Here is a 242,890-nt window from a genome sequence, read left to right as displayed (position 1 = left end):
ATTCCAGTTAAGGCAAGATTTAGTGCTACTTGGGTCAGATTTAGGCCTACAGCAAAATCCCCGTGGCTCAGTCCTCTCTGATCATAAAGCTGGGCAAGCCTTAGCAGGACTGTGCCCACTCCCATTTGTAAGAGGTTAACTGATGAAACTTCCCTTGCTAATTCTCGAGAGGTTTTAAGTGACTTTATTGTCTCTCCATTTTTAAAAGGTCTCTCAAAATTGCTTAAAGGGGTTTGCTTTTCTGATACTCGTGACACTGAACTGGAGAGTCACAGAATCCTGGAATCATTAAGGCTGCAAAAACCTCCAGGATAACCGAATCCAATCCTTGATGGATTACCACCATGTCAACTAAATCATAGCACAGTCATTTCTTGAACACTTCCAGGGATGGTGACTCCATCCCTGGGCAGCCCATCCCAATGCTTTACCACCCTTTCAGTGGAGAAATTCTTCCTGAATTTCTTTGGTCTTTGCAGACCATTCCAAATCTAAGCTCTGATGCATGAGACACTTTGTGAGGAACCAGTTTTAGTTCACATGCACCAATAAAAGACCTTGCATCCCACAGCATGAATAATGGCAATGCAGCCACACTCTTAGAGCCTATCTAATGGCTGGCCTGGAATAGACAAACAGGAAGAGTTTATCTTGAGGGTGAGGAAGGCTGACACATTGCCTTTATAACTCAAACTCAGTGCTATATTTTGTCTTTAACTATACAGGTGATATGTGCAGCTTTAGCAATTATGATAAAGTTATAAAGCAAGAACTCTATCTACATTAAAAACATGTATTTTATTTAATCTCATTACTTAGTTTGGCACCATCAGCTGGAACAAAACATCTTAAGTGCTGGTTTACTTGCAGCAAAGTATACTACTACATAGTTATACACTTTTTAAATTTTTTTCCTCGGGGAGCTGAGACCACATTAACCCTCTGCTTTTCTGGGGTTGTATCTTTTACTAACCAAGTTGGCACTGACTTTGCTAAGTGAATTAACAAGCAGACCTGTTGTCTAGAGTCTAGAAAAGTTTCCAGCAATCCTCTTACATTTCAAGGAAGATTTGTTAACCTGCAAATGCCAAGTGGCAATTCTATAGGTTAAGCTGACCCTTCTGCACTGCTGGGCAGATTTCAGCTCCCCTAAGACTTCTTTTGCACAACAGAGCTGCCTACAAGGCCCAGTGTGGAAGTCACAGGGTTATTGGTAATGATTAGCAAAGGTCAGGAGGTCTAGTGATTTAGTCTGGATCTAGGGCTATTTTTGCTCTTTCACTAATCAGGTTAGAATTGGTCAGATTTTCTCACAAGATCTCAGTCATTACCATCTCTCAAATCCAGTTAAGAGAAGGCTGGTTATGAACCACAGTTTGTAAACATGTGGCTGAAGTAAAAAAAGTGAAACCAACTGGTCTAAATGCTTGGAAAGTTTGTTTAAATGTGGTTCTTGGGTATCCAAGCCATTTGTTTCCCACTTATTTTACAAGCTTCTAGCCAGGAGTGCCCTGGCACAAATAGACATGGGCAGGCTATTGGCACTGGGAATATGCCACCTGAGGCACTTTCTAGGAAAGTTTCTCTAGCAAAGAGCTCTGCTTTAGATAGAGTGCCTCTGACCTTTTGTTAATTAACAAATTAACTGGCAGCAGATTTATCCCTAAAACTACGGAATATTCCAACTCCCACAAGCTGTGTGGATGCATCAGCTTCATCTCCATCAGGTAAGCCAGGGGGGTGCCTGAAACTGCTTCCTTGGGGACTGGCAAGTTCAAGGCTGGTGCAAGAAATTTTGTTGAAAAGATCCGTAGGAGGTGAAGGACTTTCAAACTTAATTAGCTAAGCGATTAGCAATATCTTGGCCAATTAACTCTATATTTCTCTGCAGGCTTGCAGGAGACAAAAAGCACTATGATGCTCTATCGTGCTCTCCCTGCTCTCTTTCCCTGCCCAACCTGCCACTCCCACGTTTCTCCAGTGCCTCCTGCAATGCAGTGGTCTTCCTTTGTGCAGTCTTATGAGTTCAAAACTTGACAGCCAGAGGAATTTTCTCCACTAACTGGTTTCCTCAGCACACCTGACTGATTTTTAAGGGGGGGGTCTTAGTCTTCCTGAGGTTTTGTCCTCCTAAATCATGTCTTGTATCCCCTCCTGGCCTAAACCAAGGATATCTGTCTCTACATTCCCACACATAAGAAGCAGCTCCACAGGGTGGGGGATTTTGAAGTGACAACACTACTGTGAAGCTCTTCTCCCCATGTTTTCCTCTTAGACACATTCAGCCACTCTCCTTCCACCTACCAGCGTTGATGAGGGAATGAAATTTCTGGCACTTCTACTGAACTGTAAATTGATCTCAGGCCAGTATTCTCACATATTTCTTATACTTTGTCTAATCTGTTAAGATTTTGAGTTATTTGGGGCAGAGATTGCACTGGTATTAGACTGAACAGAGCAGAACCATATCAAGCCTAACTATCACTGTGCTGTTCAAAACCAGATTTCTCCGGCCATCAAATTCAGGACCTGGCCTGGAATATGCTATAGTAAGAGCCAGCTTTTTCCAGTTAAATTTTTTTTTGACTTATAGACACCCTCACAATCACCATATTCTCAAGGGAGGACCCTAGTCCTAAATACAGCTGGCTTGGGTGGGTCCCCTTTGTTCTGGAGTTGACAGTATGGCATTTTATCCTTTTTCCTTCCATGCTCTCTCCCCCTTCATTGCTGGCAGCCCCATTCATCAGCCTCCCACCCTGGTGAGGCTCTCATTGATTCCTCAAGTGAATTTGATATATGGAAAAGCAGAAGCAGCAAATTAAGGAGAAAAATAATAGTTTAGCAGTGACCGCGGGAGGGGTGGAAGTGCTCTGTGTGAAGCCTTTTTAGAGGCATCTTGCTGAAGGGCAGGTACTGAGGGTCAGCTTTGAGGCTTGTTGAGTGAGAGCAAGCCTTTGTACAGCCATCACCACCACCATGGTGGTCCATGTCAGCAGTAATGGGTTCCCTGCTTCAAGCTGCTGCCATGGATATAAATAGTGTCTTTGGATTTCCCTTTGGAAAGATGAGATAATAAAACAAATGACTTCTGGGAGAGTCAAACAAAGGATGTTTCATGTCCTGTCCATCAGAGTACCCTCTTGATTCTGAGGGTTAGTGCCTATAAAATGAGAACTGCACATGGTGTATTTGTGGGTTTGTGAATTGGGAGGACTGTTTTCAACAGACAAAGATGGTTCTCACTTGTCAGCTTAGAGTTAATTCTGCTTCGCTGACTGTAGATAGTCCGGTATGTGTCCCATTGTCACAGCTGGTGGTACTTGTCCAGAGTCTGAATTTCCAGGCATTTCTGTTCACAGGCATTTGTATTTTGAGGAGGAGTTTTCCTTGGAGGTGTGAAAGTTCCCCCTGGATAGTGGAGTATGTGCACCTGGCATGTGGTCTGGTGCATCCCTCTGTTTGCATCACAGGTCTCTTGTTTCCTTCCGGAAAATCACTGCCTGTTGCCTCTGACTTCTTTCTGGTTTTTTTCTTGCATGACTGCCTCATTATATATTTCTTCCCTTCCCCTATCCCTTCCGCTACCTCTTCCCCTTCCCTTTCCCTAGACTAGACTAGACTAGAGCTGATGTCTGACAAAAGCTGTTTACTCTCTGTCACAGCGGGGAGAAGTGGACTTAGGTAGGTGTTCATCCTGGGATTAGCACAGCAGAAAACCCCATCAATTTCTTTCTCCCTATCTCAGCTGTTTTCCATGGAGAATTTTTAAAAAATTACATTTATTTTAGGTTGAGCAGTACAGCAGGGGGCTAAACAACGGGAAACCTTATCTATGCCTCTTCTGCATCTTGAAATGGCATTTGTCCCTGCAGATGGTGGACTGCTGGGAATGTAAAAGGGCTGCAATCAGGAAATCAAGCGGCACCAACACTGTGACCAATTAGCACCGTGTGTGCATGCACTCAGTGAAGCCAATATAGGGACAAATCTATTTTCTTCACCTCTGTGCAATGCTTGGGACATAATCTGCAATTTCTTTAAAAGCAGAGAAACTTCCCCAAGTTAGATGGGTCCAAATGTTTCCAGTGGGGGAAAAGGTTCTTGTCTAAAACCATGCCAGTTGGAATCTGCAGGTTTTCAGCTTCCCCCTTTCCAGGCCAAATTGCCAAGCTGGCTTTATCATTGAAATGAACACGTCTGATTCAGAAAACATTCATGCAGAGATTTTACTCTCTTGGAAAGCAGGGAGCAGGCTGCTTCCAGGAAGGGAATGTGCTTTTTTGCTTCATGTGATCTTTCTGCCTCCACTCAAAAACAAGCAGAAGGCTCCTGCTGCCTCTACATTCCAGGGGCAGGCAGATGGGAGTAGGACCAAGGTGGCAAGTAAAGGGATGTCACAGTTTTTCCGCTGTGTCTCTTTACTGAGACTATTCTCAGCAAAGCCTTGTGGCAAAGCACTGCAATAAGACCCAGCAGCACCATTTCCAAACCTGTTGCCTAGACTGGCACAAGCAGGGGGGATCATTTAGGTAAAACCCTTATCTCATGTGTAAAATAGGAATGAGGAATGCTTCCTTTTTTTGCTGTCTATTTATTCTGATCTGCAGGGCAGGGACCAGCTCCTGCCTTGTTTGAAGGGTGTGGGCCCATGACAGCTAAAACAACTTACTTGCTGACTTTCACCAAGCAAGTGCTAGATCTAATCTCACAGTAAGCTTGTTAAAGGAGAAAATGCATAGGAAACTCTTCTGCTCCCCCCGCCCCCATGTTGGGTTTGTGCTGGCTGACCTCCCCCAGTTTGCTATAGAGGCAGCTCAACTTACCACAAGTGACAAGAGTTATGGGAGAAGTGCTGGCAGCAGTAGGTTACTTTGCTCTTTTTGTAGGAACTGAAGGTTTTATTTGCATTGCCAAACCATCCTCTTGCTTTAAAGTTGTCTGGGTGTGGTGGTAAAACAAGTGAGGAATGTGAGCACACTACCTAGGCTGCTGAAATATTTGCCAAAATTTGCATGAGGCTTAAAGTTAAAGCCTTAGGGCAATGCCTCAGGACCTACAAGTACCTGAGCATACAATGGAGGGGGGAGAGAGAGAGGTGGAAAATAGTCAGAATCTTAATTTTTGGTGAATGCTGGCTACTTGCAGCTAATTTTTGCAGCCACAGACAAAGAAAGGGACTTCCTGGCAGCTCACCAGTGGGGGAAAGAGGGGTCAGTGCAGATGTGTGTGCCAGCACAGTGGCTGGCAATCTTTCTTCTCTGATGAACTGTATGCCAAGATTTTCTTGTAGCCAAAAGCCACCAGATGCGTAATGAGTACCTTGGGCTGTCAGAAAGGGGTGGGTGAGAGCTCCAAGGAGTGGCTGCAGTGATTCTCCAGAGCAAAGGGGACAAGCAGGTGCCAACACCATCAGCAGATCCCTATGGCTCAGTGGATACTCATGTTACCAATCCAGCCACACCAGCACAGCCCCGCGTCGCTCCTGATCTACCTGTCAAGGGTTTACAGCTTGCACCTGCCTCCAGGGCCATAGCCCGGGCTCTCTGAGCTTGTGCTGTGCAAATGTGTTCCTGTGCTCTCTGCAGCACATCCCCCAGTGCTTTTCAAGAGATTCTCATAGGCTTTGTAGTGCTCATCAGAGCTTTGGCTGCAGGTAACGCAGCTGTTAATGTACCTGTGCTAAGGTATGTGGTTTGTTCAAGGCATGAGCTGCAGTCACAGCCTTGCAGACACACCACAGTAGGCATCCATGGTGTACTCAGGCTGATTTAGAAACTTTTCACCCATCTGTGCCTCCTCTCTCTCCTTACTGTCTGCTCATTCCTTCTCTGAGAGGGTGCTGACATCTCTCACGAGGAAGCTCTGCTTATTTACCAGTGACCTTTTGTGAAATTTAGGTAAAATATATCCTGGGGGATCTGTGACTGGTAAATACTACAGTATGGTGCTGTGCTCTGTCCTGTGCTGTAATCAACTGATGCAGCCCTTTTAAGCATCAAGGCTCCCTTTCCCTGCTCCCTGTTCTCTCCCAGTGGCACATGTACCTAAAATGAGCCATTTGCACCATCCTGCAGCTGTCTGGCTTTCCCAGTGTCTGCAGGAGTGCCTGCGATTTACTTTCCTTAGTTCAGAGTGCTTGAGACCACACTGTCTTCATGACAGGGTATTTTGCACTGGTGATTTAGTGCAAACCAACTCGTAAGATTTAGTGGGCAAACCAACTCGTAAGATTTTCCAGTTTTCTTAGACAAAAGAAATATGATATAGATGATAACTGTGGTGAATAATATGGGAATCCATTCCCAGTGAATTGTTATTGATTGAGCTTAACTCCAACGTAGGTTTTTTTCTCTCTTCAGTAGCTTTTGGTAACAGTCAGATACAAGTTGCTGTTGTTACAGCAAATGTCTAGGAAGTGGTCAGAGGGGCCTAATAATTTGGGTTGCATTGGGATGACCTCTATATTTTCTATATGCAGAGAGTACATAACTTCTCCTCACCTGTGGAGGTGGATTTTGGGTAGAGGCCTCTGTGTCCTCTCTCCAGAGGGCATCAGTACAGTGTGGAGATGAACAGATATCTCAAAAAAGTGGGCTTATTTCACAAATGAAGCAAAACATAAGGGGAACTAACTTGAATACATCAAGGAGATGATGAGCATCTGTAGTTTACATTTCAGACTTCTTTGATGGGCTTTGTTGATTAGTTATAGGAGCAGAACAGCTCCCAATTTACCTGCAGGTGATCTGGAGGCACAGACTGATCTCAGTAGGCATTATCCAGTAGAACATGATCTTGGAAAAACTTTTCCCAGAGTGCTGGGCCACTATGTTCATCTCAGCCCCGTGACCACATGTTGCCCTGGCTTTTGTTGGGACTCCCAGCTGTGAAGCTTTCCTTTTGTCACAGACTGTCTTTTTTTTCAGCTTGGACATCCAAGCAGCCTGAGATGACAGTGCTGCAGGAATCAACCCATAATCATACTCTCCACAGCAATTCCTCTTTAACATCTGGGCCACAAACTTTGTGATGACCATGAAGCACAGCCAGGCTCCCACATTCAGTCTTGAGCCCACCAGCATTCAACACCATCATCAGCTGAGCTGAGAGCCCTACAATAAACATGCTTTTCAGGCACAAAATAGCAAAGAAACCAGATGGTTTTCAAGATAATTTCAGTCCTTCCAGTCTCTTCAGGTCTATCAGCCATATTTCAGTCCCAATTGAGAAGGGAAAGTGCTGGAATCCTAGAAGATCTTATGTCTTTCCCTCTTTTGTGGGTGACAGCCCTCTCCTTTGCTTGAAAATGAACATCAGGAATAAGATGCTTCATTTCAGCCTGTCACTGTTACACTGTTTCAAATCCTTCAGTGATTTTTAGTCCTTCCTGTAGCTCTTCTTTAGGACTTCATCCAGTTTAGTGTGTTAGTTACTGGATAAATAATACAAATAATAATCCCCAGTTAAAGCTATTCACTAAACATCTGAATAATGGCATGGTGCTTACCTATATTTCTCCCTTTTCTTAGGTGTCTTGAGTACTGTTAATTTTTCTTACCAGGTTGGTAAATCGATACCTCTTTCAATTTCACCTAGACCATCATGGGCCACATTTTGATTATTGATAAAAAAAGGAAAAATAGAAATAAAAATAAACTTACTTTATAGGTTTTCTGGAGAAGGAGCTGCCAAAATCTTCAGAAATCTGTTCTCATGAGATTTCTTAACTTTTTTGCCCAGGTTCTGTTAACAGTCCTTTCCAAATTTGTGCTGAGGTAAGGAGGCCTAGAAAGCAGTCCATTGGGAAATCGTATGAGAGTGGGTTCATGTGACAGATCTTTCTGCAACTTGTCATGCCATGAATAGCAGAGCAACAGCCTTTCAGCACTCAACCATGCCACTGCCTGCCTTGCTTTTGATGGAACTGGGGTGAGTGCGTGCTTGTGGAAAGAAGGAAAAAGTTAACTAGCACTTTTTATCTCCGTAAAAGGTCTGGTTTGTGTTCTCGTTCAATGTTTGCATAGTATTCTAATTTAATTGCCCTGCTGTTACTGTGGCCCCTTCTCCAATTGCTCTGTGCTGGCATGTAGGATTTGTATCCAGCAGTGCTTTGAAGACTGCAGTGGAAACACAGTTCTGTTAGGTCAAGCTTGTGCAGAGGTCCAGGCAAACTCGGCAGCTCCAGCCTCTTGCAATCTAAAGGTGTGAATGACAGTGGAGGAACAAGGAGGGAATGGAATGTCCAGCTGACATGTGAGGTGCTGGTGTTGCCAGAAATAGCAGCCCATGCCTTGACTCATAACCACTGGTTATCTCCTGCTAAGATAAATGCCTTTGGGTCACATGCTGTGCCTAAAGCTGGTTGCTCCCAGTGCAACACCAAGGCCAGACTAAGTGGTTATAGGACTTTTCTACCATGGGACCTGCCAGTCTGCAGTATTTGGGAAGGACTCAGTGTAAGGTGCTAAAACTGAAAGATGTAGACCTGTTGGAGTGATTCAGAGGAGGTCATGAAGATGAGCAGAGGGATGGAACACCTCTGCTGTGAGGAAAGACAGAGAGCTGGGGCTGTTAAGTCTGGAGAAGGCTCTGCAGTGACCACACTGCGACCCTTCAGTACCAAAAGGGGATACAAGAAAGTGGGAGAGGCACTTTTGGTATTGGCAGATAGTGACAGGACAAGGGGAATGGGTTTAAACTGACAGACTGCAGGTTTAGATTAGATGTTAGGAAGAAATTTTTTACTGTGAAGGTGGTGAGGCCCTGGCACAGGTTGCCCAGAAAAGCTGTGGCTGCCTCATCCCTGGAATTGTCCAAGGCCAGGCTGAATGGGGCTTTGAGCAACCTGGTCTAGTGGAAGGTGTTTCTTCCCATGGCAGGGGGTTGGATCTGGATGATCTTTAAGGTGCCTCCCAACCCAAACCATTCTATGATTCTAATATCACTCTGAAAACTGTCCTCCAGGTAACACACGAGCAGGGCAGACAACCTGCAAGGCTCAGGCTGGGACTCCTCTGTGTCTCTCTGTTACAGCACGTTTGCCTATAAATGGTCTGTGGAAAAGCACATTCCCTCTCCTTACCCATCTGTTTCAAAGACTGATAAGCCATAAGCAATGAAAACCTGAGGACACAGGGACCTTTTCTTAATTCAGCTCTTTCATCCTCCTCTTGGTACCTCTCTCTGTTGAGATCATCCCCGTTGATTGGACTTGAATTTGTGTTTTAACTTGGTGCATCCCAGAGTTCACACCAGCTGCTGCCATTCTGCCCCAAGAGGCAAAGTCCAAGTCTGGACACTTCCTGTCATTAAATTTCTTTGGCTGGCAAATCCCTTGATTGCCAGCCAACACAAATCAGTTTGGGAACCAACAGCTGGCAAACTTCAGGGTTTGTGGGGGGTGGACTCAACATGGGCAAGAGGGTATGACAATAAAGCTATAAGATTTTCTTAGATGCACAACTGCATCCCACCTTTTCTTCCTTCCCGAGTGTAGAAACCACATTTACACCTGAACAGGACAGGTCTGATGGAACAAGCAATTTCCCATAACCATGAGGTTACTTCTCACAACAGGTAGCTGCTCACAGCTGCTGTTTCCCACTGTGGATACACACAGCTTTGCTGTTATGGTGCAGGTGGAAAACTTGAGCTTTCAAACCCTAACAAGCTATTTGCTTTGCCTTCTCTGTCTCTTCACACAGCTGACCTCCGTGTCCAGCAGTGAAGGCATTTTCTGGTTTGAGACTAGTGTTGAACAGAGTGCCAGCAGGTGAAATCCCAGCCTCTCCTGCTGCTCTGTGATTAGCAGCCCCAAATATGGAGCAGTGTCTGACCCTTTGACATTTTTTCCTAAGGCTTTTATTAATTTGACACTAGTTTTCATAGCAACTCACCAGGGAGCTGCAACAAATATTCAGCTGTACCTGACAGAATATGGGAGGTTTATCTGCTCAAAAGGTTACACGGAGCGTCAGAGGCCAACTGCGGTTTGAATCCTGGGGAGCACTCCAATTGTTTGATGGAAAAACAAGGGGAATTAAAGTGGGAACAGTACAATTTAAAAGCAGGGTTTGTGTCACCTTGAGCTACTGAGCCCTGTTATTGTGGTCTATCAAAACTCCTACTCTCTGTGGAGCAGGCAGGTTGGGGACTTTTAACACCCCTGATGTCACTGTTCCTTAGGGGTTGCTGCCTTATCACCTCTAAAGTAATTTAAAACCCAGGGTTGTTTCGTTTGTTAGCTGATGGAGAATATTTTCATCTTCTGAAGTGGGGGTTTCTGTTGTTTCTACAAACTCCCTGTTCTTAATTCTCTTGCAGATCCCTTTGCTCCTGCTCTGTCCATTTCTGGTGGGATCACACTGTTGCATAGTAATCCTTGGACACCCCAGACTGTCTGTTGTTCTGGGCCACCTACTGAAGGTGGTTTTATGGTATCCATTTTATTACTGACATTTTCATCTGTTCTTGGCACATACCCCTGTGCCTAGGAATATCTCCTCCAACATAAATGAAAATCTCTACTTCTTTTAGTCTTAGGCATTGATGTGTGATGTTTATTCTCTGAGTCTTGTGCAAAATCTGGATTGTTTCTGAAAAGATTTGGGTGCACTGGACATTTGGGTGATGCACTATGTCAGCTGTCAGTATAGAATCATAGAATATGCTGACTTGGAAGAGACCCATCAGGACCATTAAGTCCAACTCCTGGCCTGGCACAGGAGACCCCAAGAATCACACCATAGGCCTGAGAGTGTTGTCCAAATGCTTCTTGAACTCTGTCAGGCTTGGTGCTGTGTCCATTTCCCTGGGGAGCCTGTTCCAGTGCTCAACCACCCTCTGGGTGAAAAACATTTTCCTGATACCCAAACTAAACCTCCCCCAGCTCAGCTTCATGCCATTTCCTGTGTGTTTAAGCAGCACTGTAGTTGTTAATTCTGCATTCCCCTTCTGCATGTTTAATGGTGGTGGCCCCAAATCTGTACATCCTATATTTTTACTAGTGTTGAACAGATAAATCTGACATTTAAATTCTCTTGAAAATTCATTTTCTCTTTCAGATTCACTTAAGATCTCAGCAAAACTTCCACAAAATGGCTGAGGCAGGAGTTCTGTCCTCTCTTACCCCCTTGGCAGCAGCATATATGACGCTGTGTGTCTGTTAACTGCAGGTTTCCTTACAAGGATGCGCCTTCTGGTGAGCAGGTAAATAGGCCTGTGCTGCTGTTCTTCTCCAATTGCTTCCATTTGCAGCGAGGTGAAATTTGAGGGACTTCACCTTGCTTTCATTTGCAAAGCAAAATCATTCCTAGGTGTAGGCAATTCTGGGGTGAAGGAAAGGACAAAGAACATCCAGACATCATAAAGCAGCAATCTGTGTCCAAGGCATACCCCAATGCAGTTTCACAGCTGCCAGCAGAGAGGGGTAGCCAGCCATGTAGACAACAGCTGCATTGCCAAGGAACAAAATTACAGAGCCAGATGTTCCTCTTGGAAGTACATTACACTGAACTTGGTATATGAGTGCAGTAGCTGCCAAGTGCTTCTCTTATTTGGTCATAGGTAATGATCCCTTTATCAGGGAATGTGGAGGAAAAAAGACCACACAGAATATCCTCATCAAAACGTTGTAGTTAAAACATTACCTTCTCTTGGACCAGAAAGACTTGGGAGCTCCATGGCAACCTTCACATCTTGTTTGAAGGATAATGTTGTTTACTACCAGGCATGAAGTGAGAAACTTACAGTTACTGAAGCCAAATGCTTTCAAGGTATTTGCCACTGAAAGGTGACTAAGACATAATTTTTATAGCAACCATAGTTGTTTGTGGGCGCTGTTGTAGTTCTCAGCTCAGACTGCAAGTGAGAAGGAGAACTGGTTCTGTCTCTAAAGCAAATACCAGGAGGTCGGGTTTCTGAGGACGTATTTATGCTGCAGCCATGTGCAGAATGCAGACCTAATCTAGCTTTAAACTGGGTCTGAGCAGACACTGCCCACAGCAGTGCTGAGCACCTTCATCAGCTGTGTCCGTCTTCACTGGAAAATTCTGGAGCCTGGAGTGCCTGTGTTTCTGTCTGGAGCTAACAGAGCGAGGGTCCATGGTGCTCTGCACTGGCAGAGTGTAGGCATGTGAGCTCAGATTCATGCCAGCTACTCAGATGCAGCTCATAAAAGTGGCTGGCTTGGGCAATCTGGTTGCCAATGGAGAAGGATTAAGAACTCTTTAGGGAGATCCACCCCTCCATGTACCCCAGACACCCTGTAAGTACTTGTCTAGTGAGAACTCAGGTGACTGGATCTTTGGAAATAGGTAATTTTGGCATGTCTGAGGTAACTGGAAAGATAATTCATATCTTGTATCTCTTCAGGCATCTTTCTTAAACTCTCTGAATTTGATCCTTCTTTCCTGGGTTTCACAAGCAAACCCAATTCTTTCTTTAAGTGCCTTCTATTTAATAACCAAAGAAACTCACAATAGCTCAATTCTCTCTGCCAAATAAATCTGTCAGTAAGGAACCTAAAAATTACTTTGGCCCAACATTTCCTGTTTTTAATATTAAACCTACTCCTGCACCATCAACAAATTTAAGATTCAATATCTCAGGGATTGCAATGGAGCCCAGAAAAGCTCAGGTCATAAATGAAACCTGCAGATCATACTGTGGGATTTCTTCGCCTCTGATCACATCTAATTCATGGGCCCACCATTCATCTGCAGCTGTGGGAGGGAAAAGGTCAGGTTAAACACTGATGGTTTGGAGCAAGAACACACTGTGCTGCTTTACATATTTTCCAAGGATTTAGGGACGGTAAGTTTCTCTCCCCACCTAGTGGTCATTAAGAGGCTTTTAACAGAGCAGCAGCCTAAACCAGGGTGCTCAGCACTGCTCTGCCAGCAATGCATTTTCCAATTTTCCCATGCCAGCAAAGGGAGGAGATGGTTCCTCCCTTTGCTGTAGGTTGTCTTTCTCAGATGAAAGCAGGGAGGAAGATTCCTGGAGGATTACCTTTGTTTCAAATACACTCTTAAACAAAATATGGCAAGGGTAAGAAACTGAACTGATGGTAGGAAGTGACTGTGAACCAATGACTGGGCAGTGGACACTAATTTTTCCTTCCTCTGTAATCCTCCTTCTGTGGGTTTTATGGTAAGAGCAAGTTTGAAATGTGACAGGCACAGAAACATCTTCATTGCTCGACAGAGTGTTTGGCCCAGCTGTGGTTAAGTCTTTCTGAAAACAGTGTGGGATTGGGTGAGGGAAGAGGAACGTGAAATTAAAATGAACATGAATGTTAAGCAAAGCTGATGCTGACTTGCCTAATTTGAAAAAGGGAGTCATGGGAGTGAACAGTGAAAGCAGAGTTGTTTGAATTCTCCCCATTTCAGTGCCATAAGGTGTTACCAGTAACATGGGAAAAATATATATGAAGCAAAAATGTGGTCATAATATTAACACAAGACATTCCACTACCTTCCCTGAGACTACCATCACACTCAGTCTGTGGGACTGCTAATTGGTGAGTGGTCTTTTTGGGGAAAGCAGTGCTTATTTTGCTACCCCTCTATTAGAACAGGTCATGAAATACAGCAGAGAGCAGCCCCAGTGGTACCTTGTGCTGACTCTGGGTTACTCAGGGATGTCTCTCTGCTTCACAACTAAATGATCTCTTGCCACGTTTTCTGGTGCTTCATTGTAGTTCTGTTAATCTGTAGCTGTGAAATGAAGATAATGATATTTTTCTTGCTGTGACTAAAACTTTGAAAATGAAAGTTGAAAAGAATAATTAAAGACTACAACTAGATAAGAAATGCTGGCAGAGGCTTATTATTTGCAGGACAGCTCGAGTGTCCTTCCCCCCAGCCAGCCAAGAGCCAGAGGGACCCTGTGGCTGTGCTCTTGTCCCACGTGCAGAGGCAGGGTCCCAGCTCATGCTGCTCCTGTTTTTCTCAATAGACAGACTTCCCAGAGGACTCTTGTAGAAAATCCCTGGAACTTAAGGCTGCACTAACCTCTTTGTCCCTTACCTCTGAATGCAGACCCAGGTGCTACTCCACCATCTCACCCTGACATACCTATTTCAGCCCTCACTGATGAGTCTTCACCTCCTGCACACTAATAAAGTCTTTTAATTGAGATTTGAAGTGCTCTAAGCTCTATCAGGTCAGGACAAGCTTCCCTGGAGAGGACGCAGACATTGCTCCCTACATTTCCCACTTACTGCCTCTTTAATGACTACCTGAAACAGGAAGAGAATCTGAAAGCCCATGGGCACCATGGGAAGGGATCAAATTGTCCTGCAGCTCAGGTGAGGAGGATTAAAGAAAGACTGGCACACATTTTCTACATGTGACACCATCTTTCTGGAAGGTATGGTGGGATCAGTTTGAGATAGAAGAAGTGCAATTTGTGTTTCTTGTCATCCAAACCTAGGTATTATTTTCTCCACTTGACTCTGCAGAGACCTTTCATGCCATGGTATAATAAGGCAGATGGAGAGAAATGTGCATCTTCCCTCTATGTCTCTTATCAATACCTCTGTCCAACAGTAAATAACAGGGAAAATGAGCTCGTTTGTCAGTGTTCTCAGCTGCTGTCGCTTTCTTTATACACATAGTCTGACATTTATGGCTAACACTTCTGAACTACATAACAGCATGGGACAGGGCTGTGGACACATTGTCCACAGATATTCCTGACAGACAGTGTTAGATATCTTGGGTTTTTGTCGTTTTTTTTTTTTTTTTTTTTTTTTGTTGTTGTTGTTAATTTTTATATTCAGTAGATGTTTTGTTTACAGAGGGTGCCAGAGAAGTTGTCAAGGCAGTCAAAGGGCAGACTAAGTCACTAATTAATCTCAAATTAGGTTAGAGTGGCAGCTACCCTAATTTACACCTTGAACATCTAAAAAGTATGTTCCTAGGGGAGTGTAGCTGCTGATGCATCGCAGGTCTGGCACAGCTCTATGAGTGTGGAAGGGGACTCCTTCTCTTTCCCCACCATCATTGTGTGTCCTGGCCCCTGCCTGGTCATGCCTGGTTTGTCTGTGGGCATGTCCTGCCCTCCTTGGTGTGCAGGATCCTCTTAATTGAGGCCATCTGCATGTTCCTGAAGCTTTACCTTGCATCATTAACATGATGAATGGAAATACTGAGTACAACTGAGTAGGATTGACCACTCCAGGAGCCCGGTGGCAACATATGTGTCAGCCTGAAGACAACTGGCTGTGACATATTTTTGCAGGCTCCTGGAAACCACGTTTCCCTCATTTCTCATCCCTGAAATCAAGACATCCAAAGTCTACCACCTCCCACTTTCCCAATCATCCTGTCAAAGAGGGAAATGAGTTTGGGTTGGGTGCAGTGTGTTCTTGACGCATCCACTCTAGCTTTTTTAAATCATTTTATTGTTCTCCTGGTGTTTATAAACAGATTGTTTAATAATTTGCACTATTCTCTTTCCAGACTGATGGTTTTATGGTTCCCCAGATCCTCATTTTCTATCTTTACAAGTAAGAGATGCTCTGTTTACCCTCCTGGTTTGCAATGCAAGTAATTTCATGCAAAGAAGCAGCAAGCTGATATTGCATTGTAGCAACTATTGTGAATAATCCTGAGGATTAATCAGAAACAATGGCAGGGATAGGAGCTGAATGTTCAAGGTGATAATAAGGCAGAAAGGAGACACTGTGCCAGCAGTGGGGTCCCACCTTTGCAGAGGGTGGCTGGCAGAAGCATTGGCTCAGTCAGGAGGGGCTGCAGAGAGAAAAACATATGACAGACAAGAATTCCATATGCCAGAGTATCACTGGAATCCAAACATTTGGGTATTTGGCTCCTGGTATTTTGATATTTTGAAGTGTTGACTTGGTGCACTGCTGTCCATTTCCCGGTGTGGAAAAGTCAAAATTGCCTTTTCCAGAATGTAATCATGGCCTGAAAGAACTGAAAGGCCAAAGTAAGACATGTAGCTTCTATCATAGCCACATTAATCCCTGGTGTTCAAAAAAATGAAAGTACCTTGTAGTTTAATAAAAACTGAATTAAGTTCCCAAGCAGTTTATTTTTTAAAAAGTTTGTTTTTCTCTAGCATTGCATGATTGACCTATTTTGGTGGATTAGGTACTAGGACATGATGGTTATATAAACTTTCTTAATAAGCTGTGCTAGGCACAAACATTCCTTATGAAAACTATTATGTACTTGCTGCTGATAACTGTATCCTTTTTATTGTTCAGAACATAACACAAAGCAAAAGAACAAAGAATCCAGAAGACACCTGTATCATTAATTAATTTTCCTTTGTCTTGTCTTTGCCTGTAAGAAAGAAAATGTTTAAATCCAAGTGCACCATTGCTACCTTGGATCTGTGTTTATAGTCTCTGTTTCTCACAGCTTAGAAAACGAAAATTTGGGGAAATCACACCATTCTGATGATAATGAATTCTAGTTTCTAACACTTTTGATGTGTAAAATCACATGAAATATACTTTTATTTAACATTAAGCAGGAGTTGTGATGGTATTCCAGTGGTTCCTGAGGTTTTCTCTCTACAGTGTAGGATTGTGGCTCAGCCTTAACCCCTGACATGAAATGTGAGTCCTGTTCATGGCCATACAAGTTCATACACTAAAGAAAACAAGGGGATGACTGAATTTCTGAAGGTGAGGGCATATTTTAGCATATGCAGGATCAATCCCTTAATTTGACAGTATCCTTTTAGAATGTAAACACCAACATCTAAACTATAGTACACATTGCAGTGTGTTGGGTTACTGCCCACACAGTGCAGAAAGCCATTGAAAAGATGCTGCTGTTTCTAGTTATCAGTTTTATCTGTACAGGGACAACAACCACAGAAGAAATCTTCCATCTCATAGCAGAACCTGGATTCCTTTTTTCTCACTGTAGCACACAGAAAGGACCTGCCTGCTTTCGTACCGATTCTGGGAAGAATAGAACACTATTAATTGCTATTCCATAGTGCACCACATTTTTACAACAGACACACCACTTTTTTGTCAGAGTCCCTGGAGAGGCTGCACATGGTGTGTGTCTGTCATGTCCTAGTGCTGTTTGCAAATCTGCTGCCCTATGTCACACATGGAAGGCTATCTGGGGCCAGATCCCCATTTGGCTTACAGTGGTCTTGAGAGCTGAGGTTGGACTCAAGTTTATCCCTTTTCCTAATTTTTCCTAATATCCAGCCTGAACCTCCCATGGCACAAATTAAGGCCATTTCCTCTTGTCCAATTTCTTGCTACTTGGGAGCAGAGCCTGATCCCCACCTGGCTACAACCTTGTAGAGAGCGACAGAATCTCCTTCTAAGCCTTCTTTTCTCCAGGCTAAACACCCCCAGCTCCCTCAGCCACTACTCATCACACCTGTGCTCCCACCCCTTCTCTGGACTCGCTCCAGCATCTCAATATCTTTCTTGTATTAAGGGGCCAAAACTGAACCCAGGATTTGAGGTGTGGCCTCACCAGTGCCCAGCACAGGGGGACAGTCACTGCTCTGGTCCTGCTGGCCACACTATTGCTGATACAGGCCAGGATGCCATTGGCCTTCTTGGCCACCTGGGCACACACACTGGCTCATGATAAAGGTTGCCAAATTGAGTCCCCCTTTTAGTTCTACCATTGCATTCTTTCCTTTACACCATGAGTTTTAAGTAAGTTTTGCTGATGGCAAGTAGCTTTCTTTTCCCAGTGCCTTTCTACAGTGCCTTTACACGTGACAGACAACAGCATTTTAAAGTGATTATTTTTTCTTAATGCTAAAGCAGCTGCATCATTTTCTCAAGTCAAATATCCTCATTATTTAAAACAGATCTCTTCTTCATTCCTTCAGTATTTTGTCAGAAGAAATTAAGTCAGCAGAAAAAATGGCCACAAAGCCCAATTGCCAAATATTTCCATTACAGAAAGCTCTCAGTCAAGTGTCTGCAGACATAATGAACAGGAACTGCAGCCAAGTCCACAGTGTATTGGAGACAATTTAATGGGAAGCTCACAGGAGAAACTGCAGCTCACTTACACAGGCATACCCCTTTTCTCCTTAAAAAAGTACTTTAAAAATTGAAGGTTTGATGGTAGGGTCACTAAAAGTTTTGGGAAAGGAAAGTTCTTTGGAAAAATCTGTCAGTATACTTGTGTGCAACAAATAGTTGGGGTCAGCTGCAATGTACACTCACCTTGGTTCTTGGGGAAGTGACCCAAGGGTTGCTGAGGAAAATTAATCCTCTGCTTTCAGTGGAAACAGGATTACTGGCTTCAGTACTCTTAGGTCCTGTTTTGCCCTGGTAATGGAGAAGCTGTGTAGGTCCCAGTGGTTGGGAAGGATCATGGCAAGATCTGTTTTGGCTTGTAACAAACCGTAGCTGTGAAGGCATCCTGCAAGGTGTACACAATCACTTTTGTCTTTTTTTTTTTTTTTTTGTGGCTAATAAAATCTCCCTGACTCAGGAAACAATGTCTTGCATCCTAAGAATATATTTAGATGAAAGTGAGGTAAAAGTGGGCAGTAACATCAATGTTGCCACATTGGCACTGGCATCACTGAGTATTTAGGAAACCTTGGAGGTGCTGAGCAGCCTTTGGTACAGAGACTCCTTTGTTTTGGTAATGAGCTCACTAACTTAGTGGTGTAACACCTCTAAAACAACTCTGAAAAGCATCTGTCCTTGATAATAAAAACATCAAATAAACAAATAGCAGAAATCAGCCTTGGACTGTTACTTGAAGATGATGAACTGACACTGACCACCCAGCAGGAGCAGAGACTGAGCAAATTTCACTTTATGAAAAAGCTGGAAAATGTGTAATCTTTCCTAAATTGTAGAGAATCTCTGCCCAGAGCCTAAGTCAATGAAAGGGATGTGAGGAAAAGGTATGCATTTTTTTCCTCTTGCTTAGTTGGTTGGTTTGCCCTTTCCCATGAAGTTATCTTTTAAAATAAAACCTAGTTTAAGGCATGTCGGTGTTTGAACAGTCAGACCATCCATAAGCCAGGCTGGCAGGTTGCTGGCCCTCTGAAGCTGAGTCTGAAGGTACATCTGCTATAGAACTGACAATGTACTGATCAAACAAAGAGACATTTCTCTTTGGCTTTGTAGGAAAATAGAAATGCACAGCTCCACAATAACCTACAAAGGACATGAAAGCTGAAGTCTTCTCTTCTGTCAAAGGATGGAAGTCCATTAGACACCTCCTGAAGGCAGGCAGCAAGCTGTTTGCTAGGATTAAGGTTTTGCCTCATTTCTGCTTCCTTGGAAAAAATTGGTATCACTGCAAAGACCAAGATGGAGTGCTGGATAGGAAAAAAAAATAAAAGGAAATTCTAGGATATATTCAAATGTTAAGGGGTGGTATCTGAGACAATGTATTTAAAAAGGGGAAACAGAAAATAAATGAGTATTGACTGAAGATTTGAGGGGGAGAACTAAACTGACCCAGAGTGTCATTTCATTGGCTTCTTTTATGTTGCTCCTGGGATGAGTTTGGATCAAATTCTGTAAATGTCAAAAACAGGTCAAAAGATAATTGTCGATGTTATTTGCACTCAGCCTTGCTCATGATGGTTGCTGTTCACTGCTAAGGCTCCTGAGAGGATTAGTAATACAACTAATGAAGACTAATAATGCAGGTAAATTAGTTTGCATCTGATGTAGTGGACTATTTTTAAAACTGTAATGATGTAACTGGGAAATCTGTACCCATTTTAAAGTTCCAGATGGTTTCAGAGTGAAGTCTGAATTTCTGAAAAAAAAAAAACGCCTCAGACACATCATCTTCAAAACATCTGTATTAAAATCATGTCTGCCTTGTCCTGTATGATGAGCAAGGTATGTAGTTCCCTCTACTCTTCAAGGAAATGTTTATGGTTTTATATTGTGCAGCAGAAATAGCAAAATGAGAAACCGAGTTTAGTCAGGAGGCAGCAAGTTTGGGTGCTGTGGAGAGATAAGGTCCAGATTTGATGAATTACTTCACACTGATGGAATGACCACTTGAGCAGTGAAATCACTGTCCTGTCTGTGATTTGGCAAGTCTTCTAACAACCACTTCATACCCATAAACTGAACTCTTGACACTGCCTGTCCACCCATGGCAGTGTAGTGGGATTTTTCCCTCTCCCTCCCTGTTTTCTACATGCACACTTTGTTCTTGTCTGCTGTTTGGGGTGTTGGTAAGACCCAGGCTAAACTTCATTTCAGCTTACTGAGTTTGGATAGATCATTCCCCCAGGAAATGGGGGGGGCAGATGAGCAGAAAAGATGAGACTGCAGAGCAACACACCCTCATCTTCCTTCCTTCTTCATGACAAATCAGGGATTTGGGATAGGGAATACTCCCATGATGCTTTTCAAGAACAGTTTTTTTCCCAGCACTTTTCATATGCAGATTTTCATATGATTTTCTGTAAAAGTGCATTTAAGTGCTCTGATGTTAGTCTTTTTCTACCATTTGTGACCCCTTAAAAATTAATCTGCAGGCCTTGGGCAGCAAACTGAAAGCCACCAGCTGGAGTATATCCCATACGACACTGCTTGGAGCAGCCAACATAGTGTCTGCAGGATTGGCTCGTCCTTCCCTTCTCTGAGCACCTTGCAGCAGTACAGCAAATAAACCAGCTCTCACATCTGTTTAGAACATGCTCCTGGGCTCTCTTTGGGTAGGAAAAATGCTGGCAGAGCAGCGTTTTGTTTAGGCTGGGGTTTTTTTGAGCATATGCATGTGAGGGTTTTATGGAAAACTCCTCTCCAAGAGCCAACAGCACGTGTGTGTGATACACATCCAGGAAAGGACTTGCAACAGATTTCCTGGAGCTCTTATGCATGGACCTCAAACACCGTAGTAATGAAAGAAAGGTTTGGTGGGAACTCTGCTTTGCAAAATTCCTGGATGCCTTTTTGCCTTCCTGACTTTAATTTATGGGAAATCCCCTCATGCCCCTTTGTAGCATTAGGAAGTTGTGTTGATTAATATGAATTATCTGTGTGTTACATTTGGTTTAATTTCCATCCCCAGTTGAAAAATAGAACAAACTATTGCAAGGAAACCAGTGAACTCCTATGGTGTCACAGATCTGCTACTAGCAGGTCACATAGAGTTTTTAAATTTGCCATGATCAGAAGGTAAAACTTCAGGTGGAAGAACAATAAAAAATTCTAAATGGTATGTTGCCCCAGGCCTTTGAACAATCCATGTGAGGAGTGTCCAAAGTTCAGTAAAAAGAGTTATTTGATGGGCAAGAGGAACCTTGGCAAGGTGGCCCCAGGGACCAGCTGGGTACATGGAGCTGTAATGTGGCTTGTGCCCCTTTCTAGTGTGTCTGATTTTGTTCATGAACTATGACTACTTAACATCTTAATCTATGCTTAATTCTGGTTATTGTTAAATGTTTTCTTCTCTGTTGTTTCTCCAGGGAAATGTTAAATTATTCTTTTTTTCTTCCCCATCTGTCTACTGCTGTTTATCTCTTCCTGGAGGAAATCCAAGTTTAGTAATTAAGGCACTAGGAACAGTCAGAGGTTTGATCAGTAGATAAAATGTAATTATAACAGATCTATGAATCTCTCTGCAGTAAATATTTTAGCACCTTAAGCCAAGTCTCCATTAACATAAACAGAGTTGTTGGAGATCATACTGTCTTATATGTACTGGGGATGTGTGTAAAGCTGCACTGACAGCTCCATTGTGGTTGTGCGGGAAAACTAAAAAAAAAATTACCTAAGGAAGATGATGATGTGTGATATTCTGCCCAGCAGGCAGTTTGGATGAAATGGGGTTTTTTTTTTGCTCACATCATCTGATATGTGCTTGCTTATCTTTTTCCCTTGGCTGTTTTCAAATATCCTGAAATAGAATTATGTCTGTATGGGTAAAATTTTCAAAACTGATCTCTCTGGTCACAGTGGTGAGTAGTTGTTTTACATATATTAATTAGGCAAGTGGTGTGACTTATTCCCTGATTTAGGTGCTTAGGAGAAGGTTTGTTGTAAAAACATTTCACAGACAAAAAAACCCACAAGAAGATAATTTTGGGAACAGTATCAAATTGCCTGAAAATTCCCCAAATTCCACCATTTCTGGGTATCTTGTTTACCCTCCTGTTTAGGGATTTCTGTGCCATAGCTAGTGGCAGGCACTATTTCTGGCCTCCCTAGCCTCAGAAAAGGCTCTCATGGGACACAGGACTCATCCCTCGAGGTGTTCCCCAGCTCTGAGCCCTGGGGGAGACTGAGGTCAAGTATTACCCACCAAACCTGCAAAGTGCCAGATGTTGTTCTGTTGCGTCCTCACCCCTCTGGCATGGATTAAAGGCTGGACAGGGACATGTGGGAAGGTTGCCTGCCATAGGCATGTTTTGGCTGGGGTACAGCTAATTTTATTCACAGTGGCTGGTACAGGGCTGTGTTTTGGATCTGTGCTCAACACAGGGCTAATAGTTTATAGATGTTTTTGTTATTGTGAACAGGGCTTACACACAGCCAAGACCTTTTCTGCTCCTTGTGCTGCCAAGCTGGTGAGGAGCTTGGGGATGTCTGGAAGGAGACACAACCAGGGCAGGTGATCCAGACTGACCAAAGTGATATTCCAGAGCATATGAACATCATGATCAGTATATAAAGTGGGGGGAAGAAGGAGGAATCAGGGGACATTTGGAGGGGAATAGCATTTGTGTTCCTAAGTCATTCTTATGAATGAAGGGTCTCTGTTCTCCTGGAGTTTGTTGAACACCTGCCTGCCCATGGGAAGCAGTGAATTAATTCTTGTTTTGCTTTGCTTTGTGTGCTTTGTTTTGCTTTCCTTATTAAACTGTCTTTATCTTAACCCACAAATTTTCCAGCTTTTACCCTTCCAATTTTCTCCCTGATCCTGCTGGTGGGGTGGCTGAGCAAGCAGCTGTGTGGTGCTTGGTTGCTGGTTGGGTGAAATCATCACAACATGGAAAGAGAAGGACTTTGGGGTGAAACAACTGTCCTATAGGATAGAAAATTTTCCAAGGAAACTGTATGGATGAACCACAACACCGTTCGAGAAGTCATCCCCACCCCAGGCTGTGTTGAAAGTCCTTTCAGCTAGTCAAAGTTTAATTCCTAAAGGGTTTAAAGATTTTAGTGCAGGACAAATAATGGGATCTGGTGGGGGGATGAGCCATGTTGCCACCCCTACAAGTGGAGGTCATTGACCCTCTATGCTGTGTGCTAACCACTGCCACCAGGTAGAAAAGCTGAAGTGGTTCCACCTGAAACCTTTACTGAAGGAAAGGAGCTGAGCAATCAGCTTTCTGCCTGGTCACAGACAGCCTTTATTGGACTCAGGATCATGCTCAGAAGTAGTGATGCGATTTTATACAAAAATGAAGATTTAACCCATTGGGTAACATATTTGCTTCAGTCCTTCTTGAAGAAGTCATTTGCAGAAATGACCTTATGAATATTTTGGAGGGTACTCACCATCTTATTGCATCTCACTGTGCAGTGGTGGTTCAGAAACTAAAAGGCATCCAAAGAAAGAGAAAAAAGGAAAGATGGAAAAAGAAAGTGAATTTTCAGGCCATGGAAACCTGATGGCAATTCCTGCTTGCTGAGATGGAGTGGCACAGCTCCTGCAGGAGAGGTGGGGCAACAAGGGCAGCAGCAGTTAGAGGGGAAGAGACAGGTTATTGCATAATAAAAGTGATGCCGTGAGAGACCCCTGACAAAGCAGGACTCTGAGCCATGTTAGTGTAGGATAAGACAAAAAGTAAAGTCCTTTAATATCATGCCTAGTGCCTACAGGAAAACAAGATGACATGCACGTGCCCCCTAGTTCTAGTTTCCATGGCTTTTATAATATGATCCCTCCAATCATTACTTTACACATCTCTCGGTCCAGCCCCGGTTCCCCCCCCGCCAGGATTTGGGGCTGGGGTCGATGAGACCCTCTGTCTTCATCAGCTCCTCTTCCTCAGCACACAAAGGTCTCTTGGAGTTCTTCCAGTTCTGACATCTGGGACACTGACCTGTGTTTATGTTTTGTTCTGTAGGCCTTCTGATAGCATCTAGCTCTTACGTTTAAGAGAGTCTAAGCAACTAAGAGAATTTGAGCTACTGATCTGTGGTAGGGTTTAAGATGTATAAACAATGAACTTAAGCTGCCAGAATACAAGCACATTAAATCTACATTTGCTACAGTTACTGTGCTCCTAAAAATCTTCAAAATGCGAAAATCAAAAAAATCAAAAATCAGAACCCCCTTCGGTATCAAAAGAAACTAATCCCTCAATGTGTCTTCCTTCAGAAGCAGAACAAATAAGCTAATGTCTTTCAAACAATGACAGCTCACTAAAACAACAGAGAATTTAAAGAAAGCATTGATAAGAGTATAACGTTATAATATAAGGAAAAATAGTCTTACTAAAATGTTACATATTTACTCAATTGGTTAAAATCCAGAGGTTTCAGGGACATGAGAGTAAAAGTTGAGCGTGTAACTCTTCCTGTATTAAGATAGAACATTACATAACATAAAGTATAATATAACATAGTAATATAATATAATAATATAACAAAATGAAGAAGGCTTCTCTTCTTCAAAACCAGGGTTGAAGGCTCATCTGACCTTTCTGGGTGGCCTCTTTCCTTATGTGTTATTGATACAAAAACTCTTACCTCAAGCTTATGTCTGCACTGAGAGTGTGATCAAAGAGCAAACCACATCGATCTTTAAAGCCATCAGAAAGCCTCATGTCCGTGAAAGATGCATTTCATTATGACTTGGAGATGCCAAAAGTATCTTTTCCCTTCAAGGTTTGCCAATTCATTTGAAACAAGACGTAAAGGATGCGTCTGTGCAAAAGGCTTGGAGTTCTACAGCTGCAAGAGGGGAAAATCAGTTGTTTATCTCTTCAGAAGTCTCGTGTTTGCACAAGCAAACACCACACAGATTGGAAGGATGTGCCCCACACCACACAGTGATGTCTGTCTACCTCTAGCTGTGAGTTCTCAGAGAGGAAAAGCTGCGGTTGACCCTGACCAGAAGCAATAATGAGGAAAGCTCGTGGCAGCACCAGCACATCTATAAAACACAGTGATGTTGCCATTGAAATATGCTACTGTGGTTAAATACAGACCAAGAGAAAATATACCCCCTGCAGATCTCTTGATCAGATGGTTTCTGGCAGGGGAAATAATTAGAAGGAGGAATTCTTGGGCACAAATTAACTTTGTTTGGGCTGAGCAGCATTTGTGAAGTCAGAAATGTAGATCCCAGCCATGCCAGATGCCCAGCTGTCCTTGGTAGTTGCACTGCATTTCAGTGTTAGAGGGCTGTCCCAGGAGTAGTCGGTTCTTGTGGGTTACCTGCGTTCCAGGGAACTACATCAAATTAGTTCATTTTGGAAAAATGTGTTTTGCAAAGAGTGAAGAAAGATCAAAACCCATGAAGTGACATTTTATCTCTGACAGCTTTCATTTCTGTGGGGTATTTTTATCCTCTGAAACAGAACTCTGTAGTGATGATTGAAATGGGAAGATTTTTTTATTGTTGTCGAAACTAAGAAAAGAATAAACTGTCTGCAATTAGAATTTTCAGTTGGGGTGGTAATTATTATTTTTTTTCCAATTAAGCCTAAGAGCATTTATTGGAAATCACTAGTAGGAGCTATAGAAAGTAGTCTGTTATTTAAAGTTGTTTATATGTGTAAAAGTTATTTTTTTAAGAGATGTTTATTGTTTAGCACAGTTCATTTTGGTTTTGTTTTCCTGAGATCCAAGTTCATGAATAATGAATCATAGAATGATTTGGGTTAGAAGGAACCTTAAAGATCATTTTTTCCAACCCCCCTGCAGCAGCCAGTGACATCTTCCACTATCCCAGGTTGCTCCAAGCCCTATCCAGGCTGGCCTTGAACACTTCCGGGGGTGGGGCAGCCACAGCTCCTCTGGGCCACCTGTGCCAGGCCCTCACCATCCTCACAGTCAAGAAGTTTTTCCTAATATCCAATCTAAGCCTGCGCTCAGATTGCCCTGACCCATGTGCAGGATCTGGTACTTGGCTGTGTTGGACTTTGTGAGGTTTATTATACGTTTTATATGAGATTATTTTTTTTCTTGGGATCAGTCTTGATGGCACCTGCTGCCCTCAGATTTGCTATTAAAAATAAACAAAGTTTTTGGTTCAGATATTTGGCTCAGGGAAGAACCTGCTTGTTGGTATTAAATGCAAACACCTTTGGCTTAGGAAACTCCTGAAGTGCAAAATATCCCAGTTTTGGAGAGTAACCTTGGACTGTACCTTCTTATGACTGCCAGGTTCTTGTATTCCTCCCCATGCACCTGTTCTCAGTCAGTGTTAGAAGCAGGACAATGGGTCTTGCATCTGCAGTACTATTTCAGGTTTCTGTCCTCATGTTTTTATTTCACATCATAAAACCACAAAAGCTTTGCTATTTCTTACATGTTTCTCAGCAGCAACACACCTGATTTTTGGAGCTACTTTGGCTCCATATAACAGGAGAAAATAAACCAGCTTTTTGACATGGTAATCTATGTGGCAAAGTTTGCCTGTGAAACACAAGAAAAATAAGGTGTATTGAAACAGAAATGTGATGCAGTTGGTTACATCCCCCAAATAACTCTGGAAACTGTCACGTTTTGAAAGTAACCACTAAATATCAAAAGGACATGTGACTTATCCTCATGAAAATCCCTTAAAAGTTTAATACTGTTTCACAATTTCATTAAATAACAAGCAGAGTGGTAAACTATTTGTGGTTGGTTCTGGTCATATAAGCTCACATGTGGCTTGACTTTCTCTTGATGAAATTCTTTGTGAGAACTGCTCTCAAAGGCAGAAAAAACAGCAGGTTAGTTGCATATATTTGATGGCCCAAATGATCATTATTTTCACTGCTCCCAGGTCATCAGAAACATCCTTGTGTGTTTTCTCCTCAGTTCCTGGTGTCTCTGGAATCCACAGTGTTTGGACCAGGTGAGTGTGAAAGATGCATGTGGTAGCAGCAGTCCAGTGGAAAGTTTGAATAATTTTTCACTGCTAGAGCACTTCCATGGGTTCATCTGGCTATAGAAGTCTTGGAGAACTTTGTATTAGAAATAATCAGTGGTTGTGACCCCGAGCTGAGGAGACATAAGTGCTTTCCCAGCTCCTTGGTACATCACTGACAGGACAAACTGATGAGAGCTGCACTGGCAGTGCTGCCATGGGGTTCAGTTTGGCTAAAGGAGTACCCAGCTGTGTGTTAGGGAAGAAAAGGCCTCTGTGCAGATGGCTGAATAATCTTGTTTAACTGTACTGAGGGGCTCTTGCCCATACCTGATGCCATTTGGATTAGCTCTGGTCACACAGATGGACCTGCAGTGGGGTATTTGCACATTGTCTTGTGTTAGCCCACCTGGAAAATATCCCAGCTGTCAAAAAATAAACCTATCCATCCTTCTTTTTCGTTGGTTATTTTTACCCTGAACTTTATAGTCAAGACTTCAAGTTTGATCAGTGAAAAACCTTTTAATCAAAACACCTTTCAAAAAAGGAAACTACAAATTAAAAAGACATGTTGCCTTAACAAATGTCCTCAGTTAATTTGAACCAGACAGCTGCTCGAGGAATCCCAGAAGGATGTAACATAAGGCTATGCCTATTTTTCACCAGCAGCCTCCAAGCAAATTTACCAATTTTTCTATTACTTATTAAGGTCTTCTCTGTTCTTTTATAGAGATCTGCTCTGCAGGAATCAGTACTCAGCCTCTGCCTCCAGTGGCCTGGTTAGAATTGTGTGCTGTCTTTGACACGCTGGTCCCTCAGAGCCTGGGATGTTCTGCAGGAATGTGGAAGACATCATGTGTCTTGGAGCTTGGTGAAATTTCAGCAAAATTTACTTATGTTTCAGATTCATATTAGTCCTTCAAAATCAGCCATTTGAGATGCCTTAGCTAAGAAAACTGGAGGAAATTGAAAACCAGTGTAGACCAGAGTCACCGCTGCACACTGAGTTACCTGGGGACTCCTATCTGGAGAGAACAGCTTTAGATATCCCTATGAACCTGGTGAAAATGTCACCACAATGCAGAGCAGCTTGTAAAGCTAAGAACAGCAAGGAAGTTTTGTTAACAAGGGAATAGGGAGTAATAGAGTCAAGGGGCTTGACAAGTTAACCAGAGCTGGGCAGCAGTTTAAGAAACCTGACAGGGATATAAACCAGAGGTGCTTAAATGATTTCTACCAAGTACTGCAAGTGGTTGGGTCATTTCACTTTCAAAGGGATCTCAGGTTATACAAGAGTGCTGGGAAGATGGAGTGGGATTTGCAGCACCAAAGAGAAACAAAGAGTAATTGTCTGGTCCTGTGTATGACATGAAGTTCTTGTATGCAGGACAGGGAAGGGGATGGAGAGGGATTAGATCATTTGGGGAAATGAACAAGGGGGAAAGGCTTTAAGATGAAAATGGTAGGGGTTATTGCCACGCATTGGCTTTGGAACATAAGGGTTTTGAGAAATAAATTAGTGGGTGGAGTAAGGGAAAATAGAAGATTTGAATGAAAAGAATTTGAGCTAATACTTTCTTCACTGAGCCCTGTTCGGATTGCACAATGTGGGATTAGTAAATCTGATTCACTAAAAGCAGAATTGTGTTATTTGATTTTCAATTAGTAGGTGGATTTCAGCCTCCTAAGCAAAGGCAATGAAGTAACTGGAGACAGATCTGCTCGGACTGAAGTTCAAGTTGCTTTTATCTCTTTTAAGGGTGTTCCCTACTGCTGCAGCTCCTTGCTCATCTGTCTGATTATGCCAGCTCACAAATCAACACAGTGTACTCGCATTTCAAAAAGACATAATGCTTTGTCTAAAATCTTCTTATAACTGGTGATGGGTAAAGATCATCTTCAGATCCTGAGCAGTATTACTCATTATGTACAGCATGAAAGAGGGGAGTGTGCTTTTTCCTTCAGAAAACATCATATCTTTGGATAAGTTTGGTGGTTCATGCAATTGTAGTGCTGTTTTCTGAATCCATTGTGTTTATCCTTTCTGAATCAATATCCACCACTGAAAGAGGCAGGTGCAGAAGTTAAGCCCAAGATGAAGCATTTAAGAGCCAATGAGGTCAGGAATTTGGGTCATGAAAAAGAGGAAAAGAGAAAGAAAGTGTGATGAGTAGGAGCATGAGATGGAGGGAGGAAAGAAAAGGCTGCAAAAGGAGGGAAAAGCAAAGATACTTGGTGTGAGCCGGGAGGGTGTGAGAGCCACTGGAGCTTGGCAGGAGGAGCACCAGTTTGAGGTGGGGCCAGGACCCAGCACTGAGCCTGAAACACAGGGCTCAGGGAAGCCACAGTGATGAGACATATTGTGTGTATTCACTGTCTTCTGCTTAGCTCATGGGAGTGGGATTGGGTGTCAACCAGAAGAGAGCTGAAATCATGGAAACACTTCAGAGTCAGGAATTGATGTAACCAGGACAGAAGAATGGTTTAGAATAGGCAAACAGTTCTGCTTTACAGCATAGATCATTCTGATTACATTGTGTTTTCCGGTTTTGTTGGCAAAAATCTGCCAGCATGAGACAACAAATGGCTTTTAACTTACTGTTTTCTCTAAGGAAAGCATTATTTTTTTAAAGATCTCCCCATTAAATCTGCATATACTTGGAGCCTGAAGAAAACAATTTGAAGGAGCAGGGGGGAACAGAACAACTGAAAATCTATTTGCTAACTTCTGCAATGGAGAATATATATTTTAATGTGAAACAGTGATGACAAGGGAAGCTTTAGACAGCTTCAAAGCAAAAGCATCAGGCAGGCAGTCCTGCAGGACTTCAAAACCTTGTGTGGAGACAAAGCTTTTTGTACATCAGAGCTTGAAATTTAAATCAAGTGGAGAGCGAGCCAAGACAACTTTGAGCATTTTGCATTTCACTTGATATTCTTCAAGGCTGCAAGAGTTTCATTATCATTTGCTTGCATCACATGCCATTTGCAGTGCTCTTTTGCAGGTGTTTCTTTGCTCTTTTTCTCCCAGCTTCGTTGAGCAGTTACACAGACTTGTAGTGTATCACATGTGTTTTTAAAGCTTTTGTTCAATTGGATTCTCCTTCCCTCCTTCCAGCCTCAAAGGCAGATTTACAGGAATTTTTTAGAGATATGACATTGCATTATTTTAAAAGCTTTGTTCTTCTTATCTTCATGGCCCTAGAAGTCACAAAGGACTACATATCAGGATAAGCATCAGGTTCCCCAGCATAGAATAAAGTCAGACTGGATTACACAAAACACTGTAACATAGAAATCCAGATACCCTTTTCAGTGTCTCCCTTCTCTCCTATAATTACTGAGATTTCTTGAATTTATTTAAAAAAGAGAGGAGAGAAGTGGCAGAAAGAGCAAAAATACACCCAAACCTCTATCGATGAACCTGAAATAACATTTTAATTCCATCCAAATAATGCTGGTTCGGAAGTGGCTCAGTAGAGACATTTTTACGTCAAAAGAGGCAAAGGAATTTTGTCAACTAATTAATGATAGGGTTTATATTTCATTAATGAAAATCAAAAAATCTTCTAATATAAGATGCTTTCAAATCAAGGGCAGAAAGGAAACTATTTTTTGTTTTAGTTGAAGGAACAACTGGATCCTGAAAAATTGTTGCAGTGATGAGGTTTTGCTGGATTTGATTCAAAGAAATGCTGAAAAGCTCAGTTCTCCATTGTCCATGTCTTACAGCATAAGTTCACCTATGCCATCTTTCTCCGCGTGCTGTTGCAATTAAAGAACCCGCATATTTTATACCTTACAGTTCTGCCTCAGCTCAGCTGTGCCAGAGATGGGGAATTGGGAGACTGGGTATGAAGCTTGGCTTTGGCCAAACCCAACAGACAAGTGAGGTGACAGGAGGGGTGTAACTCCAAGGCTTTGCTCCCAGGCATTGGATCCCAGGGTGCAATATCAAAACCTGCCCCAGCTGCCCCTCTGGTCTTGGTAGGATGAGACCCAGGTGACTGAATTAGCACCAACCCACCCTCCTCCAGGGACAAGTAACAAAAACTGGACAAATAGGGCCTGGTATTATCAGTGACACTTATTGCTCTGTGGGGCACTGAAGGGCTGGGTGGCATTTGGGGGGCTCACAGTCTCCCATCCGAGGTGCCCAGGGGTCTCAGCACCTCAGAGACCTGCAGTGGAGGGGTGCCACTACAGCCTGGCAGGGGGTGAACTGAGTGGTTTGAAAAAAGTTGTGCCCAGCACAGGTGAGGAGCAACTCTGCCAGCCAGGTGCACAGAGTTAAGGCAAGCAGCAAGAAATAGCTCTGCTGTCCTTTAAACAGCACAGCCTAAAGGTGCTGGGCTTGGCTGTGCATTGGGTGGCTGTAGGAGGCAAGGTTAATTTGGCCACAAAATATCTCCTTATGTTCCCCCACATTTCAATCTTCTATCATTTCATAGACAGTTTGGTTTGTCCCTCTCAGGCCTAACCCAGGTCTCACTGGTGTGCTTTTAACCTGAGACTAGTCCCCAAGAAGGGGCAACTACTCTGGGAGCTCAGGTAAGGGAAAGAAATGGAATTAAGGGCTAATGGTTTCAAACTGAAAGGATGCAGGTTTAGATTAGTTATTAGGAAGAAATTCTTGCGTGTTGGGGTGGTGAGGTACTGTTAGGGGTTATCTAGAGAAGCTGTGGACATCTCTGGAAGTGTTCAAGGGCAGGTTAGAAAGGGCTTTAAGCAGCCTGGTCTAAAGGAAGCTGTCCCTGCCCATGGCAGTGGGTTGGAACTGGATGGGCTTTAATGTCTCTTTCAACTCAAGCCATTCTGTGATTCTTTAACACTGACAGTCACTTTGGCTTTGGGCAGTTTCTCATCTGTGTGGTGGAGATCAGATGTGTCTCCAGGCATTAGTGGATACTCAACTCCAGTCCTACTTTCTCTGATGAACCCAGAGTCTGTAGCATCACAGACTCAAAGAACAGGGGATGGCACAGGAATCCTCACAAATGTAACAACTTTAATGGTGGCATTTGGACGAAAATGTGACAGGATGGTAATTCCTGCTGTGTGTCTCCAATTCTGATGTTATTCCCAGGTCAAGATAAGAGAACAGTCTTTGCATTTTGGTCTGCTGAATAGGTCTGAGCTATTTGTTACTACCATGATCTTAAAGGTATTTTCCAGCCCAAATTATTCTGTGATTCTATACTGAGTATATTCTCACCTCTGAAGCTCCTGACTTTGTTACTGCACTAAGAACACAGGTAGCCAGAGTCTCTCAGCATCTTCTGCAATGCAGAGCCAGGCAAAAAACCATGCACAATCATCACTCAACACAAAAAGGGCTGTTGGTCAGAGAAATTTTGGTAAAAAATCTTTACTTCATTTTAGTTATTTTTCTTTACTTGCTCTTGCAGCTTTTTATAATAAAGGGCAATTCCAAACTGACTACAGAAAACATATCCAGCTGAAGATGCTGTTAGTTTTCAGTTTGGAGATCTCCTCAGAAACTACTGGAATAAGTTATCGAAAAGCTAAAAAAACCAAGTAATTTTTTTTTTAACACCTGGCTCACATTTAGCATTTTGATAATTTTAGCAGGTAATGCAGAAGCCTTAGGCTGTGTCACTGCTGTCTGGAGAACAGGAGACTGGGGGGGATCTTTTTGTTCTCTACAACTGCCTGAAAGTAAGTTGTGTTGAGGTGGGGGTCTGTCTCTCCTCCCAAGTAACAAGTGACAGGATGAGAGAAAGTGGCCTCAAGTTGTGCCAGGGGAGTTTTAGATTGGATATGCGGAAAAATTTCTTCACTAAAGGGGTGTCAAGCACTGGAACAGGCTGCCCAGGGAGGTGATGGAGTCACCAGTCCTGGAGGTTTTTAAAAGATGTGTAGATGTGGCACCTGGGGATGTGGTTTAGGAGTGGGATGGGCAGTGCTGGGTTAATACCGGGACTCAATGATCTTAGAGGTATTTTTCAACCTTAATGATTCTTTGATTGCCATGTGCAGTGACTGAGCCTGCAGGACAGGATTTTGAAGAGCTCTCTTGTGATACAGACTGTCTTTGTAGGCACAGAAGCATCATTTGTACCAGAATGTGACTCTGTGCCTATAAGGGAGGTGAGAAATTAATTCAGGTGAATCTGGAGCATAATCTCTGTGCCTGTATAACATCTTAAATGCTCCGTGGGATGCTTTAGTCAGCAGTAGGAGATGAGGAATCCCCGTCTGCACAGGCGAGGGTTTAAGCTGTGCATAACCAATAGGGGGCATTAGGTTTATGCTTATTAAATGTGTATTTCTATTCCTAGCAGAGAAAAATCTCTGAATAGTTTGATTGAAAACAGCAGGATGTGAATCTTGTACCCTACAAAAGATGCAGAATTCTGGGGTATTTTTTACTTTTTCCCCCCAGAAGATTTAGTAACTGTATAATTGTGTTTGGTTGTCTCTCAGTTTAGCCTGTGTTTATTTTGAGATGAAGATAAGTGAGATTGATGTAATTAACTATCAGATGATTTTTGCATGATCTGCAGCTCAGAAAGCACTTGAAAAATACGAGTGTTTCTGGTGCAAATTGGTTTATATTGATATTTTCCAGTTTTCTACCCAGAAATTAATGTAAGGCTGCAATTATATCTTTCTGATGGAAATGAGATTCAGAAGTACACAGTCAACTGCTGCCCTTCATTATGGAGGAATCCTTGCCCTGAGTTATTTGATTACTGAATGCAAAGGACTTCAGTGAGGAGCTACGGTGCAAGCACAGATTGTGGTCTTTGAAAAAGAAAGTAATATTTATTACAGAGATAATTATGGCTACAACCACTCATATTCCTGTGTGTGGCACTATTCATATACGCATTCCTTTTATTTATATTTTGTATTCATAGCACTGACTGTAGAAGCAACTTCTTTCTCTTATCACATGAAATTGGAAAACTGTAACCTGCTCTGCACTCCTGTCACATCCAAGCAGCAAGGGAACTGCTTTAGGTGAAGTGATCTCTACAATCTATAGTTAACTGGAGCTGGAAATGGAAATAGAGTAAGGGAGTAGATGTTAAATAATTAGGCAATACAGAGCTGAGGAGAACTGCTTTCATAAAGCAATGTCAAAACAAATTGTTGGCTAAAATGTACAGTTGCTCTAATTTTCAAGGTGATTTAATTATCTGCCTTATGTTAAAAATGAGTTTTACATAACCTAATAACTTGAATTTCTTCCAAAGTAAAGTAACAGTTATGATTTTGAAATAAAGTAAACAAATGAGCAACCTCTAGCAGTTGCAGGGGTTTTGTCTGGGATGGTGTGAGCAATTCTTGGACCCCTACAGTCAGAGAAGAGAAATTCTAATGGATCAATAGCATACAGTATCTCCTTTCCCCTTAGCCATCTTCATACTCTTGTCATTAAAAAAAAAAAAAGGCAAGAGGAGCCTAGTTCATTTTTATCCAGCAAGACTGAAGGTGAAGGAGAAACAACTGCAAAGAGACAGTCCTGTGGCAGAGTGCTGCAGACATAAGAGTTCACAAAGTAAAGCACAAAGTTTGTCTGAGAAAATGGATATCAATTTGCAAACCAGCAGGTGACAAGGGAAGGAACAGTTCTTGACAGGTTTCCTTAGATGATGCCTGAAGCAAGGTGGGTTGATGCTTCCCAAGCATTTGTCCTGATGGTAAGTGCATTCAAACAGTGTTTTCCCCAGGGTGCCTAACCCCAAACTGCTCTTTTGGAAGTGGGAAATGCCCAGTGGTGGCATTTTTCCAATTGCTTTTATGTACTGGCCTCACTGACCATCAGAGCAGAGGCTGCACTGCTCTCCCACCACCCTGTGATGTGGCAGGACAAGGCTCCATTTGGGTTCCTTGTGTGTGTGTAGAGACCAGAGGGGGTTCTGGGGCCTTTCTCAGCCTTGTTGGCAGGAAGAAATCACAAGGATGGTACAAATGCTCATGTGCTCCATTTGCTAGTGCCTGGTCTTCCTGACCTTTGTTTGTGCCCAGATGGTGTGTTGGATGTTGAGAGACATCTCTGCATTATTAAACAGGTTGTGGGAGCCATTCCAGAGTGTGGGCTCACAGACAGCTCCATTAAGTGCCATATTCACATGGGATGGACAATCCAGACTTCCTTCAATGTATGCTAAGAAGAAGCTTAGTTTTAATTGCTTATATCAAAGTGTAGGTTTGCCTGCATGAGTAAATGAAACTCTTAGACGTCAGAGTTTAAGTTACTAAAAGGTAATTGCTGCAATAGCTTCCTTTTAAAATCTGCTCCTATTTCTACATTTATCTATTTTCTTAATGTTAACAGTAATTTTTTTCCAGGTTGAGTCTAAATGCTCAGAGGTTAACCTCCCATTCAAGTCATCAACACAGAAGCAGCTTCTAATTTGAAAAGCAGATTTATTATTTGGGGAGAGGGTTGGGTCCATTTAATCAACAGGCAAAGCACTCATATATCCATCTCTTTCATCCTCTCTTCCCCCTTCCTGACACCTATTTTTTTGATCTATGTACCGAACAACTTACCAGCTATGGAATAACTTTTCCTTTTGCCCTTTCAGGATACCTTTCCTGTAGTTTGCACTGCTCCTCTCCTACAGCCTGGTACTTGCATCAGTGAGTGGATGGTGCCAGAGTGAGACTTGTCTGTAAAATTTCAAAGCCTGGGAGCTTGCTGTGGGTGTATTCCAATTCCTTTTAAAGGTCTTGGTTGGGTTTTCAAAGCATGGATTATGGAGAGCTAATATGTGGGTCTGACTGGAACCCAGGGGCCACAAACCAAAACTAAATCCCACTTGGATGCTTGCAGACCTCTTCCAAAGACAGCCTTGAGTTACTGTGGCCCAAGGTGGGTCACTCTGGGCCAATCTGAGTCCCAAGGTTGTGAGTTCGAGTCTCAGTGGGACCGTCCCCTGGCAGTTAAAGCCTCCCTGCCATCCCATCCCGTCACATCTCGGATGCTGAGCAGGGTCAGCCCTGGTCAGTACTGGGTGCTGTGACAGTCCCGAGGACTTCCCTGTCACTGTCCAAGCTCGCTTGGCCGTGGCAGATGGACCTGAGGACTGAAATGGTGGGGCCAGTTCTGTGCATGCTGAGCCTCAAGTAAAAAATCCCCTGCACAAGCTGGAAGGGCACACTCACGTGGGGAGAGCCCTTCCCAAATCTTCGTTCATGAAGTTTGATCTTGATGTCTCATTTTGTGCCAGACTGAGAAGCAGTTGTGATATCTGTGGTGCAGGTCCTTTGCCTCTCTTGTGCGCTTTTCTGGAAGAGTGAGAAGATCTTGAGGAATGGTTAGAGCATGATGCAATTTCAGCCCATGAGTGGTGACAGTTCTGGTCTCCTGAGTCCTGGGATGTGTATCCTAGTCCAGGAGGGACATTGTAGTTGCTCCAGCTTCATTGGCTTGATTCTGAGGGCCACCACATCTTAAGACATTCCATAGTCCAAAGGTGCTGCAGGCAGTACAAGGTCTGCAGGCTTCAGACTGGTCACCCACCATAAACAGAAATTGTGCTGCTTACATTTTTTTTACTGGGCACATTTGTAAACTTAAGGGGAGGAACCAGATCACCTAGAAGGACGTTTTTGAAAGTTGTTTGTTTAATGCTCTGGCACATCCTTCCTTCTCATGAAATAGAGTTTAGTGTCCTTCAATACTTAACTTTCTCTGAATTGCATTTTAAACAGGATGTCACCTGTTGAACCAGCTTATGTTAGTGAAGGGTTGTGTTACTCTGTGTATCCAGTAGAACAGTAAATTAGGGACAGCTTTTCCATGCTAATCAATTAGTCATGTAAGATGTTACTGCTTTCCAAAGAAGTGCTGGAGTAGCAGCTGTGTTACTTGTTATGAAAGGTCTGTGTGTCAGCAGATTCTGCCTCTATGCTACATATTCTGCAGAGCCAGCAGCAAATCCTAATAAAACTTAATGCAAGAAAACATTGCCAGTGAGGTGATAGGTTGAGATTAACTGCACTAAAAAGAAGCAATTCCATGCTAAGTTTTTTTAACTTCTCTGAACAGTTGCTATTATAAACATACCAGTTTAAGGCCTTCTTTCTGCTCCTGTGAAAATCAATATGAAAACTCACACAGAATTAATCTAAAGAAGAAAAAGCAGCCAGCCAACCACCACTCATCCTAAACCTGGACAGCTACTCTTGGCCACCTTCCCACTGGGCTCAGGGGAAAACTGCATTGGGGAAAAGTTATTTAGCTGAATTAGATGTTTACTAGGGGGTCTGTGTTGTTATCCTGTACAAATTTTGCCTTAGTAGTTAGGAAAAGAAATGCATAGCTAGTATTTTTTTTTCCTTTTGCAGTTAGACATAACTTGAAGGATAACAAATGTGGAAGGGACAATGTTCTACTACCTTACACAATGGCATGCATAGTCAGTTCCTCTGCCATGTGATGCACCCATAGGTAGTTGGCTTTGCTGTACCATACATTGAAATTAAGGTTTTCATGTCAAACTGATCTCTGTGAAGTGAAATAGTGTGAGAGCAAGGATTGGTGTAGACATGCACCTGGTGTCATCCTTTTCTCTGCCTGAGAAGGAGTTTGGGGCAGGTACAGGAATCATCTGGATGGCAATAAGAGGATCCAAGTCTGATTGTGGGCTCTGCCCTGATTTTTTTGCCAGCCCAAAAGATCTGTCTCAGTTTGTTGGGTACAGCACACCACCTTTTTGCCTGTCTTTAGCTCAAGCTGAACAATGCAGGCACATGAACCTACAGGGAGGGTCTCTTTGTTGATGAAACTTTCTGGCTTTCCAGTAATGAAAGTTCTAATGAGTATGTTTAAATTCAAAATTTAGCCTCCTGCTGAGTTCTAATGACAATTTTTTTAAAAAAGAAAAAGGCAGTTAAGCCATGATGCAAGTAATTTCCTTAATTTTCTTCTCAAAGACATTTTTTATAAACAAGTGTATATAAATAGGTTTAAAATTGAAAAAAAAAGAACTGAAAAACCCACAACAACTTTTTCTTAACTGCATCACTGTTATTATAGCATTTTACCCAAAACATATAAAACACTTAACTTAGACTGCCTACATTAGAAGTAAGTGTTGTGTTAATGCCTTTTTTTGTTGTTTGGGTTTTTAAGTACATAATTTCCAGGACAACTTAATGTCATCCACTTACATCCATTCTTCAGCTGCCAAAATGTCTTGAGATTTTCTAATGTACTTGAGGTAAAATCCTCAGGCTCTGTGACATTCCTGTAATGTAAAATGTGGAGAACACAGTGGACTTTTAATTCTGGAGATGGTTTTTCCTGTAGCTCCTGCTGATTTCAGGATAATCTCCAGAATCATTATGATTCTTGCATGGAGAAGTGTCCAGAAGAGGTGTCGGATGTGGGAATAATCTGTAACACCTCTGGGAAGGAAAATGAACAGCTGTCCTGCCTGGCACAATTTTTGCCATGGGCACAGCTGAGGACTGGTTGTTCCACCCTCCCTCTTGCCAATGCAGCTTTTGTGGCTGCTTCCCACACATGTCTGCTACTATGTGTGGAAGGAAAAAATATTCAACCAAAAAAAAAAAAAGATCAGAACTGGAGCGCCAGCTCCTTGGGTCATAGGGTTTAGAGACCCTCAGCTTTCACTTCTTTAACAAAGAAAAGTTTCTTCCTTTGGGAGTCCCCCAAAAAGCCTGGAAACACTGTTAGATCACAGCCTTCATGTCTTTGAATCTGCAAGAAGCCTCAACAAGATCTCTGATGCAGAAAACTGCTCTATTCTCCTTTCTTTTCTCCCATCACCCATGTGTGGCCATGGCTCAAGAAGAAGAGTAAAGGTTATTTGCTGCTATTCATTTCACGCTACCTCAGCTCCTCAGGGCTGGGATTGGGACCTGGGGGGGAGTGTGAGGGGGGATATCATGTTGTTTGGGGTCTCTCTTGGACGTAATCCCAGACTATTATTCACTCCTGCCTGAAAAACATATCCCTTTCTGCTCTTAGGATAGCATTTACTTCTGAGTTGTGTGCCCCTATGGTGTCAAGGATTCATTGTTGGTTCAAGGAGTCCAAAGACCTTCCCCAACACAGAACCCTGGCATTCAGAGCAGGTTTTTTTGTGTATTCAAAATAACCCAGGAAGGACCACACAGTCCTTGCCTCTGCTATGGGTTTCCTCAGAGCACACCTGCAAGGATTAATCAAAAAGGCCAACAAACAGAATGTGCTTCTGTGAGGTGTTTTTAGCTGGACACTACTTTAAATGCAAACCAGTTCTTCTAACATAGAACAGTGGATTGTTTCCTCCTCCAAGTCTTTTCTGTGATGATTCACCTATTGGCAAAAATAAGCCAAAAAGTACAATGCTGAAGCATGGGAATACTCTGTAATCCCATCTGATCGTTATTTCAGTCATTACCTGTTTCTGGGTGGAAGTATTTTCCCCTTAAAAAAAGAAAAAAAAGGAAAAAAGAGATGGACTGAATCTGTTTTTCTTGGTTTTCTGTAATTAATCCAGTGACTTCTTTCTGTAAGGCCCACCAATAAATTATTGGTTTCTATCAACTTATTTCTCAGGAAGAAACCCTGGAAGAGGAAGATGCCAAAGACTCAATACAGCCCCCACTGATTAATCTGATTAACCTCAGTGCTAACATTTATTGTCCTTATGATGGAATGATGTTTATTCCCCTTATTCCATATACCCTTTTGACCTACTGAACACCTATCATTTACAGCAAATTTACATCACTGTATATGACTGTGACACACCTGCCCTTGTCTCAAACTTTTCTTCTTGGGTATCTGTAAGCTCCCATCTGGTGGTACTGGCTCTGCTGGGGGTTTAGGTTAAATCAGAGGGCTCTCCTCCTCTCTTTTCCAAGTAGGAGTTTGAGATTCCCACCCCTTCTCTCCCCAGAGTCTCGGATATGGAAACTTTCACTATGTCTTTGCCTGTCCATAAATGTGCTGCAGCATGTGTAATGATTTCCTTTCAGGGATAGAACCATGAACTCTGTACCCCTGAATAGAAGGAATTTCCCTTCTTCCAGGGAGAAAGTCCACAGGAGTCTGGGTTTGGGCCCTGTAGCATCTGCCTGGTGCTGTGATAATGGACTTCAAAAGTTTTGATGCTGTTAAATTTGAGATGTTATTTTAGGTCATTTCAGAAGCTTTAATGGCTTCTTGTGCCTGCACAGCTGGACTCATGATAACTGAAGCACAGACTTTGCAGGTGAAGGAATATGAAAAACAGCATTAATAAAATGATAATCTTTTAAAGGCTTTTTTCCTGAGTATCTGAATCTGGCATAATAAAAGACTGCAGAAAAGTAAAATTGGGTTTCTGAGTCCTCCAAAGGAAGGCAATGCCTATACGATGGTTGGGTTGCTTCTGCCTTTATATTTACACATTGCAACACAGTCTTCAGTTACATTCCCCACCATATTTCACTTACGTGTATACAGAAATGTAATGGTTTGACCCATGGCTTCCTCAGTAGCCATTGTATCTAAGGAAGTTACAAGTATTCCACACGTGTCTTCCATACCTTCCTCTCCCACTGGCTTCCACTTTCTGTGCAACTTTGGCCTCTAATATCTTTGGTGTGCTTGCTAGAGAAAAAGAAAGGTATGAAGCAATAAGGCAAGAACTATAAAAAGTGTCATGTTAAAAGCAAGTAAGAGCTGAAATTTTTAAATCTCCAGTTAAACAGGGCTCTTCCGTGAAGCTGCTCACGTCATTCAAACACAACGTCTACCAACCTTTATAAGCTTATGGGGAATGCACAGGTTGTGATCTGGAGACATAGTTTTGCTCTCACAGCTATAACTGAAGTCACCAGGTACTGAAAATATAATCTTCTACTCAACTGGGACTCCTCTGCTAAAGGATCCTGCATGTCTTAAGTTGGACACTATGATTTACCAGGCAATTTTGACCTTAATCTCTCTGTGCCCCAGTTTCCCGTTTGATCCGGGTATGACGAGGTAAAATGTAGAAGTTCAATGGTGCTTACAAAGCACCAGCAGATTAGGGACGAGCACCACGAAAAAAATTAATTGTGCCATAGTTGAGCAGAGGTTGGCTGGTGTCCCAGGAGTGTGGCACAGGGCCATGTTGAATGAGAAGTATATAAAGGCAAGGCTTAGCTGAGCCATCCTGAGTGCATCCTAGGTGCATGATACACAGGGAGCCTTAATTCTCCTGAAGTCCTGTGTGCTTGACTCAGCGATCCAACCCTCTGAATGCTGTTGCCTCCCATAGATTCTGCATCCCTTTGCTTTGCGCTTCCAAAGGGACTAAAAGACAGGAGATCCATAACCTCCAGGTCTAGTTGTCCAGACTTAACTTGCCCAACACAACAGAGAATAAAGAATTCTCATTGCTGCCAAGTCAGAATCCAGCAAGTACTTTGGATCTGAAGTTTCATCAATACTTTCCATCAATTTTTATACCAAAAGCAACAACTTTTGTCAAGATTTTATCGATTTCCTGTCTGCCAAAGTGCTTTTTCAAATTTTTAACGGGGTAAGAAGCAAAATGCCCAAAAATAGGAAAGAAGCTGTAATTTATTCCCTCCCCCCACCTTTTTCTTTTCTCTTAAGTACTTTTTCTGGCAATATCAGCTGCTGCTATGGGCAGAGGTATTTCCTCCTTTATGAAGGCTACTGTCTGAATGAAATGGAGAAATGCTGTCACATGTATAAGCAGATCTGATGCCATCCCCTCAGCAAGTTTGAAACTCAGATTCCACCTTTATGGTGAGCAGGGTGGTAGGCTCAGAGGGCCTGGTCTGCTTCCTGACAAATCCCACGCACAGTTCTTGGGTAGTGTTTTTGGAGCCAGTAAAAGAGAATTGACCTTATAATCCTCCCTGCTGAAGAGAAAAAAGTTGCAGTATGACCGCCTCTGTTGTTCCGCTCCAGTTTCTGACAACAGTTGAACTTTACTTATGGAGAAAGATTTATGAAGGATCTCATGCCTCATAGATACCAGAAAAGTCTCCAGTGCCACATTCTTCAGTGCAGATTCTCTGGACTTCAAGGAGCAAACTCTATGTGCTTTTGCCACAGTTAGCATGCTTCAAACATCTCTCTTTGGCCTGTTTCCCACTTGAGCCCTTGTCTCAGGAACATACCTGTAAGTCATGATACATGACACATTGAAAATCAAACACAGGTAATTTGGAGTTAATAGAGCAATTTGTACAAATTGATTTGCTTATAACAAAATCTTGTGGTCATCTTGATTGTGATTTTTAGAGTAGGAAGTGTTCTGTGTGCCTTTGGGTTAGAAAACAGCTCTGAGCCTTGCCAAGGGTATCCCATCACTCAGTTCTGCTTGCAAGATGTCTCAATGGGTGCCCAGGGTGGTCCCAGGGAACCTGACTCACCTTATTACACACAACATGGAAAGCAAAGGAAATGTGAATCTCTTCAGCAGCCCGGATGTTCTAATGACTCAGGTCACTGGGGTGGATCAGTGTCTGACCTGTTTTTGCTGGTCTGTGTCTCCCTCCTCTCCTAGGAGCCTGCTGAGCAATGGTTCTTTAATTCATAAATTCATGGAAGATACACTTACAGCTCTGAACTGTGCAAAAAACCCCCAGTTCAGAAGTGTTTAATAGTCCCTGAAGTAAAATAACCTTCTCGTGTTGGTTTAGATTCAAAGGGTCAGGTCTTCACTACATGCAGCTGAACTTTACAATGTGCGCTGTCTCCACGTGCCATGGGAGTCAATGCTTGCCCACTGCTGGCTGGATATGGGTATTTTGCCTTTTGTTGAAATACCAGCAAAGAGGTAAATCATCCTGAGCAGGTGTTTCAAATTTCAGAAGAAAAGAAGTGGTGAAGCAGAAGAGGAAGGAATCATGGCTACTTTTACTCTGGTACAGCAATGTGCTCATTCCCTTTTCTCCTTTTTTCTTTGAGGAAAGGAAGGCTAGTTTCTTCCCTTAAAGAAATCAAGCTTGCAAGCCACGAACAAAGAAGAACTAGGAATCCTCTGATCTTCCATCAGGAATTGTTGCATTCAGCTTACAGTTCTCTTTTAAAAATGTTTTAACAACTAATTAATTCCTTAAAATTGAAGCTGTGTTGTCTTAGCTACTCTGGATAACAATATAAATGCTTTTTGAATCACAGTGGATTTTCTGCAACATTTAAGAACAGCTGGTTAAGACTGCGGGGTTTTTTTATGTGGAAAGAAGCTGCTTAGCTGCCTTCTTCCTACTTAGACTGACCTCAGACCTTTCTGACAGCTTCCTGCATGATGGCTTGTTGCCATTTCCAAACACAATTTGAAGACTCCCAAAAGAAGACAAGAGTCTTCTTGCAGTTCCCAGTTTGCTTTCTTTGTCACACTCCTCTTTTCAAGGTTATCTTTAGCTTTGTGCAGCATTCGATGGAAAAGAAAGAGGTGTCCTCTGGAGTTCTTTGCAACCTTGATATGGAGGCAAGAATTCCACCACATGTCCTGCCCTTTCTATCTGACGTCTGTGACATTTAAAGATAGGTTTTTGGAGCTTGTCCCTCTCCATAACCTATTGTTTGATTAGTGCCACTGGAAATAGAGTAGCAGAACTTAACAGTGGGATCTGAAGTTGAGGAGATGAATCAGGAAAGATGGAGTGACTCTTGGGCCTGACTGCTGCATTAGGACAGAGAAGTTTAGTGTAAAGGGTAAATACAAAGGGGTTTGATGAGTTTAAGAAAAGGGATCAGGGGATGAGTAAGCAAATCTAGGTTTCAAAACAACATTGGGAGGTGAATAGACAAATTCAAATTGGATTCAGAGTGGGTGGGATGAAGTGAATTGGGGAGCAGAGGTCCTGGCAACACTGTCCAGATAGATCAGTCACACAGCATTTGTCTGTACACAGATGTTTTAGAGGGCTGCTGCTCACTTGAAAAAAAAATTAAGGTGTTGCCCTCCATCCTCCGATTACCAGGAGCAAAATTTCCCTGTACCTGGGGCAGTGCTCAACAGAAGCATCTTTTAATCCAAACCGCTCTAAGGAAAGCCCTGAAGATTTCAGACCTGGGAGGAAAACAATAAATGTTTGACAAATTGGGTCTCGTTCATCTTTTGAGCTAGTTTTCTATCAGCAATCCCAAGCTGATTGTAATGGATCTGCTCCTGATTTGCATTTATTTAAATGAAAGCTGAACCAGACCTTTCCCAGGGGCAGCAGTACTGGCAGTCAGGAAAAAGCTGCTCCTGCAAGAGCTCCGGGTGTGGTAGGGATTTCAAACTAAGCAGAGGAGTTCAGGAGACCTCAATGTGACTTTTTGGACCAAGACTCAAGCACGGGAAGGAGCAGGTGCTGAAAACAGGATGAAAAAGCAAATAAATTGATTTTTCCACAGAGGAATGATGTCCTCTGGGAGACGCATGGCTGCTCGTGCCAACCAGGGCAGGAATGTGTGGCACACTGGGATGTGCTTTGCAGACCACGCTTCTGCTCTGAACAAACAGTGATTTTCCATATCTTGGTTCCTTCTTACGATCCTTTTCTGCCTGCAGCAGCATGCAAAATTAGCAGTGGCAGAAGAAATAGGTGGAGAAATTCCTTCCAGGATTTTACTGTCCACAACTTTAAAAAATACTGGTCGAGTCATGAAAAGGCTGGAGGGAGGAAGGCGACTGGGTCACGAACAGGACAGAGCTTACACAGAAACTCGAGTGCGGAGTCTCACCGCACTGACTCACCTGCTCCTTTGGGGCTCCGGCACAGCCGAGCCGGGTCCCTGCGTAAAATGATACAAAGGAGGTCTCCAGCCCCAAATCTGCCTCCTGTTGCCTCGCACGGAGAGGGAGGAATCCCCCCCCCCAAAAAAAACCCCAAAACCAACCAAACGAAAAAAAAAGGTTGAAAGGGTGATGGCTTCAGGAAAGGCTGGTGGCACTGGTGGCACTTCACACGTTACCTCGCACTTCGCGGTTATCATTTGCGGGCAAAGTGCAGCCGCCCTTCCACCGTGCCACACAGGCACTCCTGAGCGCTTTCTCCCAGACGCGGGCACGCTGGTTTAGAAAAAACCCTACAGACACAAACCCAGGGGGTTTGAGTTTTTGCTTAGTTTCTCTCAGGGGCACAACTTCGCAGGAGCGATCCCCGCAGAACGCGTCTCGGTGACACCCAGCGGGGTGCGAGTGATGCTCGGGGGGGCGCGCCGCCGCCGCCAACTCCCCGCGGGCTCCGCTGCATCCCGGGGGCCCCCGCGCCCCTCCGCGCCGCTCCGCCCCCCCGTCCCTTCCCTTCCCGACCCCTCCCGTCCCCCCCCGTCCCCCGGCCGGCGCAGGCGCAGGGGGGGCGGGCGGCGGCGCCGGGAGCGCGGAGCGCGGCGCGGCTCCACAGTCCGCGCTGCAGCCGCCGCGGGGGCGCCACTACCATGAGCGGCCGCGGCCGCCCCTGCGCGACTCCGCTCGGGCACCGGGCGCTCCCGCCGCCGCCGCCCCCCCCCCCGCCGCCGCCGCCGCCGCCGCTGCCGCCGCTGCCGCCGCGCACCCCCGACCCCCGAGCCCGGCGCTGCAGGATGCCGGGGGGCAAGAGAGGGCTGGTGGCACCGCAGAACACCTTCCTGGAGAACATCGTCCGGCGCTCCAGCGGTGAGAGATCCCCCCTCCATCCGTCCCTCCGTCCATCCATCCCTCCGTCGCTCCCTGACACGCTGGTGGGTCCGTGCCAAAGCGGTGCCTTCAAGGAACGGGATCCGCGGTGCCCCGCTGAGCATCCCCCGGCGGTCCTTCCCCCGCGGTCCTTCCCCTGGTGGTCCTTCTCCCGGTGGTCCTTCCCGAGTCCCCCCGCACTTCTTACATCGCTGTCCCTAGTATCAATTTCAACCTTTTTACCTTTTTTTTTGCGAGACGCCTCTGACAGTAAATTGTCATAATTTAAATTTTTAATATCCTTTCAGCTCATCGAGTCGTCTTATTTCTTTTTTTTCTTCCCTCCCTCCCCGCCGCTCCTTCTTGTTCTTTTATTTTTTAATAATTAGCCTTGCAACCCTTTCCATCCAGGGGTTCAAAGTTTTTGTGATTCTGTGACACTTTAAAGTCCGTGGTAAAGGCACCGGGAAAGTGGTGAGGGAGTGATTGTGCTTTGGGTGATGCTAATACTGTGGCTGAGAAAATAGATAAAGAACGGTCTGCAGTTGCTAATCAGTGGTCCCTCTGTTAGGTGTCTGTTCAGAAGGATAGTTCAGGACTGTGGCATCGAGTTATTCCTTGCTGCTGGAGTTAATTTCACCCTTCCTCGCAGTGCAAAGCGCTGAGCAAGAAGACCACACAGCTCCAGTAAAGTTACAATGTGTTTGCAGCTCACCATCTCTCTTTGGGTGTGCTGTTGTAGGTGCTGCTTTAGGGAAGCCCTGTGCAATTTACATTTATTTTTTAATGTAGGTTTTGCAGTGGCACATAAGTACTAAAACAAGGGAGTGTTTGCACAAATACAAGAGACCACGACTTTGCATCTACCAAAAGATTAACTTGGTCATCCCAAATTTAGAGTGACCCTGCCATGGGGAAGCACAGCTGTGCCAGCCTGCAGCTGGGGACTGGAGTGGGAAAGGTGGCCAGAGCAGAGCATTGAGAACAGTTGCCAAATTTATAACTAATCAGGACACCAGTGAGATATGAAATTGTGGTGAAAAGTGTTTCCTACCACCTTTACGTTGCACAGTTTTGGATGTACCTCACATTCATACTGACATGGTTTGATGTGCTGGCTTGGAGTTGATTTTGGTGGCAGGTAGTGAATTAGTGATTTGTGGACTTCCACAGGAGCAGGAGTGGGATGAGGACTTAGAATTTGTTAAAATGAATCAAGCCATTGTATTAATCCATCAGTTGGTTTTGGGGGGCTCCCTCCCTCTGATGTTGCCTGTGTCAGTTCTGTGGTTGGCAGCAGACTCCTTCTTGAGCCCTGTAGCTGCACCATTACTAAGAGCTGCTTTCCTGCAATAGTGTATTTATTTCCCAGAATATTAAATGCAAGTTTAATTAATAGGGGTTTATATAGCACTTTCCCTCTGATAATTTCAAAGCGCTGGGTGGAATTTAATTACACTTCACAGCTCCTTGTGGAAGAGCATACACAGAGGCATTCCCAACCTGTTCTTCAAATTGTGGCATAAATGGGGGCTCAGGGCACCACAGTTGATTTCCCAAGGTCATGCAGTGAGGTGGTGGCAGAGCTAGAAACGTGGTTTGGGAATGCCATGCTTTCATATCATGCTCTTAATTAAATCACATGTTCTCCCTAATGAAAGCTCAGTAAAGCTTGGAGATGTCAAAAACTGGAAAAGCTCATAAAGATTTCAAACATTATACTTTAAAAGCACACATTCTCCTCTAGTTTTTAACCTGGTCTAATTTAACAGCATAAATCATGCTTATCTGGTCATCCATGCTGCTTTGGCTCTGCCTAAGTGTGATGCTACAGAGGCAAAGCTGCCCCGTTGGACAGCAAAGAGGAAAGTAGATTGGGAATTTGTTTTTAACTCATGTAACTTGTCAGTATTGTGACCTGAAACATGATTTAGTTCTTATTTTTGTCATCTGGGACATAACCTTATTTATCCTTTATAGAAATAGTAATTCTTGGATTCAGCACTGTTTAATCCAAACTTAATAGTATACAGTAGAGCAAATCTGGTTCAAGTATCTTCTGTCAGTGCTTGGTAGAAGACAAGGATTTGGTCTGCTGAATGTCTGCTGGGTTTGTTTTTGTGCTTTGATTCACTAGTTTCCAAGAGATTTTTTACTGACAATTTGAGGAATGGGATGAAGGAAAGATTGATGATTGTTTTTTAAAATACATTTTGAGCATCTTAAAGAAAAGCCCTTCTGTCACCTTTCCTGGTTAAAGAACATTATCCTTTGAGATTTGTCACATTTATGCAATTCCATTGCACTTCTTGATCATAAATCTTTCTTAGCAACCAGGAGAAGATTTGTAGATAGAAATAATAACTTATATTAAGCTGCAGGTACTGCTGGAAAAATCAGGCAGGTATTTCAGCAAATAGGCTCTTCTTCAGGTGAAGTGGAAGCAGTGGCTTCAAAATGAAATGTAGGTGGAGACGAATTACTCAGAGTTTCATCTAAATAACAAATTTATAGACAAAATTTTAATAATTTTAACATACACAAAGTCAGAACCAGGAATGGGCACAGTGGGAACATGGTGTGCAGGCTTAGTGTGATGACCAGCCTAGTGTTAAAAACAACTCTATATTGAATTTTCGGCATTACTTAGGCACTTTCTGTTTAGGAATGTTGTGAACCTTTCCTTTTTACCCCAGCTTTGGCTACAAATGATGTGGGAGAAACGCTCACAGTGTGTAGTCATGAGGAAAACACTGAAGAGCTGAGCAGAAAGGAGCAGGGTGGCTGTGGAATGGGGTGGCTGTGGAATGTGGTGGTCGTAGCTCTTTGCCCTTCATATTGGAGGGTGAGATGTCTGGGCTGCTCTGCCAGATGTTCCTCTTCCAGCCAATGTGTTTGGGAAGGACAGAGCAGCTGTCCAAGCAATGGAGAGGTCCCACGGTGCCAATTGCCCAAGGAACCTCTCTTTTGGAGAAAACTTTACACCCTGGAGATTGTGAAGTATTTTAGATCAGCGCTGTGCTTTGGTATTTGGACAGCAGCAGGTTGCAGGTGCTTCCCAAAGTATTTGGTGGTGGATGGCAACCTTTGAGCGGCTTTGCAGGTTTTTTGCCCACACACAGCTGAGCTCCACTTGAGGAGAGATGGAGTCTGTGGAGAGCAGTGGGGTCTGTCATTAGACCGGCTCCTGCAGTTGGTAAAAGGGACAAGCCCTCAGAAAACACAGACCTGTCTTGAGGGTAATATCAGTGCACTCTGCAATCTTTTTTTTCTCTTTTTTTTTTTCCTTTAAAGCACAGTGAAAATTGAGGCTTATCTGAGGCTCACAAAGACTGATAAGATCTTGCTACAGCCTTGGCTGTGCCCTGGATCTTAAGAGCATCAGGTGTTTTGCTGAGCTGAAAGAAGAAGTGTTTTGTGAGAGAACTGGGTTAAATCACATTAAGGCAACTGCCTTTTACTGCCATTAGGATTTGGGACTTTTAATAAGGACCATCCTTAGGGCAATGTTCTCTTCTCAGATGTTCTCAGCAGTCTGTGCCTGTTATTATTGATATTATTGTTTGCTTCTTCAGTGCATTCAGAGCTCCTGCTCATACTGACCTCGGCTCAGTATCTCAGAAGTGCAGTGGGTACAGCACTGGGCAAGTCTCTAGATCAGGGTTGGACTTTGTGGACCTGTCCTGTGGGCAGAGGCATCCAGTGAGTTGAGCCATGCATGCAGGGACAGAGGAACATACCTGTCCTGCCCGTCCATCTTCACTCTTCACATGCTCCAGCAGCATTAGAATTAAGCATGATGTGCTTTTATGGCAGAGGATGAGTTTGTGAAAAGGGTAACTGGGGCTTTGCAGCAATCTGCAGTAAAGACTGCTGTTAGGAAGAGGGTCTGAGTTTAGTGAAAGACTATATATAATCTTATCTATATGATGAGTCATCATTATTGGATATTGTTTTTGTTACAGTACCTCTTAGAAGCTTCCTCAGGAAAGTGGGTCTTTCACAAACATATTTTGACACTATCTCTGTAAGCCTTAAAATGGAAATTTCAGCATGAGCTTTAATGAAGCTAGCATGTAATTCCTGGCCTTTTCCAGCTTTGTGCCATGTTCCTACAAAGCAATTCCTTCACACAGACCTTTATGCACTCCTGGGTCCTTGTGACTTCGGTGGGCAAAAGATTCAGCCTTGTTCTCAGGTGACTGTGTTGCCAAGGCAGGTGACCCAGGAAGGGGGAGGGAAACAAATGTCACATCTGTAGCACTATGACATGTTTTTAATTTTTGTTACACTGGTGTTACAGTCTGTTTTCTCCTCTGTCCTTCCTACTAGCTCATGTAACATACCTGAGGTCTCACAGGAAGGGTGATGAAACATTGTTCTCACGGGACATGATACATGTGGGCTTATCTCTGCTGAATTAAAACAAACTGCGTTTGCATCTGATCCCAGTTAAATCACACATGCTTCAGAGAGAAAGTTCTTGAAAGCAAGTTACTTCAACTTTACTGGATGTCTGTCATTTGGGATCCCCTGAAAAACAAATGGAGCTCAGCAGTTCCCTAAATCTCTACATAAAGACGTGATACACTGTGGGGTGAAAGTTTCTGCTCTCCAGTGCAGTTCAGAAGCTGCTGAAGGGATGGCCAAAGAGCTTATGTCATTAGGGCTTTCTTTGGTGTTCGAAGGCACAGGGCTCCTTTTGCAATCCCTGTGACTGCAGGGTGCCTGCTGATGCATAAATCAATGCAAAATGGATTTTTACATTGAGAAGCATTACTAGATGACAGTTGTGAGGAGTTTTCGATTGCCAGTGTCCTGCTTTCCCTACTTTTCAAGTGGGCTTGCTGAGTGCAGAAAGATTAAGCGTATCTGACTGCTGCTGGAATCGGGGGTTCTGCATGGTTTAAAATTTTTATTTTTATTTAAAAAAAAACCAGTTATGCCAACAGTGTGTCATTTTATTAATTTAGAAACCTAAAAAATGCCTTATTGCTAGCTAAAGGAAAAGCTTGATTGCTTTGTAATCTGATCAGCTGCTTTGTGATCTAGTTTCTAATTGTGGGTCTAGCCTCTTTCTTTATTTCATTTATTGAATTTATTTTCTTTCCTATATTTATTTTACTTTTAGATTTCTTTTCTTATATTTCTTTTCTTTCTCGTATGTCTTTTCTTTCTTTTCGTTCTGTGCCTATGGCTGGTGGGATGGGGTGGTGGGAGAGGTGTCCTTTTCTTTTGGGGGAGGCTTGAGCGCTGCTGAGCGCTTGCCACAAGAGGTCACTGCAAGAGTTGTTGCATTCTCAGGTTAATATTTAAACCTGAGAGAGAAGGAAAAAAATGAAATTATTGATTTTTTTTTCTTGTAGTAAACATTCAGGGTTTTTTATTGCTGTTGGAAGTAGTGTAGAGCCAAAAAATAATGTCAGGAAGTTAAGTGAGCTGTGGAAATACATTTAATTAGCTGTTGTAAAACAGTGCTGTTTGGTGGTTAACTGGGATTTTAAGTTATTCTCTTGGAAAGCTAAAGGAAATAGGATTTTCTGATTTGATAAAATTAAATAGTAGAATATTTTGGAGTTGGCACTCTAATAATCTGATTTTTAGAAAAAAAAAGTATGATACTTGTTTAGTCAGCACACTCAGTGCCTGGCTATTGTAAATGCTAAGCCCTGGGTATCCCAAATGGCCAGGGCCTGATTCCACACCTGGGAAGGGTCTGGCTGAGGAGACTTGCCTGAAGCATCCCCTTGGTACGGGACAGGGATCCATCCTGCTGATAGCTTTGCTTCAGCCACTGGCACAGAGCGGCGAGCACGGCAGAGGCAGCCGAATCTCTGCATGAACAGTTTTTTTTGAGATGCAGCCAGACCCTGTGGAACTGCAGCCAGGACTGGTTGTAGGCTGAGTGTTTGCAAGAGGAGCCCCTGTGTCAGAACAGGTCCCGCTACCACAATGTTCTACTCTGGGAATGTGAAGCCAACGTTCTCGTTTGTGTAAAGCTAGAAATCTGGTTTTTGGTTGCTCCCTGAGGGTGTCTGTGTGCCTTGAGTGAGAGCTACAGCTTGTCCAGTTTAAATTTAATCTTGGTACATCTCTGTTGTGTTCTGCATAATTTTAATAGAGAGCAGATTCAGCAGTGGCATTTAGGTGATAACCGGGATAGGTGAGGATTAATTTAATTCTGGGACAAATGGATGTATGTGGGAGAAACTGATCAGAATTGTATGAAATGTCATTTTTCAGGCAACTCATAGGGATGCTGTCTTGTCCTTATTGCCTCAGAGCTTTTCCTGTGGTCAGTGGTGCTGTGCCACAGTAAAGGCAGGGGCTGTTTGTGGGCTTTCAAATTCAGAATTATTACAGTTAATTTTTAAAGTTTTCTGGAGGTAAATTTCAGGCACAGTCTAATCTTTCTTCTTGAGCTCACTTGCTAAATTGCTGAAAGCTGCTGTGTCCTCAGAAAAGTGACTTATTTAATATTTCAGCCAGTGCTGGCTTATTTGTCTTCTGTTTTGTTTGAGAAGCATTTGTCTGGGGCAGAAAATAGATCATTTCAGCATAGTCATTATGGTGGCACCTTGCTCTGGGTTTAGCCCTCTTTGCATTTTCATAAGTTGAGTATTAAATAAAGACCACACTGGCACAGAAAGGTGACGTAAAGAGTTAGTCCTTTGAGAGATTTTTTTTTCAGGCAAGCAACGCTTAATGTACTGGATAAATTGGATGACACTGATGTTTCACATGCTTTAAAGACACTGGGGAAATAATAGCTTTGTTAGAAAACAGCACTGTGGTTTTATAGTAAGGAGGACAAAGTGCTGGTGCAGGTTGCTGCTTCAAGAACAGAGGTTTGTCTGCAACTAACCCCAGAGCTGGAGGGATATTGAGGCCAGTTGAGGCAAATCTCAAAGGGCTGTGCCCTCTGAAAGGACTTGGGATTTCTGCTGTATTCCATGGGGATGCAGTACATCTTGAGCAGGTGGTTGGAGTCACTACAAACAACACCAGTAGAAATATGCATTGTCAGGACCAAGACTTGCTCAGGAAAGCTAAAAGAGAATTAAAAAAGAGAACTCTTTTCGGACACCCCTCCCCAGTGCACACACAAGGGATCACAACTAGTTTTCCAAGGTGCTCTAAACAAGTTTGCAACAATATACTGACCTTGTGTAGTTATAGGGAGAATTAGCTGACAGCAGTTTAAGTGGTTTGGGGCTTTTATAAGACATCATTAGTGAAAATGGCAAATTCCAGGTGTTTCACAGACTGTGTAAGGTCTGGGCAGCATTTGCCCTGCTGTGGAAGGGTGGTGGTTCTAAAGGACAGCTCTGTAAATTTGCTAGAGTTAGGAGTTTGTTTCTAGATGGAAACACTTCTTTTGTTGTTGTTATAATCATTATTATTACTTCTGTTCTTCTACTACATAATTTTTTTAGAGCATCTTTTCTGTGGTGGCTTTTCAAAAAGATCAGTTGCCTGTTTTCTTGAGATGAGATGGAATTCCAAAATGATGATTTAAACAATTTTGGTTACAAGTGGTACCCAAGCAATCTTGAGGAAAGATGATTAGAGATAACATTTCTCACTTGGCTAAGCATATCTCCTGGAATGATTTAGCTGTTCTTGCTCTCCTGTCATTACATAACATAAATTTTACACTGCTTTGGGCATTTTGTTAGTTAAAAATTTTGCTTGTGCACTGTGGTCTTTTTATTTTATTTTAACAACAAAACAAGGCTCAGTGCTGTGTTGAGTGCTAGCTAATGCAAGATAGAGTAAGATTAAAGGCTTGCTGCTTTACAGCACAGGCTGCCTGTATACAAAAGAGCCTTTATTCAAAATAGAAGCCTGGCAACAGCAAATGCAGTACCTTTAAAAATTGTTTTCCTCAATTGTGTTTTCCAATCTGAATTTTTTCTAACTGTATGCCTTCAATACCCTGATTCTTTGCCATCAGTATTAAACCTTGTAAATAGGAGAATTATAATAGCTAATAAAAATCCTGCTGCTTTCTTAAGGGGAATCGAGCAACTCTGAGACAGACGAGTCTGCTGGCAAAGTCCCGTTTCCCTTCCCTTACAGACACTGGTGTTTAGAAGTGTCTGGTCAAAGAGCTTATACAACCCACAGACTTGTGATTTGGGCTCTCTGCAGTATATCAGAAAGGGGGATGGGTGGAGAAGATGATTGGGGGAGGCAATGACATCAAGACAGGCTTAGAAATAATAAAAATTGACTTTTTATCTCTAAGGAAATGAGAAGTGGAAATGCATTTTCAGTGCACTGGAGAAATCCAAACAAGGATGAATACATTACCAGCAGAGATTGCAGGCTAATCATCATGCAAGTTTTGAAGTTGGCTGCATGTTAATGTTTTCAGAGTATGTGATACTATCCCATGGTCACCTGGGTTATGGTTGCTTAGAGTTTCATGTGCTGGATCTGACCACTGTCTGTCAGACTTAGTGTCCTGCCTTCAGCAGTGGCCAGTGGTCAGCTGACCAGTGGGGAAGTTCTCAGCCTCTGCAGTAAAGTACTGTTGAGATTGGGAGCTGCTATACATGGAGACAGGAGATTTTCCTTTCTGGGCCAGAGCACTGGTACTGCACCAGTTACTAGTGCCTTGTGGCAGAATGCAAGCTGTATTTATGCATCCCCATCTCTAACTTTGGCTATCCTTGGCAATCCCTCCTCTGAGACTGTTCTTTCAGTGAAGTTGTGGTTTGCTTAAAAGTAAATTCATTTGTTCTAGTGTAGGTGTAGTGGCTGGATTTGGTGTTGTCCAGTCATTAATAGCTAAACTCTGTTAAGAAATACTTGTTATTGAGCATACCTCCTGTATAACATATTCTTTCAAAGAACTTGCTTGCAGAATATAGCTGCCATGTATTGAATCTGACAGGAAAACAGCTGTGGAGATCCCAGTGCTCAGGTCCTTGCTATGCTCATCACCCTGCCATTGGCAGACCTTTTGTTGTCTCCTTCTCTTTTTCTTCTGAAGGAGGCATAAACCACCAATTTTCTCTGTTGAAGACTTGAGCAGGCAAGGAGAGCTTGCTTGTACCATGAAGGGAGTCTGAACACCTCAGCTTTTGGCTGCCATGTGGAAAGTGGAGATGGAGAAGAAATTAGGTCTTTCCTACCGTTGTCTCTTACACTTGGTTCAAGCAGCCAGATGGAAATTTAAGAAAGTGAAATTTGCTGTAGACTAATGAAAATCATAACACAAGATATAACTGTAATTGATCTTTCTTAGCAAGGAAACCACGTATCTGAGTTGTAGATAAACAAAAGTCAGGCATGGAGGTGGATTCAGTCAAGGAGTGGCTGAGGATCCATCCTCAGAGGAGGTAACTGCAGCAGTGGACTTGCAATGAGTAGTTAGTGGCGATGACATGATTTTAAGAAGTTATGGACAAAAAAGAAATTCTTTCAAAGTGTCCTCTCATCCAGTATGCAGTTTTGATGTTTACAGCTGGATATTGACTGGCTAATGTAGAGTTAAATCTGTCTGGAGTTTTGATCTGGAGAAACTGTAGAAATGGGGAAGAATTAATTGTATCTTCGTTGGAGAAAATAAAAACTCCTGATAAAATGTGGGGTAGGTTAAATATGGACAGTCTTGTGGATACTGAAACTTGGGTGCACAGTAAAACACAAGGGTCCCACGTTGACCCTCATTCCTTGAATTTTATCAAGCTGCCTGGCGAGCAGCAGCATTAATGAAACGTGGATTCCCGTGGCTTTGTGCCCGCAGTTAAATTCGTTGGTCTCTAAAAAAAGGCAAACACTGATTCAAGATTTTCCTTCAGTAGGAATAGGATACACACACACGTATTGGTGGTGGATCTGGCAGTGCTGGCTTTGCATTTGGATTCTATCATCTTGGAGGTCTTTTCTAGCCTAAATAATTTCATGATTCATACTCACGTGCAGAGCGTGGATGAACAAGTCTTACTTCCTTAGAAGACAAGGATAAAAAAAAATCAATTAAAGGAAAAATTGTGGGGACAAAACCCCACATATTCTAGTATTTGGTCAATTTTATAGTACTTACACTATGTATCTGATCTAACCTTACAAATACTGGTATCTACCAAGATACTTCTAGTGTCTTCTTTTTTCTTCTAATTTTTATGGGATTTTGGAAAACTCCCACTCATTTATCAATGGTTTGGCTTTATGTTTTGTTCCCTCTCAGGTTTCTTGTGGATTTACCAGTTTAGTGAATGCCTTATCAACTATTTTGAGACCCTCAGGTGCAAAGAAGTATAAAATCCATAGAAGACAACCATTTAAATGCTGTTTGTCAGCTGCTGCCTGTAACACGAATCTTCTGCTGTGTACTCTGTGTCCTGAAACAGTTACATGGTGGGAATACACAATAAGTTTATGTCTGTGCATGAGGAGGCTTTGGAGCAGGGTTATCTGCTTTTGGACTGTGGTCCTCCGGGGAGCTCAGGGATGTGCAGAGCATCCAGGAGTGCAGTTGGTGTTGCAGCCTCTCCTCTCCAGGTTGTGCCCTTTGTGTTGAGATACGTGAGCAGAATTTTGGCAGCAGACAATTCTGTAAGGGCACTCTTTCCAAATCTCACCAGAGGACTTATAATTTTGGTTGTTTCCTCGTGGGGTGGGAAATATAGAATTGTTTGTGCTCCCATCCTCTCTGGCTGCCGGGATGTGGTGGTGGTGGTGGAGTGACAACCATGGGGAGAGCCTGGTGTGTTTAGGGGCCTGATGGTGTCTTCCCTTTTCCAGACTGGGGAAGATGCAGGTGTTGTAGGAACATCAATAACGTGGGATGAGCTCCAACAAACCCTTTGGTTCCCAGGGATTAGGATGTCCCCTGTGTTACTGTCTGTGCCATGGCAAGGAAAGCTGGGCTGAGTCCCCAGGCAGAAAGGGCTGTGAGAAGCCGGGGAGATTTTATGTAATGCTCAGGCTTTACTCCCTGTCTCCTGCTGTTTATACTGAGGGCATCTCCCTTTGGGCAGGAAAGCAAATTTTAAAAGTTGACATTTAGGCTTAAGAATATTTGTGATGGATTCAAACAAATACTTTGAGCTTAAAAGTGTTAGATTTCACAAAGCCTAAACTTCTATTTCTCCCATTGGTCAACTTGAAATATTTTAAAATCTGCTTTTCTATACATAATCCAATAATCTCCAGATATTTTTTCTGAATTCATGCTTATGAAGAAATTCTATTTTTTTTTTGGTACCTGTTCCTAATTCAATAGAATAATGTTTGCATAATGTACATTCCAGTAGTGTGTAGCTCATGCAAACCCAATGCCACTTTTATGTGAAAATGAATGTGTGCACCTTAGTATTATGTCTGCAGTTGTCATAACCATTCTTTGGCTATTATGAGGAAAATTTCTAAAAATTTTTTCTCCCCAGAAGAACTGCTGAAAAGAACATTTCCTATAATTTCTATGCAGCAATGATTGTTAATAGTTATATTTTAATAGCTTTTTTAGCACAAAAGAATGGGACCCGTTAGTTCCATAACTGCAGTCAAAATGAAATTGAAAACTAACAGTAAAAACAAAGAAAACACTGAAGATTACTGCAGACTACAATTTGAGAAACTCTCCTAAGTGAGAATATTATTTCTGAAACTAAATTAGGAATGTTTGTGGTATCAGTGAACATAAAATCCCACAACGTTGTGTTTAAGCAAATGGGTATTTCCTTCTCTGGAAACACTGTACTAAAAGCAGGGATGAAAGAATAAAACTATTTTAGGACTAACTCATAATGTTTTGGTGCCAGTCCATGCATATAAACTGTAGGCACTGACTGAAAGAACAGATGACTGAAGTGATATTTAAACCTCAATTCAGCCTCCTAGAAGTACTCCCTGTCTGTAGTTTGTAGTTGCAGCAGTGGATGCACACAGCTAGGATGTGCCAAACCCTCCCATTTGCATTTTTAGTACACTGCCACTGAAATTCATGGAATCATAGAGCAGTTTGGGTTGGAAGGGACCTTAAAGACCATCCAGTTCCATCCCCTGCCATGGGCAGGGCCACTTTCCGCTAGACCAGGTTGCTCCAAGCTCCATCCAGCCTGTCCTGGAACACTTCCAGGAATGGGGCATCCTCAGCTTCTCTGGGCAACCTGTGCCAGGGTCTCACCACCCTCACAGTATAGAGTTTCTTCCCAATATCTAATCTAAACCTGCCCTTCTGTAATTTTGAAGACATTCCCCCTTGTCCTGTCACACCATGCGCTTATAAAAATTCCCTCTCCAGCTCTCTTGTATGCCCTTTAGGTACCTGCTTGTATTATTTGAATGTGTAAGTCCCTTTGGCACTTATCACTTCCCAGATAATGCCAAATTTCCATATGAGTCAGTTAATATACACATTCCCAGATGTTATGTGGCATGTGGTGTATCATCAGATGTGGTGGGTGCAACTCACCCTCCCCAGTGGCTTTTGGCACTCTCTGTCCATCATCCCAGGGATGCTGGCTGTGCCCTGCAAAACTGACTTGGACCTACCAGAAGGTAAAAATTACTTATCTCAAGCAAGAGGGTCATCAGCAGCTTTGGGCACACATACAATTCAGCATTTAAAACTCAGTTTGCAAGTTAATTTAGGGTGGATTCCAAGATACATATAAAGTAAAAATCACAGTATCGTAGCCAGATGTTTTAAATAAATTGATCCCTTCTAAATTGTTAAATCTTTTGTGCTTTTATAAGCATTTTGGGGTGTAAGAAGCTGCTTACATTACTAGGAGTTACCCTATATCTTCACGATTTCTTTTCTGATGCCCATTTTGATTTCAGTTCCCTCTGAAACTTCTCTATAGAAGTTACCACCATGACCAGCTCTGCATCTGCTGTGTAACACATGAAGGATTTAATTGTCTTTGTCACTGACTACAGCCCTTTCTCTCTCTTTCTCTTTTCAGAATCCAGTTTTTTGTTGGGAAATGCCCAGATTGTGGACTGGCCTGTAGTTTATAGTAATGACGGTTTTTGTAAACTCTCTGGATACCACCGAGCTGACGTCATGCAGAAGAGTAGCACTTGCAGGTATGGCCTCTGTCTGTCTGTTGGCATTTGATGCACTTTAAAATTTTTAATCTGCTGGAAAGAATGATGAGGTTTTGGGGAAAAGATGATATAAGAAAGGCATTGTTATGCAGAAATTGAAGTATTTAAACAGGCTTTAAAGAATGAAACCAGCAACTTATCCAGAATGTGGCAAAGCACTTTGAAATTTATCCTGGTTAGTATTGGTAATAATATGCTCTAGCTAATGATCCCATAAAGAGAGTGGGGTTTTAGGTTAGGTAATATACTTCAAAGACTTTCTTTGCTAAATTGTTCTGAATTCTGCTGTTGCCATGCCAGGAGGCAGTGGTCTGTTCTGTAGCCCTTGCTGGCCCTTGTTATTGAGCACACACAGAGCACAGTAATGCACAAAGTGCATCTTTGGTCCCAAGAGGGTGATTAGGCTGCTGATATATTTACTCCACGCATTGCAGCTTTATGGGTTTTGCCTTTTGATGGTGGTGGTTCAGGAGCGAGCAGCTGTGATTTGTGGTTGGATGTGCAGCTGCACGTTGTCTGCTGCATCCTTTAGAAGGAGATGCTTTGGGGAAGGACTGAATCCCTAATGCATGTGCATGTGTGCGTGAGCAAGGCAAATAAGGAATGGCTCACATACAAGGTTGTGTAGGTTTTCCCTTCCTGCCTGCAGGGAATGACTGACTCCAGGCACTGGGAGGAAGAGACTGTATACTTGGAAGTGTTCAAGGCCAAGCTGGATGGGGCTTTGAGCAACCTGTCTACTGGAAGGTGTCCCTGTTCATGGCAAGGGCTTGGAATTGGATGATCTTTAAGGTCCCTTTCAACCCAAACCATTCTGTGATTCTGTGATTTGGTGATCCACAGTAACAATTTCTGGGAGATGTGTGCTGCCATACACTGATGATTGGCTGATGCTGGTAGGACCAGGGTGGGGAGTGAGCCAGTCCTGGATGGCAGTCACTGCTTATTCCAGAAAGCAGCATGTACTGATGTGTGGTCAGTCCTCTCTTCTGCAAGGAAGAGGAGGAAGCCTTGGGCATCTAGGGTTGCTCTGTGCAGCCAGGTGTCCTTTAATGGGCAATAGACAGGAGATGGACATGTGCTGCTGAAATGAAATATTCATTCACACAGTGGCAACAGAGTCAATATACTCAGTGGGGCTGAAGAGAACAGCCTTATCACAGCCATTCTGGATATTCATATATGCTTTCCCCTTTGCTCTCTGCCATCCTGTATATTGAAATAAATTTGCTGTGAGCCAGCACTTTCGTAGCCTATGCACACTAAAATAATTAGAAATATAGAGTGGCATTTTAGGAAAATGTTGAGTAAGGGAAGGTTTAGCAATACCTCTCTGATAATGATTCCTCTGTGCCTCAGATAGTGAGGGGACCAAAAGGTTTATTCCATCTGGGTGATTATTGTGAATGTGATAGTCTCCTGTTACCAGTTGTAAGAATCCTGTTTTGACCCCATTCAAACAGGTGAATTCATACAGATGTATTCTACAGATGCAAATCAAGGACTAATTAATGTGCAAAATGGATTTGATAGCAAAGAACTTTTTTCTTTAATCTTCATTCTGTACATCTATCTCTGGATTTTGGGGAGCTCTCTCTACGTTTCAAAGCATGGCCAATACTATTGTGTCTGTCTCTTGGACCAGCTGGATGGGGTTTGGAGCAACCTGGTCTACAGGAACGTGTCCCTGCCCATGGTGGTGGGGTTGGAACTGGATGATTTGTAAAGTCCCTTAGAACCCAAACCATTCTATAATTCTACGAGTTACATATAGGGGGAGCCCCCTAAATGGAGCAGGGTGTGGACTGACGGTCAGAAGAGGTATCTCTGTTCTCTTTAAGGTAGAACTTCCAAACAGCTTTCCTTAAGGGATGCACTTGCACTCACCCCTACAGTTACACGTACAGATGTTTCCTGCTTCTTAGGAGACATCCCAGTCTGCAGATTAACAGAGAGCTGGACAGGTTTTCAGCATGGTCAAACATGCAACATGCAGCCTTCCAGAGCAATGTGTTTGGAGCTGCTCTCTAGTGAGAGATACTGAATGGAAAATGGTATTGAAAGCCAATGGTGCCTCCTTAGGCATACTCACTAGGATCTCATTGGAGGTTTTTTGATATCTGGGGCTATTAATTACGGTATTTTCTGATTCAGCCTCTCAGTCCAGTTTTGCTCTGTTGTGGTCAGATTATACATTTTACATAAAACTTGCTTTATGTGTACTGTTTGCATTACTGCTCTAAGACAAGTGTTCTGGGTTAAGAGTGCTGTGGTGCCACACCCTCATTGCAGGTTTAGGAAGCATCTGTTTTTACAGCTTTTTAGTGCCAAAAATCCAACCAAATTAAAACCACAGATATAAATGATGTAAATCTAATCCCTGGTTCCAGTTACTGTTATTAGTGAGCATGAGTGTGATAAAGGCCATTTTATAATTTTTGCATTGTTTGATAAGTTTGCCTCTGCCTGTAAGTGCCTTTCAGATTATCTTGCACTGTGCTTTTCCCCTGGTAGTCCAGTAAATATTTGCTATGTCCTCTTTCCCACCCCTTATCCTACATTGGGGCTGTTCATATGCCATGTAGATGTGGCATTAATGGCCATGGTTAAGTGGTGGACTTGGCAGTGTTGCATTGGGTTTGATGATCTTAAAGGTCTTTCCCAATCTAAATAATTTTGTGATTCTGTTATCATTGTACTCAGTCTCAGGTGGTCTTGTCTGCTACAGATCACAGGGAGGGGTGGATAAACTAAAAGCACTGGATGTGTGAGTGATTTTTGTTCCAGCTCAGCAATGAGTTAGTCCTGTGCCAGGCTGGTAATCCCTTTGATTTTGCTCTTCTTTCATCTTTGTAATCAGCAACAATGTGCCCATTGGCAGGAAAATCACCTAGAAATTCCTCAGTACAAGTGCCAGTCTCCCTAGTTTCACAGGCACTGTGTAAAAAGCACAGTGTACATAAAAGTCAGGCTATGTAATATTGGGTGATGGAATTGATATGTGTTCTTTGTGAGTGCACATGGCACCCAAAATTACATCTGTTCCTTGGGCTTATATATAGAAAAATTGGGTTTATATATAGAAAAATTGGGCTTATATATAGAAAAATTGGTATGAGTGAGTGCTAAAATGCACAGAATTTTTAGGAGGAAGAACCTGTGTGCTTGTGAAGTATTGCTCTGCCAAATGAAAATGAGCTGACAGTCCAGAAAGAACAGGATATCTGTGTCATCTAACCTTGCATCAATAGGTCAGCCAGCATCCAGGAAAACCACTGGTTTCATGCCCACTTGTCCCCAGACATGACCATGTATGTCTTCATGAATACATTGAAAGAATAAACAGTTATAATGCTCTAAAATCCAGTTTAATGTTGTAAGTAATATCAGTGTTTTCTAAATATTGTTGCATATCAGTTAATCTCCATGTTCTTATCCAGCCTTTGAAGAGCAGGCACCCTTTGAGTGGCTGGTTAGTGGACCTACGCTGGCATTTGGCGCTTGACATTCACTCCAGGCTTTTCTTTGCTTACTGTTCCTTGCACCCGAGATTTTTACAGGCACTGTTTCCACTGAAACACTTGGTCAGCATCTCTGCTTTCCCTTGTTTTGATTTACTGCTGTCACAAGTGGGATTAAAAAGAGTCTGCAAGGGGAATTCTGGCTCCAGTGGCAAAGTTCCCACTGTGTTCAAAGAATTGGGATTTTGAATGGTAGGTGCAGTGTGCTGGACTTGAAAAAAGTTAGATTTGATACAGAGATGGCATCTCTGTGACCTGATTTGTGCGTGTGTAAGAAAGCCTCCTCACAATGCCAAAGCTGTGCAAAGAAACCCTGCTGAGGGTGCCAGTGGGACCTGGGGAGCTGCACTGTTTCTTCTCAGAAGTGATGTGTGCTCTTCATCTTGCAGTTTTGGAGCTATTGAGGTGTATTTGCTGTTCCTCCTGGGTAGATGTTTGTCTGTTGGAATTGATGACTTGAATATTTTTGGATGAAGAGACTTGTAAATTGGATGTAGAATTAGATGCCTTCTGTGCTTCACCTGTCCTCTGTCCTGGATAATTCCTCTCAAACAGCTGTTAATGCCCTGGCATGTGCTGCAAACCTGGACCTGCTGTGGTGCCCATGCTCTGGATCCTGACAAAAGAATCTGAGGCTTCAGATGAGGCTTTTCTGTGCCAAAGGATGTTTTCAGAGGGTGGTGGGAGCCTAGGTGTCTTAAATGACAACTGGTCTGTTTTAGAGATGTGGAAGATATCTGTGTCTTTCTCTGCCTTGCTTCTCTTTGATAAGCCTGTTTCCTATGTAGTAAGATTCCCAGTAGCAGAGTGGTTTTGATATTTATGTCTTGTACAGTTTGCACTCAAGGCACTTGACAAGCACTAAAAAACAAAAAACAAAAAAGAAACAAAAAAAACCCCCAAACCCCAAAACTAAAACAAGGCAGAAAAAGACAGAGTGATTGACTGAAGGAGTAGGAGTCCCTCCATGTGTACAAAATAGGACAGACAAAATTAAATTAAACCTGTGATAAGCAAAGATCTTATATAACTTGTACCGTGAAAGGCTCTGAGGTTCCTTTGGTGCTGTTAAAAACTGCCTTCTGAAAAAATCTTTTATTGTTCCAGAAGCCTTTAAAATGTCTCTTTATATGTGAGTATATTATATGATTTGGGTATTACAGGTTTATGGCAACAATAAGCTGCCTTTAATTTAAAACATAAAGTTGATTGATCATGTTCAGTAGCAGTAACTGGTATCGTCCACCTCTCAACATCAAGTAGCATTTGTCATTTTAACACTAATTAATGATGACTTTCTGTATTAGAAGTAATGTAAAATCAAGCACTTCAACAAATTCTTGTTATTTTTTCCTTCAGGACTATGAGAAACATTGTTTTAAGTCTCAAGAAAACAAAAAAGAAATGCATCAGTGCATTAAAAAAGGCATAGATTAAAAAAAATCAAACTTTTTGTTCTCATGCATAAGTGTATAAAAGTTTATCAGCTGAAATTGGGAAAGGCAGGCCATTTGAAAATGAGCAATAATCTGTGTTTTGCATGTTCTGGAGACAGCTGTGTGTGTTAGTGATAATCAGCACCTTAATGAAGCCTTGTGACTGGGTAAAACCATCTCCTGACGTCAGGTGCTGTAGTGGCATCTCCACTGCAGTGCTGACCCAAAGGCAACAATTCTGCCACACCTTTTATAGAATCACAGAGCCATTTAGGTTGGAAAAGACCTCCAAGATCATCGAGTCCAACTGTTAACCCAACACTGTCCTCTTCACCACTAAACCATGTTCCCAAGTGCTGTAGCTACGTGTTTTTGATCACTTCCAGAGGTGATGATTCTACCGCATCCCTGGGCAGTCTGTTTCAAAGCCTGACCACCGTTCCAGTGAGGAAATGTTTCCTAATGACCAATCTAATCAATATTTGTCCCTATGTTACCAGTGAAAAGGCACCTGTAGTAACAGCCAGATGCTGTAGTCACTCCCATCCCTCTCTCTGTCTCCATCACCCATGTGAGGGCGCACCTTGTTCTGGGAGCAGCCTCATTGCCTCCCTTGGTTGGCTGTGCACAGAAAAGATTTATGGTCTGGCCTTCATTGAGTACTTTAATGCTTGCTGAGCCACTAACCACTATGCTGTTTTATTGTTTCTTTCAGAGCAGTAGACATAAAATAAATGTTTATTGAACCTTGGGAGGTCTCTTGATCAATAAGAGAAGCTGCATTGAAACCACAAAGGCACTGATAGCGTCTCTCTTTCATATTCTCAAGGTTGTCTCTTGTAGGTTTCAGCTCAAGCTCAAACTGTTTGTGAACAGAGAGAATGGGGGGAAAAAAGGCCTGATCAATTAAAAGTATGTTCGTCCAAGTGTCTGAAACCTTTTATCCCATGTTCCATTTTCCTTCAGTTCTGTAATTGGGAATTTGCACAGCGCGGCCTTCACTTATTTTTAATCCAGGAAAGAATGGCAATAAAAGCCTGACTGTTTCCTTACAAAGCCTTTCAACAGTCAGGTCAGGGGGTTGGGTTTGCTTACACCAGCTGGAAGCCTGACCTGGAAAAGAATGCCAAGATGAGATGGTCAAGTGGCAAGAAATAGCAGAGTTAAAATTATATTTTTGTATTCTTAGCCTGGAGAGGGATGAATCTTCAAAAGCTTTTTAATATTTTCCACTGAACTATTAAAGAAATGCAGTATACAGTAAGGAAAATGAGGATAAATTTGGTTGTTTAGTAGTAGTGCAGACATAGCTACACATGTGTAGCTGTATGAGACAACTCATACGCTTCCTTCCTGTGCTGAATTTTCAGACCATTACTGTCATTGCTTCTCACTGTTTAAATCCTACCTCTATTTGTAATTGGTACTTAAAAAAAGAATTTTGACTATCTTATTGTCCCAGGTGCATCTTGACAAGATTAGATTTGTAATCATTGGTTCAGCCAACAGTTTTTGTCTGTAGTAGCTTACATTCCTCCTCCAGAAGGTTTTTTGAGAGGACTGAACAAAATTTGGGAGGCTTTAGAGGTTTTGTTCCATTTTCCCTGTTTTGACAGCAATACTGCTGTGGCCTGCAGCTGTTGAGATAATGGTTTCATAAGCTGTCAGCTCTTTTTCTAACTATATATCCTTAAAGATATACTCAGAAAAAGCACTTAATGAAGCATTACGGTGGATTTATTTGCAGTCATTTACAGTAGGAAGGGGGCCATGGTTACTCACTATTGTAGGTGTCCTTGTGACACTCTAAATATTTAAATGAAGCGTAAATCATAATTAAACCTTGGTAAATGACAGTTCGGAGCATCTCCAATGCTTATGCTGTTTAAGGTGATTGTAACAAAGTTATTGCTTGTCTAGAATAAAAGAGAAACATTATTTCTTTTTCAGTTTTATGTATGGTGAACTGACAGACAAGAAGACCATTGAAAAAGTCAGACAGACTTTCGACAACTATGAGTCAAACTGCTTCGAAATTCTCCTCTACAAGAAAAACAGTATGTATATATTTGTGTATGGTGTTGGGAGTGATAAAATATATTTAAAGTATATATTAGACTAAAATAAGTTTTCATTTTGACAAATGGGTAAATTTGGGGCAAGATTTAGAGAAGAAACAGGTATTTTGGTTGCCACAGCTCAAGAAGAGATTGCCAGGAATGGTAGCTGTTCCCTGCTGTCTCTAGTCTGACTCCTTCTTTCAAAAATATATTCAGTTTTGTAGATTGTTTCCCTGAAGGGAAACTGACTGGATTGAGTGAAAAGAAATGCTGCATGAGGTTCCCCCTCATCCCTCAGGAAACTCCATGTTTCCACAAGTGAGAACCCAGACCCTGTTTGCCATGAGTGGATGCTCCCAGCAGTGTCAAGATGCCTCTGTGCTGTGTAAACCAACACACACGTATGAGCTCTGGGGAGAGTAGTAAATTTGGCACATAGCCCAGAGATTAGTTAGAAAATGAAGGAATTTCATAATTTAATGAGATGCAGGCCCTGTGCCCTTTCGTTTTGGTGGCATTGGATTTGCAGGAAGTTCTCAGAAGCAGAGAAGATTTTCTGCATTTTATCTTATCCATGAGCAGCTCCGGTCACATTTTCTGTCTTGCCACACGTGTGGGCAGCACTGCTTCTGGCTTGTCAGCTTCATAGCACATCCTGAGCAAAACCCACACTGTTGTGTGGTCTCGCGCTGGACTTGTGCAGTGTGGACATCTCTCCTGAGCTGGTGGTTGCAATTCCTGTTGTTGTCAGTGGAAATGAACAGCCTCCTCCACTAGCACAGCCCACCTTCCCAAGATAGAAAGCCAGAACTCTGGGATGAAACGTGCTCCAGAAAAGCTGGTTCCTCTACCCTGAGCAGAACAAGTCTAAATGACTGGCTTGGTGGCCATGTCAAGTACAAGCCAAGAGCATGCCAGGAGCAATCGTGATGGAGATATTTTCTTCAGTTTGGCTTTTCTGTACAAAGTGCAGGTATTGTGGGGCTGGGGAGCTTCCTCACTGGTTAACCTGCCTGGAGCCCAATATCTGAGGCTGTGCTTCCCCCTGGGTGGACTTTGGTGCCACCAACTCAGGCTGGAGCTTTCCCTTGCATGCTGTGGCTGAGGCAAGGGAATGATATGCCTCGGGAAATACCTAACTGTGCCTGACTGCCCCATTTACCTGCAAACTCACAGCAAACCTTTCATGACATTGAACAAAGCATCCTGAATACTTGCTCTTATGCTTTACCTCCATTTTCCCTTTTTAGACCAAATCTGCCTGTAAATGTACTTAAACAGCAGGAAATGTCATTAGAGTTCTCCAAGCCTGTCTGCTTCAAGGCATTTTAGCCACACGTTAATTTAAAAGAGAAGCAAGAGCACCTCTGAAGTCCAGCTGTTCTTGCAGGTGTCCAGGAGAGCCCTCCAAATGACCTCTTTTCAGTTCCTAAGCATATGGATGTGTCTGTTCTACAGATTTTCTGCTTCTCTGCCCATTTCCTGTGCAGCTCACCTGGATGCCCCCTCACATCAGGGGAATCTCTTGGGACAGACTTGTGTTGAGTATCTTTGCCAGTGGTGGTGCCCAGCACTGCCCTGCCCCCATGTCTGTGTGGTTTCCAGAGGGATCCCACAGACCCTGTGCTCTCCCCAACACTGGATTCTCTTAATTAAGAGACATCAGGCCCTTCTCTAGAATAGGCCACTCCTGAACTAAATTCCTTTCTATTTTATTTAAGTATAAAAAGAGAAAAGCCTCCTCATGGTGACTTTCCTGTAAGAAGCCAGTTGCTTTTTGCTTTAGGTTGCAAATTGTCTCCTGGAGCTTGATGGTGCTTCAGAGATTTATTGACCTGTAGTTGCCTTAATAAAATCGTCACCTTTGTCCAGATCTCCAAGCCTACACTTTCCATAAAGCTATGCAGTATTACAGAAGGACTTAGTGGAAAAGTACTCAATATTTCTTTTCAGGCTTGAGTCAGTTCCCATCCATAACATCTGTTGTCAGCTTTCTTCTCCATCACCCAAAGCCCAGAACTTCAACCTCTCACTAATGCTAATAGACTCACCTTTTGGCTCTGGTTCAGCAGCTGGTGTGCTCAGCCTTTGCTTCCATTTGTCATAATCAGAGCCTTGCAGAAGAAGGTCCTTCAAGAAACCGCCTGCTTATCTTCCAGGGTGAATATTGGAGCAGATAAAGGAATAAAGAATAGTTATCTGTTGGTATGAATGTCCTTCTGCGGAGTGTAGACAGTTTCTCTGCATAAGGGCTTTTGTTTATCATCTGTATGGAGCTTTCAGTCTTTTCAGAGCACGCTCCCACCCACATTTTCAAACCATAGGTCCAGAGGTGCTTTGTATTTTTGACAATGTGGCACAACTTTTTTTTCCTTACCCATTCTTTTATGCTTTTGACAGAGGGAGATTTTTAGTTTTTCAGGTTACTTTCCCATCCTCCTCTCCTTTGTCACAGAGATGATCTTTAAGAGCTGATGTTCTCCAGCAGTATCCATACGAGTGCTGACTTCACACACCCCCTTGGAGTTTTAACCTAGCCTGCAGATTTCAGGTTCAGACCTGAAAGCTTGCTACAACTTTCTTCTGCTTTGCTGCATTCCTTCACATATAGTTTTTACCTCTACCCACACAACTATTCAGCAACCACGTTAAGCATGCATTTATACATATATGTATATATGTATATGCATGCCTGTCTCTCTATATAATGTGTATGTATATATATGATAATACTCAGGAAACCTCTCTGCCTGCTTTTTCCCATTTTGATGCCTCTACAGCAGTAGCCACCTTGCCTCTGTCTTTGGTTTTTTCGTCTCTGTTGTATTTTACCTCTTAAATTTCAGAGCTTTTCAGAAGATGCCTATGAGTTCCTGCATATGAGTGCAAGTACAGTATTTCTCCAGAGAGCTGCAGCACTTTGTTTTGGTAGTTATAAAAAGTCTTTTATCTCAGGTTAGAAACTTAGAATTAAGATAATCAAGTGATCAGCATAATGGCTTTGGAATTATAATGAAAGGCAGTCCCACATCTCTCCCACTTCTCCAGTTTACTGGTATTGAGTTACTGGTTTATTCCCAGCTGAATTTCAATGAACCCATGTGGATTTTAACCTTCTCCACAGCAGTCCTAGGCCAAATGGTTTTCACTGCTCTCTGGGATCTATCCTGCAGTTCCTGGCACAGCTCCCAGCTGTGGTGCATTAGAGGAGATTTGGAGGGGCCAGTGGTGCCCATGTGGGATAAGAGTGGGCAAGCAGCTTCTCTCAATGTGTCAGCACTTAGGCAGCTCAGGAGAAAAGCCATTCTGTCAACTGGCTGAAAGCACATCAAATCCCCAAGGTGATTAGCTGGCTGTGAAGGCATTTACAGTGCAGTGTGTGTAGGAGTGTGTCTGGGAGGGAGGGGACACGGAGCTTTGCTGGGTGGAGAGCATCTGACATTTACATCCCTACAGGTGAACAGGGTATTTCTAAGAAAATTGCTCAAAGTGTTCTAGGATTTTACCCCTTATGGAGCAGACCTGCATGTGCGTAGGGGACTGCCACGTGCGTTTCAGCCAGGAAGACAAGTTTCAGCTCCTGAGCACCTGCAGGAGTCCTCTGCAAACAGTGAGGATTTACCAAAAGCCATGCTAACCACTCCAACCCCTAGGGCTTTTTGTTAGCTGTTTATTTGTTGAGTGGTAGGATTTGAAAAATATTTGGTTTTATTTCAAAAGTTAAGTAGAAATAAGTGTGTTGAGAAAGTGCTGCACTCATCAGGGCAGTGAGGAGGTGGAGGTATGATCTGAAGTGCAAAAAGAAATCAAATCTCATGATTTGTCCTGATAGGACATTGGGAGTCCAACTCAGCTCCTCTTAAATAATGTAGCAAGCTAAAATTTGAAGCACTTCACAGTATAGTCCATCAGTTTTGATTTGATAGCTCCATATTATGTGAAGAAGGAATCAATAATACTATCCACCTGCTTTTTTCTTGCCTTTCTACCTTGCAAATACTAAGTTTGTGAGACATGCTGGGAAAAAATAAGAGCAAGAGGGGAAGAATAATGTATTTTATTTCAGAATGGAGATTTAAAAAGCCTCCTGTCTCCGCTTATCATCTAGTTAGATTAATGAAGCTGTGAAAATGGGAATATGTTGTTCTCCTTTGAGGAAGTAAAATTAAAAGGGTTGGAAGATGCAGAAGTATTGAGATATGGTCCTAAACTACACATGTGTTACATTCACAAGTAAATGATTAAGTATTCTGTGGATGGGCTGGGGAAAGATTGTGCTACACCACATTTCAATGTCACATTTTTCTTTTCTTCAGGAACCCCAGTTTGGTTCTACATGCAAATTGCACCTATAAGAAATGAACATGAAAAAGTGGTTTTGTTCTTGTGCACTTTTAAGGATATCACTTTATTCAAACAACCAATTGAAGATGATTCAACAAAAGGTAAACATGAAATACAGTATTATTTTTTGTGAATGATCAAAGTACGTGCTTGAGCTCAGACCTGTCACAGAGACATGCCATGCCTGTGATCTGTGTCTTGAATGAAGTGTTTTGTGACCTGTTAGAGTTCCAATGCCACTGTCCTAAATTACTGTTTAAAAAAAAGATAAATCACCATGAATGGAAGTTCCCTACCAATGTTTTTCCAGAGTAACAAGCCTTCCTTTCTCTCTGTAGTTTCACTATTTCATCACTAAAGCTGGCACTTGCTAAAAATTGCATAATTTGAGTATTTGAGTGCTGTGTTGTTTTGGGAGACCTTTCTGTTACTGGATAGTGTCTTCTTTTCAGGAAAAAATAAGTTCAGTTTCTTATGATGAGATATTTCCTCCCTTTCTTGCTCTTAGAGATGAAATGCGAAAGAAACAGCCTGTTTGAGTCCTTTGTTACTGTTCAGGAATGATAAATGTGTGGCAGTGGGCATCGTGCTTATTACTTACCAGCTGCTGGGGATGATGTTTGTTGAAATGCTCTCATCACCCAAAAGCTCATGGCCAGACCTCCAGCCTCACAGAAGGAGAGAACTGGTGGGAAAGGTGTGCAGGATCTGGCAGCATCCTCTGCTTTAGTTACAAGACACGTGCCCTGTGTCGGGTTTACATGTGTATTGCTTTGGGTAAAATAATGCTTGCCTACATAAAGAAGGACATTATCCACATCCCATCTTCACTTGGAAGTTGCCTCCTGATGATTAATTCCTTGCTATGTTTTTCTCTTCACGCTTGAAGAAGGCTTGATATCTCACTCTGAGCTGTGTGTGCTCTAAGCCATCTTCTTTAGAATAAAGTTGGTGTCATTTGCATGCAAACAGCATTTAAACTAATTTCTTATTATCTAGATAGCACTTATTATATGTGTTTGGATAACTGAAAAGTCAATTTATAAAGGCAGACATAAAACAAAAGGCTCTTCTTTGAGCTAACACCACATACAACAATTTTTGTTTAGAGAGTATTATCCATTGAGTTGTAAGCTCCTGATACAGGAATACACTCTCAGCCATTGTTAGCTTTACTGCCTCTACAATTTAGTTATAAACATGCAAATGTTCTTTATTTCACTTTCAGCTCCATAATGTGGAGTTTTTCTGTCTGGATATAAACTGAAGATTTTTAAGATAAATGGTGGTTGATTGAAAGGACTTTAATAGTGAGGTCTGAAGGCGTGGGACTGGCTCCTTGCTGCAGTGTATAGAATACATAGTGTGAGCTCATCAAGGAAAAAGCCAGCCTTTGCAACAAGCCTCTTGCAGGGTTTCCTATTTGATGCTTTCTGGGGGAACCAAAATCTTTCTCACATGGAACCAGACCCCAAGACCCCTGGCTTTTCCTGGCTCTGCCTCACTTTCTGCAGTCTGTAGTTGCACTGAGGAGCGTTTGACTGCAGCAGGACAGAGAAAACATATTGAAGGTGCATCTCAAATGCAGAAATGATGGATGTTGCCTCCTTCGGATTCTCAGCCCTGGGAGATTCATCCTCTGGTGTCTTTCCTGGGGAGGCAAGGATGTGCTCTGGGGGCTGAGCTCTTCCCCTCCTCATCTTGTGGCTGAGGAGCAGAATCCTTATGGCATCCAGCACAGGAACTGTGTATGCTCCTACGGGAAAGAGGAAAAGCAGTGAAATGTGTGACTTGTGAGCTGCTGTTCTGCAGTGAAGGGCATCATTAGTTAAAATGCCAGGTATTAATGATGAACATCACAAAATATTGTCGTCAGCAGCCAGGAAGGTTTGGCTGCATATTCAAAGAACACTAACTTTTGTCAAAGTCATACTTATAAAAGAAAAACAGCCCAAACAGAACATCTCACAGGTAGTACAGCCACATCTCCCAAGTGCCTTTAAGGCATATGGTTGGACTCCTAAGAATCTGCTTGGGGTGCATTGGTTAGCATTGATCAGTATTGATGAATACAGCCAACCAACCTCACAATTACAAACCTCACAATTACAAACCACTGACCCGATTTTTCTTCTGCTTTTGCATAAATTAAAACTTGTCTTTTCTTGATATAAGAAAATCATATTCAAATATTTGCACCATTTTACTACAAGGGTGGGAAAACAGCACTGTTACATTACCCTTTGTGTCTCAGCTGTGTGGATCTGCAGGATCCCATGGCACTGGGATCACAGTGTTTTTGTGTCTGACATGGTGCTATGAGAGATCCATAATTCATTGTCCCTGCAGATAACATTACAGTGTGCTTAGAAGCTGCCAGACCACTTTCTTTTTGAATTACGAGATTGGTAAACATATACGTTACAATGTAGTGGAGAACTTTTAAAGTTCTGTAAAAAAGCATTTCAGTGAAATACTGCTGTTGAGTGCTGGGATTTGTCATTGAAAGGGCTATTTTTTTTTTCCTTTTAAAAAGAAGGATATTTCTCCAGAAATTCTGCCAGGACCACGCAATACATAATACATAAGTAACTATGGTGCAGATGAGTTACTGTGTATTACTTATGGGAGCAGTAAATTTGAGATTAAAAATTCAGCAGAAATAAAATATTGATGCCATTATGCAATAATCTCTCTGTACCAATACATTCTGCACTGTTCAAAGGTGTGTTGCTTTGTTGTGAAGCTTCAGTATATCACACTCTTATGAGCTATTTAAATCATACCAATGGATGTACTACACTGCAAAGTGTCTGTGTGTCCTGACTCCTGGAAATATGTGGTTGGGTTTGCCAAATCTGCTTGCAGTGGCTTCAGCGTGATTGGCATCTCATGCAGGCCTTGCAAGGGAACAGCATTTTCGGGGACAAGGAGTGGTGCTGAGGATGCAGATCTGCTCAGAAGTGTCAAGGAGCTTGTCAGATTTGTAAAAACAGGACAGACAAATAAAATAGTTGTCTTACTACAAAGCACATTGCAAGGGTGAACTGGGATTTTTTTTCCCCCTGATATGGGCTTAAAACCATGTTTGTTTACAGGGTCTACAAAAAATGCAGTTGACATCACGAGGACAAGCCCTGTGCGAACAAAGGGAGTTAGGGAGGTCTGGGGCACTGAGACAGATGGTGTGTGTGTCTCTGCTTACCTGTGTGCTCACCATTTGCTGTATTAATGCTGAAAGGAGGAAATGAAGAGGAGGAGGGGGCTTTGCTTGCTGGAGGGAGTAAAAGTAATGAAAAATTTTCCCAGATCACCCACGAGACTGTGAATTTGCTGCAGACCAGAAAGCTATTGAAACTAACTGGACTGTAAGCAAGACTGGAGAAAAGGGATATTTAAAAGCTGCCTTCCTCTCATAAAATACAGTGACGGAGATCAAATCCCTTGTTTTCTGAGAGGGCACAGGCAGTTGACACTAAAGATTGGACTGACTTGTTTTCTTGTTACTCATGCTCCTACCTATTATTGCTGGGCAATGTGTGGGAGACCTATGATGTATTGCAATGTAACAGTGACCAAAAAGTACTGTTGTATCCTGGTAAATAGAAAATTACTTTAAAAATTGTTTAGCCAGCCAAAAGTCTCAAAACTGCCCTAGCAACTCAAATAGCAGTAGCAACGATGATAAGGGAAGGAAAGATCAGCTGCCTGGTGGATGTGTTCCCTCCTGGGTGGAGGTGCCACTGCAGCTGGGCAGGTCTGGAGGGTACAGAGAACTCCCTCCATTGCCCTGGTTTATGGTTGATAGTGCCCCAGCTGCTAAGTCAGTGGCTGGATGAGCTGTGGATGGTGCCAGGATGGAAGAAGAGGTGTAAGAATTAGTGATGGGACAGGAGACGATGGCTGCATTTGGGTCACTGGCACAGTGCCTTATTCCCTGGTGAAGGAGCTGTGCTGTGTCTCTCTGGTCTCTCTTTCTTTCCTTCTGCTGCTCCTCTTTGGTAATATGAATATTTGCCTGATCTGGATTCAATACCAAGCAGGAGGTCCTACCTGTGGTGGCAGAGAGCCAGATCCTCAGGAGTCCTGGCTCAGTGCCTTACACAGCAGAGGTGGGAGGTCATTACAAGCATATGAAAGATTGTATTATGTATTTTCTTCAAGAGAATAAACCCCCCAAAATCTTTATTTTTAATGTTTCTACCATTGTCAGGTCACAGTTGGATGCTTTTATCAGCTTGCTGAGTTTTTATTCTGTCTTTACCCAATGGCCTTTTAAAAACATCTGAAGACTTTCAATTCCTCCAAAGACACACAGTGGTAATAGTCTTATGTTTATTTGTCAGAAAAAAATGAAGCCATTTTTCTTGGCCCTAACTATTAGAAGGGTGAAGGGGACCACTTAAAATGTTCATACCATTTGAAGCCAGGAGTGCTGTATATTACATTGAACAGTAAGTTTAAGGACAGAAAAAAAGGATCAGCATTTTTTTTGCTAATAATGAAGTTTCACCTAGTTGTGCAATGGTTTTATTCCCTTTGTTATCATCAGTGAAGAAAAAATGTGGCCTGCAGGTAAACTTGGATTTATTTTTGTATAGGATTCTCACTGGTTCTTGTGAGTCTCTTTTGAGTGAAATATCAGGCTTGCCACCTCTGCAGGGAATGGGAAGTTCTGGAGAATACTGATGGGGTGTTGAATTAGGATACAAAGTTGTGATGATGAGACCCTTACAACTCAGGATTGTGTGCTGCTAACAGATGGGATCAGGAGGTGGCACAGCAGGATCCTGAAGTTGCCTTTTTTTTTTCTTTTTTTTTACTTGATAGAGCCAGACTTTGATAATCAAGACTGTCTGGGACAATGCTGTAATGCTTTCAGTGATATAACTCTTTATGGTTATGTAACTCTATATAATGATACAACTCTATCTGGGAGTGTGACAGGGCTATAAAAAGTGTAGTAGTTGCAGAAATATGCACTTATGCTTGCTAATCCTTGCTAAGCCTATAATTCTGATCCTTTTTTATCTTTAATAAGTGCAAGTTATTAAGCATATATAACTAGTTGCACATGGGAACTTTTTTCCTTGAGGGGGTATCAATCCTGGTGATAATAGAAGAAGTAGGTGGAGGGATTAGAGCCTGCAAATGAGGTTTCTACCTTTAGCTAAAGCACAGTGTACCCTGTTGAGTACATCACCTTGACAGTAATCCATCACAGTAATTTATAGGTCACAATTTGGATATCCTTAACATGTTTTTATTCCACTTTTCCGTGGCTGTAATAACAAGGCTTTCGGTGCTATAGAGACCCACTTGTTCTCATGCTGTTTCCTTTTGTTCTGATCAGCAGTTTCACTTCCCAGTGCCTTCAGGGAGATCACCTCCATCTCTCCATTCTCTCCTGGGTCTGGAGTAGCATCCAGGGACATGGGCCATGAGAAAGGACTTTGGAGGGGATGACAAGAGAAGTGGTAATTTCCCAGATGGGCTTTCAGTGTCAAGGGTAGACAACTCAGAGGAATGATGTTAAGATATAGTCTCTTGGTATTTGAAACCACCCATTTTGGATAGGCACAGCTTGCCAGTAACCAGGAAGACCATCCAAGGTTGCTTTTTTCCTGTTTTCTGCAGGAATGTTACTGTCTTCAGTGACATGCTGGTGGCACTTTCTGCCGACACTGCACAGACTGAATAGTCATGAAGAGACAGTTGTTTGCTCACTCTTAGGACTGATGCTCCAAAGCCTTGTATTCAACCCCCAACCCCCATTCTTTCTTTCTTTACTGCTGTTGGAGACTCACTGTGATGAAAAAGAGGGAATTTCTGTATCCAGGGCTGTTTAGTTTCCTTCACAGAAATCAAGTACTTTCCTGAATCCGATATTGCCTTTGGAGCCCTTTATGTGCTCTATCAGTAACCCAGAATGCACATTAACTGTCTGAAAATTTCTGTCAGTTTAATGTGCAATGAAAAAGAAATCCCATTGAAATAAAATCTAAGCCTTTGAGAGATTGAATTAAACTGGAAGCTGATCTTTAAAGCAGCAGCTCTTTGTAGATGGATACACTTTCTGTGTAGAAAACTGAACACTTCTCAGCCATGTATAAAATAATGAGTATAAATGCAGTAGAGAGTAGAGTTTAAAAGTCTAATCTGTGTATCACAAGGCATTATTACACTTCACTAAGTTGCCCCTCTGCTGAACCCATGAACTTGTGTGTAACCATCCCCTCCAGACAAACATCCAGTATTGATTTAGAAGCCTGAAGAGGCTGAGGATCCATGACATTACCTAATATTTTTCTTGCTTTTCCATTACAGGCTTTAAAGAAGCATCATATTTAAATTAACCTGCACTTAACTTCTTGCAGTGACATCTTCTTATGCATTTTTTTCACTGTAGTAAGTCCTATTAAGGCATTTACATGTATAATCAAGTCATCACTCCGCCTTCTTTTGATAAGGTAAATGAGTTCAGCTCCTTAAACCTCTGTCTAGCCTGAATTTGGAGGTCTGGTGATGGCAGATTCATGGATATTTTAGCTGCCCTTTAATCCAGCTCATTGACAGCATAGGAAATAAAGCTGTGGTGGCCTGGATTTCAGTCTCCCAGGCCCCCAGTCACTTCCTGCAGCCAATATTGTGGCTGGGTGGATTCCCAGCTAATTCCTCATTATTGCCAATTGCTCCGCCTCTCCAAGCCTGGTTCTTACGGTTATGTATCCAAGGAATAGGTAAATTTTTGGCAAAGCAAACTACATGTGAAATTGCTCATCTACCAAGAACTTTGGATCCTTTTCAGAGCTGTTCTTTGCTAGGGATGTTTCCCCCCTGCCCCCTGTGCTGGAGATACAATTTGCATTGCTTTTGCCTCAGTGTCTGTTTTCCATTTAAAACACATTTTCGTGGCACATGCCCAGTTATCAGGCACATCATCCTGTGTGACTGCCCTCACTGCTGTTTAGCATTCCTCTAATCTCCCTGTCTTCTGGTGTTTTATCAGTTGTTTTATAAGGACTTTCAAACCATAGAGAAAAGCACTGAATGGAAGGATACGTGGCCACTGACATCCGGAAGGCTCTCAGTAATATTTTTTTACTATTTTCCACTTCTCCTTGTTTGCCACTTGCCAAGTAATGAGTTCTTCATCCATTTAACCTGTAATTTCCTGAACGGCGTAGTCTGAGTTTCTCATTGAGGGCGTCACACTGTCAGTTCTGAGCAGATCACCGTGCAGGAGGTTTGGCCAGTCTGTGTCTCCTGGGTGATTGAAATGCAGCACCAGGAGGAGGTGATGTGATAGGATGGGCACTGTGGCTGTGCTGGTCTGGGAGCTGGCAGCGCCTTGGCTGCAGGTGGGAGCGAACCAAGGGCAGCCACTCAGTCGGTCACCAGGTCAGTGGTCCAAGGTGCTGCCCAGCCCAGCCCCAGCAGGGCAGCACTGGTGCAGGAGGCTGCCCAGGCTCCTGCCTCTCCAGTGTACACCACCTGCATTTGACTTGCAGCTTGTTCTCTCATGATGTTTGGCTGTCTTCCTGAACCAAGTCTATACTCTTACGGAGTAATGAAATTAGCATTGGTGGGGCATTTTACATCTTTCCATACTGACAGCCATTCATTATGTTCCTTTTCTTTTGTATTTAACATATGGAAACTCAAATTGGTTTTTGTGTCATTTTGCCTGGCACTGAGATCAAGCTGTGTAACTTGGGTCAGCCTGTTCTCCCTTTCTGCATATGGGTGCAGAACCTTTTTGGTTGTAATCTGTTTAAAAACTTCATTGTTACTGTAATAAATCCAGCCAGAGAAGAATTTTTCCCACATTTCTTTAGCTTTTCCGTGTCCATTCTCATAAGCCATAATTTCTCATTCATCTACTTTCTTGTTCCCTCTTTCTTCCCATCCCTGTGTGCTTTATTGTATGCTGCTTTTTAATTTCTAACAACTGCCTTCCTTTTGATCCCAGTCTTTGGCTGGTGTAATCCTTTTTCCTTGACCACTGAATGGCACCATTTTGCTATGTGACCAACTCCTAAAAGCCTGTTGACTGACATTCACAGTAGCCAGTATTTTCTATTTTTTTTATAACTTCTTCTCAAAATATACATTTATTTTTATATACTTACAGGAAGTAAGTCCTCAGTGGCCCTGTGTTTGTGTGTGTAAAGTTGAGCTTTGATTGCATAAAACTGAAATTTATGAAGCTGGGCACCCTAAGTTTGTGATTATGTGAGAATTAGGTTTAAAAATATATTGTATACCAAATGTAGTCTAGAGGCATATAAATCTTAGCACTTTTTATCAGTAGATCTCAAAATGGCTTGCAAAGTAGGTCATTAGCATTATCTTCATTTTAAGGAGGAGAAAGCTGAAGCTCAGGGAGGTAAAGTAACATGCCTTTATTTCTTCATCCATGTTGAACTCCCCAGCAGTTGCAGTGGGTGGATGGTAACTGGGAAGGCAGCACTAAGCAAGAGTGGAGGTTGGATGTAAAAATTATCCCAAGAGGGCAGTGCATTATCCGTCAGCGGAACACACAGAATTTCAATCCAGGAAATTTATTCCAATATTTTGAATTACATTTGAATAGACTGTGAGTCCAGAAATACTTTTACCGCATGATGCGAGTGATTGAGCTTTGTTTGACTATTATGCTGTTTATTCAGGAGTCCCATCTACCCCCCTCTCTCTCTGACAAAGCAAACCCAGGATGATTAGGTTTTTCAAAGAGACAATGAACTCTTGCAGCCATACTTTACCTGCAGTAAGGAGCAAACAGCCAGCCATTGTAATGATTTTACTGTCTGAATGTCTAGAAATAGTTGGGATTGATACATTCTAACTATTTATGCCAAAGGATGATACATATCACCAATTTAATTCCATACTACCCAAGCCTGAGTGGTGTTAACTTTTGTGGATAAGTCATAAATTCAAATTATTTAAGCATTCTGCATGTTAACTGTTTCATGCTTCACAGTGAGAAGAGAACAACCTTTCCATGGTCTGGAAGTGTTCCCTAGACTGCTGCAGGCAGGAATCATCACAGGCACTGCTGTAATTGCCCTCTGCAATTATTTTTCACACAGAATGTAATTCTTAACCCAAGTGTTTTCACTGCAGTCTAAGGTATGGGATAGTTCCCTGTTATACTGATTTAAAAGTTATCATTATTTCTGATCCTTTTAGGACCAGACAAACCTTGACAAAAAGGTTAATTGCAACCCAGTGGAATTACACTAATGCTTTATTAGGGGGAACTAGCCATGTCTAGGTTTTTCAGAGCAAGTGCACTATAAAGAACATTAACATCTCACCTTGAGATTTTGAACTCTTCATAAACTCTAATGTATGAATTTAGTTTAAAATACCATAATATACTTTATGAACTAAATCTTTTGTTTTCAATGTTGCTGCTAGCTGGGTAGTTTAGGTCTACATTTGGAACTGTACTCAAATCCAGTCAGAGAGACTTCAAATTTTCAACTCCTAATTAAATTATGGTGAGAATGGAGGGTTTTCTCACTTGCAGACAGTTATATTTGAAAATATTTGCTGTTATCTGTGAAGGCCTTTTGACTGCTGAAGTTTGTTCAAGGGATATGGCTTAAACACTGGGTGAGTAAAAGAGCCAAAGTCCTTTTTTGCTCCTTTGGCTGTGCCTGGGCAGGAACTTTCCCCAGAAGAAGGAACTGCCTGAGTCTGACCCATCCCTGGGCAGGAGTGTTCCTAATGTGATGGGCACCAGGACTTGCTCCTCAGTGCATGGGGGAGCACCCTCAGGATACTCACAGTTTTGGGGGGAGTCTAACCAATTCTCTGCCTGTTTTATGACCTTGGGAGGAATTTGAAGGTTTTTTCCCCAGATACCCTTTAGGAAAGAGTCTTAGAGGTCTTTTTGAACATAAATGATTCTGTGACTCTGTCCCATCCCTTCCAGCATCACTTCTGCTTAGGGAAGCCTCCCTTGCTGCACTTTCTTTGGACAACTTTTTATATTTATATATTCTCTGGATTTTTTTATGCCCTGCCATACAGTGCAACAACATCTTCGACCTGCCTGACATTCCTCCTTACTCAATGAGGCAGCAGAGATGAGCAGTGGGTGTTGGAGGTGCATGGGAGTGTTTGTGTCCTGGATCAATCTGCAGGGTGTAATAATGGGAAGGACGTTGGCAGAGTGAGGTCCCTATGCCAGTGCAGGAGTGAGGGTGGCAGAAGGTCCCTGCACACAGAGAAAGCAGCAAGTGTGACAGTGGAGGGGAGGTTTTTGGAGAGCAGCTGTCACAGAGCTGTTCCCATCCCAGCTGGCCAGTGTAAAACAGAATGATGGATTCAGGATCTCAGGAGGAAAGTTGTGTGGGCATAGTACTACTTGTGTGGAGGAGTAGCTGATGGAAAGTCACGTGTTCTAGTGAGTAAGATAATTTGGACTTGCTGATGATGGAGGGACAATAGGATGAAGTTCTAACCCAGAAATACTGTTTCTCCCTCAGGCACCATGTAATTTCTGTAGTGTATGAATCCAGGGAGTGAGCTGAGTGAGCACCTAAGATCCAAGTGGAAAGCTTTTCCTCTTAGGAGGTGTTTGGGTGCTCTGTCTGCTTCACTTGGTTATTGCCTACCTCCCTTCCATGCTCCTGCACTCCACCATACATCCTATCACAGTAACAGCTTCAGCTCATGTCACAGCATCTAAAGTTTAAATGAAATGCCCATTTATTTTTTTCAAATTGATTTAGTACTCCTGTTTTTTCTTCTCTTCAGAGAAACCTTGGGCTCAGCCATTGTGTGAAGTACACCACCATCTCCGGCTCAGTTAGCCCCACAGTCAGAGGGCTGTCACATTGGCAGTCCCAATTAGAGGAAGAGACGTGAACAATATTTTGTGGATGTAAAAGATTTAATAGTGCCTAAATTGCATGGAGAAAGAAGAAAGTTGCATGGTTGGAAGGGCAGCTTGCAGCTGGGCCAAGGCAGAGAATAGCTTAGTCCATGTCTATCAGCATGGTTGCCTTCTTCATGTCCTATTTTATTAACTTCATGGGCATGTTAAATCTTCATCTTCAATCTATTGAGAGTGCAGGAATTTTGATTTGAGTAATGGACAGGAACAGGGAAATATTTTCCTAGGCTGCTGTATAAGATCGTGTTTGGGATCATGAGAATGGATGTAGATCATGAGGAGTTTTTTTAAATCAGAGGTACAGATGTTTCTTATTTTGTCCTTGGAAAAGAAAGTAAAGAGAACCGGGGAAAGTCATCATATGTATATGCTATTCCAGAATTTTCCATTTGAGGTAGTTAATGTCTTTGTCTGGAATACCCAGTTTAACTTTATCTGAGGAAGAGCAGCTGCTGGCCTGATCTCGTGTGTGTTCTGATGATGTTGCTTTTTTTCCCAAGAATCTGAGTGCAATGGTTCAAGTTCAGGGTGTTATTTTTCAAGTAGTGCTAGGGAAGAAAGACACAATCCAGCCGAGCTGAAGAAAGCATCAGAAGTGTTGCTTTTTCTCACGAGTAGCTTCCCCCCCCCCCCCCCCCCCCCCCACCTGCTATTTGTGCAGCTTCTTTACTCCTTCCAGACTGAAAATATCTGCGAGGACAGGCGGTCACTAACACAGGAGATAAAATTAACATTCTTTTCAAGTCTCTGTCTATAGAGGAAAAGAAAGGAGAGAATTGTTTGAAGAAACATTGACAACAGTAGGCAGCTATGCAAATTTCCCCTTGTCTTTTTAAACATACACATTGGTTTTAAATATAATTCTGAACTTACCTAGTCTACAACAAGGTCAAGAAACAGAGAAATGTACCCTGCTCAGATTATTTCAGACAGGAGGCAGCCTGTATACATTTTCACCTTCCCACTCATACCCCAGCATCTCACTGGTGCTGTGGGTTTTATTCTCTTGGTCGTAAGTGGGAAACAAAAGAACTTGATACTTTTTTCCCCACTATTGCAGATGGATAGTTTGGAGCAGGTAAAATAGTGCTGGACTTCGTGCTGAATAAGAAAGAAGTCGTGTTAGTGTGTTCTGTGCTTTTAGTGCCCAGAAACATGGGCTTCACAGGGCTCAAAGAAATGTGAAAATGTGAAATCAGGCTGGAAGGACTTTTGCAAAAGGTCTGCTCTGGTACAAAGCAAAGCTTTGGTCTTGGTGGAGAAAAGGACAGGATGAAATTGTTTGACCTGTGAAAAGAAGAGGTCAGACCAGATAGGCAGAGTGGTAACCTTGAATGCTAAAATGTGTGGCTTCTTTCTTTCATATGACATTGGTGATCTCGCAAAGGTGGTAAAGGAGGATTTGGAAAAGTCACAGTTCTTCCTTTCTTTTGATTTTTACACCAAAAGAGTTGCTGTTTGGTTTGCATTTTACTGCTCCAGCTTGTCTTCCCTAACTTCCCCAGACGTTCTGTATTTGTTGTTAATGCAGGACAGATGCTTTTCTTACTTAAAATAGTGACAAGGATTTCTTCCAAGTTTTGCTTTTGAGAGTCATTTTAAAACTCGTATTTTTGTGAGTGGGCTCTCTCAGCCGGCAAAACATCATGGAACAGGATTTCTAGAGAGTACATGAAGCCATCTCCTATCATTGCCAGCCCCCAACTCTTCTCCAAGTCCTCATCTAATCACTGCACAGATCAATGCCCTAAACCTCAGTAAGCAAAGTAACCTTGAATCTTAAACCATCAGCCATCACGAATATCACGGAATCACAGAATGGTTGAGGTTGAAAGGAACCTCTGGAGGTCATCTTGTCTAAGCCTCTGCTCAGGTGAGACCTTCTACAATCACTTGTTCACATCCATACAGTTTTTGAATCTCTCCAAGGATGAAGACTCCACATCTCTGGGCAACTTGTGCTAGTGCTCAAGTGACTTGTGTGTGACTTGTGTATTGTCATCTTCAGAGTAAAGCAGTTTCCTGGTATTCAGATGGAACCTCTTGTGTTTTGTTTTGTGTCCATTGCCTCTGGCCCTGTCACTGGGCACCACTGAATCGAGCCTGGCTCCATCCCCTGTTTCACGCTCCTTTCAGGTACATGCACATGCTATTAAGATCTGCCCTCCAAAGCCTTCCCCAGCCTGAGCAGTTCCAGCTCTCTCAGCCCTTCCTCAAATAAGAGATGCTCCAGTCCCTTAATCATCTTTGTGGCTCTTGATTGGACACTCTTTAGTATGTTCATGTCCTTCTTGTACTGGGGAGCCCAGAACAGGACACAGGACTCCAGGTCCTGGCCTCGCCAGTGCTGAGTAGATGTGAAGGATCACTTTCCCTGACCTGCTAGCAGTACTTTGTCAAAGTCATCTAAGGATACTGTTTGCTTTCTGTCCAGCATGGACACATTTCAATCTGGTCCCTCAGGACCTACAGGTTCTTTTCTGCCAAATCACTTTTCCTTTAGGTGTCCCTCAGCATATTCTGGTGCTTGGGGTTGTACCTCCTTAGATACAAGACTTTGCACTTCTCCTTGCTGAACATCATGAGGTTCCTGTCAAGAGCTGAAGTAGCTGACAACACCGAGATGTTACAAATGAGTGGGATTGGGACTGTACCCAGCAGTTTGTGGTGCTTTGGGCTTTGCTGAACGTTTTTCCATCACTCTCATATCAACTCTGTGAAGCAGGATGATAAACCAAAGCTTGGGGACTGGCCCAAATTTGTCCTCATGGATCACAGGGCAGTGTCTTTCCAGGGGAAGAAGACAGTGAGTGTGTGTGCCTGTGTGTAAGTACCTACCCAGGGTCTGGAAGTGGGTGAACACCTTCCCAGAGGAGAGCTACTTTTTTTCTCTGGTTCTTGCTGTGTGATTGTAGAGTGCCAAAAGAAATCACCTGGGTGCACCGTGGCCTCCAGCAATTACTAGGGATGTTGGGGCAGAGCTGTCATGATGCTGTTACCATGCTCACTTGCCCTTTGAAATTGCTGGTTAAGAAAGATAAAGTACAGTTCTGACTTCTGTCTTAAAGCTTGTAGCAGTTTTATAGACAATTAGGAAAAAGAAAAGCACAGGAATTTTTTTCTAGAAATTAATAGTTCATACTGAGATCACTGTAGTCTCTCTTGACCTTGTTTAATACAGAAAGTGCATGTTCCTAATTGAATATCCCTGTAAGCTCCAGAAGCAAGAGGCATATGTGAAGCTCACATTTGAAGTTTACATTTGAAAAGTTAATAAAATGCTTCTATTTTTTACCTTTTCCCAGTGAATTTTTTATGTGCATTTTTGAGGTCATGTATAAATAGCCAGACACAAATGTTTTTGCTGTGCTGGTGGCGTATCATGATATTTTGGGCTGTTCTGGTTGCTAAATGATGAACAATGGATTTACATTTGCATGAATGTGATATCTGTGGGGTAAATGACAAAGCCAAACTGTACATTATTTTTTTCTTGAAATTTTATTGTCTTCTCTATTCGCTGCTCTTTATTTTATCTATCCCAGGGCTTCTCTTCATTTTCTGTGTCTGACTTCTATCAGATGACTAAGATAGAAATGTTGTGTTTCCTTTCTCAGATATTAATATTTCCCCCAATTTTCACCTACTTAGCATTCAAGTTAAATAAAAGCAAAACCTTCTCCTGAAGCCATTTCCTGCCTGTAAGTTGTTTCATATTTTATCCACACCTCTTGGTTAAAATAATGACATTACACCTGGCTAAACTGAATGTTGAGCATCTCCTTCCGTGTCCTTGGGGAGGCATTTCCTTCCTGCAGATATCTGGATTTCCAATTTTCCTGCTTAACACTGAGGTGCTACACTGCTTAAACCCCTGGCAGTTTCTTTGCTACCACCCATCTACCCCATCAATTGACACAATCATGCCAGCTGTCAGGTTTAGATGTTTCTTCAGCAGGACTGACTTGATGACACACTCCTGGGTTGGTGCTGCTGTCAGGAACATACTCTGCTCCTTGCTGAATGCTGCAGAAAAAGTTACCCAGGGGCAGCCCAGTGTGTGGGTCTCAAGCTACAATTGAAGCAGCTGTTTATCATTAGTATAATAGCTAAATGTATTTCTTAATGCCATTTAAAATCGAGTTCTTAATCTGTCTTTAAAGGCTTACTGATTTCCTTTTTTTTTTAGTCTGAAGCATTGCTGCTAGTGCAGTGCTGATTTTTTTTTTAAGTTTTATTTTTGTCCCTGGTGTTTAGTTGGGGCAAGAAGCAGTAAAGACTAAAGGATCAGACTTTTGGGGCTACTCCATTGGTCCTGAATCAGCTTTCTGCAGCTGGGGAGGATTTTCCTTCAGCAGGATTTGCAGACTTGGGAAGCCTTTGCATTAACTTCAGTGGCTTAGAGTTAGATTTCAGCAGAGAAAGTCCCCAGACGGCTGAAAGCATGATGTGATCCCTCTAACACAATGTCTCCAGAAGGCAGAAGAAAGCACATTTTGGTTTTGCTCACACTCACCTGTGGTTGTTGCCTGGAAGGACACCTTGAGTGTTGTGTTCAGTTCTGGGCCCCTCAGTTCAGGAAAGAGATTGAGGGGCTGGAGTGGGGCCAGAGAAGAGCAACGAGACTGGAGAAGGGACCGGAGCACAAGTCCTGTGGGGAGAGGCTGAGGAAGCTGGGGGTGTTTAGCCTGGAGAAGAGGAGGCTCAGAGGTGACCTCAGCACAGTCTGGAACTACCTGAAGGGAAGTTCTAGCCAGGTGGGGGTTGGTCTCTTCTCCCAGGCACTCAGCAATAGGACAAGGGGGCATGGGCTCAAGCTCTGCCAGGGGAAATTGAAGTTGGAGATCAGAAACAAATTCTTTCCAGAGAGAGGAATCAGGCATTGGAATGGGCTGCCCAGAGAGGGGGTGGATTCCCCATCCCTGGATGTTTTTAACCTGAGCTTGGCCGTGGCACTGAGTGCCATGATCTGATAAATGGACTGGAGTTGGACCAAGGGTTGGACTTGATGATCTTGGAGGTCTTTTCCAAACCAATCCATTCTATGATTCTATGATTCTATGATTCTATTTTGTGGCGATGAGTGAGCTCTGAGTACTTCTGATGTGTTTCCTTCTCTCCCGCAGGTTGGACCAAGTTTGCGCGGCTGACGCGGGCGCTGACCAACAGCCGCAGTGTGCTGCAGCAGCTGACACCCATGAACAAGGCAGAGGTGGTGCACAAGCACTCCCGCTTAGCCGAAGTAAGTGAGACACACTCCAGCCCACTCCATACTAAGGCAGGAAGAGATTGGGGGCTGGGGGGGAACCCACCCTAATTTCCACTGATAAATAATATTTTTAGAGGAAAATATTTCCCAACTCTGATTTTTTCAGGCTCTCCTCTACTCATCCTAAAGCAGCACTACGTGCCAAGGCCACGTTTCTGGGACAGGTCACAAAAACATTATCCATTAATCACTTTTACTTCCATGATCCTATTTCTGTGCATGCAATCTTCAGTTTTCTTGTTGTTCCTTAACTACAGCACAGTGTGCTCCTCTGTGTGGAACCAGGCTTGATGTCCTTGAGTCCTGTGGATGGTTGCATACTCTCTCAGGGAAAGGGGATTGTTCAAGAAACCTCTTTGGAAGCATCCCTGTCTGGGTCCCTGAGGTTGTACAGGCACATAGACTGCACATATACCTTAATCTCAACTTTCTTGCAAAATCATTCCTGAAGTATTTTGCTCCTCATTTTTGTCTTTAGAACTGATGAATGAACCTGTTTGGCAGGTTGCAAACATCTCCTTAACAGTGCAGATGATGCAACAAGGGAATGCCTTCAGGTTAACTGATGAAACAGAGGTACTGCTTTCATCTTCCTGTCCATTGGTGATGAAAAATAAATGGGTCAAAAATATATGGTCAAAATACATGGACTACTGAAAATGACAGCCCTGGTCACTGTGTGGCAGAGAGTTTGTCCTTTGTTTGATGCTAAGAACTGGTAGCTGCTTTAAATGTTTTTGTGTTTTGTTTTGGCTTTTTTGTTTGTTTGTTTCATTCCCTTTCTGGTTTTAGTGAATGTTGATAATAACAACTCAAATTTGAAGAGGAGCATTATCTCCATAGCTCATCCCTTGCAGAATGTACTGCTCATTTTTATCAGGCTTAACAGTTATCAGCCATTTTCATTAGCTGTACACAGGAATAATTCAGAGAGTCTGTGTTGAGAGCAGCTGACTAACAAGATATTGTGTATTCTTTGGTGATTTAAAATTAAAAATTCATGCAGCATGAAAGAAATAATCATTATAGTTCAGTGGTCTCCACAGCCACTTGCCACCCACTCACCATGTCAAACTCAGCATGATATTATGTTAAGAATAATAATTATGCTTTTACAGTATCATGGGAACTCCTAAGCATTCCACCACCAGAGGCACAGGGAACTATCAAGCACATGTTAATCGCATTCAGCTTGAGCCCTAAGTAGCTTATTATTCCACCTATAGTGAGGATGTTTTCAGCTCCTGCCCAGTGAACAAGGCAGGGAACAAATAGGTCTGGAGAAACCAAGGAGAGAAGTCCCAGTACTGGTTTATCATCAAAGAGTTGAACACTGATGAGTCCAAAGAGATAACCATAGATAACAAACAGATTATGAAGCTGAGCTAAAATGGTGTGTTAAGTGCAGGGGAAAATTATGGCTTTGAAAGAGGTTTCATGGGTTTTCACAAAGGCTTCTGTGAAAAAAGGTGATCATTGCTTTAATTCCAGGGAACCTCCCATGGATCCATCAGCAAGTCCAGTGTGCTGCAGTGACCAGCTTTGCCCATCAGGTTGTTATAGGAGTGTAGATGTGCTGTTAGTGAGTCTGTCCTGGTCACTGGGGAAGGACATCTGGAGACTGATACTTTTATGGATCTCACCAGCGGTTTGGCATCTGTGAGAGTCTGTGACAGGTGGTGTTGGACTACACTGCTCGGTGTGTGTTGCTCTTCAGCAGGAGTTCCACAAATGGCTTTGTGCTCCACCGAAGCTGCTGTTAGCAAAGGGAGCAGCAATGGGCAGCTGGGGGCTCTGCTGTGCTCTCACTGCTGCCTCTGCAGTGGCTCTGCTGCTTTCTGGCCACAGGCTAAATTTATGCAATTCAACTGACTCTGTAGAAAACAAATGGCTAATTAATGTAACCAGTTACTTCTTAATTTTATCAGCTTAACTGACCTTTCTCACAAATTGTGATTGCTAAATATGACCTTAGGGAGAGTGGGAACAGGTAGGAAGGAGCAGGTTTGCATCCCTTCAGGATACAGCCTGACACTGGCCCAGATGAGACATGTTGGGGAGCCACATCTCCCAGCACAGAATAAGAGAGGCTGCTGTCGTACCTCAGTGATTTCTGAAGAAGAGATTTTCAGTAGAGCCAGAGTTTTACTGTTTGATCTCAGTAACACCTTTCTCTCAAAAACATTTAAAAAATAAGACTGCAAAGAATTAATGGAGAATCTGTATTTGCAGTACTTGAGTTCATACTCTTAGCTGTTGTGCAGTTCATTCAGAGCCATTTACTCCTCTTCAGCGAGGAACCATCCAGTGTTTTACCAATTTTACATGTATGAGACTGCTGTTTGCAATCCAGCTCTCCCTGGAAATACAGACCATCAGCTCCAGTGTGGGACAGGTGTAGGGCTGAAATGAGTTTTAAAGTTGATGTAATTATTTGTTTTATCCCATACAGACTTGATATCCCCAAATGTAAAAGGTGTTATTAGTTCCAAAATACACATGGATCTTCCAGTTGTCAGCACATTATATTGCCACGTGTGCATTCCTTTGTGCTTTTATTTCTTGTGTTGGACTGAGATAAGAGGTAATTAGATTAACTGGGTGGGATGTCTTAAGTGAATTTGGCTTGGTTTCTTTGCAGTGTTTGCAGTTCCACATTTTACAACAGTGAGCATACTGGAGATTATAGTCCTATGCAAAAATTAAAAGTAATTGCAGGAAATAAAGGAGAACCCACTAGTGATATTGAGCTGGTAAGAGCAACAACTTTTTGAAGAAAATAAGAAGGAATCATGATGTTGCCACCAGGGTGTTAGGGCACAAGTTGTGCACACAATGCTTTATTTTAGGAGGTCAGCCAGTAAGGCTGGAAGATGATTCACCTTTGATAAGGTGATGCTCTGGCTCAACAGTGGTTTAAAAATGAGGTCAGGCACAAAGGATTAGTCTTGTAATGCTTCCAAATATGAATGCACATGTTTAGATTGCATGATAGGAAGTAATTCTTTACTGTGAGGGTGGTGAGGCAGTGGAACAGGTTGCCCAGAGAAGCTGTAGGTGCCCCATTCCTGAAAATATTCAAGGCCAGGTTGAATGGAATGGGCCTTGGAACAACCTGGTCTAGTGGAAGATTCCCTGCCCGCAGCAGGAGGGTTGGGGAGAGATGATCTTTAGGGTCTCTTCCAACCTAAACCATTCTGTGATTCCGAGTTCATAACTGCAGAGCATAAGCTGGTGTGGCAGTACCCACAACCTGTTTATGGAGCCTCTGTTCCCTTCCTGTTGGCAGAGTTTTCCCTCAGTTCATCTACAAAGACTTCCTTTTTTCAGGAATATCCTTAGATGGTGCATTGCTCCTATTCATCGAGTGATAGCTGCCTCCACACATTCTAAATAAATCAGGTTATTTAGAAACTGTGGGTTGACTTGCAGTGTCCAACAGGCAGAGTCCCATTTTTGTGCTGCTCCTTACAGAAATCCCCAAGACCCCTTATGGATCATATTCATTGAAAACAGTAGCATTTGCTTCTGTGTCTTTTACAGGTTCTCCAGCTGGGATCTGATATTCTTCCTCAGTACAAGCAAGAAGCTCCAAAGACTCCACCACACATTATACTACACTATTGTGCTTTTAAGACCACTTGGGACTGGGTTATCCTAATTTTAACCTTCTACACAGCAATTATGGTTCCATATAATGTGTCCTTCAAGACAAAACAGAACAACATTGCCTGGCTCGTGCTGGACAGTGTTGTGGACGTTATTTTTCTGGTTGACATTGTTTTGAACTTTCATACGACCTTCGTCGGCCCTGGTGGAGAGGTTATATCTGATCCCAAACTCATACGGATGAACTACCTGAAAACGTGGTTTGTGATTGATCTTCTGTCCTGTTTACCATATGACATCATCAATGCCTTTGAGAATGTGGATGAGGTAAGTAATTTTAGTCCATCTCAAAAGGATTATTTTAATTAGGGATTAATTTAGAAGCATGTTCCCGGGCAGCTGGCAGCAATGAGGCAGCTCGTGCTCTGTGCAAATACATGGGGATGACCTTAATCTGCTGGGCTTTACCTACAAGACATTCCTGTGTTGGAGAAGAGGCGTCTTACAATTTCAGAACCACATGTGGGTGTTTTACCTTAATATTGTGAGGCTTAGAATTGCTTGTTTGTCATCCAAAAGCATTGATCCAAGTCCATATCGAAATAAGCTGGACCAGGTGGGATGTCCTCTCTTAGAGCCTTCCTTCTCAGCTCATACCCAGCAGTCCTAACCCATTGCAGGGCTTGATGGAAATAATTACAGTTCTGTGTCTGGTCTGGCTGAAACTGATGGCAGATTTGCCACTGACTTACACAAAAGTAGAGAATGGCTCTGAGTGAGCATTTTTTAAATCTTAACTTCAACCAGGCTGTAATTTTTTTATTTGATGTCACTAAATGTCTGATTGGGAGGGAGATGAATTTCAGGTTTGTTTGCTTTTTTTTTCTTTTTTTTTTTTAACAGTTCTTCAGCTACTGGAATTTTAGAAGCAGTTTGAGGAGAGAAAACAAATATCTTAAATGAATGCTAAATTAAAGCTTTTTAACTGCTAAATGTGTTAACATTTATGAAATTGAGCTTGCAGCCTGAGCTAATAGAGAAAACAAGCAATAACTATGACAAATAATGCATGCACGAGTCAGTGTAGAGAAATTAATTGTTAAAATACAGCTATATTGGCATTAGAACTTGTTTTAATTTTTCTCTAGAGCCTTTTATCTTTAGGGCCATAAACAGATGAAAAAGCCTCTGTTCGTTTTTTAACGTTGCAACAGCTTTTCTCAGAGCACTGCTGAGTGTTTTTATTTGTTTGTTTGTTTTTGTAATTCTCAAATTCTGTGGTTATATATCCTCACTATGTAAAATCTACATTCTTATTTTTTAATGCAGACTTTTTTGCAAATTTTGTAGAGCTCCTTTAAAATTCCATCCCTGTCTCTGTGCTGAGTACCATCTTTTGACATTGTTCCATTTTATTTATAGCAAATATGACAGAAGTGATAATGCAGCTTAAATTCAAGATTGTATGAGGGCTGCCCATCTGAAAGCAGGTTGTACAGTCAGGCTGTGTAAGAAGGTGGTATTATCAAGGTTGTAAAGATAATACAGATTTTTAAGATAACTGATTTCAGACTCAGATGAACCTAATTTTTATAAAAAAACACAGTCTTATCTCCAGATTTTTATTCTTTAATGTGTAAAACAAACACAAAATTTCTGTGCCCAGGCAGTACAGATTTAAATGATGAGCTTAACCTCGTTTTCTAACATATAAATGTGGGAAATAAATCAATATTTGTGACAGGAAAGGAAATCATTGGCATAGTGCATTATAATTGAGACATAAAGTGGCAAATTTCAACAAAAATGTAATGACAATAGCAAGATATCATGAACTCCAGTGATCCTAGAGCTGCTGTCATCTACCTTCAAACAAATGAGATATTAACTACTTTTTAATAAGAAAACAAAGAATAACACTGACTTGTCATGAAATGGTGTGTTGTGGCTTTGGAGCCTCCAGCAGATATTGGCTTTTAAATGCTTATATACTTGATTTCAACCCCCATCAACTCCAGTTCTCCCTAGTGCCTGAAAAGAATTGATTTTGAAACAGGTATGTAAACAGTCAGTCTTTCCTCCTTGGGTCTGCATTCTCCCTTTTCTCTGTCTTCCAGGGAAGATTTTTTTATTTTTTAATTTTTTTTTTTTTTGTGTGATTTGTCTTCATTTGTGACATTTGAGTCTTTTGAGCTGGTTGGTGTGTTCTGGGTGGTTGCAGTTATTCATGCTCTTTATCTTCATTTGGTTTTGAACATTTATTTCAACTGGTCCTTCTTGTCTGGGATTTAACTTTTTGGCCCCCTAGCAATAGCATGTTCAAACACTGTTCATAGATAAAGGATAAGTAAATGATCTTAATTTGGAAGAGATGCTCTGATTGAAAGGAGAGTTTCTCATTAGAAGGAGGGTGTTTCCTCCTTAAGGCAAGTTCTTTGGATTTTGGTAGATTTTATCTCTATATCTTGGCCCTGGGTATTGGATAAGAGCATTTGTAGCATTCAAGTCAGTGATTGTGGCATTTCAGATAAAGTTACAGAAAATCTTAGCAGTAAAGGCCTTTTGGGGGCAGGTCCTGGTGCTCTTTGAGTTCTTGGTATAGTGGCAAAGGATGCACCCAAATTGGAGCGAGTAACCCTAAAAGCCAGCTGAGTGAAAGATGATTTTCCAAATTTCCTTTATTTGTCCCACCTCCATCTGTCATTTTTCCACATAAAGCATCAACTGCATTTTTGCTAGTTCATAAGGGACTAGATGAAAAGGGGGAAATACCATTGCAGGGCTTTCTTTTCCGCCCTATGGGCAGATTTCTCACTCATAAAGAAGTTTAGGCCAAAGAAGTTTGGGTTTGTGTCTCTATGTTTTAGGTATAGACTGCTCTGTGTAATACTGGGGCTTGTAGTGGATTAAAATGCCTTAAGCACCAGAGTGCTGTTTATAATGCCAGAATTAAAGAGAAAAAATGAAATATTAAAAAAAAGGAGTGTGAAAAAAAGGAAATATGTGTTCTCTAATTGAGGGTTGTAGTTCTTCAAATGCAGCCAGTCTTGCTCAGAATGGGAACAGTGTAATTTCCATCATGGTGTCATTTCCATCAGGGACAGTGTTAGGTTAAGGCTGGATACTTGTGAAATTCCCACCTGAGGCAAATAGGACTGCAAATCAAAGTTATTTTGTTGTTCAGTGGACGCAGAGCCTTGGTAGGAGGATTTGATGGAAAGGATTATGACACACATATTGAGAACTGGTGGGTATTAGGATGATTTGAGGCAGAATTAGAGGTCTAGATTTCCATGCCTAGAGTTACAGAGCCAGGCTGTTAGTCTGCTCAGGGGGATTGGAATGTGTGACAGGGAGGGGGAAAGGTAAGATATTGAGAGATACCTTGCACAGCACAGTGATTTAAGTTGATGTGATGGATGAGGAATTAAGTGGCTAAGTGATATTGAAAGGGTAGGAGAACAAGGTAAAATAGACTGGAGAAAAATGAGCTAAAAGAGAGAAAAGTGGAATCCTTAGTGAGATACTTTATTTAGAGGAATTGGCAGGATGATAGTCCTAAAAATCAGAAAAAATGCATGGCATCTTTTCTAACTGAGAAGCGTTGCTTGCACTGAAATACATTCTGGCTAAACCAAAGCCATACAGAAAACCTTTCATATACAGAAAGATGAGAGGGGACACTTTAATACATACTGAGAAATCCAGGCAGTTTCAAGGTACCAACCAGAATGCAGAGTGTGTGCTGCAAATCTCTGAAACTAGGCTGATTTTTACTTTTTTTTTAAAGTATAAACGTTCTCTGAAACTTCACATTTAGCTCAAAAGTGTCTCTCTGTCTCTTTTTTTACATTAAAAAAAAGAAAAAAGGCACACAACTTTAGAAGCGTGGGTCATATGGTGTTTAGATAAAAAGATTTTTGTCCCATGTCAGTCTGGGCTACCAAAGGGTTGTTTAGAGCATGGGTAACCATGTGTTCCACACAGGTCACAATTACCAGAATCACATTGTGCTGAAATTGTCAGCAAATGAGTTTACAGCCTGCCTGAGGACACTGATTGGATATGGTCAAACCATGCTACAGCTCCCTTTGGGACCAATTACATCAATTTGCGTCCCAGGAAACCAGGATGTTGTGCAGGTGTTTGGCTCTTGTCCTCACATGGACATGCAACTGGGAGAGTACCTGGAGCTGGGAGGACCTCAGGGATAGCCACACTGGTACAGTGCTGCTGAGCGCTGCATTTGAGCCTTTGTAAATAAGTTTATTAAGTAAATATTCCCCAAAATAGATGGATGGACAAACTTTTGTCCAAATGGAAAATGCTTCCACAGATGAAGTGTTAAATTCAGCTGAAGAAGGGTATTTGGAATTTTTTTTTTTTCTTTTTCCTCCTGGGAATTTTTACTGAGATTCAGGAATTTCTGAGTTTGTCACAAAACAAAACATAGAAGTTTGATCTCACCTCTGCCAGAAATATGGTCCTAAAATGACATGTCTCATGCTACAAAGAATGGGCAAGAAGTCAGGGTGGTACACACAAATAGCCAAACAGGTGGCTTTCAAATTAGTTGTGTCGAAGATCATCCCTTCTGCAAAAATGAGTTTTTGTCAGCCCACTGCTGGAAGTGAAAGCAGAGAAACTTAAATGACCTAAACCCAAAGTTCTCTACCTGTTGTTTAATAATGTAAGACCCAGTAGCCTCTAAAATGTAGTGATCTATGCAGGGCGTATTAAGGCATGGGTTTCTTGGAATTTTCTTTTAATTATGATTATCCATCTATTTCAGCAGAAACAGGAATTTCTTTGTGTCACTGCAATTAATAGCACCTAAAATAGTGATGTCTGTAAATTGAAAGCAAATACAAGCTGATACAGCCACTGTAACCATATTCACATCTTCAGTGCTTTACTGCAAACAGGCACTTTTTGCAAGGTATTTGAAGGAGGATTTAAGGGCCCCAGTCTGAGTGGCATATGCAAGGTGAAGATAAACTGATGTGTTTCAATACTGTGACTTTGGCTCTGAAATACAGTCTCTGGCTAGCTACCTTTTTTAAATCTAGGTGGCTGACATGGAGAAAATAATTCCTAGAACTAAATCCCAGCTGCAGCCAGGGGTTGACTGTCATAGAAACTCCTAGCAACGTAACAACAGAGGCACTGAGCCTGGGACCTGGAATTTTCCCCATTTGTTATAAAGTTAGAAGACTATTAAATATGAAGAATACTGTCATTCTGTTGTAGTGGTCAAGAAACCACAATATGATGATACAATGGCATGGCTATGGCATCCAAATATAAATGTATCCACTGTAGGCAAATATTATGTAGATGTCAACCATATTCACCCCTGTCGCTCAGTCACCCCTTTTACCCCTTACTTGCAGAATTGCACCCTTCTCTTCAGCTTTAATTCAACCTAAGGTTTTATTAAAGTTCTTTTTTTTTAATTAATTAACCAGATATTTTAATGCTGTACAAGGTCTGGGATATTTCTGCAGGTTCCCCTGGGGGGACACGAATGTCTTCATGATGTGAGAGGCAACTTGTGAAAGGAAGGACCTGAGCCAGAGTCAATGCAGGGGGTGGTGGGAGAGCAGGTGATACTGTCTCACAAGGTGGATGTGACCTGGTACTTGAACCTAGAAGAAATATTTCAAAATTGCCCATCTTTTTATAACCTGAGTTGTTTACTGTTTGAAATGTATTGCTTTGTGTAGTTCACCAGAAGTTTATTTATAATGTTACAGCTTATTGACATTTGTGTTAGGGGAAAAAAAGGAAATGTCTTCAATCCTTCTGGAAAAAAAAGGATAAATCTCAAGCAATAAATTTACAAGTACTTTCAAAGAATGCATGAATTAACCTACTTGCTTTCATTTTGCTGTAAGGACTCAGTTTTGTGCTCAGTGCAGTCACTACTCCCATTGCTTCCAGTGGTGCAGGGTCAAGTATTAAATGGGCTCTGCTTATGTCTGGACCCTGGATCTAGAGAGCTGGTGCAGAAGAAGCAAAGCCCTTTACTTCTGTGTGTTTTTACATAATTGGATACAACCCTAAATTCTGTTCTTACAGTAGTGATACATCAGAAATTTTGCTTTCTTATTTTTCTCATTCCATTTATATGATTTGCAACTGTGCAACTTTATTATATTGTTTACCAAAAAAGAAAGGTTTCTGATAAATATTGAAAGATTTATTTTAATATTAACTCCAGTAAAGCAGCATTAAGGAGCTAACCAGGGATTTTAGAGCTAAGCTCTATTTAAGTAGCTAAGCTCAAAAATTTCTTTTGAACTGTAACCAGCAAATCATTCCCAAACAGCCTGTACATCCTTCTGGGTACTCCTCCTCTATTGCATAGAATTGGGCTTTCTGGTTATGTGCCTGCAGGTTCACCTGCTCATGTTGGCAGGGCTCACTGTTTCAGTCATTCCCCAAATCTGTAGGCACTTTGTTTACTTTTACATTGTGTGCCATCATGTAACAACTGTTTGAGGAAGATTGCCCAAGGTTTACAGAAATCCTGCCCTTTTCACTGCTTCAATACCAAATGCTGAGCTACAGCTTGACTATACACAATCAGCTGAATGATTTGTTTGGGTTTTTGTTTTTTATTTTTTTTTGGAGGGGGAGGGGTGTGTGTAATTACTTCTAGTGAGAGAAGTGTAATGAAAATTTTACCCACTCATCTTTAAATAAAGTCTTTCAAAATGCACTAAGCATAGGATTCATCTGATGAAACAAAGGGCCAGGCATAGTCCACAAGGAGATAAGGTGCATTTGGGGTAGGCTCCTCAAGCTATAGGATGCATCTCCAAAGTAGGGCTGAGGACTCATGCTGCCCTAAAGCATCCATTTCTCACCCTTGACTGTAATGCCACCAGTGTGACTAGCTCAGGTGCAGACCCTTCGATGGTTTAGTTTAGGCTGAGCTGAGATGCAGCCTCCCTTTGAGACTGTATTTGCCCCACTTCAGTTTTCCAAAGGATAAAAACAAAAGCAGAAAAAAGTAATAGGTGTAAAACTCACATGATCCTTTTGAGCAGGTCATCAGCTTTGGTGGGCAGGTTCATTGTATCACCCATCCCACAAACTTCTCAAAATCTGCCTTTATTCATGGTGTCTGACAAATCTTTCTTATTTTGCAGTCTGTGCATTTGTCCCTGTGCCAGCCTTGGTTAAATATTTCCTTTCCCTCCCTCAGGTTTATCTCCCCCATGTGCTTAGAAAGAATAGTCATCCTCCCTCCCCTGCGTAAACAAGCCTATTTTATTTTCCTAATCTAAGCAAACTGATCTTGTCTAGACACCTCATTAATGAAATTTTATGACATTTTCCTGGCCATTGCAGCTGCCTCTCTGCAGGAAGTTAAGTTCAAATACATCTCTTGAGGGCAGAGCTGTACATACTACCCCAGGCAGAGATTTCATCTTCACTTTGTAATTGGGGTTTGGCTTTTCCTCTTGATGGTGCAAACACTCAGCTGATCTGTCCTGGAGCTGGATTAACCTTTTCTGTGAGTGCAGCTCACTGATTGCTCTGAGCCACTGTGGGATTAACCCATATACCCAAATATTTCTTTTTCTCAGTCATCTTCAGTTAAAGATCTTTGTTGTTGTAGAAACTTTCGTTAATTTGCCCTGTAATGAATGCCTTGACACTCTACTTTGCTAAGCTTTATCACATTTTCCTTTATTCCCACACGGTTATTCTTTGTATTGACAGTGTGTTCCAAGGGTCATCAGCAGATTTGATAACCATATACTATTTCTGCTTATTTCACTAAGAAACCTGCAAAATCACTGAGTTGCCACTTGTAACCCCTCCTAGACTTGCATTTTATGGTTTTCATTTTGCCATCATTTCCACAAGTTCCTCAGTCATATTAGAATCCTGGTTCTGGTCCCTGTTTTCTCTGTTTTTTCTAAGAGTTTCACCCCTTGTGTTACTAAAATACTGTCTTTTGTTTAGAAAATGGGCTGTGGTATCAGAGAAAGCTGTCAGGAAAACTTGGATAGATCCCAGCTCACCTAAGCTTAGCAAACCTATTGCTGCACTGATTGCATTTTGATTTATCTCAAAGTTTCTAATTACTCTTTCTCTTAACATTTGTTCAGGTAATGTATCTCTTTATTTCCTTCTTGATGCATTATCTTTTCTAGAAAACATCAACATCACCTTTGGAAACTAGAGCTAAGGGTTAATTTAATTTTTAGCCCAGATTATTTTTACTTCAATGCAGCTCGATCACCTGAGTTCTTTTTTTTTTTTTTCAATTTTGAATGTGATGACTCTTTGGGTATTTTTTTGTGTTCTTTACAATGAAAAGTTCAACCTGACATGAGGCAATTCTCACTTTATCCCTTTTCTATTTACTCTCGAAGGTGTAGTTTTCTGTTGATCAGCTTTTTATCTCTTCTATATTGGTTCTCTGTTTCTGTTTACTTTCTCTAGGTGATTATTTACAGATTTATAACTGATGCCAAGCTTTACAAGTTTTTCCCCTTCTTTGAGATACACCCTCTGGATCTTTTATACCTTTTAATGTAAGGACATTCCAGGTGTCCTCTGCTGCCAGGTGTCTGACTCTTCCACCTCTCATAGTCCAGTCATCTTCACTTATTGCTGTCTATAGTTCAATATACTATGATTTATAATTTACCAGCTCTTGCCCTTTTGAGAGCAAGAACCCTCATCCAGTTTACTTTGTGATTGCTTTTTTTATTAACCCCTTCAGTTCCTTCTTCAAGCCAATGGGGACTTCTGCAAAATGCTATCAGAAGCAAAGATTGTGTAGCATCACTTTATGTAAAATAATTGGCTACTGAATGAAGAAATAAGCATGCTCTTGCATCTGCAGAAAATCTCAACCTACTGTTATTAAATAGCATTTATTCTCCAAGCTCATCTCAAGAAAGATAAGTTTCCTGTTGCGAGGCAGTGCTCTGTAATACCTGTCTCTGTAATAACATAATACAAGTTTGGTTGCTGCCCAAATCTCCACTCTCCTGTTTTGTAAGGATGGGTTTAATTTCTCCTGCCAGCAGCTGTGTAAGTGATAGCCTTCAGCATCTCTATATTCAGTGGGAGGGGAGAGAGACAGCTCTGGGAGATGATTCATCCCATCCCCATCTGTCTGAGATGGATTGGGTGAATCACTCCTCTGACATGCCCCACTCTTCACTTACCAGGGAGGAAGTCTGGGCTATTCACTCAGACAGGATGGTTGTCCATCAGCTTGGAGCATTCTGTGAGATGAATCCCACCCTGGGAGTGTGGTTAGAGCTCAGTTGTGGTGTGGCCACGTTGTGTGCAGGTGTGCATGGGCTCAGCAGATACAGAACAATTTTGCCCTTGCTGAGCCTGGGCTGCAGACTCCTCCCAGGGTTTGATCCCTTTAATGGCTCATTTTGCTGAGCACAGGTTGCTGTAACTGCTTGTGCCCAGCACCTGTAAAGTGTGTGTGGCTCAACTTCGTGAAGGAAGATTTGGGAAGGGCTGTCCCCACGTGGGTGTGCCCTTCCAGCCTGCGCAGTGGATTTTAGGTGAGGCTCAGCGTGTGCAGAACTGGCCCCACCGTTTAAGTCCCAAGGTCCATCTGCCACGGCCGAGCAAGATTGGATGGTGACAGTGAAGTCCTCAGGACTAGAACCTACAGCACCCAGCATTTCCCAGGAGGTCTCCCATCCAAGTTCTAATCCAGGGCTGACCCTGCTTAGCTTCCGAGATCTGACGGGATTGGATGTCAGGGAGGCATTTAACTGCTATGGTGAGCACTCCGGACTCTGATCACAAGGTCGTGAGTTCGAGTCTCAGTGGAGACCGTACCGGGCAGTTAAAGCCTCCCTGCCATCCGATCCCGTCAGATCTCGGATGCTCAGCAGGGTCAGCCCTGGTCAGTACCGGGTGCTGTGACAGTCCCGAGGACTTCACTGTCACCATCCAAGCTTGCTCGGCCATGGCAGATGGACCTTGGGACTTAAATGGTGGGGCCAGTTCTGCGCACGCTGTGCCTCACCTAAAAAATCCACTGCACAGGCTCGAAGGGCTCACCCATGTGGGGAGAGCCCTGCCCAAATCTTCGTTCGCGAAGTTTGGCCATACCTGTAAGCATGTTAGCTTAAATTCACCTTAAACTCTATATATGCTGCAATCACCCTTTGACTGCAGTAGTAATGTGCCCTTACCAACATTTCATAGGAAGGTTCCAAGCTCTGGTTCTTTGCCACTCCATAAATTCTTCAAAACCACAGTGTGCTCAACATCAAAACATAATGAAAAGTTCTTCTTTTTTTCCCCCTCTGACCTTTTCTGAGACAGTGTTTTCTGTTAAATGATGCACTACCTATCCCTATTTTCAAAGCTTCAAGGTTTTCAGTTTTAGAACATATTTTAAATGCATATTTGATTTTTGTTTTTGTTGCTGTTGCATATGTAGCCAGAGCTAACAATAAATAAAAAAAAATCGTGGAGTGAAATCTAATTGAAAAAGTGCCTAGAGTTAAAAACACATTGTTCCCTAGTAGAAAGAAAAAGTTATGCATGATTTACCATTTCAGCACACTGGGATTTAATTTTGAGGTTTAAGCAGATTTTTGTATATTTAGATGGTTGAAACTAATGACTATTTTTGTTTTTATTTTACTTTTTAAAAACATTTATGCAATAATTTCCTATTGCAGAGAACACTTATTAGATTAGCAATTAACCAGCTGATGAAATCTTTTTCAGATTTTAGAAACATACAGCTCTGCTATTCTGCTGCTCCTTTAGTGCAGAACAGACTCCACTCTCTCTTTCCTGGTTTAGAAGGCATTTTTAGCAGAATCATTCTGGACTCAAATGATTTCCTGCCCTTGTTAACCTTCATTTTCCTTTGGTGACACTGTTCTCTTCACCCTCTTGAGTGTTTGGCTCTTGACCCCTGTATAACATGACTTTGATGGCTTCATCCTTCCTATTGCCTGGCTTATCAAGGATTCATTAAGAGCAAAAGAACTTTGCTCTCTGTTCTTGCTGGAGGTGCAGAGGTCTGTTCCCACAGTGTGTATCACAATTGCAGGAAACATCTTTCTCAGTCTTGTGGTCCAAAAAATTTAGCTGGATGCGGACACAGGGCTTAGACACTTCTTTCATCCTGGAAGACTGAAGTTTGACAATGTGGGAACATCTAGGATGTGAAATGGCAAGATTCAGGTAATTTTAAAAGAAAGGAGTGGTCCCTCTGCATGTCAGACTGAGTGCTGTCCTCAGTTGTGCCTCCACTATCAAACTGAATTTCCTTTCTGAGTGCATCAAGACAATTTGAGAACACAGACTTTGCAGGGGGCTTGCATCAAGAAACTTGGGCTTTGTTTAATCATGAAGGTCTAATTTAATTTCAAAGTTGAACATCCATTCCTCAAAAATATCATTCTGGATAGATTTTATGTTGTCTACATCCTTTGTATGGCTTCAACTGTCTCCTAAATTGAAATGCTGGTACAAAAGTGGCTGGTTCAGAGCTACTGTTCATGTCCTCTCCTGATCCAATGGCCTTAGAAGTCCCTGGGAAAGTCTTCTGTGGCTCACATTTCTAATACTTAAATCAATGATGTGTGTCAGATAGAAATTTGGTTCCAAACTTGACACGTAAAATGCAATTTTGGAGTAGGTGATTTTTCAGTTGGAAGATTTCTGCAGCTGAGATGATTGATGATGAGCAGGCTAAATGTCCTCATCTGATTAGGGCATGATAAAATACATTAGCCAAAACCTCAAGGGGCTGGATTGGATGGTTCATAACATAACAAGATATTCTCAATTAGAGAACACAGATGTTCCAGACAGTTGGCCCAATTGACTGAATATGGCAGTAGAGCCACAAATGCTTCTCCCAGAAGGCTGGATCTTCAGTATCAAAAATGTGTTATTTACACAATGCTAGAGCCAAACAGGATTACATGCTCCACTCAAAATTCCTAATCACCTCTGTGTTCCTTGAGTGCTGAGATTATTTCTGTTAGAGCAGATGCTCATCCTGTAGTAGAAGGGTTTTCAAAGTATTTATTATGGAGCATAAAAACAGTTAAAAGAAAAATGAAATTAAAGGCAGCCGGCAATCAGTTGAGTTTAGAAAACTGAATTTCTTAATAGCCCAAACTTAATTCAAGGCAGTTAGTCTTTCAGGTAATATCCACCAAGGAGATTGTTGCTGAATCTCAGGCAGAGCTTTGCATCGTTACTGTTGTGCATTTATCGTCAGCAATTTTTCAAGAATGAACGTGCCAACTTGATCCAACCCAGTACTCAGTGCAATATATCACATGCTCATTTACTATGTGCTTAATTGCACTCTCATAGGTAGTGCTTTATGGAAAAGGCTTTTAAAGCTTCCAGTATTGGCTTTATATTTTGCCAGGTTAGACATGGAATGTGAATGCTCAATAAATACATCTCTGATTTTTTGGCCTTAAAGTAAGGCGCCAAACTGAACTGACTTTAGGGTTTAAAGTGAAACTTATTTAAAAGTATTACTCTTTTGAAATAGTAAATTTCAATTTCAATTATAATGAAATACTTCTCTTTGTTTTGTACATAAGAGATGTGATTTTTATCTGCGTGTTTGGAAAAAAAAGTCAGCACAAACTTTCTCCCAGACTTTGAAATAAATGCTGTATTTTTATATTCATTGTACACCTGCTAAACTGTCTGTGTAACTTAGAGAAGGTGTAATATGGATGGGGGATGGAGTGTCACACTGCAAACTTTCCTGTTCAAGGATTGACTCTCCCTTTGGGTTTGTGCAGTGGACAGTGCAGTGTAATCTGTGTCACTGCAAGGAATTTAAACTACTGGGTGCAAAAAAAGGGGATTCTCAAGTTTGAGTTGCAGTTCTCTAACTCCCTCCCTAGCCTTAATCTTGGTAGTGAACAGTGACTCTTTAAGTAGAAGGGAAATAATACATCTCTGCTTGATCAATGCAACAGGATTTGGTCCTACTAAAATACACCCTGTTGTTTTCTCCCTCTGGTTTCACAGCAAGTTGTAAATGTTCAAAATCAGGTTTAATTCACTGAACCACACTGCAGGATAATTTAATGAAATATATTATTAAACTGCTCCATAATTCTGGTTGGTTTTTTTGGGTTTTTTTGTTTGTTTGTTTGGTGGTTTTTTTTTTAGTGTAGATATTGTCTCTGTGGGGTAGGACCTTCATTCAGTAGTCCGTTGGTTCCAGTCCTTTGTGTCATGGACTTCCCAGTTTACTGGAGAAATTGGCTGCTCAGAGTGCCTCACAGTCATATATCCTAAAGCAAATAAGTAGATACACATTTAGATGGAAATAAAAATGATAAACTAGATCTCTGTCTTGTATAAATGCAAAATACAGAAATCAAAATGGGAAAATTCCACTTCCCTCTGTGGTATTAGTCATCATAAGAGCTTGAATGCAAATACAGAGCTTCAATTTATTAAGGATTTGGGGATCTGAAACACATTCCAACAGGATTTGAAAGGCATACAAGAACTGTGCCAAACAGATTACATCTGGAAATATCAGATGTATGTTACCCTTCAAATGTTAGTTGGGAAAAGAGAAAGAAGGTGCAAAAGAAGAAGAAACAGAGGTGCAAAAGAGATGATTGTTTTTCTGATATGGAAAACTCCAGAAGTTCTAGTCTTTTACTGTTTGATAATATAATTAGCCAGTGTTTTGACTAGACTGATTTGATAATGATGCATAGAAAAGGGCAATTTAATCTTGGCACAGTAACTAGGAGTGTTTGCCTCATTGCTTTCTATGTCTTAATTTCTACTTTAAATTAAATGTCTTCAGCTTCTGAATGTTTTATGTTAGAAACCTTCCTTTACAAACCTTCTATTTTGAGCCACTAATTAATTTAATGCACAAGTTAGATATATCATGGGATTGCAATAGATCAGGAATATTTTTGTTCTCTTTCTGCATCTCTAAACTATTAAAACACAGTGCAAACCATTTATGCATTGAGGAGGACATGCACATTTCTTATTCCCTCTCAGATGTTTCTATTAACTTTTTGATGGCCCTTTTGCTCTTATTCCCTGAATACTTGTACTTCCATTTATTTGTAATTCATATATCTTCGGTGGAAAAAACCCATTGCACAAACACTCACTTTAGAAAAACAAATCAATTGATTGCAAAGGAAATTAACCCCTTATGCAAAGGCACGTGCCTTGTGCTCTGCACTACCCTCACTCAGAAAGGTGATGTGCCCACATTTGGTAGTTCTCTGTTCAGTCAGTGAGACTTGGTATAAATAACAAAATATCCAGAGTTCTGTTACTTGGGGTGAAGGATAGTAAGAGGTGGAGACTGTTGGACTAGAGGAAGTTACTCAGCTCCTGTTTGGTGGATGAGGGTAACATTAGGCAGCTTTCTCTGAGTTTCCCGTTATGACTATTTTTCTCATGTTTCTCTTGAGCATCTGTTAATTTTGAGGGTTGTTGGAGTAGATGGGCCACTGTTTTGACCAGAGTAACAATCCTTTGGTTGGATTTTATAGAATACTCTTTTTTGAGAAACTTTGAGAAGACTCCACTTGGATGGTGTAGTTCCATCTGCGACTGCTCTTCCAACTTGTTTGACCTCTTTGGGGTTTAAGCAGAGATTCCCATTTACTTCGAAGTCTGAAGTATTGAATCACTCTTTTTTGTACTAAACTTGCCATTTCCCACTTTGGATTCTACAGAACTCGTATTTTACTTTGAAAGACTGAGCTTGAGCAAAGTAATTTATCCACCTAATGAGTGCCAAACTTGATTTAGCCTGATGAGGACAAAAGCACTGGAGGAGGAGAAGGGCTTGATGTATTCTGTTATCTGAGGCCTGAAAAATTATATAGAGATATTTAAAGCAGATGCAGGAGTTGCTGCACATCCTTGTGTGCTAACCAGCAGGATATATCAGATCAAATAATGATTTTTATTCTTTTCTAGGGAATCAGTAGCCTCTTCAGTTCCTTAAAAGTGGTGCGTCTCCTACGACTCGGTCGAGTTGCCAGGAAGCTGGACCATTATCTGGAATATGGTGCTGCTGTGCTGGTGCTGCTGGTGTGTGTGTTTGGACTGGTGGCCCACTGGCTGGCCTGCATATGGTACAGCATCGGGGACTATGAGGTTATAGATGAACTCACCAATACAATCAAAACAGACAGCTGGCTCTACCAGCTGGCCCTGAGCATCGGGACACCATATCGCTACAACACCACTGGCTCGGGGCAGTGGGAAGGAGGACCCAGTAAAGACTCCTTGTACATATCCTCTCTCTACTTTACCATGACAAGCCTTACAACGATAGGATTTGGAAACATAGCACCGACCACTGACGGAGAGAAGATTTTTTCCGTGGCCATGATGATGGTTGGCTGTAAGTAGAACTCAATTTTACTGTGTTTAACACTAAGGAGGTTCTGTGGCTACTGGGGTGGTTGCATAGCACACTTGCTCTAAGTTTTCGTCATGTCCTGGAAAGTCTGAAGGACCTGTAAATAATCATGAAATGAACTTGGTATTGAAAACAAAAATTGAAGTTGTGTAGTTTTTAAGTTGTTTGAAGAACTAAGTGTTCTGGGTGCATAAGTGCGCCCACAGACAAGTTTATATTGAATTCAGGGCCTCTTCTTTAAGCTTTAAACATGACTTTTATCATGTTTGGAAGGTCTTGGCTAGAATTTGGCTAAAAGTTACAAAGTGTATTAAAATTCAGCAGTCTGACTGAGTTTTGCATATAGACTTGCACCATCTTGGAAATGTCTGATGTTGTTTTATCCAATTCTTGAAACATTTAGTGATTCCATAAAGTGGTTTTGTACCTAATGGCACTGGTTTAGATTACAAGTTCTGATTTTATCTTCTGAATGTATAGACCCTTGTCACCAGCAATGCTAGAAGTGAAGGAAAATATAAGACACAATATTGCACCTTTTCCCTGCTTCCTGCTCTTTCACAGCTCTGCTGAAATAGCCTAAAACCAATAGTGGTAAGGCACATTTCTCATTTCATGTGCTGCCAAGGTTAGATCACTTAGCAGCTCTACAGGTTAACAGAAATCTTCAAAATATAGTGAGGGCAACTTAAAATGGTAATACCATTTGGGAGAATTATTTTCCTGTTAAATAAATAATTCTTGGTATTTCTCTGTTGCTTTCTATTTTCTGAGCTCCATACAAACACTAAGCAATTATGTAACAAGAGAGCAAACATAACCTTTTGATAATAAGATCTGCATAATCTCACTGATAATTATCTCAGCTAACACTCTGAGCTCATCTGAGAGAAATACTGAACTATAAAGAGGAAGTTTTCTTGCTACAGTCTTTCTAGATCTTTGGAAGATTAAAGCCATTTGTTTGGAGATTTTGAAGTGCTTTTTAAAAAGAAAGGTTGCAGTTTTAGGACTCTCTTTGCACAATGGTGCAATGAAATCCCTGCTGAACACCCCCTTTACATGATGGGTTGATGTGCTCCAAAACATTTCCGAGTCCATAAAAAATAAATCCCCAAGATAGGTCACTAATGAGCTATTGCAGGTAGGTCATCAAAATCCTATAGGTGTTGTTGTGTCATTTGTTGAGACTGCTTTGTGGTATTTACAGAATCTGGAAACTTGGAGAATAAAGTCCATGTATAGCATTTTATATATATTGTAATATTTACATCCCTTGGGCTTTTTTTTTTTTTTGTGGGGACTTCTATTGCCCTGCAGAGAAGGGTCTCACAGAAGGAGATAAGTGGTAAATGACTTAGGTTGGGGTGAGAGCCATTAAAACATAATAAATGCTAATACCATTTATTGATAATGACAACAACAACAACAAAATACATGCGTGGTGTCAGTAAGTGAAAAGGAAATGGAGATTGTAACCTGCTTTGTATTTGTTGTAGGTGAATTGTGTTCTTGCTTTTTCACCTCTGAAACTTAGTAAAGATGGGGAATACACGGAGCAGGATCAGTTTATATTTACAACAGCCTATGTGTGTGCCACTGGCAGATCTTAATAGTTTTCCTAAGGTTTCATACAAAATGATTAAGTGTCCATGTAAAATTTTTAAGTGGTAACAGTGAGCTTAGTAGTTGGAAAACTTTGGGTATATTTATCGGCTTTTGGATAATGTAAAATTTAAGAAGTTTGCTAAAAGGACACTTGAGTTGCTTATTGCATAAAAACACCATCAACATAAATGTGTCTTCTCTTGTGAATGGGATGAAGAGCATTGTGGACTCCAGGAAGAATACAGACAGAACTTTTTATTAGTTTGTTTACAGGTGCGAAAATGCTCAATTATCATCAAATGGTTGAATATTTGGCAGTGACATCAATGCAGATTTGAAAATTCCCAATTAGTGCTCGTTAGCATGATGACTGTTCCTAAAATCCAGAGCAGTTCCTTTATTGGTTGAATACTGGTTGGAAGATACACCAGCTCCCAAAAAAGCACTGGTCATGGGCTTTATACTTGCAGTATTTCTGCCAAGAGATCAGACCTGCAGGATTACATAGATGTGCTTTGCAGGGCCAGCTGCTGAAAGCCTGACACTCTGACCTCCAAAATGAAACAGGAAGGTACAGCAAATAGTCAATGGAATAGTGACCATTGAGCTGGGAGAAGGACTTGGCCCCATGAAAAGGTGAAACTAAAAACTGAAAATTATTTGAATACTTTTCAAACCAAGATGTTTTTGTTTCTCTTTTGAAACAGTGTTTTGAGATAGACGTTCAGCAAAATTCAATTACAGTTCAATCAATAAAAATCTCTGGTTCCCAAATAGACTGTTATATACAGAGGGAGGCTGTGAAATACCTTTGGTAGTTCTCCCATAGAAGCTTGCTAATACCAAGAGCTGATATTGGCAGTGTGTTTTATAACAGACTATGCCAAATAAATGTCTTAAACTTAGCACTGGAATCAGAGATAGTAATTCATCACAATCCCAGCTGCCTACTCATGCAAACTGCAGATAGGAAAGGAAATCTTCACTGCCTTGTCAGCGAGAAACGGCTTGTTCTGAAAGCCCCAAGTTTCCTATTCATGCTGGCAAAGTTATCAGGAGCTGGGAGGAGTATTTGGAAAGATTTGCAAATCCTTCTGGTGGGCAGGATTGCAAAGTAGTGCACTTGTTAAAAATAGCCAAGTTCAGATTCTGTAGGTGCTGATAAAGCACTGCTCGGTGCAGGGCAGTGGTGGGGGAAGCCCTGATGAATGAGGATGCTTTTCAGTTTGATTGGCAGTTTGTCACTTGCTTGTTCACTGAGGACAGATTGAGTGGGATATTTAGACTGAAATACATCACCTGTCTTGCAGGAAAGAGAGCTTTGAATAACTTAACCTCATCTTTTGGAGCTTGCTTCAGATTTCTTTTCGCCTGACTAGTTTTATCTTGGTGTCCAGTGCTGTTCAGTAATATTTTTTCTGCTGCTTTCTGACACTTGAAAAGCTAAAAATAGCAAACATAAAGCATGCTATGACAAGGGAACAAGGTTTATGCAAAGATTATTGTTTAAATACCTATTGTGCATTTGCTGCCTAGAGTTGCTGAATATGCATTGAAAATCTGATTTTTGTAGCACTTTTTGTGTTGATCTAGGTCATTTCATCCCCTCTCTGTGCAGAGCAGAACAAACAGGTAGATCTGTCAGATCCTTTGAATGGATGAGGAATCGTTTATTATTCAGGAAGGACCTTTCTTGTAAACCTCCCCTTATCTTCTGTCAGCTCACAGCCTCCAAACGCAAACTCAGTCTGTGCTGCTGTCTGTTGCTCTAGTTCAGTCCTCATGCAGGTTTTAGGCTTCTGCAGCACGGCCATAGGTGCAGATGTAAAACCAATTCAGTTTGTGCCTTTCACTGGAAAAAAAAAAAGAATGACTCAAGAAAGAAGATAGAAAGAAACTTTTGGTTTATACACCATCATTACTGTATTGCAACTCAGCACAGCCAAGACTTCAGTGAGCAGAAAGTCAGTAAAAGGGAAAAGGCATTTTGGGGAAGGTGGCAGTATGGAAGGGTGAAACAGCTGGCAGAGATGGGGTCTTCTGAAGGAACAAGTGTGAATGTTTAAATACCAGGAATTATGTACTGCCATAAGCCTTCTTCCTTTCTGTGCTCCCACTGGGAGAACAGTGACCAGCTTCCTAGCCATCCTGGTTTAGGCTGGGATAGAGTTATTCTTTCTAGTAGCTGGTGCAGTGCTGTGTGCTGGATGTAGAATGAGGGTGATGTTGATGACACACTGATATTTCTGTTGTTGCTAAGCAGTGCTTAAACTAAGCCAAGGACTTTGCAGCTTCTTGTGCTGTGCCAACGAGGTGGCTAAGGGTACATAAGAAGCCATGAGGGGACAGAGCTGGGGCAGCTGGCCCAAACTGCCATTGGCATCATGCTGAACCATGAATCTGGGGGGCACTGCTCAGCACGTGGTGAGCAATTACATTGTGAACCACTGGTTTCTTGTATTCTTTTCTCATTGTTATTTTCCCCCCTTCCTTTTCTGTCCTATTAAACTTTCTTTATCTCAACTCATGAGTTTTACTTTTCTTTCTTCATTCTTTCCCCCATCCCACTAGGGAAGAATGAGTGAGTAGGTGGCTGGGTGGTTTTTACCTGCCTGCTGGGTTAAAGCACAACACTCAGCTTGCAGCTTGGAGGGTCTCTGTCACATTCCTGCATGCTTCTGGTGTAACCTGGAGAAATCAATTTGCCTCTGTCCATGTGCAACAACGAAACTGCTCTGAATGGCACAGAGCAGATTGCAGAGTCAGTAAAAATATGGCTTATTTTTTATACCATAAATGTCACATTTACATGAGTTATTTTGTCCAGCTTCATCCAAACAATAAGTATATTCCACTGAAATGCTCTGATGGTTCTTGCAGCAAGGGAAGGTCAGAACATGATATCAAAGGCAAGAGTGTCAATGAACATTGAATACTTCACTGCTTCTCAGGATGTGAAAGGCCAAGAAAAATCTCTTAGCTCCCCGTCAGTCCTCAGAAGAGCTGAGAAAAGGTGCTTTGTACTTCTTCTTTTAGGGAGGTACTTATATCTACATTCATAGTTATTTTGGCTTTTACCTACTCCAGTTTTATGGGAAGGTGGTTGTGGGGGACGTGATGTTTTTCAGAGACTGGTTTTAAATTATGGTGAAGACAGACTTCATAATTCAAATTGGTTTTGTGTATGAGCAGAGGAATTTGTTGTGGTGATTGTACAGAATACCTTCTCTGAAAAATCTGAGCAATTTTTAGACACCACTTTCAAAAAGTCAGTTTCCAGTTTAATGGCTTGAAATGGTAACTTCTTGTTTCTTCTTAAAATACCCAGGTTGGTGATTTTCAGGTAGGAAAAGGAAATAGTACTTGCTGTCTCTTTGACCCAAGTTGTTATTGTTCAGGGGAAAGATGATGAAGGGGAGAGTGGGTGGGTTCTTTCTGATGTCATGGAATTATAGAATGGTTGGGGCTAGAAGGAACTGTAAAGATCATCTAGTTAGTTCCAACCGCCCTGCCATGGGCAGGGCCACCTTCCACTAGGATATCTATGTGTTCTGCTAGACACTTAGATATCCTAGGTATGTCTGCCAGACACATAAATATAGATATCATAGTTACCCTAGATATGTCTGCTAAACATACAGACATCCTGCTCTGCTTTTAATTTTACTAAACAGAGAGAATGGGACATTCTCTTTCCTTTTTAAAATGGGTGAGATGCTCTTACCCGAGCCACCTCTGGTCCTAAAGCCTCCTGTATTCAGCAAATGATGCTAATGGCACCCCCCTCCTTGCAGCTGCTCGCCTCTTTTTTGAAGTTGTGACATGGACTCCCAGGGATTGTCAGTCATCTCTCCACTGATCTGTCAAACCTAATTCATTATTTAAGTGAGTTGTTTCATTGTTCATGTAACATTCATCAGTTCCCTGCCAATATGTGGTAGTTAGCCACTTGAGTGCTGTTTGTGTGAATCATGGAGGTTTATCTAGTAAATTTGTTAGGCAGTGGCTGAGCCCACGCACTGACACAACAGTGTGTAATTGTAGGAAAGCACTTGGTTGGCAGACTTCCAGACAAGCAATCCCAAGAGTCCATAGGATTTAATTTTTGATCTTGAGGAAAATGTATGTGTAAGATAGCACCTTCCAGCAAAAATCATTGCCAGTAACATAGATTAAATAATATTTTTCATAGCAACAGGTAGTAATATGAGAAGGCTTTACATCTCTAGAAATTCATAGGCTGGAGTGTTTAGGGATGGTTGAAATCCAACTCTGCCCTCAGGGTGTCCTGCAAGAGTCAGTTCTGTGTAAGGGCATTTTCCTTTCTTGCAGAGATGTGGGATGTGGGAGAGAAGTGGCTCTGCATCACCTGTCCAGGAGCTGCAGAAGGGTTTGTTTAACTCCTTGAGCTGTAGAAGGCTTGTGCCAATTTTTCTGTGCTGCTCCTTGCAGTGTATTAAATTGTGGGCTGGAGGGGTGCAGTGAAATATGTTTCTTTCAACAACAGCATGGCCCCACTAGTGAGCTCTTAGTTGCTTCTTAAAATCACAAAATCTGTGAATGGTTTGGGTTGGAAGGGACCTTAAAGTTCACCTCATTCCAACCCCCCTTCCATAGTCCGGAACACCTTCCACTAGACCAGGTTGCTCCAAGCCCCATCCAACCTGGCCTTGGACTCTTCCAGGGATGGGGCAGTCACAGGTTCTCTGGACAAGCTGTTCAGCTACACACAGGTGCAATCTTCAGGGTGCATTTGGTGGGTGGTGTCCAGGATGCTTCCACAGCCAGCAGTGTAAGGTGGCTGGAGAGCTGGGTGACAGCCTGCATGTCTTGGATGGATTGCTCGCAGGTTATTGCCAAGTTGGACTTAGCTTGACCAAGAGTGGTTTTAGACATTAAGACAGTGTGTCAAAGGTGTTTCCAGAAGGCTGATTTGGGTGCATTTCTGTCTGTCTTGTTCTGGGCAGGTTATCATTTGGCCTCATCACCAATATCTTGCTGGATGTAATACCAGAAGTAAAGCTGCACAGCACTCCTACCCCTTTTCTTTGAAGTGAGCACATTTTGATATTTCAAAGCTTGAAGAAACGGTCTCAAAAGGCTGCAGGACACCTGAAGACTAGGAGTAAATATTTCTGTATAACTAATTCAGTGATGCCAGTTTAAGTGAAACTTGGGATAAATTTATTAGTTTAGCATTTCAGATAAGGCAGTGAGAAAGGTGGTAAATTCTTCAACATCTGAATCAGGAGGGAGTAAAACTGTTCATTCACATTTATCCATAAGTGCAAACAGAAGACAGTGATGCAGAAAGTTACAAGAAGTTGCCTTGCCAAGTGGCAATTTCCCCTTTTGAGTGCCATTGAAAAAGCATTTTGATGCTTTTGGACTGTTGAACCATAGTCCAAGTGCTATTAGCTCTACAATGCACTGATACCAAGATTTTTCTGTGGTTTTTTTTTTTAACTGTAAGTAATCTTAGACATGTGTCACAACTGGAGCAGGAATATTTCCTGTCAGGTTATTCTCAGTGTAGCAGCTGAACTTGGCAATCTTAATATTCTCTGAACAGCTGCATGGAAAAGACTTAAGAGTATAATTGCTTCAGTAACCTACAGTAAAAAACAAAATTACTCTTAGGGAGTAGGTCTGGCATCATCCACTCTTAATGGAACTTCAGTGTAAGAGTGAGATCACAGAATCATTGTTTAAGTTGGAAAACACTTTTAAGATCATCAAGTCCAACCATTAACTCAGCTCAGCCAACCCCACCCCTAAACCATGTCCCCAAGTGCCATGCTTACATGTCTTTAAAATCCCTTCAGGGATGGTGACTCCACCACTTCCCTGGGCAGTCTGTTCCAAATTTTTCCCAATATCCAATCTTGCTGCAACTTGAGACCATTTCTACTTGTCCTATCACTTGTTACTTGGGAGAAGAGACTGACCCCCACCCAGCTACAACCTCCTGTCAGATGGTTGTAGACAGCAATAAAGTCTCCCTTGAGCCTTATTTTCTCTGGGATAAACAATCCCAGCTCCCTCATCTGCTCTTCATCTAACTTGTACTCCAGACCATTCCCCAGGTCCATTGTCCTTCTCTGGACATGCTCCAGCACCTGGTTGTATCCACCAGGCTGGCGTGGACAGGACAAGGACAATTGGCAGAAGCGCCACAGAGGGGCCACATGTGCCATGTTTTGTTTTAAGTCTGTTGTGGCAGTAGATTTTTAGATATCCAGGGTCTAGTTTATAGCAAAACCACGTGTCTTTATATAAAAGAGCTTTAAGACTGTAAAGCAGCCTCCTTGGGAAGTTTTATGGGATTTTCTTCAAGGTTATAGCTTGCATGTACTTATGTAAGGTTTACTTTTATTGTCATTGTCTTGATATGTTTAAATGAAATTATGGTATCAAGAGAGATAGGACAATGAGTGGGAGAGGTAGCAATGAAGAGAGAAATGTTATTTCATGCCATTGAGCCGTATTATTTAAAACAACTTGATATTAAATAGAGGATACGTAAATGGGGAAAATTAACCTTTATTCTCACACAGAGTACAAACAATCACCTGAGATGGTTCCAGAGGGATTATCGCATTGTCCCAGATCACTCACAACAACTGTATCTCTCAGGAAGGAAAAAGCTTTAATTAGTCTGACTAGATCAGCAAATATATCCGACTAGCTAAGAACACAACACAGTAAAGCTTTATAGCATATTGTGCTAGAGGGATAAACAAATCTGAGATAAAAGATACCCCCCAAGGTATCACATTGCTTGGATGGAAGGGGCTCAGGAGATCGTTTGTGTTTTCTTGTTCTGAAGTTTCAGAAAGCCAAGTGAGCGATCTAAGTCTGTGTCTGCACAGAGATCCTTAGTTAATTTTGTGTACTCATGAGAGAATACCTGTGTGTCTTTGGCGTTTCAGAGGGAGAGTTACCCAAGTAAGTCAGGCCAGTTATCAGATAGGTCCTGCCTGATTTCAGTGGAGCTGTGCTCTTCACTTGGCCCTGTTTTCAGTGGATAAAACAGGTATTTTCTGTTAAATCTCATTAATATTGGCGCAGTTTTGCTTGCAGGTAAGCGGTTTATCATTTGGAGCCCTTGGAAAGATAAGATGGGCAACTCTGCAAGGAGAAAAGTTGTTTTAGGAAGTGTCCCGTTATGGAGAAATTTAATCATACTCGTTAATCAGGCCTTAAAATACTATTTTTTTCAGGTCCAGCAAGAGATTCCTGTGCTTAAATTTTGTTGGGTTGACTTTCAGAACTGCAAAACTGTGTGACATTTTTGCACATCCAGAGAGGCTGATAGAGTTGGGGGGTTTGTGTTGTTTTTGTAAAATATGTAGAAAGTCCCAGTCTCTGGGAGGTTTCATTATTGCAGTACTGCCTCTTGGTACTGTAACATATTTGGTGGTACTTATTGATATCAGGTAATTAGATAAAAATGACTGATACCAGTGTTTGGTTTCTCATTGATGTGCATCCCTATGAGCACTGAGTCAAATCCAGTTGTGTTTCATTAGGAATATTTTGGTCAAGAATGATTAAAATGAGTTTTCTTCCACTGGCCAACATCCAGCATGGGTTTGTCAAGAGGAGTTCATGGCAAATTAATCTGATTTCTTTCTTCGACAAGATAACTGCCTAAAGAATAAGAGGAATTGAGTAGATATGATATATCTGAACTTTTTAAAAGGCTGCTGACACTTTTCTACGTGGTGGTCTTGTGGCCAACAGGTGAAAGATGATCTCAACACAGTCATAAGAAAGTTGGTGATAACTGATTGAACAACCTCCCTCAGAATTCTAATCAAGGGTTTCACTGTCAAAGTTGGACGGACTTGCCAGGGAAATTTTTGCCCTGCATGTGATTCTATTCAACACTTTCATTAGAAGAGTTGAGTGACAGAACAGAGAGAGTGCACATTGGGAGAGATATGGGAAGGGTTGCAAGTGGTTTAGGTGATAGGATCAGAATCCAAAATGATCCTGTAAACTGGAAAGGCATCCCAAAATCAGCAAGGTGACTGTCAACAGAAGTGAATGCAATGCACCACATGTACAGAGGACAAATCAAATGCATAAGTGCAGTACAGGGAGTAAATGGCTCTGCTGCTGCAAGGCCAGAGAGGATTTTGGAGGATTAATAGAGGAGAAAGTGATAGGGAACTGCAGACTGAATGTAACAACACAAGAGTGGGCTAAAACCTGTAAATCTCACTCAGGAAATTATCAGGAGCAGTGTCACAGGCAAGCTGAGGAAGACATTTGTTCTCTTGGGACTAGGACTCATTAGGCACTTTTTTCCTTTTTTTTAATATAAAGTGCTGTAAGGAAGCTGTAGACCCATTGAAGAGATAGGAGATCAATAAAATGTTTTACAAGGCAGGATCTCAGGGGAATAGTTGGTGAACTGACTTTGGCTTAAGCTGATGAAAGCTTAAGGGACACTGGAAAATTGACTTCTACTATGGAAAGAGTATGCTTGAAAGGGAAAAAAATGTTGATCCTCTGTTTTCGGAGGGCAATCAGGTCAGTTAGGAGGGAATGAAAGACTGATGTTGGAAATCCCTGTTTCCAACATCAGTCTGCCAAAACTTTTCATCTATAGGTGGGTTCAGATCATGGGCAGAGCCACCACCAGATTGGGTTGACTCCACTTCATTGATGAGTATCTGTCAATCTTGCTGCAGGTCTCCTTGCTTCTCCCTCTGTTACAATTGGACCGGGCATTTCCTTGAGGGCACTCCCAACCCTACATCTCTCTGAAGTTAGAGAATAAAGTACAGCTGCAAATCCCTGTTGTGTGTTAAAGAAGGCAAAGCTGGTAGAGCTCACTTTCTATAGGTGATTGACTGTCCTTAAACATTTAGTGATTTTTTGTGGTCCACGATGCAGTGGCTGCAATGTCTGTCCCTACATATCTTGCATATTTGAACTGGAAAATGTTCATGCACCTGCTGGGTTACACTCATCCTGGGGAAGTTCAGCTCCCTGGGGAAAGGGCCATTGTCCTACAGACCATGTGAGGCTTTGAGAAATGAATGGGAGTGTCCAGTGCTAAAGCAAAGCTATAATGGGATTTTTTTTTAGCAAGTACAAGGTCTGTGTGGTAGCATTCATATTCTCTGATAAATTCAGAAGGCATTGTTTGGAGCAGATGAATCTTGATTCAGCTATTTATGGCAGAAGAACCTCTTTTCACTGTGGGTCTGAATCAAGTCCATCTGTAGGAAACAGAGGGAAATTAATTTTGGTAGAGGAGTTTTGCCTTTTTTTAAAATGCATTTTATCAGTCCTTCAGTCCTTCCTGAACTGAGACCTTAAATTCATACTGTGTTTTAACTGTGGAATAGTCTCACTGACCTCATAGTTTATTGAGAACTTACCTTAAAGTGTTTTTGTGGCCACAAGCCACAATGAAAGGAACATTTCTGACATAAAAGGTTTATTGGTGGATCTTCCAAGTATAGGCAAGAGGGAATTAGGAGGGTAAGTCCCATTTGAAGGTTGCTGGGACTTATGCCTAAAATTCCTGTAGGCATAGTGTAAAACTTCACCATCCATTTCAGTGAGGTCCCACATAAGGAAACTATTTGTTTTGAATGATTTGTTTGAATGATCACCTGTTTGGCAAAGGCATGGGAACAAACTATCATTCCTTTCTAGTGTGAAAGGATTTGCCTGACCAGAAACACTCCAAAGCCCCAAATCTGATGGAAGCTTCCATTCCATTATTTTTAATAGGAAATTGGAGCATAAAGAAGGTTACTACTATTTCTTATTAATGCAAACATTTCCTGCAATTGATAGTTCACCTTACCTAAAAGAAATATAACTTTCTAGTTAATCAAACACAATCTTTGTGCATTAGCACTTGAAAGCAAAAAACCAGGCAAGTCGATAAGGTAAGAAAGAAGTTCAGAATAAAGCTGCTGCCATCAGTGCCATAGGAAAGTATTAAATGTCTGGAGGATGTGAGTCTGAAATAATTAAATGTGGGTGAAGGTTGGTCATGCAAGAGGAATCTTGTAATCACATCTTGTGTGAGGATGAATGAAATGAAGGAGGAAAGGAAGCGAACACAAGTGTGTGAGATCCCTAAAAAACCTCCCTTCTCCCATGCACAGGTTCATTTGGGCAGAGAGGTTTGTTTAGTGACATGCTGGACTTTGTGTGTGCGTCCTTGCTTGTGAGTGATGATGTGTTGGGAGCCCCATCACATTTGTTTCACGTGTGGCAGGGGCTGAAAGCTCGTCCTGCTGAAAAGCAGAACACAGGTGAAGTTGTTGGTGACTCGTGAGACCTTATGGGAGTGAAGGTGATTGCTGTCACTGAGCACCCTGTCCCCTTTCTGTCCCTTGGGCAGGAGCAGGGAGGTGTCCAGGGTTGCACCCATGTTGAGGCTGCTCTTCTCCTGGGAAGTCAAGGGATAACACAGGCTGTTAAATGGGACGTTAAATGGCAGAGTTGAGAGATTTATCTAACACATTATTCTTGATTTCAAAACAGTAAATCTTCATTGGCAGAACTTCCTTAATATTTTTCAGGGATTGATGTGCATTATTTGTGTTGCTCTTGAAGAGCTTTCTAGCAGGATTACAATTTTACTTTGTAGATCCCACAGCCTGCTTTGGCCAATTTTTTTTTTAATTATTTTTTCCTAAGCTTCAGAGTGGGGCCCAGCACTGCACTTGCTTCACATGTTCCACAAACTGCTAACAGAGCACAAACTTAGATCAAGTCTCTTTTAACTTGTTAAAACCCCAGAGAACCCCAGGAATGCCAGAAAATATTAATGAATTAAATCCTAGAGTGCTTTGCTAAACAGAGAACTTAATGATAAATATTGGGGCTCTCCCACATTTAGCTGTCTTAGGAACAAGTGAGATTTAAACTCCCCTGCATTACAGAGAGAATGGCGAGAAAATTATTCATATGCTTTAAACATGGATGTGTTTTTGTTTAAATGCTTCTTATAAGCATTTAAAAAATGCTTCTAAATGTTTGCAATATTATACAAGGCGATTAGAGGCTTTGAAAGGAGTTTAGTGGAAGCTGCATGAGAATTGAACACCCACACAAACACCCAGAATAGGAGGGACAGGAAGCTGAGCTGAGCAGATTTGATCTAACCTAATTAGTCAGTTTGTTGTGGGTTTTACAGTGTATTATTGATAAACAAACATGCTGTTGAAGAATTAGTAATCTAAAACATTGGAGTTCATTAGTGTTTTTAGTGGTGCTCTCATAGCCACGCTCCATCTGGATGATAATAAGAAATAATGGACTGTAGAGGAGTTATGCATCCTCACCTTCTAATCCATCTCCAGCCAGCTGGGAAAGCAACAAAGAGGGTGTTTGCTGAAATATATCACTTTGTGATTATAAATTCAAAGGGAACAGAGTCCTCTATTCTTTATCTCTGCACCAGGCATTTATTCTTCTCTTCTTTTTGTGCTGCACTCCTATTTCTAACCAAATTTATACTGTGGATAAAGGTACATCATCGTGTCAATATGACAGACATCTCTGCAGTGGCATGATATCTTTAATGGGTTTTGTGTTACTACAACGAGAATGTCAGAATTCATCAGATTTTCTCATAGTTTATTGTCTTTCAGCTTGTAATTGTAGGAGCAAAGCATTGTCATGTATAATGGCAACACATGGGGGTTGTTAACTAATGTGTTTTCATGTGACATGAAAAGGAGCAGGAGTCAGTTGTGGTCTCTTTTAATTGTCAGCATTTAACAGAGAAACAAGAGCTTTTGGGTAGAGGTACAAGAGCTTTTGGGTAGAGGTGTCTAAAGGCTGAGGCTTTCATGTAGGAATTTGAAATGTTTTAGTTTCATTTCCAGATCTGACATTTGTTAGAATTGTGAACTTTGGCATTTGATAAATACTGTGGTTCTTTATTCCTCTACAAAACCTATGCCTGATTTATTGGTTTGAATGTTAAATGGTGGGGGAGAGGAACTCCATATATTTTTGTACAGTGCCTACCAAACCACATTCCAAATTACAGGGAACCAAGAACAAATTAAAATATTCCAGGAATCAGGAAAAAACCCCAAAAATAGTCTGACTGTGCTGAACTAGTCTGAATTTCTGTAGCTGACTTCACGTACCTGGTTCAGACCTTGGTTAAATTCGAAGAGTGCAGGAGACATTTAATTTTTACCATTCTACAGTTTAATAGCTGAGTGAAGGCCGAGGTAAATGGGTGATGCTGTCCATTGCTCTGGCTAGTCTAATAGCCTGCAGTCAGGATATTTCCTGATAGCCAAGAGTTCATATGGGTCTCAGCCACAGCATTTGTAGGAATAAATCAGGTGAAACTTGTAGTTCATCCTAATTTAAAAAATAATAAAATACCTGCATTGTTTTGCTTCAGGGAATGCAGCCTCCTCAATAGGACCAGAGGCAATTCTTTCTACCAGGAGCATGGTAAATAGTTCTAGGATTAATATAGCCAGGGTGCATGGGAACAGTACAGATTTGTGCTGAAATTAGTCCCTGAATCTTGCTTCTCAGAAAAATGTGATGAGCATATGTGGGCATAAATGCTTGATACATCCTGATCATTTAAATTGATACAATAACATGTTTAAGGCAGAGCCAGTATGATTTAGCAGAATGGCAAGAAATATCTGGCTGACGTGACAAAGCCACAACAGGTATCTGCTCTAAATATGCAAAAGCTTTTGGAAGTCCCATTATAGACTCTGGAAATGTGAGTTGTTTAGTGTATTAGGCAACATGTTCAAAACACTGATGGAGCTTTGGGGAGTTTTATGTCTCATTCACTCTTGGAGGGATCTTGGCTTTTACACCACGTTCATATTTTCTGAAAGCCTTTCCCACTGCAACTAACAGAGAACGTTTTAAACTAGTTTAGGATCCGTTCCTTTCTCCCCTGTTACCCTCCAAAATAATACAGAAATATTAGTTATAAAAAGGAAATGTGAGATAACTACTAAACAGGCAAGGTAAACATAAAACATCAGGCCACTATTTGGAGATCCCTGGTCTCCGAGCAGCAGGTCTTGGAGTGTTAAGCCTTGAGATTAAATTAATATTAGACATGTGGGGGTTTTTTCCATAAAGAGCAAGAAACCAATTTAAGGTCTCACTGGTTTTGGTTTTTCAATTGGTTTGCACTTTCCGCATGGTATTTCTTTGGGTTTTGTTCTTACAACCTGTTTCTGTCTGAAAAATATTGGATTAACCTTGAAAAATCCCCTAAATAAATTCAGTTCTACTGTTGATGAAGAAACATGTTGGTTTTGAATGCTTTTAATATTGGAAGGATATTTACAAAGTTTTTATGCATAATTTTTTCCTAATGTGATCAGTAATTACATTGAATTTGATACTTCTGCCTTTAGCTATGGTTACTCTTAACACATAATTCCAAAAATTAATGAAGACTGTATTTTTCATGTACAGCTGCAAGAAATGAAAACCAGCCAAATTAATTTTCCCTCAAATTTCCTAAGAACATTCACCTTGACGTTAGAAAATATCAGGCCAAAACAATTTAGTCTGATGAAAGGAAGGAAGTTTAGAGTGGGAGGTGAAACTATCTCAGCTGGGGAATACAGTGTGCAGACTACAGATGATTGTTTAACTCCTTTCCTTTCTCCAAACTAAATATTCTTATTTTATTAAACCCAACATTGAATAAATATATGAATTTTGTGAGTATAGTATAGTACCTTACTTCCATTTCCTGCCCCAAATAAAATTTGGCAATCAACTTTACATTTGTAATATCCTCTTTCCTTCATTTTACAGTCACCTCATGTTCAAAACACCGAAATAAGACTGTCAAGAAAATTAATATCTGAGTCGGAAGATTTGGTTGGAAAAATGTCACAAAATGAGGGCAAATATAATCTTTGACAAATTCATTTCTTAGGCTTTGATCCTACTAGTTCATTTTAGAACCCAATATTAAACAACAGGTTATGGAATTCCATTTGGGAAGTCTGGATGTCTTCTAGATCACATTGAGATGTTTGGACAGTTATTCCATTGTTACCCTCAGAGTTTCTCTCCTCATGTGCTGTTTTTCTTGAAATGGTTTCTGTGAAGACGGTAATTAAATATTTTCCTGATCTTTCTCCAGAAATTTCTGCCATGGTACTTTTGGCCTGGAACTCAGCAAGGTAGTTTTGTATGGCAATAACTGGTGGTAAGGCCACACCTTGAGTGTTGTGTTCAGTTCTGGGCCCCTCAGTTCAGGAAAGAGTTTGAGGGGCTGGAGCGGGGCCAGAGAAGGGCAACAAGGCTGGAGAAGGGACTGGAGCACAAGTGCTGTGGGGAGAGGCTGAGGGAGCTGGGGGTGTTTAGTCTGGAGAAGAGGAAGCTCAGAGGTGACCTCAGCACTGTCTAGAACTACCTGAAGGGAAGTTCTAGCCAGGTGGGGGTTGGTCTCTTCTCCCAGGCACTCAGCAATAGGACAAGGGGGCACAGGCTCAAGCTCTGCCAGGGGAAATTGAAGTTGGAGATCAGAAACAAATTCTTTGCAGAGAGAGTAATTAGGCATTGGAATGGGCTGCCCAGAGAGGGGGTGGATTCCCCATCCCTGGAGGTTTTTAAGGTGAGATTGGCCGTGGCACTGAGTGCCATGATCTGATAAAGGGACTGGAGTTGGACCAAGGGTTGGACTTGATGATCTCGGAGGTCTTTTCCAACCCAATCCATTCTGTGATTCTAATCAGGCCATCTATGTTTACCCAGGGCAAAGTCCTCTCCTGCTTTAGTCAGAGTGTATTTGTGATGTTTAGATATGGAAGTGAGTGTCTGTCAACTCAGTTATATTTTATGGCTGGTAATAGCATCTATTTGTATAGGCAGAAAGTGAAGCCTCTGTTGTGTGTCACAGTAGAATGTGGAACTGCAAGATTTTTTTTTTTTTTGTTTCATTAAGAAATTAATCATGCCATCCCATAACATAGTGCGAATAGCATGGGAAATAATTGCTGCTAATTAAACCATCCTGCTTTAAAACCTCTCCTGTAATCTCATTAGGTTAAGTGCGTAGCTGAGTATTGTATGGGTTAGTTAATAAAAATATTTATAAGCATGGATCATGGTGAAATTAGAAAAGGTTAAAATTAATTATGGTCAGGTATTTCAGGTATTTTTCTTCATATTTTCCAATCCTGAGTACATAAATGAACTGGGATGTTAGAGTTGGCAGAGGTTTGTTCTCTGTGTTTCTTGGAGAGATTTTCTGCTGTTGTCTGAAACATTTATCACAGCAACAGGTGTAAGTATTTTCTTTCCTTTGGGAGGTGAGTGCTCTTGTGTTCTTTATGCAGGATAAATAAGCTTTTTCACAGAATTATGTTGTCAGAGACTTTAAGTACAGAGTATTGGAGACGTTTAGAAATATATTTAAAAAAGCACTTTGGGCCCATTTTGTAGCAGTCATTCTGTTTGCTTTGGCTTTAATCTTGGCCATTTTTCACTGGAAAATTTGGTGCACAGTTTTCCCACACAAAAGGACAGAGTCCCACCTTGTTATAGTCAGAGCCTACAGAGCTGTCCATTAATCAAGCACTTAATAAAGAGTGCAGAAAACTTATTTAAAAAAGCAGAGTTCCACTTGACACATCTCTGAGGATTAAGGAAATATCAATACCAAATAGCTGTGCTAATTTCTCTGAGGAAAAGGATTCCTTCCAGTGACTGCATTGTCAGAGCTCATTTCTTTGTGCTTTGTGTGGATCTCTCAGATTTCACCTATGCAAAGGGTGAGCAAAACTATAGGCAGAGATGGCCTAAGGGAAAAATGGCAGACAAGTGTGGTTTTCCTCTTCCAGACCTTATGGAGGAAGAAGGACACAGACTTTGGAGTCCTGGCATTGACCTGGCTCCTGTTAAATGCTGGGGTGAACCTGGAAAGGTTGTTCTGTGCAAGGGGCTTGTTTGCAGTGGAAATGTCTTCATGGAAAGGACAGATGCTTTTATTTTAGGTCTTTTAATATTCCTGTATGTGAAAGAACCAATATAGTTGGATTGAAAGATTCTATCTGGAGCTTTTGTTCTGTCAGTTCCTTTATTTGCCTGAAAAATAACAGGGTGAGGAAAAAAGGAAAAGAGAGGAACAGCATCCTCTACATGGAGCATGCACGAGGGGAATTTCAAGGCGCTTTCTTCTCCTTCTCCTTGAGATGTTTGCTCCTTGAGCTCTTGATTCTAATTCCATCACAAATTTTATTCCTTGTCATTGTGTTTTTAATCCCTTTTCTAATTCCACTCCTGAGCTCCAGGTTGAGTGTTTTTTTTTTTTTAAGCACATATTTGAACCTGGTGCAGTGCCTTCTTGGTTTTTTTGTGGTTAAAGACTAACATGGTGGGAAGAGAATTAGAAAATGCTTTTATGCACATGCCCAAATATATTCCATGGGAGAAAGAACTGTTTCTGATCCCAGAAGTTATTGTGAGCCATGGGCAGGAAATGTAGGTAAGCAGTGGTGAGTTACCTTACTATGATTGTCAGTGGCTTAGATGAACATTAAACTACTCCTATGATGCGTCTTGTAAAACTTGATTATCATATTATTGCAATGATGTCCTCTGGGAGGATCTGAGTTGGGCAGATTTGCAAGTGAGTTTTATGTCAGGGCTCAGAGAGTAAGAATAAGGTTTGGGTTTGCCTGTATTTGAACCCAGCAAGGAATATAGATTTACTGACCAGCACATAGCAGAGCCCAAGGATGGAGAGATGAAAGCCTTTGCATCCTGTGATTTCTCTCGTTTTATACTATTCAGTTTCCCACAGTGCATCTATTTTTAAACTGAGACTTTAATCTACAACATTTTAGTCCCTTTCATGAAGGTTGTTTTTTTTTAAATTTTCTTTAACTTCTCCCTTTTTGACTGTTTTGCAAAACCATCTGCTGTTTACGTTTTGTCACTTTGAGGGCTCCCTCCCTTTCTTTATTCTTGTTCCCTTCCGTCTGTCACTCTGCAGAAATAATCATGTTATTTAGAAAGTTCATTTGTAATTTGCTTGGTTTTGTCTGTGGTGAGTCCTAGGGCTGGCATGAAGGTGCTGTGCCACCCTTGTGCACTGGACGTTAGACTTGATTTACCAAGGGCAGATGAGTCCAGGCAGCTGGGAATGGTACTGGCTCCCAACATCCACCTGAGCAGTTTTGTGGGGATGTGCTGTTGTCCAGCTGTGGCCTAGGGCTGGTTTTCAGGATAGCCTTGAGATCAGAGCATTGTAGTGAGTTGTTTGCTGGGCCCTGGAGTGATCTGTTTCACCTTCTGTGTAGTATGTAGGGTGTAAAGCGTAATCTGAGTAAACTTGGGATTTGAGACTCAGCTACGCCTTAGCAATTATTCCTGCAGACAGCAGGAAGGCATGTTTCAAATGCTGATTTATTTTTTACTCTCACTTTTCTGGAAAACCCACAGATTACTGCTTTACAGCTTTTCTGTTTGCTTATCCCAGCTTTTGATCAGCTACAGAGCAACACAGTAAAAATTCTGACAAACTGTTCATCGGGAGTGTTTAACAAAAAAAGAGAAGGAAATGCATTGTCAAAATTGTTCCTGAACATCTCCTTCCTTTCCATCCCAATGACTCTGCTTCCTAGAAGCTAACTCACCTGACTTGGGGTAAAATTAATCAGTGCAAATTATCATTACCGTTATTATTATTATTTAAATACAACTGATTAATTAAAAAGGTTTTATCTGCTATTCTTCCACCTCTCAATTTTTTTTCCTTCCTCTTTTTAAAAATTTAAATGCTAGCTCTGTATCCACTCAACAGCCGCAGCAATTTAAATATTAGGTACCTGACAGTACATTGACTTTCAAAGATGATACACTGGAATAACTGTAATACAAAAAACACCTTGGAAAAGCTACCCAAAAGCAGCGATGTCAGTGCTCCCTAGATTTTAGTATCTGTCTTAGTTGTGTTTCATTTGTATAATGAAAAAGCAGTGGTGCTGGGAAGGATAAGAGGCTTGATGTTAGAGGTCTCATCTGCTGGTATTGCTGTCCATGTGTCTCTGATGTTCCTGCGAATGCTGTGAGTGCCAGGATGGAGCCTCATCCTCACCCATGCTCAGCAAACACTGATGGCTCAGCTGGGTCATAACAAGGCTTGGCAAAGTTGCACCGTGTGGATGCTCAGTTCATTTGGCAGTTTTGAAATTGCCAGGCAGGGAAAGCTTGAGCAGGAAAATAGCATAATGTATGTTGGCAAAGTAGTTATGAAGAAACTGAGGTCAGAGAGGCTTTGTGTGCATTCCAAAGCTGAAAGAGGGGAGAAGGAAGGAGAACAAGGTGTAGCAGATGATTGAGGTTCATGGGACACTTGTTTGTATGGCCAGTGCTGAAATTGTGGCTATACTGGGTTAAGGACAGCTGTGCGGCCCAGCTGTGAGAGGGGGGCTGAGCTGTATTTCTTGAGAGAAGAGGATATGTAGATATCTTTCCTATGTAGATACCTTTCCTATGAGACATAAACATAGAGCACCATACGTAGTGCATACAGAGACTTTCTCCATGCATGCACAGACACACTGGCTCTTTAGCCATGTCCTTGTCCACTGTGTAAAGCTGAGGGATCATTTAACCTCTTCCTTAAGATGATGTGATAGAAATTGGAGACTGTGTCTCTATAGTATAGAAATATACAGTGAAAAGAAGAGAGAGCTTTGATATGACAAAACCATAAATGCTGCATAACCTGATGTCAAAGTAGCTTACTTAAATATGAAGATGAATTAAAATGGACTGTATCTGTAGTCTTAGGGAAGCATGGAAGCCATAGCTTAGGTATGCTGGAGATCTTTTAATTACAGTTTTCCAGGGTAGTTCTCAGCCCAGAGTTTTCTTTACACTTTATCTTGTGACAAATGCTTTATAGACATTTCAGTCAGTCAAGCTGCTATATTTAGTGCATGTATTACTGCTAACACAGAAGGTGTTAATATCTAAAGTGATGTTTCCTTTGAAAAAGCCAGCAGCATTTATTCTCACTCTTTATCTTTAATGTGATTGTCAAGATTTTGCTATATTGGAGAAAGAAATTATGACATTCAAGCCACCTCAGAGTAGTAATTCTATTAGAACACTTTCCAGTTCCTTAGCTATGGCCTTGACTTCTTTAATTAGCGAGAAATTTGATAGAGTTATATTAGTGAAAGAATACTAATACTTGGAGTGTTATCTGAAGACAAAAATAAATACCTGCTTTTCTATTACAAGGGTGAGTAAACATGGATGAGCTGAACTGGATCCACAGGATCTCTCCAAGGATTTGTCTTGAATGGTGAACCGCAGAGGTTACAAAAATACCCCACCACAACAAATGTACACACTGGCTGAAGTTACAAACCTTATAAATATTGCAAATGCCTTTTACCTGCTTTCTGGACGGGACCATGGGGCAGAACAATATGAAAATGGCCAAATGAATTGGCCCATGTCTGGAAGAAGTTTTGTGGAACACAGTAGGCATCTAATGTTGGAAATCCCATGAACAGGAGCTTAAAAGGCAGGGTGGCTACCAGGACCCTCTGCCCATCTGAGACCCACCACCAGAAATGCAGTTGGAGTCAGTAGTTACTCTTTAAATGGAGCCAGGGCGTTCACCATGGCAGAGTCACTGCCCTTCTCCTGCTGAGGGGAAGCTGGTCATCAGAACATTGCCCTAGGACCTGGGCAACCATCCTTGGTCTGAGGGATTTCAGTCCCTCATCTTTCACCTTCTAGAGGTCCCAGGTCCCTTTCTAGCTTATCCCTCTTACTGCACCCTGCCCCGGGCTCCTGACTGGTTTTTTCCCAGTTCTTCTCTCCCAGATGAACCCATTCATCTGTGACCAAGCCTGGCCACTCTTCTTAACTCTTTCCCACATCCTTCTAGTTTCAGTAATCTCTACAGGTCCCTCTGTCTGGTGCCTCCCATATCTTTGCCAAGTCTCTTGGTCTCTGCAGAAAAGCAGCACTGAAGGTGACTCAGGAATATTTAGATTAAAAAGAGAAGCAGCCGATGATTTTGAGTAATTCCAGGGCCGGTCCTTATTGCAACGCAATGATGCAGGAATCAGAATGCTTCTTTGGATCTGTTCCTTGATGTCCAAAGACCCTAAAAGTCACTCACTTTTCACTTTGAAAGGCACTCATCCCAGTCAAATTCTGCATCCTGAGTGTTTATGCTGAAATAGTCTGGCATGGGAGTGAAGTTGTGTGCACAGACCAGTTTCACCTGCAGTACCCTGCCCTGGCTTCTTTTTTCTTCCAAGAATTTATATGACTAAGAGTATTTAATATAATTGTATAACCACATTAGGAGAAAAAGTAAATTTTTAAATGGAATGCTTCTTCTGAAATTGGTATTTTAAAATACTTGAGAGAGTGTTTGCTTATTGAAAAACAAAATTATCAAGATGGTATTTTGGTGCAAATGCTTCCTACTTTTGAAGGGTTTTTTTTCAACTTTTGCAAAAACAGCTGAGTACAGTAATGTGCAATTGAAAAACATCTCAAAATGCTATAGCCATTTTATACTCCTTATAAAGAAGGGAGAAAATAAAGAGACTGTATTTAGAAGAGGTGTATTTTTTGGCATAAGTAATGGCCTTTTATTTTTCAAATGCCTTTCACTGTATGTTTACTGCTATTTGTGCTTAAGGCAGCAGCTCTAGTACCTTTCTTAAGAATAAAAGATGAAAACAGGCAGCTTAAAATAACCGCAGTCAGGTGGTCGTTGAGGATATGGGCAGAGAGGAGAAGGTTGCACCTGTGTTTGCCATCAGGTGCAGCTGAGTACTTAAAATCTTTGATCACCCAGATCATCATTTCTTTTCTCAGTCAAAAATACTGTTTGGCTAACAAAGCAAAGCACTGCTTAAAATCTTTTGCCTTTCCGTTTCATTCCATCTTCTGTTGGTGCTAAAATCAATACACATCTCCCAAATGTGTCTCTGGAGTTGCTTGGGGCAAAGGAATCAGTCTGCAGGTTTGCTGTCAGTGTGGTGTTAATTCAACCCCTCCAATAATGCAGGTAATGTGGAACAGTCTGGCTGAAAAAGAAAACTAAGAGTGAAACTTTTTGGGTTCTTTAAATAGGTGGCAGCTTTTCTGTGTTGATTTTGGATGGATAATGGAAAGTTTATGCAACAAAGGTAAAAGGATTGTAAAACTGTTACTGCCAACAGCTGGAAGGACTATTTCCAATGAAACTCAGTCCTCATTCCTTGTATCTTCCTTTCCTTTTCCCCTTCCCCTTTTCCTTCCTCTCTCCCTTCTCCTTCCCCTTCCCTGACTTTTGAAAAGTTCTGTCAGCTCCTAGAAAGGGCTGTTGCCATCGTTGGAGTTTGATTCTTCTTATTCCAGGTTTATGTAACGTATGTCTCCAGATCGTCTATTGTCACTTTTCTCTAAATAGAAGACATTACACCTAATACAGATTCTTTTTATCTTTTTGTCATTTAAATATAATACCTATAAATTTAGAACCTGTTAAAAATTATTTTTGGTTAAGAAAAGAAAGTGCTGGGTAATATTCTTTGCTCTGACCAACTGCTGGTTACAAAGACCTGGTGAACAGCCTACAGAGCCTGTAGAGCCTCCAGTTCATCAGTGACAGCTCAGTATTAAGTCATCTTTTAAATCCATGCAGGGGACAAAGTCTCTGCTTCTCTGTGGCCAGATGTGCTGCCCTGTCATGATTTGAACAAAAAGGAATTTTAATGATTCAGTTTCTATTTGAAATAAAATAGGTGAAACGTAGTGTGAAATAGACTTGCTTCGGAAAGACTGTGCTATATATTTTTAATAGCTGATTCTGAAAAGTACTATCTTTTATTTTTCTCTTTTGGAAAATGAAAAATATCCTGTGGATAGTCTTGATAAATGTGTTCAATAGCCTTTCCCAGATGTCATCTCAGTCTGTGTGAGGACTATGAGATCAAAAAGAAAAGAGTTTTCTTCTTCCAGTAATTAAGAAAAATCAAGATATTAGGTGAGCAATTGCTTTCAAATTGCTCATAATAATTTAGTACTAGATTGTGCCACAATGGTAACTTGCCTGAACATCCTCATGAGTTTAAATACAAAGATACTCAATGTGGCCCTTATAAGTCTGAATGTCCTGAATGCAAATACCATTGGAGCATTGCAGAAATCCCTTACTATCACGTAAATTGGCAGATTATTAAAGTGAGTTAAAAGCTTTGTGAAAGAATATTATTTCAATAGAAGCAGCTAATTTGTCACGGAAGGAAGCATTTAACTGATCTTGCCAAAACATCTTTTAAAAACTTGTGAGCACTCTGTGTCCCCTTCCTTCCATTATGTCTGATAAATATGGGACAAACTGACCTATAAAATTTGTCATTAGCATCCTTAGCTTTGAGATTTTTATTGGTTATTGTTACCTAGTGGAATATAACATAGTGCAAAACCGATTTAATTTTAATTCCTATCTCCATAACTCATCCCTACCTGCCCACATTTTTTAAATCTGAAAATTATTCTTTCCAGTTTGAATTCAAAATTGTATTTTCCTCAGAAAAGTCTAAACCATATCAATCTGTACATATCTTTTTGAGGGAGGCAAAAGAGATGAATTTTCATTAAGTGTATCTCAAGGTGACACTTTGTGGTGATGCTGGATGGTTTTCTGCAGCCTGTTGCCTTCCATGTACACGCACTTGGTACCTGTTAATTAGGAGGCTGTAAGGGGAGGTGCTTTGCCATGTGAGCTGCACGCTGACTTTCTGTGACATTCATTTCTTTGGGCTTGTCAAATTATGGAGCAATTAATGACTCTGTGTCTGCTCAAGGCAGGAGTAGATTTGTGGGGTGGGCACAGATTTGCTTAAATTGGCTGTGGATTCTGTGCTGGGTCAAAAGGATCATTTCTCACTCTCTGCTCAGTCCCTCTCAGTGTATGTTCTTTGAAGTACTCACTGTTGGCTGATTACTTGTAGGGGATGAACCTGGAAATGGACTGTACATTCATTTTGTGTAAATGAGATGGGAGATGGGCAAGCTCTTAGTAATTATAATCAGTAAATTGTAGATTTTGAGAATTTTAATTTGCTGTTATTTTTGTTACAGCACTCAGAAATGTCTTTCATAAATGAAAATAAATATATTGGCTAAATAAATCAGTCCTTGAATCTGCCATGAATCTGTCCAAAATAATCATTAAAAAAAATGAAATTTCATAAATAGTCTTGTGCCTCTGAAGTGTGAAAGGGAGATAACATCAAGGACTTCAGACACAATTTTGTTATTTGACCTGTTACTTAAGATTTCATTAGCTTCTTATCCTAGCCTTGTGGATGAATCATCAACAACAACAATAAAAGCAGGTTTTGCTCAGCAAGTTTGTTAATAATGTATAAATGAAAATAAATGGATCTTTTCTAGCCATAAAAAGCTTGGCTATTCCCAGTCTGTATCAGTTCTGCAATATTGAGTGCATAGTTTTGAAGAGCAGAACCACAGACCTAGTGATGTGTGTAAATGAAAATAATGGATATAGCTAATATTCTGTTGGCTAACAACTTTCACAAGGACAAACACAGTAGGAGTGTGGTCCATGCTGTGTATTTCAGTCTGCCTTAGGTTCAAACTGAGATCCTCTAAATCTCCCTGATCTATTGGGTGCCATCTGTGCCCATGGCAGGGGGGTTGGAACCAGGTGATCTTTAAGGTCCCGTCCAACACAAACCATTCTATGATTCTCTGTGAATCTCTGGGATAAGTAGTGTGCTCACTGTCTAAAGTTCTTAGGAGAAGTTTTTTCCACCTGGAGTGTGGTTGGGCTCTATGTGCCTTCACTTCTCAGAAGTTTGCCTTGCCAATCTATCAGATGCCCTCCAGCTGTCAGGGTGGTGCTACCTCTGAGCAGCCTGTTGTACCTACTCCTTTAGCAGCCACTCATTAGATCCTTGGGTAAGTACCACCTTTCATGTTGTTCCACATGTTGTGGAGAAGGAGGAGGAGCTTTCCACATCCTCATTGAGATACTGGAAAGGCACCTGGAAACTTCCCTTCATGTGTGACTTCAAAAGGTATCATTAGAGAAGAAGTTGTCTCTAAGGTTAATCATTGCTACTGCATTGATTACCTGTGCTTTGCCACCTGGAACCTCCTGGGGGAAAAGTGCCTCTGCCTCAAGTCCTGTGTTTTAGTGCAGGTGTAGACACAGATAGGGCATGAGTTGGGAACAGCACCTGGGCAGTTGTAGCTGTTGCACCATGTGAGCAGCCCATCCTGCTCAACTGAACCTGTGATGGTGGTGGCATGTGAAAGGTGACAGTAGATGAAGAAAGGCATAGCCTCTGCCTCTGTTTTGTCCAAATTTCATGAGAAACATGTGGGTGGGGGGAGTATGAGCTGTCTGTGTCCATCCTGTAGCAGTTGGGCTGACACCCCAGACTCTCTGTGGGTGATGCCAGGTGTCTTTGGCCCAAAGCAAAGTTGTGAAGCTCCATGTGGTGGGCAGCTTAGAGAAACCAGGCAAAGCTTCATCCTTAAGCAGCTCTTTGGCATTGCTAGTGACTGAAGTAGGGGCCACAGGGCAGAAGCTGATGAGGCTGTTAATTATGGTTACTTCAGTAAAACTGTCCCTGTGATAAAGGCTGTTTGGCAGTTGGACTGAAGGTGCTCCTGCTGTTCACCCTGTAAAAGAACTGTCTGGATGGCCGGGCTCAAAGAGTGATGGGGAATGGAGTTACATCCACCTGGTGCCTGGTTGTGAGTGGTGTCCCCGAGGGCTCAGCAAAGGGACCAGTCCTGCTTAATGTATTTATGAATGGTCTGGGTGAGGGGATTGAGTACCCCCTCAGTGGTTTGCAGATAACACCAAGTGGGGCACGTGTGTTGAGGGCAGGAAGGCTCTGCAGAGGGATCTGGACACACTGGATCAGTGGGACAATGCCAATTGTTTGATGTTCAGCAAGGCCAAGTGCTGGGTCCTGCAGCTGGGTCACAGTGACCCCAGGCAGTGTTACAGTCTGGGGGAAGAGTGGCTGCAAACTGCCTGGTGGAACAGAACCAGCTGAACATGAGCCAGAGTAGTCTCTTCTCCCAGGCAACCAGCAATAGGAAAAGGAAAATGGCCTCAAGTTGATTAGGGAAAGTTTAGATTAGATATTAGGAAAAAAATTCTTCACGGAAGTGATTGTAAAGCATTGGAACAGGCTGTCCAGGGCAGCGATGGAGTCACCATCCCTGGAGGGATTTAAAAGACGTGTAGATGTGGCACTTGGGGACACGGTGGGCTTGGCAGTGCTGGGGTAATGGTTGGACTCGCTGATCTTAAAGGTCTTCTACAATCTAAACAATCCTATGATTGTATAAAACTGCGCAATCTTGGGCAGCAGAAGAAAACTTTAAAAAAAAAAAGCCCTATTTTTCCAGTGAAACCTACCTGCAAGGATGAGATCATTAATTATTTTTTATGGATATGTGCAAAGCTAGGGAGTTGGTGAAGGCAAGATTTTCTGTATAAATTCTTCAGAAAGATCCAGGAATGGAGAAATATGGAGTAATTGCTTAGAGTGTCATGGCAACCAGCTCTACTCAGGAGTCATCTTATCAATTAGGTTAAATAATTAGGAACAACATTGAGTAAAATGAAGAAAAACAACTTAGAGTCATGTCAGGTTGGAGGCAGTTGAGCTACTAAGCAAAATTAAAAATATGCTATATCACTTCTGGAAGACTTCAGCAGAGGCCAAAAGGAGACATGGAGAGGTGGAAGAAATGGAGGGAATTAATGAGATGGGAAAAAAACCTTGTGATGGAAAGTTATTCAGATAAAATAGAAAGTATTTGGGAAAATACTTAGTTTTGTTGAAAATTTATTCATATTCTAAATTACATATTTTGAAGAAAAGAATTAATATACACAAGATTATTTTGTTACATACCAACTAATATGTCTCCCTTTTTGTCAAGACAGCTGAAAAGTCCTCTCTTGCTCATTCTTTTACGATGCTTTTTGGATTTTTTGGCATTACAAAGAAAGTGGAGAAAAATCCTTCCCTTGGATTTCTGCTGGAAAGGTTTTGAAAATGAGAGGAAACTTTATTTTGTTTTCAAAAATTTCACTTGGATGGTGGAAAAATAGAACATAGTGGTAAAAATAAGGCATTTGACTTCTACATTCACTTTAGAAGATCTTCTACAGCTATAAATTCAGACTAAGTTTCAGATTAAAGTGTAATTTTTTTTCCTAAAGTTTATTCTGTTTCACTAGAATAAAAGCAGCTAAATAACAAAATGGAGAATAATATTTTTAGAAGCATTGTATGTCTCAATTTTTTAAAATATTTCATTTTGAATTTTCTCATAAAATACAGAACAGGGACAATTGACATAAATGATTAAGTGCGGAACAAAATCGATTAATTTACCTTTCTTTGTAAAATGTATATATTGATGTCAATTATGAAGTAACTTTGAGGTGCTGATGATTATTATTATTATTCCTAATTTTTCCTATGAATAGTCATGAAGAAAATTAAAATTGTGTCCCAAAAGCTTTTTGCCCTGCCTTTGGGAAATTTCCCATACAGCTTCTCAAGGGAAGAGATAGTCATACCTGTTTATTGCCAACCCTGGAGCTCACTAACATCAGCAGCTATTTTCCATTGACCTCAGTGAATTATAGATCACAACCTCTGGGAAAAATGACTTCAGATTAATATAATTAAGAACTAAAGCAGGTTAGCTTGCAAATTTGGTTCCAAGTGGTTTTATTTAGGTTAGGTAAACGTGTTTTATTGTTTTGCTTCCTAATATGTACTTGCAGGAATAAGCACTTGCATAAAATGAGAAATATGTGAAAGATTGTTTCTCCCAAACCATCAGCAGAGGAGATGAAGAGGCTCTGCTCCATAGATAATAAATCTGTATGCCTAAAAAGATTAAAGGAAATATTTGCAATTTGATCAAACAACTGTGGGGAATAAAATGAACTCCTTTGGGATTGGGTTTGCAAAACTGAATAAAAAATGTAAAGAAAAGAGCTTTGCAAAGTCAACTACAATTAATAGTTCAGTGTAAAATTAATGTACCATACTGCAGAGGCTTGAGGAAAAGCAGGCTGGAAGGCCTGAAGAGATGTGCTCCTAAATGGGTTGTTGAATATCATTTTCATTGGGTTTTAGGACTTCATCCTGCAAGAATGAATAACAGTTTCTTTCTCACAGAAGGAGTCAGTGGTATGACAACTGAACAGGAGTGATACCTGGAGGTATTAGGAGCACTCCCTCATTTAGGTCATTAATGCAGAGGGACCAAAAAAAGCTGTGAAACTGCCTCCCCATTTCCTGGCAGTGCCTCTTCTGTGTATAATTTCAGATGTCATTGTCCCTAGCAAAGGACATTAATGGTATACATGCCCGGGTATTGTGAGAAGCAACTGAGGATGCTTCAGGTGTTAGCAAAATAATTGGGGGAGAGCCCCTGCAGTCAATTTCCTCAGCTGTCAGCATATGAACAAATTACCCTCTTGCATCTGAAGCTGATCTTGCTGGTATGTTAATGGCACGTGATGGTGACGCTGGGGCTGCCAGGCTGGAGGGTTCAATGTGTATTTTAGAAGTTCATGCTTCCTCTTGCTCCTGAAGAGTTAATGTTCAAGAGACATCCTGTAACTGTTGTAACTGTTGGGTCACATCTTGGCATTTTCATTCTGTCAAATCTCTCACTTATTTTCACTGGACTTTTAGGGTTGGCTTAGTTACTCTTGGATATCATCTAAGAAGAGCTTTGCCCTGCTTTGGGAAATAGTCTGACTCGTAGTAGGAAGATGGTAAAATCTTCCCAATTATTGGGACCTAAGCTGTGATTCTAGGATAAACCTAAAAAATTTAAGAAGAAATTTAATTTTGCATAGCCTTTTTTTTACCTTATAGTTGTAAGTGCAGCTTAGGAGAAAACTTAGCTTAGAAGAAGCTTAAGAGAAAACTCCCTTTTGCTGCAGGTTGTCTTTCTGCTGAATGCTGAAATGAGCATTTCTGGTTCGATACAGCAATCCCACCACAAAAGTGATTGTGAAAAGGAATGATGAAATTCAGTGTCAGTGCATGCAAATGAACACACGTAGGCAAAAATTAGCTATCTATACCTACACAATAATGGTTTCTAAATTTGCATTTACCACTGAGGAATGACATCTGACTGTTACTGCTGATAGTTCCTGGAAAATATCAGTGCAATATTCAGTACCAGTCAACAAAAGGCAAATAGGATTCCTGGGCAGGTAATTGAAATTAATGTTGTTGCACCACACTGCAGTGTTCTACAACAAGATGTTGTAAGATTAAAAAGGGTGTCTAAAAGGTGATGAGAATGAGGCATGGAATGACAACTGAGAGAACACAGTTGGGGGTGGCCTGTAAAAATCAAGAGTGGTGCAAAGGAGATAGAGAGAAACAATTACTCACTTTCTGGAAAGGGGAGCTGGGGGTGGCCAATGTAAAGACTTGGGCAACCAGGCTTGCAGAATAGAATGACAGAATACTTTTCACATACTGTTTTGGTGAGATTAAAAAAAAACAACCAGAAGTGGATTTGAGGAAAGGTGTCAGATATTCCTAGTGGAGGTTGTGCTAATAGGTACCGTGGTGCGGATGCAGTGGGCAGCTTAGAAATTCCCTGGGCTCTGGATTCCTGGAAATCTGAAAGGAGGAGCCCAGGGCAGGGATGCACTGTGCACTCTCTTTGTTGAAGCATCTGGAAGGGCCTGCAGTTAGAGGATGGATTTTGGTTAGATGGGCAATTAGTGGGATGCTGTGTGTCACACTTATTGCTGGCCACACTTCTGGCCATATGCATCCTGGGCATCTTCCAGATGGTGTCTGGAGCCTTACAGCAAGAACACCATCGTCTCAAAGACAGAAACGTCATTGTGGCATCCAAGAGCAGAATAAATGGACTGGAGTGAAACAGGACATTTAAAAATCCTACAAAACAGCCACAAAAAAAAAGGCTGAAGGAAAGTGATAAAATACACTCAATTATTCCCCTCAGATACTCTCCAGACATCAATGTAATTTCATTGACTTCAGTGAAATTAGTGTTAATGTAGAAATGGAAATGCAGCAAATCTAATTCCAGCATCTCCTTCCTGGAATAGTGAGCAAGAAAACAGAGAGGTAATCGGATAGAAACAAGTGCTGATCAGAAGGAGTTGGACAGAGAGGAGGAGAGCTCCAGGAGCTGCTGCCAGGAAATAAAGATACTTCTCCAGTCTCACATAGTCATGGAGAGTTCAGCAATCCTTGCACTGAGGCCAGAATGAAAAACCAAGGGTTTTTTGTCTGTTTTAGGTTGACAGTGTATACAACCTTTTGTTGTTCTCTTGAATCTTCTCAAACCCCTCATGCCAGAACAACATCAATGGCTAGTAATGTTTCCAGCACTGTTCTTTATTTTTGGTATTATGGAAAAGGGAATGGTGTAGAGCTGTGGGACTGCTGGAAAGAGGTAGAGGTAATGTGTGTGCTACAGTATTTAGACAGCTCATTTCACAAAACAGACCTGCCTTTGGAGTGCTGATGTCCAGTTCTACATATAAATATAGTAATGTAACTGTCTGACTTTGGGATCCTTTAATAGACAATGCAAACATATTTTGGGTTGCTGCCTGCCATTCTGCAATGCCATTGCTGTTCATCAGAATGGTTTGTGGCACTTGCAAACGTGAGCAAATCAAGTGTCTTCCTAGGACCACAGATGTTCTCTGAAGTGCCATAAAAATTACCCAAAGACACTGGAATTCAAATCAATGCTGTGTAGGAAATGAAACCCTCTCCTAAGCACATTCACACCACTACCTTCCCCAAAGACTCTTCTCCACGGGTAAGAAGTGGCTTCATGGTGGCAATGAGTGACTGCAAAGCCACAGCCTTGTGACAGACTTGGTCCCACCAATGTGTCAGGCTGGCAAGTGGATGTGCTTTTAATACATGGAAGGTTAATTGATAATGCTGAATAACAAGCTGAGAGGACATTTTTTTCCTCCTTCCAGCAGGATGCAGTACAGAGTAGGACACATGATTTCATGGAGTATAAAAGTGGGAAACGTGCTTGTTTTCACAGTTGGGTTTCACTTGGCTATTGACTGTTTTACAAGACAACCACCAAGGATGCTCTGAAGGAGCTGTCAGGCTCAGTGACAGCTCAGCATCTGCCACAGCTAAATCAATACTGTGATGAAGGACAGGTTCCCAAAGTGGATAATCAAAGTAGAGTAAAGTTAATTCACCTTGAAAGTCTGAAAATGTTAGTGTGAAATTTTTTAGACAAAACCAGCATTATTCCAGCAGAAGATGAGAGGTGCCAAGGTCCAGCCCTGAGCTCTGCCCAAGTGTCGCCTTTAGTGGGGGTGGGGGGAAGGCTTCACACCAGTCATGTGCACAAATGTGCTGATAAAATGGAAATCTGGTGCTAATAAATGGGGCAAAAAGGGGTTTGAATTGGCCCTTATTCCTGGAAGCATGAGAGGAACTTGTGTCTTAGTTTTGTGTGAAATATTTCAGTACAATACAGATTTGAGTGTATGTGTGAAGACAATGAATGTTCCACTTTTTCTTAGGCTTCTTTTTGTTGCAATAAATGTGATTTTCTTCCATTGCTCAGGTTTCTAATGTTTAAAATGAGAAGACTGGAGGAAAAATTATTTGCTGTGGATTATTTTAGTTTTATAAAACCTGAAGGTGAATTGTTTCAACTTTTTGTGGAACTTCCCCCCGCCCCCACCTTGGTTTTAGTACAAACACGTCAGGGGAGGGAAATTTAATTGGAGATAGTTTGTCAACATCACATGGAAAATTTTGGATACAAAAGTTTACTAAGCTCTGTCTAGAGATGCTGAATTTGTAGGATGGGGAATTAGAGGAAAAGTGCTTCTATAGATGATTTGAATGAGTGAGAAACATCATTCAGTGAAGCAGTTTTGTGGTCATTTTATGAAGCAGAACTATTCTTAAAATAATAGGATGGAAACATCATCTCCAAATTTGAAGCTTTTAATACTAACAGTTAAGTACTTCATTTTGTTCCTAAAAATACCCTATAATTGCTCACAAAAATCTATCCTCACACAGAGGTCAGGCTGAGTTCTACTGAATAAAAGCAACATTGCTTTACCTGTTCTCTGTCCCATTAATATTTTCAGACAGATATAAACAAGCACTGTTATGTTAACAAGTGTGTTTACCACATCTCTCAGGGCTATGTATAGCCTGTGTTTTATACTGGAATCATTTGTTCAATTATTTGTGAACATTTAATTAAATGAATAAGCAAATTTATATGTGAAAAAAGTAGAAAGAATCAGAAAATTAGAAGACTGAATGGGAAATTAGCACCTGCAGAAAGTCTGAGCCCACTGATATTGTATGTTCACTGTTACACTGGCATACAGTGTATATGTATATTTGTGAGTATCTAAACCACACCAACATGTAGATTTATACAGCAAAAATTTGTACTGGCATACACAAAAAAACCCACCCTAGGAGCAGAGAGCTAGAAACATCTTTTAGTGCAGTCTAGTAGTTTGAAGGTGTGTTTACAAATTTCCCATTATATTTTAACAAGACAGGCAATTTAGGTGGTGTTTCTCAGTGTGCAAGTGATGTTCAGACATCCTGCCTTCAGCAATATTGTTGACTTGGGTTCATCTTAATGTAACAGGAACTCAGTGTCCCACTAAAAAAAATTCCTTTAAAAGTATTAAAGAAAAAAAATCAGCAAGAGAAAAAAACCCTCACAGCTCAAATCCAGCAACAAGCTGTCAAGTTGTTTCCCACAGTGATACTGACACCTGCCAACTTTGCTCAGGGAACTTTTTCCTGGAGATGATCCCTTTGGTTCCTGTATTTCCATTCAGCAGTGCTGGAGACCCTTTGTATCCTGTGCTTGTTACTGGTGATGGTTTTGACACAGTAAGGCACTGTGAAGGAAGGCACATGGGATGCTTTGATCCCAGGTCTCATCTCTGGACAGTAATAAGAGTAAAGACAACACCCTGGAAATATTTCTTTGCTGGAGAAAGGAAAGAGAAAGATTTATATGATAGGTAGGTGATTGTTCAACAGACACTATTCAGCTTTTCCAAAATACTGGAGAGCTTTTCATGGAAATGAGGCAATGCTAAAGATAATATTCAAAATGGAGAAAGCGATGAGGAACAATGGAGCAAAGTGTGCTAGAGGCGTGCTTGACATTCATGGTGAACATAATTCTCATGAATTTTGGTCAACTTTTGCCCCTCTGCTTTCCTTCTGCACCCACTGTAATTCCTTTGGGGAAGTGATTGTGTTTTAATTAACAGGACTTTGTGCAGTGTGTGAAGTGCTGGATGTGACATTTGGCAAGCAGGTGATGGGTTTCTGAAGGAACAGGAATGATGAAGTATAAGAAATGGTTTAGCTCATTTCACTAGTTAATTATTTTCTATGTTTGTGTCATACTGTTCTTATAAAAGTAAACTTAAATATTCCACCCCCAAATGTCACCACCAGCAGCTGTGACCCACTAGACCCAACTCCACTGTGTGTGAAACATGTGAAAGAAACCCTAACCAGCCTCTAACTTCAGAGCTCTTAGGGAAAATGTTTCCAGAATTAGGACCTGTTGACTGCAAGATATGAATTTTTCAGACAAGGTGATGTTTTTACCACTCAATTAACACAGGCTACTGGAATTAGCCCTGCTGCCTGTTGTGGTGTAATTGCCACCATTTTTCAGGCTGTGCCTTCCCATATGATGCTTAACACCCTTGACTGATGTGATGAGGGAGAAGCAGACCCTAACAATCCCAAGACATGTAAAGCTTTCCAGTGGAAGCACAATGCAAGAAATTCAATCCAAATTCCACCAGAAGCCACCTGAACCTGGGCAGGGCTGTATGTCTGATGTCTAGCAATGTTTCTCAGGAGAAGAAACAAAACAGTCTAATAATGTGAGGTGGCTGTGGAGGGGGATGTTAAGCATACTGTGCATGAACTGTGATTTGAATCTGCTTAGCATCAGACCCAGGAGCCCTTGGCCCCTCATCCTCAAGTGGTTGAAATGAGTAATTTTGTTTTCTATGCTTCTGAATAACCTTGGCCAACTTCAGCTTTTGTCCATCACTGCCACAGGACTACAGGCAAAACACACTGATAGCAGTGGACCATAGTAGCCTTGATTTAAGACTCTGTTTTGCAGTACCATTTCAACCAGTCTTAGATTGCAACTGTGCAAAAATATAGCTAGTCAGCTCATCATATCTGCGTGGTGGAGAGCTATTGGAGCTTTAAAGTATTTTCCATTAGCTGAGTGCGCTCATGAAAAAAAAAGCTCCCAGTTTCACCATTTAGAAATTAGTGACTGTACAAGTGCAGTCAAAAGGCTTCATTTTAATAGGAATTTATGCATAAAGTATGCCAAGTGTCTAACTGCCTCCAAAGCAGCTGTTCCACTCTTCTTTGCAGCGTCCCCTATAAAGGGAAGAACAGTGAGTGTGAGTTCCTACAGTTTACTACTGATAATCATCTTATTTGCATAATTACTTAGTTCTTGTCAAACAAATACCAGTGTGAACAGGGATTTTGCAGACCTAGCTTTTATTATTATTACCCCCTTAATTTAGAGTTTGCATTACTGTACTATCAGGAAGGTGTTGGGTCAGGAAAATGGGTGTCAGCTGTATCCATGGAGGAACTGTGCATCTTATATATGACTGCAAAGTGGGATGTAGGAATGTGTGGATGGTCACCACCTCCCTGTGGAGGCAACAAGACAAACATCTGGATGCAGACACTGTGTCAAGCATTTAGGCCAGAGTGGTGATGGAATCAGACTGGCCATGGGGGGCATTTGCCCAGGCAGTTGTGTGCAACTCTCCTCTGATTTCAGCAGTCAGATGAGAAGTTCAAAGCTGCAGTTCTTTTCTGAATCGGGACCTTTGCCCATTAGCTCCTCCTTGCAAAATGAGTGTAACAATGCATTTTTGGGGCTTATGGGAGGATAAATATATGGGATGATGTGACATGGGATAATAATATGGCTGCAGGAGTAATTGGAAGAAAGGTTTTTAATGCTTTGGATACTTTTGGAAGTAAAATTAGAAATCTGGTGTACTCTGATGTTTGGTATAACCTCCCCGTAAAATGTAAAACTAATGTAAAACTGATAAAACTGGTGTCAGCATGGGTGGGATGGAGGAGAGTATTTTTACAGCAAAATATGTATTGGGGCCAAGGATTCAGGATCAAGGTTGGCTTTTTGAAGACCTGTAAAATCGTGGGGTTGTGTTGGTGCTTTCAGTAGCACAGCTGGCAGACAGAAGCATCACTGCGGGGTGGAGGTGGGAGGCTGGGGCTGGCATCAAAGAAGTGCCATAAAACAGTGATGAGGGAGGGGGCTTAGGAGGATTGTTTTGTTCCAAGTAATACACTTTGTTGAAATGTGTTGGTGGATTTGAAGAAAGCTGTTTCTTTTCAGAAAGTGGCAGCTCTTTGCTGCTGCAGCAGCATCTCAGCGAGGCCGTTCAGCCCGGGAGATGGGCACTGCCTGGTGTCACACAGAGTTGTGCCTGCAGAACGTTTTGCAGTCTGATCAGATGTGGTAAGAGGAGGTGGAAAGGAGGAACAGAAAGCTACTCAGCTTTTAAAATAATAGATCAGATATTCAGGTACTTGGGTACTGGGTGTCTTGGTTTGAGCTGGCAAAACGCCAAGTGTCCAAGACAGAGAGAAAGGGTTCCTCCTTCTCCCAACGAGCTGAGGGAGAGGAAAAAAAAACCCTCCAAACTGGGTTTATGCTTAAACTAACTATATGTATTTATACAGAAAAGAGAAAATAAAGAGAAAACTACAATATAACACACACTTACACAAGTTATATATATATATATATAACAAGAAATAACTTCCAACTCCCCAAATAATATAGAGTATATTACTTTAAATCTCTAAGTACTCTAAAAGACACCCTGCAAGAAAGAGAAGGTATAACAACAAAGTATTTCTACTTTCATGAACTCAAACAAAAGGCAAGTAGTGGCAGCAGCAGGAGCAGGGTCTAGCAGAGTAGAGGAGCTGCAACGTTCTCCTCTTAGTTCAGCCATGATGGAACTGACTAAGCCACTCCCACACACTGGATTTTACACCCTTTGAGACAATGTAGTATCGTATGGAGTACAATATTATTGGCTAGGAGAAGTCAGCTGTTAGCTAGCTCAGCCCAGCTCAAGTCAGCTGACAATTTCAGCCCACCTGAAATTTAGGCCCACCTGGCTAACCCATAACACTGAGTATTTGAGTACTGGACTTCTCTGTTATTGTATTTAGTAACTGTATATTGAAGTTTATACTGAATCTCTCCTGAATGACAGCTTTAATAATATTAATCTAAAAATCTGATAGGAATAACTAAGTCCAGAAATTAATTGAAGAAGAAGCTGCAGCTGACTTCAATATGCAAAAATGAAAGTAACTATTTTTCCAGAATTGAGGCCTCATAGAGTCATTTTAGTTGGACAAGACCTCTGAGGTCTTGAAGTCCAACCATTAACCCAACACTGCCGAACCCACCATTAAACCATGTCCCCAAGTGGCACATCAACATGTCTTGTAAATCCCTCCAGGTATGGTGACTCCACCACTGTCCTGGACAGCCTGTTGCAGGGCAGGACAACTCCTTCAGTGAAAAAAACTTTCCTAATATCCAATTTAAACTTCCTCTGGCACAACTTGAGGCCATTTCCACTTGTCCTGTCGCTCAATTCTTGGGAGAAGAGGCTCATACCCCTTTGCTAATATTCTACTTTACAACTGAAGTTTAGAGGAACATTGTTTATGCTTGGATTAATAATAGTCTAGCATAGAGCAAGCTATAAGGAAAATTAGATCTCTCAATCAAGCCTTCAATTCCTTAAGGCAGGTGTTCCTATCTGGACATATTTAGCAAATGGTCAGAATAATAAGAAATTCAAGATGCTCTGGGATGATTTAGGTAACTGAGTCATTTTTTTCAGAAAGTTCTGTGTTTCTAAATAGGCTAAAAGATTTATTTAACACTATTGCTAAGTCATTGAAAAATGTTTTATGTAAGTACAAATATAGTAACATACATTTTACATGTAAAAATACGTAGTACTCATGTCCTTGTATGCAATTTTGCAGAGATTTTCCACACTGAAGAGTAAAAATAGAAGCTAAAATAACAGTTGGACCATTTACCTCACCTTTAGGACTGAGAAAAAATACTGCATCATTATATCAAATCAATCTCTATAAAATCTAGTGAAGACTGTTCCAGATTTTCACACATAGAGCAATTAAGTAAATGAACATTGCATGACTGTAGGAACATAACAGGAAATGTCCAGAGATATGCAGGTCATCAAAGAGAAGGTAAATAAATGCAGTTTAAGTTAAGTAGTCATTTCATGAAATTGGATAATTTCACCTTCAGCCTCATCTCTCCTGTTTATTGTAAATTGAGAGACAACATTAAAACTATTAAGTGTATGAATACCTTTAGAGATTTCTTTAGAGTTTGTTTAAGTACTTTTTTTCTTTCAGAACCTTTTACAAATGATCTTTACTGCCAATTCTGCCTGCCAAAAATAATTAAGATACAGCAAAAGTGAAATGCCCTTGGTAGTGCTCCTCTGCCTTTGTTTTTTAACGTGAGGTGCAAGACTCACACTTGTCACTTCAACATCTCCTCATTAAGTGGAGATCCTCTGAGAAATCTTTATTTGCTAACTACAGGCAGTAAGGGTCATTGATGGAGAGCCTTAAACCTTTGAAGGCAACAGCAGGATTAGCTGCTCACCAGTGAGTTCATGTCTGTGCATGTGGCTGCAGATGTGCACCTGTCCATAGGGAATCCAACCTGAGCTCAGCTCCCTGAACTGAGGCATCTCTGCCAACTCAGGAGCTGATCCAGCTCATTTTCTTGTTCTGTGCCATCCCTCTTGTATTTGTAGCCAATGTAATTATACCAGCCTAAAGCTGTCTGGGAAAGAGCAAAGGCAGGTAACTTGTATTTTTAAGGCAGACTAACCTCTTCTCACTAGACCCTCCAAAGAAGGGGGCTTTTTCCCTGTAGCAGAGTGTTAAAGGACTTGTAACAAATGCAATGCAAAACATTTTATTGGTATATTTATTATTTCCTTATCAGCACCAACTTGGTTTTTTTGCATGCCAATACCTGCAAAACATTAAATATTAGCTTTCTGTAAGTTACCTCCTTTTCTAGTCATCATCTAGAGAACAGGGATGGGGAGAAGATTTACAGAGTGAGGTGGATTTTCCATTCCAAATTATGAAAAACCTTCTCTCCCCCAAAAACCTGCAGACCAGACTCAGCAGCTACCAGTGTGGGCATAGGGAAGCACCATGAGTGAGGGGTCTTTGAGGCAGAGCTTCAAAGTTGTGAAGATCTGAGTAGGTTCTCTTTAAGTCTTTGCCAAAGGCTCCCCATGCAGTAGCCTGTGAGAGAAGTGGAAGATTTGGAGGACCTCAACCATGTGTCTTTACCATTTCCAATAGGAGGTAAAGAAAGGCTTTGGTTTCCAGCAGAGGGACAATGCTGGGTTTATCTGTGCAGATACTACACTGTAGGCTACTGGATTCTGGTTTAGTGAGGCACTGCTGGGCAATGCTCATAAGGATTTTGCAGGTTTGATTCTGTCCTTAATTACTTGAAGAAACATACTGTTTTTAAGTACTACTTTCCAGGACCACATATAAGGAGACAAAGAATGAGAATTTCTCTTCTGGTCATGTATTTTCTACAAATCATCTCTGCCAAGAGGAGGTAAAAGGTGCCAGTTGCTTCAGACAAGCTGTTTTCACCACAGCATTCATAGCTGTTTCCAGCCTGGCAGGTATCAGAGTTCAATCTCTTTTTCCCATCCTTACAGGGCACTGTTACCACATTTTCAATCAGCCTGTGTCCTCTGTAGGTTTGGATGGCCAGTTGGGTTGCTGCTGGCATTATATATGCATGTGCAGTCTAGCTGTTGTTGCAGGCTTGCATAAATTCTACTCATGCAGAGAGACAGCATTTTGGGGGCAGTTAAGGCTTCTCTTTACATTTATAGTCATAGCCCATTTGCAGCAGCATCCAACATCAGAAGCAAGACAAGATATTGCACCCTCACATACCTGATGAGATGAGTGCATGATAAATCAGCAGCTGTTCCTCAGAAGGATGAGGGATGTTGCACTTAGAAGTGACACTTCATCAAGCCTGTGCTACTGCAAAAGTCCAAAAGAGCAGAGAAAGCTGAAGAAAGAAAAAAGTCAGGTGGCATACATCCATCTAGACTTTTTTATAATCCATATGCTTGTACTCTGAGTGAGTGTTGATAAATATCTGAGAGGTAGAGAAGACCATTCAGTAGCTCACAGATATGTCGCAGCCATCAGTAAAGCAAGGAAAAAACCTACCCTTGCAATGAATTTTATTTCTGCTGTGTTTTCTAAAACTGAAACCTCATGTTTACTTTTGCTACACATTGTGTGATCTTGTTTGATAAGGTCTTGGATTTGTGACGATCTTCAGCACTTAATTTTTAGCTGGACATATAAAAAGCACTGCGTGAAGTAGAAGTACAATTTTTCTATTAGACAGGTTTTAGGAAAGTGCTGTGTTTCTTTAGAAATGCCACCTCTCAAATAGGGGCGATGAACTACAGTAAATTAGTGTGAAACAAGGTGAGTTTTCTGGAATGAGGTAGAAGTGGATTGGGTAGAGGGAAGACATTACATACTGAGTGATAAAAGGCATTTTTTCCTTTCACAGGGGGTGATTTCTTGCCATTTGTAGGCTGCAGTTGTTTTTCAAAAAACAGCAATATGGAAATGAATAGCTGAATTCTGCTATGAAGTACCTCTGAGCAAAGATTATTAAAATGACAGACACATTTCTGTGTATTTGGTAGTGTCCAGAGCAGAAGTAGTGCAGCACATTGATGTTATGAGATACCAGAATATTTCTTTTTTCTGCAAAATCTGTTATGTCTAATGTAAGAATGTAATTTGTGGCTTTCTTGCAAGGGTAATTACATTGTGACTTAATAAAGCACCTAAAACTTGCTTGACTTTAAGAGCATCTTTCAATCCACCACTCTTCTAGACAGCATAAGTAAAGGTGTGAATTTAAGTTTTGGCTGAAATGCTTTGCCAAATTTAGGCTTTAGAAATTACCTCCTCTCCCTCAAGTGGTGCTCACTGTATCACATTTGTAATAGTATACTGGAGTTGATGAGTTTTCAGTTGGAAATAAAGTTAAATAAAATTAAACATGTGATTTTCTCAAATATGGCCTGTGATTTTTTTGTTGCTGCACAGCTCAGGTGACCGAGCCTTACAGCAACACTGGCATGTTTGAAAAGGGGAGAATCAAACCAGAAGAGAAGGTAACTCCAGGAGTGCATTTCAGGTTCATGTCCTCCTCCTGCCTTAGTCATAATTCTTCAGCAGTGGGACTTCCTGTTTTTTACTGGTCCAGTTTTTCCCTCTTTGGAATCATTAGTGACTGGCATCTGGAGCTGGCATCATGTGGCCAAGTCATCTGCTGGGGCTGGCTGTGATATTAGACTGTGAAATGCCACTCTGACTCTTTCTTGTGAACTTCTTGGCCATTGACATGGGACACCATTCGTATGGTTACCTCCTTGCCAGGCTTTCCGTGTTCCCTTCCTCTCCATTTAATGCCATTTTTGGGACTGAGGCCATTCTCTCCTCGTAGCATGTGGTAGCTGAGCCACTCTTACAGGAAATCAGCACTGTTATTTGCATGATGCTTTCAAGGTTTACTGGTGGGCTGAAGCTACCTCTGAAACTTGGTTTGGATAAGTATAGGGTTAAAATGCGCTGGCTGTATTTAAATAACTCCGTGTGTGGATAGTATCTGTGTGACTGATTTTGTAAATCAATGCACACTGGGTGTCTGTCTGAACTGTAAGGGTAAATTCAGAAAACAACTCTGTACATGTATGTGTGTGAGAACGTGTGTATGAAATAGAAATTTTCAGTTTACATCTATATATTTGCAGTAATTTGTAACCAAGCATAAAATTCTTTGATATTATCCTTGAATTAGGATTAGCATTGACTAGAGCATAAATATTTATTTTCAATTACTTTTTGGTTTTTTTCAGCTCTTCTTTATGCAACTATTTTTGGAAACGTCACCACCATTTTCCAGCAAATGTATGCCAACACCAACCGATACCATGAGATGCTGAACAATGTGAGGGATTTCCTAAAATTATATCAAGTCCCAAAAGGCCTTAGTGAAAGAGTCATGGATTATATTGTCTCAACCTGGTCCATGTCTAAAGGAATTGACACAGAAAAGGTATGAGTGCCTGAGGTAACAATTCAGATAGCAAGAGTGTGTCCATTGTGTGCTTTCTTAGAAAGAGGACTGTATAACAGCATATAACTTACTAACAAATTGTTAACTGCATGCCACTCCTTTATTATCTTTGTGTTTGGAACAAAAGCTGGTTGTTTTAAAAATGATTTATTTTGCTGCTTTGAAAATATGCCTTTATTTTTCATTATGGTAAATGTTTCCTGCTTTCCAGTCTTAGTTTGTTTAAATATTAAATAATTTTAATGTACTTAACTTTTGAAATCAATTGGAAATGTCTTCAAATTAGTCTGAGAACATAATTTGGTGTCTAACTACATGATATTATCCTGAGAAAGTATTGGCATCTCTGCCTTGCAATTAAATGAGTTTGATTGGGTGGGACCTTTTGCTGATGCCCAGGACATTGAAATATCCATCAGCATAATTAGTATAGGATTTAATGGCAGTAGAGATTGATCTCCTTGAACTAAAATCTCTGGACTATCACTTTAGGCCTTTGGGAGGGAGATACAGAGAATGTGATGCTGTTGGCATCCATGCAGGGTAGAAGGCCTACAGGACTTTAGCCTTCAGAAAGAACTGGTCATTTAGGTTTCTTCAAAAGCTGATTAAAGGAGAAAGTTGTCTTCTGAGACTGATTCATCGTGCCAGGACAGACCTTGTCACTGGAGCATAAGTCCTGTGGGGAGAGGCTGAGGGAGCTGGAGGTCTTTAGCCTGGAGAAGAGGAGGCTCAGAGGTGACCTCAGCACTGTCTAGAACTACCTGAAGGGAAGTTCTGGCCAGGTGGGGGTTGGTCTCTTCTCCCAGGCACTCAGCAATAGGACAAGGGGGCATGGGCTCAAGCTCTGCCAGGGGAAATTGAAGTTGGGTATCAGAAAAAAATTCTTTCCAGAGAGAGTAATCAGGCTTTGGAATGGCCTGCCCAGAGAGGGGGTGGATTCCCCATCCCTGGAGGTTTTTAAACTGAGCTTGGCCGTGGCACTGAGTGCCATGATCTGGTAAAGGGACTGGAGTTGGACCAAGGGTTGGACTTGATGATCTCGGAGGTCTTTCCCAACCCAATCGATTCTATGATTGTTCTCAGGGCCTCTCTTACTGCATGATACGTGCAGTGAATGTGTCTAGCCTTGGATATTACAGAGAGCTGAAGTCAGATTGGAGGGTTCCACCTGCAGTGCTTTGAATAGGCAAGATATAACAGCTTTAGGTCTAGACTTTTGGTTACTGGAGGTCACTGATACTCCTGTGGCTTCTGTGGACCTGATACACATCAGTTTAAATGAGGCATTCAAGCCCCAGTAACCACGATTTCCCTCCTAAGAATTAAGAAGTCACATTTCCAAGGGAGGGTAAGGAAGCATCATGACAGATTAATATCTTGAAGTATCTAACACTTGTAGCTTTGTAGTTCTTTCCTCAGTTAAATCTATTGAGCCATATGGGATGGTGATGCAGATTGTTCAGGTATGCCAAGGTGAAGTCTCTACACCGGAAAATTTAGTCGTACATCATGTTGATGCAACAGCAGTTTTCTTATTAATCATAAGCTGTGAAATTCAGTTTACCATCACAAATACAACTACTTTAAGGAACAAAGATTTTTATTTCTTTGACTTTTTTGCTTCAGTATGCCACATTCTTTAATATGTTAACTTCTTATACACTAATATCCTAACTTCTCAATCCTGAGTGTTAAAAGTGGGTTTTTATATTGTAAATTACTATAAGTGCATTCAGTCCTATTGTGTAAACATCAAACCACATGGAAATTCAACTTTCATTTGCATTTATCTCCTTGCAGTTAAGCCAGAGTCCTGCATTACTCCATTACAGTTTCATTAGATTTTAATGATGCTCTGCAGTTAATTAGGAGAACCTATGCTTTAATTACTGAAATTTCCTTCTATAGTTTCCGCATGTCCGGTTTTATAGATGATAAAAATGCAGTTAGAGCCCTAATCTTTGATTGGTGGTAAGCAGAGTTCTCTGCTCGGTAAGATGGAGTGGCTGCTTAGCTAGATAATTAATATGCCTGGAAAATCTGTGACTTAGGATTTTAACAATTTTCCCTTGGTGAAGACTTGCCTAAACATAGGCCTGGATCCAAAACCTATTTAAAACAGTGGAAGGAATTCAGGAAACTCTGCATCTGGACATCAGCAGTTGCAGCTAATCGAGCTTCCCAGAAAAGCCCATGTTATGGAAGAACAGAGACTAGATAAACGTAAGAACTCAAGCATCAGTTTGAGTACTTTGGTGTTTTGTATCCCTTATAGCCTGCAAGTCTGGAAAAGCAACAGCACCAGTGGCCTGTAGTGCCCACACAGAGCATCACAGGGTCTGTATAAGTGTAAGGATCAGACAGTTTGCTTTCTGCTGCAGGACCTTAGCTTTAGCAAAGGGTTGGAAAGCTGTGTTGTAGCCAGTCTTCCTACATTTTTCTCCACTCAGGAAGGTGTTATGATGTCCTTCACCAAAACAAATGAGGAAATGTTGTAAATGCCAGCTGAAAAATCACAGAAACAGCAGTACAGTCCCAGAGGTTAATCACCTAGGGTAGATTGTTTCTCTTGCCTTAGTTCCTTCATTACCCCTTCAAGCCCTGTCGTAAGACCCCCTACATTTAAATTGAATCTCCCTGAACCAAACATAGAGCAGCAAGTGGCTGGGAATGCACTGCAGGGACCTCCAAAGTACCCAGTGTAATTTCAGATTTATTACTGTAGGTAATTAGTGGGGCTAATGGAACTACACTGCTCCTGCAGTCGAGCTGTGAAGTTCAGACAGTGCTCCAGCATAGGTTGGAAGAGAAGATTATTGTCCCAAGTCTTGAATTGTTTCTCTGCAGTGCTCTTTCTGACAGTCTGGACCTGACCTTAGAGGTTTCTACCAACCTAGTTTTCAAAGCTCCAGTAGTGACATTCTGACCAGTTTGTTGTCTGAGTATATTTGATCACATGATTTCCCATTCTCCTTAATTTTTATGGGCTTTTCATTAAGCTTCTTGTTATCTTGTGAAACACATGTGCTCATGGCAGATGATAAGTAGTGAGGAATTTCAGTTTCTCATTTTCCATCAGACAGCTCAGACAGTTTCAGTCATCCGAGGATGTATTTCAACCCAACATACACTATTACATCCTAAATTGTTCCAAATACATCTGTATTGTCACTTTGGAACACGTTTCACAACATCATTTGCCAAAAATTTATAATACATTTCATTCATTCATTCAGCATGTTAAAATGGCTTTGTTTTGAAGCTCAAATTCAAAGAACAAGAAGGAAGAATGAGATTTCTTACTTGGGTATTACAGTAGGTTCCTATGGTGTTGAATGATCATAGCATTGATGGAATAAGATTAAATACATTTGGTGTGGGTTTTTTGTAACTAAAGATTTTAAAACATATGCTTGAAATTAAAATGTAAATTAATAACTCATGTGTTGATTTGTGGCTTTAGATTTCAACTTTATCCTTGAGTGACACATTCAGTGTGTAGTCCCAAAGAATCTCTTGGCTAAAACTGATGAGTCCTCACGTAGGAACTCAAGGCAAAGTGGAAGTTAGCATGGAGGAGGGTCCATGAAGATCTAGCCCTTGCTGCTTGTGTAGCAGGATGTCCCAAAGAGAACTTTGTCTTAAAGCCCAGTCTGTTTTCCTTGTATGTGAAAGAGGATTTGGTCTCTCATACTGAAGTGATGGTGTTTTACACTCAGAATTTTTGCTTCCCTGATCTCCTGGGGAGTAACTCATCTTCAAATCCTGCCTTCAAACCACAGTGCCTCAGCCTGTCTCTGAGTGTTCACAAACAAGGAATTAACAATGACACTAAAAGCATTAGCATATTTATTATTATTACTTAAGGGGAAGCAAGTGGCCTCTGATCTATAATCTTAAATCGCTTAAACATGAGAGCCCTCCTCTTGACAGCTGGGATGATATATGTAATACATGCACATGAACTCATCTCCTGGTGTAACAGTGTCTCAAACTGGATGGAATTTATTTTTTTTATGTTTAATGATACAGGTTTCAGGGTTATTCATCTGCTAGTCAGCAGGGCTAAAAACATGATAAAACTGAGAAACCTTTAATCACTAAACAGTATCTCTCATCCATCAGAATCTGTTTTCTTTTTTGTCCCTGAAAGGTAAAAAGGAGGTTTTGTATATGACCAGTATTAAGCAGGTGAATAAAATATTTACAGTAATAATTTGATATACAAAACACACAGAATTCAAATCTTTTAGTTTTTTATTAAAATTTCCAGTCAGCAAATGAGAAATTTATAGATATTAGCTGTTCTGTAAGAAATAGGTCATTATTCATGAAAGCAGAACAACCATTAACTAACATGCAGATGTTTCAAGGTCTTATCTAACAATAATGCTCTGAAATGTCAGTAAAACCCAAAGATTTTCTCTTCTTGACCCCTGTGCTGTTGTATGGCTTAGAATTTGCTCAGAAAGCAATTAAATAAATGTCTATCACATTTTAACAGTAGTTTCCTTCAGAAAAGCCATGGGTTGAAAGAGAAAAAAGGCATCTTACTCAGTTTCAATCTGAACATCAATAGCAATTGGGATAATGAGAGCCAATTTCATATTGCACTGACTGAAATAGAAATCATGAGAAAATAGTATTAAGACTGAGTGTCCAGTAAGCTTTCATACAGGAGAGATGGGTTTATGGTAAATAGACATGGGTTGTAGCTTCATTAAACGTTAATTTACATGAGAGCAGTGCAGTTTGTTCATGTTTGCTGTTAATAAGATCTTCAAGAGCTGTAGAAATGATTAGGGATACCCCAGGACAAGTAGAGGAGTCAGACTGCCATTCCTCCATGTTCCATCACATAAAGGTGTCTGTAAGTGCTGGCTGGATTTCCTCATGGAAGACTGGGGTAGAAATCTGAGATCTGTGGCCGAAGAGAACTTCTACAAAATTAGCTGTGACGGCTGCGTACAATTCCCTGCTGAAAAGGGGAGGTAAAAATCGTTTGGACAAGTATTTTTGTTTTCTTGTAGAGGCGAGGTTGTTGGTCATTCCTTGCAGATCGGGCTGAGGTGAACAAGAAGTCATCCCTCACCTCACAGAGCTGAGCTAGGACCAGGTACAGTGTGAATCCACGGTTCCTTGGAGAGTGGGATGCAGGACACACGGTCAAGGTCTCACTGTCCTTCACATGGGTCCATGCCTGGGGCCTGTGCACCACTGAGGCTTTCTGTTTCACCTTTATGTACAGTATGGATTACTTGCCTCCTGTATGCACTCTGCGGAGCCAGGACAGGTTATCCACAATTATCTCTGCCTCTTGGATGTATGTCTTGGAAGTAATACCTTGGGATTGATACAGAATAAACCTGTCATGCTTGAGGAAATGCCAGGGCTATGGAGAAAATGCCAGGGCTATGGAGCAGCTCATGAGCTTATTTCCTGGGGGAATAAGTACCTGAGTGGATGGATGGGGCACTTTCCTGAGCACTGACACCAAAAGTATGGAGCAGAGAAAGGGGCTTTCTGTTCCAGAGACTACATCTTGGGGAAGGTCTTCTCCAGATCTGTTTTCAGTCTTCATTTCCTTGAATGTCTTTACATGACAGTGCATGCTAGAAAATAAAGCCACCTCCAGAAGAAGCACAAAATAAAATAATCCATAGATCGATTTCATTCTTCCAAGGGTGACCTTTGTGCCAGAAGCTGTCACTCCAAAAACTTTTGTGACTGGAGAAGTTCTTTGATGTATGCCATATTTTTTCTGGTCTTTCTTTTCCTTCTTTTATCTAAAAAGTTGATTTTTAATGACAGGTTTCCCTGTAGTCTGCTATCCTTTGCCCCATTAGAAGGCCTTGCAGTAATTTTCCTTGGTAAAGATATTATATCAAAACTGAAAACAGTAAAACCTTTAAAAGTATGACCCTTAGGCCACCTGGGATCTACTACCTTGGGTCATCAGTGGAAGTTACTAGTGTGCCACACTTTTCAGTGTAGCCCTTGTGCTGGTGAACCACTTGATTCCTTAAAAGACTGAGTGGTGTGTCACATCTTCCTGAGATTTTCCAACCCTTAGCCAGATTTTATCTGTGTTGACAAAATGGAATTTAATGGACTCTGCAGCAAGTAGATATTTTACTCTCCCTAACACATGTTAGTGGGTTAAAAAAACCAGTTAATTTTGTTACTATATCACCATATCTATCACTGGTTCAACTTATGTATTATTAGTAAAAAAAGCCAAATTCAACTTAGATGTGATTTTCAGATTGTGATTTCTGAGCATTTAAATCTAAATGACCTTGGATTTTAGTGCAATTAAAACAGAGCGCACTGTTGCTGCTGAAATTCAGTTCTTAGTGCCAAGATATTCAGTGATGTATTAAAGATTACCCTAATGCATGCAGGGTTAATTACTGCTCAGCTCCACATATCACCTCGGAGTTACTTAGAAAATTACCTGATTATTACAGGAAAATGCTCTGTGTTTTGCCAATCAGCTGTTTTCTTACCTTTGTCTCTTTGGTCTCCATCTGGTGCCAAATGTAACACTTTTATCCAGGCTTCAAAAAGTATTCAACATTCAAATGAGCCAGATCTTTCTAAACATCTGAGTAACTTAGTCAGGTGCCTACTGAGTATTGTGGTTTTAATGGAAAGATCTGACCTCGATTATGACTGCTGACTGTGTCTGAAAGCCTGCAGTGGCCTTTCTCCATAAAATAAAAGAAGCTGTCTGTGGCCTCAAATGGGTAAAAATTAGAGGAGGTTTTTTTTTTTTTATTTTCAAAGCTGGCATTCTTAGTATCTCTGATATTTGTTACAGTTACTAATTTAGGAAACAGTCCTTCTTATTGCACCTTTTGAGTATCAATCAATATGTTCCCTACCTGCAAACCTCAGAAAGTGAGAATCCTGTGTGTTGAAAGAGGATTGACAGTAGATAATGTTTGTTATTCACTGGCCTGCACCCTTTTTGTTAACAAGTCTTAACAGATTCTGTAATATCTGCTAAGCCATCCTGTAGCATAGTAGGGAACATGGTTTAACAAATACTTAAACCCATAAACCCATCCTAAAAGATATTGTTTGGACATGCTCTTACTCTGTACAGTTTTTGTTTTGATTCATTCCCTTTTCTTTGAACTTTTTCTAATCTCTGCTCCCTGTAGAGTTCTTTGAGCTGTTCTAGGGGCTTATCTTAAACTGCCTGACCATGCTGAGGAAATGGATAAGAGAGTTAAAAAATCAGATGGAACCTCCTCCTTAGGAGTTTAATTCCCACCCCCTTACAGATCTCAAGGTGAAAAGATAGTGAGACCTTTTGTGCCAGTTCCCTGGAGGTCTTCCAGAGCTGGTTGCTGCCTTTCCCAATCTCTAGCAGCAACCACAAGCTGTTCACTCACCATCAGCATTTTAAATATGCCATGGGGTGCTTTAGAGGTGATGGTGGTTTTGAGTCTCTGTGCTGGGTGTTGTGTTGGGGTTTGTGTCAGCTGGGTGCCAGGCAGTGATGGCAGAGCTCAGCAACTGTCTTATAATGACTTTGAGGAGGTTTAGCTTCCTGTGCAGAGAGAGAAAGTGATAAATATTGTTTTGTGCTTTACTTTCTCCTCTCAGCTTTGTAGTGGTTCAGGTCTTTGTGGATACATGTGTGCTGTTCATGTGTGACACGGAGCCTTGCTCCTTTTCTGGTGAAATCACAGTTTATAGTGCCAGCAAAGATTTTCCTCCGGGTAGAACTCAGATTTCTCCTCTGATTTTGCACTGATACATGGCAGGTTCTGTTCTTTCATGCTGCTTGGATGCATATGGCAAAGCTGACTGCAAAGTCTGTGGCTACAGATTTATTACAGAGCAACTCCTGTAGCAGCACAAGCATCTGGTCCCGGCAGACTTCCCGCTCCAAGTCGTGAGCTCCAAACCCATCAGTTAGTAAAGCATTGCCGTCAGCGACCTTAATATCCTGCCTGCCTTATAAACTGCAGGTTTCACTGAGAAAGGTCTTGAAATCTCTAAGGAAATTTCCTCTTAAGGAATTTGTCTTGGTAGTTTTTGCTACACTGCTGAAAGAACACACAGGGTAGAACAAATGTCGCAGCTGATCTTTGGTTCTATTAACGTGATGTGTTGGAGGCATTTCCTTTACAGTGAGAAAATTGACTGAGCATTATAGGATATCCTCTCCTTTCTACTAGATTTTTTTTTCTAAACCCACGTGTGTGCATTTTTACACCATATGGACTCAGGGACAACCATGTTGCTGCTAGTTTGTATGTTTTTCTTTGCATGTTTCCTTAAAAATGCTGAGATCTCAGTAAGAGCATTTCACATTAAGGATGTCCAAGTCCCCTCAATAAGGTATCATTTTCAGGTGAATGTTAGTCTGGATTTGAAGTGCTCATTTTTCGATCTTAAGGTCTTCAGACTGTGTATCATTAGCTTCCAAATGCTTCTGTGTGAAACATTATGTTTCCTCTTTGGAAGCATGAAAATTACTACTTACTGTAATCTGTGTCACCAACAACCCCTTTCTATAATACAAGTCATAGAGAGCTTGGTGGCATCCGTGAGACCCCTTCTGAATTGGTGGCATTGGTATTTGTAAACACAAATAGAAGTCCTGCCAAGTCAGGTTGGAGCTCTTAGAGCCCTTGGAACATACAATAAGCACATGGCTCAGTGTTGCAATTGTCTGTTCTCTTTTTTCCTTATATATGTCTACATTTATGTCTAGCACTCAACAATACCTTGCCATATCTTTTAATATTAAATATTTTATTTAGTTTTCATTTATTTCATTCTGTGTTCTAAATACTTGTGTAGCAGGCAAGAAAAATCAAATTAAGAATATTTGTTCCTGGCTAACTCTTGGATCATTACTCATTTACTGCTGTACTAGTTGATAAGTGATATCTTCTTTTATCTATGTACAGTAATTAGAAGAATCACTTTATCATGACATCAGAAAATTCCTAAATTAGGCTTTCTAAGATGGGCTTTTTCTGTGTAATGTGATTGTTTCTGTCTCTTCATGTTGCAGTGTATGATGATAGACATGTTTGTTGTGTCTATAATAAGAGCAATTCTTCAAGTGCTCCCTTTTAAGCCTATATTTGTGAGGAAATAGTATGCTGCTCTTCATCCAAGTGCCTTTACTTCTGGGGGAACACAATTACTTTGCATTCCAAAAAACAACGGGTCCTGGAACACCTCAGAATCTTACAGGAACAACCTCTGCAATAGTTCAACCAATTTTTCCTGCAGTTTGGAAGCTTAAAAGATAAACTTGGTAATCAGTCATGTATGAACACACAGTGTTTGAGAATTCCTAGCTCATGGCCTTGTTAAGTCAAAAGCACTTACATTTCTGAAGGTATTAAAGGGACATAAAAAACTTATAACCATGATTCAGGCCCAAGAGTAGATAAAAATGTTAAAAATCATCAATCATGGTACAAAAGAAAGCAGAATTTTTCATTAGGTTATTATTGGGCTAAAGAACGATGACATGTTTCTGTTTTATTGTAATAAAGACAAACTTTCTGTTTGATCCAGAAGCGAGGCCGAGATGAAACAATCACTCTCCAAAATAACCTTTGTTTTTTATTGAAAAACTAAGGTGTGCCCATATTTCTAATGGTAAATGGAATGACTCGTGAAAATAGAAGTTTGTGAGATCGACATCTATCTCTAATAAAATTATGGAAATGTGTTACGGGATATGGTCAACAGTGACTCAGACAAGACATTATTACTAATGCAAATGATGGTTTGTAGAGAATATGTCTTGTCAAATATATTTATTATTAATTTTTGTGATAAAATCACCTATGCAGGTATTTTAATACGTTTTGTACTACAGTTTGTTGCAGAAAAATATCATTAACCTAAACTGACTTACTCTGTGTTAAATCAAATAAAAAATAATGATCTGGTAACTATGGGAAGGTGGTTGTAAGTGAGGAAATCTCACGCAGAGGGAAGTTTCTAAAGAGATTCTGTGATTCGTAGTGTTAGGCACAAACATCATTTATCTCTCATTTTTCAAGATAATTGAGAGATGACCTGATCATATTCTATAAACACCCACATGAGGAAGAGATTCTTGATGATTGCAGGTCTTTTATCCGAACAAGATGATAAAATTCTCTGGCTTTTGGTTGAAAACTAAAAAACAAAATGAGTTCAGAAGCAACACATGTTATGATAGTATCTGTCCTTTGGAACAACTACCCTGTATCATTTGAAAACATCAAATCAAGGCTTCTAGGCTATAATTTTACCAGGTATTCTGGGATTCCTGTGAAAATTGCTGGTAGAAGAGATCAGTGCAGATGGTTAGAGTAGCCCGTTCTCACCTCACACTGTCATAGTACAGGGAGCAAGAGAATAACTTCTGCTACACCTTTTTGCATTCATTATGCCTTTTACTGCAAAGGAATGTTGATGTATTTAAATAAGAAAAGAACTAAATATTATTATTAAAATAGAACTTGTTTATTCTTTTCACATACTATATTTTAGGAACTTTTGTAATGCTTTGCAATAATATGTTTTATACCTCTACTGCATTAAACAGAAATTGAAATCGTGCCTTTAGTTCATTATTAACATGTCCATTTACCTCAAAGCTTAGTCAGGGTTATCAGAGTCTCTCTCTGCTAATATTCAATGGTCAACTCATTGACCCAATGTCCCTGTCTCCTCCACTGTCTGCAGAGCAATCTGCCAGATTAATTCCATACAATGATAAATTAATGAGTAGTATTGATCTGCATCTTCTTTATATGAGACTTCCAGAGTGCTTGTAGTCTTATACCCTTTTCTATTATTTGTCCTAGAAAGACTTGGAAAGGTTTTATATGTTTCTCAACACAATTTGCTACCAGGCATTTTAGGATTATAAGGATGTTAGTGTGTTTAGGAATGTGTGCAATTATTGAACATACAGTTTACAAACATAACAAGATCCACAGGTTTTCAGTTTCTTTCTCCAGGTGTACTTGTGTTACTGTTTACATATGGAAAGCTATTTAAGGTAAGAAACTAGTTGAAGGTCTTACTTAATTGATCCACTGTAGAGAAGTCTTCATGTTCACAGGAGAGTTTTTCACTCACCTTTACATTACATAAGACTTCATTATACTTCCTTTTTCTCCTAATCTCCTTGGATTTTCTAGTCTGTAAGCCCTCCTGGGCAGGTTGTTCTTTACATAACTCACTGAAACTGAACGCTGGATGTTTTGGATATGTGTTGGTAAGTGGTCACCTACATCAAAACTTTTGAGACCTGCATTTTCTGGATGTGAACCAAATGTGATTTTTTTCTGTTGTGAATGGTGAATTCTGTTGTGAATGAACATGTCTTTGCATGTCTTCAAGCTCCTTTCCTCTGCGTGTCTGTTCTGTGCTCCTGCAGGGACTGAGCATAGCAGCAGGAGGACAGTCTGGGCACCAAGTCTGGAGGGGTAACCACAAATAGGACATAGGAGAGTCACCTGCATTTGGAAAACAAGTGTGAAAGCTGTTAGGAATGAGCACAGTGTAACAGCATAGTCCCATCTTCCACATCACCCTTTCAGCTGCACTGAAAGCAGTAGATGAGTAGAAAAAGACTACCCCAAATCAGGATAAAAGAAGCTTTATGGAATGACTGGAGGAGTGGATTTCAAGATCCACCCAGGCGGATCTTCAGACACATCCATTCAATTATTTCATGAAATGGTGGCCTGGTGTCATGTTCCCAGCTGATTGTTTTCCATCTGTCTTTTGTTCAGGTTCTCTCGATTTGCCCAAAGGACATGAGAGCAGATATCTGTGTGCACCTGAACCGGAAGGTTTTTAACGAGCACCCTGCCTTCCGATTGGCCAGCGACGGCTGCCTGCGAGCCCTGGCTGTGGAGTTCCAGACCATCCACTGCGCCCCGGGAGACCTCATCTACCACGCTGGGGAAAGTGTTGATGCCCTTTGCTTTGTGGTCTCAGGATCCTTGGAAGTCATCCAGGACGACGAAGTGGTGGCTATTTTAGGTACTGTGATCTCTGTTGAAATGCTTTTGGTTTGTATGTGTTTTCTTGACTAGTCTTGCTTAACATCAGCTGGGACTGCAGGAGGCTGATAGTTGTCATAAGATGAAGATACTGTGTCTCTAGAGATCCTAGTCTAGAAGCAAATCCTTCATCTTTCATGCCTTTGGGAGTGCTCTTTCTGCCCACTGTGGCTCACTGGTCGTAGTTGCAGTGTCTCTGAGCAGAAGAGAATGGCATCTGTGTGCTTGACATCTTTTAAATAGCTTGTTGGAGGAAATACACATGGTTTTATATTACTCTCTCAGGAGGATTTCCACATTAACCTTTGTGCTGGGATTTTCATTTGTCTATATTGTAGCCCAGAATAGCACCTGCAACATAAAGAAGCAAAATTTCACTTTTAGTGAACTGGCTTTAAAGAAGAAAAATACTCTGATCTGACCAGAGGGTCACACCATGTATCAAACTACAATCATGACAAGTTTGAGTGATGGGAGAGTTCCATGTTAAACCACCCTGTCACCCCACTGGGCTGTCTGGTTTGCCAGCAGCAGGTGGGAAAGACCTAATGTATACTCCTCAGTAGCTTGTATGGGATTGGTAAGAGTGTAGCAGATGGTGGGACTGAGTGGTCAGCAGTGGTTTCGAGGCAGGAATCCTCCTCAGAGGCAGAACCGTGTAGAGGAAGAACTCGTGGCTCTGCATGAAAACCATCCAAAGCCGGTCTTGCCTGTTTAAAATAGACACATTTATTATAGAACTAATTTCCTGTTGAATATTTGCCTTTTTTTTTTAACTGGAGCTGTGGGTTCCTGGCTTGAGGGTATCTGTCACACCCCACTGAAGCTCTGTATTTCTTCTTCCCTCTAAGGGTGGCTCCAGAGGGCTGTGTTAGTTTTCTTGTATCTCATGGGGATGATCACTTGGAGATAAAAGGTTACATGTGGGAGTTGCACTGGTATGTGGGATGAGGGCAAACAGAGAGAGTCAACACTGGCTGTGAGTCAGGCTTCAGCTCCTTCCCAGCTGGCAGCAAGAGTAAGAAGAGGAGGAATGAGGACAAGCATGTAGCTAAAAGAGACTCCTGGAATGTTTCCCTAAAAGTCTGTGGATGTGTGCCTGGGACTGGAGTGGCACTGGGCAGGTGTGTGGATGGGGCTGCATGAGGACTGCTTCTCCAGGACATCACTGGGATCCTGCAAGCTGGAGAGTATGAAATGAGGAACAGGCACATCCACACACACTCTTCCAAAATACCTGATGCACCTTTCTGCATTCTAGTATGCACTAAGTTTTTGAAAAAGAGAGATTTAATGTAAGAATGAATCTGCTTCTCTGTTCGCGTGTGAAACTTTTATGATGAAAGCTCCTAAATCAAAAATTTCCATAGCTAAATATTCCTTGTATTCCAGCTTACTGGACCATTGAATTTTTATTATGAATCTCAGTGATGATATCTTCTATTTGCTTACAGTTATTTAAAAAACAAAAGCTTTAATAGGAAGCAGCAGTTTTTAAACAAATAAATGGTTTTTACAATGAAAACAAATAACTATGTAATTTACTGAACTAGGAGCCATCACTAAATGGATTGCATGTAAAACTTCATTATATTTATTAATGAATCTTGTGTGTTTGAAATAACAATAAGAACTTTTTGTTTCTAGCTTGTGGATGTAGTAAATCTGACATCTATATTAGGCTCCATTTGTCCAGAAAGACTTTTAAGCATATCTAGTTAAAGTGAATTACCTTTGATTACCAAAAGTGCCTTTGATTCTCTCTGCTGAGAGGCGATCCCATGACTCAGAGCTATGTTCATCGTGTACAACAGGGATTGGCAGAATGTGTGAATGAAACTTAAAGCAAGATAAACTGCTTCCTCCAGTTGTAGAACACACTGAAGAGTTTTTTTCATGCTCTGACAGATTATTTAGCAGAATAGTGAACTGTGTAATTACGGGATTTTGTATCCTAAATTCACTTGTGGAAGAAAATCTCTCCCAGATGTAGTTGCAAAGACATTTATAGTGGCAGCTGTGGCAGCTGAAATAGCAACTGCAGATCAGACAGTGAAGAACAAAATATTTATCGATCTGTTCTGCCTTGAGAAGTTCAAGCACAAGGAACGTGGATCTGCCTAAGGGGGAGAGCAGGTTTAAAAACCTCTGCCTAATGTGAAAACCTCAGTACCTGCTTTGAATGCTCCACGCATCTGCCATCACACTGGTTTTCCAGGGCAAGGTCAACTTTCAGGACTGTACTAACAGTCTGTCCATCTTCTCCATCCCCCAGCAGTAACCTAGAGTGGAAATGTGATAAGTATCCTTTGGAAACTTGTGCTCATTAATTTCCTCTATGACAGCAGGAACATGCAGGATGTGCTCTCTGCCAGCCTATGCTCCTTGCAGAGGAAATAATAGTGTGTTTAATATAGGAGCGTGTTATTTGCCTTGCTTAAAGAAGGGGAGAGAAAGGGTGCCTTTTTTTAAATCATGTTCACCTGCAGATGGATGGCTTAGTGTATCCTTAAATGTGGAATATCCTAGAAAAAAGAATCAAGTAGGGGCACTAAAATGAGTTAGGAACATTCATCTTCTCTTGCATTCTTGCTTCTGTCCAAAGTGCAGGGCTTCGTCCTCCCTCAGGTCCCTGCATGAATCACTCCATGATGTTGCTGCATTTCCCCTTCTCGATCTTCCCTTACCATGTTCCCTTCCCTCTCAGCCACAGTGAGCTGGCACATCCAGGCTCTCCCTGCCTGCTGAAACAGTGTCCTCAGGAGACTTGGCATCCCATCCAGGTGCTTTTTTCAGGCACCAATGTAGAGACAACCATCCTTTTGTTCAGCAGCAGTTTTTCTCACTCAGTGGCCCCACCTTCGGTGTTTCCTGTGCTTGAAAGCAGGTGAAGCCCAGTGATTGACATGGCAACTTGCAACACTGTGACATTTTATTCTCCTCTGGTTTGGTTTTGTTCTCATTTGTCCATAATTAAATGCCCAGACACTGCAGCAATCAGCATTACAGAAACATGTACAGTAAGAGAATGACTCCAAATGTAGATCTACAATTTACAGGACTCATTAATGGAGGTACCCAGGTGCTCCATTATGTTCCCCTCATTAGTTGCCTCCGTTTCTCCAGGGCATTCTCCCACCTTTGGCAGGTGCTGGCTGCTGATGTAGCAGAGGGTACACCTGTGCAGAGGTGGTGGGGTGGGGTGCTGATACACTGGAGAAGAGAAGGCATGGTCATTTTAACATAACTCATCTGCAGTCACCAGGATAATGGAGAAGGGCAAACAGTCTTGTCTCTAATTATCAGAACTTTCCCAGCAAGCGAGGTGACCCTGAGAAGGCACATCAGTAATTTTCCACCATCTCAAGCAGGAGTAAACACTTTAACTGCCACTGCTCTGCACAAGGAGGTGTTTTCAGCGAAGAATCTCAGGAAGGACCAGAGGTTTGGAGTCCCTAAGCTAATGAAATAACGTATCAGCTACTAAAGGGCACCTAATAATTCTCCCTCCTGCAATTAACCTGAATTTGCTCATGATGAGGAGTTTCACATAAATGGCAATGCCAACCAAGTGGCTCTGGAAGCTGCTTTCAGGCACTTGCTATTTGTACAGCTGGCTGTGTAAGTTGTACAGTAACTTAAACTGGAAATATTGACTAACAAGGTTTAAAGACGTTGGGTTTTTTCAGCAGAAAAATAATGACCGGCATGTTCAGATGTTGACTGTAGGAACTGATCAAAAATATTGCTCAAGTGGCATAGTGATAAAAATATATTGACCAGTGACATCCTGGTAGAGGCTGCAGCTGAGTGAACTCAATATTGATAGTTAAGCCAGAATGAATATAAATTTATTAGTTCTTGCTTCAGCCACACTTAGAGTCCTGATCCCATGTGTATTCAATGAAGTTGTTTTCCTTTATGTGGTGCATGTTAATTCTCAGCTTGTCCTACATATAATCCCAAAGCAACCTGTTGTTTATTGGATTTATTGTTATTAGGCAAACCAGACCTTATTAAAGGTCTGCTTCATAAATTATTTCCAAATGTTTGGTCTTGGAAGGGAATATGATGCAGTATCAGGGGAGTAAAGGAAAGCAAACATCTTCTTGAGTTTGGGATGACAGCTGAAAGTAGGGATGAGTCTCCTGCCAAGTCACATGGAGAAATGTAATTCAGAGGCAGAGCAAGTAGCAGCTCCCATTGAGGTGAGCAGTAGACCCAGGTGCTCCATAGCTCTCATCCATGGGCATTATTAATTCCATGCTTGGGATCCATGCATCCACACTTTGAATTTCCATGCCTGTACAGCCGAGCTTGTGCTTTATGCAAGACAAGCCTGACTATATGTGATGCGCTTTATGACATGAAAAGTGGTCAGTCCAATTCCATCTCATAGTATTGGTGACTGATTCTGTGATTTTAATTAGTTTAGTTGCAGCTTGGGTTTCTTCTCAAGTGGAATAAAGTTGGCAGAATTTGCCCCTCTGTAAAATGAACTCTGGATATTTCATCCTGAACTTTTTTGTTATTTTTCATGTGAAGTCAACCAAGGCAGACTAATTGTGAACATTTTCCCAGGTTTGTAACATGCACCTGGTAGCAATTTACAGAACAGCCTGTGTCCTATTTCATCTATAGAAAAAGTCCCCTGTGTGCCCATGAGTTAAGGCTCTAAACTAACTCAGAAGAAAATGATTCATAAAGGAAAGTGTTGGGGGGTTTTTCAGCTAGCAGAACTGAAATAATTAATGTGATTCAGGCTGTTGTTTAAGTGCTGAATCTCAAAGTATTTTGAAAAACACTTGAAGGGCTACAGATCTGAGAATGAATGCGATGTGCTGCTCTGCACTGTGCAGCTCTTCTTCACTGCCTTGAAATCGGTCAGATCTTGCAGGTCTGGCTTGACATCCACAGCACCGTGTAAGATTTAGTCCTCCTGATACTTGTTTGAAAGTGTTATTTGTTCTTACTGACAGACTTGAATTTTTCACATTATTTTGTAAATGTAATATATTTTCATCTCTATCTGAATGATAGTTAATTACGATAAGAAACATCAATCTTAATTTAGTGCCAGCTGGTGTGTTATAGATGTGATCCGCAGCCTCCAGAGTCAGAAAGATTCCTTTCACTGAATTGAAATGCTTTTGAATTAGACCTGCATGCTTCACTGCTAAAACCAGGAACTCAAAAGTCTTGGCAGCACAAGAAAAGGGAAATTATTTAAAAATCATCAGATAGAGTTCTTCTAAATCAGACTAACAGTTTGAGGCAATCTTATTTGCCTTATGGATTTTGAAGGTGCTGGGAATGGTCTTGCTTTCAGGTTTATTTCCTGAGACAGGGAGGATAGAAACTTATTTTGCAAAAAATCAAAATGGAAATAACCTGTATCCAGGAGCTGGGGCTTCTAGAAAGATATGAAGCACTAGGATATTTGCACTAGGATATTTGCAGTTTCTTTTGTGTTTCTGGGTGCAGATGTGGAAGGTTGCACTGTGTTAAATAATGCAAAGTACCTTTGCCAGCATGGACTTGAATCTTTGGCAGTCTCTTGTTATTGTTTCTTTACTGACTATTTTGGCAATCCTTCAGATGCTAGAAATGCTGTTTTCTCACATCATTCTGCCCTTTCATGTGCTCACGTGCAGTACTGCAGAGCTGGATTTTTACACTGCTCAGGGATCAGCTCTGATCTGATTTTCAGGGGACTTCTTGCCCTTCTGGATGCCCCAGAAAGAGACTGAAGTTGAGGATAAAACATTCACAGGGGCAAGGAGACCTCTCTATCATCTCTGCACATCACGGGCTGTGCTTACAGGAAGCAGTGATGTCCCAGATGGCAGGTGCACCTGATGAATTTGCACAACTGAATCACCTGTGTCTTCTCCACATCCCCTCTGTAAAAACAGCTGTATCAGCTAAGTCTAGAAATCCAGCCAGCCCAGTAGCCTGTCTCCAAAAATGATCAGTAGCAAACACGCAGGAGAAAGCAGGAAGGTGAAGTAAGGAAACAGGGATGCTTCCCCAGAATATTATCCAATTATATTTCAATTTGGTTTCATTCAGAGGGAAATCTCAAGTGTTTAACAGGCACAGATGGATTTTTTTCCATGAATATATCCCATCATTTTGTAAACCTGTGCAACCAACCCCACTGTCCCATGACAAGGAGCTGCACAGCTTGCTTCTCACTGAACCATCATGGAGCTATTGCTGCTTGGGATAAGAGAGCTGTTTCTCCGCCTTCACTGTCCTGCAGCCAGAGGTTTTACTACAGATATACAGACAGAGATGTATTTGTACAAATATTGATACCAGTATCTGTAATTATGGCTGCATGAGCTGACCTCCACTGGTGTGCATGCTGTCATCATTTCATGGTTATTGGAAATGGAACTGATTAGATGAACACTTCCTCTCCATGATACAGTTCTACTGATTGTGAAACAACTTCAGCCTTTGCTTTTAACAAGCAACATCAGATTTGAATGTATCGTGATTGAAAGCCAACATTGCTCATCATGTCCAGCTTTTTTTGTGTGACTGATGGGACTTTGGAGGTGTTTAAAAAGGAGGAAATGGTAGCTGGTCTATTAGATAAGACTGCACAGAAAAACACCTCATCACCTTAAGAAGAAGTCTTGGTTCCATTTATGTGTTTTTACTAAATGCTATTTCCCACCAAGGATTTATTCTTAACTGCCTGCCTAGACTTTCTTCCAAAGGACCCATCAAGTTCTTAGGTCCACTAGAATATTTATCAGCTCAGTTTCTGAACCTATGTGGAGGAAGATAAATTTTGTCTTTACATTAGATATGTCTCTCTCTCTCTCTCTCTCTATTTATAGATATATATAGATATATATATGTGTGTATTCTGAAACCCTGTTAAGCAATAATATTTCCTCTCCAAGTTCAAGCATTTTTGCATTCCATCTGCAATCTCCCAGGGAGTTTCATCAGGCCCTTATGAATTTTTCTGCCTGAAAGGTCCAGGCATGAACTGCTGTATGACAAATTGGCAAGTCAGTCCATGGTGCAAGGCTGTGGAGAAGATCTGCCCCCAAATGTGTAAGGGAGAGTTATCAAAATACAGATGACAGTGCATAGAAATATCATGACCTATTGTATAGTTACCAGATGATTGTCTCTAAATATATTCATGCAAATAAATATATGTGTGTTTTATGTACAGGATATGCATAGATAGTACACTGTATTTAGAATGATAGCAGTGTAGCTGTTTCAACCAAAAATTATGCTTGTCACCAACACCCTTCACATGTCCTCCTGTTTTCCATGGTTCTTTCAGTCCCCAAGATCAAATTGTTTTGATCTTAGAGGTCTTTTCCAACCTAAATGATTCTATAATTCTGTAGATGTGACACTTAGGGGCATGGTTTAATGGTGGATTCGGCAGTGCTGGGTTAGTGGTTGGGCTTGATGATCTTAGAGGTCTTTTCCAACCCAAAGGATTCTGTGATTCTGTCCCTACACCCATATTTCTGTCAGCTTTTATCCAGCAGTGTCCACATACTGACTCTCTTCCTCCCTTTCCTCATACCAAGTGGAAAATGTGTGCAAGCAGTTCCCACTCTGACTTAGTGCATTCCTTCTTTCAGCGATGCTTTGGGCACTGTGAGAGCACAGGCAGGAGGATTTCCCAGAGCTTTGCCTCCATTCAGGAGGGATATTAAGACTGCTCAGGAATAAGGACAGTGCAGATTGGGAGTTAACATGCTGAGGCCTCAATAAATCTCTGGAGAGAGGCTCTGGAAATCATGCAACCCCCGTGCCTCTGTATTCCCAGCCCAGCCCCAGAGGGGCTTTCCCTGGAGATCTGCACATTCTCTGCAAGTGAAAAATAAATACACGTGTCTTTGAGTAGCTGGTGTCTCAGACTACCAGTTAATTTTTCTGTTGCAACTCTGAAAGCTTTATTTAGTTGCAATGTTTAAAATTAACCTTAGAGTCATAGAACGGTTTGAGACACCTTCCACTAGTCCAGGTTGCTCAAGGCCCCATCCAGCCTGGCCGTGACCACTTCCAGGAGTGTAGCATCCAGAACTTCTCTGGGCATCCTGTTCCAGTGCCTCACCACCCACTGAGTAGAGAATTTCTTCCTAACATCTAATGTCATCCTGAATGAATAATTACCATTCTCTATGCAGTGAACTCCATTTAATAGGGATGAAATACAGTACATTAATCTCTGTATTTATGAAAAAGACTCATTGTTTTGGAGGATCTGGTAGGTTTTGTTTTCATTCAGTACATTCCTTAGGACATTTATAACTGGCAAATAAGTTTTGGAATTTTGTGGGGAAATGTCAAATTCAAGAACCCTTAAAAGCTTCCAAGGTTTTATACTTTCTGGAGAGTATGAACCAGAATGTAAGAGGCATTTGGAGTTTCACTAGTCAAATCCAGTGGGTGATGGCTCATGGAAGAGTAAATTCAGTTCATGCCCCACCCTTTCTGAGGGAGCCAATGCAGGTCCCTGCCTCATTGACCTGAAGACAATGAGATCATCTCATGATTATGAACAGTGGATTCCTTAATCCATTGGTTTGTGTACAGATTTTGTAACACACCATTGTGCAGAGTTCTGGAGTGAGCATCCACTGCTTTCATCCTCTTGACTGAAATTACCTTAAATTTGAAAAGAAAACATGTGGTTTGCTAACATTTTCAGAGGGAAAACCATAATAGTCCCTGTTGTAGAAGTCTGTCTTTTTAACTGAACTCTGCGGCCACTGAAAGCAGGTTTCAGTTCTGTCCCGTGTCCACCTCAGAGAGCAAATCCATTAAGCAATTTTGTGCATTTCAGAAATGGTCTGTTTTCTATAAATTATGTAACTGTGCTGAATATGTCTGTAAATTGGGTTTTGAACTGTGGGTATAGACAAGGGCAATTAACTGCAAAAGGTAATTGCAAAACAGTACATTGGATAAATGATAATGTTACTAGAAAATGCTCTGTATTAAGGAAAAGATTTTAAAGCAACTTGTTTTATAAATTATACCAGCTGTGTTATGTATTGTAGTTAATTTTAATTACATCAAAATATGTAGAATTAAAAGCAGTTCAATGAGATACATTTATTACCTTTCTAAGGGATTATTCTGCTACACACACTGTTGTTAGAAAATAAAAACAGGGAAATAAAGATAAGGACTTGCACAATTTATTTCACTATGCTGAAGAAATATTATGTATATTTTACTGGATACAAGACCTAAAGCAGAAGCGGAAATAGAGAAATAGAGCCTCTGACCCCAGAAAGTAATAATGTTGGATAAATTAGCATTCTGATTCCCAAAATGAGTAAAATGTTACAAGTTCTTAAAAGAGGAAACATTAAAATGTATTACCTTTTTATCCCAAAACTATTAACATCACTAACCCTCACCAAGGGGCTGCCTGAGCTAACTGGAATCAACAGCCACTGACTGATTTACGTTTCCTTTTAATAACTGCTAAAATAAAGAGCAGGGATATTTTTGGGGTCTGAAACAAAAAATACTCTTTGTCTAATGGCTTCTGCTTCTGGATTTGAGATGTCAGCCACAAACCACACACCATGGCCCTTGCCCACACCATGGCCAAACAGCAAGAGGCAGCTTTTGAATACTCCTGTGGCTGCTGCTACCTGTCCTTGGAACCACAGGTTCCCAATCTGAAAGCACATCTCCAGTCTGCACCCATGCTGAAGTTTTGATTGGGTCAGAAGTGTGATACTGAATCTAATGTCTTCATCCTCCTGACCTGTCCTGCTTCAGTGTCTAGCACAGATGTGTGGACTTACAGATTCCTTGCAGAGGAAAGGAAACCAAGGTATATCAGTGCACATCTCATGCACTCCAGCCCTTGGAGCTTCTCTGTCTGTGGGACTGGGCTACAGCTAGTCCCAAGTCCCCAAAATGTGCAGGTCCTCAGCATCAGCTGTTGTGCTCCACTCCCTGCCAATGTAGAAGTAGCCTTCAGGTGTAATTTTTTCATCTGCTTGAAGCTATTTATCTGTGCAGGTTTCTAAGGTGTCAAACCCTTTCTTACTCAGCAAACATTGAAATACAGACATAAGCCTAAGCATCTACTTCAGTGGATGAGTTTGGGTTTAGAACTAGACTTCTGGATGTGTTTGAAGTTCAGAGGTGACTATTTAAAGATTAAAGGTCTCAGTGAGGTTTTTCATGGGTTTTTCAGGAGTGTTGCCCTTACACTGAATTAAAAATGTTTGAATATCCTTTATAATGTGGTTCTTGGGCTCTGGAAGCTGGCTCCTGCACCACTCTGTAGAGCCATGAAGATGTAGGAACCTGGATATCAGAGGGGTTTTGTAAGAGCAGGACTCTTAAATCACTTGGGAACAAACACCTGAAATATTCAATCAACTGAACATTAGTTAAGTGTGTATTATGTTTGGGAGCCTTTGAAAAATCCATTATTTGTATCTTCAGCTACAAGGGGACCTTTACAATCTGTTTCTTATGCTTTGTGACACTTCACAGAGCAATCTATAAATATCTTAAAAACCTGGGGCAACTGTTTAGGATACTCAAATACCTCAGATACTTTTAAAACTTTCACCCTTATTAATTTTCACAGTTGGAGGCTTATGTTAGAATAATTGGAAGTGTAAGAGAGTTTGGGAAGAAATAGTTTGTGTTCTGAAGAAAACTACCTAAGCCTTACCTTGTAACAAGTTTGTGCTGCTGTTTTTCAGGTAAGGGTGACGTGTTTGGTGATATCTTCTGGAAGGAAACCAGTCTGGCCCACGCCTGTGCCAACGTACGGGCTCTGACATACTGCGATCTGCACATTATCAAACGAGAAGCCTTGCTCAAGGTGTTGGACTTTTACACTGCTTTTGCAAACTCCTTCTCGAGGAACCTCACGCTCACCTGCAATTTGAGGAAACGGGTAAGGCAGCAGCTCTTGTTTTCTCCTTTCTCTCACCATTTGCACACTCCTGCAGGCTGTTTGCAGTGTTTAACAACCCCCAATTTACTCTCGATGTTTTAAGGTCATCACAGATTGACTGGCCTTTCAATAACTGCCGTTGCTATTTGTAATGACAGCTCAATAAAAGTGACCCGTAGATTTGCAGCTCTGAAGAGCAGCTGTAGCAGGATGATATATGAATTACATTTCTTTTCTTCATAGTTGTTGGCTTTTGTTTTGTTGAGGTTTTTTTTCCATTACATAAATGTATAAAGTTATATTTTATGGTTAAGTTATATTCAGATTCTGGATTCCTCAAATGTGAGGTATAGCCTTTCATCTGCTAAGATACAGTTCAGAGGACAGTCTGATGGATGTGAATGGCATAGACCAACTAAGAGAAATTTATTAATGTTAAATAAAAAAAATACACTCATCAAATGTACTGTATTAATACCTGCTTCTCGCAGTCACATAGTCCAGAATTTTAATATGGCAAGATTAATAAAGCTTGGTAGTGATTTTACATTCACAGCTCACTTCTTAAACCCTCCTGCTTGTTTTATAATCAATCAGCAATGCTCACTATCCATTAGTTCTTTGAAAGAACACTCCATCTAAAAATTAATTAGCTATAAGGACAAATCTTGAAAACAGGTTAAGGGATTCTTTAATTCGCATTGCGGCTGCAAAATTTCATCTTTATGATTTCTCCTGTGATTGATGAGGGTTATATAAATTTCATTTGCATAGAGAAATCTCATAATAATGATTTATAGATTACTGAGCATTAACTGTGATCCTCTAGATGCTGAAACACATTTCTCTGCAGCTGTACCTTGGGCATCTCACCTGATAATGTACCAAGGCTACTTCAGTATTTCACTAGACAGTTTCAGCCTCTGCACTAACTGGGGTTCAACAAAACTGGAATTTTACTTCTTGAAGTCTCGTTTCTCTCTAGCCACTGGAGCATCATACAAATGCTGCTTTCAGAGGAGGTTTAATTTTTACTGCATTCCTTGTGCTCATTAATATCCCAAGTGTGGAACAAAATACCCATGGCTAAAAGCAGATGGAATGGGATTACAGTCCCCTTCTGTCTGTGCTGGAGTCTGAAAGAGCTGCCTCATAATCAGGTTTGGTTCCAGCTTGTCAGCTTACCTCTGACTTGAAGGTTGTTAACTCCACTTCAGACCTGAAGGAGGGCTTTGAGGCTTGATAGCTGGCTCAGGTTTTCCAGCTTATCACTTCTCTGTTGATAAGAAGTGCTCCAAGTCTTGACTTCAGCAGCCCCCTCCTTGCCATCTCACGTGCCACCAACTACAGCCCTGCCATTACAATTCTGCTCAGGCATTGCTGATGGTGATTTCATGGGACAAGATAATGCCACATACATTGTACCAAAATGTATTCTTTCCTTCTTAAAACCGTGAACCTGTCACTTCAGCTCGCTTCCTGAGAAAAACATGGACGTGTCTTTTTCTGACAGGGCAGTGTGTTGCAGTTCAGCTCTGTAGTCTGTGGATGCATATAGGGAATAGCCCCCTGGTTGAGTTTTCATGGGGTTTCTTCTCTCACACACACTTTTTTTAAGGAAAATTGGTTTCTCTGCAGGACCTTGACATAGGGAGTCACCCAGGTGTAAAAATTCATGGAGCTCAAGTTCCCAGTACAGATACCTGCTCCCTAGCTCAGTATTAGGTACATGGACTTTGTCATGGGAGCAGTGACTCAAGGTAAGCAGGAAGAGCATTCCTAAAGAAACTTAAGATTATACAGAAGCAAAGGAAATGTTGGATGGGTCATCTGTGGGTATTATGTGAGAGCCGGTGAAGAGTCAAAGGTTGTGTCAATGTGGTACATACACAGTAGAGTTCATTTCATTAAAAGTTTCATTTTCAATGTGGTACATACACAGTAGAGTTCATTTCATTAAAAGTTTGGTGATTATGTCCAAGGTAGTCACCAATGACCTCTATAGCTCATGAGGAACGGTTCCTGTAGAAGGCAGTCTCTTGGCCCCTCTTGAAGTGCCCAGTCTGGGATGGGAAAAACATCCCCTTTCAATTTTGAGAGAGTCCATGATCACTATCTTTCAAATACATAGCATACATCAGATGAACTCCACCTGCCTCCTACAGTTTTAGTCAATAACTATTTGTTTGGAAGAGTTTTACTTCTAGCATTGCAGTGAGATGTGCTGAGCCAGAGCCAGCTTTGCAGAAATTCTATTTTCTTCCTAGGCATGAAAGAGATCATGCTACATTCAGCACCAGGGACACAATCTAAGTCCTGTTACATAAAGTTATTCAGGGGATTGTTTCAAACCTCCTGTCTGCTGGAAGTATACGTGATTCCCTGTTGGGCACAGAAGCATTTGACAGTGAGCTCATCTCTGAGGAAAAGCAGTGCCATCCAGGACAGTTCCATCAGGCGAGCAGCAAGCGGTTGTTCAGGCAGTGAGACTGGGCTGACAGCTGCACTGTGCTGCAGCACTTCGTGCTGGCGTCATGCAGTCTAAATGGAAAGAAAATCATTGTCTCCTTTAATTGATTTCAATAGAAATATATACTTAGCACTTTTTCTACCTAGTCATCACTCATAAGGTTTGACACTTAATTATAATATAAATACACTCCTTTGCGGTTCTCTGCACAAGAAAATGGCTCTTCTCACTGTCAGAAATGTATGGGCAGAAGTGTTCTTTCATCAGGACTGCTCTTTGAAACACACATGCATGGATTTGAGTGCACACACACTTGTTTGTGCTGCCCTGTCCCTCAGCCAGCACTTTGATGTAGTCTGTAGACTGCAAAATATTTAGACATTCAAAAGACTAATAAATTAATAATAGTACTGAGCACAAAAGGTTATTTCCACATGACAGGGAAGCAAAAGTCTTGTTGAAGTGGGAAAATAATGTTTTCTTGCTCCCAAGTAACATGTAGAGCCTGGCATGTTGAATGACCTCCTTAAGGCATCTGCTCAGCTAAAGTATTGCAGCATATCATGTTCCATGCTCTGAAATCTTTACAGCACGTCTAACATCACTAATGCACACTCTGAGGCAGAACCAAGACTTTGAACTTTTTTTTCTTCTCCCCAAACAAGGAAAATAATTATTCTGGAAAGATATTCTTTAAAATCACAATGAGATTACATATCTGCCTCTGAGTATTGAAAGTTATAAAGCAGTATTTGGGATTAGTCTTCAAAGAGTTAATTGCTGCCTTCTGATGCTGGAAGAGAATATTAATAATGTCTAATTCATTAAGTGCCTTTCAAGATTTCACACAGCTGGAGGGAGGCCTCTGCAAGCTTGAGCCATGGAGCTTGGCTTGAGGAGGAGAATTGAGACTGTTCTAAAGGAGGCTGTGTGATGTCCCACCCTTAAGGGGAAGGGACACCCAAAATTCGTAGGTGCTTGTGGTCAAAAGGAACGAATGACAAAGGTCAGAGGGTCTGCAAAAGTTTGCAAAGTTTTATTTAGTAAATTACTCATTTGGCATGGAAATTGCTATAAGTTAGTCCCTGATCTCCTAACATATGCACATGGCAGTGGGTTTTGGATAAGGGCTGGGGTGAAAGGGAAGAGAGGGAGATGCGTTAAGGAGGGGGCAGAAGAAGGAAGGATGGAAGAAAGGAAGGAAAAGCACTATTCTTGGCTCCAGGGTTGATCCAGCTGGGTCATGAGGTGCACTCGTCTCCAGGCTTCTTGGGAGTACTTGTTTATAGGTAGGTTTTCCCCACCTGGAGATAAGTTTCTCACTTTCTGTGCAAATTAGTTATCATGTACAGTCTGTTTTTCCAGACCTTTCTGGAAATGGGTTGGAGGGCTTTGGGAGTCCTGGGGAGAGGTCTTAATCCCCTGCTACATTCCACACTTGCTTTTCAACCTCATTCCTGCGCTTGCACTGGACTGTGTTGTGCTGATCTCCAGGAGCCAGAACAAGGATGTTTGTCCTGGTAACGTGCTGCCCTAACTTCATAAAGCCCCCTGCTCCAGCCAGATCCTGATCTTTCTCCACTTGAGCCATTACCAACAATCTTGGGTTGGCTTCACAGCTATCCAGCAATTGGTGTTTGAGATATACACATTAACCCCCCTGTCTTCTAGGCTTCTACAGGCTCAAACCCATATAAATAAATAAATATACATTATATTGATGGTCAAAATTCAGGAAGGAAGGCCTACATCAAGCTCCCAAATGCACTCCCACAGAAAACAAGTGTTCAGCTGAAATATTTTTAAGTTATGTTTTTTAACTTTTTTCATCTTTGCTTCCATTTGCACCAGATAACATACCCCCCTCCACCGTACTGTGAGCCCAACACAGCCTGTGTAAGTGCAGAGAAAGAATTCAGCTGAAATTTTGTCCCCTCTGAAATCACAGCTAAAATTCTCCTGTGCTTCAGCACAGCAAAGATTTCCCCCCCAGCTTTTTAAGGCAAGCAGTCACATCTTGTTGTTTTCTACCATGGGCAAAATGAGCTGTGTTAAAGGAATGAGTCAGGAGCAGCCTGGGAAGAGGACAGTTGTTCATATCTGACCCCCAGTGCATTTGCTCCGTGAAGGTGTGCTGGAGAATGAGCCAAGGAGATGTGAGGAGAAATGAATGCCTTTAAGGCAGAAACCCTGTTCGTAGAGGCTCGGCTCTTTTCCCTGTGATGCTCTTAAAGCCAGGGACAGCACTGAGAGCAACTGATGTTATCTAATTTCTCCAGCACACTGAGTCTATGAGGCTTTTTAGCAGGTGAGGCCATCAGACTGTGTTAACACACATGTCCTACTTTCCTTTTTATTTCAGATTAGAATAACTTCTTTCTAAATTGCCTTCCCGCTCTTGCTTGAGAATGAATGCATTGCATATAACTTCTTGACTAAATCACTTGTCATTTCTGTCTCACACAGTTTTTAGAAAAGCTTTATTTTAATTTGAATTCTGCATTCACATCTCCTATAAGTGAAGGTTGCACCAAGGTCCATTCATGATCCCTGTGTTCATTTTTAAGACCCTCCCAGTGGTGTACTTTATTAGCAAGTATCCTGATGCAGAAGCAGATACAGAGGCAAAAAGCATCGCTTGGCATGTCAGCCCTTGCCCTGAAGGTCGCACGTGTTTTGGTGGACGGGAATACCTTCACAGGTTTTGAGCTCTGAATTAAGCCATTCACAATTACACAGTTTAGTTCAGAGCTGTTTGCATTTCACCAGCTGGTGCTCACACTCATTCCTGAGCAGTCATGGAGAGGGGTCAGAGCATCGTCCTTGGGCATCTGTGGCAAACAGAAAACTGTGGGGTAACTGGAGCAGGGTGTGCTAGCACCGCTTCTGCCCTGTGGTCCATCTTTTCTGGCAGACCCATCATCCATTTTTGCCTTTTTTCAGTCTGTTACTGGGATTTTTCTCCATGTGGGACAGTGATGATGGCAAAACCTATCTGGGAAAAACAAACATTTCCGTCATTATTTAGTGAAGTGAAGCAGGGGACGAAATGATGCTGCTTAGGGAGCTTCTGTGACTAATAATGTAGATCAGCTGGTGGGACCCTCAGTGGTGTTCTGGTGTCCTGTCCTGTGACAGGACATGTGCCAACCTCAAGGCTGGCACTTGATCCTCATACTTCTCTCACTCTTGGTACTGTCCTTATGCAGCTTATTTCTCTGCTGGTTTGAGGGTCCCTGGGAGTGCAGGATCAAGCCTTTGGGTAGATCCCAGGGCAGATCCAACAGATCAATTTCTGTAATGGCTTATGTGAGCAGCAGGATTTTGGCATGACTCAGAATTTGTTTGTAACTCTGTGGCTTGTTTAAAACTATGGAAAATTATGTTGCTCAACTTCTAGATGACAATGTGGACAGCATGTTTTCTTTTCCTTTTGGTATCTTCTCAGACTCAGGGCATCTGCAGGCTAATACATCCTGCTGCATGCTGGCCCTAGGCAAGGCAAGGGGACACAGGGGAGTTCCCAGCCAGGCACAGTGACACCCTCTTCCCTTTTCCAGGGTCACAGCCCATAGCTGTGCTGCCTTTGACATTGTGTTTGGGTGTGTACAGCTCTTGCTTTGTTACTGCAGTATCAGGGAACTCTCTTGTGCCCATAGCAAAAGACACCCTTCATACTTTTACTTCTCACTCTCTTTTCACCTATAACTCCAATAAAAGTAATGCACCTTATTCCTCTTTCATCATTATCTTTTTGTTAAGCAATAATGTCAGCTTAATTTGGGTATATTTAACAATATGATGAATAGGGGTGTCTCGGAATGTTCCTCTTCTTTTCTCGCCCTCTCTGATCTTTAGTTGTTTGGGGTTTTGCTTCTTTTATGTTGTCCCAGAAAATTAAGTCCTATAGTTAAAGTTTATCTCTAGTGACTGTTTACCGTAATTGCAGAGCAAATAAGTTGTGCCCTCAAAAAACAATTTGGTTTTATTTTTTCCCACCATTGTGACTGAAAAAACTTTGGGCAATTTTTTAAGATTTTTATTGTTTTGCTTTATTGCATTCACATCTATCTCCAGATTTGTTAATTTTCCATTGCAGCATTTCCTAAGAGACTGTTTCACTGATTTATATCTAATACCATCTCTGATGGTGTCTGGACTTGTATTTTGAATGTAGGTGGGTCAGAAGAGCCCACTTCAAGCCTTCAAACAATCAATGTGGCCTTGTCTGAATTGCTGATTGATGGTCCTGGACTAGAAATTGTTTGAGAAACTGCAAAGGGATCTGGGCCAAAACCCACATGAGGAATTTATCAGTACAGATTATGGAACAATTCCTTTGGTGTATCTGTGTGGCCACAGACAGCCCAGCACAGTCCATGCTCCACCTTCTGCCATTGAGAGACCCTTCCGAGTGAGGATTACAGTACTGAGGCTAGAGTTTTTTCTGCAGCTCCTCCTCCTGTCTCCTGCTCCTCTGGGTAATTCTTTGTGTCTTTGCTTCTCTTCAGGGACATGGGGATTTGACTTGAAGGCATTCAAAGCAAGGAAGTTAGTCCTTGGAGGACTCTGTGTGACTTTGCTAGGTAGAAGAGCAGCATAAAAATTCAAAGGGAAAGCTGCAGCAGCATTAACTTCATTCCTTGGTGCCTCCCTGCCAGACAGCATGGGACAGCTGTCTGAGCAGAGTGAGTGCTGTGAGGTCTGTCTGTGGCTTTGCTTTCTTACTTTTGTAGCTGTAAGCCTGATTCTTTTCTTTGTGCCTCACTCCTTTCCCTCTCCTTTTGCCCCTTCATCATCTCTCATACAGTGGTCTCTTGTGGGCACTCTTCAGGCCATACTGACCATGGGAAATAAGGGGTATGGGAGCAATTGCATGTCTGAATCCCCTCCTTGAAGGCACAGAGGAGGTACAGTGGTCTTCTCTCCTTTGACAAGAACAGTGTGCTTCCTTGGTTGTGACTGTGCTCCTGGAGAAGTGCAGATGAAATCTCTCGAATACGTCCAGAGAGGGGCAACAAAGCTGGTTAAAGGGGTGGAAGGAGTGTCCTGTGAGGAGCAGCTGAGGACTTTGGGCTTGTCTAGTTTGGAGAAAAGGAGGCTGAGGAAAAGGAGGTTACCTCATTGCTTTCTATAGCTGCCTGAGGAGAGAAGTGGAGAGAGGTCCTGATCTCTTCTCCCTGGGATCCAGTGACAGGGAGTGTGGGGATGGCCCAGAGCTGCTCCAGGGAAGATTTACACTGGACATTAGGAAGCATTTTAGTGAGAGGATGGTCAAACACTGGAAAAGGTTTCTTAGAGAGATGATTGAGGCTTCCAGCCTATCAGTGTTTAAGAGGCATTTGGACATTGCCCTTAACAACATATGGTAACTTCTGGTCAGCCCTGAAGTAGTCAGGCAATTGAATTAGATGATGGGTATAGATCTCACCTTGCCTTTCCTCACCTCTTCTCGTTTCCCCTCCACTCCCTGACTTGGGTATCTTAGTCACTGTTTCAATACTTGCCTACAAACCAGGGCACTGTGCATCCCCTGGGGGCTCTAGGACGCCTGGGGTAGTACAGTTTCATGGCTCAGTCTGGATTAATGCATTTTGCCTTTAGACTGCAGGCAGATGCAGAGATCAGCCAATGCACTATTACCTTTAATACTGTTTCAGAGCCACATTAATCCCACAGGGTACCAGCAGGCCACTATTCTATTCTGAATATAATCTCTGAGTTAAATACCTTCCTCAGACATCCTGACTGTGCTCCTGTGGGAGCAAGAGACAAATCACCAACTCTGTGAAAAGCAGGACTGAGCCCAATTCTGATAATCCTTTCACATTAGAGAGGTAGACTTATTTTTTTTCCTGGATGTGTAACTTCCCTGTCTAAATCTAAATCAAAAGGACATTGTATGTTGTTTGTCTGCTGTTCTCTGTTGAGAAATGAAAAGCAATTCAGCATATTTCCTAACATAAGAATCTTAGAACAGCGTGGTATGGCTGCAGAAAAAATCATGTGTGCTGATGTGATGCTTTCTGCAGGCAGGGACTCAGCAGCTGCTACAAAAGACACTGCTGATTTACCCCAGTGAAAGGTATGAGCATCTCTTTTTCAGGCAGTCTGGGTGATTTATTTGTGTGTGGAAAGATCATTAAAACAGGAATGTCAGGGATGGGCAGCATCCATAGGAAAACAAAAATGTGAACTGGCTGTGCTATAGTGAAGATCCAGATTGATGATGATTTTCTGTTGTGCTTTTCTCGAATTATTGCCATTTCCTTGTTAAGAAAGCTGTCATAATTAAAAGATTTTCCTTAGTTGACTCAGAAAGCCTTCTGCAGCCTGTCTGCTAATATCAGTTCAGGGCAGTGTTGATTGCACAGGACATGACTGATGATAAAAAAAAAAATAAATCAAACTCCTGCTATTTTTAATCTTGTAAATATTAAAAAAATAAACATTTTGTGTTCACCTCCCCTCATCGATTAAAATTGATGCTTTCAATCTCTTCCAACTGCACAGGAAGTAGAGGGAATGTACATGGTGTAATGGGAAGCAGCATTGCCACTTCATTTTTGATTTCTAGTTAAAACAGTTTTTGCCATCAGGCAGACAGAATTTGCTGGGAAAGTGGAGAAAGAGGGTTTGTTATGTTATTTCACACCCCTCCAAGCAATTAGCCCAGAGCAATGGATTTCTTCTTGCTGAGCCCAATTACGGTGTAGTTCTACAACTTTTTCAATGTGATAACTGCAAAAAAAGGGGAAATGTTAAAAAACTGAGATGATTAATTCCATCATTACTTCCTGGAGCTGATGCCAGACATTTCAGTAGCACAGCACAGCATGACTTGCAGGTATAAAAATGAGTTTCTGTTAAACCTTACTTCTGCAAGACTGGGAATGCTGGTTGCAATGCACCCAAAACTGTGGCTGGGGAAAGAAAACTCTTGCCTGTTCACTGGGATCCTATCAGTGGATTTCCACAGGCTTCACATGGCACAGGCAGAGCTTTAGTATTCATCCAAGTGGGAGTTTTCTGGCTCTGTCCAAAATGGGGTCCATTTTGACCCATCTAGAAATGAAGAGTAACAACTTCAGAGCAGTTTTGCAATGGAGATAGCACTGGTTTTATTTATTCTTCCCTTACCCTCTCTGAGCAGGTTTTTGTCTTGAGTTGCACAGAAAGGCTCCTCAAATAAATAAATAAATAAATAAATAGCTTCTTAAATGCTCAATAAAACTCCCTGCGTAAGCCCTTTCTTTTCTGTGCGAGTATAAATCCATTAATCTATTATTTTTCAGTCCACACTTTACAGATGCAATAATACCCAAACGTGCTGGTTCAGCATGTGGTAGTCATTGCAGCCCTGCAAATCCTAGATTTGCCTTATTTTGAATGGTATTTGGGGGCTGCTCTCTACAGTGCATGGAGGAAAGTATTAAATTGTAAACAAAAGTGAAAGAGAAACTTTATGGGGAAGTTTGCGTGAATTCCAGTAGTTTTAGTTAAAAATAAAACTAAGCCCACCACTTCCAGCTTAATGGTGGCTGATTGACTGTGCCTTTTTTAGTTGTTCCAGTGGCGGTGATTAGAAAGCTGTATTGGTTTATGTCCCATGCAGAGAAAGTCTGGAGAAGCAATTTTGAGATCTGATTAAATACATGCCAGAGGTGGGCATAGCTGTTGGGAGGGACAGGGAGACTCTGGGCAGTGCCTGAAATAAGCTGAATTCCCTATTATTGTACTTTGGAGCAACCTGCTGACAGGCAAAAGTACTCCATGTGTTTAGGAAGGAATATGTATTATTAATTCATGTTTTCTCCTCGTATTTTTGCTTCTCAGTTTTCACAGCCCTTACACTTAATTTGTTTCCTTTTCTAAAGATAACAAAACCATCATATACTTTTCAGGTGTTTCAGGTGTAAGTTACTGTTAAAAGAAGGAGCATAGTGTGAGCATTTATAAAAGCCTCTGATTCTCTTAACTCCTCTAATTAAACTGTCAGTGATCTTTTAAAGTCTGGGACCTCCCCCTGACCTTTTTAGGTGAATTTCAGATTTTTTATTAGTACTCCACAAAGACGTCTCAGCTACTAAAAAGATTCTGTATAATGTTTTCTATCTAATATTGCCATCAGTCACTGCGCGTCCAGAGCAGGGGGATTTAACCTCTCCGTGCTCTAAGAGTACATATCTTCTTGGAAGCAGCCCATTGTCCTCTGGTTTTTATTATGAACCCCACTCCTGTTACCACGTGAAAAGCTTTGGCTTTTTCTGAGAGCTTAAAACACTTTGCCACTCCCTTAAAAGTGTGAAAATGGGGACCTAAGCAACCAGCAGATGACAGCAGCAAAGAACAGCCATTTCTAATCAGGGGACTTCTAACTGGTCAGATGAAATGTAACGTTTTTGTTGTGATTAGCTTTGCTTTTCCACTTGTGCCCATCACTTCCCCCTCAATGCACAGACTTCCAGTTTTCCTTTGCCACGTTCCTGGTCTTATCAGAGCATCTTGGCATCTCAGCAATTAATTTCTGTGTCTTACCTCAGAATTTTCACCAATTCTGCCTTCCTTCACTCTGTGCCATTATGGTGAATTTCCATCTCTATCCTGTGTCTAAGGCAAATCCATTTTTAAATGTAGCACTTTTGTTGGTCAGAGCAGTTCAATTATGAATGACCATCCTTCTCCCAGGCTGTATTAGCCCTCTTGCCAAAGGAGGCTACACAGAAATGTAAATGGAGGAACTGAATCATGCATGTTTTTCATGTGTTATTAATTGTCCCTGTTCCCATTTATTAAGGGACTTAGCCAACAACCTCAAGATGTTCTACAAAAGTACATGAACAGTAATTTCCAAGCTCAGTGCAGCCATGCATTAATGTGCCAAACTAATGCCTCACTGAGCCGCATGAACCACCAGCCATAACTTAAAGCATTTGTCAGAAATTTTGAGGGAAGGCACTGTTTGCCCTGAGGCCCAGTGGGGTTGTGTCCCAGAAAGAGCTGCCTCCCAGCCCAGTCAAGCTCAAATTCAGTCCATCATGTCAGAAACTGCTAATAGGGTGGGTAAGGAATCTGCAGGGACAGTCTGAATTTGCAAAATCCCCAACAGCTTTCTTTAGCCTTGCCAGCCTTCCTGAGGGCAGATGCTCTTGCCTCGTGGATCAGCCCTGCCTCGTGAGTGGAACACAGAATTACAGAGAATCACAGAATGGTTTGGGTCCGTTTGACTTTAAAGATCATTCCAACACTGCTGCCATGGGCAGGGACACCTTTCTCTGGACCAGGCTGCTCAAAGCTCCATCTTGTGAAGGCCTTGAAAACTTCCAAAGATGGGGCATCTGCAACTTCTCTAGGGAACTTGTTCAGTCCCTTGCCACTCCCACAGCAAAGAATTTCTTCCTTATATCTAATGTAAACCTGCTCTCATTTTGAAGCCATTCCCCCTTGTACTGTCACTCCATGCCCATGTCAGAAGTTCCTCTCCAGCTCTTTTGTAGCCCCTTTCAGTACTGAAAGAAGCTCTGTCTAGCTGGAGCTTTCTATTCTCCAGGCTGAACAAGCCCAGCTTTCTCCACCTGTCTGGATAGGTGAGGTGCTCCAGTCCCCTGAGCATCTTCATGGCCCTAACACATGACACAATTGCACATCTGTGGGCATTCCCTAGCATCTAGGATGAGTGGCAAACCCCACTGAGAAGAGTCAATCCCCTAGGAGTGCCTGGAAAAAGCCTTCCCGGGAGAAGGCAACTGAAGAACTGCTGTCTTGTATGGGAGGCTTAGGGTTAGCTGGATTTTTCAGACACCAGAGAAAAAAATCAAACCACAATAAAACAGAGAGATGATTTAGCCAAAGTCTCTGAGGTCAGAAAACCCTCTGGGAGGCAAACACAGCATCAGAGATAGAAAGTAACAGAGCCAGGTGTAGAGATCTGTACTTCTGTCTGATGTCTTTCTGCATCCTTGCAGCAATGTTTATCCTGCACCAACTGGTGTTCTGTTAATTGTGTGTGCACAGAGTGGTAGAAAGTACACAAACAGTGTGTAAACAGGGTGCAGCATGGTCACAAATGGGGAGATACAGAACCATCAATGTTATTGATTGCAAAGACCTGTTATTTGTGCAGGTATAGGGTTTTCTTACTAGCCCCAGACAGGAAGAGGAGATTGATTCCAATTTTACATGAGGAGGTCATTCCTGATCATTTTTAAAACCAGATTTGCCAGAGTATACAATACTGAGGATTACAAACTAATTTGCTTGGGTCTGGAGCAATGAGATAAGCTAAGGCTGCAAACCAGCAGGCTCAACCCCTAAGGAGCATCCTGTGTCAGTGCCTAAATACAGTGCTGATGAATGTTACAAAGATCCACATCTAGAAAAGAAGTGATGGCTGTGATACAGATAATAGGGAAGATCATCAAGAAGCACATGTATAAAATGGAAGGAACTTTCCCCAAGAATGGATTAAATGTGGGGACCCAGTAGAATGATACATCAGGGATATAGTCAGGTTGTTAAAATCCTTCCCAGCAGAGCCTTAGCATATTGCCATGAAAGCCCAGGGATTGATTTAATGCAGTCAGCGTGTAACTGGGAAGGAAATGGCTCTTCACCACACCATCTGTTTATGCCATCCCCATAACCCCACTAGTTAACTCTTGTGCTGTCTCTTCCTCGTGTGGATACCCTTCAAAAATAAACACAATGCTCTGCAATGTCATCACTTCATGATTTCCTCAGTCACATCTTCTTGAGGTTAGGAAAAAACATCCAATGGTCCCTCTGGGGAGAGGAAGAGCACTTCATCTCCCCAGGGTGTTTGTCATGTAGGCACCCCAGTGGGTCTGTCCGCAGGCAGCTCTGGTACAACTGTCATTAGCAACTTCATTTCTGCACAAATAACCTTCAGGGAACAGCACACTGGAGTTTTCATGTGGCTGATGCCGTATTTCTGTGCTCTTGGAGAAGGCTCACTAGCTGGTGGATGGCTCTCCTCCAGGTTTTTCTGGCTGTGGGTGATTTCCCTTCACTTTCTGCCCCAGGAAGGAAGAGTTCTTCATTGGTGTAGTTTCAGGTATGAGGAAACATTAGCAACACCACTGAAATGGGGTCTTTGCTCTCTAAAAATTAATTTCATTTGATTCTGCTGTAACTGGAACACCCATGCTCTGCTGGCAATTACAAATGTCTCTACAAAACTCTGTTCAGTCTCTTGAGCTAAAGCATCCTCAGTGGCAAATCTATACCAGCCTCTTTTGGCTAAAGGGAGATGTTTTAGGTGAAAGTAGCACATTGTCTTCATGGTATATTTCTTCCTGATTGGTTCCTCTTCAATGTTTGCATGCTCATGTCTTGGGTCTTTTTTTCTCCTCAGGGGGCTCCTCCCCACTGAAGCATTGGCTGTGACCATATTAAAGGCAATTACAGTGTGTTCCAACAGCCAGAACTCCTTACTCACGCACTGCCAGCTGAGAGCTCCCAACTGGGAAAAGCTCAGCTCTTGCTGGGTGAGATGTTTCACTTGAAAAATCATGGGGACACTCAGCAAGGTTATTTCACAGAGCTTTCTATAGTTTAATGAAGTAGATATTAAAAGTTTAAATAACCTTTTGGTCTTCTTTTCCTGTTAAATTTGGATTTCCCAATGGTTTAGCTGACTTATTTCACATCTATTACGCAGTGGGCTGACCCTGTCTTTCCAGAGGTGTTAATCTTTTCCAAGTCTTGGTTTCAAATTAAAAGAATTGTTAGGTCACCCTGCCAGTGGATTTTGTGCTGTGTCTCTGAGTTGAGAAGCAGAAATGTGAATTGCTGAATTGCCCCAGCTCATTCTCCTTTGCAGATGCCTGTGCCTTCATTTGTAGGGCATCCCGTGGGGAAGGTAGGGACGGGGATATGTTCAGTGGTCAGTTTGAGCTTAGGTTTCATCCAAAAGATCCATAGAAAGGGACTGAGCACTGGTGGCTTTGTCCTGGCCTTGGTCCAGACAGGTTCAGTCTTCTCTGATGCACCAATATGCTGTATTCATGGGTCAAGAAGGAAAAGAAGTAACTCCGAGGTAATTTTGGCATTGCTGGCTGGCTGAACACAGAACTATGGTGCAGTGTGAGCTTGGGGCTTGAAAACACCAGAGACAGATTAGAGCAGTTCTGAATGCAGCCTAATTAGAGAATCACAGAATGGGTCAGGCTGGAAGGTACCACAGTGGATTATCTGATCCAATCTCCCTGCTCAGGCAGGGTCATCCCAGAGCATGCGGTGTAGGGTCATCCCAGAGCATGTGGCACAGGATCGCATCCAGATGGTTATGGAATATCTCCAGTGAGGAAGACACCACACCCTCTCTGGTCCATCCATGCCAGTGCAGAGTCACCCCTACAGTAAAGAAGTCCTTCCTCATGTTCAGGTGCAATTCCCTGTGCATCAGTTTCTGCCACTGCCTCTTGTCCTGTTGGCAGCACTGAGAATAGGCGGGTCCATTCTCTTGGATTCTGCCTTTCTGCAGGGGGACACTGCTGTGCTACAACAGGAGTTCTGTGGTGTGGCATAGGCAGGCCCCCTCTCACTTTCAGGCCGATGAACATTTAAAAGATCAGGTCCATGGCTGGGATCTAGAAGCAAATAGAGAACAAGCAAATGACTGCCCAGCCACCAGTGTAAATCCTCTCCACTCAGGCATACTGCCATGTTTTTGAGTTAGCTTGAATCTGGAATCAGGTGAACAACGTGTGACAGTGACTGAGCAGCATGTTTTGCCTCTCTACAAGGTGATGCCTTGGATGTTTGAGGTACAGAGGCTGCCTGTTGTCCCTTCTGTTTGGGTCTTTTGTTCATATATATTCTGCCCTTTAAAATTATTTCTTCATTTCTGACTCATCACTTCCCAACAAAACTGATGGTATTCTACATAGCATGGCAATGGAACTGCATTGTTTTATTTCAAGCTCCTGATAAAAGCTTTTCAATATTAACAAAACCTTGAAAATTATGAAGTGAACAGAGCAGCTGGTAGCAAATTCCATATAAACCCAAAGTTTCTCAAAGCCAGGTAGAACATTCTCAGTGTCAGAAGCAAGGCTGATAGCAAGGGGTGTTATCTTTTGTTGGATCAGTGGATATAGCTGGAAAAAAATGAACAAGCTTTCAGTTGCAAAACATTTTTTCAGGTCTGAAGACTTCAGATTAAATTTCAGACACTTTTATAGTCTGGTACAGTAACATTTAAGTTAAAAAAGAAAGCCATTATGATTGCAATTAATTTCAATTTCCAGTTAAAGCAGTGAGGAGAGAGTAGTACATTTGGGGAACAATTTGCAATTCTTTTGCTGATGTATTACTTTGTAAATGAAGAGACTCTCTTAGGCATTCATTGAGATGGTTTAGTCTTCAGGCAGAAACTTATAAGAGGCAAAAACACAGAGAACAAAATAAAAATTCTGCAAATCCTCTCTGCCCATGTTCTGTGTGGCTTTGTGCTGGGGATATGCAGGAACGCTGTGTCTGTCACAAGCAGAACTGGCCAGAAGCCAAACCTAGAGATTTTTTCATTTTTCATTGGATTAAAAAAAGGACCTTCTGAAAATTGTCACTAAATAGAGATGGTGCTGCCCCCTCTCTGCACCTTCCCACCCCTCTTACAACACAAACCTCAACAGCAATAAAGTTGTCCTGGTCAGGATTTAATCTCAGCAAGTAACTGCAATTACAGTTGAGCCCTTCCAGTTATTTCAAATCCAGAACTCTCTGTGCCAGACAGGACAGTATTGAAAATGATGTTAATTATTATATTAATAAATTTCTTTTACCTCTAATAAATATATTTATATGTTTAATCTTTTTGCAGTATGGTTTTTCCTACTATAGGGGCTCTGGGCTGGAAGCCTTGGTTCCATCTGACTTGCTCATTCACTAATCAACTCTATGACCCCGGGCAAGTGTCGTTGACCTCTCTGTGCCCTGGTGTTGGCATCAGGCACAAGTGGCAGCGACGTAAATCTGACTTCCTCCAATACTGGAAAAGGAGAGTGGTATATCAACACTGCATATTATTATTGATGATTGATTTTCTGCTCCAAGTTAATCAGCCTGAAGAGCAGCTTCTAAAGTCTTTTGGCACTTTTCACCATCCCAGAGAGCACCATTTCTGCAGTCTGCCCCAAGCTCAAATCACCCTGCTGTCATTTGGAGGCTTTGAACTGTCTTTCCCTATCCATGCTCAGAAGCACATCCCTCTTAGGAGATCCTGGGCAAACTGAAGGCTTTTTTCTTTGTGAAGTTTCTTTTTTTAATCATCTCTAGTAAAATGCAGAGACAGTAACTCATCTGCAGCTCAGCAAAGCCTGGATCAATTGACAGTGCTGCTGACTGACATTTCATGAGGCCAGGGCCAATAGCAGATATTGATCCAATGGCTGATGCAAGCTTGCAAGGACCCCAGCCTGCCTGATCTAGTTGGAAACTGTCCCATTGGAGGGGCACTGTCTCACAGTGAGCCCAGGACTCTGCAGCTGGGCTAGGAGGCAGTGAGAAGCTCCCTTGAGCCCTGGGGTACCTAATGGTGATGTGGTGGCAGGACTGGTGGTGGCAACGTGGTCTTACTGCACCATGTGGTGGTAGATGTCAGCAGCTATTTGCATCTATGTGGTTGTCTGAAAGTCATGGAATGGTCTTGTTTTGCTGGGTGGACGCTGTCTTTGCTGGGGTTCTTCTTCACATCTAATGAAAGATCTTCAGTTTGTTGAGCTTGGATTTTTAGCCTTCTGCAGGGCTCCCCTTTCCCGGGGACTGGAAATCCACAGTAAGTACCTCAGCTTCCTTCCTTGCAGGATTTCTGTGCTATACAGAGAAAGAAACATCTGCAAAATGGAAAAAAGGAAAGTCCAGCAAGAAATATCTGCTCTTCTCTCTGCCTTAGTGCCAGGTGAAGAAGTAGGAGAAATATCTCCCCTGCTCTTTGCTCTCTCTAATAATTGACTCTGAAAGGAAGAAAAGACAAAGGGGAAGGAGACATAAATATGTCATACTCTCCACCAAGAGCTCATCTACAAGTAGTTTTCTTACCCACTAAATGACCAACCCAGGATAGACTTGTTTACATGAGAGAGTTGTTATGGAATGAAGGAAGGTATGAGTTTAAATCTCAAAGTGGATAAACCTAACCAGTGAGAGGGAACAGGAGTCCCCATGAGACTCTACTCAGTAATACTGCAACAGCTATCCCAAATTTGCTCTCTATTCTATTTCCCTGTGTTTAACCACTTCTGTTATATACAGAAAATATATAAGACTCTGTTTCAACATATTATTTCAGCTCCCTGGTCCAATTTAGTCTTTTTATTGAGTTCAGTGTAGGCCTTAGGGTCCTGAAAGGAATTAAGAGGCTAAAGCTGGGTTTTCTTGCTCCCAGTTGTGACAGGAGCCCCATAGGAAGGACCGTGTCTTTGGATCGTGTTCACAGTTCACCCTCTTCTGAGCCCACACAGATCAATATTCCGCTTTGCAATGGACTGACCCTAAACAAGGCCAAGCAGCAACAGACCCTGGTTGAAAACCACCACAGATTCATAAATAAAGTAACCTTTCTGATTTATTGATTTAAATAATTTTGTATGTGGAAGGTGCATTTTTATGACTTCAGTAGTATTGGAGAAATAATTCTGAATCTGGCTGTTCTGCAACATCCTAGAGCATCTGCTGTTTGGTTAAAGCAAAGAAAACAGAAAATAGGAAGGGAAAAGCAGCAAGAAGAAGCAATAGGTTCCAGTTTCAGTTTTATTTAAAAACCTTGGTGAGTCTTCCCACTTCCAAAGGTGCATAATGCCCTTCTTCAGCATCCCTTTCCAAGCAGAAAAATAGAGCTCAGCAGACATCAGATACAACAACTGAAGCTACAGAAAATCCATGTGTTGTTTTCCCCTGGGTTACAAAGAGAAGGAGGCATCTCTAAGCACCAAATGTATGGGCAGGAGATGTTCAGGTCTGAAAGGTGACTGAAAGAACAGAAGAGCTCCTGATTCAGGACACTAAGCTGCTCTTGTGGTTGGTATAAATGTGTATAACTGCAAAGTGAGGAAGAGGCATTGGCATTGCTTTTGAAAATCTCACCACTTAGCTCAGCACGTGCTTCGTTAAACATATAATCACACAGTTTGAAGAATCCATGTCTGTCCCTCAAGCTGAGTGATCTGACTGATCCTTCCTTACAAAGTAGATGTCAGTGCTACCCTTACTCAAGGACTGGTGTCTCAGGGGATAAAGGACAGGATTTCATGTAGCATTGTATAACCATCATGGACTGCTCTAAGTGTCTTAGGGCAGCAGTGTCTTGGGCCCTTATTCTTGAGTTCAAATCCTGAGAACACCTAAGTGTATTTTTTAATGAACTATCTCAGTCTTGGCAACATGCCAAAACAGAGATTCCTCTCTGCCCTCAGCCATGGATCCTAATCTCTCAGTTGTAAATAGCTGGCAGTGATAGAGGGATTTCCAGTTAACTGGAGAAATGAGGGCAGTGTTATTATCCTCTTACACTGGGGGAGTGTGGTGTGATTTGTATAGGACTTCCCACTTGGCTGAAGGTCAGGCCAGCAGGATAATCCATCCCCTTGAATTCCATGCTGGTGCTTTGTGTGTTTGGCCATGATGCTCTGGGGATGTGACAAATGAGACTTGGATCTCTGCCCACTTCTCGTCTCTTTCTTCTTCAATCCAGACATGTTTTAAATGAAAACAAGATGATTTCAGATCCGTACCAGGTATGAAGTAGATGGGTCAAACTCTGAACTGCTTTCTCCTTAATATTCATGCCTGTTCTCAAATGCAGATCAGCCTAATTGGCTGCCAGCGTGCACAGATGTCTCTCTGCAAGGCTACTCAGGTGCTGTATGAATTGATTGCAAACACGAAATGGTACCAGATTAAAATCTGACCTACAGTAACCAATTTCTAAACCACAGGGCGAGCAGTAATGAGGTGATGGAATTTCTGGGCTCTGGGAAATCAGTTATTGGCTGTTGTTGGGTTCTTCTGAAGGGTCTCTCCCTCTTTACTTGTCCAAATTTTTCTTTGGATGAGCAACCTAGGGGACAAAGACATTTATGAAGTAATGATGAAATGACTAACCCCTTCCTTGCAGATAAAATACAATTAAATTTCCCTTAAAGGGGCTTTTTTAACATCATGGAAATAATTCTCATTTCCTTGAAGTGACATCACTTTGTTACTTGGATTGGAAATCTTCACATCTTTTACAAGTTGCTGAGGAAGAATCTATGTGAATACAGTTTCTCCACAACAAAATTAAAATGTGCTTTGTAGCAAGGTTTTGCTTTGCACGCTACCATGTCAGAATCAGTGGAAATTTGCAGAAACTCTATTGTTTGCTGGGGTTTTTTTCAAGCAGCCAGCAGACTAATCTACAGAAATCTTCTGTTCCTCCAAAATCCAGAATGAAAGACTGTTTAGTGAAACATCCCTATCCTGGAGATTAACTAATTGCTCAGCAGTCAGTCATTTTCACTGCACAGCCAAGGATAGCGATTCCTTTCGCACACGCAGATGAAGCAGTGGTTTAACACAAAACAGTTCCAGGAGGATTAAGCAGAATTTACTGGAGAGCAATTAAAAGAGTTGCTAGAGCAATTTGTTTTTGAGGCTGAATTTCGCATCAAAGTAGAGCTATCTGAGGAGTGTACAGAGCAGAAGAACAATGAAGCCATCATTTCAGGCCATCTACTCTGCATCCTCAGAGTGCAGATTAACAAAGTGAGCTAAGGGTATATGGAGATTCACAGGAGTAAATTAGTGAAGCAGCCCAAATGCAGTTTGCATTTGGAAATAGGTGCCCTGGCTTCATTCTCAGTTGGCTCTTGCTTTTTGTGGCTCCAGCTTCCCTTCTATTTCTGCCAGATTTCTTGTTGCTGTCATATTCTGTAGAGGGTTTCTGACCATACTTCTCAGCTGCAGAGACTCCTGCCAGGGCGGGACACCATGGTGGGAGGCTGCTCTCATGCATGAGCCATACTGAAAGGGTGTTCTTAGAAGTTGGGTCACAGCCAGTGCTTCTTGATGGCCCTTTGCTGGTGTGTTCTGGCCTTACTGGACTGGTCTTCGCATCCCTGTTGTCTGTTCCTGCCTCCTTACCCTGCCCTGTCCTAGAAGGAAGCATTGCCCCATCTCCCTTGGGGTTAAGACCTGGAATTATATCTTGTGTGCAATGCTGCCACAGCCCTCTCTGTTTTGGAAGGGCAGTAAACCTGCAAAACAGGTTTTCAAGGCCAGGAACCAGTCCAGATGCAGGGAGTTCATCCACAATACCTGGCAGCATCTTCTTGCATCCATCCCAAAGGAGAGTTTGCATTATCATTGGTTGTTCAGGTGTCTCTAGCTCTGTGTGAGGCTCACAGTCTGGACTTTCAGATGCAGGACAAATACAGATGGACTGTGGATATTCCATCAAGCTGAAATGCATTTTCAAGATGCAAATCCAGGTCCCAAGGCAAGAGTTTCAGCCTAGTTGCAAAGTGAAAGAGGTGTGTGGGGTCATTTCCTATTCATTCATTTTTGTCCAGTTTTTCATAGTTTAACTTTTTAAAATCACATTTTAGCTCATGTAAATAAAAAGGAAGATTTGTTAACATTGTGGAAGTTTTTGGAAAGAAAAAATAGTTTCTGAAAAATAAGACTTAAAAAACATTTTAACATCAAGTATTAATAGTGACTCGTGTTCTCTGGGACTTGCCTAGATTTTAAAAACACTTTTCATTTTGCAGCAAGCCTGTTTACCAAAGGTTACACTTGAGAAATTGGGCTTGACTGGCCTAGTTTTCAGAATATCAAAAGAAAGGTTCCCAGATACACCCTGTTTTGACAACTGAAGGATACTAGGGGGGGGACTAGTCCTCAAGGACTGAGGGATGAAGCATCCTAGACTGACCTGAACCCATCAAAACAATGGCCTGGGAAGGGTTTGCTGGTGTTGACAGTGCTTAGTGCCAGTGGTGGGAGTGATCTGAGCAGGATCTATCCTGCAACATCTGGAGGTGTGATGAGATTTGCAGTGCAAAAGGGTAGTTGTACAGGAACATACTCAGGCATCCCAGGTGGTCTCCAATTTCCTAGGAACTGGGGGGAGATCAGTTCCATTCCCCTGTTGAAAGGTTTTCCTGGGAAGTATGGTGAGAACAACAGGGAGAGGGTGCCTTTCCCTTCACCAGTAGTGGTTCATTTGATTGTTCCATGCAGGCAAAATACCGTTTTTTCACAGCCTCTCTCTAGGAGCCACCAGGCTGGGTTGGTCTCCTGGGCAGTCGTGGCTTGTTCTCCCTCTGCAGCTTTTAAAATAATAATGTTTGTCTAGAAGGACTGGCTGGTCTCTGAGGCTGTGGGGAGAAATACTTTACACACATATACAGAGAGAAACTTTACAGAGGCTTTTGACACGATCTGCACCAAACCCTGACATTTGCACTGCCAGAGGAAGGGCTTTGAATCCTTCACACCCACTGTCCATGGAGGATGTCTGCATACAAGTGACAGGCACAAGGCTCCCTGAGTAGACATTGGAGACAAACAGGCATGTCAGGGTAGAGCTTGTCTGACCTGTTTTAACATCTAGCTGCAGGTGAAATGACTCACAACTTCCAAGTGCTTTTTTTTTTTCTCCCTCCACTGTATAGGGCTCCTGAGGGTGAGTTCAGATGCAGACACAGGCTTTGTAGGTGAGCCCTGTTCTGAGTGTCTGTGCTCTGGAAATTGGGTGTATTTTGTTGTTCTCCAGAGCAGGAAAATAGCACACTCATCTGAGCACCGCATGCATTGGGGTATTGCATGTCTAAATCCTGGATCTGACACAAATCCATCTCCCTCATTAGCATGACAAAAATGTAAATTACTTTTCTACAATGCACTCCAAGATGTGAAAATTAATAGTATTTTTTGCAAACATCTTTACAAAGATTTATGTTGTACAGCCTTGTGGCATTATTTCCAAGGAAAATGAGATGTATGTGATTGCAGTATTGGATATTGGTTATACTATTCACAACTTTAAAATCCATTTTCCAGTTTCAGCTGAGCTTTTGTGAAAAACTTGCCTTGAATCATCTCAGATCAAGGAGACAACAGAAGGCAGCTGTCCTATTTCCAGAAAAGAAAGGCCTATATAAAACAGTGTCAAGACCAATACACCTTGTGTGGGCACTGACATTTCTTTATGGGATTTAGACATTCCTGGAGAAGTTGGACCAGTCCAAATGCTTCTGGTGAGATCTGAAAGCTCATGAAGCAGTTGCTTTGTGGGTCTCAGCCAACTGCAAATGAACTGGGAGCTGCCAGCTCTGCAGTGTGGTCCAAGGAAAGGTTCATTTCCCTAAGATGCAGCTTCCATCACTGGAGCCAGCTTGGAAAGTTCCAGCTCTCTTCATCCTCTCATCCCACTTTCTGCATCTGCTGTGTTTTCCAGTACAACTGTGGATCTGTGAAGTCAGATGGGTCACTGGCATGGTCCAGGTTAAAAAGAGACCTATATTTCTTCAAATTTACCTGGTTCAGACTTGATCTTAATTCTAAACTTAATGATTCTGTGATTCTATTTCATTGAACTCTGGTGCCTTTTCAGATGTTCCTGTATTGAATAGGAAAAAAAAATACAGGAATCTGGACAAATGCATCAGGTTGTGAGTAACCAAATGCAAGGGAGATGGGGCTTCTACATGACATTAATGCAGACAAGATAATTACCTATGGAACCAACTTTTGAGAGGTGCAGCATCAACATCAGCCTGGCTTATGCTTTAATGAGTATGACCTGTGGGTCACTGAATGGGTGTAGCTGTGGGGTCTGAAGTGTTGTGTTTACTTTCTGTTCCAGTTTTTGGTGCTGCAGAAATGTCCAATGAGCTGAGTCAAACCCATTCTCCCAGGACAGGGTCTTCCCTTGCTGCAGGACTCCAGCATCCCTTGCCCATCAGTCATATTTGTAGGATGCTACAGCTTGGGCATTCAGAGGACACTGGTCACTGTGGAAATCTCTGTACTGATGGCTTTGTGTGGCTTTCCCTCTCTCTCAGTAGGTGCACACCCACTGCCTCCATCACCATGACAACTATATGTCCTTTTGCTACATCGCTTTCCCTTTCTTTGGATTTCTGTGGTGAGGAGCAGACACATATTGAACACCACTAACAGCAGCATGGGATGTTCAGGGACAGGACAGGATGATCTCTGGTCAAATACTTCCTACTTTTTATGAACTTACTGTGATTCTTCAAGACTTTTACCAGTTCTTTAATCCATTCACGTACCTTTCTTGGAGTCACTTATTAAGGGATCTTTGTGTATGGAGCAAGGTCAAGGAGGAATGATTTTATCTGTACTGGTACAAAAAAAGACAGCAGACAAGGGATGCATTTCAAAGCATCTGGAAAGGCCACAGTTTTACTGATTAATTCAGCAGTAGATGGGAGAAACTGTGGGTGTCTCAGCCTCGAGCTGACTCCCTGACTTCTCATTGCTGCTGTCCTCATCTGCACTTGGCTTTGGGTCCAGTTATACAAGCTGGCACCTCACAGGTGCTGCTCCAGCAGTAACATATTCATTGCCAGTACCAGTGGTAAGGTCCCCTTTTTGGAGGGACTGAATTTTCATACCTCTTGATATGGAAGAGAGGGAAAGGAGATTGGGGTTTAGATCGAATGGAGGATCTCAAATTGCTGTTGTCTTCTCTGTGCTTGCCTTGTAGATAACCCAAATATTTTATTCCCCATTGGCTGGCTATCAGTTAACTGCTGCTTAATCTTTGCCAGATCAATAATTAACATCATTCCTGTTGCCCCTCCTTCCCAAGATAAATACATTAAAGGCAAGAAAAACATCCTATGGGACAGGATTTGTGTCACATGGAACAGTGTTTCACAATCCTATCCATAAAGAATGAATTCCTAAACTTAATCTCTGTCACATTAATGAATTTAGAAGTTGGGGTGAGACAGAAAGTTTTTTTCTTTACTCCTTGAGGTGTGCTGCACACAGTTAATTCAGTTTCTTCTTGTTTGAAGATTGTGTCTATTCCTGGGACATACATTTGGACAGGCCTATGTGTAACCTCTCTGAAAAGGGTCAGGGACAAATTTAAGATTTCAAAATAAGCCTCACAGTTTTCTGAGGAATGTCAGATTGCATGAGGTGTTTTTCTGTTCTTATTTATAAGGAAAATCTGGTAGTAGTTATTGGACATTAATAGAATTGTCTTTGTGTAAACATTTGTAAATGTAAACACATTTTAACTATTTTGGCTTAGTTTAAACTACAATGGATTAAATCCAACCACATGAAAAAACTCCTAATATGGAAAAAATTGGTAATGAAAAATGACTATTGCTCTATTTGTACTAGAATTCACTTATTTTTTCCCCTCAGTTCTTTATACATATAAGATCTTTCTTTTCTTTTACTTGCACATATTATACTGATATCAAGTACTCCTGACCAAAACTAGAGCCTTGCTGTGCTGGGTGTTTGGCTTCCTTGGTTGTGGATGGATATCCTGAAGAGGGGAAAGTCTCCATGCAGTGATACAATGGCTGAGTAGTTCAGTGGGTGGATGGGGGTGACCAAGAGCCAAGTCTCCATCCAAAGTGCCGCCAGCCGACAGTGCCAGTTGGGATATGAGGGTCTGCCTGGTTATGTATTTCAGGGTGAAAAAGTAAACAGCAAACAGCTATGAACACATACAGCTAACATGAGAAAACCAAAGGGAGAGCAGCAGCATTTGCTCCATTGGAGGAAATAGGGTTCCACCAAGGTAGATCAGTCCTGAATTCTTGACTCTCAGCTAACACCCAGATTTCTGAGTCCCTGGGTGTTTTCTGCACTAATTCAGAGTTCAGCAGGCTTGCTTCTTCAAAGGAGCAGACAATAGGCATTCCAGGGTTTAGCACTTCCTGGCTAAAGAGGAGAAAGAGGAAATAATTTATTGAAGAGCTGTGCCAGGCTCCAGCCTGTGTCCTAAAAGAAGGCGAAGAAACATCTGAGGAGGTGGCACCAGGACTGGGAGTGTGCCTTTTCCACTGCATGCGCATGAAGTGGGGAGAAAGCCCATGACTGTGAGTGGGTAGTGAGTCCTTGGTCTCCCTTGGACAGAGCAGGTTTGCAGTGGTGGCATTCATCACCTTGGCCATCCATCCCTGCAGCAAGGACATGTTTGGCTTTCTGCAAAGCATTAGCTCTGTGCTGAGTCATGGCAGCACTCAGGCTCAGACCCCCATGCCACTGGGCTCAACTCCTCCAAGTGTCATCTGGCCAAGTGGTTCTGGGGCACAAAAACCCAGAGGCATTTCCTGGCATTCATAAGGAGCCATTTCAGGAGTGAGGTATGGGCAGTGTGAAATTAGTGCAGTCTTGGCTTTTTTTCTGCAGTAGGCAGCAGCAGTCACGGGTAATTATATTCTGTGCAGGAAGATAACCTCTGGCTGGAGAAGTTTTGAACTGAGGCTAGAAAAGGGAGAAAAGAAAATACAAGAGTGGTCTGGGGAAAAAAGGGAGGTGAGAGTAGTTTTCAGTGATGTACAAGCTTTTGGAGAGGAATCAAAAACTGATGCTGTGGTCTTTGTTGTTGTCATTCTGGTCTTTTTAAGCATCCGGCAGGACAGAAGTTGTCAAAGTTATCTCATGCCTTTCCCGATGGCACATCCAGTGCTGAACTGGATAGGCGAGTGCCGCAAGCCCCTGCCAGGCTGCAGGCAGCTGCCTGCCCTCCAGCATCCCCGGCTGCCTCCAGCCACCAACTGCCAGGCACAGACTGGCTGCAGGAGAGGAGGTTGCTCAAGCTGTGAGATAGGCTCGTGGCCAGAAAGCAGGGGAATAACAGAAACATAGAATGGTTTGGGCTGGAAGGGACCTTAAAGACCATTTAGTTCCAACCCCCCCCTGCTGTGGACAGGGACACATTCCACTAGACCAGGTTGCTCAAAGCTCCATCCAGCCCGGCCTTGAACACTTCCAGGGGTGGGGCATCCACAGCTTCTCTGGGCAACCTGTTCAGTGCCTCACCACTCTCACAGTAGATAATTTCTTCCTAACATCCAAAGTAAACCTACTCTCTTTCATTTTAAAGCCACTCCCCCTAGTCCTGTCACTACATGACCTTGTAAAACGTTGAGTAGAGAACGTTTTTCCTCATTGTAGGTGTTTTCAGAGACCCAACCCCTCTGACCTGACACAGCACAAGGCAGAGCAGCACAGGCAAACAGGGACACCAGAGGAGGCACAACCTGGGGACACATCCTTGCAGCTGGTTGCTTTCACTATTGCATCTTCTGCCAGAGGTGCTGCACTGCCCTCCAGGGAGAGAAGCACAAAAATCACACACAACCCACCTTCCAAATCTGCATTTAGAGAGCATGGCTTCAATTAAATGTAATTACTCAATTTTGAATCCAGGGCAACTTCTCTTGCATTTATTTGCTGTTCCCAGTGGCTTATCTGAGAGAGAGAGAGAGAGAGAGAGAGAGAGAGAGAGAGAGAGAGAGAGAGAGTAGCTTCATGAGGGTATCCACTAATGAAGGGGAGCCTCCAAATGAGGTTATGTGTCCCTGCATCTAGGTCAGAGGAGTCAGATGAAAGTAGCTTCCATGTTTCTCCCTTGTTTTTGTTTATATTTTTAGCTAGCCTTCTAATAAACATGTTAACCAAATTATTATAAGCAGCTGCATCAATCAGCAGCTTGCAAGGATATATTTACTGCATTTGAAAGCTCTCTAACTCAGCTTTGAAGTCCAGCTCATCCCAGATGTATGTAGGGAAGGGTCTGTAGCCACCATGGCACTTCTGAAGATGTGAGACTTGAAAGTAAATAGATACTGAAATATGGATGCTCAAACAGATATTTCAGAACCTAGAGCTGACCGTCACGGGGTTTTGTTTGTGTATTGCAGTGGCTTTCTTTTCCTTACCACAGAAGTAAGAACACAGTCCATATTTGCATTTAATCACATGTCACTTTTCACTTTAGGATTGTCAACCAGAGAAACAGTTTCCCTATCCTGCCTCAGTCCCACATCCAAGAAAACTAGATGAACCTAAAAAAAAATCGTATGAGTAAAATCAACAGAAAGGTTTTTACTCTGTGGATCCTTCCCTAGCTTGAGGCTCAAATTCCTTTTTCTGTAGAAGCCTGAGACATGCTGCAGGGTGAACCAACTGCATCATTAGATGGCACAGCATCATGAAATGGTGGCTATTGCTGGGTTTTGTAACTACACACCTCTGTTGTGCTGCTTCTCCACGGTGCTCTCAGTACTCCCATGCACATTAGACATACAAACTCTCCAGGAAACGCTTGTGGAGTGTGTGAAGCCACACACACAACCCATGGGGAACCTAATTGCACCTTCCAGCCACTCCTACAAAGCTAATAATAAACAAAGCTAAAAAGTATTGAGCACATTTGGACTTTCCAGTCTCTGGAAGGGTATGTACATTGAATTAATCTTACAGCTGTGTAGTCTCCACTGAATTACTGTTTCCTTTTGATTGTATGAAAGACAGTGATGGAGCAGGTGTGAGTGTGAGTACTGGGTAGGAAGGGATCACAATTATTTGGGTTCTTTCTTGTTTGCTTTCTTCTCTTTATTCAATTTCTTTCCTTCTGTTTGTGTCGGGTTATTTTTAGTTCTTCAAGGCTCTATCTTCTGCATTAAGAAAAAAGGTGAACTCCACTTTTAATCTAATACTTTTAAGAAAGTGTGTGTGTTTATATGTCCCCTCTCTGTGCTGTTGCATATATCTGAGGTTACTATGTCTTGATCAGTTCAATTTGAATTCACTACAAAAAAATTAAGATAGAAAGGAAGATTAGGAATTAAGATAGGAATGGCTGTTCCCAATACTGTTTCCCCATCTCACATTAATATTTGCTATGTCTTTTGGGTACTGACTCTCTTGTGGATTTAACCCCCGCAGATCATCTTCCGGAAGATCAGCGATGTCAAGAAGGAGGAAGAGGAGCGCCTGCGCCAGAAGAACGAGGTGACATTGAGCATCCCTGTGGACCACCCTGTGCGGAAACTCTTCCAGAAATTCAAACAGCAGAAGGAGATGCGTAACCAAGGCTCAACCCACATGGACCCGGAAAGGAACCAGCTTCAGGTGGAAAGCCGGAGTGTGCAGAATGGGGCCTCCATCACGGGCACCAGTGTGGTCACCGTGTCTCAGATCACCCCCATCCAGACCACCCTGGCTTACATGAAAACCAGTGAGGCTGTGAAGCCAAACAACCGGGATGCGATGGAGCTCAAGCCAAATGGAAACGGGGACCAAAAATGTCTCAAAGTAAACAGTCCCATGCGAATGAAAAATGGGAACGGGAAAGGGTGGCTTCGGCTGAAGAACACAATGGGAACCCATGAAGAGAAGAAGGAGGACTGGAACAACGTCACAAAGGCTGAGTCCATGGGGTTGCTGTCTGACGACCCCAAGTCCACTGACTCAGAGAACGGTGTAAATAAAAACCCACTGAGGAAAACAGACTCTTGTGACAGTGGAATAACAAAAAGTGACCTTCGCTTGGATAAAGCTGGTGAGACTCGCAGCCCCCTGGAGCACAGCCCCATTCAGGCGGATGCCAGGTGTCCTTTCTACCCCATTCCTGAGCAGGCCTTACAAACCACGCTGCAGGAAGTCAAACATGAACTCAAAGAAGATATCCAGCTGCTAAGCAGTAGGATGGCTGCCCTTGAGAAGCAGGTGGCGGAAATTTTAAAAATATTGTCTGAAAAGGACGTATCCCAGATCTCTTCCCCCAAGTCTCATTTATCACCCCAACTCTGCCCCGAGATACCCTGTCAGGATATTTTTAGTGTTTCAAGGCCTGCATCACCTGAATCAGAAAAAGATGAAATCCACTTTTAGCATATACCTATGTGTATATATGTATACAGTATATATGCAGAGGTGTATATATACCTTTATACATATATATATATGTGTGTGTGTATACGGTAAATATATATACATATATATTTTCACTTGCATCCAATATGACTTGAACACACCAAGGATTTTGATATGTAAATATTGCATGTCCAGCTGGATTCTGGCCTGCCAAAGAAAGCAATTATTAACATAGATATTGCTTGTATAATATGCAGTTGACTGCATGCACACTTTACATTTATTTATAATCTCTATTATGTAATAAAAGAATGACTTTTGTTTAACAAAGGCAATGTACTATTTAAAGAATCAGGGTCTAACCTGCCAATATTGCCATGACGGTTTTGATCTCAGGCTGGGTGAATTGAGCTTTTATTTCCTCACTGTCTTTTCTGCCGAGTTAAACAGTAGATTAATATGTGAAGGACACATTCAGACTCCTGTTAGTATTGTTTTCTGGTATCATTCCATGAAAATATACTGTATATTTGGTGATGAATTCCCCTACTCCTCCTAAAGGAAGGGCTCAGCTCAGTGGGCAGGGAAGGGCACCATGCCTGGTGCTGAGGTGGATCACTGGAATTTATTTGTGTGGGTATTGTGCATGCACAGCCTTTTATTTCAATTATCCTCCTGCTCTTTTAACATCATAAGTAAGAAATAATAATAATAGTGATTTATGTAACAAAATGAAACTAACAGAAACTTTCTCAGTTGCACTCCTTGAGTGTTTGGGGGTAACATCTTTTTGAAAGCCTCCTTTTACTGATGCCATTTTTACTGAACTGTTAGACTAACAATATGTAAATTCTCTTTGCAGCACTCAGTGATGGTGTCCGGTTTTGTCAGTATCTTCATTAGCATGTCCCATTTGTAGGGTTGAGGTTCCCCTCCCATTGTCCCCCCCTCATTGCCCTTGGCAGAAAGACTTTGCACGAGGTCTAAGCAAGGGAGAGAACAATCATAGTTCGGCTTCTTGGGAGCCACATGAGCAGGTTTGAAAGCCTGAAGTTAAAAGGCTGAAATTAACCCCCTTCCACTCTCTTTTCTGAGGTCATTTGTCAGTCTGCAACTGCATTTAGGAAGGGAGAAAATAACCAGTCAGGATGAAATTCCCTTTAGTCCAAGGTACCTGAATGATAATGTGTGGGTGGGAGAGTGGTGGGTGTGTAGGGGAGATGCAGTCCTCTCTTGGGTGTTGCCTGCTGCTCTTAACTTGGACTCGTGGAAGGTTTCAGTGCATGGAGGGGGGACACTTCAAGAGCAGGCTTGCAGTGCCCACCTGGCCAGTCACCACACTTACTGAGTCCCTTAGGTCTGTGTCAGAGGCTCTGACCCACCTGTTAGCTGAGCTGATCCCCATCTTCCAGTCTTGGACCATGTTCAGACCCCATCTCCACTTCCCAGGCTACAGCATTACTCCCCATGTGCTGTTGCTGGCTTAGCAGAGCTTCAGCAGGGCAGGCTTTGCACTGGATCCTGTTTGATCTCCTGTTTGGAGCTGATCTTTTGGACTCTGCTTGGGCCTGCACCTTAGTGTGGTGGAGTTTTTTGTCTCTCCATTTGCACTGGTTTGAAATCCAGCTACACACGATGCATAGCAGAAATTGCCATCACAGCTTCAGAGCTGTTACCCAGTACAGCTTGACGGGAGCCCAGCAGAGCACAATGGCTCCTTCAGAGAAGGATTTCCCCTGCCTCCGAGTTAAATGACCTCTTCCATTGAGATCCCATGTTTCCCAAAGTGCCTGGAGTAAAACATATATGTACCACAAGGCATCATTAAGAATCAGGTATATAAAATATGTGTGGGCATCCTTACCACAAACCAATATTAGATCCATTACTTAACATTAGAAAACTAAACTGAAGTAAATCACTTCCCGAAAAAATAAAAAAAAAAACCAAACCAAACCCAAACACACCATCATTTGCAGTAGTGGCAATTACATATCTTTGACTGTGAAATCGAAACCCATGAACTTCAAAAAGCTCATAAGAAAGCCAAAGAAGTAATTGCTTCTATTGTGTCAAATCATGGAGGCTTTTTGGGTGATGATGGTTTTTCTTATTTGCTGTTCTTTTCTGTCTTGTTTCTGCCCCTTTCTTTAGGAAATCATAGACACACACAAAAAAAATTAGAAAAAAATAATTATTTTTTTAAAAAAGGTTAAAAAAGAGGGAAGAATAACAAGCCACGGAAAGGGACAGCTCTTCCCAAAGCCTGGTGGTCAGACCACCTGCTCATTTTAGTTCTCCACAGCTGCAGTGGTTGCTGTCAAAATTTTCAGTGGTATTTTGCAGCTGCTGTTCTGACACAAGTGCAATTCCATAACGCTGCAGCCATGCTTTGGATTGCAAGAACAATCTGCACCTGCAGGACAGCAGGACCTTCCATGTCCTACTATAAATCCCACCTTGGGACTCTGAAAGAATTGGGGGGGGTTATGGGCTTAGGGAATTAGGTTGCTGCAGGCTGCTGGAGTCTGCACAGACCTTGTGGGTACAGTTTAAGTGCCAAGCTTTGAAGTGTTGAATGTTCTTGCCTGACTTGGTTTGCTGGTTAAGACAGACACAAGGCAACTGCCCAGGGCTTGGCTAGTGAATAGCTGAGTCACACAGGCTGTCTGGGGCCCAGGTTTTGGTAAAGTTTCTTGAATGCATAAATCTGCCACGAAGTGATGCTGCAAAAGAGCCAGCAGGGTAATGGGGGGTGACTTTGTTAGAAAGCTTTAGCCTTAATGGCATTCCTCTGCCTTTGTGACAGACTTCTTTTCTTTCTCTGTAACTGATATTAATTCTAGGTAGAACTGCATGGCATGCACAGGGATCTCTGTTTAGGATTATCTTGCAAGTCAGGTGTAACTTTGTGCCACTTTACAATGAGAGAATGTGTTAACAGGATTAATCTGACCTTGAAAATTAATTGGGCGGGTCCAGAATGTCTTATTACAGTTCAAGTACAACTTGAGTGGTTAAAACGTGTAGTGGCTAAATAGTGTAAAATACCAAGTTCATGAAACAGATATATTGTTTCCAGGTCTATTTCTAATGCTGCTTTGACTCTTATATTCTAATACTGTCCATTGCAAGTTCAGTGGGACCAGCTTGTACCTTGTACGAGACAGTAGCATGATGGGTGTCCTGCTGACACAATCAATGCAGCCTGTGGGTGGGCTGTCCCAGGCTTTGTGTGCTCGGGGGACAGCCAGGGGCCCAGTTTGTGGGGTTGCTCTGAAGATTTGTCTTGGAAAATCCTGAAGGACTTTGCCTCCCAAATTCATGAAGGGAGCATTACGTGTCGTTTCATGGAGTTGTTCCCGGCTGGGCGTTCCCATCCCCTTGCGGTTGTGCATGATGCGATGAGTGTGCTGCCGACTGGGGCATTCCTTTTCTGTTAGAGAAGCATGAGTCACAGTCTTGTAGTTCAGACTTGACTGAGAGCAACCACCTGTAGTCATTAAGTGCAATAAGGACACAAAGGTGTCACTTCCACCTAAGCCAGTGCTCAAGCAGCTGCACGGCGCGCAGAGGGAGCTCTCGGCTGCATGCTCTCCCTTCCTTTAAGAGCCGTATTCCTGTAGAGATGTTCCTGCCAGATGCTGGTAACAGCATCCTTAGCACTTACCTTGTGCTTTGTGTGTTCAAAGCATTTTACCTGCACACGAGTGGATTTTATCTTTCTGGACTTTGGAATAGAAATAAAATGTGTACAGAAAAGTAAACACTTTCCAAAGCAAATGAACTAGAGTACTTTTAATAGCTTTTTTTGTGTGTGTGTAATGTTGCATATACAAGATAGAACAGCACTTCAGGATAATAACTGAAAAAATATTGTTGTAGTGAAGATTCAGTTCTTCTGAATCTGTATTTGTAAATCCTTTCCTTCCCATTTTTCTGTCTTTGCCAGGAGACAGGGGTTAGAGCAGAGCTGACTCTGAAAGTGACAAACTTAAGCTTTGCCCATTTTTCTTTTCCCTGTTCTGCAGAAGTAGCACAACTATAGGGACTCAATGCTGCTGGCACCAAAGTCTGGGCTTACTGCTAGACTTAAGTTCAGTCTTCATCTACCACCACATGGAAAGCAACCCAGTTGCACAGGTGTGAACTGAAGGTTGAATCTGATAGTCATATTGGACCTTAATATGTATTTTGGATCCCAGGACAATTTTAGAGAACTGGCAGCTGCAGAAATAACATTGTCCTATTTGCCAGCTGAGAGCAGTCGCTCTGGAAGTAACTGAGACTGTTCTGCCGACATCATTGTTTGCATGGGTCAGAAAACAGATGTTGTGCTCATGAAATAGCTTGGAGGCCTTTTGGGGGAAAGATGTCCTGAACAGGAAGGGAAAACAACAAAGCCAAAGGTCTAATATGAAATATGGGAGTGAGTACATAGAGGGATATATGTTAAGGAATTGACACTATTTTACCTGGATTTTGAGCATTTAGAAAATCCAAGCCTATCTTTTTGGATGTCAGAATTGGACAGATTATTTCTTAAAATAAATATTATTTTCCTAAGTGAGGTGGCATCGAAGTGATACCTGTTTTTCAAAAGAAGTGTTCAAATACAATTTTCCTACAGAAGAAGCTTTGACTGGGTTTTGTTAATGGTTTTTATAGGCTGCATCTAAAAGCTTTTTTTCAGTTTCTTTTTTTTTCTTTTGTACCAGAAGCATCTGTGTTAACACATATCTTCAGGTCTGTAGGATCTAAAATGCTCTATAATCTTGCTGCTAACAAACTTGTTAGAGAGGGTTTGAGAAGTAGGATTCCTTTGGAGAGAGGCATTTCTCTGTGGCAGCGTGGGCAGCGTGGCTCTCCCGTCCTGAGCTGCAGTGAGAGCTGTGAGCACTGAACAGCAGTAGTTTGCATTTTTCTTAGCACTTCTGAATCTGCACTGATACCCTTCAGGGAATTTAAGGAAAGAAACAGAAAAGTTGACGTGATCATTTTTCCTGGATGGGCCCAGCCCTTCACATATGTATGTGCTGCCAGAGTGGTGCTTCCCTGTGGAGCCCACAGGGAGGGAAAGTTTGATCCATCCAGATTTACACATCTGGGAATATTTTTTATGGCTTTCCCTTTATTTTTTTTGTACAAATGGATAACACAATCTCTACATGTTTTATTTGGTTTAATATGTTATAGTGCATCTCCAAATGAAATACATTCTTACAGCAAGGTGCTGAATGGAGCTCAAATAGACAAGTCCACATTATTTCTGGCAGAAAAGCAGTGAATGTTCTTACTGACATAAAGAATATTGTGCAAAGATCAGCTCTGTGATATCTAACAAATGACAAACAAGCTGAAATCATCCTTACTGGGGGTGCATTCAGTCAGATAGAAAATTGACCTTGTAGTGCACAGTGGGACAAGAAGGCACATATTGATTTTGAATACTCCAATGGCAGGAGCATTCAAAAAGGGCTTTGACCAGGCCATGCTGAATAAATTGTATTTATTCATTATATTATGTTAATCAGTTTCCTGATGTGTGGCAAATGGGACCAGGAATCTGGGGCAATATTCTCACAAACATTTTTATCTGTTTTCTGTAGAGCAGATAAGTGCATTTCCTCATTATTTTCTGCTTGGAGATGGAAGCTTACTTGGCCCACAGTCTGAGACTATGGGTGTGCACCAACTCTGTATCTGGCTGTCCGCCACGAATACATCAATTAGCCTTAATTAAAAGCCCTATAAAAGGATTTTGTATTAGGTTGAGCTCAGCCCTTCCCCCTCCAGTGACATGACTGTATTTTGTCTGGTTCAGAGCAGATTCAGTTCAGACTGAGAAATGGCAGAGTATATTTCTCTCTGTCTGCAAAGGATACATAGACACACCATATGGATATATACCTGCCCATTTGGAATGGGGAATCAGATCTGGTTCATTTAAGACAGGTGTTACAGACAGGTGGGATAAATCCGGCTCTGGAAGTGCCAGTCTCTCATCATTTACTGTAGAGTAATGACTTCAGATTAGACACTTGATTTGTAGCCTGCTAGAGGGTAAATGGAGTGAATCCAACCCATGATTCAATCTTGCAGCCTGATCTTGTTTGTATGAAAAGGTGTCTCTAAAAGGGTCTGCTTACCATCTTCCCAGCACTGAAGCACTTACATACAGGTGTGACTGACAGTGTGGGGAACACTGAAATGTCTCAGCATGCTGCCAGAAACAAACTGTTCATCTCCTAAATTGCTAATTAGAGCTCTGTAAGGACACTAGGATGTTCAATTCTTGGCTTCTGGTGATCAGATTTTTAACTTCTTACCCCAATACCATGACAGGATAGTCCAGGGAATCTCATTTTCACAGGCATGTAGCAGTTGAGGTGCTCTTCATTATGATGTGCAGTGCCAAGGCACAGAGGGACATCACCAGTCACCTCTTTGGAATCTTTGGATGCTCTGGGGTATTTAGGATGACAGGGGTTTTATTGCTGAACAGTGTCATGCAGTGGAAAGATGACAAGGCTTGGAAATGTCCAATGAGGGGGAAAGTTGTAGTGAAGAGCAGCTTCCAGGGCAGACATAGAGGAGTGATGGCCCAGAACACGGCAGAGCCCTGGCTCTGTGCTGTGCTGTGGGAGGAGACTGAGGAGAGAGAGGAGAAGGATGTAAAGAATGTTGTCATGAAATGGTGACAACATTTCACTGAAGTCCATACTGACTTGTCTCTGCATAGTGGCTGTTCATGTTTGCATAATTTATTTATTTGGAATTTGGCAGACTCCTCTTTCCTTTGGATGGTGCATAAGGATGAGGCTGGCAGACCTTCTGGGGTGGCAGCTGTGGGACAGGAAAGGGCTATTAGAGGATACTTATATATATGCCCTTGGGAAAATTGTGGGTTTCAGAGGAGCCAAAGCTCTTCCAATTTGCCAAAGACCTGTTGGAAAGGGGCATATATTACCCAAACTGTGTAGCATCAGCGTATGGACTCCATACGTTAAGTTGAGCCTGCTATAAGCAGGGAGGATTAGACCAAATGATTTCCAAAAGGTCTCTTCCAAGATAAGATGTTTTATCATTCAGTGAGTCTTTAGGTTTTAATAGCACAAACAAGAGGTAAAATTTGAAGGTTCTTAGTTACGTTCCATTATTTTCTGGTTTTTAGTTTAAATACCATACTGAGGAATGTGGTGCCAATTTTCAAGATAATGACTGTTTCTAACAGCCAATACTCATCAAGCAGACACCAGAGAAATTTGGCATATTCTAAAACTATGGCATTTAAATAAAGTAAGCCTTTCACCAGGCATCAGCTAACATCCACAGTTGATGCCAAACACTGAGAATAATGTCGCGGTGACTATGCAGTTTCGGGAAGCAGAGGGCTTATATGGATGCATCAACACCCACACCCTCTTCCAGACTCTTCCCCTAGTCCAGTGAAAGCTGATTACAGTGTCTGAGGATGCCATCAAAAAATCAATAGCATTTGAGCTGGTTTTCAGTGTTGCCCTGGCAAATATGCACACCCAAGGCTCCAGGAAATCTGTGAAGGGCAGTGGTAAGTAGTGGCTGGATCTAGAGGTGATTCTCATCCCTCTGGATCCAGCCTGCTCTTCTCACTGTCTCTGTGGACACCATTGCTGAAAAGGCCTGGGCTTGTCCGAAGGGTCTGGGCACATCGGTGGTGCCCGTGCACATCCCCAGGGTCTGCCTAAGAACCATTCCCAGGTTTATCCCCTGCTTATCTAGGCACATTCAAAGGTTTACACCTGGCATTATTAGGTTTAACTGAGAAACTGTTTTTCCAGACTCTCTAACCTCCTATGATAGCTCACAGGGTTGCTCTCAAAATCCTTTCCAATCTGTAGCTTAGCTGCAAGTCTCCAAATTAAGCAGGAATAAGAGAGCAAGCCCTCTGCCATTCTCAGGATATTATTTTATTAAATAAACTTTCATTTTTATTTTATTTTATTTGTGGCCCTTTTGTACAGTCTTGACCAGCACAGAGTTCCATAGAATAGTGGCATTGGGGTGTTTTTGGGGTTTTAATGAGCCAGTTTGAGAAGGGAAACTCAAGTGAGACATCAGCTTCACACTCAGTCCATCATCTGCCATTTCTTCTGGTTTCCTCCTTCAGTTACACCTTTGTTGAACTTCAGAACCAGCATAATTTGAACTGGTGCCATGTAGTGAGAGTAAAAGTTCTCTTCATTTCCTGGGGCAGACCCTAGGGCTCTGCTCAACATCTCCATATGTGCTATGCCAGGACATGCAGGCACTTTTCTGTCCTGGACTTGGTTTCAGAAGAATTTCCTGAGATGTTGCACCTCTTTTCTCTATCAGCACTTTGTTTTCCTAGGGAAAGAAAAAAAAATAAAGCAGCATTTTCTGACTGATCTCTTGGGAATCCGCTTGCATCCAAGGCTGCTGCCAGGACCATTAGTCAGAGGTCACAGTTCAGTTTGTAAATTGGGTGTCTTATCTGAGCTCTCATGGTAAAAGGCACTTTTTATTCTAAAGGAAAACAAAATTTCTGCTCTGCTTCTAATTAGTCCTCTGTTGTCCCTGCAGGATTAATTACTGCCGCCTTCACTCGAATCATCAAATGCTATTTTGGCAACAGCTTCATTTTTTTATTCTTTTAGGTGTAATTAGGAGTCCTGGCATTACAAACAAGCTCAGTCAGGTTGTACTTTAAAATTACAGAGCCGAAATGTCACTTAAACTAGTATTTTAAGCTTAGCTTTTGAATACCAACAACCCCATTGTGCTCAGCATGTGTTCAGAGCTCATCACTTTGGGGTTGTCAGTAGGTCAGAGTGAGCACCCTTCTGAAATCAGTCACAGAAGGGGTTTTATTCTGCAGGCTCCTCCCATAACGGGGATTTTAGAAAAGGATCATGGGTGCAAGGATGCAGTGGCACCTCCCAACTCTTCTTACTACCTGTTGATGATCTGTAGATTCACAGCCACATCTCTTTTTCACTTAAAGGAAGGGCCGAGGGCCACCAACTGCCTAATTCTATAAAGGGGTAAATTGAATTTATCGAGTGGGAGAGGCAGTAGCTAGCAATAAGGTAGGATTTGGGTTTTAAAAATCTGCCTGGTGGGAATTGGGCAAGCTACCAGAAAGACAATAAGAGATTTATCTGGCAATGCATGCCAAAGGAATGCTAAACATGTGAGCAGGAGTATTTATTGATACCAGAGGAAAAGCTCATTAGCGTTGAAGTGCAAAGCAGGTCTGTAAATGTACCTTTCAGCTGTCCCAGTTAAATCCCTCTTCTCAGACAAGGGGAACTGTGGCTTGTTTCTGTGGAGTGTAGAACTGGCTAATCAGCTTTCCCACATGCAAAACATGTTTCCTCAAATGTAATAGTTAGCACTATTTACTAGCATAGGCATATATCACAACTAACCTCAATGTCAGCCTCCCCCTGCCACTAATTTCACCATGATTCAAAGATGCTCCTAAAGCTGGTATTGCAGTATTTCTCTTAGGACAGGTTTGTTCCCTTCCTTTCTTGTCACTGATTGCCGATTATTTGCCCTTTAACAGATTTGTGGCCCTGTAAGGGACATGGGACACCCAATAAGACAAAGCTTCACCATATTTTGTCTGGAAAAAATGTCAGCTGTAAAAATACATTTGCTGTTTAAAGCTCCAATGCCTTATCAGCACAGTTTATGTAACAAAATCCCATTAGTACTGCAAACCATTCTCACATGAATTAGGACATGATATGCTTCATAAACCTTGCCTACCTATTGACTGTTGTTATGCATAGAGCACCTGGCTGGGCTTTTACATGCAGGGGTAGCTGCATATCTTGGGTTAATTTCTACATGTAATGAAAGCTATGTAATATGAAGCAGAATATTTTCCACAATGAAATCTAGTGTTCCCATTCCTTTGTTTGTTTGTTTATCTCCTTTCCCTTTCCCTTTCCCTTTCCCTTTCCCTTTCCCTTTCCCTTTCCCTTTCCCTTTCCCTTTCCCTTTTCCTTTCCCTTTCCCTTTCCCTTTCCCTTTCCCTTCCCTTCTTGTTTTCACGCCTACATCTTTAGGCTAGCAACTTGTAGAAATGATTGATTAAGTGATGTTGCATCACACATTTAATGAGGTAATGGTTGTTTTGCTATTTGTGTTCAGAAGAAATAATATGCTAATAAGAATTGTAGTTAGAGCTGATTTTTTAGAGTCCTGCTTAAATACCAGCCAGTGACTGAATGGTTCAGTAAAGTGGTCTCAGCAGATCTTCTAAATTGTATTCTCTGTTTTGGAGGTAAATATTTTCAGGCTTTGAGCATCTTGTGTAAATATTCTTGTTAAGGTCAGTGGAAATGTTTCCATTAATTTCTCTAACTCTAACCCAGTTCTCGCAGAGGGACCAGGACAGTGAGTTCCAGAGTGGGCTGAGCTTTCTTAAAACTGAGAACTGCGGGTACTAGAATTTTAATTTCAGGCCCTTGTCTAATGCAAATGGGTCCAAGATTTCATGCCCTACTAAAGGCAGAAATGTAGAGGATGTGTTTGAAGGTGGGGACAGCAAGGTGAATTGCCGTAAAAATCAGCTGAACCCATCAGGGAAGGGGCACTTTTTAATTAACGTATTTGAATCCAAAAGACACATTTTTGGTGTCTGAACTGTCAGTAATTTCCATCCAAAGTAACTGCTCAAAATTCATGACTGTATAGAATATCCTTGCACAAGTGAGATATATACATAAGCTGTGCAAACTCTCTCTGGGGAGAAGCACAGTTAAAAATAAAGTTATTATTGCTACCACAGAGAGAGAGATGATGACAAAGATGGGAGGTTGAGCACCAGGTACTGTGGGACTGAATCCTGCTGTGCAGCCCTCCATCTGAGCATTGCTGATTCAGGTGTGGGCAGATGTGCTCAGATTTTGAGTCCTGTTTGTGTTTCCTCATCTCCATCCACACCTGGAGCACAACAGAACATCACACAGGGCAGGGGAATCTTGTGTAGGACTTCATGAAGTGTAGCCCCCACTCCAGGCCAGGCTTTGAAGGGTGAAGTTCTGGCTCCATGAGGGCCAGTTTTGGCATGAGTTTTAGGATTCCTCCTCTGCCTCCCCCATCCCTTTGATATGCTTATGAGTTTCCAATTATGTTTAAGGAACGAGTCATCCTAGGCTACTACATGAAGAAAAATATGAGGAATATACACTGGGAGGAAAGAGTGAGGGGGGTGGGCATGATCTTGCCTGTGTCTGTGCACCCTCAGCTCTGCTGTGGTGTCTGTTGAAGTATCCTTGTAAAAGCATGCTCACAGTATTCTCACAATTAGTGGCAAGGTGAGCTTTTTCTAAATTAATTGTCACCATAGAGGACCTCGTTACAGTCAAAACATTGTGCTATTTTTTCCAGCTTTTTTTCTTAGGCTTCCCCTCTCACCCCAAATAACAACTGAAAACTAAACTGAGGGAGAGCTGCTGCACAAGCCTGCACAGAGATGCTGAACCTAAAAAAACAGCCTGCCCTTGTGGGATATCCACAGGTCTGTGCTGAGAACCTGTCCTCAGCATTACCTGCCTTCTCTTTCTTTTTTTTTTTTTCTCAAATGCAGCTGCATGACCAATGTGCATTTTTTTTCTTTCCTTGTATCTTCAGCCCAGCGTCCCTGCCCCAGCTTGTGCTGTGGTGTCTCTCTGCACCCCTGAGCAGCTAACAGGGACTATGCCAACACTAGTCCCTGCTTTGTGGGAATCTTTCCACTAACATTAGCTGCACTTTAAAGCCTCTTTTTTTACCCTGAGGTCCTTACTTTTGAGTTCAAATGTCAAGGTGTCCCATTAGCTGAAAAAGTACCAGGTGGTATCATGGTGTTTGTGCAACCCTCACCGAGAAGTTGGGCAAAACAACTGGTTTTAAAAGCTCATGTTGGAAAACCTGATCTGCAGAGTAACTGCAGCTTTTGAATGTATGTGAATCACAGGCACTGGACTGTGAGGAGGAAAAATATTTTGAGAAAAGTCTTCTTTTTCTGAGGAAGAAATTCGGGGAAAGGGTTATTGCTCAGATAATGTTTCTTTTGTTACTACTTGCTGCTCTTTGTACACGAGCCAATGCAAATGACATTCATGTTCCCGACAATATTTTTGAACAGCCCAGCTATCTTTTTTGCTGTTGTTAATATACTGAGGATTTGGGGGGGGATTTTAAATGCCTCTGCCTTTCAGGATTATTTCTACAAAAGCAATTGAGAACTGTATTTTGACAGCAGGAAGCTTATAAAAACCTAGAGAAAAAAATTAAAAATAAAGCATTTGAAACTGAACAGCTATTGAAGGAATGCTCCTCTGCTACCATATCTGAACTCTGCAAAGTGATCAGGAATTAAATCCAGAAAGGACCATCTTTCTACAGAGAATCACACATCAGTTTGTACAGAGGGGACACTCCCTTGACGACTCTCGTGACTGCCCAGGAGGAATGTGTGGGAACGCTTTTGTTAATCGTGACTCTCCTGTCACTTTTGGACATTGCCGTGTGTGGTGGGTTGAAATTGGTTTTATCTGTAGCAAGCTTCTTGTTGCACTTTTTCTGTTTGCTGAAATTCAACAACAAGGAAAATGTGGGTCACTTTAAAGCATTGGCAGACAACTGTTTCTAACCCAAAGGATTATGGGTTTTAGCACAATGAACTGTACTTCTTCAGGGAGGATCAATGTTGATTTTTTTGTTCCACACTTCTTTATTTACATGTGGCTATATTTTCATTGATACAGAATAAAAAGTGCATTTTATTGACCTTGAGTGTTTGTGTTGTTACTTCTTTAAGCTCTGGTATCATAAAAGGGTTAGCTTTTGGTTTCCTAGCCAAAGCAGAACACAGTTCTTTGAGATTAATGAGCAAAACATAATTTTATTTTTATGTGGCTTGGGGATGGGGGAGACACATAAATCTATTGTTAGAATAGAGCTTCTCTACAGGACAGTAGGAACAATGCTTGGCCTTCCTCCTCAATAGCCTGAAGACAACAGGAAATAAATCAAGCTGAGTTGGTCACAGGTATCTCATCCATAAAACTTCTGTAGCATCTAATTCCCTCTCCCAAGCAAATCAGGGTGAAGAAGGAATACTTTATCTAAGTGGATAATAAGTATTGGTTTATAACCTTTTGTTCATAAAATGTTCCATTTTATTTGTAACCTTGCTTCAAAAAAATTACAGTTCAGATACAAAATTAGGATTGGGGCAGTGGGGTAGAGGCAGAAGTGTTTCACTTGGTAATTTAAATAATTTCTAAGACGTGCTCCCTTTGCTTCTTACATCATTAGCTTTGTCACAAGTGACATTCCCCGAAGAATTTCCTGTGCCAAGGTACAAGTGACTTTTTTGGCATAAATACACACAACATTGGTGACATGTTCTTGAAACCTGAGTTGCTCTTACGCTTCTTCAGTGCAGAAACCAAAGCAAGTGGAAATCAGTGAAGCTTATTTTCTATTCCCTTGCAAGGGTGCCTTCCAACTCAGAATATTCCATGATTAAAGATTCTGTGATTTAAGTGGCTTTGACCCAAATCCTACAGGCTTTGTCCCAGCCAGGAATGGTGTCTGGGGGTGGAGGGGTAATCACAGCTGTGAGAGACAAGTGGCACTAATTCACTTTGAGGGTAAAGCACGCAAATCTAGTTGTCCATAGGTAGGTCTTGCCATCTGTAGGGACAGGTTTTCTGTAGAGAAAACATTTTCTATTTATGGTGAAAAATACTCATTGCAGAGCAATTATTTTTTTGGCTCACTGAGGGCCTACTCTCAGCCTCCTTGGCTGCAGTGAAGAGGAAGAAGTGCCTAAAGCCTTCATGACAAGCACTGGTAGAACAGGCCATAATCTGTCACTGAAAAACCAGTGGCAGAGGCCGCTCCTGCTGCTTGTCTTTTGAAATTGGGGTTGGCATTTACCACATTGGATGCTGGCAGCATCAGTGCAACAGCTTTTTCCAAGTGGAAGCTTGGGTCCATGTCAAGGCCATGCATCCCACCCTTGGGAGCCACACTGGAAAGGGAGCTGTTGGGATGGAGGATGAGGGAACAGTGGATTTATTTGCAGGAGCTGATTTGTTACTGGCTGGCAGCATTGGTTTGTGTGGTAGTGCAGCTGTGCCTGAGCAAACTGGCAAATTCTATCATTATCCATGGGATTGGTCCCCACCAGATCCCAACCTCCTTCCACCCCCTCCACACAGGGTTTGGATTGTACCCTGCAAGTGGTAAGAATGCTGGGCAAGATGCAGGATCAGTCCCTGAGATTGCTGAGGCCCTGGGGGAGATAAAAACGCCCATTTTGCTTTGCAAGATTGCTTTACCTGTGCATATTACCTCTGCCTAAACTTGTCCTGAAAGCCAGGGAAGATAATTAATACATGCACATCTCATTCCCTTTATGAGAACATCATTCAACACACTGGGTTGAAGATTTATTCTCCAGGGCTGATGCTGCTACTGATTTAGGATCCAGCTCTAAACAACGTGCATAAGCTAACCCAGGGCAGAGACAGAAACTTTGTTGAGTCTCCTTCCTCAGATCAGTGTACCCTTTACAGCCATCTCTCTTACAGAAGCTTTTTCCTAATTGCCCACGGTGATGTTGGGTTGGCCAGGCTGGATGAGGCTTGGAGCAACCTGGTCTAGTGGAGACATCCCTGCCCATAGCAGGGGAGTGGAACTAGGTGATCTTTAAGATCCCTTCCAACCCAAACCATTCTATCATTCTATGTGGTTTTGGGGAGAATGAGGCTACAATTACCATCTTACATGTCTGATTAAGTGAAGTAATGAAGATGGAATGAGCAAGTTCTTTAATGCTGGAAATTCTCTGACGGTTAACTTGGCTGCACAGAAATAAAACAGCTACTCAAGTTAGGGCACAAATGGAGCCAGGCATTGAGCTTTTGTAGTGTACAACTCAGAAAATGGAAGAAGAGAGATATACCACTGGTGTCAGCTATTTTTGAGGCTACTTTGAGCACCCTCCCTCTCCTGGTCAATAATTTTCATCTACCTGGGTCTGAGTATAGTTTCCTGCTCGGTTGGTTGCACCTATGAAAGTTGATAAATCATTACCTTCAGGCATGAGCAGTCTGGTCTTGCAAGCCTAAGAGTGGGATGTTTGAAGTGTTTGGGCAGCATGGGGCCCATATGTGAAAAGGGATGCTGACCTCACACACAGCACACATCTCTGCAAAGCAGTTCAGCTGTGGTGCTGCTCAGTGCGTTTGGCTGCCAGTGCCAGCAGCTCTCAGCAGTCACTGCCACAGCTTTTTGGAGATGCCCTTCTGCCCCTGTTTAGATAGAAACACACATCCTGACAAGAAGTAGAGGTTTGCTTTGCAAGCCATTCCCAGTTTACACAGACCATATGAAAGGTTTGCTCCTCATTAGGCCAGCACTTCAAGTGTTCTTTTAAAATATGTACTTGCTGAGAGGGTTAGAAGATAAAAAGTCTAAGGCAGATTAAATGTTGTAGCAAAGAGTTTGAATCTGCATCTCTGTGTCTGTATCTTGTCCTGTTGTCAGGATGGAGAACACAGCTTCATCAGCTGGAAAGTGCCCACTGAGGAACTGAGGTGACCTTCCCAATGAGCAGCAAAGTGAGCTGTCGCAGAGAGGATTCCTTCTCTAGTGCTGCTGCCAGGATTACTGCTCCTCAACACCTCCTTTGACAAACAGGAGGAAGGTCTTCATAGCGTGCTTGTGCTGCTCAGAAATGGGGATAAATGAGGGGGAACAGCTTTCAGCCAGCAGTGCAGAGCACAGGTGCAGGACACAGGGCCAGCTAAGTGCTCCTGACATGGGATGGTGGTGACTGTGAAGAGCCCTCCAGGACAGAGACTGGCAGCACATCAGCAGGTACTTTGGAAACATTGCTGGAGCAGAGCTGGAGTGCACCCTTTCAGGAACTGTCATTGATTGGCAGAAAGATGGAGTGACCAATTTAATAAACCTCTTCCATCTCTCTCCTCTGTAATTCTGTGACATTTTCTCTGGGAAAGTAACACACTTTCAAATTAATCTGATTGCAGTGAAGCAGACTGTAATCAGCCCCTGGAGATGGTGTGATCCATCTCAGATGAGTGCTGGTGAGACCACGGTCCCAGTGGCCTGGGGCAGAGAGAGACCCTCTGACTCTCTTTCCCTTTCCTTTTCCCTTTCCTTTTCCCTTTCCTTTTCCCTTTCCTTTTCCCTTTCCTTTTCCCTTTCCCTTTCCCTTTCCCTTTGTCTCTCTCTCTCTTTTCTTTTTTTCAATCTTTCTTTTCTACCTATCCTTTTTTTTTATCATTTTGAGCTGCATCAGGAAGTGCAGACTTTGTTTTGCCCAGTTTGATCTGCAGAATCCAGGCTGGCTTTTTATTTTGACCAGATAACTTTCTAACTGTATCAGGGAAAGAAAAAATAACGGAAGGGATCCAAGACATCAATTGTGACATCAACTGTATGCTGGTAGTCTAGCACACTCTATATTTCTAGATAAGCTTTCTTGAAACAAAGACAACTAAAAAAAACCAAACAAACAACCAAAAAAAAAACCCCCAACCTGTTAGAACTTGACAGAACTAACCCCTTGCCATATGATATTTGCTAATGAATTGCATGCAGTGAAAAACGTGTGAGAATCCTTTCTGTGGCTTTTTGGGGAGGGTGATAAATTAATTCAAGTAATGTAATAAGCAAGTCTGAAAATGGGTTGTGGTGGGTGGTTGCTTCCCACCCCCCCTCTGCTAAGTCTTGCCATAAATGTTTCCCTCAGCAGATGCAGACGCACATAATTTCTTTTGGGATTTTATAACCATGACAACCAGTTTTAAAGGAACGTTTTCAGTTTCCACAGTTTAAATTAGAAGTGTATCCAAAAAGAGGGTTGTAAAATGAGCAGAAATAAGCTACTATTTCCACATCTTCATCAGAACAATGGAGTGTTACATTTTTGCTTTTATTTTTATATACAGATATGATAAAATGTAAGATAAAGCTTCTGTACCGACTTTTACTTTAAAAAAACATTTCTAATAGAAAATTTTATTCCCTTGCTAAAAAGCCTTCATTTTAAAGATAGCAAAATTAAATCTTTCTCATTTAACTCATGTTAGATTTAATGATACTGTAATTTATAATGAGTAAAGCATGTTGACATTTAATGCATATGACTTCTTTGAAGTTACATCCTTTTAGCAGAGATGAATTTTGATGAGTTTTACCAAAGGGGTTGATAGAGTTTAGGTAAGCTAAAAATAACTCAGGAGCAGGTTTAATCTGGGTTAGACACTGTTCCTTTTATTTTACATTGAAATCTCATTAGCAGCAAGGTGCAGAGAACCTTTCAGGGCTTTCAAGTACTTTAAAAATCAATGCCAAGCTCTGGACTGGAGTCACAGAGAGGCCAGTACCCACCATGCTGCCAGTGCTGGTGTCCTGATGACCTGCTGAGCTGAGGTTTCACCCCAAAAGGCTCCTCTGTGCTCCCATTTCTGTTTCAAGCTGTGTCTAGCTCCAAACATGCCTCATCAGCCCTGACCTTCACATGCTCACCTGGTGCCCAGCACTGCCCATTAACACTGATACTGCCCAGAAGGACCAGGGCAATAGAAAAAAAGATGTGTGCAACACCCGTAGAAAGGGAGAAGAAGGTGATTCTCAGAATTCCCTTTTCATTTACCCCATGGAAGAAACTAGAATAACCCTTCCTACTACCTCTAAATAGAAGGTTGGGAGCTTGCTTGGATGCAAGCAAAGCACTGAGCAGGGCCATGCAGGGAAAAGATGTTCCATCCCTGCTGTCAGAACTCCAAGCAACGTAGTGTTCATTTGGGGTTCCTCTGTTCAGCCCTCAGTGCCTGTCCTACAGCTGTTGGTATCTCAGTTAATCACCCAGACCTGGTTTTCAGGGAACAGAAAAAGGCAGAGAAGTGTGTGTGTGTGCCTGCGTGTGCCCATGTGTGGTCCATGCCTTTGCATGGATAAATCCCACCTGTTCTGTGGGGCTCTGGTCTGGCAAAACATCCCACTGTAGCCAAATATGAACCTGATGGTCCCTGGGTCTGAAGAGTGCAGCGGTGCTCTCAGACTCTGGTTACAGCAGCCTGGCTACTGTGCTCATGCTTTCTCTTGCTTCAGTTCCATGTTTTGGCTACAAGAACATTTATTACTTGGATTATTAATTTTAAACTCTAGTGGGCCCACCTGTGTTTAAACAGTGTCAGCAGGCCTTTCTCAGCACTGGTACTTTGTGAATAAGTCTTTCCCTTTACACCTTTCACATGATTAGTCCTCAGTTTGTCATTTCCAGCTCATATTTCTGCCCCATCCTGAAGCAGTTTGCATAATGTCTCTGTGGAGTTGTTTTTGTTTGCCATGTTGCCAAAACACTGTGTCAGCCTGGCTGGGTGGTGCAACCTTCCTCTTCTCCCTGTGCAGGGTAAAACCTACCCACAAAGTCCGAGAAAATTCATTTACCATCTGGTACAAAGGATAACTTGCTTCCCAAAGAGGCAGAATCCAACCTTCAGCTGATCCTTTCTGCATAAAATCACTATTACTTTGACATTGCTAAGAGGTGCAGGTTGTTCTGTGTAACAAAGAGCAAAGTCTACACCCTTGTGACTGGCGATCCACCTGGGGACACACCAAATGAAGATGAGCTTGGTGGGTTGTTTATTACAAAAACCACTTAGAACTCAAAACTTGTGTAGTTTCTCCTTAAGGACTACTAAGGTGACTTGGTCATTCCTCCCCTACAGAGGGGATCTCCAACCCTATCATGAGAAAGGAATTTCAGCCTACATTGCAGCCCAGGTTTCCAGTCTGAGGTCACCATCACCAGAGGGGCTTCTTCTACATGCCCAGTTGCACAGCACTGCTGGCACTGCTAATTGATGGTCCACTCCAGCTGCCTCCCCAGCTGGACATAGCTCCTGGGCAGCACATTGGCTGTTCTGCAGCAACACCTCTGTGGCCCCTGTGCTGTGCTCCCCTGTGAACACTCAGACCTGTGTCTTGCTCCCTCTGACTTCCAGTTGGATGTTCAACATGAACCTTTGTGTCAAGCTAGAACACACTGCTGGTACAGGACTACAATAAGCAGTTTGTGTTTCCACTATCTAATCACATCTTTCCATACTGAAGAGTAAAATCCCAAATAATTTAAGCGAAATGTTAGTTTGACACAAGCGTGGCAGACAATTGCAACCAAGAACAGATCACCAGGAGAGCAGCACACCAGGAACAAACATGTAAGAAACAGGTATACAGAGGAGAGATGAGGTTTAGTCTAGTACAAAGACCTGCTTAGGCTGAGAGTTACGGAAAGTAATAATCTTATATTATTACTACTATTTTTTGTTGAATTCCATGACATCTGGCAGCTGTAAAAGCATTAGACCCTACAGCCATATGAACACACCTGAGCCATCACTTACATGTTTCTAAGGTAAATTCATGGCTCACCAAACCTTGAAAATAACATGCAAACTTCCAGAGGAAGTTAAGACCTCGAACCTCAGCATGCACTGCCCTGATATCTGCAAGATTTCTGGGGGAAAACTGGCTCATGGTTTCTGGCTGTGCAGCGCTCACCATGCTGGGTACTGAGGAGTGACACGAAACTTGGTGCTCTAAAGGCACTTTGGATTTCTTTCTTGTTTAAACATAAATTTAGTCTGACTTTGCTATGGATGTGCATGAGAGAGACTCTGCACGACTAAATTCCATAGCAATAAAGATCTGTCTCAGAGTCCAGCTGAACTTTCAATGCACTGTGGAGCCCTCATTGCTCTCCAGCACTGCGGTACCTTCTCAGAGGCTGCTGGAGCTGTGCTTTGGGTACAGGATCACACATGCAACACGCTTGGCAAAAGCCAGGAGAGGCAATCACTTCTTTATAAGCAGAGCTAAAGCGCCAAAGGTAAACAGACCCATTTTGGTTCCCTTTTAATAGCAGGTCAGTGATGCAATGTCTCTAATTAGCACTCACAGCTGGTCATCGCTGAAATGCTGGGAAATGTTCAGTGGCCTGCAGGTATTTTGCCATCCTCCCCTTTCATCAGTGGTTACTTTCAGTCACAAATGCTTCTGCTCTTGACTGCTGTTACTTGAGCTGAAGAGCCAGCTGTTACAGTCTGCTCTTCCGATGGGGTCAGAGAATTTTTGTTACCTGCTTGAAATGAACAATAACTGAGCAGAACACTGGGAGAATCTTTCACAGACTCATCTAACCTTTGTGATACCTGGACTTAAAAATAGGTTTGGGACAATTTAAAATTCCTTCCCTGTGCTGGCTAGATCTGCTCTCATAAGAAAATGTGGGGTGTGATTTTCGAGCAGGAATCAATGAGTATAACATCATGTACCATTTAGAACAGAGACCTTAGTCTCTAAGAGCAGCAAAAATGCTTTCCATTCAAACCACAATGCACATCCCCCCCTGTATACAACTGTATGTTGTACACATGCACACACACGCTCCCATGAGCATGCAAATAACATTATTGATACGATGGATTGAAGAAAGAAGGAAAAAGGAGAGGAAGATGCCAATCTTTCACCCATTGGAACAAAAGCTGTGTTTAGAATGAGAACTAAGGAGATGGTAGTGTAAAGCAGTGATGTTCCCACTGCCTCTCTTTCACCCCCAGCTAGTGCTGCTCCTTCCTTTTTGGCCTCTGCAAAATAAATTAACCTTAAGGAAATGCTTCCCAGCATCAGTGATGCAGGACTCCTGTAGGGCTTTGTTTTGCTTGTAAGGAAGAGCCTTTTCTACCATGAGCAAGTCTGTGCTGTGGAGGGAAAATGTTAAATAGCAAAGCCCACTGCAGTGTGAGGGTCTGCAATCCCATGGGAGGGAAGGCACAGTTTATCACAGAGCTGTGCCTTGGCTGAAGGAATGAAAGGGCAATTTTGTCCCTAATGACCAACAAAGAGCACAAATTTTTTCACATTTGACTCTGTGAATGGCCTTACTCATTAAGGCAAGAACTCTTAAAAGAATAAAAAAAGAAAATTCCACAGGTTTTTTAGGGATCATTCTCTCAAATCAGCTATGAGACACCTGGTAAACATGGGAGGCTTGATAGGGCTGAGTGGTATATTAGACCCTCTTCCCAGGGCTCCTATCTTAATTTTATCACAGCTCTCAGGAAATTAAATACGTTTTATACCATTCCTACATTTGTGATGTACCTGACCTTGGTCTAGATTTCATTTTTCCAGTTGGCTCAAATTGGACAGTCATAATCCCTCCTTTCTGCTGTTGCTGAATCTGAAATACCTGAATTAATGAAGTCTCTTGTTTTGTTATCACATGATCTAAGCTGCCAAAATATTTACTTTCTCCCTGAGTGATGTACAAAAGAATGAAAATGTAAATCATCTACATGCTCCTTCCAGCTCTACTTTACATATAAACTACTAACCTTGGTGCCTTCTACTTTCCAAGCTGTACACTGCAATACACAAAGAATGCTCAAATTCTGTCAAATTTAACCACAAGTATAAAGATAATCCTGGGCATGATGGGCTTTAGACCCACTTAAACTGCAAAAATCAGCTTAACCAAACTATCTGCTTATACTGTATCTTTGGACTAAGTCCCTCAAATATATAGCTTTCAGCTCACAGGATAAACCAAAAGATATATTGGGAACTCGGATGAAACCATAAAGATTAGGGATAGCTAAGACTTTAAAGTTCTAATATTCATTTGAAAGTGGAATCTTTCCCTAATGGAAAAGGAGAGATGAAAACCTAATAAAAATACTTGTACTTTATGTCTCATTTAATGATTGATCCTATAACAAATGTTAATAGTTAAAAGAGGCGATAACCATTAAAGTGCTGTTACTCAGGCCCTGCTGTTGTTAACTCTGTGTCTTCAATGTAGCAAAAGCCAACTTAGTAACAGCAGATCTGGTCCATTGTGTTTGTAAAGAAGCAGATAATCATCTCATCAATATGATGCAAGAGGCTTTCCTTCACATTGTCTTCATACCATTATTTCATTCCCAGTCTGTAGGATATACTCTGTTTTTTGAGATAAGATAATTAGGTGCAAATAATTTATTGGGATCAAATCAAGGAGGTGCCTTGTGTTAATACAAAATGTACAGAAAATTAGTCTTATCTCTCATTTCTGCTCCGGTCCATAGGGATCTTGAGATAGTTGACTGGAACAGCAGAAACCTCATGGAGTTCAACAGAGAAGTGTGCACATGTGAGGGTTTGATGGACTGAGAGAGGGGGCTAGCTTTCTTCTGAGAGTTGTTGGTAAAATTATATTGTACTGGTTTACTTGAAAGGTGGGTGGGAGTGTTTGGTACCTATTGCTTCTGTTTTGTCTCTTTGTTGTCCCTGTTGCCCCCCTTCCCTTTTCCCTTCCTTTTTTCTTTTCCTATTGTAGGTGCAGATTGTATACATATAATTGTAAATGTTTAGAAATATACATACATACCCTGACTTAACTCAGTTTCTTTCAAGTTTTTTTTTCTTTTTCCTTTTCCCCTCTTTGAGGAACGGAGGGAGAAGGAAGAGCAGCTCGGGGCTGGGAAACCAAAACAAAACCAAGACAGCACATTTGTGCAGTTGGAATTAACTCCATCCCCTTGTACGGGTTGGGATCTGTCCCAGTGATCAGCAGTCCTGATAAGAGGAGCAGGGGATTAGGATGGACAGGCTCAACACCAGCTCAGAGCACACACTGAGATGGAGAGGAAGCTGGGCTTGCTGAATCCAGCTGAGGGGAGCCTAAGGCATGGGCAGGAGGCTTGAAGGGTAGTTCCACCACTTGGAGGGTAACTACAAAGATTACGATGGCAGATCAAATAGAAGCAGACAATGTAACAGGGGAAAACACCCATAGATCACCATTTTGGAGGTTCAGGGCAAACTTTTTCATCAGGAGGGTGCTACAATGCCAGAGCAAGCTGCACAGGGAGGTGCTTTAAGGTTCACCCTTGCTGAGCTCCAAGACAGAGGTAGACACATCACATCTGACCAGTAATTGGGACTGTAGACCTTGAGGGACCCTTTCCAACCAGCAGTGCTCTAAGTGATTTCTGTAACAGATGTGCCATGCTCACCCACCTTCCTCTGTTGGTAAAACTTTCATTCTCCCAGAAAAATGGAGCTTTTATGCTACGTCACAGAGTTCTGACTAAGCACAGGTGTCTTTGAGCCTCTAAGATAAACTTCTGATCAGAAATTTCTTGTCTTTGTGACAATCTGTGTTACAGATTTCTTTTGTTCCTCTTATCCTCAGGACACTGGAAAGCAGAGAAATAAAAGAGTACATATACCAACAAAATAAAAAAATAAAATTTAACTAAGTGTAGGGTAACTTCTGCTTTAAGCTACAGAAACTTTGTCTCATTTGAAAAAGGATTTCTAGCTACAGAGCCAAAAATTATTTATTATCAGCAGGGCTACCAACAGACCTTTGCTTGCATGAATCCAAATGGAAGATGGGCCACAGGCTCAGCTGGTGCAAGTTCAGCATCTAACAGTCAGTGGGAATATTGTGATTTACACCAGCTGAGTTATGACTTTCTGTTTCTATTTTAATAAATCAGCTGAGAGAACAAATTTCTCCTTACTTGCCTGGCACTATTCTACTGAGATGTTTAACCACACTAACACAACGACGATGTTTTTAGTGAAAACCACAAACCGAACATCCTCTGTGCCACATAAAGCACATCTTCCAGCTCAGACTGATTTTAGAGGTGCTAATTATATTAGTGTTGCAGGAACTACAGTAATTCACTTCTAAAATCCATTTAATTTCTTTTTAATTACTCATGTTTACCAATTCCTCTAGAATCGGAAAAGGCTCAAAATTGCAGTTAGCAAAGGAGGCCTGAAGTGGAATGATTAAGAACATCTGGCGTATACATAATTAAACCAGGCAATTTATTCCGCCTTTACCATTTCACTATAGCCTTGGTAATGAGGTAGAGCTGGATTCTATCACTTCTCTGAACATTTAGAAGCACCTTAATACACAGACAGTTTTGCTGAAATGACTGGCAATAATTAAAAGTCCATAACACCAAATCTTGGGAGAAATAGTGGTCAAGTCTTTCCCTTACCAAGTGTAACTACTGGCCCCAGATATGTGATCAGCTTTTTCCATTAATGAATTAAGGCAAGTTTGAGTTTATCTGAAAAGCTACCTAGATGTAACTAACTATAGCAAACACCATGAGTAACTTCTTGTAGCTTAAAAAAAGCAGGAATCAATAGTAAAATCATGTTGTTTCTGCCAAGATTTCTTCTTTGGAAGAAAACAGAAGGAAAAATCAGACTATGTCACACCATACTATTTCAAGGATTTTTGAAGTTAAACATTTCATTCTTGCTTTAAAATGTTGTATGTTACAGGAACACAGAGAAGAAATTAATTAGAAGTTTATACATTCAAACTGTTCTACTTAATTTCCCTTTGTGGCAGACATAAAATATTTAGGCTTCTTGAAATTTGGGTAAATTTGTGGAAGGCCACATTTTCAAAGCAACTCAAAGAGGAGCTGTGAGCTTCACACAGAAATTGCTGCCTCAGTATGGCTTTCATTATGCAAATGGTGATTCTGGCTGATCAGGGTGACAGTTTCTGGCCAAGGGTCTGTTAATTTTATTCCCTAACTACCATCTTTTTAGACCTCTTTATTCTTTGCAGTCATTGACCAGGCACAATTCTGACCCATCTCCTGGGCAGTGCCATTAGCCACAGCATTACCCACAGCTTCTATTCCCATGGTATTGTGATAACCTGGAAGAAAACGCCTCCTGAGAGTATTCCAGGATGAATTGACCAGTGTCAGGGGTAACCTTCAGACCCAGAGTACTGCAGAAAGCCTCACTCGTTCTATACAGATTCCTAAAACAAGAAAAAGAGGGGGAAAACCCCAGTGAAATGCAGGCTCCTTTCTCTACAGTATTTCACAAGAAACATATTGCCATCACATCAATTTAGAGTCTCGACAGTCCAATTTGAAAACCAGTAACATTGCCTCTGAAAATTCTGCAGCATGGATTTCCATGAGACATGTAATGGAAAAATTCAACCCTACTGTGCAGTCAGAACAGCTTCAGGAGGAAAAGCCAGGGCTGAATAATGACATATCAAAGGGATAATAGAAGGTTTGAAGTTTTGGAGTGTTTGGTCTGTTTTGCACCACCATGGTTCTTTTCCAGCTGTAAACAATATTCTACATTTCCTTGTGCCTTTAAGTTCTTATTCCAGGACCTCCTTTCTTCTGTTGTCTCCTGTTCCTATCATTCACTTATTGACACCTTGCTGCCATGTGGAACTGATTTCCTCTTTTCATTTAGGAAATCTGTCAATTGCACCACAAAATTGACCCTTACTTATTTTTTCTCGTGGTTTCTGAGTGTTTTTGCTCCATCTTCCTGTTTGTCCCTTTGTGCAGTTTCAAAGTACCTTACTTCGGTCTGTATTACTCTTGTGAATACAAGTGACAATTTTATTGAAGATTCAGCTTTTCTTCTGTGTTCTGTCTGCCAAATATTGAACCAAGTTATTTTGGAGACTACTGTTCAAATCCAGGCACTGAAAATGCATATGCTTCCTACAGACAGACTTTATAGGATGCAGTCCAAACTTGATTTGAGTTGGCCCAGCAGCTTCCTCTTCACAATAACATTAACATTTCTCTGCATCAACTGAGTCTTGGAAAACTCATTGAAGAATGTTTTATTCTGAAAAAAAACCAAAACCAAGCCAAACCCACATCATTTTTATATGAGTGATGCATGTTCCTGCCTCAAGTTCAAATTTCTTTCCATATATATCTTGCTGGGCATACTTTCAAATTTCTGCAAGGGAATTTATTTCATGCTCTTTCAAAGGCTGAACAGAAAGATTTGTTTGGGTTTTTTTATTCTAGTGGTTGCTGGTTTTGTTTGAAATACTTTATTTACATACTTGTACATTTCTCGATGTATGCAAATTTTGTATCCATGGCCAAGTCATTTCTCCTTATGGAAACAAAGTGACTCCTTTTATTTTAGTTATGGAACCTCTGAGTTAAATATGTTTACCTGAGATGATATTTTTTTAAGTCTGACCTTCACAGCTCTGGCAACTGTCAATTTTCCAGGTTAACACAAGACAGTGCATTGGTATAAAAGGCACCTTAAGTCTTCCTTCCTGAAAATCACCTTTTGGTCACCAGTTTTCAAACCACTGAGACAGACAAGATAATTTTCAGGACATTTCTGATGAAGGTGCTCAAGCACAGAACTAAATTAATAATCTTTACCATTGGGTTTTGGCTTTTTGAAAACAGCATTTACTTGGATACTTGTGGCTGCAGTGTCAGTCCACTTATCAGCAGTTTTATGTGCCCAAAGGCCTCAACAGACCCATCAGTCCTCCCTATTTTTTTGGAACTACAGTGTTGCTGTGAATACCATAAGATGAAAGATATGGGGAAAATAAAGTGTAAGGAGGAAAAAAATAACTGAACTAAGTATAAAATGGGAAAAATCACAAATTAGTTAGTCTGAAAAATTTATTTCTATTAGTTGGGTTTTTTCCTAGGTCTCAGATAGCCATTTCTTAGCCTGTGTTTACCAATGTGCCACTACTATTCACTCTAGCTACACAGCAGAGAGAATGACAGTTTCAGCCCTTAACAATGGTAATTTCCATTCTTTATTCAGATTTAAATATAACTTTTATGATGGTATAAATCAGTGTTGGCATCAAAGAGTGTTGAGGTGTGCTGCTTTTGGCTGGGTAGAATTAATTTTCTCCACAGTGGCTTGTGTGAGACTCTGCCTTGGATTTGTGCTGAACAGAGGGCTGATAATGTAGAGATGTTTTTGTCATGCTGAGCAGGACTTACACAGATCCAAGATCTTTTCTGCTTCTTGACATGCAGATATATATGGCTTTTCCTTTTTGAATTAAATTAATGATATGCATTTATTAACACCAACTTCTGTTGTTCAATGAAGGGAAACAACACTTACTGAAAGCAAGATGGTCGCTGAGCTGTTCCAGTGTGAGTGTGTGTTGATAAATAAAATACTTCCTTTCAGAGAAGCTGTTTTCAGTTGCCTATAGCTTTCCCATACTATCACTAAAATTTTCCACTCTGAGTATTTGTATAAGGAATGGTTACTTAGGCCTTTTCTTTTGGTTTTCATTATTATGGCTTTTTCCTTCTATTTTCTTTTTAGATAAAAAGAAAAGTTGAGAAAAAAATTTAAAGCTTTGAAACAAGAATAAAAGAGAACAGGAAGCATATTTTCCTTTGCTGTCTTAAAATAACATTGGCAAGCATTTTTGTTTAGTTTGGGTTTGCTTTGCTTAGTTTCAATAGAAACCACAAGCACACTAGAATTTAGTGCAGGTGTGCTCTTTGGGGTCACAGCTCTGCCTTTTCCTGCTGCTGTGAAAATTCCCCATATTATAAAGCTCAGTTTAAGGTTTTGTTTTCTTAATTTTACTGTTAACACTTTTGAAGGTGGCAGTTTTCATCTCAGAAGATTGTACATCTCTGGGATGTGTGATCCCTTTTGGTGTGGAGCGCCGGCCCTGTGGGGCAGCTCAAGCTCCAAACTGCAGTGGTGAGTGTGGAGCTGGTCTTTCTCTTCCAGTACTGCTGAATCTCACAGAAGGCACTCAACTGAGTGAACAGAAAGGAGAAGATGAAGGGGATGAAAAGCACCCAAAACCTGAAGAAAGAAAGGGGTAGAGTTTATAAAGAGGACCCAGCAAAATGTCAGAATGGAGAAAGAATGAAGAGACAAGACAGGGTCGGAAACTGGAGAAATGGATAAAACAGGACTGAATGATACAATAGAAGAAAGAGAACAAAAAAACACATTAGAGGTGTAGAACTGAAAAGCTCAGATTTATAGATGGAAGAACAGAAGGATCTGTTGGATTTCTAGGGAAAAATAATGATGCTTTGGAAACCTCCATTAGAACTATCTGAGCATCTTCAGATAGCCCAAAATATGATCAAGTTCCTACAGTGATAAACCCAGTTAGTGAGTAACAATATCCTGGGGCTCCATAGCTGCAGTAAAAGGGCTTGAAACTGCACTTTTCTCAGTGAGGAGACAAGAATGGTGTCCATTCAGATACTGAAGAAATCAGGAGGATTAGATGATGCTTGGTCAATCAAAGACCATATGACAAAAATGGACTTTGCAGACCATATGTCTGCAAAAATGGACTTTGCACAAGCCCTTTAAAGCTGGCAATTAACTTCTGAGTGCATAACTCTGCACTTGAGGATATTCCTGGAAAATGATAGTTTTCTATGTAATTTGTGTTCGTTTAAGGTAAGAGTGTTTGAAGCACTTGATGGCAGATGTTCTTCACTGACTCTAAGTGAGCCCAATACCAAGCTATGCTAAAACCCTCACCCTTATTTCACATAAGATTTCCTGAGGGAAGAAAGGGTCTTTAATACACAGAAAACCAGCAGTCTCAACAAGACTATCCTGAGGTAGGAAACAAAACAGAAAAACAAATAAAAAAAGAAAAATTGCTACTCTTTTCCCTAAAAAATGCAATGCATAGCTACTTTCAGAACCTCAGGGTATTTTAAATCCATCTCACACTGCATTCGAACTTGTTCCATTTACGATTTAGCTGATAATACCATTTTCTTTCTGTCTTTTCCCCCTCAGCTGATGAATAGAGGCAAGAAAGTCTTTATCACTAAATAATAAAGCAATTATTTTTTAACCATTTCAATTTCTCAGTTGAAATCAATAAATAAACAATTACTTCTTCCTTAAGTTCTTTACAGAGAATCAGCATACCCTGTCTCTGAAATCTGATATGTATAGCTCACAGGCTTTTACTTCCAGCCACAGCACAAAGACCTTGTTTCCCTCCTTGCCATTCCTATCACTTGCAGACATGGTAAATGCATTAACCTCAGTAACTGATAACCTCATGTCAAGGTGAGATGAACTTTGGATAGTACAGCTTTTGTTTAAGCCTCAATTCTTGCTAAAATTAAAATACTTCCTACCTTTTTCCTTTGTACTGGAGGGTACTGGCTGCAAGTACCTAAACTGCAAGTGGCCAGACTGATAAAAGAGGACAGGATGCAGCACAGCCCATTTCAAACATACTATCAGTCATGTTAAATGTGTCATTTTTGGAGGGATGGGATATGTAAATATACTGTTAAACTCAGCTGACTTGGTGTTGCTGATTTAAACAGTAAGCCCAAAGAAGCTCTTCAAGTTATTGATTTCTGCAATGCATTGTATGCATTTACGTAAATCTAATTAAAACACGGTGCATAACCCGTTTATGAGCTATTCCCTTACAGCAAGTTTTATATTTATCTAAGCCAGGCTGTGCCAGCTGTGAGACATAACCCTGGATTTGCAAAAAGCTATTGTGTAACAGCTGCAGTGGTCAGGGAAATACACCAAGGATTTGGTCTTTTTCCTAATGGATCATGTATTTGTGGATCAGGATGATTTATTGCTTTATCAGGTTACTGAGTTGTACTTCATTGACATATTTCTGTTGTCAGATTCCTCAGGACAAGTTAAAAACTTTAATAAGATAAAGTTGTAAAAGTAAAAACCAAACAACTGAGAGGTTGAGGGACAACAGAAAACCCTCACTTTGTACTCTACTAGGAAGTAGGGAGGCAGGTCTGAAGAGGTACTATTATCATTCTGAATTGCATTTCAGGAAAGGCAGTCTCCATCCAATGGCAATACAGCAGCATGGACAACACAGGGGACTGTCCTTCACATGCAAGAGTCTAGAGAAGTTGCTCAGAGAACCTGTGGATGCCTCATCCCTGGAAGTGTTCAAGGCCAGGCTGGATGGGGCTTTGAGCAACCTGGTCTAGTGGAAAGTGGGAGTTGGAATGAGATGATCTTTAAGATCCCCCCCAAACCCAAACCACTCCATGACTCTGATTCTGTTGTTAAGTGCTCTGAATGCTCTTATTCCAGCCTTTAGATTGAATAAAGCATCAGTATTTGTATCTTAATGTTCATCAAAATACCCCCGACATCCGATAAATGCAGCTTCATCATCTGAGTAATAGTAGCATAAGCTCCAGCAGGGATCAGCTCTTGCCATTTTCAAACAATTCTACACTTAAATCTTCCTATGACAGTTCTATATCATGTCTGCGACAGTAATAGACTGTTTGATTTTTTCTATCATTGGATGAATTAAAAGATGCAGAGAAAACTATAGACATAACTTTTCTTTCCAGGAGTAGAGCCATCCTTGAACCTTCTTGTCCTCTCCAGGAGCACTTTAAGAAGTGTCCTCCCTCAAGACTCAAATCTATGCTCTCCACAGTTTATGAAGAAGAGCTAACACAGAAGAACCCTTCCTAATCCTGGGAAAAGGGAGAAGGAGGACAAATCTCGTTGAACCATACAAGAGAAGGAGTAAAGTAGGAAGGCCCAGTTAGGCATATGCAGAGACAGAGAGAGGAGAAGGGGAAAGGAGAAGACAGGGAGGTAGAGCACTACTGAGGGTGGTACAGAGCCAAAGGGAGCATGATTGGGACAGCACAGTGACAGTGGGAAGAAAGGACACAAGACTCCAGTGAGTTTCTCACTGTTTCATCCCTCTAAGGCAGGAATTGATACTGTCGGATGGGAAGCCAAGGTGAATTCTCACCCATGACTCTCAATAAATTAGTTTTCCTTTCCTTTCTCTGCTTCCTTGATCTCAGAGACTCTTAGGGACAGCTTAGCTGGTCAGTAGCTTAGTGCCCATCCCTACCCAAGCAGCCCTTCTGCTCCCAGCACAGTGCCTGCAGAGGCAAAGCTGCTGCTGCAGAGCAGCATGACAAGTACCAGTCTCTCCTCATGCGACCTTTGAGCGTAGGTTTAGTGCTGCAAGCATTCCCTGGGGCAAATGAGACTGACGTGGCAGCTCAGCACATGTACTACCCAGCTCCAGGATTTCAAACTACATGCTCCTTCCTTCCAGTTGGGGACAAGTTTATGAGCTTGAGCAGGCAATGAAAGCTCCTCTCCATGCTAATGAAATGTCCAAGTCCTAATGGATTAGTAGTTTTCATATCAAATTATATATGCATTTTTGCTGATAAAGACAGAGAAGTCGCTCCTATTAGGCTTTCAGATTCTGTTAGTAAAAATACATCTCAATAGAGCACAGTGCCTGTGGGATGCAAACAGGACAGAAAAGGCACAAACACATGATGATGGACTGCTCAAAAACTGCCTTTCCTCCAACTGGCTAGAACACAGTCAGGCAATGTGCAGAATCTCTTTCTAATGTGGAGAAACCCTGTGGGTGCTTTCCTAGAAGACCATGCACAGCCAAACTGCCTGGAGCTGTTCTACAGCCTCAGTCAGATCCAGCCACCCTGGAGTCAGGGAATACCTTTCCACTCACTTCCAGGAGTTCAGGCACTTTTGATACCAGAAGCTACTCCACATACCTCTTTGTGAAGCTTCTGAAAGAACATTGAGCCCAAACTCATTGCCTCACCGGTAACTTTCCACCTCAAAGAACTGCAAGCATCATTTTGGGATAAAACACTAATACCAAAGAGGCAATTCCTACAGAAAGGTGCTTAGTCCATGTCTGTGCTGCTAAAGGAAACAGCCTCAGACACCAAGCCCAAGTGGAACCAGCTGGTTCCCAAATATGCTGCTTAGAGCTCACCCTTTCTGACCCAAATTTGTCTGGAAATGAGCTGGACAGGTGGACAACAGAGCTGAAGAATGCATTACCAGCTGAGTAATGTTGACAATAGAGGTCCAGCACTTAAGCTGGTACCCTGCCTTTCATTTAGCAGCACAGATGTTCCCTGGAATCCTGGCAAGGGGTAGGACATCACTGTGTGGTTGGACTCCTCGGAAAACATAGAGCAGCTTTTTGATGCTGGAGAGCAAAGTCCACACACAGGGTGGTGGCACAGCATAGCACTGCTGTAAGACTCCATGTGCAGGAGTAAATTCCCAGCTGTGCTTCCCCTGCCTGCAGCGCTCCACATGTGCCCAAATGCTGAATATCAGAGCCTGGGTTCCCCTTCTTGGGCACCTCTCCCTTCCCATGCCTTGCCATCCATCCTGTGTTAAAGCCTCTGCACATCCCAAACCTTCAGTGACTCTTCTGTGGGAGCAGTTTAATGTACAGCACAAAATTGACTCAAGGGTACTCTGATGACACTTTGTACACAAGGCTGATTTTTTTTTCTTTTCCTTTCGGAAAACTTTCCATTTGTTATTTTGGCCCTTAATATAGTGATGCCATTTTCCATTTCAATCAGTAATGCCGCTTGCTCCCCCTCTTCCATTTCTAACTAAGGTAACTTTTAGAAGGGAAGAAGAAGAGACAGATGAATTATGGCATTTGAAGTCAGAGAAAAAAACTCTGAAAGGAAAATGTAATTAAGAAATAAATTGAAAAATGGAAGCACCTGTGATACAGTGAGCAGGAATGATTATTTTAGGGGTGAAGCCATCACAGGCAACTTAATTCCATTTCATTCTGTTGCTTTGGGATTTGGACTGTTTGCTCATTTATTTGGATAAATAGTAAGCCTATTCTACTTGCATTGTTAGATGTAATGAGTATTATTTTGCATTTAATTAAAATACTGACACATTCCCACCAACAGAAAGTTTCCATTGCTTTTCAGAAGGTGCTAGCTGATTTGATTTATAGGACATAGTTATTAACTGCTCAGCAAATACCTGGAATAGAAATAGTTTTACCTGTTTGGAAAAGCACTACTGCTCCTGTAAAAAACAGAAGTTTCAAAGAGATTGAAATGTCTAGAAGAAATTCAAGGTGGGATGGCAAAATTCACAAAAGGTGGCTATAAAAATGGTGAAGTCACATTTTGAGTGGCATTTGTATCAGTCATTTTGATCAATGACTGATGCAAATATAGTTGTACCTGGAAATGTGAGTACACTGGGACAGGAAGCACTGCTGAATGTATGTAAAGTTTGGATTTGGCAGCTGCAGTGGGATGAGTTGCAATGAAAGTACTGATATCTGGAAAATGACATTTAGGGACTGAGCCAACACTTCTCACAGTCTGAATTTGTCTGGTATAACAAAGAACCTTTTCCTAAGTGAGTCTGCTGTTTTTCCAGGAGCATTTTAAGTTTCTTCATTGCTGTGGCAGAGGATGAGCAGAGCAGGAGACAAATCCAAAACTGACCCAAAGTCCAAAACTACAGGTCAGAAAAGTTCTGCTAAACAGCAACCCTGTGCTATCACTCTCTTCCAGCTATTTGCTGACATTTCTTCTTCTATCCTGATATTTCTTTTTTTATCCAACAGCAAAACTACTCTTCCCAATACCAGGCTTCTCATTGCTACCAAAACCCAGGCAAGCATCTAGAAATCAAGGAGGGAAGCAGTGGCTCTCTCTGAAAATGCCTAGTCTGTAAAGAGCTAAGTCTAACAAGCTTACAGGATGAAATCTGTCTTTCCTGGTCATTTTTTAAAAATAAAGTAATTCCATTTTTCAGGATTTTTGGTATCTGGAACAAGACAGGAACTGGAAAGCCGCCATAGCTGTCTCTGAGCTACAAAGGAAGAATCAAGTCCCTTCACCTCCTGATGGTCTCAATTATTACTACATGGTGGAACCATTCAGGAGATACTGTGATATGGAGTGAATAGACTTTATCCTGGGGTACTACATGATCATTAGAGCTTTTCTCTGTCCCCTCACACTTGAAGGTCTCACTCCTAGGACTGGAAGCAAGGTTCCATGTAAGATCTTGTCTAATAACACAGAAATGCATTTCTTGGATGGGTCTGGAGCCATCTCATCACCACAGAGCATTAAACCCTGCCACATTTTTTTCCCCAAAAGTTGCAGTAAAAACATGTCACTGCTGAACAAATCAGGAATATGAACACAAGAAGTGCTGTAAGCAACCTCAATCCACAATTTCCCTGCAGCACTTTCAGTATGCTGTTCACTTCTGTGCTGTCACATATTTAGCAATACAACCTTAACAGCTGAAAAAAGGTTGAAGTTGCATAATCCCACCAGAGCATCACCAGGGAAAACAGGAAAATGGATTAGATGACATTAATCTAGTTACTGGGTTTATGAAATCTAAAGTACTTGCTGAAAGTAGAGATGAAAATTTTAAAATTGCTGCAATTAATGTCACCAGAACTCTGAGACTTTGAGACAGCAATGACCTGCATAAAGAATAACTGAGATGAATTTATAGCACTTGTTTTGTCTCAAGCTTCCATGAAAAACATGCAAAGTCTTGTTAGCAAAACAACAGACTAGATCTAGAATCTAGAACTGGTCTAGACAGCAAGGTTTCAAGTACTGGTGTCTCTGCCTGCAGACTGGGCAATTTATTATGGACATGGAAGTTTTTCACACAGCAACTCTGGGAATTGCAGCAGCTGAAAGTTTTGTGAAAGTGTTTTTACACTAGAGAATTACATTTTAGCAGATTGAAACCACATTGCAAGCATAGGGATGTACTGAGGGGGAAAAAAAATTGCATGACAAACCAGCACACAAAAGTGTTTTCGAGACAAATATTTCAATATTGTTGCAACCAAACAAATTACAGGCTAACAGAATGGATGAGGCTGGAAGGGATCCCTGCAGACTGCCTAGTTCCACCCACCCATGCTCGAGAAGGGTCTCCTGGAATGTGCTGCTCATCTACCAAGCCTGTTATTTCACACATTCCCCTAGAATGTGGCCCACCTGCATTTTAAAAAATTCTCAGATGCTTCTGAATTTAACACTGATGGTCAGGACTGTGCATTTGCTAAGATTAAAATATGAAGTTTTTTGCTACAAGCTCTGTTTCCATAATGTATTTAGGAATGTATTGGCTGACGCAAACAGTCTCAGGAAGTAGAGAAACCCTGAGAAATTTTAATAATTTCTTTCCCAAATATTTGGTTCAGAGGAATCATGGGGACGTGGTGGCCCTCAATGGACTGCATAAAATATGTGCACAGAGAGGACACATTTGTGGGTGCTCATTTTTAGTACAGCAGCATGGATCAGTACTGAGCTCTTGCTACAGTTCTGTGCATCTCACCTCTGGGGGTCTGCAGAGCAATCCAAGGCCACTGCTCTGAAGGGAAGACACCAATGATTTCTTCACATGAACCACTTGATGTCACTTCACACCATGCTAATAAAATGCTAAAGTCCACTTCTGGGCAATAAAAAGGTTCTTAGAATAAGGTGTCTGAAAATAGGAATGCAAGATTCTAAATAAAGTACTATAAAAATCATATTTATTTGTTATAGAATTATGGAATCATAGAATCAATTGGGTTGGAAAAGACCTCTGAGATTATCAAGTCCAACCCTTGGTCCAACTCCAGTCCCTTCACCAGATCATGGCACTCAGTGCCACGGCCAATCTCAGTTTAAAAACCTCCAGGGATGGTGAATCCACCCCCTCTCTGGGCAGCCCATTCCAATGCCTGATTGCTCTCTCTGGAAAGAATTGTTTCTTATAGGTTTGTCTACTGTCCTTGTTCTGTTGGCAACTGCTAAATTACTTACAAATACACAATTCCTCTTGTTGAGAGAATCACGGAATCACAAAATTAAGTTGGAAAAGACCTCCAAGACCATCAAGTTCAACCTCTGACAAATCACCACCTTGTCAACTAGACCAAGGCACCGAGTGTCATGTTCAGTCATTTCTTGAAAACCTCCACGGATGGTGACTGCACCACCTGTCTGAGCAGCTCATGCCAATGCTTAGCAGCCCTTTCTGTGAAGAAATTCTTCCTGATATCCAACCTGAACCTCCCCTGGTGCAGTCTGAGGCAATTTCCTCTCATTCCGTTTCTTGTTGCCTGGGAGGAGTCTGGTTCCCACCTCAGTAGTATTAGTATCCACTTTCTCTTCCAGAAAGAGCTTAGAATTAATTTCTAAGACAAAGATTTGCTAAGTTAGGGTGTGTTCCTCACTTTTTGGATGCCCAGTTCTCAAGAGACATTGAAAAGACACAAATGTTTCTGAATTACCCTGGCAAAAGTGAGATCCCATTAGCAATCCAGTGTCACTAGTCCCTTTGAAAGTTTTGCCTAAGCCCTAGATTTTCTCTTCACCTACAGCTTCATTGCTCACTGATATAGTGAATTTCACATTTCCTATGTGCATGAAATACTAGCTCTGAAAACTAAGGCAAGATTCCACACTTCCTAATCTATCCAGTCCAAAGTAAAGTGAATTATTGTTCCCTGACAACATTTTTCATACATGAGTATGACCTGAATCCTAACAGATTCATGTGATCAGGGCCTTGCAGCCTCTCCTCTCCTGCTTTCCATTTATGTACTGCTGGCACATTGATTTATTTGTGACAGAAACCTTTATCCTCAGACTTGTATATATTGGTTTTATCCCCTGGTATTCACCAGCCAGGTGGTCTTGCACGGAAATAGATCTTTCTGTAAAATAAATGTTAACCCAGTGTGTTTTCCATCCCCAAGCTTGTTGAAATATTTTAGCCAGAAGATATTTTTCTTGTGGTTTCATTGAAAGTGAAATGCTTCTCTGGATATTGTTTTCAAACTATTATTAGATTTTTAAAAAAGTAAATGACTTATTGAGGTTGTCCCATTTTGTTTTGAAAATGTCACAAGAGATTTGTTCTTACTTTAATCAAAGCAAAATGAATAAGCCATATTGAACTATATTTATAAAATATTTTATATTGGTTTTGATGTCTTTTTAGCATTTGAGTGGTTCCAAATTTAAACAGTTTGGAACCTCCTTTATCAAAAATTTTGAAGAACAAAATAAGTTCTGCTTCTGGTTTGCCTTTCAGCATTGGTACTTATCACAGAAAGAAAATAACCAGCCCAGTGATATAAAAGTTGGGCACTTGTTCTCATTTATGAAATGTTTTACTTGGAGACTATACAGTTTCATCCAGGTAAGAAGCTTTTCCTTGGCAAGGTAGTCTAAATGGATACTAGCAGACTGGTTGCACTCCTCATTCAATGTAATCACCTGAAGAAACTCCTTATGCTCCAGGACTGTCTAAAGCCCCTACAGGTACCTTGTGATGAAGTGATGCATTTAATGTCAACCTCTCTTCATAACAAATTTACCTCTACTCAGTAGCTGAGGTCCTGCTTTCATTTAGTGTATGTCATGCCAAAAACCTCAAAAGCTTAGTGTCTGTATACACCATAAAGCTTTTGGCAGAGCTCTTTTGTAGTGCTTTGTATGGAGCCCCAATCTGGAGGCACCATCCCCAGACGAGTTGTTACAATGCTGAGTATTGCCACCTTACCTCTGGGACAAGGGGAGGAGGGTCAGCAGGGGGGCTGAGACTGCAGGTTTCTGCATCCCACACCAAGCAATCCAAACCAAATTTGTTATATAGTGAATCTGTCTGTAAATTTGGGCTAGCTGTGACTTTTTCAAGAGGGAAAAGAGCATATAAAATTACTTCACATAGCAGACAAACACCTTTTGGACCTTTTAAACTCTTTTACTTTCTATAGGAACTAAAAGATGGAATATTTGTAAAGATCAAGATATAAATATCCTTGAGATAGGTAGGAAAAGTATCCTTCATGCTCTTATGTCTGCAAGATGATGTCTTGAATACCACAGTTTTTGAGTTTGGGGGCATTTCTGGATTTGTCTGCCTATACAACTGCCCAGACCCATTTCCAAAGTTCTCGTCCCCAAAGAAAGGAAAGAATAAGAATATAATTATCATAATTAACTCTCTTCCTTAGGGAGGTAACTTCAGAGACAGACTACTTTCCAGCACAATTTTCTCTAGTTTGCTAGTGTTTGCAGCTTTATAATCTTAGTCTCCACAAACACTGTGCAGATATTGGTGATTTATTCCTGTAATTATTGTGCTCTTGAAGTAACACCAAATGGAGTGTGCAATTTTGTGCTAAACATTGCAAGTTAGATCCCACTGGTCAGGAAGAAGAAAAGTAACGCTATTGAAGTCTATCTAAAGCATATTTCACCCCTTGCTTGGCAGTCCATCAAACAAGATGGTCTACAGACAAAGATGAGAGGAGGAAGTGCATGCAATCCATCAACTTTCAGTGTAGGCAGTGCATGTGAGTTATTTATACAGTGCTTTAAATTGTATCCCTTGGTTCATTGCTTAAAAATGAGTGCTGACAACAATTTCTAGGCGCAGGAAATTTTGCTATTTCATTGCAAATCGGAATGAAAACCTTAAGTATTTTAAGAAATCATGAAAATAATTGGTAAAGCCACTCTCTCTTTGTTGCAATCAGAGGTTTGGGTTCCAATGCACCCAGAGAGGGGATAATGGTGAAAACTGACATAAAGCAAAAGCTTAAGGAAAACAACAGAGATAACAACTGTTATCCTACCAAAAGAAAACATTCTGCAGAAACAAAAATGATAGAACTGTCTGTTCTCATAGAAAAGCATGTTTGTAGATTTTTTGTTAAAAAGAGATGTGAAAATGTATTTATTTGCTTAATTTGGGACTCCTGACCTCATGGGTTAGGTGACAACCCACTGTAATCCTAATAAAAAATGAAAAGCAAAAGTCACCCAGGCAGTGTATTGTTGGAGCCAATGTTCTCCAGAGCCAGAGCATGCCAGTATTCTCTTTTCTCCCATCAGTTTAGCAACCTGAAAGGAAGTGGGTTTGCACTTGTCTGACAAGTTTTTCATAACCTTAGGTGAAAATGAAAGCACTAAAATAAAAAACTGGTTTCCTGGGCCTCAGTTTAGCCAAGTGATTCTGCACAAACTCAGTGATTGGAGTACAGAACCATATAGAGGGTGTTCTCTTGACACCTGCCCTTAAGATATTTGTATGCAGTGCTGAGATCCCCTCTCAGTCTTCTCCAGGCTAAACAGGTCCAACTCTCTCAGCCCTTCCTCATAAGAGAGGTGTTGCAGTCTCACAGCCATCTTTGCAGTCCTTCTCCCCTGGACCCACTCCAGGAGCATCATGTTTTTCTTATACAGAGAAGCCCAGACCTGGACACAGCAATCCAAGCAAGGCCTCACCAAGGCTGACAGAGGGGCAGGATCACCTTCCTCCACCTGATGGCCACACTTTTCCTAGTGTGCCCCAGGATACCATTGGCCTCCTTGTCCACAGGGACACACTGCTGGCTCACTGATAGCTTGTTGTCCACCAGGATTCCAGGTCCTTCTCTGCACAGCTGCTTTCCAGCTGCTCACCAGTCTGTACTGGTGCATGGGGCTATTCCTGCCCAGGTACAGGACCCTGCACTTGCCTTTGCTGAACTTGATTAGGTTCCTCTCTGCCCAGCTTTCCAGACTGGGTCTCAAAAAATTGCAACACAGCCTGCTGGTGTATCAGTCACTCTTCCCAGCTTTGTATCACCAGCAAACTTGTGAGAGTACACTCTGTTCCCTCATCCAGGTCACAGGACATGGCTATACATCAGGCATAGCACATTCACATTTGCATCTGAAGGTGGGTATATCCCTCTGCCCTTTGCTGCATCTGGACATAAATCCAAATGATTAGTGATGCTGTGTATTGGATCACCAGTTACACATAATTATTCCTCTCATTATCAACCATTACAGTGCATTTTCCTTCCCATTTTCTTTTCTTCATCTATGTTTCCACTTGCATTAACTCAAAAGACTCTTGGGTTTAAATCTGATCTCAGAGAGTTGGAAATCAGGGAGCACCGTAAATCAGGCATCTATGGTGCTGTAACAACCATGTAAATGAGATTGGAAGAGACTTGCAATTTCATTTTGTTGAAAGAAAGCTCTTCGCTTTTTCAGCAAGTTAACTTAGCCTTCCTCCTGAGAGATTCCCACACTCAAATATAAATCCATGAGGAAGCGGAGTGAGCCTGAGCAACACACAGCAAGCTCTGAATGTAAAACAGCCACAAGCAGCTATTCCAGCAAACTGAAAAGCTGAGGAGCTGCTTTAGCAATAGTTAATGTTCTGTTGAACACCTTTGAACTGTGATGAAGCCAGCCTCGAGAAGACTATTTCTTTGGATAAAATCACAAATTAAAATGAAAAATTGTGGCTTAGGTTCACAGCTGTGTTTCATGTCCGTGCTCATTTAAAGGCGGCAGACTTGAACGCAGTTGTGGAAAGCAATTTATTTGCTAGAGGTACTCTGGCTTTCCACCCAGAGGCATCAGGAAGGCATGCAGGTAGTTCATTAGGGTTGAGGATATATGGCAACTCAGTTGCAAACATTTGCTTTATAACTTATATAAAATTCTTGCCAAAACCTCATATCAACACATACAGTCAATTGGTGGAGACGGAGCGCAGGAAATGCCATCCAGAGTTCTCCCTGCATTGATCAAACTCAACCAAGTGTCACTCCATGCAATTGTCCCTCTCCAAGCAAAACTCCATTAGAATTTCAGAACTAGACATGTCCAAGAGGCATATTAATTATACTGTGATGGCACAGCACAGCCTTCCAGTGTGCTGCAAGGCAACACCTCATGGCTGTAACATGAGCTGCAGCAGGATCTACTCGAATGATCTCTTGGCTCTCCAGGGACATGGGAGTGCAAAAAGAAGAACTAAAATAAATAGCTAACTAAAGTGCTCCATCATTTAGGATCCTGAGCATAATAAAAACAGGTTCCTCTAAATGCCCCCATCTCTGTAGCTCAAGAGGTGACCTGCACAACATTTGTCATACTGCACATACAAAGAAGTCTTGTTTCAGATTTGTGTAAGAGTGGGTGACACAGAAGGTGCTGTGATGTTCTGTACACCTCAGAGTGTAGTGTGGGGGTCTGTAATCCTTGTCCTTCCCTGAAATGGCCCGCAGCTCTCATCATGCTACGGCATGAGCCCAGAGTCTTCCATCCTCCACAAAGGGTGCTGGGCTGAGGAACACCCATATTAATTAAACTCTTTGTAATCAAAAATTTTGGACCATAAATCTCTGCACTCTTTGAGAAACACAGGCTGGAAGCAGCACCCAGAAACCATCCCTGAAAGAAGGTAGCTTTCAGGAGGAGCAGTTTGTAAATGGCGTTTCCCTTTCCATTTGTCAGAATCAGATTTCTGTGTTGATTATATGCTTGACACAAAGATAGATCTCAGTAATTAATATCTGGTGTCAAGTTCATCTTACAGCGTTGAAATAACTAATTTGTGAGCATCACTGTGATCCATTTGAACTATTGAACTTCGTATTGTTTTCTGCAGAATGAATGTATTTACAGGACAGAAAGCACTGAAAACCACCAATTTGTTTTCCTGAGAGCTTTCCAGGGTCTCATATCTGCACAGATTCAATTTACAAGGGATGTTTGAAAGCCAGGATACCACTCTAAAGTAAAGTACAATGAACATAACAGACTTCTTATTTTTTAAAAGCAATACATATTCTTTCTGGTCTCCCTGGACAATCCTCTTTGTACCTGCTTTGCTCGTCACTTTTTCCAGCATTCCTCTTCTTGGACTCCAAATACTGCTCAGATTCCCTTGACCTGTTTAATGCCCACAAGACTAAATGTGGTCTACATATTTGTCCCTAAAAACCATTTGACTGAGCATCTCTTCAACCCTTTCACGAGATGCAATATCTGCAGTGCAAGAACAGCAGAGGTAGTGAGAAACCATGCAAAGTCTGTTTCTGTCCTTTCACAAAACATCTGAGTCAGGTAAGTCTCATGCTCAGGAGAATATGGCTGCTCCCCGTATTAGAAATTCAAGTAGCCTTAAGTGGCATAGAGCACATCTAAAATCCTGCAGTGAATCAGAAGAGGGAAGAGTGAAGGCAGTGGGCACTACAGACTGACAAGTCAGGCATTGTGCCCTTCAAAAGGCATAGAAAATGAGGATGAAAGCAATCGGAGAGAAGAGATACTTAATAAACTAAGGAGATCACTGGTTTTCTGACTACTTGCTTTCTGCTGGTTGGCGAAGCTCAGCAGGATGAGGTCAGTCCACAGTATCCCCATTTTCAGCCAGACACAAAGGGAATTTTCTTACTTTACCACAACTTTCTAATGAGTTGTTGGCTGCAGCTGCGTCTCTTTGACCACATTAGTTTCATTATTTATGTTTTCTTAGGACTTGGTACACTACTTTCAGAATATTTTATATTTTTGCCACATAATGTGTCCATCACCCAATACACAGAAATGGAGTGAGACTTCCAGACAATTGAATGGGGAGCACAATCCTTGTGTCTTCTTGATCAGATCCTGCAGGTGACATCCATGCAGCCTGAATTCTGCTCAAGTCCCAGAATTGTTGTAGCCTGCCTGATCTTTAGCATTGCTTAACCCTTGAACCTCTACCATGTCCTCTGAGGTAGCCAGAAGAAAAGTCCACAAAAAAAAGGCAGCACTTCCTTATCTAAAATATTGTGTTTGGGCCTCCAAAGCCTCCAAATTTTATGTTTCGTGAAAGACACATTCAGTAGGGCAGTTTCCTCAACCATCAGTCAGAGGACTTGTCCTGAAATAACCTCAGCTGTGGGTCTTTGCCTTGGAGGGGTTTCAGTCCATCTCAGCTGCCTGTGTAAAAGCACCAAAGTCACCCGGCTACTGTGGGACGGGGCTGCAGGAATTATAGGGCAGTGGAAGAGCAACTTAGAAAGAAAGCAACTGTAACTTTCCACTTCAGAAACTCAGATGTTTGTGCATGGTCTGGAGGTGATCAAGTTGGATTTTCTCCTGACTGCACTTCACCAAGGCTATGAGGCCTCATGTTGGATCCTGGCAGCTGAACTACATCTGTGGTTGGTGCAAGGACAAACTTCACCACTGCTCAGGAGAGACTGAACCCACTGAGGCCAAAACACTTGCATGAACCTGACATTTGCTTTTCAGAAAGTATTTTAACATGTCTTTTATATTTCTTCAATTTACTTCTGACTAATGATTTGCTTCATGCCCCCGGAATTGGGGCAGAAATCAGACAGGCAGAAACTAATGCAATGAAATTGGTTTAATGTCCTCCACAGCTTTGGAATAAAATTTGAACAGAGTGCAAAAGGAACTACAGATAGTACATTTATGTTGAAGTGGAAGAAAGAAAATTCTTCACTCATCGGAAATATTCTAAAATAAGCACAGCAATATCAAAGCCAATTAAGGAGACAGTGATGTAACTCAAAGACAAAATAAGCAGTCTTCTGTGATGTGGTTTATGAACAATTTATCATCACACTTTGGCTCCAACAAGAATATAGTCCAATGAGCTACTGGCTTCAACTTACCTTTAGATCTCTATAACTGACTCATAATGATAGAGCCAGGGCCTGAGAGTAGTGATAAAATGAACTACTTCTG

At 41.7% G+C, this 242,890-nt stretch overlaps 1 protein-coding gene across 1 annotated transcript; it reads left to right on the top strand.

Annotated features, from left to right (window-relative positions):
* The first annotated feature begins 45,507 nt into the window (after positions 1-45,507).
* On the top strand, positions 45,508-199,604 carry KCNH5 (potassium voltage-gated channel subfamily H member 5). The gene is made up of 11 exons (XM_071559372.1): positions 45,508-45,580; positions 58,507-58,630; positions 65,559-65,665; positions 69,985-70,113; positions 86,051-86,166; positions 89,737-90,129; positions 104,776-105,205; positions 147,024-147,223; positions 159,025-159,277; positions 170,031-170,227; positions 198,657-199,604. The coding sequence occupies exons 1-11, from the start codon at positions 45,508-45,510 to the stop codon at positions 199,602-199,604; spliced, it is 2,970 nt and encodes a 989-aa protein (XP_071415473.1).
* The last annotated feature ends 43,286 nt before the right edge of the window (positions 199,605-242,890 follow it).

This window comes from Pithys albifrons, chromosome 6 (assembly GCF_047495875.1).
Source record: "Pithys albifrons albifrons isolate INPA30051 chromosome 6, PitAlb_v1, whole genome shotgun sequence".
In the NCBI taxonomy this organism is placed as follows: Eukaryota; Metazoa; Chordata; class Aves; order Passeriformes; family Thamnophilidae; genus Pithys; species Pithys albifrons.
The sequence above is the reverse complement of the archived record's forward strand: the minus strand, read 5'-3'. Positions and strand labels throughout refer to the sequence as shown.

Bases quoted from the DNA above. Each gene is read 5' to 3' on its own strand.
- KCNH5 (XM_071559372.1), top strand. From the start codon at position 45,508: ATGCCGGGGGGCAAGAGAGGGCTGGTGGCACCGCAGAACACCTTCCTG. The intron at 70,114-86,050 runs GTAAACATGAAA...TCTCTCCCGCAG, and splicing joins TGAAGATGATTCAACAAAAG to GTTGGACCAAGTTTGCGCGG. The intron at 86,167-89,736 runs GTAAGTGAGACA...TGTCTTTTACAG, and splicing joins AGCACTCCCGCTTAGCCGAA to GTTCTCCAGCTGGGATCTGA.